Raw genomic sequence first — 288,358 nt, forward strand, 5'->3', positions numbered from 1 at the left:
GATGTTTTAGGTATTATTAAAAGTAGGGTACTGAAATTTTCTAATATTGTTGTATTGCTATCTATTTCTCCCTTCAATTATGTCAATGTTTTATTTATATATGTGTTGCTCTTTTCTTGGGTGCATATATATTCATAATTTCAGTATCTTTCTGATGAATTGATCTTTTTATTATTATATAATGTCCTCCTTTTTCTCATTTGACATTTTGACCTAAAGTCTGTTTCATCTTTCATCTTATCTAAATATAGACAACCTTGATTTATCTTGCTACCATTTTCATGGAATACCTTTTTATATCTTTTTACTTTCAGTCTAAATGTGTCCTTAAATAGGAAATGAGTCTCTTTAGACAGTGTATGGTAGCATCTCTTTTTAAATCCATTCAGTCACTTTATGCTTTTTGAGTAGGGAGTTTAGTACACTTACATTTAAAGTAAGAATTTATAGGGAAGGACCTGCTATTACCATTTGGTTAAATGTTTTCTCTTTTCTATTTCTTTTGTTCTTCTTTTCCGATCTTGAAGTCTTTGTGTTTCAATGATCTTGATTTCTTCCTCTTTTGTGTATCTTTTATAGAGGTATTTTCTTTGTGGTTTTTGTGAAGTTTATGTAAAACATAACATCTATAACAACTTAAGCTTAATACCACAAAAAATTACATCTTACTTCTCTCTCCAAACTTTGTTATTAATGTTATAATTTACATCTTTTATATTGTGTATTCATTAAGAAATTTTCGTAGTTACTCTTTTTTCTTTCTCGTTCAAAAGAAAAAGCTTTATTTCCCTGTCTTTTTTCCTGTGGGTAGCATAAATCAGGCTTTGAATAATCAAATTAAAAGTTCAATGTCATTTTTTCTTACAATAAGTTTGAAATTAGTATTCAATAATTTTCAATAATTCAGTGAATTCACAACTGCTGAGCCCCTGTTTGGAGCATACTTGCAGTTAGTGCTCTGCTTTTTTGAACTTATAGACTGACAGAGAAGTCATGAACACAAACAACCAGGGCACAAAATTCATTGTTATATGAGCATCACCCCACATTTCTGAGTTTGTAATCATTTATCTTAATAATGCAATAACTATTATATTTTTTGTTAAAATTAAGTGAATTCTATGCTACCATAAGAATATTATAGCCAGCGCTGCGGCTCACTAGGCTAATCCTCCGCCTTGCACACCGGGTTCTAGTCCCGGTTGGGGCACCGGATTCTGTCCCGGTTGCCCCTCTTCCAGGCCAGCTCTCTACTGTGGCCAGGGAGTGCAGTGGAGGATGGCCCAAGTGCTTGGGCCCTGCACCCCTTGGGAGACCAGGAGAAGCACCTGGCTCCTGCCATCTGATCAGCATGGTGCGCCGGTCGCAGCGTGCTGGCCGCGGCGGCCATTGGAGGGTGAACCAACGGCAAAAAGGAAGACCTTTCTCTCTGTCTCTCTCTATCACTGTCCACTCTGCCTGTCAAAAAAAAAGAATATTATAGTATTATATATAGTATATATATTATAGTATTATATTTATAGTATTATATACTATATATATAGTATATATATTATATAGTATAGTATTTATAGTATTATAGTATTATATTTTATAGTATTCTGTCTATATGTTTCCTTTTACCAGTGAATGTTATATTCTTTTTTAAGAGTATTTTATGGTAATTTTTTCAAGATTTATTTATTTGAAATTGAAGTTACACAGAAAGAAGGAGAGACAGACAGAGAGAGGTCTTCCATCTGCTGGTTCACTTCCCAATTGGCTGCAATGGCCTGGGCTGTGCTGATCCAAAGCAAGGAGCCAGGAGCTTCTTCTGGGTCTCCTATGAGGGTACAGGGGCCCAAGGACTTGGACAGTCTTCCACTGCTTTCCCAGGCCATAGCAGAGAACTGGATTGGAAGTAGAGCAGCCAGGTCTTGAACTGGTGCCCATATGGGATTCCAACACTGCAGGTGGCAGCTTTACCCACTATGCCACAACGCCAGCCCCAAGTCTTATACTCTTATATGCTTTCATATCACTGTTTAGCACCCTTTTATTTTTATTTAAAAAATTCTCAACATATCTTATAAAGCTAGCCTAGTGACAAACACTCTCAGCCTTTTTTTGTTGGAAAGTCTTTATTTTTCCTTTATTTTTGAAGACCGGCTTTTGCAGGTATAGTATTCTTGTTTGGCAAATTTTGTTTATTTGTTTCTTTGTTTGTTCCTTCCTATGTTTCTTCCGGCATTTTGAATATATCGGTCTACTCCCTTCTGGCCTGCAGGAGTTTCTGGTGAGGGAAATTAGAGATAGTCTTATGGAATTCCATTGTATGTGGGAAGCTACTTTTTACTTGCATTTAGAATACTCATTTTGTCTTTCACTTTTGACAATTTAATTATACTATATTCCAGCATAATCTTCTTCAGGTTGATTCTGTTTGGGGATTTTTTGACTTCATTAATCTGGATATGCATTTCCCTTCCCAAATTTGGGAAATTTTCAGTGTTTATTTCTTTAAAAACACATTCTGTTCCTTTTTTTTCTCCTTTATCTTCTACAAATACAATACTGCATATGTTGGTACACTTGATGGTTTCCCATAGTTTTTTTTTTTAAGATTTATTTATTTATTTGAAAGGCAGAGTTACGGAGAGAGAGAGGGAGAGAGAGAGAGAGAGAGAGAGATCTTTCTTTTTTTCAGATTGTATATTTATTTATTTTTATTTAGTAAATATAAATTTTCAAAGTACAGTTAATGGATTACAATGTCTTCCCCCCCCAAAATCTCCCTCCCACTCACACCCCTCCCATCTCCCGCTCCCTCTCCCACTCCATTCACATCAAGATTCATTTTCAATTATCTTTATATACAAAAGATCGATTTAGTATATATTAAGTAAAGAGTTCATCAGTTTGCACCCACACAGAAGCACAAAGTGTAAAATACTGTTTCAGTACTAGTTATAGCATTACTTCACATTGGACAACACACTAAGGACAGATCCCACATGAGAAGTAAGTACACAGTGACTCCTGTTGTTGACTTAACAATTTGACACTCTTGTTTAAGCCGTCAGTAATCTCCCTAGGCTCTAGTCATGAGTTGCCTAGGCTATGGAAGCCTTTTGAGTTCACCGACTTCGATCTTATTCCAGCAGGGTCATAGTCGAAGTGGAAGTTCTCTCCTCCCTTCAGAGAAAGGTACCTCCTTCTTTGATGGCCCCATTCTTTCCACTGGGATCTCACTCACAGAGATCTTCCATTTAGGTCTTCCTTTTTTTTTTTTCCCCAGGGTGTCTTGGCTTTCCATGCCTAAAATACTCTCATGGGCTCTTCAGCCATATCCGAATGCCTTAAGGGCTGATTCTGGCCAGAGTGCTGTTTAGGACATCTGCCATTCTATGAGTCTACTGTGTATCCCGCTTCCCATGATGGATCATTCTCTCCCTTTTTGATTCTATCAGCTAGTATTAGCAGACACTGGTTCGTTCCCCAAATGGCCGCAATCGCTGGAAGTCAGAAGTTTCTTTTGGATCTCCTACATGGGTTCGGCGCCAAAATACATAGGCCATCCTCTGCTGCTTCCCCAGGCACATTAGCAGGAAGCTGGATCTGAGGTGAAGCAGCCGGGACTCAAACTAGCGCCCTAATTGGATGCTGATATCACAGGTCATGGCTTTACATTCTTTGCCACAGCGCCCTCCCCCTCTTTTTAAAAGATTTATTTATACCTGAAGTTTTTTAGGTTTCACTTTCTTTGTTGTTTGTTTTTATTCCTCTGATTAGGTAATTTCAAATGACCTTTCTTGGTTGATTATGTCTTCTGTTTGATCAAATATGCTTTTGACACAATTTTGATTTTTTTAGTACAGTTATTTATTCTTTAGCTCTTTTTATGACAGTTTCTATCTGTTCATAGTTTCACTTTATTCATGTATCATTTTCCTGATTCCATTTTAGTTGCCTGTTTTTCTTGTAACTCACCAAGCTTCTTTAAGATTATTTATAGTTATTCAACAAGAAATTGATAGAGCCCCATTTCTTTAGGATGAATTATTAGAGACTTGTTTTCCCTTTGGTTGTGGTATGGATTCCTGATTCTTTGTGTTTCTTATAGCTTAGTATTGGTGTCCCAGTCATTATGGACTGGTTTCATTAAATGACCTTTACTAATCACCCTGGTTAAGGATCCTGGGAGCCACTCAAACACTTTCTATGGATGTATGCACTCCACTCCTCTCCATCCATTCTCTTCTGGATAATTCTCAGGGTCATGCCTCTCCTTCCAATCTAGTAGAACCATGCTGACCACAGTAAGATGTCCAATTCTTTCCCTTAGGTTAGAATACTGAAAGGTTGTCATGTTGAGTGCTCACTCTATTTCTCTCCCTCTCTTCTGGGAACAAAGTCTCAACATTGTTGTCACAAATTTGCTTAATGTACTTTCTTTCTCAGCATCAAATTTGAGGTCTGGAACAAGTTGTTTGAAACTCAGTTGTACCTTATCACCCCTGGTCTACTTACAACTTGCCCCCCCTATGAGATTGTGATATATTCTTCTTGCTCATCTCACTGACCCAGCACATTCTATGGTTCCTGACCATGACAAAATGTAATTGTCAACATCAGAATGTTACAAAAAAGTTCATCCGCCACATGTGTTTTCTTTAAGCTAACCAATCCATAGTGTCCACGGGAAAACCTAAGGGATAATACCCATAGATAAAGGAATAGTCCCGTGGGTCCTCTCTCACTTGCTCCCTACCCACTGTTGAGAGCCCTGCTGTACTTGAATATTCTGTCAGCCGCTCAATGGCAGCCCAACTTCTCTGCAACCTTTGAGTAATAAATATGTTCTGCTTCATGAAATTTCGTTTCATTTTCCTGTTTTGTCTTACCTTAACTTCCCTTAGCCAGGGTTCTTCTGGACAGTGCTATCTAGGAGTATCACAACTTTCAACTGGGAAAACTTAACACCAAATTAGGAAGAAATCATAACAAGGAAAGGCAGTTTGGCCTAGCAGTTAAGATGTCCATTGATGGGCTGGTGTTTTGGCACAGCAGGTTAAGCTGCTGTCCCCAGTGCTGGCATCCCATATGGCCACTGGTTCGAGTCCCAGCAGCTCTGCTTCCGATCCAACCCCATGCTAATGACCTGGGAAAGCAGCAGAAAATGGCCCAAGTGCTTGGACCCTGCACCTACATGGGAGACCCGAAAGAAGCTCCTGGCTCTTGGCTTTGGATAAGCCCAGCTGTGACCATTGTGGCCATTTAAGGAGTGAACCAGCAGATGGAAGATTCTCTCTCTCTCTCTCTCTCTCTCTCTAACTCTGACTTTCAAATAAATAAATAATTATAAATCTTTTTTGAAAAAATAAGATGCCCATTAGGACACCTATATCCTATATCAGAGTGGCTGGGTTCAAGCCCATTCTCAATTTCATCTTCTTACTAATGTGCTCCCTGGGAGGCAGCAGGTGATGGCTGAAATGATTGTGACCCCACAATCTATGTTTGACACCTGACCTGGGTTCCCAGCTCCTGACTTAACCCAGGCTGTTGTAGGCATTTAAGGAAGTGAACCAGCAAATGTGAACTCTCTCTCTCTGTGTGTGTGTGTCTTTGCTTCTCAAATTAATTTTTAAAAAGAGGGGTCGACATTTGGGAAAGCAGTTAGAATATCACTTGGGACACTTGCATCCCATATGCAAGGTTTGAGTCTTGGCTATGCTTCCAATCCAACTTCCTCCTGATGCATACTCTGAGAAGCAACATCTGATACTTGCAGCATGTGATACTTGGGTCCTTGCCACCCATGGGAGGCATGGATAGAACTCCAGGCTCCTGATGTTAGCCTGATACAATCCTGGCTATTGTGGGCATTTGGAGAGCAAACCAGCTGAGGGAGAATCTCTCTCTCTCTCTCTCTCTCTCTCTCTCTCTCTCCCTTTCAAATAAATAAAGGGGGGAAGCAGGACACACAGCAGACTCATAGAATGGCAAATGCCTGAAACAGCACTCTGGCCTCAGAATCAACCCTTGGGGCATTTGGATCTGGCTAAAAGGCCCATGAGAGTCTCACAGGCATGGAAAGCCATGACACGGTGGCAAAAAACAATCTAAATGAAAGATCCTGGTGAACAAGATCCCAGCAGAAGGAACAGGCCATCAAGGAGAGAGGCGCCTTTCTCTGAAGGGAGGAAGGAACCTCCACTGTGATACGGCCTTGACTAAACAAGTTCAGAGTCGGTGAACTCATGGGGTTCCATAGCCTAGACAGCTCATAGCAAGAGTCTCGGGTGATTGCTGACGTCATAAATAAGAGTGCCAATTGTTAAATCAACAAGGGGAGTCACTGGGTACATGCTCCCCACGTAGGATCTCTGTCCTTAATGTGTTCTACTATGAAACTTAAAAACAACACTACTAGTCGAACAATACCCTATACCTTGTGCGGCTGTGTGGGTGCAGCCTATTGAAATCCTTGCTTAGTATATACTAAGTTGATCTTCAGTATATGAAGGTAATTGAAAATGAAACTCGATGAAGGGCGGGATGGGAAAGGGAGTGGGAGAGGGGAGGGCCACGGGAGGGAGAGAGGTTGGGGGGGGGAAGCCACAACAATACAAAAGTTGCACTTTGTAAATTCACATTTATTAAATAAAAAAAACTATATAACAAACCAAAAAAAAGAAAAAGAAAAAAAATAACTTAATACTTTACCCTTTTAGTATTTTTTATGTTCTACTTAAAACTATTGGTTGAACTCTGTAATTAATACACAATTACTCTTAGGTGTTTAATTAATGCTATAACTGGTACTCAAATAGTATTTTACACTTTGTGTTTCTGTGTGGGTGCAAACTGTTGAAATCTTTACTTAATATATGCTAAATTGATCTTCTGTATATAAAGATAATTGAAAATTAATCTTGATGTGAATGGAAGGGGAGAGGGAGTGGGAGAGGGGAGCGTTGTGGGTGGGAGGGAAGTTATGGGGGGGGGGGAAGCTATTGTAATCCATAAGCTGTACTTTGGAAATTTATGTTCATTAAATAAAATAAAATATAAAAAACCATAAGAATAAAAATCACAACAGTTTTTCTGCTCCATCTAAACTTGCAAAGCCATGCCAGCTGCATTAAGCCACCTACCCCTTTTCTTTGTTCTTAGCTACTCATGGCATTTAAACTATGCAAGTTCCCTCAGCCCTCCAAGGGAGGCAGGACAGAAACAGGTCCCTCAGGAAATGTGCTGAAAGGTGGGGACATTTAATGCCACTCTATTCTCTCTCTCTCCCCCAAAGAGGAAGTTATGGGCTGAGGTGATCTTTCTTTGCATTGAATGGTGCTTCTTTGCAGGGAGAGGCTGATGTTGGAAAACTGGAATTGCTTTTTCTCATTTTAGCGCAGTGGTTCTTGATTTTGTGCTTGTTTTGGGTACTGTCACTTCTTACCTAGATTTTAGCTTCTAGGAATTTGGATCTGTATATTGTAGGTAAATTGATATTTTTGTAAGAGGACAAAAGCTGGGAATTTCTATTCAGCCATCTTGCTGAAGACACTTGAGCTCTGGATTTTTAATAGATGCCTTTTATCAGGTTGAGTAAATTCCCCTCTCTTCTCAACTTTTTTTTTTAATTTTAAAAGGTTGTTAGTTTTTTAAAAAATGTCGTTCTTTCTTTTTTTTTGCAAAGATTTATTTATTTGTTTAAAAGTCATAGCAACAGGGAGAGAGAGACACGGACAGAGCTTTCCATCTGCTGCTTGCTCCCCAGATTGCTGCAATGGCCAGGACTGGGCCAGGCTGAAGCCATGAGCCAGGAGCTTCATCCGGATCTCTTACATGGGTGGCAGGGGCCCAAGCACTTGGCCATATTTCACTGCTTTTCCCAGGAAATAATTATAAATAATTATATATTTAATAAATATTAAATTATTTATTAAATAAATTTCCTATTTAGTACTTTTCTCCTTAATAGGTTTATTATAATGTTACTTTACTTTTTTATATATTTTATGCCCTGCAACCTAGATTTAAAATCACTGCTATATGTAGTTGTCTTTTAAATCATATAGGAAGGAAGAGAGGAGCTACTAACCAAAAAATACAGTAATGCTTTTATATTTAGTTATTTAATTATCTTTATCAATGTCTTTTAGTTCCTCATTTGAATTACTATCTGATAATTCAATATTTGAATTTGGGTTACTGTCCCAATGTCCTTCCATGCAGACTAAAAGCCTTCCTTTGGTATTTCTTGTAGGACAGGTCTACTAGTGATAAACTCTCTAAGGTTTTGTTATCTGGGAAAGTCTTAATTTGTCCTTCACTTTTGAAAGATAGTTGTGCCAGATACAGAATTATTGATTGACAGTCTTTTACTTTCAGTACTTTTAATATGTCATCCCACTGCCCTCTTGCCTCTGGTGTCTCTGATGAGTCAATAGATCTTGGTTATGATGACTTGCTTCTCTTTTGGCACATTCATATATTTATTTTTGTCTTTTAACAGCTTAACTACAATGTGTCTTAATTTTGATTTTGAGTTCTCCTTCTTGGAGTTCATGAGCTTATTCGACATGTAGACTCATGCTTTTAATTCTATTCTGGAGGTTTAGGGTCATTTATCTTTTGAATATTTCTTCTACTCCTGTCATCTCTTTTGTACTTCCGGGGCAAACATTGTGCAATGTTGGTCTCCTTGATGGTGTTCTACAGGTCTGTGAGGCACTGTTCATTGTACTTAATCCTTTTTTTTCTTTCCGTTTCTTAGAACGCATAATTTCAAATATCCAATCTTCAAGTCCACATATTCTTTCTTCTGATTGTTCAACTATGATGTTAAGCTAGCCTAGTAATTTTACAATTTAATTCATTATGTTTTTAAGCCTTGGAACTTCTATTTTATTCTATTTTATACTTTCTATTTCTTATTCATATTGTCTATTTACTGAGACATCATTCTCATGGTTTCTTTTTTTTAATTTTTTTTATTTAGTAAATATAAATTACCAAAGTACAGTTAATGGATTACAATGGCTTCCTCCCCCCATAAATTCCCCCCCACTCACACCCCTCCCATCTCCCGCTCCCTCTCCCATTCCATTCACATCAAGATTCATTTTCAATTATCTTTATATACAAAAGATCGATTCAGTATATATTAAGTAAAGATTTCATCAGTTTGCACCCACACAGAAAGACAAAGTGTAAAATACTGTTTCAGTACTAGTTATAGCATTACTTCACATTGGACAACACACTAAGGACAGATCCCACATGAGAAGTAAGTACACAGTGACTCCTGTTGTTGACTTAACAATTTGACACTCTTGTTTAAGCCGTCAGTAATCTCCCTAGGCTCTAGTCATGAGTTGCCTAGGCTATGGAAGCCTTTTGAGTTCGCCGACTTTGATCTTATTCCGACAGGGTCATAGTCGAAGTGGAAGTTCTCTCCTCCCTTCAGAGAAAGGTACCTCCTTCTTTGATGGCCCCATTCTTTCCACTGGGATCTCACTCACAGAGATCTTCCATTTAGGTCTTCCTTTTTTTTTTTTCCCAGGGTGTCTTGGCTTTCCATGCCTAAAATACTTTCATGGGCTCTTCAGCCATATCCGAATGCCTTAAGGGCTGATTCTGGCCAGAGTGCTGTTTAGGACATCTGCCATTCTATGAGTCTACTGTGTATCCCACTTCCCATGATGGATCATTCTCTCCCTTTTTGATTCTATCAGTTAGTATTAGCAGACACTAGTCTTGTTTGTGTGATCCCTTTGACTCTTAGACCTATCAGTGTGATCAACTGTGAACTGAAATTGATCACTTGGACTAGGGAGATGGCATTGGTACATGCCACCTTGATGGGATTATATTGGGATCCCCTGGCACGATTCTACCTCCACCATTTGGGGCAAGTCCGATTGAGCATGTCCCAAATTGTACATCTCTTCCCACTCTTATATTTAACAGGGATCACTTTTCAGTTAAAATTTTTTTTTATCTTTTATTTAATGAATATAAATTTCCAAAGTACGACTCATGGGTTACAATGGCTTCCCCCCCCCCATGCCGTCCCTCCCACCCACAACCCTCCCCTTTCCCACTCCCTCTCCCCTTCCATTCACATGAAGATTCATTTTCGATTATCTTAATATACAGAAGATCAGCTTAGTATACCTTAAGTAAGGATTTCAACAGGTTGTTCCCACACAGAAACATAAAGTGAAAAATAATAGATGATTTTTTTTAAATGATGATGAAATCAGATCAGACCTATTGTCATGTTTAATCCCAGTGAGAGTCAAGTTGGGAATTGATAATTTCTTTCTTTCTTTCTTTTTTTTTTTTTTTTACAGAAGATCAGTTTAGTGTACATTAAGTAAAGATTTCAATCGTTTGCACCCCCATAGAAACACAAAGTGAAATATACTGTTTGAGTACTCGTTATAGCATTAAGCCTCAATGTACAGCACATTAGGGACAGAGATCCTACATGAGGAGTAAGCGCACAGTGACTCCTGTTGTTGACTTTACAAATTGACACTCCTGTTTATGGCATCAGTAATCTCCCTATGCACCAGTCATGAGTTTCCAAGGTTATGGAAGCCCCTTGAGTTCTCCGACTCTTATCTTGTTTAGACATGGTCATAGTCAAAGTGGAGGTTCTCTCCTCCCTTCAGAGAAAGGCACCTCCCTCTTTGAAGACCTGTTCTTTCCACTGGGATCTCACTCACAGAGATCTTTTTGCCAGAGTGTCTTGGCTTTCCATGCCTGAAATACTCTCATGGGCTTTTCAGCCAGATTCGAGTGCCTTTAGGGCTGATTCTGAGGCCAGAGTGCTATTTAGGACATCTGCCATTCTATGAGTCTGCTGAGTATCTCACTTCCCACGTTGGATCACTCTCCCCTTTATTTATTCTATCGGTTAGTGTTAGCAGGTACTAGACTTGTTTATGTGCTCCCTTTGACTCTTAGTCCTTTCATTATGATCAACTGTGAACTGAAATTGATCACTTGGAATAGTGAGATGGCATTGGCACATGCCACCTTGATGGGATTGAATTGGAATCCCCTGGTATGTTTCCAACTCTACCAATTGGGGCAAGTCAGCCAGAGCATGCCCCAAATTATACATCTCTTCCCTCTCTTATTCCCACTCTTATGTTTAACAGGGATCACATTTCAGTTAATTTTCAACACTTAAGAATAACTGTGTGATAATTACAGAATTAAACCAGTCATATTAAGTAGAACAGACAAAAAAATACTAAGAGGGATAATGTATTAAGTTGTCCATTAGCAGTCAGGGCTATGTTGATCAAGTCACCATTTCTCATAGTGTCCATTTCACTTCAGGAGGTTTCCTTTTTGGTGTTCAGTCAGTTGTCACCGATCAGGGAGAACATACGGTATTTGTCCCTTTGGGACTGGCTTACTTCACTCAGCATGATGTGTTCCAGATTCCTCCATTTTGTTGCAAATGACTGGATTTCGTTGTTTCTTACTGCGGTATAGTATTCTAAAGAATACATATCCCATAATTTCTTTATCCAGTCTACCGTTGATGGGCATTTAGGTTGGTTCCAGGTCTTGGCTATTGTGAATTGTGCTGCAATAAACATTAGGGTGCAGACCGCTTTTTTGTTTGTCAATTTAAATTCCTTTGGGTAAATTCCAAGGAGTGGGATGGCTGGGTCAAACGGTAGGATTATATTCAGGTTTCTGAGGAATCTCCAGACTGATTTCCATAGTGGCTTGACCAGTTTGCATTCCCACCAACAGTGGGTTAGTGTCCCTTTTTCCCCACATCCTCGCCAGCACCTGTTGTTGGTAGATTTCTGTATGTGAGCCATTCTAACCGGGGTGAGGTGAAACCTCATTGTGCTTTTGATTTGCATTTCCCTGATTGCTAGTGACCTTGAACATTTTTTCATGTGTCTGTTGGCCATTTGGATTTCCTCTTTTGAAAAATGTCTATTGAGGTCCTTGGCCCATCTCTTAAGTGGGTTGTTTGTTTTGATGTTGTGCAGTTTCTTGATTTCTTTTTAGATTCTGGTTATCAACCCTTTATCTGTTGTATAGTTTGCAAATATTTTTTCCCATTCTGTCGGGTGCCTCTTCACTTTCCTGATTGTTTCTTTTGCAGTACAGAAACTTCTCAATTTGATGCAATCCCAACAGTTAAATTTGGCTTTGACTGCCTGCACCTCCAGGGTCTTTTCTAGGAAGTCTTTGCCGGTACCTATATCTTGCAGGGTATCCAATGCTGTCTAATAATTTGATGGTGTCAGGTCATAGATTTAAGTCTTTAATCCATGTTGAGTGGATTTTTGTGTAAGGTGAAAGGTAGGGGTCTTGATTCATGATTCTGCATGTGGAAATCCAATTTTCCCAGCACCATTTATTGAATAGACTGTCCTTAATCCAGGGATTGGTTTTAGATCCTTGATCAAATATAAGTTGGCTGTAGATGTTTGGATTGATTTCTGGTGTTTCTATTCTGTTCCGTTGGTCTATCCATCTGTTTCTGTACCAGTACCATGCTGTTTTGATAACAACTGCCCTGTAGTACGTCTTGAAATCTGGTATTGTGATGCCTCCGGCTTTGTTTTTGTTGTACAAGATTGCTTTAGCTATTTGAGGTCTCCTGTGTCTCCATATGAATTTCAGTATCATTTTTTCCAGATCTGAGAAGAATGTCTTCAGTATATTGATTGGTATTGCATTGAATCTGTAAATTGCTTTTGGGAGAATGGACATTTTGATGATATTGATTCTTCCAATCCATGAGCATGGAAGATTTTTCCATTTTTTGGTATCCTCTTCTATTTCTTTAAGGTTTTGTAATTTTCATCGTAGAGATCCTTAACCTCCTTGGTTAAGTTTATTCCATGGTATTTGATTGTTTTTGTAGCTATTGTAGCTATTATTTTTACTCTGTGTATGGGCTTTACTGCCTTGTTTATTTGCATGCCTTGTAATTTTTGTTGAAAACTAGACATTTTAAATATTGTGATGTAGCAACTCTGTGAATCATGTCACAATTTGTTGTTGCTTCTTGTGATTATTCTTATTTGTCCATCTGTGTGTTTAGTGTCTTTCCTGCACTAATTTTGTAAAGTGTATATTCTTTGTCATGTATGGCAACTAAAATCTTCATTAACTTAATGGCCAGTTAATAAAAATCTTACTAAGCTCTACTTCCAAGATTCAACAATCATTTTCTTAAATAGTTTTTTGCCTGTTTGCCCATTTGTTCACTATTTTCTGGAGGGATGGGCCTTGGAATTCCCTACAGATATATTTTCATTGAAATTACCCAAATTTTAATTTTGAGAGATGGTTATAAATCTTCAAATGCTTAGCAGAAGCCAAGAATAGAGAATACTGTAATGAATATTCTAATAATCTGGTTTAGAAATTATATTTTTCTCATCTCATGCTCATTATTCCCCGTAAGTCTTCCAGGGTCCTACTTTGGGGCTGCTCCTAAAGGATAATCATGTCTTCAGCACCATCTTTGAAGAGGAGGACAGGTATAACCAAGATTGTATGGATGGAAGATTCCATCTTCTCTCTCTCCCACTCACTCTCTGTAACTTTGCCTTTCAAATAAGTAAATGAAATATTTTAGGAAACCTTCAAATGTAAGTTATTCAGTTTGGGTAAGTCATTGAAAGAATGCCATTACATGACAAACCCAGACTGAAGTCTCAGTACCTTTGTTTACCTTCCCCAGTTTACTTTGCCTCAGTAGTCTCAGTTTCTTCATCTGAAGAATAAGAATACAACTTATCCCACCAGGTTGTTGTGAAAAATCAAACAGTGCATTCTCACACAGTAGGTCATGCTAAGCCATTATGGGTCATTAACACTTTAGCTCCAATTGGCTTCTAAGGAGAAGGTAGACCTTGAGAAAAATGTAACACTAGACAGATAAATTAGATTAAATTGAGGACAGCAATGTAGGTATCATCCCTTAGTTCTTGGGTCACTTGAACAATATTTGTATACTGCCTAGGGACATAAATAGGATTAGAAGGCAAGACAAACAAGTTTTTACTTTATAATTTTGTTTCAGATCAATCACCAGTGGCTATCACTTATGACATAGCCACAGAAAGCCTCTAAAATATATATCTATAGAGCTAAGATATTTTTGCTTATTAAGGCCATACTTAATTTCCTACCTTCTCAAAACTTTCTAACTTGGCCAATCAACAAAGATTTCTCTGTCACCAACTTGACTTTTTGTTTCTGTCACCATTATAAGTTGCTCTTGTACCATTTCCTTGTGGATTTTTCATGCATACCAACTCAATCCTTTACAACAGCCCCGCTCTTCGACACTGATGGTTGTACTGTAATTTCTTTAAAAAAAAGATTTATTTAGTTAGTTAGTTGAAAGGCAGAATCTCAGAGAGAAGGAGAGAGTCAGAGCAAGACAAACAGACAGATAGAGATATCTTCTATCCCCTGGTTCACTCTTCAAATGGCTGCAACAGCCAGGGCTGGGCCAAGCTAAAGCCAAGAGCCAGGAATTCCATTCAGTTCTCCTATTTGGGTGACAGGGACCCAAGTACCTGATCCATCATCTGCTGTTTTCCCAGGTGCATTCGCAAGGATCTGGAATGGAAGCTGAGCAGCTGGGACTCGGATGGCACTCTGATATAGGATGCAGGCATTACAAGTAACAGTTTACCCCACTTTGCCACAATGCTGGCCCCTGTAACCTCATTGAGAGTGTGTTTTGACACGTGTTTCATTGTTAGCACTTAACACAGTATTATGCATATAATAGGTATCAAATAAACATTTACAAAATATTTTAGCATTATAAAAACCTCTATCAAAAAAAGAACCCAGAATTCTCCCAGTATCTCCACATCAATGTAAATTATTTGAGTGATGATTAATTCAATTCTATGAGTTCAACTATGAGCTTTGGTATGTTTCAAAAGAGAGCAAGGATGTTATACAAAAGTCTTAACCCAAATCAAAGAAATTATCTTTCACAGAGAATCATTCTATCTCCAATCCTTACTATTCTCTATTAATTGAGATCTACTTTTTGCTATATCAAATACCCTAGAAGCTCTTTTAGCCCAGTCCCTTTTATTGGATTCAAAGTCAAACTGCCTAGGTCATTAAGTGTTGATTCTCCATTTCAGACTTCTCCAAAAGCAGCAGAAACTTTGCACTTGCCCATTCCTCCACAGTCTATTGAGGCAGCCTATCTAGGACACGTGAACCCACCCGGGCAGTATCCGGGCTGTCAGAAAGTAATCATTAGTGACAGGGATACCTCCCTGGACCGTTGGTTTCCTTACCCCTCTTGATTATTTAGGGCAACCTGGCCAATTCTACAGGGCTTCTTCCTGCCATCACATCATTGGCCCTTAGTTATGAAAGCTTTTGCCTGAAAATCTGTGTCAGAGGTTAATGTAACTACTTTTTTTTCTCTTCTCAGATTCACTTTACTGGAAACAAACTCCTCCAAATGCTGCTTAGAGAGTTATTTATCTTTATCACTTGCAAAGGCCATGTACATGTTAGGAGCTCTGGGGGAGTCTCACCATTGTTATTTTTTCTCTGTCACCTCCCACAAGTCTCATCAGCTAAAAAGTTCCAAAAAAGACTATGAAAGAGAGTAGGTCAATAGGATGCAGGTTTGACCTTCTAAAGGGCATGGCTTTTTTCCCAAAATGGTTTGTCACTGGACATTGGAAGACAAGGACATGGATGGCTCTCTAGGGCTTTTCCAGCTTGAATTTGAATGAGCCTGGCTCACAGTGAATCAATAGTGATCTTTGTTTCATGCTTTTCAACCACTCCAATATGCTGCCCGGATGAAAACCACTGTTAAAATACAAGGTAGAGGACAGTTAATTTGTGTTGGAAGGTAAGTCACATTTTCTTTCTAGGACCTTTCAATCTTGAGCTCCAGATCTCAGCTTAGTACTACTGCCTCTGAGACTTGAGGTTTAGGATGAGGGTGGGAAGTTAAGTAGTCCACCTATTTCAGAAACCAGACTGCAGCTTCTCTGGAGATGACTCCTTCAACTGGAAGGACAAGAGTATAAGAATGTGAGTGATGTCCTAGATATGGGAGAGTCTTAGGAATGGATGGACTGGGCATGTCCTAAAGCCATATTCAGAGGCTACCTCCTCTAGGAAGATCTAATGTCTCTCTCCTTTGTGTTTCCAGAGCACTAGCTAAATTCCTGGCCCTGTAACCCAATCACCTCTACAGAGACAATCACTGTTATTTAGCATGGTATTTCTCCCATCCAAGTACTAACAGGCCCAACCCTGCTTAGCTTCTGAAATCAGATGAGATCAGGCGCGTTCAGGGTGGTATGGCCATAGACATAGCATGGTATATCTCATTTCAGACTTCCTCTATGTATATGCAAATACACACACACACACACACACACACACACACACGGGTATTGGAAGCATATTTTTTGTGATGTAAATCTCATCACATTGTACATTTCTTCCTGCGATTTTTTTTTCTAAACCAGTGGTTCTTAAATGTTAGTGTGCATAGGAAACATCTCAGGGACTTGTTAAAACACAAATCTCTTGTTTCTACCCCCCACCCCTGCCCCAAGTTCTGATTCAGTATCTCTGGTGTGGGGCCTAAGAATTGGCATTTCTAAAATGTCCTTAGTTGAGCTAAAGCTGCTGGTCCAGGGACCATACTTTGAGGACCACTGCCTTAAACAATGTGCTTGAAGATCTTTCTGTGAATACAGTTCATTTTTGTAACTGCAGTGGAGTATTCCATGGTAGCACTCATTTCACACTCCTATAGTATTTGTACTGCGTCATTATAGTTAGCAATCCTCTTTGCCATCAATGCCACTCTCCCCTCATCCCCAGCATACACTCTCACAATAGACTGAGCACTGTGAGAGGCAAGATTGAGTCTTTTGGCTATATATCTCTCATAGTGTCTGGCCTGTAATATATACTCAACAATGAAAGAATGAATGACCAACTGATTGAGGGACTATTTGAAGCTGAGTAGGTATTTGGGTTAGCAGGGGAGGTCTAATACAATTTCCTAATGTCTGGGACTCCTACTGGACTCCAATGACACATGGATATTGTATCTGTGAGAAGTATGTGTGTGTACTGGGTTGGACACAGGGAATGTGTACCTGCGGAAAAGGTGATTCCTATATCCACCTCACTTCTTCCTCAGCCCTCCACCCACCACTGTCCATTAACCTTTAAGTAAAAAGTGGTGCCTAGAGCCTGTGCTGTAGCATAGCAAGTAAAGCCACCACCTGCAGCGCCAGCATCCCACATGGGTGCTGGTTCAAGTCCTGGCTGCTCCACTTCTGATCCAGCTCCCTGCTAATGGCCTGGGGCAGCGAAGGTCCCTGCACCAATTTGGGAAACCAGGAAAAAGCTCCTGGTTCCTGGCTTTGGATCAGTCCAGCTCTGGCTGTTGCAGCCATTGGTTAGTGAACTGGAGGATGAAAGATCTTGCTCTCTGTCTCTGTCTGTCTCTCTTCTTTGTTTCCCTCTCTGTAACTCTGCCCTTCAAATAAAAAGCAGTGACTATATGAGGGCAAAAGAAAGAGACTCTCTGTGTTCAGATGCTAATTATCTTCTGGTTACATGTTTCCAGAGGCAGAAATCACTTATCTTGTGCTTTAGCATTCTTCTCTGTAAGATGGAGTGGTACTAAGGAAGGATACAGGTGAGCATGCCTAATATGGAATTCTGACATCTGAAATGCTCTGAAATCAGAAACTTTTTGAGCACCAATATGATGATCTAAAATCTGTGCAAATATTTTAAAATCTGAGACACTCAATCTGAAACACTTGAGTAAGAAATACTCAATCTGTTGTAGCTTTATGTTTTTGAGTTTAGCACTTCTCATCGAGGAATCAAAAAGCATTTTTATCACTTTGGCCTTTAATGCTTCTACCTAAGGTGTGATGGTTCACTCTCAGAGAAATATTTACTACAGTTTTATGCAGATACATGACATATCGCCAGTGGATTTGCCATTTTTTTCTGATCAGGTACATTTCTTTACTAAGGTGTGAACTACAACCCTCTGTTCACTGAATGAGGTAATTGAAATCACTTATTCATAGTACTACTTACTGCTAATGTAGCATCATGGTACACTAGCTTGAGGGCACAGAAGAATTTTAAGATGAGACTTCTGTTCTCAAGGAGTTTATATGTTAGATGGGAGGATGAGACATTTGTATACAAAACATTCAAGTGGTAGTATGTGATAGTTTATTATTAGGTGTATTATTAGGGGTGTGTGTGTATTTATATATAATAAAATATTATCTATAAATATATATATATGTGTATATATATATATATATATATATATATATATCTGTGTTGTCTGGTATTGTAGCCACTAGCCACATGTCACTATTGAACACTAACAAATATTTTCTGCTTAGCCAAGCTTCAGTGAGGCACCTGAACTTTCTCCAAGGCCCATCTTGCATTGCCTTGTAAAAATCTAGTTTTAGCAAAGAACTCTGTTATATCAGTTTAGCAAGAACCCCCAACTCTTGATATGTGATGAGATTCTTCACCCTCCATCATCCTCCAGGTGATATCTGACTTCCTTGGTTTGTCGTCAGCAAGAGTTCTGCTAGGATGAGTTAACCAGAGCTCTCTTTTCCCCTGGTGTTTACTCTTAACAATTTTCCACCCACTGACTCCCAGCTTGACATTTGGCTATACATTCTCACTTGCCCATGCTGTATTCAGAGTTGAGTTCAATTTCTCTGCCCTATGCAAAATTCCATTGTTGTGGCTCTTATACCAATCATAAGAATCCTGAAAAAAGTCTTCCTCACTGTGCTTTAACAAGTGTCATTGATTTTTTTTTCTTTAAAAGTTCCTGAAATGTGACTACTTAGAATTGAGATGACTTGTAAATGTAAAATACACACCGGATTTCAGATTGTAGATAAAGAAAATATTTTAGGAATATTTCATTAAGAATTTTTGTATATGGGCAGTTGCTGTGGTGCAGCAGATTAAGAAATCTTCTGCAGTGCCTGCATCTTATATGGGTACTGGTTTGAGTCTTGGCTGCTCCATTTCTGACCCAGCTCCCTGCTAATGCATCTGAGGAAGCAACAGAAGATGTCCCAACTCCTCGGGCCCCAGCACCTATGAGGGAGACATGGAAGAAGCTCGTGTCTCCGGGCTTCAGCCTGACCCAACCCTGGCCATTGTGGCCATTTGGGGAGTGAATCAGTGTGTGGAAGACCTTTCTCTCTCCTCTCTGCCTCTGCCTGTCCCTCTCTATAACTCTGACTTTCAAATAAAAACATCAGTCTTAAAGAAAGAATTTTTATATTGATTAAATGTTAAAATGTTTTTAAATATACTGAGATAAATAAAATATATTATTAAACTTATTTCAGCTATTTTTATTTTCTTAAATGTGGCTACTAGAAAAATTAAAATTATATATACATAGTTCATATTATCTTCCTGTTGAATGGATCTGGTATAAATAATAAGTGTTTTCAGAATGCATAGAGGGGCCGGCGCTGTGGCGCAGCTGGTTAACGCCCTGGCCTGAAGTGCCGACATCCCATATGGGCGCCAGTTCTAGTCCTGGCTGCTCTTCTTTCAATCCAGCTCTCTGTTATGGCCTGGGAAAGCAGTAGAAGATGGCCCAAGTATTTGGGGTCCTGCACCCATGTGGGCGACCTGGAAGAAGCTCCTGGCTCCTGGCTTCGGATCAGCGCAGCTCCGGCCGTTGTGGCCAATTGGGGAGTGAACCATTGGATGGAAGACCTCTCTCTCTCTGCCTTTCTTCTCTCTGTGTAACTCTCTGACTTTTGAATAAATAAATGAATAATCTTTAAAAAAAGAATGCATAGAAAGAAAAGATTAATGAACTGGAGTAGCCACCAAGGACAAGGATCTTTTGGTGACAAATGTTATAAACCTAAGTCAGACTAGCTTAATTAAATACACATATATACATACTTACATACACACAAATGTGGGGGCATACTTTATTAGCTAACATAACAGGGAAACTAAGAAGTACAGTTGGGCCAGAGGTCATCTTGTCCACCATGTGAAAAGAACAGCGTGGAGACAAACGTGGAGTTCTGATGATGCTATTTGAGCGCCAGGGTCACAATGTTCAAAGGAAGCAAGCCAAACATGAGAAATTTTTTTTCCTTCTAGGCTCAATAAAAAAGTCCTGGAAGGGATTTTAACTGGCCTAGCCATATCTGTGGTTTGGGGAGGCCAAAGCACCATGACTGTTAGCTTAACCAGAGGCACAGGGCAGGGGAAAGTGTCCTTTAATGGGATCAGAAGAAGGGAGGTAGGGATAAGTACAAGGAAGACAAAAACAATAGTTACTACTGTTCACTGGACTATACATATAGCTGGACTATACATATGTACATACAATTAAAACTATAAATATACTTAAAGCTAATTGCTACATAATGCCAAGGACAGACATTTTTCTTCTTAGTATCTTTCTTTTCTTTTAATTAAAGTCAAGGAAATCTTTTTTCAAGTTTTGTCTCATTGCTTCCCTCTGGCATTCAATGCCTTCTCCCCTCTAGGGCATCAGCATGATACAGCAGAAAAATGAGATTTGATTTTAGCTTGTACCCAAGCCTGAATTTCCACTTTGGCATTTACTTGAAATGTGACATTAATGAAATACTTCGTATATTGAGTCTCAATATGTGTCTACAATATGTGTTGTTATGAGACTCATATGGACTAAGAATTTTAGTAGGTGCTCAATTCATATCTCCTTATCTCCTTCTCCATGTTTTCTACGGAACACACTTTGGAAAGAAACTCACAACACTCCATGAGTAAATGTTTGCCAACTAATTCTCTGGACAAAAACGTGTCCTTATTTGTAGTGTTTGCCAATTCATATGGTGTAAATATTTCCATCATGAAAGATTTCAAGCTACCAAAGTAACTTCACTGAACATAGAGATGCCAACAGATGTGGATAATCAGCTCTCATCATATCACCAGTTCTCCCTGCTGTTCCATTCAAAGAGGGAATAGAGAACTAAATAGGGAAGTTATTATTTGCAAATATTCTCCAGGAAATTTTCTTCCTTTGTTCTTTCTCTGCTTGGATCTTCAGAATTCTTCAGATGCATCTCCTGTAGGTATCTCAACTTTTCTTTATGCATAGGAGAAGATAAGTAATTGCTTTGTGGTTTTAGGGCAATTGGCTCCCATATGAATGGAGAAGATTTTTTTATTGCAAAAGTTCAAAATTGTTTTCCAGGCAAAACAAGTTACGAGGAGCTTAAATTGAAACAATAAATTATGTTACCTACAAGAAATTTCAAAACACTTTTCTCCTTTCTAGTTTGCCTCTTTTAAAAACAAAAGACTAATATCACTTTACACCTACCCAAATTACTAACATAAAAAATAGTGACACCACCAAATGCTGGTGAGGATGTAGAGAAAGTAGATCACCCATTCGTTGCTGGTGGCTATGTAACAGCCACTCTGAAAAACATCTTGGCAGTTTTGTAAAACAAAAACAAAAGGTAAAACTAAACACACAATTGGCATACCACCCCAAAATTGCACTGTTAGGCATCTATACCAGATAAATAAAGATTTGCTTTCACACAGAAACCTGTATAGCAATATTCATAGCAACTTTTTTCCTAATAGTCTTTTTTTTAAAAACATTTAATTTATTTATTTATTTGAGAGGTAGAGTTACAGACAGTGAGAGGGAGAGACAGAGAGAAAGGTCTTCCCTCCGTTGGTTCACTCCCCAAATGGCCACAACAGCCAGTATTGTGCCAATCCAAAGCCAGGAGCCAGGAGCTTCTTCCTGGTCTCTCATGTGGGTGCAGGGGCCCAAGCACTTGGGCCATCTTCCACCACCCTCCCAGGCCACAGCAGAGAGCTGGATTGGAAGAAGAGCAGCTGGGACTAGAACTGCCACCCACATGGGATGCTGGCACCACAAGCAGAGGATTAACCCACTGTGCCACCACACCAGCCCCCCTAGTAGTCTCGTTGGACCACATGTCTATGTTACTCCTGCTAAACTCAAATATTGAAACTCTAACCCCCAGTGTGATGGAATTAAGATGTGGGGACTTTGGGAGGTAATTAGGTCATGAGGGATGACCCCTTAAGAATGGAATTAATGCCTTAAGCACAGATTTCTGTTGCTCACCTTTTGCCATGTGAGGAGTCAGCAGTCACAACCTTGAAGAGGACCCTCACCAAAACCTGACAAAGCGGACAGCTCAATCTCACTGCTCCAGATTCCGGAATTGTGGGAAATAATTTCTGTTGTTTATAAGCCACTGTCTTAGTCTATTTTGTACTGCTATGACAGAATACCTAAAATTGGATAAAGAGGGGGAAAGGGGGCTGGCTGTATGACGTAGCAGGTAAAGCCATCACCCACAATGCCAACATCCCACATGGACACCAGTTCGAGTCCTAGCTGCTCCACTTCTGATCTAGCTCCTTGCTGATGTGCCTGAGAGAACAGCGGAAGATGGATCCAGTCCTTGGGCCTCTGCATTGATGTGGGAGACCTAGAGGAAGCTCCTGGCTCCTGGCTTTGGATCAGCCCAGCTCTGGCCATTGCAGCCATCTGTGGACTGAACCAGCGGATGGAAGACCTCTCTCTCTGCTTCTGCCTCTGCCTTTCTGTGATTCTGCTTTTCAAATAAATAAATAAATAAATCTTTAAAAAATTTATTTCTTGCAATTCTTGTATCTGGGAAGTCTAAGGTAGTGCAGCCTACTTTTGGCAAGGACCTTGCTGCTGTATCATTTCATGGTGAAACAGCAAACAAATGTGTGAGTGCAAAAGACTGAACTTGTAGCTTCAAGCACTTTTATAATTAGCAATAATCCATTCATGTGAGTGGAAACTTCACGAGCTAAATATTTCCCATGAGTGTCCACCTCCCAGCACTGCTGCATTGGAGAATAAATTTCAAGTGTATGCTTTTGTAGGGGACACATTCAAACCATAACAGCCAAGTATGGAACCTTGTTACAGCAGCTCAAACCTAAGACAAGCCAAAAACCCAGATATTCTTCAACAAATTAATAGATAAACAAACTATGATGTATCCATACTATGGAATATAGCTAAACAATAAAAAGAAGCAATATGACACATACAGCAACTTGAATGAATATCGGGAAATTATGCTTGGTGAAAAAAAAAGCCAATGATGAAGGGTTGTACAATGCATAATTCCATTTATATAAAATTCTTGTAATTACAAAATAATAGAGATAGAAAAGAGATTAATGGTCGCTAGGGGACAGACAAGATACAAAGGGAAGTGGAAGATAAATTTGGTTATAAAGGGCCACAGGAAGGATATCTGAATTTTCAACAACTGTGTAGTATCTTTACTGTGGTGGTGAATATATGGACCTACACAGGTGATAAAATTGTACAGAACAAGATACGAAAGTACACACAGTGACTGAATAAAACTGGGAAATGTTAATAAGATCAGTGGATTGGGGCCAACGCTGTGGCGAAGCTGGTTAACGCCCTGGCCTGAAGCCCAGACTAGCCGGTTCTAGTGCCGGCTGCTCTACTTCCAATCCAGCTCTCTGCTGTGGCCTTGGATAGCAGAAGATGGCCCAAGTCCTTGGGCCTCTGCTCCCACATGGGAGACCTGAAGAAGCTCCTGGCTCCTGGCTTCAGATCGGTGCAGCTCTGTTTGTTGCAACCATCTGGGGAGTGAACCAGCGGATGGAAGACCTCTCTTTCTGTCTCTACCTCTCTCTCTCTCTCTCTCTCTCTCTTTCTGTCTCTTCTCTCTCTGTGTAACTCTGTCTTTCTAATGAATAAATCTTTAAAAAAATAAGATCAGTGGATTATTATCAATTTCAATACCCTGGTTGTGATATCATATTGTAGGTTTGTAAAACAGTATCAATTGAAGAAACTGGGCAAAGTATCTAAGAGATCTCTCTATATTATTTCTTATAACTGAATGTGAATCTATAAATATGGATAAAATTTCAATTAAAAAGAAGTTAGAAACATTTAAAAACAAAAAAACAATAAGAAGATCCTTGACTCTAGGCATCTGCAATGAATGGTCTCATTCTAATAAATGTTTTAATCATTTTGCTTCCTCTAGAGGTCCCATCCTACAGCAATGACTTTTTCCCCCATTAATGTCTTCACTTAAATGCCTATTGTTTTTCACTTTCTCCAAATTTGCTATTGTGTGTTGCATGCATCATGAACAGTGTTTCTTGTTTACTTTCTAATGGATCTCATTTTACTCTCACTTATAGTATTCTTTTTTTTTTTTTTTTGACAGGCAGAGTGGACAATGAGAGAGAGAGACAGAGAGAAAGGTCTTCCTTTTGCCGTTGGTTCACCATCCAATGGCCGCCGCGGCTGGCGCGCTGTGGCCGGCGCACTGCGCTGATCCGATGGCAGGAGCCAGGTGCTTCTCCTGGTCTCCCACGGGGTGCAGGGCCCAAGCACTTGGGCCATCCTCCACTGCACTCCCTGGCCACAGCAGAGAGCTGGCCTGGAAGAGGGGCAACTGGGACAGAACCGGCGCCCCGACCGGGACTAGAACCTGGTGTGCCGGTGCCGCTAGGCGGAGGATTAGCCTATTGAGCCACGGTGCCGGCCCAGTATTCTTATTGATTTCTGTTTTTTTTTTTTTTTTTTTTTTTTTTTTTTTAATAAGTCTGGTGATTTAAAAGCAACAACAATGGTGACAATACTGGCCCAAGGCATTTCAGTGCCAGTCTATCTCAGTCTGATCTTGCAACCTCACTTAGTCTTCCAGAACAAGTCTTTTTTTTTTTTTTTTTGGACAGGCAGAGTGGACAGTGAGAGAGAGAGACACAAAGAGAAAGGTCTTCCTTTTCCATTGGTTCACCCCCCAATGGCATCTGCGGTCGGCACACTGCGCTGATCCGATGGCAGGAGCCAGGTGCTTATCCTTTTCTCCCATGGGGTGCAGGGCCCATGCACTTGGGCCATCCTCCACTGTACTCCTGGGCCACAGCAGAGAGCTGGACTGGAAGAGGGGCAACTGGGACAGAATCCGGCGCCCTGACTGGGACTAGAACCCGGTGTGCTGGTGCCGCAGGCGGAAGATTAGCCTATTGAGCAACGGCGCTGGCCCAAGTCTTTCTTGAACCATGCCACTCTTATAATCTAGAAAAGTCTTGTAGTTTACTTATTTTAGAGGTACTGGTTAAGAGTTTTGGAATTAGGGGCCGGCGCTGTGGCGCAGCGGGTTAAAACCCTGGCCTGAAGTGCCAGCATCCCATATGGTGCCGGTTCTAGTCCCTGCTGCTCCTCTTCCAATCCAGCTCTCTGCTATGGCCTGGAAAAGCAGTGGAAGATGGCCCAAGTCCTTGGGCCCCTGCACTCATGTGGAAGATCCGGAGGAGTCTCCTGGCTCCTGGCTTCGGATTGGCACAGCTCCAGCTGTTGCAGCCATCTAGGGAGTGAACCAGCCGATGGAAGATCTCTCTGTCTCTACCTCTCTCTGTAACTCTTCATTTCAAATAAATAACATAAATCTAAAAAAGAAGAGTTTTGGAATTAGACAAACCTAGGTTTGAATAAAGGGTTTATCACTTAACAGTTTTGATTTTAGGTTACAAAATATATTTTCCCCATCTAAAATGGGGATAGTAATAATATCTGTTTCATAGGCTGCTATGAGGACTAAATGATACAATGTGTGTTGAGTGCCTAGGGTATAGGATGTAGTCCCTTTTTATTAGTCTATTACATGTGCTCTTTCTGCTCTTAGACTTCATAGTTTATCCAGCATACTTAAGGCTGGAATTGATTTCTTCAGTCTTTTGCCTTTTGGTATATTGCATACTTTTGCTACCTGGTGCATTTATAAACCTGAAACAGAGGGCTGTGGGCTTAATAGTGGAAGAATGTGGTTAGTTGTGGGGAGCAACTGAGACTAGACTAAGTTACTGGAATTAAGACTAATTCTATGCATCTGCTCTCCCACAATATGGCGCTGGGGAGGAGCAAACAACTACGCAGCTGCCTCATCAGTTTGACTGATAAGCTGCAGGAGCTGATCCTGCTCCTGATTGGAGGAGAGCAGCGTGCTCGGCGTGTGGGTAGCAGAGTTGGGATTGGTGGAAGAGGACTATAAAGGAGGAGAGAGACACCATGCACCAGGAACATCTGGAGGAACACTTGAGGAACATCTGAGCAGCCTCCGAGAGAGCTGGCTGGCGGTGTGCCGCTCCTCCGCGGAAGCGGGGAAAGCGGCGGGGGAGGGGGGGGTGCCGCCCCTCCACAGAGGTGGAGGGGCTGGCAGCTAACCCGGGATGGCATCGTTCCTCCGCGAGTGAGGGACCGGCAGCTAACCCGGAAGAGCCGGGCAGAAAGAACAGCGCAGGGTCTAGTGTCGTTCCTCCGCGAATGGGGGAGCGACAGTTACTGACCAGAGATATCTGAAAGTTCATTCCTATCCATGTTTAAACCTTATGTCTAGAGTACCAGACAGACTTGTCTTCCTAGATGTTGAGTAGATTTAATAAGGTCTCATGTGGTCCACTACAGATATGGGGTAATGACAAGGAACCAGTACATTTATCTGTTTTTTCTAGTCTTACCATAACCCTCAAACCCTAGAGCTCATCTGATAATCTCCTACACTCATCAGCAATATGGTTGCTTTATTCAGATAGTTCTGGATAGATGTTGGAGTAATTCTTTCCTTGCAAAACTAAGGCATAATTTTTCAAAGCCCACTGAAGAAAGCAAGCAATACTAACAACATTATCATAGCCCTTTCTTTCCATATGCGAGGTAGCATGTGGGAACTCCAAAAAGTTTGTGAAAAAATGGAGTTAAAATATGTTTATTTGGTGTATATTTTTGCAATTTATGCATTTTAAAATTTTTATTATGAACTTTTAAAAGGTCAATCATATTCATAAATTGCAAAGTTTTGCATAAAAATAAACATATCTTTTAATTTCATTTCCCATGAACTTTTTGAGGTACCCTGGCATATAGTAGGACAGTAGTTCCTAAAGTGTGTTCTCTGGACCAGAAGCACCCACATCTCCTGGGAATTAGTTCAAGATGCAAAACTGGGCCCCATTCCAGACCTCTTGAATCAGAAACTCTGGATCCAGGGGCTGATAATCTATGTGTTAACAAGCTCTACAGATGACTCAGATGAACACTGCAGTTTGAGAGCCACTAGCATAGTGCTTAGGAGCACAGACTGTAAAGTCAGATTGCTTGGGTTTAACTCCCTGAGCTTCCTCTACTAGCTATGTGACCTTGGGCGAGCTGCTAAGACTCCCACGCCTCACTTTTCCTAACTGTAAAACATAAATGATCATATTATTTCCTTGAAAATTCTCTTCTTCCCTTTCCTGGCTTCATTGATACCATGCTTTCTTTTTTTATTTATTTTATTTATTTGAAATACGGAGTTACAGAGAGAGGTAGAAACAGAGAGAGAGGTCTTCCATCTGCTGGCTCACTCCCCAGATGGCCGCAACAGCCGGAGCTGCGCCGATCTGAAGCTGGGAACCAGGAGCCTCCTCCAGGTCTCCCACGTGAATGAAGGGGCCCAAGGACTTGGGCCATCCTCCACTGCTATCCCGGGCCACAGCAGATATGCTGGTTTGGAAGAGGAGCAGCCAGGTCCTGAACCGGCGCCCATATGGGATGCTGGCACTTCAGGCCAGGGCTTTAACCCAGTGCACCACTGTGCCACAGCGCCGGCCCCAACACCATGCTTTCCTTCTGGTTTATCTCATACCTCATTGGCCCCTCAGTCTCTTGTGCTGGTTCCTTGGTCTCTGACTGTTAATTTCTTATTTACTTATTTGAAATGCAGAGTGACAGATAGATAGAGACAGAGTTCCCATCTGCTGGTTCACTCGCCAAATGCCAGGAGCTAGGAATTCAATACAGGCCTCCCATGTGGGTGGCAGGAATCCAACTACTTGAGCCATCATCACTGCCTCCCAGGGTCTGCATTAGCAGGAATGTTGGAATCAGAAGCCTGAACAAGAGATTGAACCTAGGTGTTCCAACATGGGATGCAAGAGTCCTAACTGCTAGGCCAAATATCCACCTCTGCTTGACTTGCTGAATGTTGGAGGCTCTAGGCTCAGTCCAGGAATCTTTTCTTCATTTCCATTTCATTTTCTCCCTAGATAATGTCATGCAACAGCAAGGCTTTAAGTTTTATCTGTATGCTCTTAACTTCAAAAATTAATTCATATCTCCAACTCTGACTTTACCCAGAACTCAAAATATGTGATATGTGACCACTGTTCCTCATATTCTGGCACACTAGCCTTCTTTGCATTTCTCTAACATGCCAAGTTCCTTCCTGCCTTCTGGCTCATAGCCTACCTATTCCCTCTGCCTGGAACATTTCTCCCTCTGGTCTGCAAATGGCTGGACTTTTGTCATTCATATCTTGGCTCAAATTTCAACTTCTCAGAAAAGCCATTCCCTTACCAGCAATCAAAAGTAACCCTCCATCTCAACCACATCTCCCTGTTTTATGTTTTTCATAGCATTTATCAAAGTACCTGTCACTATATATTTGTTTACATGTACCTGTCTTTCTGCACTAGAATGTAAGCTCCATGATAGCAGGGACCTTGACTGTCTTGCCCACTATTGTATCCCCATGCCTAGTGCTGTGCTGGTGCATAAAAGACTCTCAATAAATATTTATGGAATTAATTACACTTCTCAAATAATTGTAGTTCTCAGAAAATGAGTATTTCTCCACCTATACACCCATGCATGCTTATGTTCACACCTAACCTTAGGCTTCTTCGCTCTGAGAAACTTATGGCACATAGAAAAGTGCTCAATAAATGTGCATGGAGTGAATAAATGAAGGAATGGATTATTACAACTTCTCCTCTGTTTGTCCTAGCACATAGACACCAGCAAAAGGGATGGTTCTTTTATTTAGCCCTAAAAGAACTGCCTATGAAGGGAGAGGGCTTCCTACATGTAATCATGGAAGAAGACAACAGTTAAAGCTGTTAGAAAAGGCGGCACCAGAGTGAGCTGCAGAATTGGGCAGTGGCAGGGGTGGTTCTCAGTGAGGAGTGGAGATGGAGTAGTCACGGTAGTGGTTCTCAAATTTCAGTATTTGTAAGAAAACAGTGATTCTGATTCAGTATGTCTGGGGTAGGGTGACCACACTTGCTGACTTGTGTGAAATTTTCCCTGTCTTATTTCTGAGGGTCTGGTATCTGGAAAACCTCTTACTCCTAGGAAATCCTGATTTTGGGGAAAGACATTTTATTTTATTTTTAAACGTACATTTACTTACTTTATTTATATAAAAGGCAGAATGAAAGAGAGAGAGAGAGAGAGAGAGAGAGAGAGAGACTGAAACAGAGACAGAGAATGCTAGAGAAAAATCTTGCATCCATTGGTTCATTCCCCAAATGCCTACAACAGCCAGGGCTCAGCCAAACCAAAGCCAGGAGCCCAGAACATCATCCCTCCCACATGGATGGGAGGAACCCAGGTCCTTACCATCACCTACTGCCTCCCAGCACGCACATAAGCAGGAAGCTGGATGGGAGCAAAGTAGCCAAGACTTGAAGTAGGCACTCCAACATGGGATGCAGGCATCCAAAGTGGTAGCTTAACCTGCTGTACCACAACACCTGCCCCTTTGTTTTTTTATTAAAAATTTCGAAAATGTGGATTTTATTAGAGTCAGAGAGTCAGGCCGTAAGCAAGAGAGTGAGAGCAAAAGAAAAAGAGCAAGAGTGAGAGTGAGAGTGAGCAAGAGAGAGAGAGAGCTTCTTCCACCTGCTATTTCACTCCCTAAATGCCTGCAATAGCCTGGTCTAAGCCAGGAGCCAGGAACTCAAATTTAGGCTTCCCATTTGGGTGTCAGGGGCACAAACAACTTGAGCCATAACCTGCTGCCTCCTAGGGTGTGCATTAGCAGGAAGCTGGAATTGGGAGTAGAGCTGGGACTCTAATCCAGGCACTCCAATAGGGGATGTGCATGGCCCAACTGATATGCCAAATACCTGCCTTGGGGCAAGACTTTTTTAGAATAACACCCCCATGTGGTCCTGATGTAATGGGTCCCTAGGCCACATTTTAGGACATGCTGTAACATGGGTAAGTGCCTTGCTTGGTGGCAGCCCAACTTACCTCACTGTGATTTCCTCTCCCATCACAAATAATAAGGTTGGCTCAGCTGATGGTGTTCTCTTTCCAATGTTAGCTAAAAGGAACACTTTGTAAGGCTTCAATTGATTCAAGAAGATTGAAAATGCAGGGCTAAGTGATTAAGCCTCTTACAGATGGAAGAACATTTAAATGCCTAAATTGCTTGAGTACTTTAAAAATAGGGAGAAATGGCCAAATTGTATCACCCTAAAAGTTCTAAAATAATCAACTAAAAGGAACCACTCAGAATGTGAGTGGCATAGTGTCATTTCTTCCCAGTCTACTGACCTCTTCACTTGAATGGCTACGGGCAGAGTTGTTAAGTGATCTATGAAGTGTTAACCTTTCCATCATGGCTGCAGATGCTGTCACCGGAATAAATTTGAATTCAGTCGATGAAAGGGTGTCAAAGGACACCAATCTCTCGTTCCTCAATCATCTCCAATTCTTTCAAAGATTTTCTGCTCAATTGTCACTGCAGCTTGAGATCCATTCCAGTTTCTTCAGCCCAGATTTCATAGTTAAGTCTGTACAATTAAGGATGCAAATTAGCCAGGGTGAAGAGGACTGACTACTCAAGTAAATGTATATTTTCAATAAAGATGCTATGTAAGGTTTGTGGTACATGTTGGTGGAGTTGTGAAAAAATTGGACTACTCATACACTATTGAGGTGGGGGTGGGGTGTAAAATAGTGTGGCTGCAGTAGAAAAAATAACAAATTTTGTTATATACAGTTACCACAATTTTAAAATAACATCTGATGGGGAGTAGGAACTAGGAAGCTGGGAGTGGTGGTGGGTTGTGGGAGAGAAATGAAGAGCTTAATGCCTGGAAGGTAGTTGCTTGGAAAGCCTGGCAGGTTTGAATGTAACAAGTGTTTAGGGACTGGAGCACTGCATGTAGCAAAGATACAAAGGTGGTCATTGCCATCCTCATGTTTAATAAGCCACTCTGAGTCATGTAGGTGGTCCTTGGTGCATATTCCCATCAGCTACAGAGTTGGTAGATGGGTAAGTGGCACACATATTATCATGTGGGAATTTGAGTGAGTGAATGAGCATCTAGGAGCCCAGCACAGTAACTATTAGGTGCTCCAAAAAATGTGTTGTATTTGTTCATAGGAGAAGATGGAATACTTTATAAATATTTTTGAATACATGATTTCATAGTGTTGCCTCTTCTTGAAGACATTTTTTAAATGATTGATTGATTGATTGATTGATTTGAAAGGCAGAGTGACAGAGAGAGAGGGAATGAGTGAGAGGAGATCTTCCATCCACTGGTTCATTCCCAAAATGGCCACAATAGCTAGGTATGGGCTAGTTCAAAGCCAGGAGCCATGAACTCCATCTGGATCACCCGCATGGCTAGCAGGAGCTCAAGTATTTAGGCATCGTCTGCTGCCTTCCCAGGCAGGAAGCTGGACCAGAAGCAGAGCAGCTGGGACTTGTACTAGCACTCAGATATGATATGCCGCCATTGCAAACAGCAACTTAACCAGCTTTGCCACAGGCTAACTTCTGTTGCCTCTTTTTGAAATACCTTTTACCTTTATCTCTGGGAAAATCCTGCCACAACTCTCAAAACTTGGCACAACCTCAGCCTCCTCTGTGAAGACTTCTTTAATTTCATGTCCCCTCCCCAAGTAGTCATGACCTGTCCTGTGACTATGGGTTGTCATGGAGAGGCATTAGTGCTGGCATTTAGAGGAGAATTAGGGACACTTGGAAAGGACAGTTGGGCTGGAAAAGTCAGAAGGAATCACAAATTTTCACATGGAACTTGTAAACTGGAGATGGGGCTGCTGTAGAACAGGAAGCTGGGTTAATCAACAGCAATGTAAGTGAGGTCAAGCCTTTTTATTTGTCAGAAATATTAATGAAAACTACAAGTCGAAGAAAAACTGGCAACCAATGATAAAGTAACCCAGGTCTATCCTGGGATTGGTCCCAGTGGCAAATTCAAACCATGTAGCGACCACCCTCTTTAACTTCACATTAATGTCCTTACCTCCTCCTAGAACATTGCTTCTTTCCCATTTTCTGCATGTGGAAATCCTGTCCTGTTGTTCAAGGCCCAGATCATACTGAGGACTCTTCTATTAAGCTTTTTCTGATTTCCTGTTTCTTATTCCCAACAGAAAGATGAGCAAGGAGTGCCAGACCTGGAGGGCAGGGCATTGTGGGAGTGCTGGGATAAGAGAGACAGAAGACTGCTGGAAGGAAAACTTAAGTTTTGAATTAAGATTTTGCATCTAAGTTTGTTCACTTATGATTCTATGGTTCTGATGAATAACAAGGGAATCAACCTAGGCCTCTGATAGTAAGACCTAAGACAGTAAGGTAGGATAAAACTGGAAGCTGGCAATGACACTCGAGGAAGTAAAACTACTAACGGACAGAGCTGGAATTTGAAACCCATGCTATTGTATTCTAATATCAGCTGTTTTCCAGCATTAGAATGCATTAAAATCAGCTAGGTAGCTAGTTAAAATGCAGATTCCTGCACCTCGATCCTGATAGTTTGATTTATAGAAGGGTCCAGGAGTTTGGGATTTTAATAAACTCCTCAATTGATTCTGAACCCAGTGGCCCAAGGACCACACCCTGAGAAACTTTTCTCTATTTCCTTGATGCCAGTGACCTCAATCCACTTTTCTGTAGCAGTATGATAGACATGTCATTTTAGAAAAGACTGTGTTTTCCCCATTAATTGGTTTTGGCACCTTTGTTGAAAACCAATACATCACAGATGAACAGTTTTAGTACTGGACTCTCACTTCTATGTCAATTAATAATATACTTATTTTCAGAATTGAGGTAAAGTTAATATCACATATAATTCACCACTGTAACCATTTTAAGTGCACAATTTAGTGGCTTTTTGTACATTTGCAGTGCTGTGCAACCATCACTAGCATTTAATTCTAGAACACCAAGAAGAACACCCATTGCTGGCTGCTCATTCCACTCTCCTCCCAGCCCCTGGCAACCACTTATCTGCTTTGTGTGTCTATGAATTTGCTCATTCTGAACATTTCATGTAAGTAAAATCATACAGTAAATGGCCTTTCATGTTTATATATCCATATTGTAACACATAACAATACTATATTCCTTTTATTGGCTGAAAAATATTCCATTTTGTGGATGAAAAACACTATTTTTGTCTATCCATTCAGCATTTGATAGACAATGAATTATTATCACTTTTTGGTTATTGTGACTAATGCAGGTGACTAATGCTGTTATGAACATTCATGTATAATTTTTTGTGTGGATGTATGTTTTTCTTTTTTTTTTTAAAAAAAGGCCTTTTATTTGAAAGGCAGTTACAGAGAGAGAGGGAGGGACAGAGAAGAGAGATATTCCATCCATTGGTTCATCTATTGGTTCCCAAGTGGCTGCAATGGCCAGACCTGGGCTGATCTGAAGCCAGGAGCCAGGAGATTCTTCTGGGTCTCGCATGTGGTTGCAGGGGCCTAAGTACTTGGACCATATCTGCTGCTTTCCCAGGCACATTAGCAGAGAGCTGGACTGGAAGTGGACACCTGGGACTTGAACTGGTGTCCATATGGGATGCCAGCGGTGCAGGTGTCAGCTTTACCTGCTACACCACAGCATTGGCTCGTCTTTTTATTTCTCTAGGAATGGAATTACTGGGTCATATGGGAATTCTGTTTTGCTTTTCGAGAAACTTCCAAAATGTCTTCCACAATTATTTCACCATTTTATACTCCCACCAGAAATTTATGATGGTTTAAATTTCTCATTTTACCAACACATATTTACTCCCTTTTTAAAAAAAATTATAACCATCTTAGTGGACGTTACATGGTATTACACAATAGTTTTGATTTTCATTTTCTTAATGACAATGATGTTGAGCATCTTTTCACGTGCTTGCTGCCCATTGGTATATCTTCTTTGGGTAAATGTCCATTCAAATCCTTTCTCCATTTTAAAATTGGGCTGTGTTTTTTGTTGTTTAGTTGTACAGGCTCTTTATATAATATGTATACTAAAAGTTTATCAGATCCATTATTTGCAAATATTTTCTCTCCTTCTATGAGTTGCCTTTTTACTTCCTTGATAATATTTTTGATGCTCAAAGGTTTTAATTTTGTTGATGTTGAATTTATGTATTTTTCTTTTTTTGTTTGTGCTTGTGCTATGTATAACAAAAATCCATTGCCAAAGTCAATGTCATAAAGGTTCTATATGTGCTCATATGTTTATTTCTAAGAGATTTAAAATGTCATCTCTTGGATTTAGATCTTTGATCCATTTGAGTTAATTTTTGTATGTGGTGTGACATAAGGGCTCAACTTCATCCTTTAGCATGTGGTTGTCCAATTATCCCACTCTGTCTCACCTGGGATGTGAATCATCCCTTTGTCCAGCATATCCACAGTGTATAGGCCACCCTCTCATTAGTCACTTCATAACCCTCATGGTTATAGTACTGTGCACTAGTCACAGTACTTATGTTCAAATAACCCTTACATAGTAGCCTGTTACATCATAATGCCTATGTCATTCACCTCACTTCATCTCATTACTTAGGAACCGTACAGCTCAAATCATCACAAAAAGTGACAGTATAGGACAGAAAGATATTTTGAGAGAGATTACATTTACACAACATATTTACAGTGTATTATAACTTCCATTTTATTATTAGCTATTGCTAATCTCTTAATTTGTAAATTAAAATTTAGCATAGGTATATGTGTATAGGAAAAACATTGCACTTATTTATATAAAGTTTGGTATTGTGTGAGATTTCATGTACACACTGGAGATCTGAGTACCTATCCCTTGCCAGTAAAGGTGGAATACTGTAGTTAGTAACATTTTACTTTTGTTAACATAGGCTTTCTGGAAAGGTTTATTGCTAGCTTTTTTTAATCAATAGCTATTTGTTTCTAGCTCTAGTTTTTACATTAAAACGCACAGTAAACTCTTCATTATTTCTCAGTTCTTTGAAGTAACTTAGCATTTTATTTACATCAATTTCTGGAAAACTGTTGAAAAGTACATTTTATCTTACATCAAGTCAAATTGCTTCAAAACGAATAAAATTTCTAAATACCTTAAATGTAACTGAGGATAAGGCTAACAAGTTTTTCTGGAATCTTGTTATTTAATCATTCTTGGCTTAACAACAACAGCAACAAAAATAATATTTGGATAAAGCAGGAAGTGGAGGAGTGCTAGCATGGTTAATGAGATAGTGGCAGTGATGCCTTTCCCCACCAAGATTCAAAGATAATAATTTCAAAGTTGTGATCATTGAAATTAAAACATAACTTAAGTATTTCAAATAAACTGAAGATTCACTCCCTCCCTCAAAAAAAAAAAAAAAAACACCAAAGTTGTGAAATAGTAAAGGTACACCAGTAATGCTAGAAATAGTCTGAGCCACAATTCAGTCCTAGATCGGTCTTGCTCCAGAGCTTATACTGTAATTACTACGTTATATACTGCTTTTCCTATCTCTGTATCATGTCAGTTATCTTCTCTAATAAAAATCTGGATTTACTGAATGAAGACTAAACTCTTTCTTATGACTTTCAAGCCCCTCCCTAATTTATCCTCCATCTAGCCAGTCTTATTCTCTGCTAATCTTCAAAGCAATCACTCAATTTAGTCAGATCAATTTCCATACTGCGCATCAAACCTGTCATGTTCATTTCTAATTCTGAGTCTTCACTTACCTGGAGCCCTTAAATCTTATTCATCCTTCAAAGTCAAATCAAGATCCAAATGTATAAAGTTTCCCTAATCTCCCATGTCTCTGAACACCTACAGAATTTATCATCCATAGCATATTTCACCTGTTTTTTAAAAATGATTTTAATTGTTATAATTCACATACTATAAAATTCACCTTTTTAGTGTGTACAATTTAGTGGGTTTTATTTGTATATTCACAGATATGAGACTATGTTTAGATCACCTGCTCTTCACTAGTTGGTGAGGGAAGAGATGTCACCCTAAGGTTATTGAGGATGGCCAAACACTTAACACTGGGACGATGAGATTGTCAGTAATTTGTTAATCACATACAGTAGTCCAATTATTTGTAGTTTCATTTTCCATGGGATCTATTACCCACAGTCAACTATAGTCTGAAAATATTAAGTGAAACTACCAGAAATAAACAACTTGTAAGTTTTAAATTGTGTATCATTCTGAGTAGTGTCTTGAAACCTCATGCCATCCTACTCCATTCTCCTTGACACATGAATCTGTCCTTTGGCCGATGTATCCACTAACACTATTCACCTGTTAGTAACTTAGTTGAGGTCTCAGTTATCAGATCAACCATCGCAGTATCACAATGGTTGTGTTCAAGTAACCTTTATTTTATTTAATAATGACTTCAAAGTGCAAGATCAGTGATGCTGGTGATTCAGATATGTCAAAGGAAAGCTTTAAAGTATTTCCCTTAAGTGCAAAAGTGAAAGTTCTTGACTAAATAAGAAAAAAGGTGAAGTTGATATGATCTGTGATAAGAACAAATATATCTGTGAAATTTTGAAGAAGGAATAAGAAATTCGTGCAAGTTTTGCTGCACAAACTGCAAGTGCTATGCTCACAGTGGATGGTAAGTGCCTAGTTTAGGTGGAAAAGGCATTAAATTATAGGATTCAGTACTGTCCTTAGTTTCAGGCATCCACTGGGGATCTTGGAATGTATCCCCTGAAAATAGGAAGGACTATTGTATACTCAAAGCCTATGGGAGGACACAGCGTGCCACGCAGAGTCACACAGCAGTTGTACCCAGGAAGAGAGGAAACAAGCAGATTCTGTGGGAGGCATGCTTTAGAGTAGCAAAAGGATAAAGTGATCTTTGGTTCCCATGGAGGATGTGATTGGTTTGTTTGAATAGGTCCACAATCCAATGGGGAGCAGAAACCTGCTTCTCAGAGATAAGCAGGAGCTTTGCATGAGGGTGGCTTGCAGTTAAGACCATTAGAGCTGCCCCCTTCCTCCCATTTCAGATGTCAAGGCATCTTAATTTTAGATCTTATTCCACAAATAATCACCACTTTCTAGTTATAGAATCTTTTTAATCACCCAAAAAAGAATTCTCATGCTCATGAGCAGTCACCCAGTGCTTTAGTTTGGGCTACTGTAACAAAGTACCAGAGAGTGGGGGCTTACATGCAATAGAAATTTATTTCTAATAGTTCTGGAGGCTAAAAGCCCAAGATCAAAGTGCCAGTATGGTTTACTTCTTGCAAGGGTCCTCTTCCAGGTTACAGACTGCTGTAGCCCTCTACTCTTTTCTTAAAAGGTCACTAAGTCCATTCATAAGGGATCCACCCTCACAATCTAATTGTCTTCCAAAAGTCCCACCTCTTAGTAACATGGAATTCGGATTAGTTTTTCAGCATAAGAATTTGGTGGAGGGGTTACAAATATTCAGTCCTTTATACTCCACAAACATTCTTCTCCCCAGATCTAGGCAACTATGAATCTACTTTCTGTCTCTATAGATTTGTTTGTTTGGAATATTTCATATATTATGCAATATTGGTATGTAGTTTTGTGTTTGGCTTCTTTCATTTAACATAATAATTTCAAGATTCATCCATGTTGTAGCATGGACTTCATCTCTTTATATGGCTGAATAATACTTTATAATAAGAATATGCCATGATTTGTTTATTCATTAATCAGTTGATAATCAATTGTGTTTTTTCCACCTTTTGGATATTATGGATAATTTTTGAAAGAATTATGTATTTCTTTTAAAGGCAGAATTGAAGAGAGAAAGAGAGAGAGAGAGAATCTTCTATACCCTGGTTCATTCCCCAGATGGCTACAATGGCTAGTGTTGGGCCAGCGCTGGGCCAGGCCAGAGCTAGGAGCCAAGAGCTTCTTCCAGGTTTCCATGTGGGTGGTAGAGGCCTAATTACTTGGGCTGTCTTCTGCTGCTTTCCCAGGCCAACAGCAGGGCACTGGATTGGAAGTGGAGTGTCAATTTGTTAAGTCAACAACAGGAGTCACTGTGCACTTACTCCTCATGTAGGATCTTTGTCCTTAGTGTGCTGTACATTGAGATTTAATGCTATAACTAGTACTCAAACAGTACTTTTCACTTTATGTTTCTGTGTGGGAGCAAACTGTTGAAATCTTTACTTAATGTATGCTAAACTGATCTTCTGTATATAAAGAGAATCAAAAATGAATCTTGATGTGAATGGAAGGGGAGAGGGAGTGGATAAGGGGAGGGTTGCGGGTTGGAGGGACGTTATGGGGGGGAAGCCATTGTAATCCATATTCTGTACTTTGGAAATTTATATTCATTAAATGAAAGTTAAAAAAATTAAAAAAAATTAAAAAAAAAGAAAGTGGAGCAGCCAAGACACAAAGCAGTGCCCATATAAGATGTCAGCATTGCAGGTGGAGGCTCTACCCGCTATGCCACAACACCAGCCCTAGTTATGGATAATTCATGCACACATTTTTGTGTAAACACAAGTTTTTAACTCTTCTGTTAACATGCCTATGAGTGAAATTGCTGGGTCATATGGCAAGTATATGTCTAAACTTTTGAGGAGCATTTGGACTGTTTTCCAAAGACTGATTTACATTTTACTTTACAATACCAATAAACATAAACAATGAGCTCAATCTCAATTCCAATAAAGTTGATAAGTGAATTTCTTTGCTAGACACTACTAGTAGTATATAGAGGTATACAGTCCAAAAATTTACAGTTTAATTTGGAAGACATGAGTAACACATAGAATGAAAAGAAAACACGTAAGACAATATATACTCATAAGTGTTGAATCATGTAATTTAGCAAAATGGTAGGATAAGGGCTTTTGAAAAATCCTCCGTTCCATAAAAAGCAGTGTGAATGCTAGCAAAAACTCTTAAGAATTAACTTTTTCAGATTTCTGGAAATTAACCAAAAGCTCGCAGCAATCCAGGCAGCACTTGAGAGAAATGGCTGAGTTTGAGTAAAATCAGCAACATTTGCAGCATTTTAATATATTCTATTCCTATTCCCACCACTTCCCTGGTTCCACAGTAGTTTTGAAAACCAGCCTGGAAGGCCGGCGCCGCGGCTCACTAGGCTAATCCTCCGCCTTGCGGCACCGGCACACCGGTTCTAGTCCCGGTCAGGGCGCCGGATTCTGTCCTGGTTGCCCCTCTTCCAGGCCAGCTCTCTGCTGTGGCCAGGGAGTGCAGTGGAGGATGGCCCAAGTGCTTGGGCCCTGCACCCCATGGGAGACCAGGAGAAGCACCTGGCTCCTGCTATCGGATCAGCGCGGTGCGCCGGCCGCGGCAGCCATTAGAGGATAAACCAACGGCAAAGGAAGACCTTTCTCTCTGTCTCTCTCTCTCACTGTCCACTCTGCCTGTCAAAAAAAAAAAAAAAAAAAAAAAAAAAAAAAAAAAAAAAACCAGCCTGGAAACCTGGAGGGAGGAAAATGCAGTTGGAGCTCTTTAGAAGTTCTATTCCCAGAATTATCCTGTCACCTAAACAAACAAACAAAAGTCTCCACAAGAAAAGAAAGCTATAGATTGATATGCCTTGCCAAAATAGGTGCAAAAATCCTCAACACAATGCTAGCGAACCAAAACAAGCAACATATACAAAGCATCACACACCATGAGCAAGTAGGGTTTATTCCTGGAATAGCAAGTTGGTTCAACATGTGAATATTAATCAATATAATAGACTGAAGGACAAAAATCACATGATTATCTCAACAGATACATAAAAATTTCACAAAATTAAATTCCATTCATGTTAAATATGCTTGACAAATTAGGAACAGAGGGAATTTCTTTTCTTTAGTAAAAAGCATCTATAAAAAACCCAAAATTATCATAAAGAACAAGAAAGGATGTCCACTCTTAGCACTTTTATCCAATGTTTTATGGATGCTCTAGCCGGGACAATTAGGCAAGAAAAAGAAATAAAAGGCAACCAGATTGGAAAGAAAGACTGACTCTATTCACAGATGACATCATATTGTATATAGAAAAATATAAGTAATACCCTTAGAGCTAATAAGCAAATTCAGCAAAGCTATAGGAAAGATCAATAAAAAAAAGTAACTTGTATTTCTGTATACTAGCAATGAACAACTTGAAAATAAATTAAGAAAGCAATACCATTTACAACATCAAAAACAATAAAATACTTGGGAAAAAGTTTCTTAAAGAAACTGTTTCCAAAATCATATGGAAATGCTAGAGACTCAGAATAGGCCAAACATGGCAGAGGGCAAGACGTGAGCAATGCATGGCAAGACAAAGCAAAAATACTAGCGAAGATCTCTCTTCCTTTTTTTTTTTTTTTTTGTAAATGTTAACATTCACTTACTTCAAATATATTTAGTTGACACATAGTAATTGTGCATATTTATGGAGTATAGTGTAGCATTTTAATACATGTATGCAGCATGTAATATCAGATCAGGGTATGTGGCATATTACCACCTCAGACATACATTATTTCTTTGTGTTGTGAACATTTAAAATTCTCTCTACCAGTTATTTTGAAATATCCAACTAGCTGTTGTCAACCATTGTTATCCTACTGTGCCATAGGACATTAGAAGCTATTATTTCAATTCAGCTACACCCCTGTGTTCATTAACCACCCTCTCTACAACCCTCCCTCCTCCATGCTCTTCTCAGGATCTGGTAACCACTCTTCTCTACTTCTTTGAAATCAACCTTAGTTTCCACATACAACTCTAAGTGAAAACATGTGGTATTTGTCTCTCTGAGTCTGACTTACTTCACTTAACATAATGTCTTCCAATCCCATCAATGCTGAAGAGGTTGTATCTGGTAAATAAAACAGCTCCCTTTCTAGGTGCAATCTATGCAGAAAAACTGGAAACATACCACAGGTAATGATGGTAGAGAGTGTTCACGGCTGCAACGGAAGATGGAGCAGTGGTCATAAGATCAAAATCCTGGAGCTGGCTTTCTCCCCTACTGACTATTTTAAGCAAGCCTTTTATTTTGAAATAATTTTAGGTTCACATGAAGTGGCAAAAACTTATAGAGTGCATTTTCATATTCCCTTCACTCAGCTTGCTTAAGGTTAATATCTTGCATAATCATAGTACAGTGATCAAAACTGAGAAATTGACATTGATACAATACTATTAACTAAATTACAGGCTTTATTCAGATTCCTCAAGTGACCTTTAAAGTCTGTAATGCATCAAGGATTGAAAAGGAAATTTTAAAAAGGAGGATGCAGAGAAGGGTTGCCGAAGGTTGTATAGGGCCAAAAGCATCTGAGCCAGAGGAAGCAATTTCGAGCCAAAATTTAGCATAGCACTGCTGAGTGCCTCTTCCTAATACATCTCCCTGGGGCAGTGGAGGGGGAAGAGGCTTTGTAATTTGCCTGTTTGTGGAAGATCCTTTCGTTTTTTTCATTGAGGGAAGGGCTTTTCTTATTCACAGCAAGTTTCACCTTAACCTCAGCTTTGCCTTTCCCTGTACTCTGGGTTATCCAGAGAAGGTTCTAAATAAAAATAATCACTTTTCACCCTCACTACCCATCCATTTAACACCTCCTCCCAAGGATGTGAATATACAGTGTATTTGGATAAAAACACGCTGCTTAGGTTGAAAGGTGATACCGACCTTTTATGCACAGAGTAAGAAACAAATAAAACATTGAAACAGATTGGCAGGATGAGGAATGCAGTTTGCTTTCCAGCACCTCTCAAGTTGGATGTTCATAATGAGGTTTCTGAAATTTGGACTGGTATAGATTTAGTGTAAGACCGATTCATATGCGAGTATAGTGAAATATATTTTAAAGTCAAATAGAAACATTTAAAAATTATCTTGTCAGGAGAGTTGACTAAAAATGCATTGCACTCAAATTCTGTTGCTTTATAATATATTACAAATCATATATTACAAATCATCAGCTGCTCTTCTAGCAGCAAAATTTATGGATGACTTCATGGTAAAATTAAATGGGAGAAGGCAGAGTGTGACAATGAATGTTTTAAACATATTTTATAATGGTCAAGTATAGAATTAAGAAACCAAAAAATTAATTGTTCCAAAATAAATTCCAGATGGATACAGTTAAAAGATGAAACTCCAAAACCACTAGAATAAAAATAAGTGAATAATCTAAGAATATAATAAATAAAAATAAAGACATCCCCTTAGGAATACTATAACAAAGAAAATATTATTTATTATTGTTACATTGGGAAATATTTGTAAAGTGTATTATAGATAATGAGACTGTCTAATGGGGCTTGGGGTCTGTGGGCCCCTCAGACATAGGTAGAATGTCCTTCACAAGCAGGCTGCCAGCTGTGGCTAGAAAGCCTGTCTCCAGACCCACCAGCATCTCCCCCACTAATAGCTTCTTGTGCTGTATGTGAGACTTTGAGGTTTGAAATCACACCTCCAGGATGGTTGCAATCTTTCACCCAGAGCTAGCAGAGGAGGGGTAAGTCTCTGGAGAGAGTCAGGCTATATCCAGGAGAACCCCAAGCCAATCAACATATGCATGTGAAACCCCTGTCCAAAGGGCACCCCTAATAAAATGACTCAACGAACAGATATTAATGCCTTAAAAATCCTAGACACTTCCTCAAAGTCAGCGTCCTGCTTGAGCACTTCACCTGGTCTCCTTTTGGACCAGACACTTTTCCTGTTGCTTACCAATCAAATAAAAGTACCTGCATACTGTTTCCTGGCTTTTTATTGTTATACTATGCTGAGGAAAAGAACCCACGAAACTTTCTCCTGAAACAGCCCTCCCCTCCACGATCAGTAACAGATAAATTTTATATTCTTAATATATGTGGAACTTTTACATATCAATAAAAAATATTCTAATAGAAAAATAAACAATAAATATGAAATCATTAAAAATCACTGTAGTGGACAATATTCTGCGACATCCAGATCTTACTTCAAGACAGGACTTATTCTCTCAGCTACTGGGAGGGCTGCTGGCACACAGCTCCCTGCCTTCAGTCTTCTCTGAGAACTTCACTCAGCTGAAGCGAGCACCAAGCCTAAGGTCACACTCCTTCACAGGTGCAGGTCGCATTCTATGACCAGTCAATACAGGAAGTAAAGGCTCAGCCCCTTTGCTCTAATTGGGGACAGTTGTGGAAGGTTATTGCAAATGCAGAGCTTCTTGTGTGATCTGCTAAGACCTTTCGATGGCATTGCAGCCCAGCTACTCTCATTGTTTAGTCTTGCTTCCACAGGGATTGATTCCGAGAGCACTCCCCAATAAACTTTTTGCCTGACTTATGGTATGTTTTCTAGGAAATTTAATCTACAACAATCGTGCTGAAGACATTTGAAATATATAATATATTGCTAAGGAATTAGACTGACCCTTTCTAGCAATGTGGCTAACTAAATTATCTGAAAAACTTTTGATACCAGTGTCTATAAGTGCAAGAAATTTTTTTTACTGCATAGCTGAGCTCCTGAGAAACAAAGGAAATATCATCCCTCCCCCCCCCCACCCGAAAGAATGGGTGTTATCAACCAGACAGAAAATAACAAATGCTGATGAGGATGTGTAGAAAGGGGAACTGGTTGCGGGTGGGAGAGAAGTTATGGGGGGGGGGGAGCATTGTAATCCATAAGCTGTACTTTGGAAATTTATATTCATTAAATAAAAGTTAAAAGAAAAAAAAGAAAGGGAAACTGTTATACACTGTTGGTGGGAACGTAAATTAGTGCAGCCACTGTGGAAAACACTATAGACATTTCTTAAAAAAGAAAAAAAAACTGCCATATGATCCAGCATTCCCCCTACAAGATATATAACCAAAAGACATGAAATCATTGTATCAAAGAGATACCTGTTCTACCATGTTTATTGCAACAAATAGCCAAAATAAGGAATCAAAAAAGGTACTCATCAGAAGAACGATAAATAAAATGTGATATATTACACACAATAGATTACTATTCATCCGTTAAAAAGAATGAAACCCTGTATTTGCAGCAAATTAGATGCAATTGGAGGACATCATGTTAAGTGACATAAGCCAAACACAAAATAATACTGCATGTTCTACTTCTTATGTAGAACCTAAAATAAAATAATAAAAAACAAAAAAACTGAGGAAGTTGGATGTAGTTCATTAATTACAACTAATATATTATACTAATGTGAGATATTAATAATAAGGGAAGCTGAGTGTGGAGATTATGAAAGTTCTTTATATTACCTCAAAATTATTGTTTTGTGAATTTAAAACTATTCTAAAAATTTTAAAATTTATTTGAAAAAGTAAAATAAGCTTTTAAAAATGGCCAAAAAAGGGGCTGGCACTCTGGTGTAACAGGTTAAGTTGCTATCTGCAGTGCTGGCATCCCAAGTCCTAGCTACTCCACTTCCGATCCAGCTCCTTGCTAATGAGCCTAGGGAAAGCAGTAGAAGATGGCCCACATGCTGGGGCCCCTGCACCCACTTGAGAGACCCGGAAGAAGCTCCTGGTTCTTGGCTTCAGATTGGTCCAGCTCTGGCTGTTGCAGCCATTTGGAGAGTGAACCAGCGGATGGAAGATTTCTCTCTCTCTCTCTCTCTCCCTCTGGCCCTCCCTCCTTCCCTCTGTAACTCTGCCTTTCAAATAAATAAATAAATAAAGTCTTTAAAAATGGCCAAATAATAATAATGTTGTCCTCTCTGTCCCTGGAGACAAGGCTTTCATTGAAGAAGTGGGAAGACAATCTCTAAAATAAAAATAAAAAGAAAAGAAAAAGGATATTTTTTAAAAAGGGGGAAACTTTAAGATGCCAGAGTTGAAAAGAAAACTGATTGAAAGGTTCAACTTTCATTTAATAGGAATTCCAGAAGAAGAAAGCAGAAAATGGGAGTAAGGCAACATTCAAAGGGAGAAGGGCTGAGAATTTTCCAGGATTGATGAAAGATTTGAGAAGCACAAGTGCCAAGCAAGAAAAATAAATCTAAATTTAAACCTACCACAGTCAAATTGCAGAACACTAGGTCCCAACATTGTGGCACACTGATCAAGTACCACCCCTGCAATGCCACTATCAGAATGCTGGTTCTAGTCCTGGCTGCTTCATCTTCTTATTAATGTGCCTGAGAAGGCAGTGGATGATTGCCTGAGTACAAGGACTCCTGTCACCCATTTAGGAGATCCAGATGGAGTTCCAGCTCCTGGCTTTGGCCTGGCCCAGCTCTGGCTGTGGCAGCCATCTGGGTAAAATCTCTGTCTCAGTCTCTCACCCTCTCTGTAACTCTGTCTTTCAAATAAATAAAATAAACCTTAAAAAACATTGTAGAACACCAAAACACAGAGAAAAATCTTTAAAACTACCAGAGACAAAAGAAAAATTACCTGCAAATGAACAATAATGAAATAGAAAACAGACTTCTAAATTACAACAGTTTAGGCCAGAACACAGATAAATAATATTTTCAAAGTTATGATGGGAAATAACTGTCAATATAGATTTCTTTTTAAAATTTTTAAAAATGTATTTGAAAGGGAGGGAGGGGAAGGGAGGGTGGGAGGTAAAGGGGATGGGGGAGAGAGAGAATGAATCTCTCATTGCTGGCTCACTCACTCCCTAAATGCCCACAACAGGAGCTGGGAACTCCATCTGGGTCTCTGCTCTGTAGTGGCAGGGACTCAAGCACTTGAGCCATCACCTTTTCTCTCCCAGAGTACACATTAGCAGGAAGGTGGAACTGGAAGTGGAGCTGGGACTCAAGTCCAGGAACTTTGATATGGGATGTGGGCATCCTAACTGGTGTCTTAAATGCAATTGTAAATGCTTGCCCCAACCTAGATTTCTAAATTCAGCTAAATTATCATCCAAGAGTGAGGGCAATAAAAATACTTCTAGAAATGAACTGAGAGAATCAAAAACCCACAAGTTCTTGCTGTGGGAAATATTAAGGTATGTACTTCAGAAAGAAAGTACTAATGTGGAAAAAAATGGTGAGCAAAGATATTGATAAACATGTGGATAAATCTAAATAAACATTAACTGTAGAAAACAATGATGATGATAAATAATTTTTGTACACAAAAACAAAGTGGGAGAGGCATTGTTGTATTAAAACTGAGCCCTTAACTTGTTTTAAGGGAGGGTAGAACTACCAAGAAACTAGATATTTGAGTTAAAAAAGAAAGAATATGCAACTTTCAAACCACTGGAAGAAAAAAAAGACCTTAAACAATTGACCAGTGAGGGAAAAAGACAATGAAGGAGGAAAAAGTGTAGAAAAGGCAAAATAAGAGAGAAGATGATATAAAGACAAGATGATAAATAAGACAAAATGATATAAATAAAGTATATAATTTATCAAAATAAGTGAACTGGACTGAAACTTGTGTGTTTAAAGACAAAATCTTGGTTGGTTTTTAAAAGTACAAAATTTAATTACATGCTATTTGTAAGAAGTCTTATGTAAAATGTAGAAAGCATGGAAAGCAATAGAAAAAGATATGTCAGAAAAATAGTAACCAAAGTGATGCAGCTATGTCAATGTTAAGCAAAACATAGGTTAAAACAACAAATATTATTGGGGATAAAGAGCATCACAGTGAATTGATAAAGGGAAGATATAACAATTCAAATTCTGCATCTAAAAATATAGCCTCAAAATATATAAAGCAAAAATTGATGGAATTATAGGAGGAACTGAAAAATCTATAATGGGTGGCACGTTTTAATACACGTCTTTGTATAAAGCCAACTAAAAAAATAACAAGAATGTAGAAGATTTGAACAACACAATTTTTAAAAAAGCTTAAATTGATAATATATTTATATAATTCTGTACCAATTACAGAATAGCTCATTCTTTTAAAATACACATAGATCTGTATCACACTCTTCCACCACAATGCAACAAAATTATAATTCAGGAACAAAAACAAAATTAAAGAATACACTTGGGAATTAAAAGTAGGTTATAAAACCTGTTTGTGCAATATTACTCATTTGGGAAAAATAATATGTATGTTATGCATTGGGGTGAAAAAAGGTTGGAAAGCAGCAATAAAAATTATGAGTGGTTATTTTTGGTTCATTGGCTTACAGAGACTTTTTAGTTCTATTTTTAAAAGTTTTTGTATGCTGTTAAAGCTTCCTGCTTATAACATGTCAGCATGTATTTTCTTTCTAATTAGAAAAGTATCAACAATGAATTTTATTTATATAAACATGTAAATTGCCTGGTGTATTACAATAGTTGGTCTCCCCTTTTCCATTCTTGCTTCCTAATATATTCTCTTCCCCAAGCACTTAAAACAAAATCCAAATTCTGAACTTATGGCCTACATGATTCTACAGGACATTGTTGTAGCCTACATAACCAACCTTACCTCCAGTCACACTCCACTATGTTCCCTCTATTCTAGCTACACTGGTTTTCAAACTCATTTAAGATTTATTTTTTTATTTATTTGAAAGGCAGAGGCAGAGAGAGAGAGAGAGAGAGGTCTCCCCTCTGCTGGTTCACCCCCCAAATGGCTGCAATGGCTGGAGCTGAGCTAATCCAAAGCCAGGAGCCAGGGGCTTCTTTCAGGTTTCCCACATAGGTACAGGGGTCCAAGTAACTTGGTCATCTTTTGCCGCTTTTCCAGGCTTATTAGCAGGGAGCTGGGTTGGAAGTGGAGCAGCCAGGACTCCAATCGGTGCCCATATGGCAGGTGGGCATGGCAAGTGACTGCTTTACCTACTACGCCACAGTGCCAGCCCACAAACTCATTTTTATTAAGCTCCTTCCATCTTGCATCTTCACATTTGCTACTGACTGGCACCTAGAAACCTTACTGCTTTCCATCCCCATTCTCCACACTCTCTTTACTTGTATCTTAGAGTATTCATTTTGTAGCTGAAGTGTTAAATCCTTAGGCAAGTCTTTGCTCTTCCCTAGACTAAGTTTGGGTTCTCTGATAGGTGCTCCCAAAGCACTCATTCTTTTGCTTCATAGCAGTAATAATAAATTGAAAATATATGTGTATATGTTTACTTGACTGTTGTTTGTCTACATTGCGCAACTGCCTGCTCAATGAGGGCAGGGACTGCACCTAGTTTTCTTACTACTATACCCCCAGCACCTAATAACAATGCCAAACATATGGCAAGCACTCAGTGGATATTTGTTGGAAGAATGAACAAATGAGGAATGAATGAATGAGTTACTGAATCTCCACAAAAACTACCAGAGAGTACAGAATAAAACTGAGGTAGAGAAGTTCATGAAGGAGAAGCATATGTGGGTTGTGTTATGCTACATTTGTGCTTTTAACCTTCAGTTCTGGTAATGGCTAAGAGTCATTGGAGAATGCTGAGATAATAAATTTCCTTTTCCATTATCTTTTCTACATTTGTCTTAGTGAACTATTCTTCTTTAAAGGAAGGAAGTCCTGTGAATTAGCTTAAAAACAAAACAGTATAGCTACAGCAGTTGTTACTTCTAAGGCCAAGGACAGTGAAGTAGGATGATTTCTAGATGAGTATAAATTACTGGATCATATTTCATTGTTCTTGAAACTCTGTTACCTTATATAATTGATACAGCACCACCTAACCAAAGCCCAATTCCAGTTGGCCTGGATATGCTCTATCTTCTCTTCCAGGGACAGCTTGTACACATTCAGTCAGCTTGAGTAATAATGGCCTTTGTAATTAGGGCCAGTACATAGGAAAAAGACATACATTTTCCACTGACTCATTGTTGCTCTCCAGAGAAGAAAAATATTGGCTATTGCTTAGACTGGCCCCAATGTTTACGTTTTAGGATGAAAGCTTAAATTCTTAAAATACAGCCTTAAAGATTGATGCTAAGAAAGCAAAGTAGGACAATTTTGATCCTGTAACACTACGAACACATGCATATATACTGCACTGTGTTTTCTTTCAGTTAATCCCATCCTCAACTATTGCCCCCACACAAGAAAGTCATGGTGGTAATTTAAATGTCAAATTCTCTACAAGAGTTCATTATTTTAACACAACCACCTTTCTGCAATCTCAGTATTTTCCCTAGTCACAAACTAGAGGCTTGGTAATTATAAACATAATTTACTCTAGAAAATATCTACTTGTATATTTGTTTCCTAATATTTTACGTCAACATGATGAACTTTTTTTCCCCAGAAATTACTACCAGGTACCTCTACAGTTCTACAATGATATTTGAGGTCAAGTAAAACCATTATTAAAACATAATTTATTCATAAATATGAAATAAATGTTTATAATAGCATAGATGAGGCATAGAGGGGGCATTGGCACAATTCATAAAAATAGATGCATCCAATTATAAGAAGAAAGATAGGAAATTAGAGAGAATGGGATTTGTAGATGTACCATGCTTTTCTTTTTTTTTTTTTTAGAAAATATTTATTTATTTATTTGAAAGTCAGAGTTACACAGAGAGAGGAGAGGCAGAAAAAGATGTCTTCCATCCACTGCTTCACTCCCCAGTTGGCGGCAATGGTTGGAGCTGCGCCGATCTGAAGCCAGGAGCCAGGAGTTTTTTCCGAGTCTTCCACTTGGGTGCGGGGACCCAAGCACTTGGGCCATCTTCCACTGCTTTCCCAGGCCATAGCAGAGAGCTGGATTGGAAGTGGAGCAGCCAAGACTCAAACTGGCACCCATATGGTATGCCAGCACTGCAGGCAGTGGCTTTACCCACTATGCCACAGCGCCGCCGCCCCCCACCTCCATGCTTTTCTTTATATTCCTTTTAAATGTCAAGGATTTCAATAGACTAAGTATAAACACAGTATCTCAAAAGGCATTGTTAGTGATTATTAATGCACAAAAAGAAAATAATGTAAACTTACTAGATTCAAGCACTGAAAGCCAAATGATACTACGTGCTCAAGAGTATTTGTTACTCAAATAAACATGTGGTTAGTATGATGCATCAAGTGATTTATAGCCTTTTGTTATGTATATAGTCCAGAAAACAAGGAAAGCCTAAACTATGAACATTCTAAATCATATGATCAAAATTAATGGAAAAGCAACCAAATACATTTTTTTCTGGTGACAATTATGACCAATTACTATACAACTGATTGTATTATGGTGTAATTTTGTTAAGTTCTTCAGACTACTGAAATAAGTGAACCAACCATTTCCTGATCATAATTCAGTCATGTAATTGATCAGGTAGTAATCTAATTGGTTAGCCTATACGTATTCTATTCAGCTGTCAGCGTAACAATGGAATAGCTTGTTGGTATGAGGAAATAGTATTTTCTATCAGAGTAATAGAAGTGACTGTAAATGATCAGAATATCAATAGCATTGAGTTTTGGTCCTTTCCAAAATATGTCATAGTAGTAAACAGAATACACAAAACTAACACTTCTTCAAAGTTTTAAAGTTTAATCAGTGCCATGTTTCCATTTTTTCTCCTTATCCATGTAATTTCAGAAAAGATTAAGAAAATCAAACTCTCTTTTCAGAGTTACGGTAATTTCGAGAGTCTCAGTCTCCGGGACATAGGATGCTTTGGCACTGTTGCATTCCACAGGATAGGGAAGGGTTAACAACAGCTTCCTAAAATAAAATAAAAACCTAGAATTAGCTTTCTAAAATGATGTATCATCTTCAATAAGGCAATAGAAAGCAACATGTACCACTAGAATATGAGAAACAAGAAAATCCCAGATATTTAGACAATATAAATACTGGACAAAAATATGCTTGAATAACACAAATAGTATACAAGGTTTTTGGCCTTAAATATTCAAGCAGTTGTTTTGATTCTCCCTCTTTTTTCTGAATTGACCTCATTTTGCATTGTATAAACATAGCCTCATGTGCATAGGCATAGAAATAGAAGCAAGCAACTTCAAGCTTGCTGGACAGATGTGTTGTCAGTTATACTTATGAATAGCTGAAATTTGACTGACTGACACAAATTTGAAAACCAGAATGGTTCTATAACATTTGTGCTAACACAATTTTAGGCTGAATCGCTACTACAGGTGTAGCTTTTGAAACTCAGGCCTGGAATGACTTTAGTACTAGATCAATGAAAGTGCTTCTCTCTGCTTGCTTCTCATTCTTTCTACTACACACTGACAAAAGCTCCCCATGATAGATTGCTGGGTTTATATTGCAATGTATGGTTCAGATGCTGGATAGTTGTATGCTTTAGATGCATTGCCAGGATGAGACATCTATAAGCCTGTCACAGAGGTATGAATCTGAATTATACATGGGGTCAGCATATGCTGGTATCTGAAGAAAATTAAATGCATGAAACACTTGTTACATCAAATTCTCAGTAGAGAAGGCCTGAGTATCTTTATAAAAGATGAACAGAAAAGCTCTTTTAGATACAAATCAGTAAAGGAATCTGATATTTTTTAGGGACATTTCTTGGGTACTTGAATAGAGAGCAAGTTTTTTAAAAGAAAGCCCTTGAAAATCAATTCCATCTTTATGCATTTGCAAAGGTCAAAGTTCAGAGGCCTGGGAAAGTATTTATTACATATTTCTTGAACCTAAAGGAGAAATTTTCTGTGACCCTGTTCCACTCCAGATGGCGAAGGAGAAATAGCTTCCAATACCATAATAATTAAATGGCAAAGTGTTTTAATGTAGCCTGTAAAATCTTGCATGTCAAGAAAGAGGAGGTATGAAAGACACTTCATCCTTTAAAGCTGTTTACAATATAGGTTGTGTTAGAGTTAGATTTTCTTTATCTCTTATTCTATAAATGATAATATATTTACTTTAAAAACAAAGTAAAGCTTCATGTAGTAGCTTCATTGCACTAAAAGACAACTATAAATCAACCAAAGAAGGAGTTCCAATGATAATGTGCACTTCTCTGTCCAGAGAGAAATAAATTCAAAAGAGACAGTTAATGGCCATTGGAATGATCCATCTATCCCTGCATTTCTGTCTAGTCCTGAGTAGTATGGCTTCACATACTAAAATTTTGAACAATATAACTGTGCAACTTATTTAGGCTCTTACAAGAAGGGGAGTATTTTTGTCTAGTCTGTTTTGCTGTCTAATATCTGTATTGAGATTTATATTTAAACAAAAACTTTATAAGTAGTTACCCATGTTCAGTTCATTGAAGGATAACACTGTATCTTATCTTACTGCTCCCCCAGTGCCTAGCAGAAGACTTTATAAATCTGTGTTGAGTGAACAAATAAATAAATGGAAAGTAAATATTCAGGTCATCAAAAAATGACATTTAAATAATTTCCATCCATTTGTACTATAAAATATGAATAATCAAATATATTTACTTTTTGGTAGTTACAGTTTAGGCACTGATAAAAATATTAATCCAGTGTTAATTTTCATTAGAAAGTATTTAAATGCAAGTAATAGTTTATGAAAGTAAAAATAAAAATAATTTTGCAGTAAACTCAAGTTCAAAAATACTTTTTTTTTTTTTGACAGGCAGAGTGGACAGTGAGAGAGAGAAACAGAGAGAAAGGTCTTCCTTTGCCATTGGTTCACCCTCCAATGGCCGCTGCGGCCTGCGCGCTGTGGCCCGCGCACCGTGCTGATCCGATGGCAGGAGCCAGGTACTTATCCTGGTCTCCCATGGGGTGCAGGGCACATGCACTTGGGCCATCCTCCAGTGCACTTCCGGGCCACAGCAGAGAACTGGCCTAGAAGAGGGGCAACCAGGACAGAATCCGGCGACCCGACCGGGACTAGAACCCGGGGTGCTGGCGCCGAAAGGCGGAGGATTAGCCTAGTGAGCCGAGGCGCCGGCCAACAATGCTTACATTTATATTAGAAAGTTTTAGTTGATGTTGCTTGCAAAATAGTTAAATAAAGGAAAACTTTGTTTTATGTATACTCACAAATTCTTTTTTTTATGTAGTTAACAAAATTACATGACTTTTTATAAGGTTTCCTCTAAGAGATATAACAGTTTTCAAAGCATGTGCAGAAATAGCTCCTGAGCTACAATTCAATTATTCTATTTAGAAAACTTTTTAAAAAACATATTAAACATCAGTCAACTCTCAAGTGAAATTGAAGTACTATAGCAAAGGGGTGAATAATCTAAAGCATCATTTAATAAGAAAATTAACATATTTCTCTGTTGTGTTTTTGTTTCTCATATTTGAGGTACTAATTTATAATATTCTTGGAATTCACTTGGAAAAATAATGAAACTTCATGTTAATACAAAGATTTTGGGAAAGAACCCAATTTCCTCCATCTTTCCTCCTTTTCATCTACTGTCAGGGGTAGGGAACCTTTTTTTTTTTTTGCCAATGACCATTTGGATATTTATAACATCATTCATGGGCCATACAAAATTATCAACTTAAAATTTATCCTGCTATAGGTTTATTGAGTTTCAACTCCTGCCTGCAGTTATCTTGGCAGGGCCAGACCAAATGATTTCACAAGCTTTATATGGTCAGTGGCCCAGATATTCCTCACCACTACATGTTGGGAATCTACAATCAAGTGAAAAAAAAAAAAAAAAGAAGATTTCAAATAAACTTAGTTATTTGTTTTGGTTATGCAATGCTGGATATTTGTATTTTATGGATAATTCTAATGCATTTGACCATTGTTTGACTTAAATTACTAATCAACTCATTTAAAATAAATCCACCTGCTCTGCCTTATAGATACATGAACAGAACATCCTCTTAAATCTTTCATGGATGGATAAACACAGTGTTGTAGGATGTCAAAGTTAGAAGCTGAAGAAAGTAGATGTGAATATCAATAAATTCAAAAACAAGACACATTTCTGATAATAACAGTCTCAGACAATAGCATGGCTGTAAAGGATGCTCAAGTATTTAGAAAAAGTGGTGAAAACTTTAATTCTATCTTCAGTCTTCTATGTTAATTAAGGAATTTTTCTTAAGAGAGAGTACTTCTCTGCCCTGAGTATTTAATATATAAGTACAGTATGAATAATATTTTAGTTTTATGTTATTTATTAAATATAAATAAGTACAGTATACAAGCAACCTACTGCAGCCCAAGTTCTATGTGGAAAAATACTTCTCTGTGAGACTTCATTTAGTATATCCTGATATATATCTGGAATGACAGCATAGCTAGAGTAGCTGCCTAAAGATTGATGGAGACAGTGAGCAGTGCTAGGGAAACGGAAATTAACTCCGTGGTGTGTAGATATGTGTGTGTTTTTAACAAGCGTGCAAATATCACAGAAGATTGACAGTTCATTTAACCAACTTCCCTTGCAAAGGTTGTGTGAAAGAGTAAATGTGTCAATGGAAAAACAATGAAAGGTACAATACTCACTGACTATTTTAAACTGAAATTATTGGTCATTTCGGTTAAAATAAATTCACTTGTTTGGCCACATAGATGCATGAACAAAACATCTTCTCTTAAATCTTTCTTGCAGTGGATAAACATAGTGTTGTACGATATCAAAATTAGCTTTGAAGTAAGTGGTAGGAATGGTGTATGTAATTTTTATAACATGAGGGTGTTTTGTGATAATACATTTTAAATGATGTAAATAACAAAAATACTTCATAATATTCACCTGTGTATCATTTGTGTGTGTGTGTTTTAAAGATTTATTTATTTGTTTGAAAGAGTTACTGAGAGAGAGGAAGAGACTCTGGTTCACTCCTCAGATGGCAGCGATGATCAGGGCTGGACTAGGCTGAAGCCAGGAGCCAAGAGCTTCTTTCCAGGTCTCCTATGTGGGCAGCAGGAGCTCAGGCACTAAAGCCATCTTCTGCTGCTTTTCCCAGGCTATTAGTATGGAGCTAGATCAGAAGTGGAACAGCAGGGACATGAATTGGCACCCATATGGGATGGGGGTGTTGCAGGAGGTAGCTTTACCTGCTACATCACAAGGCCAGTCCCCATCATTTTGGGTTAAATATATCTACTATAAAAAATCAAGATTTAAGTAGAATATAATATTGGTTGAACTCTGTAATTAATACATAATTACTCTTAGGTGTTTAATTAATGCTATAACTAGTACTCAAATAGTATTTTACACTTTGTGTTTCTGTGTGGGAGCAAAATGTGGAAGTCTTTACTTAATATATGCTAAATTGATCTTCTGTATATAAAGATAATTGAAAATTAATCGTGATGTGAAGGGGAAGGGGAGAGGGAGTGGGAGAGGGGAGCGTTGTGGGTGGGAGGGAAGATACGGGGAGGGAGGAGGCTATTGTGGTCCATAAGCTGTACTTTGGAAATTTATGCTCATTAAATAAATAAATTTAAAAAATCAAGATTAAGCTATGTATATACATTGGGTTGTTTACACACAGGTGTCTTTTGTAGGAGGGATCTACATTTTATTTTCTTGATACTCCACAAAGGAGAATTGTAGGTATTGATAACGGAAGGAAGAGAATGTGTCAGCAACTGCCTGCTCCCCAAACCCAGTTTAAAGTGTTTGAGTTACACAGAAAGGACTAATGCAATCGACCAATGTGTGCCCCATGCTGTATATGCAGATGAAAAGTAAACAAAGCAATAAAACATTTAGATATTTTATCTGACACACACCAGCTTCCACCAATTCCCTCTTTTTGAAGATAGTTTTGAAAGACAGGACTGATTCATCTGTGTTTCAAGAGAAACATTTTCTATCAATTCTATTGTATGTGTTATGTTTTAGAAACAAGTTTGAACATATGTAATAACATATTAAGAAAATATCAAAATATTTAACTGATTCATTCCATCATCTATGTTATTTTTAATGTATTTATACAACTTGGAACTCCAGTGATAAATTAGCTGTTAGAATTTTTGTTTTGAGTAATTGATGACAAAACTTTCATTGTTGATTTTTTATATGAACATAATCAAATTTAACATTAGAGCTCCACAACACCCAAAAAGTATAATAATATTATTTATTTTATGCCATCACTGTACCAAAAACCATACAATACAATTTAAAGAGTTTTCACCTCCAGCTATTTTTCTGAGAGATAAAACAAACAATAACTCAATGCCAAGTATTGTGTTTTGATGGTATTAACCCATTCCAAATATATGGATTCAAATCAGAGAAAAATCTAGATCTCAAGTAGAAAACATTTCCAAACATTTTTATGTTTATATTATGTAAATCATACATCTGAATTATTAGCTGAATTTTTTACTTCATTCTTTAGGGGTGATGTAAAATAATTATGTATGCTTTTAAAAAGGACATCAATTTAAGACTCATTATAATGCATTATTCCAGTACTAAGTTTTACTTACTTATTAGGAGTACGAAGGTCAAGGACCATTTCCTGGATATCAATTTCAATTTCAGAAGGGTTCGTATTTGGTAGTTGAATTTTAACCTGAAAGAGAAAATAAGAAGAAAAATACTGCTACCTTGGAAAACAGTTAATTTGAAAAGCATAAGAATATATGAGGAAAGAAGAATTAATATTTATTAAGTGCCAACCATGTACCAGACTGTCTTTTCCTTATATCAATCTGGAGAAGCAGGGATTATTATCTTCATTTTATAGATGCAGAAACTATAACAGAGAAGTTTAGTGGGTAGACCAAAGGCAATCGACTAAGGTTTATCTGACTTCACCACTGTACAGAAACACAGTGGTTATTTGCCTGTAACATCCATTTTCTGAAGGTGTATACCAGCGCACTTGCTACAGTTAGGGATCTTCAGTTGCATTTATTTCAGTGGATAATTTGCATAAAAATGTTTGGTTGTCATTTTGGGTATGAGTTAGTGATGCCATCCTGTAGTCTACTGGCATAAACTCCCATATCACATTTTTAGAGACATGTAGGAATCTAGAAAGGATGTTAACATAACAAAAGAGAAATAACAATATGACTCCCACCTCTCAAAATAGACTACTTACTGGTTCAGTAAAATGTCACATCTTAATTACCACATGGCCCAGCAATTCCACTGCTGGGTATATACCTAAAATCATTGAAAACAGGTGTCCAAATGAAACTGTATATGTAATGTTTTGCTCATAACAATACTATTTGCAACAGCCAAAATGCATAAACAACCCAAATGTGCATCAACTGATTAAAAGATAAACAAAAAACATGGCATATCCATACAATGGAATACTTATTTACTCAAAAAAAAAAATAGATTACTGTTACATGAATGAGACCTGAAAGCATGCTAAGTGAAGGATGCCAGGCACCAAAAGTCACATATTATAGGATTCCAGTTATATGAAATGTCTAGAATAGCAAATCAATAGAAACAGAAAGTAGATTCATAGTTCCCAGGATCTTGGGGATGGAGAAAAGGAGAGTAGATTGCTTAATGGGTAGAGAGCTCCCTTTCAGGTTGATGAAAATGTTTTGGAATTAGATATTGGTGATGGTTGCACAATATTGTGAATGTACTCAATATTACTATTGGCAAATTTTATACTATATGTATTTTAACACACACAAAACCTCATCTCAGTTTAATTCATATGCATTCTTTTTTATGGGAGTTGATGAGATATATATATATATATATATATACATACATGAGCTAACATGGTATATGGCTTCCATAAACAAAGAAAACAAATGCAACTTAAGGTTGAAGTAAATTATGAAGTCTTCTCTAAAATGAATAAGAAGGCTTGAAATATTAGACATATGGTGATTTCATTACTAGAATAGACATAGTAAAAGAGGCAAATTATGAGGGAAGTACTATACATATGTGTATGTGTGTGTAGTGGGACAAATTGGAATTTCTCATAAGAAGCTTAAAGTAGGAAATATAATATATGTGGACCAATACTTAACTTTGAGATATATTTTGCTTTATTACATATATAATATATATTCTGATATAAACAAATACTTGTAAATAGAACCCTAAAGGTTCTATATCTAAAAACTTCCTATTTATAATATTTTCATTAAACAAAGAATTGCCTCCTGATTTATATTTTGAAAAATCAGATCCTCATAATTGGAGATGCCTTAAGTGAGATAAGTAGAACATTCTTAAAAGAGGTAGTTATAGATGTTCTGTTTTTAAGTAAATGAGCATTCTATCCGGCAAAAAAAAAAAAAAAGCCCCATTTTTACTGTAATAATATTGAGGTTTGGCTGTCAAGCCAAAATGTCCTTTAGTATATATTGTTGACTAGAATCACCTGGATGAGGGATTCAAATATTTGTTTCTTTAGTCTGAAATGTTTTAATCTTTCACAGTAAAATATTATTTTCTTGGGGTTGAAACGATAATTGAAGAAGGAAAATTGAAATTTTTTTTTAATTTTTTTTTTGACAGGCAGAGTGGACAGTGAGAGAGGGAGAGAGACAGAGAGAAAGGTCTTCCTTTTTGCCATTGGTTCACCCTCCAATGGCCGCTGCGGCCAGCGCACTACGGCCAGCGCACCGCGCTGAACCGATGGCAGGAGCCAGCTACTTATCCTGGTCTCCCATGGGGTGCAGGGCCCAAGTACTTGGGCCATCCTCCACTGCACTTCCGGGCCACAGCAGAGAGCTGGCCTGGAAGAGGAGCAACCGGGACAGAATCCGGCGCCCTGACTGGGACTAGAACCTGGTGTGCCGGCGCCGCAAGGTGGAGGATTAGCCTAGTGAGCCGCGGTGCCGGCTGGAAAATTGAAATTTAAACTTTTTTTGGGTAAAACTTCAGAGTGCTTCTTAATATCATTTGCAGTTCTAGTTATTAAGAAATAACTCACTAATTTTTCCTCTTTAGGAAATTAAAATTGTGTACCAAATGTTTTCACAGGAAGGGTTGTGGTAGAGGCTTCCCCAAGGTCAGACAAAAAAAAGAAACTTGCCCTGGAAATGGAATGTGGTCATTATTTGCTTTCCTATGAATGCTTCAACTGTAGTTATTATCAGCTTATATGTAACTATTTCAGGTTCTGCTTTCCAGTACAGAGCAATGGTGTTAACCCTTGCCAGACAGCACATAGCTCAGTATATGTGTGGAAAAAAATATCATCGGTGCCGGTACTGTGGCGTAGTGGATTAAGCCGCTGCCTGCAGTCCCTGTCCCATATGGGCGCCTGTTCAAGACCCAGCTGCTCCACTTCTGATCTAGTTCTCTGCTATGACCTGGGAAAGCAATAGTAGATGGCCCAAGTCCTTGGGCCCCTGCACCCTCATGGGAGACCCAGAAACTCCTGGCTTCTGGCTTCTGATCAGTCTCCTTCTCTCTCTGTGTAACTCTGACTTTCAAATAAATACATAAATGTTTTTAAAAAAAGAAAAAACATCATCAGTAATTATGTATGCATGCATGCACAATATTGTATAAAATCCTGTGGCTGCCAAGTAACATTAGAATACCTAATCAAATGTATGCATGTAGTCATATAAGTTGACAAAGAAGCTCAAACCATATATAAGGAGATACCCCTATTTGCTCTGGGCTCAGGCTTTTGGATAAGAAATTCTACCTGGGCCTTATGCTGGCATAAATAATTAATGACTACTTCCTGTTAAAAGGTCTTGATGTCTTGTCTCTGTACACAAATCCTACTACAGGGTAGGAAAAGGAATCTATTAGATAGAATAATATATAGTAATATCTCACAACATAAAAGATTTAATGAGAAATCATAACAAAAATTCCTCCTGAATCTTAGTGGAGAATGGGACTGGGAATGGGAGAGGGAAGAGGAGGAGGGATGGGAGTGTGGGTGGGAGGGCAGGTATTGTGTGAAGAATCACTATATTCCTGAAGTTGTACTTAAGAAATCTACGAAGTTTGTATTCCTTAAATAAAATGCTTCTTTGGGGGAAAAAAAAGAAATAGATAACAAATTTTCAAACATAAGAAACAGTTGGGAAAAAAACCATCCTGAAACATGAATCAGATTTCTTTAGCAAAACTTTCAATGACTACCTGGAAAATAGACTTGGCTATTCATTTACCTCTAAGTGATTGTGCTCGAGACCTAACTTTGTGGTAGGCATTATGGTGCAGTAGGTTAAGCTGCCACTTTCAAAGTCTCGGCATCACACATTAGAGTGCCAGTTCAGAGTTCCAGCTATTCCACTTCTGATTTAGGCTCCTGCTGATATGCCTGGGAGGCAGCAAAACTTGTCCAAGTACTTGGATCCTTGTCACCCTTGTTGTAGACCAAGATGGAGTTTCTGGCTCCTGGCTTTGGCCTGGGCCAGCCTTGGCTGCTGCAGCCATTTGGAGAATGAACCAGCAGATGGAAGATCTCTCTCCCCTTCCTCTGTTGCTCTGCCTTTCAAGTAAATGAATAAATCTTCTAAAAAAATCTAACTCTAAATATTAGATAAATATTAGATATTTAATATTAAATAATAATATTAAATAAATATAATATTAAATAAATAATAATATTAATATAATATATATTATATATAATATATAATATATAATATTATAATATTAATATAATAATATATAATGCCACTGAACAAATAGTCAAAAGAATTGATTTTCCATTTCTTACATAGGGTACACATTTAATTTACTTTAGAGTCAATTATTTTAATAGTTCAATTAAGGAAAATTGCTAAAAATTTCATTGTGAGACTTCCAGCCTCTCGGGAGCTCAACTTTTGGAGTTAAAAGGACTTGAATTCTGGTTCTGTCACTTAGTTGTTTATTGTTTATTAGTTATATATTGTTGCATAGCCAATTACCCACTCCCCAAATTTATGTCTCAAACAATAAAAAACATTTATATCCTTTCCCACACTTTCATGGATCAGGAATTTGAGAGTGGCTTGGTTAGGTGGCTCAGTCAGGATCTATCATGAGGTTGTAATGAAGATACTAACTACGGTTACAGACATTGAAGGTTTGACTGGGGATAGAGGATCTGGATCCACAATAGCTTACTCATGCGGCTTTTGGCAGAAGGCCTCAGTTCTTCACCATAGGAACTTCTCCATAGGGTTTCTGAAGTGTGCTTAAGATACAGTTGCTGCTCTCCCCCCAGAATGAATGATCCAAAAGACCAAGGCATAAACAATGGCTTTTTGAAAAAAAAATGCAGCCTTAAAAATGATTCTCTTTGACACGGTAACATCCTATTTGGTCATACAGGTCAGTCCTATTCAATATGGGAGAGGATTTTACAAAGGCAAGACTATCAGCAGATAAGAAGCATTGAGGGCTATCTTGGAATCAGATTATCACAGTTCCCATCACTAATTTTCAAACTTCTGCCTTCTGGTCTTGTAAATAAAAAGTGATGGCCGGCGCTGCGGCTCAATAGGCTAATCCTCCGCCTTGTGGCGCCGGCACAATGGGTTGTAGTCCCGGTTGGGGTGCCGGATTCTGTCCCGGTTGCCCCTCTTCCAGGCCAGCTCTCTGCTGTGGCCAGGGAGTGCAGTGGAGGATGGCCCAAGTGCATGGGCCCTGCCCCCTATGGGAGACCAGGATAAGCACCTGGCTCCTGCCTTCGGATCAGCGCAGTGCGCCGGCCGCGGCAGCCATTGGAGGATAAACCAACGGCAAAGGAAGACCTTTCTCTCTGTCTCTCTCTCTCACTGTCCACTTTGCCTGTCAAAAAAAAAAAAGTGACAGGAAAGGGGTTTGGCGTTATGGTGCAGGGGTTTAAGCCACTGCCCATGACACTGGCATCCCCTATGAGCACCAGCTGTTCCACTTCTGATCTGGCTCCCGCTAATGCTCCTGGGAAAGCAGCAGAAGATGGCCCAAGTACTTGGACCCCTGCTACCCATATGGGAGACCCAGATGAAGCTCCTGACTCCTGGATCTTGCCTGGCAATTTGGGAGTGAACCAGAGGATAGAAGATCTCTCTCCCTCTTTCTCTGTAACTCTGCCTTTCAAATAAAAAGTAACAGGAAAAAGTCAATTAATTTATGGTTTGTGAGATCCCTTCCTCCAAAATTTAGCTTTTCTTCAGCCAAGTAGTTAGAAACTACTCGGTTAGTCTCTCTCCAGGAATTCACTTTGAGGGTTTCCTGAAGAGAGGTAAAGATAGGTCAAGGTGCTTATAAGTTGTTTTCATTGACTTCAAATATTATCCTATGTGTATTATAACAGAGTTGGCTCACCATACCAAAGTCTTTTTTCCCTTGGGGGTGTTATTATTATGGGATTATCATATTGAGTTTTAAATCTCTTCTTTCCTGTCTTGTTCTTATGAGAGATTTATAAGACAATCTGTAGCTTATTAATAGAGGCTCTCCATCTCCTCAGATAAGTGTCTCTGATCATATTCTAAGTTATTTGAAAACTGACATGAGAAGACCAAATAGCAATTGTTCCATAGAGGTCATCCCATCTAGGTTTCCACTTGAAATGTCACTTTGTCACTACCAAAAGGGAAGAAGAAGTAAAAAATATCTTATATGTAACTTGGCCAGTCTACACTATTTACAAAAACTTCAGAGAAGAATAAAATATTCATAAAAGTTTAGTCTGGAAGTTTGAAAGCTATTCTAAATTAATTTATGGGTTCTAGATTTTTTAAAATTTTTTAGACTTTTTAAAAGATTGATTTATTTGAAAGTCAGAGTTGAAGAGAGAGAGAGAGAGAGAGAGACCTTCCATCTGATGGTTCACTCCCTAAATGGCCGCATCAGCTGAGGCTGGGCCAGGTTGAAGACAGGAGCCAGAAGTTTCATCTGGGTCTCCCATGTGGGAGCAGGGGCTCAAGGTCTTAGGCCACCTTCCACTGCTTTCCCAGGCACATTAGCAGGGAGCTGGATCAGAAGTGGAACAGCCAGGACTCTAACTGGCTCCCATCTGGGATGCCAGCACTACAGGCAGTTGTTTAACCTGCTGCACCACAGCACTGGCCCCTGATTCTAGATATTAGAAAAATATGTCCATATTATGGAAATACGGCAACTACTCTGAATGTATTTGAGCATTAGGAAAGTTAAGACTCTTTGGGCTTCCATTTGAAACTTAGCAACATTAAGCAATTTTGAGGAACAGGAAAAGTTTGTGTGGGTTTTATTATGAATTGATCCAGTGATTCAATATTATTGTTGAACTATAGAAACACGTGTGGGTTTTTTTTTTCGTACTCCAGACATACTAAGCCTTTTATAAAAACTCTCATGAGCAATAATAATCTGTAGAAAAATGAAAAAAAAAAGTAGCAGATCTCTACTTTGAAATTATCTAAGGGCTGTCAGTGTGTTGTAGGAGGTAAAGCCTCCGCCTGCAGTGCTGGCATCAGATATGGACATCAATTTGAGTCCCGGCTGCTCCATTTCTGATCCAGCTCTCTGCTATGGCTTGGGAAAGCAGTAGAAGGCATCCCAAGTCCTTGGGGCCCTGCACCCACGGGGGAGACACAGAAGATGCTCCTGGCTCCTGGCTTCAGATTGGCACAGCTCTAGCTGTTGCGACCATCTTGGGAGTAACCAGCGGATGGAAGACCTCTCTCTCTTTCTCTGTCTTTGCCTCTCTCTCTTTAACTCTGCCTTTCAAATAAATAAATAATCTTTAAAAAAGAAATTAAATATTTACCTCTGAAGAATAAAAACATAGTATATATCCTCTAAAACCAGCACACAAAACCAATAGATCAACTTTTTCCATAATGTTTTCCATAATGTTACCCTCTTAAGACATTCTAGTACCATATTATTATGCTTGTCTTTTTAAAAAACTAGATTACAGGCCGGCGCCACGGCTCACTAGGCTAATCCTCCACCTAGCGGCGCTGGCACACTGGGTTCTAGTCCCGGTCGGGGCACCGGATTCTGTCCCGGTTGCCCCTCTTCCAGGCCAACTCTCTGCTGTGGCCAGGGAGTGCAGTGGAGGATGGCCCAAGTGCTTGGGCCCTGCACCCCATGGGAGACCAGGAGAAGTACCTGGCTCCTGCCATCGGATCAGCGCAGTGCACCGGCCGCAGCGCGCCGGCCGCGGCGGCCATTGGAGGGTGAACCAACGGCATTGGTTTACCTTATTAAAAAAAAAAAAAAGCTAGATTACAGAAGCATGAGTCTTCTCTTATTGCAGGAGTTAAGAGTAAGCTCAATTCTTTCTGGGGTAAGAACATTCATCCATAGGCCTCCATACCTACTGTGGCATCCATTCTCACCCCCAAACACTCACAGCCTTACCATCACTATCGGACTTGAGACCATCAAAATTAGTTGATTATACTTTTACCTCTATCTGTGAATAACCACAAGAAGCTTCAAACTCCAAAGTCAGTCCTTATCACACAGTAATTAGCATATTGCTTGTCATATCTCCTATTTGTCTCAATTTTTCACCCTTCATCGACTCCTGAAACTCTTCCATCAGGTCATTTGGGACACAGTACACAACCCCTTATCGTTTATTCTCTTAGAATATTCTCTTTAGCTTAAAAAAAATTGAAAGGCAGAGTTACAGAGAAGCAGATAGAGAGAGAGGTCTTCCCTCCACTGGATGGCTCCGCAAATGGCCACAACAGCCCGAGCTGGGCTGAAACCGAAGCCAGGGGTCTGGAGCTTCTTCTGGGTATTCCACATGGGTGCAGGGGCCCAAGGACTTGGGTCATCTTGTGCTGCTTTCCCAGGTGCATTAGCAGGGAGCTGGATCAGAAGAGGAGCATCTGGGACTCCAACTGGCTCCTATAGGGGATGCTGGCACTACAGGCGGTGACTTTACCTGCTATGGCACAGTGCCAGCTCCATCTCTTTAGCTTTTTAATGTAACTGAAATCTGGATCTCCTGATGACTCTGCTTCCCCTAGAGTTGTCTCAGTTGGTGCCTGTTTTTCCCTCATCTTCTTTCATCCAGTTTTTAAAAAAAGCTCATGTTTTGCATCATGCTAAGTGAACAAAGCCAGACACAGGAAAGAAAAAGACGGCATAATATCTCTTATATGTGGAAGCTTTAAAAAGTCAAAAACGGGGCTGGTGCTGTGGTACAACAGGTTAAAGCCCTGGCTTACAATGCCAGCATCCCATATGGGTGCCAGTTCGAGTCCTGGATGCTTCATTTCTGATCCAGCTCCCTGCTAATGCACCTGGGAAAGCAGCAGAGGAAGGTACAAATCCTTGGGCCCCTGCACCCACGTGGAAGACTTGGAAGAGACTCCTGGCCCCTGGTATCAGATTGGCTCAGCTCCAGCCATTGCAGCCATTTGGAGAGTGAACCAGTGGATGGAAGATCTCTCTCTCTCTCTCTCTCTCTCTCTCTCTGTTTTTCAAGCAAATAAAAATAAATCTTTTTTTTTAAGTCAAATACGTAGAAACAGAGAGTACAACTGTGGTAACCAGAGGGAGAAGAGTAGAGGGATTCAGGCCAGAGAGTAACAGAGTTTTGATTATGTAATTTGAATAAATCTGGGATCGGCACTGTGGTGCAGCAGGTTAAGCCATTGTCTGCAGTGCCAGCATCCCATATAGGTGCTGATTTGAGTCCTGGCTGCTTCGCTTCTGATCAAGCTCCCTGCTAATGTGCCTGGAAAGCAGCACAAGATGGCCCAAGTGCTTGGGCCCCTGCACCCATGTGGGAGACCTGGATGAAGCTCCTGGCTCCTGGCTTGAGCCTGGCCCAGCCCTGGCTGTTGTGGCCATTTGGGGGAGTGAATCAGTGGATAGAAGATATCTCTGTCTCTCCCACTCTCTCTTTGTAAGTCTGACTTTCAAATAAGTAAATATATCTTTAAAAACAGATAAATAACTCTAGAGATCTAAATATAGCATGAGGACTACAGTTAATAATACTGTATACTGAAAAATTTTTAAAACAGTTGAATTTTGGGTGCTCTTATACACAAATAAATGGTAACTACATTAAATGATGTATAGTAATTGGCTTGACTGTAGTCATTATTTCATTACGTATATGTCTATTTTTTAAAGATTTATTTATTTATTTGAGAGGTAGAATTACAGAGAGTCAGAGTCAGAGAGAGAGAGAGAGAGAGAGAGAGAGAGAGAGTGTTCTACCTGCTGGTTCATTCCCCCAATGGCCACAGTGGCTAGAGCTGGGACGATCTGAAGCCAGGGGTTTGGAGCCTCCTCCAGGCCTTCCACGTGGGTGTAGAGGCCCAAGGACCTGGGCCATCCTCTACTGCCTTCCCAGGCCATAGCAGAGAGCTGGATCGGAAGTGGAGCATCTGGTACTCAAATCAGTGCCCATATGGGATGCTGGCACTGCAGGCAGCAACCTCACCCGCTATGCCACAGTGCTGGCTCCAATGTATATGTCTATTAAAACATCATGTTGTACGCTTTACATATATATAATAGAACAATCTCGGCCGGCGCCACGGCTCAATGGGCTAATCCTCCGCCTTTGGCGCCGGCACCCCAGGTTCTAGCCCAGGTCGGGGCACCGGATTCTGTCCCGGTTGCTCCTCTTCCAGTCCAGCTCTCTGCTGTAGCCAGGGAGTGCAGTGGAGGATGGCCCAAGTCCTTGGGCCCTGCACCTGCATGGGAGACCAGGAGAGGCACCTGGCTCCTGGCTTCGGTTCAGCGCAGTGTGCCGGCTGCAGCGCACTGGCCGCGGCGGTCATTGAGGGGGTGAACCAACGGAAAAAAAGAAGACCTTTCTCTCTGTCTCTCTCTCTCACTGTCCACTCTGCCTGTCAAAACAAAAAAATTAAAAAAAGAACAATCTCATGTTGTCACACTGTAGCACCACTCATCTCCCTTCTTTTAGAATCATCTATCAATTACTGGGAAATTCTCCCTATTTCTCTAAGAATAGCTCTTTGTTCTCTATTGATATTTCTAACATTACATCATATTTTAAGTCTTGGTAATTTAAATATTTATTTAGATCACCTTTTGAGCATCTGAACCTAACTTCATTGTCTTCTTAGTGGACTTTCGTAACCACAATATTTAAATCGCAGCCACTATCAATTGTGGTAATCCTTATCACATCCCCCTGCTCCTTTTCTCTTCACAACATTTTTACCTTCTATTGTACCATAAAATGTATGTATTTATTTTGTTCATTGATTTCTCACACAAGATGATATGCTATTTTATGGCATTGATATTTGTATTTCATTTACTGTGGTATCATCAATGCTTAGAAAAGTACTTGGCATAACATAGATGCTCAATAAATATTTGTTGAGTAAATGAATGAATGAGTGCAAGGTTGGATCAAAATTAGTTTTATGTTTCTATAATTTACTAATATTATAACTTACTAATAGATCAAAAATAAAAATATGATTTCCACAAATGTTAAAAAGGCATTAGATTAAATTAAATTAAAGAGTTCTTGCTTTGAACTCTTAAAATCAAAATAGATGACTATTTCCTTTTCACATAAACATAATTCGGTATCTAACTGAATGAAGAAACACCAGAACCATTCTAACTAAACTGATACATAAGAAATAACATTCAATATTCACTATTATTACATAATATAGTTCTGGAGGTACTAACTGATGCAATTAAGAAAGAAATAGGAGATATTAGAAAGGAGGAAGTAAAATTATCATTATCTGAGGGAAGAACATTAAAAATGGAATTAATAGCAAGGAATAAGGAAACAGTTTGGCATATCAAAGGATCAGAAAGATGAGAATCATAAGTAGAACATAATAAATGAAGGAAGAAAATATAGTATCAGATGAAACTAAAAGGATCAGATAATATAGGTAAGGATCAGATAATATAGGGCCTCATAGATGAAAACAAGGAGTTCAGGAATTTTTCCAAGTGCATGAGGAAGTCATTGAGGGTTCTGAGAAAAACAGTATGTGACTGATTTACTTTTAAATAGAATGTTTTACACTCTGTGGAAGTGCTGTTGGAAAACAAGAGTCAAACAAGGAGTTGAGTAAGGAGAGAATCATAATGGCCCACGTGAGACTTGGTGATGCTTTGAAAAGTGATAGCAGTTGCAGTAATAATGAATATTAGCTAGATTTAAAATGTATTTTGAAGACGGAGCCAGTAAAAACTGCCAATGGATTGAATATGAAGTACAAAGGAAAGAGGAATGAAGGGTGATTTAGGTTTTTAGTTTGAGCAATGGTACTTGCTGCCATGAGGAAGATGAATGAAAAAGAGGTTTGGGGAAAATCAGAGTTCTGTTTTGGACATGTTAGGTTTATGTTGCCTGTTAAACAAGTGGGAGATGCAAAGTAAGCAGCTGGTTACACCAATCTGAATCTCATAGGAGAAGTTGAGACAACAGAGATACATAGTACTTAAAGCCAAGGAACAAAAAGGAAAGATAGAGAAAAATATCTAGAGAACTTCAGGCAGAAGAGAAAGAACCAGTGATTTGGGGGCAAAGGAGAGAACGAATGCCCACTGATTTTGGGAGAAAATCAGGAGAGAGTTGGGTCATTAAAGTAATGAGAAAATCATGTTTTAAGAAAGTGGGTGTAGTCTACAGGGTGGAATCCTGCTGAGTGTCCATCTTTCACTTCAATCTCTCTTTTTCTAATCAGTTTTTCTAAACTAGAGGGAAGAAATACTGGAATTTTGTATAAAGCAAGTGTTCATTTTTCAGGACTATCCCTCTTATTGTAAGATTTAAGGTATTCTTGGCTGTTTCATACTAGATGATAAGGACATTTTGTAATCATTCTAACAACTGAAAATATCTCCATCCTTTTCTAAAAGGCTGCTAAGGGCCCGTAACAAGGCTACCTTTTCACTGTTGTTTGTTCACTGGCTCTAGAGACACACAGTAGGTACTAAAATGCTACATGAATAGGTGAATAATGAGTCCTTGTCATCAGCTTGAAAGCATATTTGAGACTCTAATCTTAAAAAATAAACAAAAAAACAAAAAATGCTCTTAAATCTTGTCTCAACAACTATGTCCTCTCTCCCCTCCTCCTCACTGATAAATTCCCTCAAAGAATAATCTCTATTTGTTCCCTTCTCTTCCTCACTTCTATGCACTTATCATCAAACTGGTGTTGGCTATGACATTGAAACTGAGCTCTTTTAAAGACCACCAAAAGGGCTTCTCAACTAACAAACTTAAAAGTTCCTTCTGCATCCTACTCCTGTGTTACTTCCCTATAACAGTAGACATGGTTTTTCTCCCATCTCTGAATACTCTTCTAAGCGTCTCCTCTATTCATCCCTCAGGTGTTGGTGTTGTTCAAGGTCAACCTGTAAATCTGTTCACATGTTATCAGAAGTTTCTGCTAGTTTCAGCTCAAGGATTCCAGGCCATGTGATTCAGATATTTTAATGAAACATTACCAAAATTATATAATAAAAATAAAATCACTGGTTTTTATCACCAAGTAATATGTTTAAGGAATCCAACCTTATTCTACCCCTCAAACGCTCTCTGTCTCTATTTCTCTATCTCATTATGGCAAACATTTATTTTCAACTCTAATTTAAGTATTTAACATTTTTACATATATATTACTTTCATGATCAAAAATATACAGCTTTTTAGGAAATATTAATTTCCTCTCTCACCACCATCATCATTATGAAGGAGTGTTATACTAACTATAAATGTGTGTATATTACTTAGAGAATTATTGGAAATTTAATTAAAGGTTTACTATGCTGCCTTGAGCTGAAATAAGTAATCATATTATAACTCAAATATCCTTCTCCCTGCCCCATGGTCTGATATGTAACCAATCAAATAAGGTCAGCAAAATCAGGAAGCCTATCAAAACAGGCATCCCTCCTCTAGAATTTTAAAAGGAAAACAACAATACATTTCTTTATCAAGCAGCTGAATTTATTCAGTAAAAGTAAACGAACGTGATTGTTTTAATCTTGAAAGAGAAATTAGGATTTGAGAAGTACACTATTCAAAAAATAAGTTAATTCTCAGAGGATGAGCAGACACTTTGCTGCAGAATGATTGATAGTGCTTTCTGAGATAAATATGTGTTATAAACATGTGACTCCTGGTTGTGTGTGCCACATGGTGACTGACTTCTATGCCATAGCTGACAGTCCCCTTCTCCCCATTCTCAGTGAGGTTTAGCGGCTGGGGAGGGCTCATATTCCAGGGAGGAGGTGACCATGAAAAACAAAAAAAGAGGCATAATCATTTGTTTTTAGGTCACATCAGAATGTTCTCTTATCAACATAGATCCATTGAAATAAATGCACCAAAATATTATGTATACATATAGCTCAAAAAACAAAACCAGGCTATGTGTAGGCTTATTTTCTCTTCTCCTAGAACAAGCAATGGGCCATTGGGAAGAATACCGATGATCCTAGTCCCGTTCATTTTTTAGATTTTACAAATAGTCTGCTGTTCATGACTCAACAGTGAAAATGGAAATCTGCTGACCCATATCCCCAGGGTATTCATCCCATAACCTGACACAAATAGTCATATGGAGAAGGCAATCTACCTTCCTACATATCTTTGATACCTATAGTTTCCTTTCCGATACTCTTCAATTGGGACCCAAGAGGTCTGCTACCTCAGTAAATCCTGTCCTCGTGGGTAGACAGATTCTTATTCTTTCCTAGTTTGTTTATATAACAGATTTTTTTTTACATCCTCCGTTATCTTTCTTTGTATCTCTAAATCTATGCCACAATCCCAACCTCACTTCACTGATCCTGTTGGTTTTCAACAGCTGCTCTAGAACTGAAGTAAGAATCTACAATGCTTCTGCTTGAATTCTGTCTCTGATTGTTGACCCATTCCAATGGCCATCTATTTTGTTCACAGTTAGCCCCATTCCTACAACTTTCACAGCATCCCTCTTAAAATAAGCTCTGCTTCATTTCAAGGCTGATGCAAAGCCAGCACTTTGAGGCAATATATTCTAACACCTGTAAAGCATAAACATCATCAACTCTGAAAATAAACATCTTCAAATCCTTTCCTCCTTGAGGTCCATATAGATTTCTATTTCTAATAGTCCACTGGACATTTCCAACAAGATTTCCCACTAGCACTTCAAACTCAATATAAACAAACCGCATTACCTTTCTCCTAGAACTATCTTTTCCCCTTTTCATTCCATGCCCCCATCACTGCAACAAAACCACGCTTTGATTGCTTACTCTCATTCTGAAAGTAATGGGTGGTAAATGTAAAATACTGTGGGAAATCCAGAGGAGAAAAAGAAATGAAAACCACTTCTAACTCAACTATTCAATGTGACCATGTTACATTCCCATATCTTTTTTTATATATATATTTTTTTGACAGGCAGAGTGGACAGTGAGAGAGAGAGACAGAGAGAAAGGTCTTCCTTTGCTGTTGGTTCACCCTCCAATGGCCGCTGCAGCTGGCGCACTGTGGCCGGCGCACCGCGCTGATCCGATGGCAGGAGCTAGGTGCTTATCCTTTTCTCCCATGGGGTGCAGAGCCCAAGGACTTGGACCATCCTCCACTGCACTCCCTGGCCACAGCAGAGAGCTGGCCTGGAAAAGGAGCAACCAGGACAGATTCTGGCGCCCGGACCAGGACTAGAATCTGGGGTGCCGGCGCCGCAAGGTGGAGGCTAATAGCCTATTGAGCCACGGCGCCGGCCACATTCCCATATCTTGATTAGTGCCATCACTGTTCACGTGGTCACCTAGGCTAGAAATCTAACTTTTGTTTTTCCTTTACATATCACATTTGATCACTTTCCAAGTCCTATTAGTATTTCCTCCAAAATGTCTACTGGAGCATTTCTTTTTTCCTTTGTTCCCACTGCCACAATACAAGCTCTTCTCTCACCTGGTCTAGTACAACTGCATAACTGGTTTTCATACTACTAGTCTCCCAAACTTTCACTTACCTGCCACCATAATCAACACCAAATCCAACATTCACACTGCCACTAGAGTTGTCCTAAATATACATGCAGTCATTTAACTGGTCTCCTTTAAAACATATTCCAACTCTAATGCCCAGAAAATAAAGCTCAAATTTCATGGTGTCTTAGTCTGCTTGGGCTTCCAAAATAAAAATATCATAGATTGGGTGGTTTAAACAGTTGTTTTTTTTCTCACAGTTTTGGAAGCTGGAAGTGTAAGATCAGGGTGTCACTACTGTGGGGTTATGGTGAGAGCTCTCTTCTTAACTTGAAGATGGCTGCCTTATTGCTGTGTCCTCACATGGTGGAGAGAGGGCAAGCAAGCCTTTTAGTGTCTCTTCTTATAAGGTTGCTAATCCCATAATGAGAGTCTCAACCTCATGATCTCATATAAACCTAACTACTCCTCAAAGATCCCATCTCCAGCTACCATCACAATGGGAGCTAGGGCTCCCATTGTGTATGAATCTTAAGGGGACACAATTCAGTTCATAGCACATGGTAGGACATTAAAGGCTTTTACAACTAGCCCTAAGCTACATTTTCTGTTTTGTTTTCTCTATTATTCCATGTCAGTGCATTCTGAGGCTCCAAGAACATTCACAAATAGTTCTCATGATCACCACCTACTTTTATAGCACTATGCCTTTGTTCATGCTATTCTCTTTGATTGGACACCTTTTTGCCCTTCGCTGCCTAACAAATTGTTATGTTTCCTTCAGATTTTCAGGTCAAAATGGTACCTCTATTGTGAAATCAGCTTGGACTTCCTCTCCTTTTCTTTGCACCCACTCTGCACACACTGCCTGGATTCAACTCTGCCAGACTTTAAATGTGTGACCTTGTGTTAATTACTTTACTTATTTGTACTTCAGTGACCTCAGCTGTAAAATGGGAGTAATAATAGCACCTACTTCATAGGGTGGTATAGGGATTAATGAGCTACTATGTTTAAAATATTTAGAGAATTGCCCAGGACATAATAAGCATTACATAAATTATTTGCTATTGTTATTATTACATTATGTTAAGTGAAAACAACTAAGACAAAATGTTAATTCACGGAATGCATATGTGGGAAAATGTCTCCACTATGGCACTCTAGCTAACTTGCACTATCCACATCGGCTACATGGATAAAGTTCACTTACAGCGTGATCCAGGTCTTGGCAGAACATCTTGTGATCCTCCCAGGAAAGAGAAAGACAAAAGAAACTGCCTCAGTGTTGTTTCTTTTCTGAATCTCTACCTTGTGGGAGACTCCCTATCTTGTGGGAGGCTGCCAGCGGGTAGTTGCTCATCATACTCCCTTTTTCCAGTTTGGCAAAGAACTTTTAACATTTTCTCCCCTTGGGTACAAACAAACACACTATAAAACAGCCAGCTGGAGTTTAGAGTTGGCTTTTGAGCAACACGAGCTCCACTGCTCATGTCACCTTCCATCTGACTCCTTTGCTTCGATGTCATCCATCCTATGGACAAAGATATACTGATCTCGCTAATACTGCTTGTGTAAGTAACAAACTGCAAGTAAGTACTTCCTCTAAGTAATAAACTTTTGGGGTCATTTTTTCTTTATTGTATGAGTCTATGAGAGCCTGGCAAGTCCATCAAGTAGCTGCCACTGCATTGCTGCTTATGGATTGTTTGAAGTCTTGCCAGAAAATTCCTTGACAGAAGGAGAATCATGTCTATTTTGTTCAACACTGTATCTCTAGTATCTAACTCTCAGCATATGGTGTATAGTAAGTGCTTCATACATATTTGTTGAATTTAATAAATTATAGAAAACAATAATACATATGTGCTCAAAGATATATATCTAGCCAATTACTTTGGGAGTCTTTAGGGGAAGGATGGGGAATATAGATAGAGGATGGAAGGGACCATAAAATGAAATAAAGTAAAAATAACTTAAGGGCCTTCTACTTATGAGGTTTAATGGAAAACATGTATGTTACCTAAAAACAAGAAGCCCTCTAGCCTTATTACTATCCTTCCCTTAAATTACATGAGTATTTGGTAACATGCACATCTGACCTTTGTTTCTCAATTGTAATATAAGGAGCAGAGACTAAATCAGCATCTTTCAAATTGTGTTTCAAAGAACCCCAGCCATTCACCTAAGGGCTGCCTCATGGCAGGAATGGGGATTGTACCTTTTTAATCAAGGCAGTGGTACTTTTATAAAGGATCTTCACAAAGTTCATAGAAATGTACATTATGGGAAAAAACTGTGCATGGATTTCCATTTTTTTGCACCAAAATAAACTTTCCTTCTGATTCCATCTTTCCATAAATATTCTGAAGCCCCTTTGTGTTTTATATGTTAGACTTTCTCATAGACACATTTTAAAGGTTTGGCAGCTAAAGGAAAACAACTCAGCAGACTCATAGAATGGCAGATGTCCTAAATAGCACTCTGGCCTCAGAATCAGCCCTAAAGGCATTCGGATCTGGCTGAAAAGCCCATGAGAGTATTTCAGGCATGGAAAGCCAAGACACTCTGGCAAAAGATCTCTGTGAGTGAGATCCCAGTGGAAAGAACAGGTCTTCAAAGAAGGAGGTACCTTTCTCTGAAGGGAGGAGAGAACCTCCACTTTGACTATGACCTTGTCTAAACAAGATAAGAATCGGAGAACTCAGAGGGCTTCCATAGCCTTGGAAACTCATGACTGGAGCATAGGGAGATTACTGATGCCATAGACAGGAGTGTCAATTGGTAAATTCAACAACAGGAGTCACTGTGCACTTACTCCTCATGTAGGATCTCTGTCCTTAATGTGCTGTGCATTGAGATTTAATGCTATAACGAGTACTCAAACAATATATTTCACTTTGTGTTTCTATGGGGGTGCAAACTGTTGAAATCTTTACTTAATGCATACTAAACTGATCTTCTGTAAAAAAAAAAAAAGAAAGAAATTATCAACTCCCAACTTGACTCTCACTGGGATTAAACATGACAATAGGTCTGATCTGATTTCATCATCATTTAAAAAAAATCATCTATTATTTTTCACTTTATGTTTCTGTGTGGGAGCAAACTGTTGAAATCCTTACTTAAGGTATACTAAGCTGATCTTCTGTATATTAAGATAATCGAAAATGAATCTTGATGTGAATGGAAGGGGAGAGGGAGTGGGAAAGGGGAGGGTTGTGGGTGGGAGGGACGGTATGGGGGGGAAGCCATTGTAATCCATAAATCGTACTTTGGAAATTTATATTCATTAAATAAAAGTTAAAAAAAATAAAATGCAAAAAAAAAAAGAACTTGTACCTATAGATTTAGCTTTAGTTTTAAAATAACTAAATATGGATTAAATCAAGGGAAACTTGATAGCTACACACTGGGAAGCAAAGCAGCAGAGGGTCACAATAAGGCAGGTGGAACTGAAGTGATGAGGTTCCTTGGGATTGGGGTTAAAAGGAAGCTTTGCTGAAGATGTTTATTTTCTTAACTCAGAATTGTGTTTAGGGCCATTATTGTGTCTTGGGATTCATAAACATTGCTTTCTTATTTGGAATTTGGGGAAGGTCAAGGAAAGGGTGGTTCCTGTGCATGTTTAAATCCCAAATCACTCCATGTACTTAAACAGACTGTACTATTTCTTTCATCAGCTTAAACAAGGGTTTTTTTTTCTTTAAAGTCGCTGGATTTTACTCATATTGCTACATATTGACCAGGTTCAGGACCCAAATAATATGTTTAGCCAATTATAATGTGTAATTTCTCCCACAGTTAATGTTTCTGATATTGGGATGCATCACACAATCAATGTGTACATTTAATGTGGGAATGCACCAACTTTGTTTCCTCTAAAGTGTTGTCATTAAATAAATAGCACATTTACAATTTGATAATGTTTTAGTTTCCAGGAAATACTGTATTATTATTAACATGAATAACAAGCATATGAATTTGAGCATGAAATACAAAGGTACTTAAAATATTAATGAAAATGTATTTTATGAAAAACTTACACATGGATTTTTTAGTAGGGCCATCTTCTGTCGCCTTCTCAGGTGCATTAGCAGGGAACTGGATTAGAAGTGGGACAGACAGGATTCAAACCAGCAAACCAATATGGTATACTGGAGTCAAAAGCAGTGGCTTTGCTTTTGTTATACTCACTGCTTACTCAAATATGCCACACAATTTCAGCCTGGATACCTTTCCATGTAATCTTATCTTTGCATGGAAAACCTTTCTTGGAATTTCATCCACTGTCAAAATCCTATCCACTCGACTGGCGCCGTGGCTCAATAGGCTAATCCTCCACCTAGTGGCACCGGCACACCGGGTTCTAGTCCCGGTCAGGGTGCCGGATTCTGTCCCGGTTGCCCCTCTTCCAGGCCAGCTCTCTGCTGTGGCCCGGGAGTGCAGTGGAGGATGGCCCAAGTGCTAGGGTCCTGCACCCCATGGGAGAAAAGGATAAGCACCTGGCTCCTGCCTTTGGATCAGCGCGGTGCGCCGGCTGCAGCGCGCCAACTGCAGCGGCCATTGGAGGGTGAACCAACGCCAAAGGAAGACCTTTCTCTCTGTCTCTCTCTCTCTCTCACTGTCCACTCTGCCTGTAAAAAAAAATCCTATCCACTCAAACAGTGTTGGCCCCTTCCTTCTTTATGTCACCATGCACCTGATATATGCCTCTAAATATGTATTTACCATACTGACAGATTTGTTAGGTATCTATCTCCTTTAGTATAAATTTCGTGAAGACAATGGACTGCTTCTTATATATCTTTGCATCTCTACTATTTAGGACAATATTTGGTACATAGCTGCATTCACTAAGTATTTAAAGATTGAATAAATGAAGAAACATAAAGGACAAAGAGAAAAAAGTAAATAGAGAGAAAAAAGAATGACACAGAAATGGCCAAGTGCCAAAGCACCAACAAGTGTCCTCTTTGCTGCTACCCTGAAGTGGTGTCCATGACTTATCCGAACTTGAATTCCTGGTAGTCTTACAATTGTCCACACTGAGGTTAATTGTTAAAAACATTAGTTCATTTATGTTAGCTTGGTCTCCCAAGTCAACTGTAAATTCAGAGGAAAGGATGAAGTTTCTTCTGATGTATTTATTGAGATTTAGATAAACTGTATATTGCTTTTATGAGGTGTGATTTGATTTCCAACATTCTTCATTCAGGATACCTTTATTTATTAAAACTAGTAGCAATTTGTATGAGAGAAATGGAAAGGCTTACGACAATTTTATTTATTTAGGGCCTAGAATTTCTAGAGTTGAGAGCAGTCCTCAACACTAGACATCAAAAATGTAATTTCACAGTAACTTAAGAGAAAGAAATTTGAATATTACTGGTAAAACCCTGGGAGCTAATTACTTCAAGATCACTTGAAACCTTAACTCATTAGAGTTTGAAAAATTTCCTGAGGTACTTTGTCACTGTTCCCATTATATTACTTGATTCAACTAATAAGAGAAAGCCTAAAGTTCGAGCAAAAGAGATTCCATTTATCATTTGCTTAAGGAAAAACACTAAGCATTTCTTGTAGGTACTTCAGTATTCTGTAATGTACTGTGAGATAGGATGGAAAAAGATAGAAGCACAGTCCCTGATCTCAATAAACAAATTTTAATACCAGAATTTCTTGTATATGTTGCCAAAATTAGTTGAATTCCACACCTTAGATGAGGCCCAGACTTTTCAACAAGATCACTATGAGAATCAAACAAGCAAAAATAAGGTAGTATCACTGGTATTGTTGGTATTGCTGTTAATGTTATATAGAAGCTGTGATTGGCAAAGGATGCACTCCAGCAAGCTACAGTGCCCTTTGGATAAGGAAGACAAGTAATATTTTAGATGTTCTATTAGTATTTTAAGTCATAAATAAGTTCAGATCCAAAGATTAAGAATAAAATACATTTTAAATTTCTCATTGCAAGCTGAGTCATTACAAGAAATACAGAAATAAGACATGAGACAGATTCAAAGAAGGAAATATTTCATTCTGATTGCCTGCCAGCTCACAGAAGTTAACCAATCAGATGGCAGGCACAGTACAGAATTAGAGTGACAGAAAATTCAGTCCAATCAGATTAGGTCATTTTAATAGGACCAGAAATTGTGCTTGTCATATGATTTTATTTGGTTCATTTGTAAATTTTATCCAACACATATAAACAGTTTATTTTGAACATATTACCAATTTTAGCTATCTATCCTATTATTCCCCTATACCTGAAATACAGCAACCACACACTATTTATTGCCTATAATATTATGCATACAGTAGTCAGTCAATTTGGCTATAACAGTCATATAGAAAATTTGTTGGGAGGAGAGGCTTACCACTAGTTCATTACAACACGCTGTTGAAGGATCTTTTCTTGTCAATCCCAGGTATATATCTTCAGTTCCCACTTGCTGTTGGAATACAATCTCATATCTGAAAAAAAAGGATCACTGATAATTGATAGCAAATGAAAGAGTAATGTCCTGTCACAGAGCAGAAATCTAGAAATTTATGAGGACATACTATTCCAAAACCAAAAAGAACTAAATAAGTAAAGTCCTTGCAGTTCATCAGGCATACAGAACATAAAGGAACAGAAGTTTATAAATGTAGGTAAAACATATCAAAGATTGCAAAGCAGGATTGTTATTTTGCACATAATTATTTTCTTTTAAAAATTTTATTCATCCAGATGTATCTCTGTCTCTTTCTTTATGCTTTTCAAATAAACAAAAATTATTTTTTTGAAGATTTATTTATTTACATGAAAGGCAGAGTTACAGAGAATCAGAAGGAGAGATAGAGAGGGAGAATGGGATCTTCCATCCACTGGCTCACTCCCTGGGTGGCCGTGGCAGCCAGAGCTGGGCCGGTCTGAAGCCAGAAGCCAGAAGCTTCCTCCGGGTCCCTCACGTGGATGCAGGGGCCCAGGAGTTTGGGCCATCCTCCACTGCTTTCCCAGGCACATAAGTGGGGAGGTGAATCAGAGGTGGAGAAGCTGGGGCTTAGGCCGGTGCACATGTGTGATGTCAGTACTGCAGATGGCGGCTTTGCCCACTATACCACAGTACCAGCCCCAACAAAATTTCCTAAAAAATACATTTCTTGAAAAATAAATTGTTGACACACCTTCCATTTGACTAATAACAGACTGGCTGTCTACTCTGTGTGCTACTATGAGACTCAAATATTAACTGAATTCAGTCTCAGAACTTAGAGTGTAGTACAAGAAATGTGTAATTTGACACTAAAATTAAGCACAATAATGCAAAATAAAAGTAGATTATGATGTAGTTTATATAAGCTTAATTTTAAAAAATCACAGCAGGGGCTGGTGTGGTGGCATAGCAGGTAAAGCCACTATCCGCGACATCCCATATGGGTGCTGGTTTGTGTCCCAGCTGTTCCACTTCCAATCCAGATCCCTGCTAATGGCCTAGGAAAGCAGTGGAGGATGGCCCAGGTGCTTGGGCCTCTGCACCCACATAGGGGACATGGTGGAAGCTCCTGGCTCCTGGCTTCAGATCGGCCCATTGGCCCATCTCTGGCTGTTGCAGCCATTTGGGGAATGAACCATCAGATGGAGGATCTCTCTCTCTCTCTCTCTCTCTCTCTCTCTCTCTGCCTCTCCCTCTCTCTAACTCTGATTTTAGAATACAAAAACTTTAAAAAATAAAAATGTAGAAAACAAAAAAAAATTATTCATCCAGTTTATTGGGGGAGGGGGGAGAGTGAGAGTGAGGAGAGAGGTTGATTCCATTTGCTGGTTCACTCCCTAAATGCCTGTAGCAGTTGGGCCCAACCAGACTGAAGTTGGGAGCTGTGAACTCAATCCAATTATTCCATGTAGGTATCACAGACTCAACTATTTCAGTTATCACTTGCTGCCTGCCAGGGCACACATTAGCAGGAAGCTGGAATCAGAAGTGGAGCTGGGACTTGAACATAGGCATTCTGATGTATGTGCATGTCCTAAATAGCATCCTAAGCCAAACTTGCCCTTAGGGTTATTTTTCTAAAATACTGTTTTAGAGCTATACAAATAGAATGGTATAAGGGAACTTCCAAAAAGATTCTAACACAGGTAAAAAGGAGACAAAGAAAAAAGGAAGGTTCCTAAAAAACAATGGCTCAGAGAAATAGTAGGCACATACACATGATTTGATAGATATAGAAACACTCTGCTGCTAATTTTCAACCACAAAGTACAGCTAGAAAATCCAGATTTAGTACTCTTTTTGTCATTAGCTGTGTGACTTTGGTGAAGTTCACAAACTTATGGGTCTCAGCATCTATACTTGTATAGTTTATGGAAGGGATGGGTTTGAGCTATCTATGAACCTTTCTGGCTCTAAAATTAGCAACACTGATAATGTAGTCAACACCACTAAGCTATAGTGTTTAAAATCTACAGAATTCTTAGTTCAAGGAAAGATTTTCCTGATATTTCACCCCACACATCTCAATTCATGAATCTTTCCCTCCTCTCAAATTTGTAACCCAAGGGGGTGGAATGGTTTATAGAAGCACTAAGCCTAGTGGATTCAAGATGACTGAATAGGGAAAAATATATACTGCTTTAGATGAAGGGAAAAAAGCAGAGGAAGTGCATTCTCAGGTGAGAGTTGGAGAGAAATTTGCAGTGGAAATTCTACAGAAGGAAGAGGGATGCCATGAAGCAGTGGGGAAGATGAGGATACGCAGAAACAAGTGCACACAACCCCTGTAGCTGAGAGCTGGAGGACATGCCAATATCCTGAGGTGAAAGTAGACAGTGGCAATCCATGCCACTGGTGATATTACTAGAGGGAGAGCCCTGTGGACCAAGTAGTGTTGGAGTCTGAACAGGATCCCTAGTAGGGGCCAGGGTACCTGCCTAATCCAGCAAAACAAAAGCATGTTTCTTTCTCCTCATCACCCAGCAAGGCACCTGGCAACTGACAGGGAGAAGGCACCATTCTGACACCAAAAAGGCTGCCGCAGCTCTTATGAGCACATAAGGGATATTACAAGAGGGAAAAATCCACGTCCCCCACTGACTTTGAGTCTGGCTGGGAGAGTTGACAGGGGGCTGGGCACCCACATAGTATTGTGAGATGCCCCTACCCTCTCAACAATTCACAGGCTCCAGGGCTCAAACTGCCAAGGCAGAGCACTCACAGGTGACTGGCTCTGAAAATGTCTCTGCTTTCTCCATTGACTAGGCAGGCTAGTGGGGTGAAGCATAGATCCTCTGCACCCTGTGACTGTGGGAGACTTGTGTGTTGTGACTGTGGAAACCCTGTGACTGCACAATAGAGTGCAGGGTGTAGCTGAGACTCTGGGCAATCACTGTCCAGTGCCAGAGGCTCAGAGCTCCCTGATTGCCTGGGGTGGTCACTGCAGAGAGATCTGTGCTCACACTGAGGACTGTACTGACCTTTTGTGCTACTCATGCAGCAGCACAGGTGAATATTGCACCTTCTGTGGGCTAACCCTGGGAACTGATCATCTTGGAAGAGAGGAGGTGAGGGTGTGATTACACCAACAGAGGAGATCTTATCTTCCCCGCTGCTGACAATACATGAGATTTACCATACCCAATCTGAGTGTAAGCCTGGATACTCATCCCACCCCAGAGTACTGAACAAAGCTCCTTGGCCACACCCAGTGCAAGCTTCTGGGTATTCACTGAAAGAGCAGGCACTCTACTAAGCCACAGAGGAATAGATTCCTAGACACATGCAGTCTACCAAAATTGAGTCATGAAGACATAGAAAATCTAAACAGAAAAATAAGCAAGATGGCAATTGAATCAGTAATAAAGACATTCCCAAAGAAGAAAATCCCAGGACCGGATGGCTTCACTGGTCAATTCTACCAGATTTTAAAGAAGAACTAATTCCAATTCTCAAGCTATTTGAAACTATTGGCATAGGCAAAGACTTCTTGGAAAAGACCCCAGAAGGACAGGCAAACAAAAGCAAAAACAGACAAATGGGATTACCTCAAGCTGAGAAGCTTCTGCACTGCAAAGGAAACATTCAGCAAACTGAAGAGGTCACTGACAGAATGGGAGAAAGTATTTGCAAACTACACAACTGATAAAGAGTTAATATCCAAAATCTATAAAGAGCTCAAGACACTCAACAACAACAAAATAAACACAACAGGAGTCACTGTGCACTTACTCCTCATGTAGGATCTCTGTCCTCAATGTGCTGTACATTGTGATTTAATGCTATAACTAGTACTCAAACACTATTTTTCACTTTGTGTTTCTATGTGGATGCAAACTGTTGAAATCTTTACTTAATATATGCTAAACTGATCTTCTGTATATAAAGATAATTGAAAATGAATCTTGATGTGAATAGAAGGGGAGAGGGAGTGGGAAAGGGGAGGGTTGCGGGTGGGAGGGAAGTTATGGGGGGGGGGAAGCCATTGTAATCCATAAGCTGTACTTTGGAAATTCATATTCATTAAATAAAAGTTAAAAAAATAAGCAATCTAGTTAAGAAATGGACAGGCCGGCGCCGTGGCTCACTAGGCTAATCCTCTGCCTTGCGGCGCCGGCACACCGGGTTCTAGGCCCGGTTGGAGCACCGGATTCTGTCCCGGTTACCCCCCTTCCAGGCCAGCTCTCTGCTGTGGCCCGGGAGTGCAGTGGAGGATGGCCCAAGTACTTGGGCCCTGCACCCCATGGGAGACCAGGATAAGCACCTGGCTCCTGCCATCGGATCAGCGCGGTGTGCCGGCTGCAGCGCGCTGGCCGCAGCGGCCATTAGAGGGTGAACCAACGGCAAAAGGAAGACCTTTCTCTCTGTCTCTCTCTCTCTCACTGTCCACTCTGCCTGTAAAAAAAAAAAAAAAGAAATGGACAAAGGATTTGAACAGGTATGTTTCAAAGAGAAAATTCAAATGGCCAACAGACACATGAAAAAGTGCTCAGGGTCACTAGCTGTCAGGGAAATGCAAATCAAAATCACAGTGAAGTTTCACCTCACCCTAGTTAGAATGGCTCTCATACTGAAATCAACAAACAACAAATGCTAGCAAGGATGGGGGTAAAAGGTATCCTAATCTACCCTAAATCTACTGTTGTTGGGAATGTAAACTAGTACAGCATTGTGGAAGATAGTATAGAGATACCTCAGAAAGCTGAAAATAGGTCTACCATATGACCCAGCAACCCCACTCCTGGGAATTTACACAATGGAAATGAAATCAGTATATGAAACAGGGATCTGTACCCCCCCCCCCGTTTATTGCAGCTCAATTCACAGTAGCTAAGATATGGAATCAACCCAGATATCCATCAATTAAAGATTGAATAAGGAAATTGTGGTTGTGTGTGTGTGCATATATATATATATATATATAGTATGGAATTCTATACAGTTGTCAAAAACAATGAAATCCTGTCATTTGCAACAAAATCTATGCAAATGGAAACCATTAATTTAGTGAAATAAGCCCAAATAGACAAACAGCATATGTTTTCCTTAATCTGTGGTAACTAATAGTGTATCAAAAAATGTAATGTATAGAGTGAAACTGACATTTTGAGATTTGATTATTGTTTATAGACCTCGTCTCTACTGTTGAGGAACTATGTTTTTTTCTTCTTATTATTTCTTGAGCTCTTTACTTGTGTAGGGTTAATCTTACGAGTATAAAGTAAACTGAAAACAGACCATTGTACAAATTAAGAGAGCAGGGGCCAGTGCTGTGGCACAGCAGGTTAACGCCCTGGCCTGAAGCGTCAGCATCCCATATGGGTGCCGGTTCGAGTCCTGGCTGCTCCACTTCCAGTCCAGCTCTCTGCTATGGCCTGGGAAAGCAGTAGAAGATGGCCCAAGTGCTTGGGCCCCTGCACCCATGTGGGAGACCCAGAAGAAGCTCCTGGCTCCTGGCTTCGGCACAGCTCCAGCCGTTGTGGCCAGTTGGGGAGTGAACCATCAGATGGAAGACCTCTCTCTCTACCTCTCTCTCTCTCTCTCTCTCTCTCTCTCTCTCTGCCTTTCCTCTCTCTGTGTAACTCTGACTTTCAAATAAATAAATAAGTCTTTAAAAAAATTAAAAGAGCAAATAAGAGAGGAAGGAGGAGGAAGGATGGGAGCATGCATGGAAGGGAGGGTAGGGTGGGAAGTATCACTATGTTTTTAAATCTGTATATATGAAATACATAAAATTTGTTCACCTTAAAAATTTTTAAAATAGATAATTTTTAAAAATAAATAAAGCCACTATATCTTAGGAACAGCAACAACAACAAAAAGAAGCCCTGAGCCATAAAATTACCCTGTCTCTTTAGATGGAATGAAACAAATATTTATATATTTTTTCAGTTTAATTTTACCTTAATGAAGAAATGGATAGGAAAACTGAAGGACTAGATTGAATTTCTTGTCATTTGCAAATAGGAATGCCCAAGAATGAAAAGGGAGTTCTCTGAGTTTGAAAGGGATTAACAGTAAATAGCTACTTGATATGAGGCATTTCTTTTTTATCAATAGGCTACGACAGCTACCAAATCTTTACACAGGTGAAGCCAAGCTAAGACAAAACAGAAAGGATCATGACTCCCAAATGGATTTGCTCAAGCTTCTATTCTTATCCTGAGCTCCAGATGCAATTTTCCAATTGCCTACTACATAGATTTATCTGGATGTCTGAAAGGCACTTCAGTCTGCATATCCAAAGCCAAATTCATTGCCTCTCCACTACATTCCTTATCATGGTCTATGGCTTCACCATTCACTTAATCACTCAAGCCAGTAATCTCTGCATCATCTTCCATGCTTCCCTCTCATCCTTTATACCTAATTAAATACCAAATATTTCTTCAAAACTCTTTCAAATAAAGAGCTTTAGCCCATGGTCTTATTGCTTTATTTGGCCTGTTGTGATTCTAGTTGTGTGTGTGAACTTACTGTTCTTTACCCATTGAGACATTTTGAAATGTATTTTCATAAGGTAGAAAATAAAGATTAAAATCCTTTATAAAGCAATTTGTTCATATCTTGACTGAAGTGATTCAGTTAAAGCTTCATGGATGTTCTATCTAGAGAATATCAAATCTCATGATTAAAAGTAAAAATTTACTCAAATTTGGAGCTTGCTGCATGTCGCTCCCCCTCTTCATGGAGGAACGACACTGAACCCTGCCTAGGCTTCAGATCCGAGTCACGGCTCCATTATGTTGCTCCCCCTCTTCGTGAAGGAGTGACACTGAACCCTGCCTAGGCTTCATATCCGAGTCACGGCACCATTATGTCACTCCCCGTCTTCGTGGAGGAACGACACAGGACCCTGCTCTGTTCTTTTGTCTGCTCGGCCCTCCCCGGGTTTGCTGCTGGTTCTTCCCGGGTTGGCTACCAACCCTTCCACCTCCATGGAAGGGCGGTTCCCCCTAGCCACTTTCCCCACTTCCGCGGGAGAGCGGCACACCGCCGGCCAGCTCTCTCGGGGGCTGCACAGGTGTTCCTTCAGATAGATGTTCCCCTTAGATGTTCCTGGTGCATGTTGTCTCTCTCCTCCTTTATAGTCCTCTTCCACCAATCCCAACTCTGCTACCCACACGCAGAGTATGCTGCCCTCCTCCAATCAGGAGCAGGTCCTGCTGTTTATTGGTTGAACTGGAGGCAGCTGTGTAGAAGCTGTTTCCTCCTCTCCCAGCGCCATATTGTGGGAAAGCAGATGCATAGAATAAGTCTTAATTCCAGTAACTTAGTCTAGTCCGAGTTGCTCCCCACAGCTGCAAGTGGATGACTGGCACTTATTAGACAATGACAAAAGAGTGGTTCATTTCTTACATTTCATACCATGTGTGACTACTGTATAAACATAATCTGAAATTTACTCTGTTCTTTCTTAGAATGCAGACGGAAGTGTTGCTTTGGAATCTTTCATTTATATGAGGTTTACAGGTTTTTGACATTGTTAATTTGAAAGTTGAATACTTCTTTTCAGTTAATTATCTGCAGGCTCCCACTGCTTCTATTTTCAGAACTGATATAGAAGATAGAGCATAGGGGTTTTTTTGTTGTTATATGTTTGTTTAGGTACTGGATAATTTCGTAGTCAGAATCAGAAAAGTTGTTAGATAACTTGCCACCAAAGTTCATAGGAATTCATAAAGTACATTATAATTTAGTAAATATTACCTTTGTTTTTCCAGCTATTGTAAATATTCAATCAAGATTATATTTTAAAATACATATATTTAAAGCTTAGTATATTAAAACATTAGTTTAATCTATGAATTGAAACATACTTTAAATGAATTATAAGTGGTTTTTAAAATAAGAATGGAGGGTTGTTTATGATAATAATTCTAAGTTTCATATTTGTAATTCTATGGTATTGAAATGGCTACAAAGCAAGACTTGAATCCTGTTTGCAAAGTACACTGAATACTAAGAGTAAGCCTGAAATATCCAGTAAATAAGTCTGGGAAATAATTGGTAATTAGAGGGAGAATACAGCCTTTTATCAAAATTGTAGAACATTAAGTAATTAAAAGCAGGTCTTTGACATGTAAACATGGTTTTGTAATTTGGTTTGCATGAATGTTTGCAATTTAATGGGCTGGTTTTCTCCCACTGTTAGTTTCACAGTATACAACAAACTGGCATTAAATATAAATTTATAATGGAAATGACTGTATTTTTCATTTCTTGCTAGATAATAACTGAAAGGAAGGTGTTATGTTTTATTATTTGTTTCTACTCTAAAAGGAGAAAAATCATCAATTATACATGCCTTCTGTCTGTCACTGTAGTTTTATCTTTTATGTGGTATAAGTTACTTTATGAATATTGTCAAAAATAGGATGGTATCAGATGACACATCTAACTTAAACCCCTAAACATATTTCTGGCTTCATTTGACTTACTCTGGGAGTTCTCTAATATCCCACATGTCATCATGCTCTGCTCCTTCTGGAACCTCTTGTGGATTCCAGATTTCTTTGCTATTTTCATCACTGGTTTGCGGGATGACTGTGAAGAAAGGCAAGATAAAGCTGAGCCTGTTGCTTGTTTCACCCATCTAAATTGCTTCTTTTTTTCACACTCATTTTGGAATAATTGAAGTAAAACATTTTCTATTTGTAATCGCCAGCTCATTTTTTGGTCAAAACAAGCTAAATTAGTAACAACTGACTTTAAATATTTTATCAGTATAGAATCAATACATTGCAGAACTGTAATAATAATCAGAAAATTTGGAAAAAGCACATAAGCAAAAAGAAGAAAATAGGAGAATATACAATCCAATTGCCTGGAGATCATCAATGTTGGCAGTCTCTCTCTTTCTCTCTCTTTCTCTCTCTTTCTCCTCCCCTCTCTCCCCATGTATATGAAGTACTCCAAAAAGTTTATGGAAAATGGAATTTAAAAATCAGTTTATTGGGGCTGGCATTGTGGCATAAAGGGTAAAGCTGCTGCCTGCAAGACTGGCATTCCATATGGGTGCTGCTGATCCAGCTCTCTGCTATGGCCTGAGAAAGCAGTAGAAGATGGCCCAAGTGCTTGGGCCCCTGCACCCACGTGGGAGACCTGGATGAAGCTCCTGGCTTTGGCCTGATCCAGCCCTGGCCGCCACATGGAGAGTGAAACAGCAGATGGAAGATCTGTGTGTGTGTGTATGTTTGTGTGTGTATGTCTCCCTCTCTTTGTAACTCTAACTTTCAAATACATAAATAAATCTTTTTTTTAAGATTTATTTACTTATTTATTTCAAAGGCAGAGTTACAGACAGAGAGAGGTCTTCCATCCGCCAGTTCACTCCCCAAATGGCTCCAATGTCCAGAGCTGGGCCCGACCGAAGCCAGGAACCAGGAGATTCTTCCAGGTGTCCCACATGGGTGTAGGGGCCCAAGCACTTGGGCCATTTTCGACTGCTTTCCCAGGCCATCAGCAGGGAGCTGGATCAGAAGTGAAGCAGTCAGGACTCTAACTGGTGCCCATATGGGATGCAAGTTCTGCAGGAGGAAGCTTAACCTACTATGCCACAGTGCCAGCTCTATAAATAAATCTTTAAAATGAGCTTATTTTGGAACAAAATTTGTATTTCCCATGAACATCTTGAAAACCCTGTATATATCATACAATTCTCTAGATAGTCATATACATGGATTTTTTAAAAATTGCACCAAAATAAATTGATCTCTTTAAAAAACAATTTATGTATTTATTTGAAAGGCAGAATGTGTGTGTGTGTGAGAGAGAGAGAGAAAGAGATGAGAGATAGATGCTCCATCCACTGGTTCATTCCCCAAATGGACACAAAAGCCAGGGCTAGCCATGCTGAGTTCAGGAGCCAGGAGCTTCTTACAAGTCTCTTACATGGGTGGTAGGGGCCCACCTTCTTGGACCATCTTCTGCTGCTTTTCCCAGGCCATTAGCAGGGAGCTGGATCATAAGTGGAACAGCCAGGACATGCAAACAGGTGCATATACGGGATGCCGGTGTCACAGGCATTTACCCACTAGCACACAACACCACTTCTAAATTGATTTTTAATTTCATTTTTCCACAAGCATTTTCAAATACTCTTGTACATATGTAGTATATATATGAATACTTTTTACATGTGATACTATCTACATTTCTGAAAAAAATGTAATTACACTTTTTTTCAGAAACATAAATAGGATTATATGTAAAAAGTTTTATATAAAAGAATGGGGGCTGGCATTGTGGTGTAGTGGGTAAAGCCACCACCTGCAGTGCCGGCATCCCATATTGGGTGCCCATTTGAGTCCCAGCTGCTCCACTTCAAATCCAGCTCCCTGCTAATGTGCCTGGAAAGCAGCGGAAGATGCCCCAAATCTTTGGGCCCCTGCACCCATGTGGGAGACCCAGAAGAAACTCCTGGTGCCTGGCTGTGGATCAGTTCAGTCCTAGTGGTTGTGGCCATTTGAGGAGTGAACCAGCACATGGAAGACTGCCCCCCCCATCTTTCTCTCTCTCTCTGCCTCCACCTCTCTGTAACTATATCTTTCAAAGAACTAAATAATTATTTTAAAAATATATTATTAAAGAGACAAAAAGCAGTGAATACAATAATCATTTTTTACATGAGCTCCTAAGGAAATCTTTCTCTCCTGTCCTTCATGTGGAACTGAGAATGTGCTCGGGTTTCTACTTGTTATCTTTAAGTGTTTAAAAGTAGGCATGCAAAAGCACAGCTTACATTTGTTCTATTGTATCACCAAATGGAGACCCGTGTTAGATGTAGAACATTACTTTGAGTCCTTTTAAGCATTCCCAGAAATGCACTTGATTGTCAGGTTTTCAATTCTGCCAATTAGTTTGAAATTATCTGCTTCTATTTAGCATGCACTTTGTAAAACCTAACTGCAGATTTATATATAACATTTTGTAGATGACTCATTGCCCTCAGAATTTAGAGATTATTGGACCAACATTGTCAGAAATATAGGCAGCACAGCACAGAAATGCATCCAAATTTGAACTAATTTGCCACGGAGTGAATATCTCTTGAATAAGGCAAATAGTCCCTTGAATATGTACAGCAATAATAACAGCAATTTAAAAACCATCCTCAGACCTCTTTTTGGTCATTATTTCAGTTTTTTTTTTTTTTTCAGATAAAATGTTCTACGATTAGACACATTCATGAATGAAATTCACTTCCTCTCCCTGTTCATCTTCTGGTAACTGTGATTATGACCAACAAAATGGAACCTTTTGTATTTTTAAGGTTTTGTAAAATGTTCAGCTCTATGAAAATGCAGTGAAAGAATGTGTGAAAAGGAGCAGTCATTGAGGCATAACGGGTTAAGCCATTGTCTGTGACACCGAGTGAGCCTGGCTGATCCACTTCCAATCCAGCCCCCCACACATGAACCTGGAAAACCAGTGGAGGATGGCCCAAGTCCTTGGGCCCCTAAACCTATGTGGGAAACCTGGATGAAGCTCCTGGCTCCTGGCTTTAGCCTGGCCAAGTCCTTGATGTTATGGCTATTTGGGGAGGGAACCAGCAGATAGAAGAACTCTGCCTTACAAATAAATAAAATAAATATTTTAAAAAGTTTGAAAAAATGAAAAATTATTTATTTTACTACATTTGGCCCATGATTTTATAAGATATCATATTGACTTTAATTTATTTATAAGCATTTTAATGCAAGATAAAATCGTGTAGTTATTTGCTTTCTCCAAAAGTCTGTTAGCTCAGTTAGTCCAAGAATTCTCTCTTGTCTTTTCTATCATAGTTTTAGAAATGATCCTACGGCTTGGTACCTAATAGACTCTCAATAAATAAGTATGCAAAGAATTACTGATGAATTTTGTGAAGTTGCCAGAATATGGGAGGGTAGAAGGTAAAGAAATTAGGTATCTTGGTAATGAAATCCTAGAAAATCAGAAGGTATCTAGTCACACATGACTTTCTTAGTTATCATGATTATTTTAGTTTTTTCTCTTTTACAATTATTTATAAATAAACACTAAACACATTTATTAAATATATTAAATAAAAATTAAACACATTGTGTAAAACATCATGTTTTTAAGTATGTACATATTATGGAGTGGTTAAATCAAGCTAATTAACAAATGTACTACTTCACATATCATTCATTTGGGGTGAGAACACTTAAAGTCTCCTCTCAGAAATTTTCAAGGATATGAGTAAAATGCATTGCTATTTAGCTCATCTTAATAAGTACTAGTGTTAGTTAGCATCACTCACTCTATAATTTTGCTACCAACAAAAATTATATTGATCTATACTGCTTTGTTACATAACTTACTTCTGAGCTCTTCTTTTTGTGGTGGTCCAATATTCCCTGGGCCCATGGCTCCAACAGTAAATGGAAAATTTGACTGGAGGAGAAGAGAAAAAGTCCAACATTTCGTAATTACTACTTGTGTAACCTGTATGATGAAATAAATCTGATAAGCTTTCCATCTAAACATGCAAAGAGCTTTATAGTTTAATTACCCATTATTGTTATACAACAGAGAGACAGATGCCAACTATTATTTTGAATGTGCTTTCCTTGTCCTTTGAAAGAGTATTACAATTAATAGACTCTAAGGAAGAATTGATCTTTGGTCAGACTAAATCTCCAGTTCCAGCTCAGTGAATCATATATCCCTGGGGATATGGGAATGAGCCATATTCATTTCTATGAAGGTTAGAACCAAGTGTTAGTATAAAAGCATCAACACTTTTGGGTTTCAGCAGTGGCTGATCATTGTTAGATGGGAAAGAGAAATATGGAAAAGTTTTATGAAATAAAAATTTTAACCACTAAATAGAGTAATCCATTCAAACTGATCCATTCAAAAGTCTTGTAACTGATTTTACTTCTTTGTTCTATGGTTATGAAACACTTCTCCATGCCACCACTTTATGACACTGAACTAATGGATTTAAATAGCAACTCCAAATTAATAGTGTCAAATACATGCTGAACCACATGTGAGTGTTTTGTTGTTGTTGTTGCCATCTTCTGCACAAGCATGTGTACCTTCACACAACTGTCCATGACTCCCAGTACAAGAACACTCTTCATTTTGTCAACTACTACACAATACATACTATACCATCAGTATAGCAGCAACTATTTCCTTGGCCTCTTTCAGGGATTCTCCAAAATCTCATTTTCTTAATAAATGTTCTAGCCAGTGTCAGACAGTGTAGCTCCAAATCATTCAACTATTGTCATTAAAAAAATTATTTTCTTGGATCCTAGCAAAGTAACCTCTCTAGCTCTCCTTTCATAGAGCCCTGCCCTCACTTCCTAAGACTTCACACATGCACAGAAATTAGTATGTTGGGGCCAGCGCCAGCATCCCGCCTGCGGCGCCAGCATCCCATATGGGCGCAGGTTCTAGTCCCGGCTGCTCCATTTCCAGTCCAGCTCTTTGCTATGGCCTGGGAAAGCAGTAAAAGATGGCCCAAGTCCTTGGGCCCCTGCACCCACGTGGGAGACCAGGAAGAAGCGCCTGGCTCCTGGCTTCAGATCGGCGCAGCTCCAGCTGTTGCGGCCATTTGGGGAGTGAACCAACAGAAGGAAGACCTTTCTTTCTGTCTCTCCCTCTCACTGTCTGTAACTCTAACTCTCAAATAAAATAAATAAATAAATAAATAAAAAAGAAGTTAGTATGTTCTTTCTGGTCAAGAAGAGTGGTGTCTGTCCTTGAAAGCTGATAGAAAAGCTCGCCTCAGTCTTCATTGTGCTAAACAATTCCAACAGTTATAAATTACAAATTAATCTATAACATCTTAGCAGTGTCTGAGGCAGTAACTATCCCCCCGCCCCCCAAAAAATGTCAGAAGCGTTATGTCTGTGGTTAAGATGATACAGGCATTTTTATGTGAAAATCTCCAAACAGTATTCTGGACAGTTTTCTCTTTTTAATCACGAAGGTCATATAAACATGCAGTGCTTTTCTTAAATTATTAATCATCAGAATACTAATAGTCAATCAGAGTAAAACATTTCATGGAACATGAGAGTCTCTTGTTGAGTGCCTCCTTCCATAGAAAATTAAAATCAGTAGAAACAAAACCTTGAACGTTCCTGACAAAATCACCACACTCTCCACAGTGATGATTAGATCAGTTCAGTTTGTTAAAAAACGAATGATGAAAAATAAAGATTTTAAACTAAAAGATAGAATGAAATAACGCAAACATTAAGAAACATCTGGCAATTTTTCCTACAAGATCATTATATGAGCCTCTACAAAAAATTATAATTATCCCAGAAATTTATCATTGTAATTCATGCCACTTTACAATACATACACAGGCCTTAAGATCCCCTCATGAGTTTGGAAAACAACAGACATACTCTCTTCCCAGTCTCCTAGATTCTTAACTATTGTGTAGAAGAGAGATAGTGTAAATGAACCAATGCATATGCAACTGTTCTCTTGCTGTTTTCAGAGAGTGTATTTTCAAAAACACATCACTTTTGTAATCATTCCACAGTTCCCCAGATTAATACATGTTAAAAGATGAAAGGCAGTTTCTTTCCTGGAAAATTTAATAGTTCATTAGAAACATTAATTATTCTCCCACTGTTATGATACTATAATTCTATACCCTCTAATGATATCTGTACTGTGGTGTCTGAATGACCAATTATCTCAAAATTGCTTATAGTCTAGATATACAGAATCATACATTATTATAGTAATTTTCCTTTATAATTCAGAAAAATGATGTTACAATTTCTCTGTTCTCATAATCACCCATCTTCCTCCTGAAAACACCTCTAGATGCAAATGAACATCTCCGAGTAGAAACACCAAAGGGAACAGGCTTTGTAACCAGGGTAAACCTTTATCTTTGAATTTGTTCCATTTATAAGTTCTACCTCACTGTATTCAAGAACACTGCTTCTCAAATGCCCAATATATTTTTTCTAAATGGCATAACTCTACGTTTCCCAAGATGTAAGCTCCATAAAATTATCACTCTGCTATTTCAACCAAGGTAGCAAAAGCTAGCTTACCTTCCTGACTTCATTGATACATTGTTCCTAACTTTTTATCTTGTGGTTTATATGTTGAACCTGTGTATTTAATGCTCTTATTAACATCTTAATTTTTTGCTGGTTGGCCTCTAGTAGGACTTTTCCCTACTAAACATTTCTGGTTCCTGATCCTAACTCCAAGATGACTCAGTTCCCCTTTTCTACAAATTTTATTTTCATTTCCTGTCTCATGTCTTACTTAATTCTACCGTGTTCTACCTAAGCTCTTCCTGTGAGAGTGGAAGCTGTCAATCTAGTGTATATCCAAGCCATTGGTTTTGTGGCCCATTCAGAATATACTTGTTTTCCCACATTATGGCAAAAAAAGAACTTTGGGGGTGTAAATTGGTATGTATGTTCATTGAAAAGGGATTATTAATGGCAAACTGGTCATAATAATGAAATATGTTATTAAAATAATTTATGAAAATTGATATGTTTAAGTTCTGCCTTGAAGTTTGCCTTATTATAGGCAATCTAATAGCCAAGGTTCACTGATATTTTTGGAATAGGAGAATGGAAAGTAAGCGGTTACAGCAAAGTGTTTTGGTTATTCTGGGAATACTGAAAACTCCTCTATCAAAAATGAAGCCTATTTTGCTGCTGCAAGTCTTGCTGCCTCACCTGTCTTGACCTCAAATGCTGTTCAACTAATTGGACACCAAAGCTCTTTTAGAGCATGTATCAGAAAGCAAATTTTAGTAAGCTGAAGCTAGTTTGTCCCATTATTTGTCTCAAAATATTTTCTGTTCTGCTTTCATGTGTAGACAAATAAAAAAATGAAGGGAATGGCACTTGGGGTTCTAATTAATCTTGTATAATTGAAAATACTTGTTTTATAGAAATACTATCTAGGCATAAACAATCCTAGCTACCAATTTTTGCAATGGTTGTCAAGCATTTTTTGACCATAAATATAGATGACAAACATTTTGTAATGTGGCTATTGCTACCATAGTTACAGAACTATTTTCCTATTCAGTGTTCAGGTGGTTTAGAAAAAAATATAATTATGTTTGCTAGAAATGTGCTAGAGGTTACACTCTCATGCATAATCAGCCCTGCAGCCTCCTGTGAACATATCAGATGACACAGCCTGGCTTCCCCAGCAAGGTGGGAACAAGCTGTTCAAATATAGTTCCACAACTTCATCTGAACATAAAAAATTTATCTATAAGTATATGAGCACCTGTCCAGAGTCAAAATCATCCTCTTCTTCGGGACAAATTAGCTTGGAGAGGGCTTGGACAGGAATCATCTCCATAGTTTCAGGTTCCATAGTTTTCATTTTCAAATTTTCAGGTTCCATAGTTTTCATTTCCAAATATTCAAGTTCCATAGTTTTCATCTCCAAATTGTCAGCTTCCATAGCTCTCATCTCCAAATTTTCAGGTTCTATAGTTTTCATCTCCAAATTTTCAGCTTCTATAGCTCTCATCTCCAAATTTTCAGCTTCCATAGCTTTCATCTCTATATTTTCAGCTTCCATAGCCTTCATCTCCAAATTTTCAGCTTCCATAGCCTTCATCTCCATATTTTCAGCTTCCATAGCCTTCATCTCCAAATTTTCATCTTCCATAGCTCTCATCTCCAAATTTTCAGGTTCTATAGTTTTCATCTCCAAATTTTCAGCTTCCATAGCTCTCATCTCCAAATTTTCAGCTTCCATAGCCTTCATCTCCATATTTTCAGCTTCCATAGCTCTCATCTCCAAATTTTCAGCTTCCATAGCTCTCATCTCCAAATTTTCAGCTTCCATAGCTCTCATCTCCAAATTTTCAGCTTCCATAGCTTTCATCTCCAAATTTTCAGCTTCCATAGCTCTCATCTCCAACTTTTCAGCTTCTGTTTCCTCAGCCGCCATATTCTGAAGAAAAAGATCAGAAAGAGATAATTTACTTTTCTGTCTTATTTAAGGCATGAAGTTTTTTTATTGTCCTACTTTCTTTCTTCAATGGGTAGGTCACTTCACAGTCTCTTATTCTTCATTGAAAATATTCACAAACTCCTTAAGATACACGTATTTTGCTAACACACAAACCTGGGAAGCAGGTAAACTCAAGCATTCAATATACTAAAACTCCACAGTCAATCTAACAAGCACTTATTGAGCATGTAGTACAGTGATTCTCAGGTTTCAGTTAAAGGATCACTTGGGGTCTTGGTTATAAGTGCAGATTCTTAAGCCCTATCTCTAAACAAAGTATATTTCAGTGTCATTTAGATTAAGCACTATTATTTTGGAATGTACTTTTCATGTTTTTTTTTTTCTCTCCATGTATGGTAGTTAGACTGTATATTCCATTTAGTGAACTGAAAAAGATCTTGGTTGATGGCTATGTCCCCATGATCTTTATTCATTTCATACTGTTGCCCCAGGCAGACTTGTACCTTCTGCTTTATTTCAATTTTTAATTAACCCTTGGTGATGCCTAGTATTATATTGCCAATTGTGAACAATCATGAGTTGGTTCATTGACTTTAGTGAACATTCATACCCAATGCATTGATTATTTTTTTCTGATTGTAACAGTGATACTGTTCTTATCTATTGTGAATATTTTTGGAAATGTATTAAAACATAAATAAGAAAGTTATAGCTACCAATAATCCTTCCATCTAGACATCAATCTTTTAAAATAATCTCTGAAGTTATATTAAAGTAGGAAATTCAGGATCTTTAAAAATCATGGAGGTATCATATGTTAAACAACCTGAAAGAAGTCTGGAATTGGGCCCATTTTGAGTGATTTCAGCATAAATATCATAGAAATGTTTACTACACTTGTGCTGATAGTTTTAAAATATTATTTTTATAAAACTAACTTACAAGAAACATTTATTTAGTGCTTTTATTAAATGACCCACAAACATTTTTATATTGTGCCTAGAACAGTAATACAAAGAGAATCCCAAATGTGTGCTAGTAGTCACCTGTCACAATCAATCTGCATATAAATGGTGTTTTACAAATATTCTGCTTTATTATTATATTTTACTGTTATTTCAACTTTCTTTTTTAAATAGAAAGCTGGTCTTAATACCTATTGGAGACGTCAAGGGTACAAAAAAATGTTAAATTGCCCTGAACCTCCAGCATAGGGGAGGCTTTTCATAGTGGTTAAGAGTAAGGGCTCTGAAGTCACATTGCTTAGATTTCGATCCATTATTTACTTCTTAGCTCTGTGACTTTGAGAACATTATTTAAGCTCTCTACATCTAATTTTCTTTACCTATAAAAGGGGAAAAATTATAGTGTCTATCTCTTAGGATTGTTATAAGGATTAAGTAACTTCATACACATAAAAGAGCTTGGAACAATGCCTAGGACACAGTAAGCACTCCACATATGTTAGCTATTATTGGCCCTTTAAAAGTTTAATTTTTCTGGACATGAATATCACTTCTAATAGTGGTGTGGAATAAGTTAATGATAAAACTCATTACATTGGAAACTCATTAAATTGGAACAGGTGAAATAAAGGGTAATAAAATAATCTTCTCTTACATGGTCTAGTAGTCTGCTATAAAAATGAATAATTTCCACATATTAAATTAAAGAGGCTCATGTTTATATTTAAAAAATTTTAGTTAATTATGTGTTAATTAAATATATACCTAACATTTAAATCAAAGTTTATTGAAATATTTTCTACCTCTGACAATGAAAGAAAAAGATGCATTCAGATATCATCAGATGCAATTATATAATTAGTATTTTGAGATTGTTCAAAGAATGACATTAAAAAAACAAATATAGCAGAAATTTTATCATATCAGCAATTACCTACTTTACAAAATGATTGTAATGCTCAAATTAGGTAGGCAAGCACGCTAAAATATGAAGAGCTATATAAAAATATTATTATTTGGCATATAGTTCCAGGACCTATGCCCCTGATCATTAACGAGGCTTGTATGACTTCAGTGGCAGACTGACAAGAGGAAAAATAAACTGAAGCCACTAAAGCTAATTAATAAGGAAGGTATTCCAAAGACCCAAATATAGTTTACGAAGTAGCAGTCAGAATTTCTGTTCATGTGGTCTTATTTGCTTGGCAGGGACACAATAGCAAGAGTTCTTGGGAATGAACACTGCATCAGGGCAGAAAGGTTGAATAGTCATGATTATAAAGAAGTCAATTTAGGGTGATGTAGGGCCCTGGCCCATAGGTAGAGCTATCGAAGTAGGGTCCAGTTCTTGAGGATTATGGATTAGTTGGCATCCAGATAAAGATTCAGAAAAGGGCAAGGCTCAAAGATCCAGCTGGAAAAGAGGAAACAAGCAGCTTTCTCATGTCACCTGGTTACTTACAGTGGAGATTATGAAGGAAGGCTATGGTTCAATGTGTACACTAGATACTGGATTTAAAGAAAGCAGATCAATTCTAAATCCCTAACAGTTGGAAAGGAGCTCTGGCCTTTGTTTTCACTAGGTGAGAAGCAGGGTAGTATGAACAGTGAGAAGCTATATCTATAGACTGAACATCTTCAATAACTAGAGCTAGCACACATTCAGCAGTTGATGAACACTGAGTGAGGTATGATTAAATTTCAAAAAAGTGACCTTATTAGACTATGCACAGATGTAAAATATGTAATCAATGCTGAAATTATTGTAGAACTTTTCTTTGTTTTTAAAATTGCCTTTTTTATGTATCATCAAGAAAACGGGTATCATTCAGTTTGACTACACATCAGATTTGTCTCCAAGTGATTTCTAGATATATACATATATAGATATCATATCTATTTTCAAAAGATTTTCTTTCTTGAGGACATTCAAAAGAATGTGCTACAAGCCTCTGGTGATTCTAAGAGTAGTTTCAAAAGTTATTTGAGCAATAGCAACATCATTCAAATTCAGTAGATTAACCTCCCAAAGTGACTGCTTTGAAGGGGATGCCATTCCGAGGGATTTGTTAAACAAACAAAAAGTTAAATTACTATTGTAAGGGATAAATTAATTGGAAAATTCAGAGTTAAGTTAGAACTTGTTTGTTTGATCTCAGTTTTTTAGAAACATAATCCCTTATAAATTCCTGAAGTTGAAAGTATTTTAATACATCTGTGTAAAATATTGATTATGCAGAATTATTTCTCCTTTTACCTCATGCTACAAACTAGAAAGCTCAGTAAAAGTGCATCCAGTGTAAACAAATTTTTTTGATGTATTGAAAGAAAAAAATGATTATGTGAATGAGGAAAAATTTTCTAAATTCAGTGGAAACTCTAACAAAATACTAATTTCTTAAGCTTATTAGAATTTACCTAACTCTAACAAAATACTAACTAATAGAATTCTAACAAAATACTAATTTCTTAAGCTTTATTAGAATATTTATTCAAGTTCATTTGACACAAATCATTGCAAAAATCTAAATCAGGCCGGCGCTGTGGCTCACTTGGTTAATCTTCCGCCTGCGGCGCTGGCATCCCATATTGGTGCCGGGTTCTAGTCCTGGTTGCTCCTCTTCCAGTCCAGCTCTCTGCTGTGGCCCGGGAGGATAGTGGAGGATGGCCTAAGTGCTTGGGCCCCTGCACCCATATGGGAGACCAGGAAGAAGCACCTGGCTCCTGGCTTCAGATCAGCCCAGCGCCGGCCGTTGCGGCCATTTGGGGAGTGAACCAACGGAAGGAAGACCTTTCTCTCTGTCTCTCTCTCTCTCACTGTCTAACTCTACCTGTCAAATAAGTAAAAAAAAAAAAAACTCAATCAAGATGCCTTTTTATCAGCTATCAAGTGTTAATTTTTATAGGGCTATGCTTTATTTGTAAATTTGATATACATTTAAATTCATCTTGAGCTTGGCAATTAAAGTCCTTCAGTCTGTATCATCAACCAATTTTTCTGCCTTTCCCTACTATTATTATCCTACATGTGTTCTGCATTCTGTTAAAAACTGAACTCTAAGTATAGCCTACGATGTCCTGCTTCTGTACCTTGGAGTGTGTTCTTCCTTTTGCATAGACTACTTAAGTAATATAGTATGGTGATTTAAAAAAAATTTTTTTGGAGCCACATTGCCTATGTCTGAATCTGTTACTGTCACTCGAATGAACCAAGAATAAATTTTAAATAAGGGGAATTTAAGTAAGAATTTTAGTAAAAGTAAAATATATGGGTAAGTCTTTTGTTTGAGATTTGTTTTTTTAGAAAGTAAAATTTCTGGTCCCTTTGTTTTTCTTTCCCTCACTTTCTTTTGCTAGGCCAATGCCAATGGCAGCATTTCCCAGACAGAGCCTTTGACTTTCCCCCATCAATACGAACCTTTAGGATCTTTACAGATAGAGGTGTGATTAAAGAATCTATCTTAGTACTAGCCATAATGAGCTAAAGCAACAGATGATCCAGAACCAGCTCATTACCAAAACACTGGAGCCAGTCAGGGACTAAAAAACTTCAACCAGGATGGCTCCAGGTCTATTGCACTGAAGCAATATCAGGAATCTTGGGATCAAGGCACACTCCAGTTGTGAAGCTGCGGTCATGCTTTCAAATTTATTTTCCTCTATCTACAATATCAACATGGATTGCTCTTTGACATTAACCAATTGGAGAAAAGTCTAGGACAAATTAGTGAAAACTCTGAATTATCGACTATTCAAAAAGAAATGGGGCTTGCTTTGTGGCAGAGCAGGTTAAGCCACTGACTGTGACATTGGCATCCCATATCAGAAGCATTGGTTTGAGTCCTAGCTGCTCTGCTTCAGATCCAGCTCCCTGTTAACATACCAGGGAAAACAGTGGAAGATGATTCAGGTGCTTGGGCCCCTGCCATCCAGGTGAGAGACATCCAGCTATGGCCTAGCCTTGACCATTGCAGCTGTTTGGGGATGAATCAGAACATGGAAGATTCTCCCTCCCACCCTCCCTCCCACTTTGCCTTTAAAATAAATAAAACAAATATAATAAATAAAAATGGTATTTTATTAATTCAACTGCATATGTATATATGTATATGTATTTGTATGTATATGGTGCCTCATTTAGCAATCCCTGCATTGACATTTTTCCAGGAATACAAAAGTAAACATTATCTCTGTCTGAATTAAATTATGATATACTGGCTAATTTTTTTTAATATTTATTTATTTATCTGAAAGGTGGAGTTACAGAGAGAGAGAGAGAGAGAGGTAGAGACAGAGAGAGATCTTCCATCTGCTGGTTCACTCCCCAGATGGCCACAAAGGCTGGGGTTGGGCCAGGCCAAAGCCAGGAGCCAGGAGCTCCATCTGGGTCTCCCACATGGATGCAGGGGCCTAAGCAATTGGGCCATCTTATGCTGCTTTCCCAGGCATATTAGTAAGGAGTTGGATTGGAAGTGGAGCAGCTGGGATTTGAACTGGCTCCCATATGGGATGCCGGCACTGCAGGCAGTGGCCTAACCTGCTACACCACAGTGCCGGCCCCAAATGGTTTTATTTTTTACATTTTTAAAAAAGGATTTATTCATTTATTTGAAAGTCAGAGTTACACACAGAGAGAAGAGGAGAGGCAGAGAGAGAGAGAGAGAGCGAGAGATCTTCTATCCGATGGTCTACTCCCCAGTTGGCAGCAATGGCTGGAGCTGCGCCAATCCCAAGCCGGGAGCTAGGAGCTTCTTCTGGGTTTCCCACATGGGTGAAGGGGCCAAAGGACTTGGGCCATCTTTTACTGCTTTCCCAGACCATAACAGAGAGCTGGATCGGAAATGGAGCAGCCGGGACTAGAACTGGCCTCCATATGAGATGCTGGCGATTCAGGGCCAGGGCATTAACCTGCTGCACCACAGCACTGGCCCCTATTTTTTACATTTTTTTTTTACAGGCAGAGTGGACAGTGAGAGAGAGAGAGAGAGAGAGAGAGAGAGAGAAAGGTCTTCCTTTTGCCATTGGTTCACCCTCCAATGGCCGCCATGGCCGGCGCGCTGTAGCCGGCGCACCGCGCCTATCCGAAGCCAGGAGCCAGGAGCCAGGAGCCAGGAGCCAGGTGCTTATCCTGGTCTCCCATGCGGGTGCAGGGCCCAAGCACTGGGCCATCCTCCACTGCACTCCCGAGCCACAGCAGAGAGCTGGCCTGGAAGAGGGGCAACCGGGACAGAATCCGGCGCCCCGACTGGGACTAGAACCTAGTGTGCCGTTGCTGCTAGGCGGAGGATTAGCCTAGTGAGCCGCGGCGCTGACTCTCCTATTTTTTACATTTTTGAAAAAGGTTTTCTTCAGAGAAAGGTCTTCCATATGCTGGTTCACTCCCCAAATGGCCGCAATGGTTGGAGCTGGGCTTATCTGAAACCAGGAGCCAGGAGCTTCTCCCAGGTCTCCTACGTGGGTGCAGGGGTCCAATCACTGGGGCCATCTTCTACTGCTTTCCCAGGCCATAGCAGAGAGCTGGTTTGGAAGAGGAGCAGCAGGGACATGAACTGGCACCCATATGGGATGCTGTAGCTGGGTGGAGGATTAGCCTGCTAAGCTACAGCATTGGCCCCTGTTTTTTTTTTTTTTTTTTTTTTTACATTTTTGATAGCTATAGCAATTAATGATTCTGTATTAAAAATCATTCATTTTCAGTGTCTTTACAACACCAAGTGTAGATTATTTTCATTCTGCCATCAAATATGACAACTCACAAATAAATATAGACTTAGAATTTTCATTATAAACTTAAATATATTTAATGGAAGATATTTTTGAAAGTACTTGAGATTTTTCATGAAACAAAATGTCAAGATATGAGCTTGTTCCAATTTACTATTTCCTCTGCTTGTTATTTTAGCCATTTACTCCTAAGGAATCCATCCCAATCCTTTCTGAAAAGTGAGCTTTTCTATGGATAAGCAAATCCTTAGTTTCTCTATAACTTGAATTATCAAAAGCTGTATAGTACAGCATTTCAGACAAACAATACAATTGTGAATCATTTTGTCCTTGTTCCTCTCAGACTCATATTTCATCTCTATCTGAAAAGGAGTTGAGATGCTGAGTTTTCTTTCAGTACTTTGAAATTTTCTCCTCTATATGTTTCTTTTCTTCATTTTTTCAGGAAATAGTCTCTTATGGATCCTTACCACAACAATTCTTAATAAAACAGAAATGATTCCTATTTCTCTGGTCAAACGTAATGAAACTCTGATCAGATGGTCAAACGACACATAACAAGAGGATACTTTAAACTGTTCTTGCAAAATGAATTTAAATGATAAATTTGGGGCCGGCGCTGTGGCACAGTAGGTTAATCCTCCGCCTGTGGTGTCCGCATCTCATATGGGTGCTGGTTCTAGTTCTGGCTGCTCCACTTCCAGTCCAGCTCTCTGCTATGGCCTGGGAAAGCAGTAGAAGGTGGCCCAAGTCCATGGGCCCCTACACCTGTGTGGAAGACCCGGAAGAAGCTCCTGGCTCCTGGCTTCGGATCGGCATAGCTCCGGCTGTTGTGGCCATCTGAAGAGTGAACCAACGGAAGGAAAAACCGTTCTCTCTGTCTCTTCCTCTCACTGTTTGTAACTCTACCTCTCAAATAAAATAAATAAAATCTTTTTAAAAATGATAAATTTATTTTGGTGAAAAAAAGTTGAAATCCCTGGACAGCGCTGTGGTGTATAGGTTAAACATTCACCTGTGGCGCTGGCATCCCACATGGACACAGGTTTGAGTACCAGCTGCTCCAGTTCCTATCCAGCTCCCTGCTATGGCCTAAGAAAGTAGTAAAGGATGGCCCAAGTCCTTGGGCCCCTGTACCCGCGTGGGAGACCCGGAAGAAGCTCCTGACTCCCAGCTTTGGATTGCCCCCGCTCTGGCCATTTTGACTATTTGGGGAGTGAACCAGCAGGTACTTGGGTCACTGCACCCATGTGGGACACCTGGAAGAAGTTCCTGGCTCCTGGCTTCAGACTGGCCCAGTTCCTGCCGTTGTGACCATTTGAAGAATGAACGAGCAAATGGAAGCTGGATAGTAAGTAGAACATCTGGGACTTGAACCAACATCCATTTGGGATGTCGGCGCTGCAGGTGGCGGCTTTACCCGCTATGCCACAGCACCGGCCCAGAACATAGAATATTTTTAAGTATCCTCATATTTATCCTCGCAATCAACCTTTGGTGAGTAGAAACTTTTTTTTTTTAAATAAATTGTCTTATTTTAAAACAATTTATGGTTTAACACCTAATACTTGTACATTTTTATGTTCTATAGTACAATATTTCAATACACACACACAGCATAAACTGGTCAAATCAGACAGCTAGCATATCAATTTCCTTATCTTTTCTGTTCAAAACCTCCCAGGTCCTCTTTAGAACACTGTTGTGAATTATGGTCATCGCACTTGGCTGTTCAATGCAAAAACTTGTTAGGTCTGCGTTTTAGTACTCATTATACAACCTCCTTCTATCTCTTCTTGCCCTCCTCTGGCTGGTAGGTTTGGCAGGTCCGAGTAGTCTTTGTACACTATGCTCTGGCCTACTATGCGCAGCTCTGCTTCCCATCCCCCAGCAGAAATAATGAAGTCCGTTAGAACCTTCACGCCACAGCGGGACATTTTTTGCACATGGGACATTTTTCATAAGGGGAGGGCAACAGTCCTTTTTTTTTTCCGTCTGAACAGTGCTACTACACCCCACCCCACCCCAAAATATATCCTAACCAAGGTATGCTGATCCAGGATACAACTACATGGTGAGACAGGAGGGATAGTGACTGCTCCAACTTGGAACACCCAAATCTACTAAAAGGAACCATAGTTTACAGTCGTATCCAACCCTTGTACACCGCAACTGCCCCATTTTCCTCTCACTTCTCGAAGAGACCGGATTTTGTTAAATAAGCGGCGTCCAGCTTCTAGTGTTTAAGGCAGAGGGATTTTAGAAAAAACGGTCTCTTCTATCTTTGTGTTAACTTGTGGCTCTCAGAGTTGTATCTAGAGTTTTCCCAGGTTCTCTACTAGCCACGGCATCTGAGGACCCTGTTTTTCCCCTCCTGTGGTTCGAGCCTCCTCACCTCCGTCAGTTTTTCAGTCGCCGGCGAGGCTCCGAAAATAGACTGAGGAGAACCAGAAGAGCGCCGCGTCTCTCTGTTGCCTGGGCAACAACTTTTTTCTCCCGGCCCACCCCACCCACCTCCTGGGTTCCCGCTTGACTTTGCTAGCCAATCACAGAAGAGTCTCTTTTGCGGCAACAGCAGATTCCACCAATCAGAGCGCGTCCCGGTCGGGGTCAGTGTCCGCCCTTTCTAGTGAACTAGGTCGACCCCATTTCATCCTCTGTGGAGGTTCGCTTCTTTCCGACGGTGTCCTGTTTTCTGAAGAGACCGGTTCTTTCCGGCTGGAGGCCCGACCCTCTGGCAGTTAGGCGGTCTCAGAGGCCTGCCGCTTTACTTTGGGCCGGGACAGAAAGCGGCGGCGGCTGCCACCAAGGTAACTTTGCAGGGGTTTCGCTTGCCCTGGTCGTCTGAGGGCTTCCCTCTCCATTACGCTTTTTCCACTCGTGAATTCCATATCTGAGGAGTCTATCTCTAGCGGATCTGGAGCGCTGGGGGCTGAAGAGTAGAGGCGGTGGGCCAGGGTTTTAGGATTTGCTACCGAGCTGTAGGGGCTCCCCACGCCCCCTTTTCCCCTTCACCACCCTGCCTCACCCGTAACACGGACACGAGCTGTCCTTCCATCTTGGCTCAGCCTGTGTGCCTGTGTATGTGGGGGTGGGGGATGCATCACGCTTTTGATTCTTTGCTGTGTGCAAGCCTTCCCGCTGGAGCCCCTCCCCCGCCGTGGGGCAGCCTCGCGAGGCCCGTGTGGGACGTGGGTTGGAGCTCTGCGTGACTCCCACCTCTGGTGAAATCGTGGGGCCAGATGTCCTGCCTTTCCTGCCTCGGAGTGCAGAAAGGCAGGCACACCGAATCGCTCCTCACAGACTGCGGGGCCGGGCGTCAGCACCTAGGGCTTGAATTGTGACTCTACTTTACAGTGAGTTACATGGTTTGGTTTTAAACCCTTTTTTGAAAAAAAGATTTATTTATTTACTTGGAAGGCCGAGTTACAGACAGAGAGAGATGTTCCATCAGTTGGTTCACTCCCCCAGAGTGAAGCCAGGAGCTTCTTCATCCGGGTCTCCCAAGTACTTGCGCCCATTCTCTGCTGCCTTCCCAGGCACATTAGCAGGGAGCTGGGTCAGGAGTGGGACACCCGGAAGTCTAACTGGTGCCCATATGGGATGCTGGCCTCTCAGACAGAATCATAACCCCCAATGCTGCAGCGCTGGCCCCTATGGTTTTTACATAAAAGGGGATGGAGGGATGGCGTAATAAATATTTGGAATATTGAAACTGGTTATACACACTGATTTGGATTATTTGTTATCAATCGTTGGGCGGCACATTACTGTGTGAGTGTTGTAAGAAGAGATAGGATGGCCTCAATGACGAATATCTTTCAGGTAGCCAGGGACTGGAATTAGATTATAAATGAGCTAAACTGCTTCCCTTTTTTTCTGCTACTATGCTTTTCTTAACTTTCACTCCATCTGGCAAAGGACATGGTGAAGTTTCAGTAGTTTGTCCAGTCTGTGTGATATCCGTGGGGAACAAGAAACTGGGGATAGAATATTTAAGTTACTGGCTTTTTGGGTAAATTATCTTGACCATAATTCTCCTTATTACTTTGGATAATTAGAGTTTAGATGGCTTGAATTTTGATTCTCTAGGTAATCGTGAAAAGTGGAATTAAAAAATAAGGTGCAAAAAAATTGAAATCATGCACAGGAGGGGTATTCAAAATGTTCATGGATAATTCATATTATGAAAAAACATGCATGGATTTAAAAATTTGTTTGCCCCCAAATACACTTTTTTTTTTTTAATGAGAGAGAGGGGAGTTAGAGAAATACTGAACCGTCTGCTTCTTCACTTTCCAAATGCCTGTAATGGCCAGAATGTGGCCTAACTGCAGATGGGAGCTGGGAACTCAATCCAGGTCTCTCACCTAAGGTGGCAGGAACCCAACTACTTGAGTCATCACCTGCTACCTCCCAGGGTTCACACTGTCAGGAAGTTGGGATTGGGACTTGGAGCCTGGACTCAGACCCAAGTACTCCATTATAGAACACTGATGCCTTAACCAGAATCTTAACTGCTAGGCCAGATGCCCACCATACATTTATATTTTCATTCCATTTCCATGAACTTTTTGAAGATCCCCTATATATGTTATGTTGTTGCCTTGCTAAGCTCTTTTGTTTTTTATTCTGCCTTATTGTGTTATTCTAGATCTGCAATGTCCAGCCAGTGTTTTTCAGACCTTTTAGCTGTTAGTTATGCTAAGAAATAAGTTTTAGATTGTGACCCAGTACACATATACACAATATACACATATAACTGACAAATGTTTTGCAGAAATAGTACTTACTGCATTTAATGTGCTCTGTTACTTTTCATTATGTATTTTTAAAATGTAGACTACACCCCAATAATAAATTAGCATTTGCAGTTTGCAAGACAGTGACCTTAGAACTTTGATTTTCAAATTTGTGTGTATACTTAGAGAATTTATTAAAAATGTGATTGCATTGGCTTACTCCAGAAATTGTCCCTGTGGGTATGTGGTGGACTTGGGAAGGTATGTGATATAGCATATATAAAATACTAGGTACAGTTCAAGATGCACAGGTGTTCAGTAAATCTTAGTTTTCTTCTTGTGGAACAAATATATCTTTAGGGATATATTCACATTTTCAAGGTTTGACCTGCCCTTGGCAAGGTGGTCTAATGCTAAACACTTTTTAGGGTTAAGGAAATAGTGAGGTAGACATGGGTACAGGATCTGAGATGAGTCTTTAAGCACTTGGTTTCTTTTTTTTTTTTTAACGATTTATTTCATTTATTTGACAGAGTTACAGAGAGAGGTAGACAGAGAGAGAGGGAGAGAGATCTTCCATCCACTAGTTCACTCCCCAAATGGCCCATAACAGCTGGAGTTGAGCCAATCCAAAGCCAGGAGCCAGGAGCCTCCTCCAGGTCTCCCACGTGGGTGCAGGGCCCAAGGATTTGGGCCATTTCTACTGCTTTCCCAAGCCGTAGCAGAGAGCTGGACTGGAAGTGGAGCAGCCAGGACTCGAACCTGTGCCCATATGGGATGCTAGTACTTCAGCCTGGGCCTTTAACCCACTGTACCACAGTGCCGGCTCCTAAGCACTTGGTTTCATGGAGGTTTTTTTTTTAAATATAAAAACTTGGAGGTTGAGGAGAGTAAGGATTTGAAAGATTCAGTAATTTTTCAGAGTCATACTGTCTAAGTAGATCTCAGAATAGAACTCATTTAAGTCTAATATTTTTGTTTATTCTTCCTTGACAGCAGGTGGAATCTAGAGGCAGAAATTGAAACAGGAAAAGAACTTCCCTGACTTGCCTATCCCAACTGAATTTGACTTTTTGGAATTTGAGTTTGGTTTTAAAGTAATAAACTTTTAGAGACCTAAAAGATAAAAAAAAAAAACCTAAATGTTTCTGTGCATTTATAGCTATAAAAAGGGTATAGTTTAGCTAATTCTTTTATAATGTATAGAGTAGCTGCTTTAAATACTGGTTAATTTATTTAAACCAGCATTGAAAGGAATTAAAGATGACAAATTTCACTCAATTCCACTACCATAATAGTTCTGTTCTCCTTCTGTATTTGTCTATATGTATTCATACCCTTACATGAATGTGATCTGTATATATTTTTGTTGTTTTTATTTGATATCATTATTCTCTACCTCTCTCTGTAACTCTGTCTTTCAAATAAATGAATTAAATATTAAAAAAATAAAAACATATGAATTGGGCCAGCCCATAAATAAATAAATCTTTAAAAAATATATATGAATCATGGAGTCTGGTGTTGTGGTATAGCAGGTAAAGCCGCCACCTGTGACACCAACATCCCACATGGGTGGTAGTTCGTGTTCCAACTGTTCCACTTCCAATCCAGCTCCCTGCTAATGTCCTGGGAAAGGTAATGGAAGATGACCCACATGTTTGGGCCTCTGCCACCCATGTGGGAGACCCAGATGGAGCTTCTGGCTCCTGGCTTTGTTCTGGCTCAGTCCTTGCTGTTGCTGCCACTTGGGGAGTGAACCAGCAAATAGAAGACCTCTATCTCTCTCTTGTCTTTCTCTCTCTTTCTTTGTAACTCTGATTTTCAAATAAATAAATCATATATATTTTCAAATAATAAATCATATATATATACATGAATCATGGCAGGTTGAAGCAGATTGAAGTACTTTAGTGACACACTGACTAGCTTTCTTTATAAAGATCTTTTTCAAAGGGTATATGAGTGGGAATTAATTTGTAATTAAAAAATTTTTATAAAGGAGCCAATTAAGTTGACTTGAATAATAAAAGCTGTAATTGACCTGTATCAGTACATCTCACTCTTTGGCATATACATAGTCTTATTTTCTGTCATTTTAAAACACTCAGTAGTCCTTTTTAAAATTATGAAATATTTCAAACAGAAAAGTACAGACTATTATATACAATATCCCAGAACCCACCACATATTTAATAATTGTTAAAACTTTGGCACATTTTCTTAGATACTGCTTTAAAAGAACTGAAGCATAGTTACTTCTTTGTACCCCTCCACAGTTTCTTTTCCTTTTCATCCCTGAAGTATTTGCTTTTCCAAATTTATACATATACACACACACACACACACACACACTCCCATCTGTGTCTGCAATTACACTGAAATGTGGCAATAACTTTTACATCAATGATATAGTGTACTTAACTCTTCTGCAGATTGATTTAGTCAACAGTGCCTTTGAGATTTTTAAATGTAAGGTTTTATTGTTGCGTAGTATTCTGTTGTGTGACTATAGCACTTTTAAAAATCTCCATTCTCCTATTGTTGCTGTACATTTGGGATATTTCAAGTATTTAGATATTCAGGTAAATCATACAAATATTGTATGATTCCATTTAATTGGATTACCTAGAATAAGGAAATTCATGGAGACTGTATAAGTTAGGGGTTACCCAGAATGGGGATTTAGTAGTCAATGATTACACCATAAAGAAATATTATGTTTGAGGAGATTTACCCCGATTGGAATTACATAATGTATACATGTATTGAAACATCACATAGTAGTACCCCATAAAAATTTTATATGTCTGGTTAAAAAAGTTTTAAATAAAAATAGTTTTTTTAAAAAGAAAATAGTAGTGGGTTTTCTTTTGGGATAATTGAAAAGCTTTGTATATAGGTAGTGGTGATGTTTGAGCAACATTGTGAATGTGCTTAGTGCCAATGAAGTGTAAACTTACAAGTGGCTAAAATGGTTTTATGTCATGTATATTTTATAAGAAAATACAACCAAGAATTATGCTTGTTTTTCAAAAGTGTATGCTTGATTGCCTTATTCTTTGTGGAGTGAGACTGTGAAACAAGTGAAGATTTATTCAAAAAAATAAACTTTAATTGTATTAACCAGATCTATTTTTCCTCCCAAAATGATAGTTTTTGAGATCTTTAAATGACAACTTTTATTATTCACATGCTTATGAAAGGTATTTTATGAATACCATGCTTCAGAATTCTCCAGTGTCTTTCTATATTTTGCTCTACAAAGTTTTGGAGAAGAATCTTCTAAATATGGGTATACTTTTGAGGTTGTTTTTTGCATTTGTGATCACTTGTCCTTTGTTTCCTTGACTAGCTTTCTCAAGTGTTCTACTCTTCTCCCTTTCTCCCCACCCCACCCCCAACCGTCAATACTCCCTGTTCTTCATTGCACCCTGCCTTCTTTTAAGACCCATCCCTCCCACCCTGTTTCCACAGCCATGGATCTTACTGAGTCTCTGTGTTCCCCATGCCCCTCCTTCCTTGAAAACCACCACCACCACCCCTTCTACAAACATAGCTTAGGTGCTTTTTAGCTCTCCAGAATTCATTCTCTCTCTCTCTGTCATATTGAATTTCTTAAAAAATTAAATTTCATTTATTTCAAAAGCAGAGAGACATTCAGAGATAGACAGAGATATAGAGAGATCTCCTATCCTTTGGTTCACTCACCAAATACTTGCAACAATATTCTAACAGCTGGGGTTGGGCTGGACCCAAGCCAGGAGTCCAGAACTCAAGCCAGGTCTCCACATGGGTAGCAGGGACCCAAGTACTTGAGTCATCACCCAGGATGTATATTAGCAGGAAGCTGAAGTCACAAGCAGTGATGGGTCACAAACCTAGGCACCTAGTGTGGGAATTTGGTCATCCTAGGAAACTGTTTAAGAGCTGTGTCAAATGCTATCCTAAGGTTCTCCCTCTCTTTTTTTCTCTTTTAAAACAGATTTCATGTATTTCCTGGGAAGAGTTCTCCTCTCTTTCTCCCTCAACCCCTCTCCTTCCTTCCTTTCTTTCCTTTAATTCTTGCAAAGACATAATTTCATTCCCCTTTGCTGCCTCCCAGGGTGTGTGCATTAGCAGGAAGCTGGAGTCACAGGCAGTGATGGGTCACAAACCTAAGCATCCAAGTATGGGATGTAGCTATCCTAAGAGATGGATTAACTGCTATGCCAAATGCCACCCCAATATTCTCCCTCTTTTGAGGCCTTCTTCCATCCTCCTCCTTGGTCTCAATTTTTGTCTGTCCTTTTCCAATTTTGTTATTGTGAAGTCATTCACTGAAAATGAGATCTGCTTCATGGCAATTTATATTCTTCTAAAATATCACACTTCTAATATTTGGAGAAGTCCTAATTTTGTGATTTAAAAAAATTCATTTTCTCGTTCTTAAAATTAGATTCTGATTTGTTGGCTTTGAGATTTTATAGTATGAAGGGGGAAAAGGACTTTGTGTGAAAGATCATCATTAAATTTTACTACTTAAGATAATAAGAACTTAAAGCCAATGCACCATTTTCAGAAGCCGTATATTTTGTTTTGGCATGAAATAAAATTATCACCATTAGACATCTGATCCTTCCTTGTTTTCTCCAAAATGCCTGTGTTAATTTTATCCTTCTTCATCCATTTCTCTCTGGGGACTCAAAAATTTAGAATAAAAACAGTAGTAACTCAGTTTCTACTTCCTGAGTTGGCAACTAACTATCAGTGTAACTAAAATCCTTACTGTGCTTTGAGATTTAGATTTTTCTACTTTCATCTTCAGTACTTTTTTGAGAAGGCTTTATGTCTATGTGGGACAAGGGATTTCTTGTGAGCTTGGACTTTTCGTATGGTTCTCTGCCTCTCCAATTAACAATATATTGAAGAATCATATGTATTGTCAGAAATTGCTATTTATAAGAATGTTTTTAAAACATGACTAATCACATTGCATCAGTTTTCAGGCCAGCTCACTTAGTCATGATGTTCTTAAGAAGGTGGGGTGCATTGGTGGAACTTGATGGTTGTCAAGTAATAGGCAATTTAGAGGAAATGTTGCCACAAAGGAAGAATAGTTTATTTGCTTCCAAGAAAGTAGGAACAATTTTTAATAATTATGTGGCTGAGCTTATATGTTAGTCACTTTTTGACAGTCATTTCTCAAAGTAATGTGGGGTAATAGTAGTGTGAATGACCCCCCAAATTCATTTATACTTTATGAGACAGTGGTCCCCAAACATTTATGCTGAAATGGCTCATAGTAGGTACCCAGGCTTGAACTCATCTTATTTCTGCCTTTTGAAACATGGCAGATTTATTTTTCTAATGATGTGCTGCTTAAGCTAATATTAAAATAGCAGTATTATGTCCAGTTCCTTTACTTTCTAGTTGTTTTACCTTGGGAAAGTTATTTAGCGTCTCAGAGCCACAGTTTCCTCAGCTATAGATTGGAAATCGGAATACATCTTTTATTTGTTATTAGGTGATTACAGATGAGGGATTTCAGATTTAATAAGTGTTTCTCTCTCTTTCCTCCTTTGTATTACACAAGAGATTCAAGAACTTGAGTGGTGAAGTGGTGTGTCTTGAAATGACTTACCATCATTTATTGATTTCTAGTTAAGGTTTCCTATCCCCAGACCATTTTCAGGATCAGTAGGTGGTGGTAGGCAGTATACAGAGCAGATAATTTGAATGCTGATAAATGATCTAGTGGCATAGTACTTTTTTTGAATTGTAATTTGAAATCCAATTTATGTTCACTCTCTGGGCCAGCTGAAAATGCTACATTATTATCCTTGATTTGCTGAACCATTATTGACGGTGAGGATAACCCCAGAATTATACTGGAAAGCTTTCTCATAGCTCCATACATTAAATTAAATTAGACAAAGGATTATATGAGGAGATTTACATTGTGAACTTATTTTTAAAATTACTTATTTATTTTAAAGGCAGAGAGACAGTGATAGCACTCTCATCAGCTGGTTCATTCTTCAAATGCTTGCAATGGCTAGGGCTGGAGCTAGGAGCTGGGAATACATATTAATCCAAGTATCCCACTTGGGAGGCAGGAACCCGATTACTTGAGCTGTTATTGCTACTTCCTGGGGTCTGCATTAGCAGGAAGCTTGAGTCAGGAGCCAGAACCAGGAGTTGAGCCCAGACACTCTGATATGGGACATGAACATCTTAACTGCTAGGCTAAATGTCCACTCTTAAACTTATTTTTTAAAAGATATTTTAGTTACTCGCTTAATGAAACCACCAGAATTTTAGAAGTAGAGAAACTGAGGCTCCAATGCATTTAAGTGACCAGAACAATCTTATAGGGCAGCAGCACTCACTGAATTGTTTTTCTTCCTCTCCAGCCACTTAGATAACTCAGTAAACTCATTTAAGATTGGATTAGCAGGCAGAGAACATTTGCCCTATTGCAGTAGCACTTTTTTGTTAAAGATTTATTTATTTGAAAGGCAGAGTGAGAGAGAGAGAGAGAGAAAGAGAGAGAGAGAGATTGATTCCATCCACTTGTTCACTCTCCAAATGGCTGCATCAACCATGGCTGGGCCAGGCTCGATCCAGGAGCCAGGAGCTTCATCTGGGTCTCCCACGTGGGTGCAGGGGCCCAAGCAGTTGGGCCATCTTCTGTTGCTTTGGAAGTGGGGCAGCCAAGAGGCAAACCAGCATCCATATGGGATGCTGGCACTGCAGGTGGCACTTACCCGCTACACCACAGCCTGGCCCATCTAGTAGCTTGTTCAAGTGAGCTATCATGATTTCTTTTGGCCTACCAGGTTTTCTACAGAAGCCCCTTACCATCTAGTACTTGGCATTTCTTTCTTCGAGTAAGTTTGCTTACATTGAGTCACCCAAGACAGAACTGTAAGCTGGGCTCAACAAAGCTGTACTTTTATGAACTTTAGTTTCCTATGGTTGGGCTGTGTGGATAAGAGGAATAGAGGATGGCTGAGTAACACAAGGCCCACAGATATGGAGTATGCCCTTGTTTTCCATTTTTTAAAATATAGCAGTGATATACACAGGAAAGCTAAAATGGGCCAAGGCTGTGTTTATTAAAAAAAGAAAATATGGACAACTTCAGGCTTTATTAGGAAAAGCACTAATTTAAGTCTGGATGTTAAAAGAATTTGAGAGAACTCATGCAACACTAATATAATTAGAATATATAACTTTCAAGTCTGGGGGAAAATTAAGGAAATAAAGTCAATTTCATCAATCTAAACAAACCAAAAAAAAAAGAGATAAAACATACATAGAACTTGAAGAAATACAAAGAAGGATGAAAAATATGTTCAGTTGTGGGGCATATGTTCATTGTGGCATAGTGGGTAAAGCCATGGTCTGTGATGCCAGCATTTCATATGGGTGCTGATTTGTGTCCCGGCTGCTCCACTTCTGAACAAGCTCCCTGCTAATGGTCTGCAAAAAGTAGCAGAAGATGGCCCAAGTGCTTTGGCCCCTGACACCCACATGAGAGACCTGGGTGAAGCTCCTGGCTCCTGGCTTCAGTCTGGCCCAATCCTGGCTGTTGTGGCTATTTGGGGAATGAACCAGAGGATGGAAGATCTCTCTCTCCCTCTTCTTTCCCTCCCCACACCCCGTCTCTGTAACTCTTTCAAATAAATAATCATTTTTAAAAAGTTCAGTTGTATGACTAGTCACAATACATATAAATAACACTCACTCATTAAGAGATTGTCAGAGGGGCCAGCAATGTGGCATAGCAGGTAAAGCCGCTGTCTGCAGTGCTGGCATCCCATATGGGTGCCGGTTTGAGTCCTGGCTGCTCTACTTCCCATCCAGCTCTCTACTATGACCTGGGAAAGCAGTAGAAGATGGCCCATGTCCTTGAGCCCCTGCATCTATGTGGGAGACCCAGAAGAAGCTCCTAGCTCCTGGCTTTGGATTGGCGCAACTCCGGCTGTTGCGGCCATCTGGGGAGTGAATCAGTGGATGGAACACCTCTCTCTCTCTCTCTCTCTCTGTCTGTCTTTAAAGAGAGACTGTCTGATTGGAGGGTTTTTTTTTTAGCTGTTTTTAAAAACCATACTTAATCAATACTCTTCAGTTAGATTGTCTATTATCAAAAAGATAAAAGATAACAAGTGATGGCACAGATGTAGAGAAAAGGGAACCCCTGTACATGGTTGGTGGGAATGTAAATACAACCATTGTGAAAAAAAGGTATGAAGAATCCTCAAGAATCCTCAAAAAACTAAAAATAAAACAACCATATGATTCAGCTATCCCACTCCTGGGTATATATCCAAGGGAAATGAAATCAGCCTGTCAAAGAAACATCTGAACTCTTACGTTTACTGCAGTCCTATTCACAATAGCCAAGAAATGGAAACTACTTAAGTGTCTATGCACTGATGAATAGATAAAGAAAATGTGAAACATATACACAATGGAATACTATTCATGAAGAAGTATGAAATCTTGCCATTTGCAACAGCATGGATGGAAGAGGAGGTCATTATGTTAAGTGAAATAAGCCAAGCACAGAAAGACAAGTACCACATGATCTAACACGTGTATGGAGTCTAAGAAAGTTAATAGAAGCAGAGAGTAGAAATGGTGATTACCAGAGGTTGCGAAGACTAGGGATAGAGAAATATTGATTAAAGGGTACTAAGTTATGGTTAGACAGGTTTAAAAAGCTCTTGTGTTCTATTGCCCAGTAGGGTGACTATAGATAATAATAAGATACTGAATATTTCTCTACAATAAGGGTTTTTAATGTTTTCACCATAAAGAAATTCTCAGTGTATGAGAATATGATATCTTTACTCTGATTGGACATTATATATAGCATATGCATGTATTGAAACATCACATAGTACCCCACAAATGTGTACAATTTTTGTTAGTTAAAGAAATACCAGTGGCATTGTGGCACCATAGGTTAAGCTGTCTCTTGCAATGCCAGCATACGATATCTGAGTGCCAGTTCGAGTTTTGGCTATTCCACTTACAATCCAGATTTCTGCTAATGCGCCTTGGAAGACAGCAGATGAGGGCCCGAGTATGTAGGTCCCTTACACTTACATGGAAGACCTGCATAGCATTCTGGCTCCTGACTTTGGGCTGGCCCCTGGCTGTTTCAGCCATTTGGGGAGTGAACCTGCAGATGGAAGACATCTCTCTCTTTCTCTCCCTCCCTCTCTCTCTTCTTCTTCCTCTTCCTCTGCCTTTTGAATAAATCAGTTTTTTAAAAAAAGAAAAAATATTTTAAAAGGAAAAACAGATGGAAGAGGAAAAAGCACATTTAAAATGACATAGAACGGTTGAAAAATGGATGAGAAAAATTGCACTAGGCAAATATCAACCAAAAGAAAAATGGTAAGGGAACATCAATGTTACATAAGATATTTTAGTAATAAGCAGGCACTTCACACTGATGGTAGGAAGAAAATCTATGATGAGACTTTTGGCCTGCGCCGCAGCTCACTAAGATAATCCTCTGTCTGTGGCTCTGGCACACCGGGTTCTATTCCCGGTTGGGGCACCGGTTCTGTCCCGGTTGCTCCTCTTCCAGTCCAGCTCTCTGCTGTGGCCCGGGAAGGCAATGGAGGATGGCCCAAGTCCTTGGTCCCTGCACCCACATGGGAGACCAGGACGAAGCACCTGGCTCCTGGCTTCAGATTGGCACAGCGCGCTGGCCGTAGTGGCCATTTTGGGGGGGTGAACCAACAGAAGGAAGACCTTTCTTTCTGTCTCTCTCTCTCACTGTCTAACTCTGCCTGTCAAAAAAAAAAAAAAAAAAAAAAAAGAGAGACTTTTAACCATGAACTGTATAAGTTCTTAACAACACAGTCTTGACAGATATAAAATAAAAAACAATGGAATTATAAAAAATTGACAATCCATAATAATTAGGAGGCTTTTTAACACCTTGGTCGAACTGGTTTGGCAAAACAGATTTTATTTAAAAAGTTAATAATATGAAAGATTTAAAGTCTAAGTGAAATGGACAGAGAAGTAGCTTTAATTTCAAATTTTTAGTGATTAAAATGCATTTTTACAACAAAAATTGTTTTGAGGTTTTTCCCAAAAAATCTAAAAGGAATAAAAAAATTTAAATGTTCAAGCTACATTTAGTAAGAATATTCTTAAATTATTTGAAAAAGAATAGAATATCTATTAATATAAGGGCATGGGGAAAAAATCCAACTTTTGATTACTACCAGAAAACTGTCTTTTGGCCTGGAATATGACTTTGATGGCAGTAACAAAATCTGAAAGTGTTCGTCAGTTTTTATTATAGTGTCAACACCATGGTTTGACAGCAGTGAGTTTTTCTAGCTATATTTATAATGTTATATAATAATATAAATATATAATACATATATAACGTATAAGTATGCAATTATATTATGAAACGTCATATTATTAGACTATGATTTCTAACAACATAACGCTTGTAACCCCAAGAAGAATGGTACACTTGGGACTATAAATTAATTACAGCAAGTGTTCTTAATCTGCTCAGAATGCCTCCCTTTCTATGCTTTCCAGGACTGAGTTATTATACTTGAAATCAACATTGAGAGTTCACATTTTAAAACTTTTAATACTGGGGCCGGCGCTGTGGCACAGCAAGTTAAAGCCCTGGCCTGAAGTGCTGGCATCCCATATAGGCTCCGGTTCTAGTCCCGGCTGCTCCTCTTTGAATCCAGCTCTCTGCTATGGCCTGGGAAAGCAGTAGAAGATGGCCCCAGTCCTTGGGCCCTTGCACCCATGTGAGAGACCCAGAAGAAGCTCCTTGCTGCTGGCTTCGGATCGGCGCAGCTCTGGCCATTGTGGCCATATTGGGGAGTGAGCCAGTGGATGGAAGACCTCTCTCTCTGTCTCTGCCTCTCTCTGTAACTCTTTCAAATAAATAAAATAAATCTTAAAAACCTTTTTAATATATGACTTAAAGATAATCTATTATAATTAGCACATTGATGTAAATAATTGTTTTTGAGAGGTTTTTTTTATTTTTTTATTTTTTGACAGGCAGAGTGGACAGTGTGAGAGAGAGACACAGAGAAAGGTCTTCCTTTGCTGTTGGTTCACCCTCCAATGGCCGCCACGGCCGGCGCGCTGCGGCTGGCACACCACACTGATCCGATGGCAGGAGCCAGGTACTTATCCTGGTCTCCCATGTGGTGCAGGGCCCAAGCACTTGGGCCATCCTCCACTGCACTCCCTGGCCACAGCAGAGAGCTGGCCTGGAAGGGGGGTAAGCGGGACAGAATCCGGCGCCCCGAGTGGGACTAGAACCCGGTGTGCCGGTGCCGCAAGGCCGAGGATTAGCCTAGTGAGCCGCGGCGCCGGCCCTGTTTTTGAGAGTTTTCAGAAGGTTTTCCCTTATACCCATGACACTGGCATCATTCAAGACACTGTATCTCTTCAATTTGGGGAGGCAGTTTATTTTCATATATTACATCTCTGGAGCGGAAATGAGTCTTATAGTTGATAGTATATTTTGGCCGGGTGACAATTATGAAATGATATTCTTTTCTATAGGCACAGTTAATACTAAAATTTCTAGGATCAGAATTTGCATAGGATGAAAAATCCCTGATAAAATAGTGGTGGGGGCCAACTTTAACTCCTAGAAATCAGCAAATGTAAGGACAGAATAGAAGGCAAACTAGATTCAGTTGTTGATATGCTGAAGTGGGAGACAAGGTGGGTAATCTATTAGCAAAGCTGGCTTAAGAGGATAGCAAAAATGCTTTTAGAAATTCTTTTAAAAAATGCAATTTCAACAGAGTTCCTAGTGGCACAGAAAAGGTCATGATTTTCAAGTTGAAAATTGGGTTCTTAATGTGAATTTTATTTTAGTAATTTTTTAAAAGATTTATTTTAACTTATTTGAAAGGCAGAGTTACAGAGAGGCAGAGACAGAGAGAGAGAGAAACAGTCTTCCATCTGCTGGTTCACTCCCCAAATGGCCGCAACGGCCAGAGCTGGGCCAATCTGAAGCCACGATCCAGGAGATTCTTCCGGGTCTCCCACATGGGTGCAGGGGCCCAAGGACTTGGGCAATCTTCTACTGCTTTCCCAGGCCATAGCAGAGAGCTGGATCAGAAGAGGTGCAGCTAGGACTCAAACGGGTGCCCATATGGGATGCTGGTGCGGCAGGCAGAGGCTTAGCCTACTATGCCACAGCTCTGGCCGCAGTTTAAAGTTATCAACAATGCAGCATGGTAGGGTTTGGAGGCCATCTAGACTTGAGTTTTTGCTCTGGCATGTTACTAGACTATGTGTGCTATTAAGTTTCTTTAGCTGGTCTAGGTTGGCTGCCTAATCTTTAAAATGAGGAGACTACCTCCGATAAATAGGGTGTTTCTAAAAAGTGTTTTTATTAAATTATTTCCAATTGATATTTCTAGGAATTTGGTTTATGTGGAATGATTCCAATAAGGTTTGCATTCATTATTTGGAGCTTACTTTGAGATATCTAATTTTTTTCTTTCATTCTGCCCTTACTCCTTTTTAGGGTTTGGAGTCATGAACAGGTTTAACTTTGGAGGAACTAGTATCCCTACAGGTGAGTTTGCTTTTGGCTCTGCAAAGACAACTACCACTTCAACTACACGATTTACTTTCTTTATACCTGGTGTAGGAGGGATTAATTTTGGGACTCCATTCTAACCAATTGTAAGTACATCTTCAACTTCTATTGGCTGGTTTTTATTCGATAATTCAGCTCCAGCTACACGGACTATGTGATTCAGCTTTGGAACACCATTTGAATCAACTCTTGCCCCAGTAGGAAGTGGGTTTTCCTTAGGGTAAGAACATTAGTACGGTTTCTGATTCTCTGAGAGGCTACAAAGTTTGTCTTTCAAAGACAAACTTCAGATTTAGAGCATGGGCAGGGTAAAGAAATTATATGGCATTTTTAAGTCAAATGCTTGGAATTATGCCATTCATTCCCAAGATAATCCTACAAATTAACACCATCTCATATTTGAGTCACAAGGCACATTGAATTCTCATCTGTGGTTTCCCTTCATTTTATGTGAGCCACAAGAGGAGTATGCACTGTGTTTTGGACATACATCATCTTTAAATCATGCTGCATCCTTAATAAGTGTCTCTCTAGAGAAATCTTTATCTATTGATCATCGTAATGACCTTGATTATAAAGTTTTCCCCTCCTGCATCTCAGAATTTTAAAGCACTCAATGAATGCCTTTTTTGGTAAATCCAGTTGGATTCATGTTTTCCAGTAGCATCCCTCTGGATCTTTTCCCTTTCCTGTATAGTTATCTAATAACTTGTAATTGAGTGCAAAATAATTTTTCTTGGGAGAGGCAACTTAAATATTGAAGTATTTTTCATGGCTCATAAAATGCATTTAAAATATGTACAATTTTGTGTCAATTAAAAATTAAACTTTTAGAAATTATATTGAAAGCATGCCTGCTGTTTGACTTTGTGATTCCATATCTAAAACAAAAACTTCTGTTTAATAAAGTCTGCCTGACTGATAGGAAGTGTAAGTCCTAATGTCTACTGGAAACATAATTTTCTAAAGTACTCTTCCTCTATTAAAATATTTAAAATCTTTTTCCCCTTTGGAGTGGATCAAATTAGGTAAGTTTTATCTGTGGGTGAACAAATATGGAATGTATATACATTCCTACATTGATATCTGGTTATCTCATTGAAATGAAGTAAGCTGTTCAACAAAATCATATAAACTTCATATTTAAAGTTTAATTTCACAGGAGCTGTTATCTTAGCAGCCATTTATTTGTCAGAGGACTATTACCTTGATTTCTCTCCTATTTCTGTTTAGTGTAGATACACCAAAATTAAACAGAGGTGTAATTACTGCTTCTACACAACCTACAGTGATTCCATGGGCTTTGGGGCTGGGTACCAGCACCTTCTTTAGTTCTGTAACAAGCAGTGCCCAATCCCAGGTGACAGCATCCACCGCTTTTGCTTTTGGCTCAGCTTCCACCTCTGGTACTCAGTCTCTAACAGCCACAAACTTGCCATTCATGTATGGAAGCAGCACATCCCAGACTGGAAGCACCAGTTTTAATAGTCTCCCTGAGCAATGCAGCAGCTTTTGCAGGATTACCACCTCATTGACACTGCTCAGGCATCTAAGTGGAACAATTGCTACATACCAGTTGCTCCTTTCAACCTTGGCAGAGTGCCTATGGGTAAGGTTTGAGCTCTCTGCTTTCCAATGAAGAGGTACAGCATCTAGGATTGATTTTGAGATTCTTGTTTTATTGACACAAATCTCAATGTAGTTGCTTCCTTTGTTTGAGGTGAGTGTCATTAATGAATGTGGTGAAAATTAAATGTGAACTGTTCCTTCTGAATTGTAGCTTTTGGTTTAGAACCAAACAATATTTGTTTTGGAAAGAGTTACAACCTTATGAGCATTAGTAGTCTAGACAAGTTGGTATAGAGTAATGATAAGATTTACACTAAAATGTTTTGGTCAATTGTTTAACCCTTTTAACAAATATTTCTGCTCACAATCTGTATTTTTTCCTTTCAAAAAATAAAGTTCCTCGGTTAAAATTTATTTAAAGGTACAATAGAACAGGAAAGAATTTCTTTAAGAGTAGAATAAAATTTCAAGAAAACAGTAAGTCAATTATATGTCATAGTTGAGGGATGGCATATTCTTGCTAAATATTCTGTCTTAGACATCTCCACATACAATACAGGGGTTACCAATTTCCAAATTAAGGTTCAGTAAAATACACTTAACTTATATTGAACATTAAGGAGAAGACATTCAGGATCTAGCAAAACCAAAGTGCAGTTAATAGAGTTCTGGTTTATAAACCATATAAATTTGGTTTTATTGTAGATGCCTTAGAACTTGGTAAATGCAATGAATGAGATATTAATCCATTTTATTTTATGATACATTTTATTAAGTTACATATTTTAGTCATGATTTCAGAGCTTTTGGAAACAACAAAAATATTTTAAAGTTATAGATAATAAAGTAAATCTTATTTTTAATTTTACTTAGTAGTGATAAGGACACCAAATTTGATTGGTTGTTATGATACTATGGCATAGGAGATGAAATAGTGCATTGAAGTAATTATAATGATAGAATATTTGGTAATTACTTCAGGGGGCATTTTAATGCCATATGAATGAATATGTGGTGTTACAAATAATGCATATCTGTTATTAAAATAACAACTAGGAAATAAATGTTTGAGTCTTGACTCTGCCATTTACTAGTTCTGTGACCCTGAACAAGTTAATTTAACCTCTCAGTGCTTACATTAATACAGGTAAAATGCTTAGACTTTTGCCTGGCATATGATGGTCACTCAATACATATAAAACTCGAGATGAGAATGAAAACCTGTTGTATTTACCCATATTTTTGCTTTCATTTGTTGTTTCTTCTTTCCTGAAGTTCCAAGATTTCTTCTTTAATCATTTCCTTTTTGTTTGAAGAACTTCCTTTAGCCATGCTTTTGGAATATTCTACCAGTAACAAATTCTCTGAGTTTTCCTTCATTTTTCCATGTCTTCATTTCTTCCTTATTCCTGAAGGATATTTTCATTAGTTCTAGTTTGACAGTTTTTCTTTCAGCACTTAAAAAATATAGGCCTACTTCTTGCCTCTATAGTTTCTGATGAGACTCCTCTGCCATTCAAAGAGTTTTGCCTCTATTGCTTGGATGTCAGGTTTTTTTTTTTTTTTTTTTTGTGGCTTCCAAGAGCTGGATAAGGAGTAGCCGGGACATGAACCGGTGCCCATATGGGATGCCAGCACCACAGGTGAAGACTTAGTCTACTATGCCACAGTGCTGACACCAAGGCTGTTTTTTTTTTCTTATGTATTTCAGCTGTCTTTGTAATTGCCTTTTTTTTTTTTGACAGGCAGAGTGGACAGTGAGAGAGAGAGACAGAGAGAAAGGTCTTCCTTTGCCGTTGGTTCACCCTCCAATGGCCGCCGCGGCTGGCGCACCACGCTGATCCGATGCCAGGAGCCAGGTGCTTCTCCTGGTCTCCCATGGGGTGCAGGACCCAAGTACTTAGGCCATCCTCCACTGCACTCCCTGGCCACAGCAGAGAGCTGGCCTGGAAGAGGGGCAACCGGGACAGAATCCGGCGCCCCGAGTGGGACTAGAACCTGGTGTGCCGGCGCCGCAAGGCAGAGGATTAGCCTAGTGAGCCGCGGCGCCGGCCCTGTAATTGCCTTTTGATGCATTTTTATCATGGATACTTTAAATTTTTGTCAGATAATCCTAAAATTTCTGTTATTTGGTGGCATATATTAATATTTTTCCATTTAGTATGTGACCTTCCTGGTTCTTGGTTAGATGAGTTTTTTTTTTTCCACTGGAACTTGGACAATTTCATATTACATATCCAGAATCTGGATCTGATTTAAACCTTTTGCTTCAGCTGGCTTGGTGTGACATTGCTTTGGGAGGAAAAGAAGAACATTGCCTCCTTAACTGCATTTGGGAGTAGAACTTGTTTCCCCCTTGATGGCTGTGGGAACTTAAGGTGAGGGTCTCCTAGTTTCAGGAGTCTTCTGGAGTCTCCTACTTTTATTTATTTGAAAGGCAGTGTTTATAGGGAGAGAAGGGGACACACACAGAGCGAGAGCGAGAGCAGCAACGGCTGGAGTTGGAGCTGGAGCTGGGGCGGTCTGAAGCCAGAAGCCAGGAAATTCTTCCAGGTCTCCCACATGGGTGCACGGGCCCAAGTAGTTGTGCCTCTTTTGCTGCTTTTTCAGGCATATTAGCAGGGATCTGGATCAAAAGTGGAGCATTCAGGACTTGAAGCAGCACCCATATGGGATGCTGGCATCTCAGGCAACAGCTTTACCCATACACCTCCATGCCAGATGGCCCCAAGACCAAAATTTTTTTTGTGTGGTCTTTATATATAGAGTAGTTATTGTGTAAATGTTTTCTGCCTCCCTAGGCTGCCTCTTTCCTTGTTTTTTGTCTAGAAAGAGCAGGCTTTTGTTGGGCTTTATTTGGTCTGTATTCATCGGCATTTCAAGAGAGCTAGTCTGTTCAACTGCAAGCCTGGGAAATATAAAAGAAACCTAAAGAACTCACCACTGTCCCTTATGTCCCTCTTCAGTTTGCTGCCTTTTTTCTACCTTTCAGGGCCTTCTTATGTTTATTTCATATATTAAATCCAGGGGTTTTAGTTGTATCTAGCAGGAGTAAGAAGGAAAACTGCATCTCCTCCGTATTTCTGGAAATGGAAGTCCTTAAGATTGTATTTTTTATTCTTTAAATTGTTCACTCTTCTGAATTTCTCTCTAGGCTTATTTAAATAGGATACTCCACCTCAGTATTAGTATTTTTATGGTTTACATTTTTATGAGTATTTTTTCCCCCTGAATTAGTTTAGTGAATTGAAGCATTTTATTTTCTTAAATAGATGTGCCTTCCTGCTGATATGAGTCACTGCCTTCCTGGTACACCAAATTATTATGTAGACTTGACTCTGTTTCTGCATACCCTATTCTTGTGCTATTAACTGTCCTTTCTTGTTCTTGTGTCACCGTTTTAGTTATTGTAACATGACCCACTTTCTTATACTACCTTCCCCACTTCTATGAAAAAAAACTTGGGCTATTTTCTATGCCCAACAATTTATTAAGATAGTTGGTATTTTCTGATGTTCTTAACGAAGAAGGAGTTAAGACTGAGTTTGATATCCTTGTAGCACTAGATGGAGGAAATTATTATATTGCAGTGCTCTTTTACTCCAGTGGTTTTCAACTGGAGATGATTTTGTTCTCCACTCTTCTACCTCTGAGGATATGTGGCCATGTCTAAAGACATTTTTTTTGATGGTCAAGACTAGGGGGATATTAGAATCTATTGGCCAGAAGCCAAGGATGTTGCTGAATATCCTACAGTATACAAGATAGCTCCCTACAGCAAAGAATTACTTGCCCTCCCATTTCAGTAATGCCATGTTAAAAAACGGCTGTGACTCCATGATTAGGAAGATAAAACTTTGTCTCTTAAGCCCTTTTCTATTTCAGAGTAAAACTCATTAAACTTAAAAGCAAATCATATTAAGTGGCATTTGTTTCCTTAGTTACCTCTGGGTGAATGATGTAAGTTCAAGCTGCTGAAATTATGCCAGTATCTGAGAGAAATGATCAAGATTTTAAAATATGGGTATAATTCAAATACAAATTTAATTAGGGCTAGTGAAGAGGTTTTGGTAATATGGCCAGTTACAAAATAAATAATACAAAAATCAATAGCTTTTCCATTTTTAAGCAATAGTAGTTGGGAAATAAAATGGAGAAAGGTCCCATTAACAATTTCAACCAGAAGTATGAAATGACTAGGAATAAACTTTTAAAAATGTATATGACCTAGATGAAGAAAACCTCAGAATTTTAGAAAGGATTCTAAAAGAAGATTTGAATAAATTGAGAGACTCACAAAAACACTGTCAATAATGTAAAAATGTCATTTATCGGAGCTGGCACTGTAGCGCAGCGGGTTGAAGCCCTGGCATGAAGTACTGGATCCCATGTGGGCACCAGTTCTAGTCCCGGCTGCTCCTCTTCCTATCCAGCTCTCTGCTATGGCCTGGGAAAGCAGTGGAAGAAGGCCCAAGGCCTTGGGCCCTGAACCTGTGTGGGAGATCCGGAGGAGGCTCCTGGCTCCTGGCTTTAGATCAGCGCAGCTCCGGCCGTTGCGGCCAATTGGGGAGTGAACCAGCAGTTAGAAGACTTTTCTTTCTGTCTCTCTCTGCCTCTCCTCTCTCTATGTAACTCTGACTTTCAAATAAATAAATAAATCTTTAAAAAAATGTCATTTACCTCCAAATTTATCCATTTAATGCAATTCTTATAAAACAATAATGGGAATCTTTGGGGAAAGGAGAGGAGAGAGGGAATTTACAAGATTCTAAAGTTCAAATGGGCAAGTAAATGCATCAAATTAGCCATCTGTTGTATTTTAAGGAAAGTACTGATGAAATTCTTGCAGGAAAATATATGAAAATGTATAAGTTTATTCCTTTCCTGTAAATTTAAAATATTGTATAATATAAAAGTAAATTCTGCAGTAATTGAAATTCTGGAATGCAACAAGGATATAAAGAAAAACAGTGAAATGTTTTAAAGTACAGAAAGAAACCTATGTTTATGAGAATGATATTTCAAATCCATGGGGGAACAGTGTGGGGTCATGACTAAATTACAGTAACTGGCTAATTTGTTATTGGTAGGAAAAGGGATTAACTTTTGCCTAAATGTTAGTGTAAAGAAATCCTAGGTGAATTAAAGGTAGAAAATAATTAATACTTAAAATATATCTAAATATATAAATGAAATGTCTCAGGTTGAAGAGAGGACTGCTTATTTATATATAATTTTTGAATAACATAGTGAAATGGTTCAAAATTAAAACTATAAATAGTATCAATAAGTGTACTATCCCCAAGTATCTCTGATCCTTCCCCACACATAGCTAACTATTGTGATTGTATATATCCAGAGCTTCTTCATGGATTTGTTAGCAAATCAAATATGTATCCTTAGCCCTTTATCTTTTTTTAAAAAATAACTTTGTACATTTTTAAAAAACTATTTTAGAGTTGTTTCACAACAGTCAATATATGGAGAAATTCCTGTTTTTTTCTTTAAGATTTATTTTATTTATTTGAAAGGCAGAGTTACAGAGAGAGAGAGAGACAGCGAAAGAGAGAGAGCAAGAGAGCTCTTCCATCCACAGGTTCACTACCCAAATGGCCACAACAGCCAGAACTGAGCCAGGACGAAGCCAGGAGCTTCATCTGGGTCTCTCAGGTGGGTGCAGGAGCTCAAGCACTTGGGCCATCCTCCACTACTTTCCCAGGCACATTAGCAGGAAGCTGGATTGGAAGTGGAGCAGCCAAGACTTGAAGTGGTATCCATGTGGGATGCCAGGGTTGCAGACGGTGGCTTAACCTGCTGTGCCACAATGCTGGCCCCAAGTGTTTTTTTTTTTTTATTTAATAGGCAAAGTGACACACACCCACATAGACACAAAAAGAGACTTGGATAGACAGTGGGGTCAGGGCAGTGGAGAGACAAGAACTGGAAGAAATCTTTAATCCCCCGGTTTACTCCTTAAATTCTTACAACATCCAGGGCTGATCCCGGCTGTTTCCAGGAACCAGGAAGTTCATCCTCGTCTCCCAAGTGAGCCGCAGTGACCCAAGCACTTGGGTCTTCATCTCCTGCCTTCCAGAGTGAGCATTAGCAGGATGCTGGACCGGAAGTAGAGCAGGGACTTGAACCCAGGCATTCAGATATGAGATGTGGGCATCTAAAACAGCAGCTTAACCACTGTGCCAATTGTCTGCCCCAGTGTTTTTTTTTTTTTTTTTTTTACAGGCAGAGTGGACAGTGAGAGAGAGAGACAGAGAGAAAGGTCTTCCTTTGCCGTTGGTTCACCCTCCAATGGCCGCCACAGCTGGCGCGCTGCGGCCGGTGCACCGCGCTGATCCGATGGCAGGAGCCAGGTACTTCTCCTGGTCTCCCATGGGGTGCAGGGCCCAAGTACTTGGGCCATCCTCCACTGCACTCCCTTACCCCAGTGGTTTTTTATAGCATTACAATATTTCATGGTCTTTATATGCTCTGCCATAACTTACATATCCAGTCCCTTGTTCTTGGGCATTTGGGTTTTTTCCTCTTTGCTAATACAAACAGTGATATAATAAATATCATTTTGCATGTCATTTACAGGTATGCAAGTACGTCTTTGTGGATAAGTTTCCACAAATATTACTTGTTGAAAAAGATAGATGTGTTTGTAATTTTTAAAGCACTGACCACTTGTTTTCCACAGGATTTGTACCAATTTGTACTCATATTAGGAATCTGCACGGCTGCCTATTTCTTCACAGTGTCCTTAACTGTGTATTGTGTTACTAGTTTTTGACTTCTTGGCATCTGTTAAATGAAATTATTCTCATGGTAATTATACTTTGAAACTTTCTCTTAAAAAATGAAATTGGACACCTTTTTGTATATCTGAAGGAAAGTTTTTTAAACATGATATGGAGATATAAACCATAAAGGAAAAAATGATAGAAAGATTTGACTATGTAAAAACAAAAATAAAAATCAAATGAGAAACTGCAGTGGGAGAATTTTTGCAAAATATTACAAAAATAAATAGGTTTGACAAACATTTTCATTAAAAAGCAACAGTGAGAAGATAGTATTCTTCAATAAGAACATTAGCAGATAACATGAATAAGCAATTTCAAATGAAGAAATTAAAGTAGTTATTAAACCCATATTAAAAGTTCGATCTCACTGGTATATCGTGAATTGTAATATAGATATATTTATTCTGAATTTGATTATTCCTTTAAAAATATACATGTGATACTTCTCCTAAATGAAACATAGGAATATTCCACTATATACATTTTTAAAAAGTTGGAGGTAAATAGTAAAGTTCCCAATTTCTTCCCAGCGTCTCCTCCCTGCCCCCTTTACCCCATAGATATTTTAGAGAATTATGTTGCCATGAATTGCTCTAAACTTGGATGCAGGCAGTAATAGATGCAAGGGAAGTTACTCATTAAGCACTTTTTCATGTTGAGGGAGAAGCAGAATATGAGAGCACTTCAAAATTCTGGAAAGTGTAATTAAAAGAAAAATTTAGAGGAGGGCATTTACATAGCCATTAAGACACCTACATTCCACATTGGAGTACCTGAGTCCTGGCTCTGGCTTCTGATTCCAGCTTCCTACTAATGCAAACCCTGGGAGGCAGGTGATGGCTCATGTAGTTGGATTCCTCCCTCCCATGTGGGATACCTGGATTGAGTACCCAGCTCCCAACTTCAGTTGGGCCATTGTGGGCATTTGGAGAGGGAACCAGTGAATGGGAGCTCTGTCTGTCTGTCTATCTCTCTGAAGAAAAAAAAAAGATAATTTTATTTTGGTGCAAAAAAATTTTATTTTGGTGCTGGAGCCCAAGGATTTGGGACATCCTCTACTGCTTTCCCAGGCCACAGCAGGGAGCTGGATCGGAAGTGGGGTAGCTGGGACTAGAACCTGCACCCATATGGGATGCCAACACTGTAGGCTGTGGCTTTACCTTCTATGACACAGTGCTGGCCCCTATTATATCATTTTAAAACTTACTTTATTTGAGAGACAGGGACAGAGAAAGAGAGATAGACATGCAGAGAGAACTCCCATTTGCCGATTCAGTCTCCAAATTCCCAGGAGTGAGGAATTCAATCAATTCAAGTCTCCCATGTGAGTGGCAGTGAACCACCTATTTGAGCCATCACTTATTACTATCTCCCTGGGTGCACATTAACAGGAAGCTGGAATAGGAGCAAAACCAGGACTCAGACCTAGGCGCTCTGATATGGGATGTGGATGTCCCTAGTGCAATTTAACTGCTACACCTAACACCTACCCCAGAAAGATTTATTGAGTACTTACAAAGGGCCCTCAAATGTTAATGGAAAATGTGTATTATGATAAAAAAAACTATGCTTATATTTAAAAAAAATTAAACTAATGCTTTAATTTTCTTTTCCATGAACTTTTTAAATTTCCTTCGGACTACCATGTGCCATGTACAGTGATCTATAGTGAGGATGAATGGATATGAACTTTGTTTTCAAGGACTCATTAATTTTATGTGTTTTTGTACTCAATATTGCCAACTTTATTTTTTTTAAGATTTATTTATTTATTTGAAAGAGTTACAGAAGACAGAGAGAGGGAGAGGTCTTCCATCCTATGGTTCACTCCCCAAATGGCTGCAATGGCTGGAGCTGGGCAGATCCAGAGCCAGGAGCTTCCTCTGGGTCTCCCATGTGGGTGCAGGGGCCCAAGGATTTGGGACATCCTCTACTGCTTTCCTAGGCCATAGCAGAGAACTGGATCAGAAGTGGAGCAGCCATGACTCGAACTGGTGCCCATATGGGATGCTGGGACTGCAGACAGTGGCTTTACCCACTATGCCACAGCACCAGCCCCACCAATATTTAACAGGTTTCTTTTTTTTTAACTTTTATTTAATGAATATAAATTTCCAAAGTACGGCTTATGGATTACAATGGCTTCCCCCCCCCATAACGTCCCTCCCACCCGCAACCCTCCCCTTTCCCACTCCCTCTCCCCTTCCATTCACACCAAGATTCATTTTCGATTCTCTTTATATACAGAAGATCAGTTTAGCATACATTAAGTAAAGATTTCAACAGTTTGCTCCCACACAGAAACATAAAGTGGAAAATAATAGATGATTTTTTAAATGATGAAATCAGATCAGACTTATTGTCATATTTAATCCCAGTGAGAGTCAAGTTGGGAATTGATAATTTCTTCTTCTTCTTCTTCTTTTTTTTTTTTTTTACAGAAGATCAGTTTAGTATACATTAAGTAAAGATTTCAACAGTTTGCACCCCCATAGAAACACAAAGTGAAATATACTGTTTGAGTACTCGTTATAGCATTAAGTCTCAATGTACAGCGCATTAAGGACAGAGATCCTAAATGAGGAGTAAGTGCACAGTGACTCCTGTTGTTGACTTTACAAATTGACACTCCTGTTTATGGCATCAGTATTCTCCCTATGCTCCAGTCATGAGTTTCCAAGGCTATGGAAGCCCCTTGAGTTCTGACTCTTATCTTGTTTAGACAAGGTCATAGTCAAAGTGGAGGTTCTCTCCTTAACAGATTTCTTTTAATTATTAAAGAAATAGGCAAGTAATCTTTTCTGCCAATTTATTACAGACTTCTATTTGTTAGTATTCTCTTAATTTTATTTTTCTTCATAATTAACATGTAAGAATTATACATAGTTATGGGGTACAATGTGATATTGCAATACATATATATATAATGTGAATTGATAAAATCAGGGTAGTTAGCATTTCTATCTCATTATTTCTTTATGTTTGTATCTTCAAGGTCCTCTCTTTTAGTTATTCATAATATATAATAGATTTCTCTACCACCCTACTGTGCTATACAACGCAAACTTGCTTCCCCTAACTGTTCTAGTACCTGTTATCCAGCCTCCTTCTATTCTTCCTCCCTCTTTACTTCCTAGCTTCCAGTAATTACTATTCTGCTTTCAGATGTACTTTTTTAGCTTCAACTTATGAGAACATGTGGTATTTTTCTTTCTGTGTCTGGCATAACACTTAACATAATGTCCTCTACCTTATTATTTTTATCACAGGTTTATTATGGTAAAGTTCACATACCATACAGTTCATCCATTTGAAGCTTATAGTTCATCAGTTTTAAGTATATTCAGAGAGTTATGCAAGCATCACTACAGTCATAGTCAATATTAGAACATTTTCATCAGCCAGCCACCAAAGAAAGTGTACCTATTAAAAGTCACTGCCTATTTTTCTCGCTGCAGCCACTAGATTTTCCTAAACATTTCATATAAATGAAATCATATATTACTTGATCTTTGGTGACTAATTTCTTTTACTTATCTTATAATGTTTTGAAGGCTCATCTGTATTGTAGCATATATCTGTAATTCTTTTCCTTTTTATGACAAATGAAATTCCAGTGTATGGATATACCACATCTTATTCATTTATGTCGTTTAATGTCATTTAATGGGCATTTGCTTTGTTTCCACATTTTGTTTATTGTAAATGATGCTTCTCTGAATATTCAGTTTATACATTTATATATATGTACATATATATATATGTTACATTGCTCTTAGATATACTCATATGTACCTAAGAATGGCATTTCTGGGTCATATGATATTTCTACATTTAACCTTTTGAAGAAATGTCAGGCAGTTTTCAAAAGAAAACAATATACAAGATTTAAAATTTCTCCATATTGTTGCCAACACTTGATATTATATATCTTTTTGATGATAGCCATCCTAACAGGTATGAAGTGGTATCTTATTTGGTTTTGATTTGCAGTTCCCTAATGACTAATGACATTGAACATGTTTTTCTGTGCTGTTGGTTGTTTATATTGGCAACTTGGCATCTTTCCGACCGTTAATTTATAGTCACCTCTCCCTCTGATGACCATAGCATAGAAAATATCTCTACTTTAAAGGATTCACATCATTAGATTTCTCTTACCTGAATAATCCAGGATAAACTCAAGGTAATTGATGTTAATCCCATCACAGGTCTGGGGTATTAGGCATCTTTTAGGCCCATTTTTCAGTTTTCTGCACCATATTAACAATGCCAAGTTTTTTGATATGAAAAGGAGATATTTCCATTTATTAAGGTCATCCTTAAATTTTTCAACCATGTTTTGTATTTTTTTGTGTACAAGTTTTATTCTTTTGTTAGATTTGTTCTTAAGTATTTTATTCTCTTTGAGTAATCAAATGGATTATATTTTTTTAAAAAAATGGGCTGGGAGAGGGAGTAAGAGGTAGGATGGTCTGGGGGTGGGAGGGTGGGTATGGGAGGAAGAACTGCTATAATCCAAAGTTGTACTTGTGAAATTGATATTTATTAAATAAAAGCTTTCTATAAAAAAAATAAACAGAACAAGAGATGACTAGCCCACCTTAAAACAAATTTATACATATATGATGTAATTTTTCCCTTATCAAATTGACGAAGATCCTAAATTTGATAATAAAAATTAACAAGTATAAGAAAAAAATTTAAACTGTATTTATTTGAAAGGCAAAGTAGCAGAAAGGGACACATCCACATCCACACACACACACACACACACACATACACAGAAACCTTCCATCTACTGGTTCATTCTCCAAATGGCTGCAATGGCCAGGGCAGGGCCAGGTCAAAGCCAGGAGCCTGGAACTTCATCTAGGTCTCCCATATGGGTTGGTAGCAGGGGCCCAAGTACTTGGGCCATCTTCCACCACTTTTCCCAGTGCATTAATAGGGAGCTGGACCAGAAGTAGGGTAGCTAAGATTCAAACTGGCACTCATATGTGATGCCAGCCTTGCAGGCCGATAATTAACCCACTATGCGTCAGGGCCAGCCCCTGGATTCTTAATTTCATTTTTGGATTGTCGTAATATGGAAATATAACTTATTTTTGTATTTTGGTTGTGTATTCTGCCACCTCTCAGAACTAATATATTGTACTAATATATTTTTATTAATTTCTTAGAATTTTTTGTATTCATTATCATATCATCTGTGAATAGTCTTAGCTTTTCCTTCTCCTTGTGGATAATCTTTTATATTGTCTTCTTGCCTAATTGTCAGTCTATAATTTCCAATGTATTGTTGAATTGAAGTAATAAAAGGAGACATGCTTTTTTTGTTCCTGATGGTAGTGGGAAAGTATTCAGTCTTTCACCAGTAAGTATGATGTAGCTGTGGAGTTTTCATTCATGTCCTTTATCACATTAGAGAAGTTTCCTTGTCTTCCTAGTTTGTTGAGTGTTTTTGTCATAAGAGGGGGTTGGATTTTTTTCAAATGCTTTTCTGCTTCCATTGAGATGATAATATGTTTTTAATTAAAAGTGTAATTGAAGCATAATTCACATATCTTAAAATTCTTCCCTTTAAAGTGTACCATTCAGTGGTTTTTTAATATAGTCACAGAGTGTGCAACGATCATTGTGTATTTTCATCACTCCAAAAAGAAACCCTGTACTCATTAGTGGTTATTCTTCATTAACCCCTCCTCCTGCTACTGGTGACCACTAATGTTCTTTCAGTCTATGGATTTGCTTATTCTGGACATTTCATAAATAGGATCAAACAATAGGTTTTCTTTTATGTCTGGCTTCCTTCATTTAGCATGTCATGTTCAAGATTCATCCATATTTTAGCATGTATCAGTATTTGATTATTCCAATCCTAGGATGGCTTTTTTAGCTTTCTTTTTCATTTTTTATCTCTGATAATGTATTTGAATTACAATTTCTTACCACCAAAATCTCCATTTTTAAGAGAGAATCCTGGGGTTGGCATTATGGCGTAGCAGGTAAAGCCACCGCCTGTGACTCTGGCAACCCATCTGAGCACTGATTCAGGTCCTGGCTACTCCATTTTCGATCCAGCTCCCTGATAATACAGCTGGGAAAACAGCCGAGGATGGTCCAAGTGCTTGGGCTCCTGCACTCATGAAGCTCCTGGCTCCTGGCTCCTGGCTCCTGGCTCCTGGCTCCTGGCTCCTGGCTTCAGCCTGGCCCAGGCCCAACCGTTTGGGGGAATGAACCAGCAGATGGAAGATCTCTCTCTCTCTCTCTCTCTCTCTCTCTCTGTGTGTGTGTGTGTGTGTGTGTGTTTGTGTGTGTGTGTGTCTCATTCTCTCTCTATAATTCTGACTTTCAAATAAATAAAGAAAATACTTTTTTTTTTAAAAGAGAGAATCCTTTGGCTTGAACTATCTCACATTATTATTATTTTTTTTATTTTTTATTTTTTTAAACTTTTATTTAATGAATATAAATTTCCAAAGTACGACTTATGGATTACAATGGCTTCCCCCCCATACCGTCCTTCCCACCCACAACCCTCCCCTTTCCCACTCCCTCTCCCCTTCCATTCACATCAAGATTCATTTTCGATTATCTTAATATACAGATCAGCTTAGTATACATCAAGTATGGATTTCAACAGTTTGCTCCCACACAGAAACATAAAGTGAAAAATAATAGATGATTTTTTTTAAATGATGATGAAATCAGAGCAGACCTATTGTCATGTTTAATCCCAGTGAGAGTCAAGTTGGGAATTGATAATTTCTTTTTTTTTTTTTTTTTACAGAGGATCAGTTTAGTATGCATTAAGTAAGGATTTCAACAGTTTGCACCCCCATAGAAACACAAAGTGAAATATATTGTTTGAGTACTTGTTATAGCATTAAATCTCAATGTACAGCACATTAAGGATAGAGATCCTACACGAGGAGTAAGTGCACAGTGACTCCTGTTGTTGACTTTACCAATTGACACTCCTGTCTATGGCATCAGTAATCTCCCTATGCTCCAGTCATGAGTTTCCAAGGCTATGGAAGCCCTCTGAGTTCTCCGACTCTTATCTTGTTTAGACAAGGTCATAGTCAAAGTGGAGGTTCTCTCCTCCCTTCAGAGAAAGGTACCTCCTTCTTTGATGACCTGTTCTTTCCACTGGGATCTCACTCGCAGAGATCTTTTGCCAGAGTGTCTTGGCTTTCCATGCCTGAAATACTCTCATGAGCTTTTCAGCCAGCTCCAAATGCCTTTAGGGCTGATTCTGAGGCCAGAGTGCTATTTAGGACATCTGCCATTCTATGAGTCTGCTGAGTATCTCACTTCCCATGTTGGATCACTCTCCCCTTTATTTACTCCATTGGTTAGCGTTAGCAGGTACTAGATTTGTCTATGTGCTCCCTTTGACTCCCAGTCCCTCCACCATGACCAACTGTGAACTGAAACTGATCACCTGGAACAGTGAGATGGCATTGGTACATGCCACCTCGATGGGATTGAATTGGAATCCCCTGGTATGCTTCCAACTCCACCACTTGGGGCAAGTCAGCCTGAGCATGTCCCAAATTATACATCTCTTCCCTCTCCCATTCCCACTCCCATGTTCAACAGGGATCACATTTCAGTTAATTTTCAACACTTAAGAATAACTGTGCATCAATTACAGAACTCACATTATTATTAAACATACTTCTTTTAGGGATAGCTTGGGAACTCTCTGTTCTTATGAATGGCCTTATCCCTAGGCAAAATCTTTGAGCCAGGGCTTGGGGTGCAGAGAAGTGTTAATAGCCACTGGGCATCTTGCTTACAGCTTCAGTCTTGGAACTTAGCCTTTTATGAGCTGGGGTGAGGCAATCAGGTCGAGGGCAACTGGGGCCTCAGTGTTTTCAGCCTGCTATGCTTGTGATAGAGCTTCTTTCCTGTGAGTAGGGCTGTGATACAGGAAGGGTGCCCTTGAACCCTTGGATGTACTCACCAGGAATTTCAGCTATGTTGGAGGTGCTTGTCCCTCTCATTGAGATATACTATCTTCGACTGGGAACTAGGGATAAAGGGAGTCCATCAAGGTGAGCAGTAGGATGTGTGGGGAAAAAGAGCAGTGGTTGTGGCTCGTATGCCATATAGTCTTTCACTGTTAGATTACTGAATCTTAAATTTTCTTGAATAAATCTTTTTTCATTTCCTGTGTGCCCTTAGAAGAATTTCTAGTTGTTTCCAGTTTTTTCTGTTTTAATATTTTTTTTGCCAGTTATGAATGTTTCATTAGGGAGCAGGTCAATGGGATTTTTTATGCCACGATTCTGAAAGTAGATCCCCCTCTTATGTCTATTTTTTCAGTAAGGTAGAATATATTTGTTATGATAGTGTTAAAAGAGTGGCTATATTAAACAATACTGTTGATCTATCTTTGCAATCAGGCTTTTAGTATGTCTTATTTATTTAGGTTTCTGGATACTTGGTTTTCCTTGACTGGCTTTTATTTCTCCATATAAATGAACCTTATAATAATGGTGTTTTACTTTTTAAAACTTACTTTGAATGGCATATTTTTTGCTTGTTACATTGATTTTTAGGTTTGACTCCAGTATCTACTGTTGCAACTACTATTTCAAACACCATGCTGTTCACTTCGATGTCAAATACTTCCACCTCCACTGTTGCTACTAAGCTCTCATGTAAGCCACTCATTTCAAAGAAAATACTATATTTTGCCATGAGACCACTTAACTGAATTTGCCAATATAAGCCATGGATCTTCTACATCTCATAAATTATTATGCTTGAACCCATCTGTAACTGCTGACATTAATAGTAGTTTTGCTTAAGAGCCTAATTGTCTTTAGCTGTGAATGTTTTTATTAACATTGTTATTATGGCTTAAAATGGTGACTTTAAGCATATAATTGATTAATGTTGTGTTGTTTTGAAACAATTTCTTCAAGGTATTATGAATAAGAAGGGTAGGATTTTTGCTAAGTATGTATAAGTGGAAGAAGTCCTTATTGTCCATGTGAATAAGGTAAAATGAGAAGTAAGTGTTGGAGCCTTGCTGTAATGTATTTTTTTACATAGATGAGATTTATGGCGTTTATATTTTACTTAGCAGAAGTAGAACATGACATAGGACCCCTGTAGTTTTGGGGTTCTAATAGGCACAGTGTACTATTTGTCACCTCTCCCTCTGAAGAGGATCATTTGGATAATTTGAGCTGAGGGATGTGAAATTGTCTTGTAACCTCAACTTATTTGTTACACGTCTCCTATTAGTAATTACAAGTATTGAAAATACTGAATTTTGTGTATGTCATAGGCAATTCTTACAGATTCCATTAAACTGATTGCCTTTGAGGTATCTTTTTCAGAGTGCCATGATGTTCATCATTAAACCTTGTTGTACTGTAATCCTAGCTAGACTATTGTTCTCCTAAAGCCCTATAATAGCAAGATTATTACCATTCCTGGGTATCAAACTTGCCAGGAAATGTTAATGCTTAGTTGAACATGAATAGTAGCATATTCTCCTCATCCTATTATGCAGTTGACCTACGCAAACATTAATTAAATTTATTGATTACCACATGAGTTGTTTTCTTCCAAGTACACTTCAGTTTGGAAACATGACTGTGATTTTGAAACCCTTTTGGAATATGCAAGCAAGATCCATCTGAACTACAATAAATTTAATGAATATAACTATGTATAAGGTTTGGAGCTAAAATTAATTAATTGATTTCATGTTTAAGCAAAGACTTGCCCTCTGACCTTTTCTTTTTTTCCCTTTCTTGCCTCTGCTGTACTTGTAATAATACATTTACCACAGTAAATTTCAGTTGCCTTTAGTACATTATAACTTAGGTATCATACAATTAACCTGTTAAGAGTGCAGTGCAGTGATTTTAAATAAATCTACCAAACTGTACCCATCACCACATCTAATTTTACAGCATTTCCCAGGATCCCAGGATGATCCCTCAGCCATAAATAACCTTTAATATATTTTCTGTCTCCATAGATTTGCCTTTTCTGGACATTTCATATAAATGGACTGACCATGTTTTTTTTCTGTTTAATCAAAAGTTTCTAAAGGACTCTTCAGATGAAAAAGACTACATCAATACCTCACTGATTTTGACTAAAGGATAATAGTTAATATTAAGTTGTTCTCTGTAGTTGGTGTCCAAAGAATTTCAACTAGGACACTTGGTAGTTGAACTTTGGGATTTGGATTAAAATTGCCCAGAGCAGGTAGAGCAGCTCCTACTGCATCTGGTAAGATTTTAGAATTACTGGGATGTGTTGGGACACTCATTGGAAATGTACTCCGTAAGTCACAGTAAGTAGGTCATAATTTTATAGCTTATAGGGTTATCTAAATGGATTTTGACCATCTCATCAAAAGGTACACCAATATATATGATTGCCAAAGATTAGAATGAGGCAATTGATATCAACATATTATTCTTTGAGATTGATACAATAAAAGCTATGATCACATTCTTGACAACTTTTTAAGTTAAGGACTTTTGTTGCTGATTATTATGTTGGGATTCATGGGGCTTTTTTTTTCTAAATGTTAATTGAGGTGTTGACCTGTGTTATCTTCTTCTAAAGTTGATTATATGAGTTATTCTAGTCGGTGCCGCTGCTCACTAGGCTAATCATCCGCCTTGCGGCGCCAGCACCCCGGGTTCTAGTCCCACTCGGGGCGCCGGATTCTGTCCCGGTTGCCCCTCTTCCAGGCCAGCTCTCTGCTGTGGCCAGGGAGTGCAGTGGAGGATGGCCCAAGTACTTGGGCCCTGCACCCCATGGGAGACCAGGATAAGTACCTGGCTCCTGCCATCGGATCAGCGTGGTGCGCTGCCGCGGTGGCCATTGGAGGGTGAATCAATGGCAAAGGAAGACCTTTGTCTCTGTCTCTCTCTCTCTCTCACTGTCCACTCTGCCTCTCCAAAAAAAAAAAAAAAAAAAAAAAAAGAGAGAGTTATTCTAGTCCTATCCTAAATGTAGAGCTAGTGAGGTTGTATGTGTTAGAAAACTTGAGTACCCATTGCCTGTGTGTTGAGTGATTAGTGATCATTTGCTATTTAAATCTACCATTCAAATCAGACTCCATTTTAGGAAAGTCTTGTTTGTTTTTACTTTTAAAAGTTTGCTTAGGAATGAAATCAATTTTTCTTCAAATTGAGCATAAATTAAAAGTCAACCTTTTAAAAGTTTATTTATCTTTATTTGAAAGGCAGAGTGACAGAGAGAAAGAGGGAGAGGGAGAGAGATCTTCCATATGCTTGTTCACTCCTCTAACAGTGGAGGTTAGGCCAAGCCAAAGCCAGGAACTCAATTTGGGTCTCCTACATGAGTGGCAGGGACCCAGCTACATGAGCCATCATCTACTGCCTCCCAGAGTGTGCATTAGCAGAAAGCTAGATCAGAAGTGGAGGCAGGACTCTAAACCAAGGATTCCTAGGGATGTGGGATGCAGGTGTTTCAAGCTGAGGCTTAACCTGCTGTGCAACAACGCCCACCCTAAAAGTCAAACCTTTTTAAGCTTAAATTATTACTAAACTGAGGCATGTATATACATATGTATATGTATATATATAGTTGCTTTATGCCTTCTTTATATGACTAACACATTCTGAGTTTCTACTGTGTAGTAGGCTAACTGGCCAACCTATGAGAGTTGTGAAGGATATGTCATGAGAATTTTATAAGTTTCCATTTTTGCAAAAAATACACTGCATAATTTTCCTCATAAAACACCAAAAAGAGCTGATTCTTGCAGTCATGGATTGAATCAATAAAGGTGAATTGGCAGACTTTTTTTTAACTTTTATTTAATGAATATAAATTTCCAAAGTACAACTTATGGATTACAATGGCTTTTTCTCCTCCATAACTTCCCTCCCACCTGCAACCCTCCCCTCTCCTGCTCCCTCTCCCGTTCCATTCACATCAAGATTCATTTTCAATTCTCTTTATATACAGATCAATATAGCATATATTAAGTAAAGCTTTGAACAGTTTGCACCCACACAGAAACACAAAGTGAAAAATACTGTTTGAGTACTAAAACTAGTTATAGCATTAGATCACGATGTACAGCACATTAAGGACAGAGATCCTACATGAGGAGTAAGTGCACAGTTGCTCCTGTTGTTGACTTAACAAATTGACACTCTTGTTTATGGCATCAGTAATCACCCTAGGCTCTTGTCATGAGTTGCCAAGGCTATGGAGGCCTTTTGAGTTCGCCAACTCTGATCGTATTTAGGCAAGGTCATAGTCAAAGTGGAGGTTCTCTCCTCCCTTCAGAGAAAGGTACCTCCTTCTTTAATGACCTGTTCTTTCCACTGGGATCTCACTCACAGAGATCTTTCATTTAGGTTTGTTGTTTTGTTGTTGTTGTTGTGTTTTTTTTTTTTTTTTTTTTTTTTTTTTTGCCACAGTGTCTTGGCTTTCCATGCCTGTGAAACTCTCATGGGCTTTTCAGCCGGATCTGAATGCCTTAAGAGCTGATTCTGAGGCCAGAGTGCTGTTTAGGACATCTGAATTGGCAGACTTTTTAATGACCCTGTCATAACCTACCCTTTTAACGTATCTAAGTCTCAAATTCTTTCCTGAAATCTGGTACGTTTGCCACTTAGATTTTCCTTAACACTGTTCCATTCACCACTACCTTATGTACTAATCTTCCCCGTCAGATATTACTCACCCTGACACCCCTAATCCAGGTTATTTTCTCTCCTGCTTACCTTTTCTTCTCCCCAGGTATGTAGACTTATCTCACAAACCAACCTTGCCGAGCAGCTTCCAAGAGTCTGTGTCTGCAAATTTACAGTCATTTGGGATTTTACTCTCTGCTCTATGTACAATGAGCAAGTTATGAGGGAAAGTTGCTTTTTATCAAACTATTTTGTCAATGAATCTGAGGTGATGATGTCCATTCTCAGCAAGGACTAAAGATGTATAGTTGTTGATCTAAGACAGGATAGGAAAATTAGATAGGATGTGCTTTTAAGGAATATTTTAAACATTTTCTATTATTATTTTAATTCCACCACAATGAGATTTATTTTAAATATAAATTTAGATTTGGTATGGCTATCTTATTTATAGAGTTGTATTTCCCTTTTACTACACAGATAATGTAGAATTGACTGTATTAAATAATTTAGACCAGTTATAAATTGCAAAATGAGGCTGTGATAGAACCTTCACACTCAAACCCACTGCTTTTTTGACATTAATTGAAATATTGTTACTTGAATATGCCAGAGCTAATTTATGCCTTTGAAAAATAGCATAAAAGATAAAGAATAAAAAATATAAATACAAAAAGGTTAAAATAATCATACCATTTTTATAATACTCAAGTTTCTTTTATGTTTAGGTTGACAGGCATTAATTTCCCAAAGGTAGTGCTAAACATTTTGGGGAAGTTTTTGTTTGTTTATTTAGCTGTTTCTCTACTAGTGATGATGACAGTTGCTTTTTAAAATTACAAAAACCATACATACATGCATATATACATATATTACTCCCTCTAAAGAAAGCAGTTTATATTTATCTTTCTAGCCCTTTTTCCAAGCATACACAAGTATATATGTATGCTATGGATATATGCATATATACACAGAGTTCTAGAATATGCTGTTCTTCTTAAGCATACATCTTTGGAAATCTGTCCACGTCAAGAAGTAAAAATTAGTTTATTAGAAAATCATGTTCCTTTACAAGAAGAACTTTTTTTTAAAGATTTATTTTATTTATTTTAAAGAGTTGAACAGAGAAGGAGAGGCAGAGAGAGAGAAGTCTTCCATCTGCTGGTTCACTCCCCAAGTGGCCACAATGGCTGGACCCAGGAGCCAGGAGCTTCTTCCGGGTCTCCCACGCAAGTGCAGGGGCCCAAGGGCTTGGGCCATCTTCTACTGCTTTCCCAGGCCACAGCAGAGAGCTGGATTGGAAGTGGAGCAGCTGGGACTCGAACCAGCAGCCATATGGGATGCCAGCACTGCAGGCGGTGGCTTTACCCACTATGCCACAGCGCTGACCCCAAGAAGAACTTTTTTTTTTGACAGGCAGAGTTAGACAGTGAGAGAGAGACAGAAAGGTCTTCCTTTTCATTGGTTCACCCCCCCAATGGCTGCCACGGCCCGCGCACTGTGCCGATCTGAAGCCAGGAGCCAGGTGCTTCCTCCTGGTCTCCCATGCAGGTGCAGAGCCCAAGGACTTGGGCCATCCTCCACTGCCTTCCTGGGCCGCAGCAGAGAGCTGGACTAGAAGAGGAGCAACCAGGACTAGAACCCGGTGCCCCAGCTGGGACTAGAATCCGGGGTGCCAGCGCCGCAGGCGGAGGATTAGCCTAGTGAGCCACGGTGCCAGCCAAGAAGAACTTTTTAAAAAAATAAATTCTATATTGAATGCAGCAGTTATTCAGTATTTAATTGAATTAATAAAGGGGGTCTAATTATAATATTAATTTTCAGCATATCTGGGGAAATATAGTGGTATTTATGTACAGAGACAAGACACCCAGGCCTTTTAGCAGGAAGTAATCTTTTATTATTTATGCTGATGTAAGGCCCTTGTGAAATTTCTTATCCAAAAGCCTGAGCCCTGTACAAAGAGGGGTATTTCCTTTGATGTGGTTTTAGCCTCTTTGTCTACCTTATATGGCTACATGGATACATTTGATTGGATGTTCTAATGCTACATGGTAGCCACAGGAATTGATACAATACTGCGCATGCATGTGTACATAGTTACTGATGATGTTTTTTCACACACATTCTGAGCCATTTGCTATCTGGTGGGGGTTAGCACCATTGCTATATACTAGCAAGCAGAACCTGAAATGGTTCTTTATAAGCTGATGATAACTATAGTTGAAGCATTCATAGGCAAGTAAATAATGACCACATTCCATTTCCAGGGCAAGTTTCTGTTTTCTATCTAACCTTGAGGAGGCCTCTACCACAACTTTAGTTAGAAACAAGTTTAATTAAAAAGACAAAGGCCTGGGGCCTGCCCTGTGGTGCATCAGGTTAACGCCCTGGCCTTAAGGGCTGGCATCCCATTTGGGCACTGGTTTGAGACTCCCACGCGGGTACAGGGGTCCAAGGACTTGGGCTATCTTCTACTGCCTTCCCAGGCCATGGTTCATGTCCTGGCTGCTCCACTTCTGATCCAGCTCTCTGCCATGGCCTGGGAAGGCAGACCCGGAAGAAGCTCCTGGCTCCTGGCTTCAGATCAGCGCAGCTCTGGTCGTTTTGGCCACTTGGGGAGTGAACCAGAGGATGGAAGACCTCTCTCTCTCTCTGCCTTTCCTCTCTATGTAACTCTGACTTTCAAATAAATAAATAAATAAATAAATCTTAAAAAAAAAAAAGACAAAGGCCTCTACCGCAGAAGAATTTCCTTTCAAATAAGATTTTTATTCTCAATGATGTATGTCTAAAAATACCATTCAGGATCCAATCTGAAATCTCCCCAGTGTTCTGACTATTAATGACCCCAGGGTTATTTCATGATTGAGCATGGTCTTCCTTGTGGTGCTCATTTCACCCTCACAAGGACTAACATGAAGAATGGGGAATTATCCTAAGGATTCTTGTGTCCAAAAGGGAAATGGAATCTTATAGAAATCTTTTATAAACATTGCCATGATACTTTTACCTCAATGAGATTGGAATTTAATAGTTATTATTCTTAATTTTGACTTACTCATGGCCCCCTATTTCTGCTTTAAGCCTTTCTGTGTCAATCTTTTCAACTCCTTCCTACAATCTTATTCTTCTTACGCTTTTGGAAATATTCCCTGCTTTCTGCCTAGAGTCTGATTCTTTCCATATTTTTGGAAGTATTTCTATATTTCTACTTAGAATTGGATCCTACCATATTGCTAAATTTCTGAAAAGGAAAATGAGACTCTGATCCACGTTATCTGTGTTTGTGTGGAGCTTTTCATGCCAGAACCTTGCACAGGCTAGTAGCATATGGAGCGACTTCTAATGCTTCACATGCCTGCTCCTGACCCAGTCATCTGTGATCCAAGAGCAAAGGATAGAGTTACTGGAATAAAAGAGGAATGTCTGAGCCTGTTCCCTCAGTAAGAATAGGGTAGGCCAATTTCTTTCTTTCTTTCTTCCTTCTTTTCTTTCTTTTCTCTTCTTTCTTTTCTTTTCTTCCTTTTGCCAGTTCCTTTAGAATAGTTAATGCATGTGGCAGGTGGTACCATGAATTATGTATTTATCTAGTACAGTTATTAACCTGAAAATATTGCTAATTTGGAAAGTAAGGTTAACATAAAAGGAACAAACAATTGTGAACTTGTTATAATACATCTTTACAAAAAAAGTCTTGTTACAGAAGCAGTATTTAATTCTAAGAACATTTGAAAAATGCAGAGAACCAAAAAGAAGAAAACATTTCCAGTGCCCACCAGCTGCAATTTTTAGTGCTTTGTTCTTTAAGTTCTCAGTATGTAGTACAAATCAAAAATGCTACAGAAGTTTAAAAAACCAAAATGAAATAACAAATAGGAGAGAAGTGGGCGATAAACAGGAAGAACAAATAATTTGAATGAAGCTATGAACTAGGATTTCACCTGTAAAGGGCAAGGCATTCTAGTAGGGGTGCAGCAGGAAAAGACATGCAGAAGAGGGGTCTAGATTATAGACATAGCTTTTGGAGGCTTTTGGCTATTAGGTTGGCAAAGTTATATCCCCATGATTAACAGCTACAGAGAAACAGGTACTCTCCCCTATTGAAAGGAATGCAAATTAGAAAAATCCTTTTGGTAGGGCAATTTGGCAAGATACATTAAAATTTAGAGCATGCTGACCCTTTGATCTAGTAATTTCATTTCTCAGAATGAATTACAGAAATATAGTCATGTAAATATACAGATAGAGATGTACAGAGTTTTTTGCGAATTGCAATTATTCTTTCCTTGAATATTTAGTGAAACTTAGCAAGGAGGTCATCTGGGCCTGGAGTTTTGTTTATACAAGAGCTTTAAGGATTGATTCCATTTATTTAATGGTTATCAAGCTAGTTAGGTAGTAAGTTTTATTTTTCTATGGCAAGATGTTTGGTTCACAGGAAGGTTAATCCAGATACCTGGCCAGCCATATGTGTCACTCATATTGAAACAGTTTTGTGTTCAAACTGACAATTTTTAAGAATACATAAATATTTCTTAACCCGAATTATCAAGGCTTAAAACACAAGTTTCTCATTTCTTACTAACATTATATGTTCTATTTTCCAGCTACAACAGCAACAACTACCACCACCACTGTCACCACCACCACCACTACTATAATCAACAGTGGTTTTAACAAGAATCTAAAGCCCCTGGCATCAGCTTGGATTAACACTGACCCAATCAGTGTTCATTCTGTACCTTTTACTTCGACTGTTAAGTAAGCCTATTTCTTGAAAATTCATGTTTCATTTTATTTGTCACATGTAAGTCATAATTTATATTTGAAAGTTAGATAAATGACTGAGGGAACAGTTAGAGAAAGATTTCTGTAGCTTAGAAGTTGAGCAACCAACAAACAGTACATCTTTGCCTTTTGATTACCAGTAGTACAATCATTACTATTACTAATAGCCACTTATTGCACAATCACTGTGTGTTTATCAAGATGATAGTGCTTTACAAACATCATGTCATTTAATATTCACAAGAAGCCTACGAGATAGGTGATATTTTTCTTCCTATTTCGTAGATGAGAAAATTAGAGGGGGCCGGCACTGTGGCTCACTTGGTTAATCCTCCGCCTGTGGTGCCGGCATCCCATATGGGTGCCAGTTCTAGTCCTGGTTGCTCCTCTTCCAGTCCAGCTCTCTTCTGTGGCCCGAGAGGGCAGTTGAGGTTGGCCCAAGTCCTTGGGTCCCTGCATCCGCATGAGAGACCAGGGAGAAGCACCTGGCTCCTGGGTTCAGATAGGTGCAACACCGGCCGTGGTGGCCATTTGGGGAGTGAACCAATGGAAGGGTGACCTTTCTCTCTGTCGCTCTCTCTCACTGTCTATAACTCTATCTGTCAAATAAATAAAAAAAATCAGAGCACATAAAAATTTTATAATCTGCTCATGATCACATACTTGATAATGGGTGAGCCAGGTGAGGAGCCTGCATTATTATATATGATATTATGCTCTTCCCTAATATTTATTCCTTTTTAAAATTAAGCTTCTTATTTTGATATTTTGTAGAATCACATATATTTTTAAGAAATAATAGGAAACATTATATATGTGCTTTATAATTTTCTCCAAAGATAGCATCTTATAATACTAAGATACTGACTGGTACAGTCAAGATACAGAGTAGTTAAATCACCACAAGGACTTCTCTTGTTTTACTGCCACATCCATAACCCTCCCCACCATTCCCTGACTCTGGACAACAATTATGTTCTTCATTTCTTTAATCTTGATATGAGAAGAATGCTATATAGATGGGATTATATATAAGTAACCCTTGGGGATTGGATTTTTTTCATTCAGCATAATTTCATGAGTTCCACCTAAGTTATTTCTTGCATTAAGTTTGTTCTTTTTTTTTTATTTTTGACAGGCAGAGTGGACAGTGAGAGAGAGAGACAGAGAGAAAGGTCTTCCTTTGCCGTTGGTTCACCCTCCAATGGCCACCGCGGCCGGTGCGCTGTGGCCGGCGCACCGCGCTGATCCGATGGCAGGAGCCAGGTGCTTCTCCTGGTCTCCCATGGGGTGCAGGGCCCAAGCACTTGGGCCATCCTCCACTGCACTCCCTGGCCACAGCAGAGAGCTGGCCTGGAAGAGGGGCAACCGGGACAGAATCCGGCGCCCCGACCAGGACTAGAACCCAGGGTGCCGGTGCCACAAGGCGGAGGATTAGCCTAGTGAGCCACAGCGCCGGCCTAAGTTTGTTCTTTTTTATTTCTGAGTAATATTCCATGGTGTTGTGGATGTACTATGATTTGTTTAATCATTCATCTGTTGGTGGACATCTAGATTGTTTCCAGTTTTTTGGCTATTATGAATAAAATTAGTGTGAACTTTTGTGTAGTTTTTTTTCTGATCCTTAGTCTCATTTGGGTGGCATAATAGTTGCATGTTTATTTTTTAGGAAATTGCTAAGATGGCTTTGCCATTTTACATTCCTACCAGCAATATATGAGTGATCCAGACTGTCCACATTCTAATCAGGATTTGGTTGCACTATTTTTTATTTTAGACCTTGTGATAGATGTGAAGTGATACCTCATTATAGTTTTAATTTGAGTTTCCCTGATGACTATTGATGTTAAACATCTTTTTGTGTATTTATTTGCCATCATCCTCTTTGGTGAGGTTTCTATTCATATCTCTTGTCCATTTTCTGATTTTTAATGTTCAGGGCTTTTTTTTTAACTGTTCAGCTTTGAGAGTTTAGTATATATTCTGGATACCAGTCCTTTTCCAGATATATGATTTATAAATGTATTTTCTAACACTATAACTTAAAATTTCATCCTCTTAACAATGTCTTTTTTGCTGAAGAAAACCTTTTAATTGATAAATAATCTGTCAGTTTTTCTTTAACAGTTTTTTTGACTTTAGTGTCAATTATAAAAACTCTTTGCTTCACCGTAGATCCCAAAGATTTTCTCCTATTTTTCTATAAGATTTATAGTTTCACATTTTACATTCAAGCTCCTGATCCATTTTGAGTTCTTTAATATAAGGTGTGGAGTTTAGATTGAGGCCATTTTTCTTTCCTTTATGGATGTTCAATTTTTCCAACATCATTTGTTTAAAGACCATCCTCCACTACTGAATTACTTTTGTATCTTTGTCAAAAATCAATTGGACATATTTGTGTCTCATGCTTTTTCAGTCTCGATACAATCTTTTTAGATTTTTTTCTTTGTCTTGATTTCATGGTGGATTTCACTGTTTGATTTTCAGGTGTTCAACCAGTCTTGCATATGTGAAATAAATACCACTTGGTCAAGTTGTATAATTTTTTAATATATTCTTTGATTTGCTATATTTTTTGTAATTTATTTCTTTTTTCAAAGGTGTTATTTATTTATTTGAGAGATAGAGTTACAGACAGTGAAGAGGGAGAGACAGAGAGAAAGGTCTACCATCTGTTGGTTTACTCCTCAAATGGCTGCAATGGCTGGAGCTGCACTGACCAAAGCCAGGAGTCAGGAGCTTGTTCTGGGTCTCCCATGCAGGTTCAGGGACCCTAACGTCTGGGCCATCCTCCACTGCTTTCCTAGACCACATCAGAGAGCTGGATTAGAAGAGGAGCAGCTGGGACTAGAACCAGCACCCATATAGGATGCCGGTGTCACAGGTGGAGGATTAACCTACTGAGCCACAGTGTCGGCCCCTGTAATTAATTTCTTTCCTGTTCTTGGTTTTGACATCAGGATAACACTGGCCTTATAAAATGATCTGGGAAAGATTGTATTCTCTTATTTTGTAGAAGACATTATACAAAATTTGCATTAATTCATTAAATTGGCAGAATTCGCCAGTGAAATTTTCTGGGCCTAGATAGTTCTTTTACAGGACATTTTTTGAGGATTTATTTTATTTATTTGAAAGAATTACAGAGAGAGGTGGAAACAGACAGACACAGAGAGAGACAGAGAGACACAGAGAGAGAGAGAGATCCTCCACCCACTGGTTCATTCCCCAAATGGCCAGAACTGCTGGGGCTGAGCTGATCTGAAGCCAGGAGCCAGGACCCTCCTCTGAATCTCCCACGTGGGTGCAAGGGCCCAACACTTGGGCCATCCTCTGCCACTTTCCCAGGCACACTGGCAGGGAGCTGGATCGGAATTGGAGCAGGCGGGACTCGAACCAGAGTCCATGCAGGATGCTGGCACCACAGGCCGAGGCTTTGACCTGCTGTGTCACAGTTCTAGCCCCAACAGGACATTTTAAAATGCAAATGAATTTCTTTAATGGTTCTTAGACTGTTCTGGTTATCTAGTCCATCTTTAATGAATTTTAGTAGTGTATAGTTTTCAAGGAATTGGTCTGTTTCTTCTAAGTTGTCAAATTTATGAACATAATGTTCTTACTATTCCCTTATTGTCTTTTTAATAACTGTAGGTATATTCCAGTTTAATTTATAATATTGGTAGTCTGTGGCCTTCTTTGATCACTTTTATTGATCATTTTTACAAAGAACCAGTTTTTGTTACACTGATTATTCTCTGATTTTTTTTGTTTTCCCATTTCCAATTTTATTGATATCCACTCTATTAAATTTTTCAGGTTGTGTTGGATTTATTTTGGTCTTTTTCTTTCTTTCTTTTTTTGAGGTATAAAATTAGACTATTGACTTGAGAACTTTCCTCTTTTGTAATGTAAACATTTAGTGCTATAAATATCTCATCACTGCATTAGTTGTGTTTCATATATCTTGTTTTGTTGTAATTTCATTCTGCTTTATATACTTCAAAAATTTCTTTTGTAAAAATTTCTCTGACCCATGTACTATTTAGATGGATATTTAATTTCCAACTGTTTGGGTGTTTTTCCTTTCTATATTTGTTTCTAGTTGGATTCCATTATGATCAGAGAATATGCTGTGTATGATTTCCTGTTGAAGTGAAATGGACACTATGAGAAACAATGACTTGATCAGCCCTTGTCCTGACTGTCGAGGAACAACTTACTACTTTATTCCTTTTAGTATTTTTTTTGTTCTACTTAATACCATTATATGAACTCTTTAATTAATCACAATTATTCTTAGGTGTTTAAATTTAACTGAACAGTGACCCCTGTTAAATATAAGAATGGGAATAAGAGAGGGAGGAGATGTACAGTTCAGCACATGCGCAATCTGACTTGCCCCTAACAGTAGAGCTAGAAACATTCCAGGGGACTCCAATTCAATCCCATCAAGGTGTCATGCACCAATGCCATCTCACTAGTCAAAGTGATCAGTTTCAGTTCATAATTGATCATAACAATAGGATTAAGAGTCAAAGGGATCACATAAACAAGACTAGTGTCTGCTAATACTAACTGATAGAATTAAGAAGGAGAGAACCATCCAACATGGGAAGCAGGATACACAGCAGACTCATAGAATGGCAGATGTCCTAAACAGCACTCTGGCCTCAGAATCAGCCTTTAAGGCATTCAGATCCAGCTAAAAAGCCCATGAGAGTCTTTCAGGCATGGAAAGCCAAGACACTATGGAAAAAAAAAGACCTAAATGAAAGATCTCTGTGAGTGAGATCCCAGTGGAAAGAATGGGCCATCAAAGAAGGAGGTACCTTTCTCTGAAGGGATTTCAGCATTTTTTATAAAAGATTTATTTATTCGAAAGGCAGAGTTACAGAGAGGCAGGAATAGAGAGAGGTCTTCCATCTGCTGATTCACTCCCCAAATGGCTGCCACAGCTGTAGCTGGGCCATTCCAAAGCCAGGAGCCTGTAGCTTCCTCCAGGTCTCCCACATGAAGGCAGGGTCCCAACCACTTGAGCCATCTCCTGCTGCTTTCCTAGGCACATTAGCAGGGTGCTGGATTGGAAGTGGAACAGCCGGGACTCAAACTGGCACCTATATGGGATGTCGGCAATGCAGGCTGCAGCTTTACCTGCTACTTCACAGCACTGTCCCTGATTTCAGTTCTTTTATATTTGTCCAGGTTTGTTTTATGGCTGGGGATATGGTCTGCCTTGGTGACTATTCCATGGACACTTTAAAACTCATTTGGTTGTTTTGCCTGTTGAGTAGAATGCTCTCTGGTCAGGTGGTTCTGTTGCTTCATTGAATTTTCAGATAATGTATCCTTTTTTTAAAGATTAATTTTTGTTTTACTTGAAAAACAGAGTTACAGAAAAAGGAGGAGAGACACAGAGAGATCTTTCATCTGCTTGTTCACTCCCCAAATGGCCAGAATGGCCCAGGGCTCAGCCAGTCCAAAGCTAGGAGCCTGGAGCTTCTTCTGAGCCTCCCAAATGGGTGGAGGGACCCAAGAATTTGGGCCATCCTCTGTTTCTTTCCCAGACACATTAGCAGGGAGCTGGATCAGAAGTAGAGCAGCCAGGTCTTGAACTGGCGCCCATATGGGATGCTGTCATTACAGTCAGAGGCTTAACCTGCTATGACACAATGCCAGCCCAAAAATTCTGTATTCTTTTTTTCTCTACTATTTTATTTCAGTTTTGCAAAGTGGCTTCTTGATGTTCCCATCTATTACTGGATTTGTCTATTTCTGCCTTTAGCTATATCTCTTTTCGTTTCATACATTTTGAGGCTCTGTTTTTTTTTTTTTTTAAATCTAATTCTGTTTCAGGTTTATTGATTGATTGTGAGAGGCAGAGAGAAATATATAGATCTATCCACTGGTTCACTCCTCAAGTGCCAGCAATGGCTGGTGATAGGCCAGGCTGATTCTGGGAAGCAGGAGCTCAATCCAGATCTCCCACTTGGGTGGCAGAGCCATCACCACTATCTTCCACGGATCATATTAGCAGGGAGCTGGAATCAAGAGCTGGAGCCCAGCATTAAACCCTGGTACTCCTGTGGGCATCTTAACCACTCTCTCAACCACTAGACCAAAAACCTGCCCCAAGACTCTTATTATTTTATTGTTTAACATCTAGGATTGTTAAATTTCTGGGTGCCTTGATTCTTTTATCATTATGTAATGTTTCTTTGACATTGATACATTTTCTTTGCTTTATAGTATACTCTATCAGATATTGACAGTTATTTCTTTTTGAAAATTAATCTTGTAGGGTATACATCTTTTTCTGTCTTTTTACTTTTTTTTTCTGTCTTTTTACTTTTAACCTATGTATGTCATTGTATTGAAAGTGATTTTTTTAAGAAAGCATCTTGTTAGATTGCGTTTTATGCACTCTGCCAATCTCTGTCTGAATTGGCATATTTAGCATATTTGCATGTATGGTAATTATGGATATGTTAGAACTTAAGTCTGCCATTTTATTATCAGTTTGTTATCTCTGATTTTTACTATTTTTCTCTTTTTTTACCTTCCTATTGACTGTTTGAATATTCCTTTAGAGTTCCATTGTGTTCTGTTTATAGTGTTTTTAATATATGGTTTTGTATAGGGTTAGTTATTCTAGGTATTACAATATATATTTAAATTAAAACAATCTAGTCATATTAACAGTTTACACTTTGGGTAAAGTATAGAAACCTTATTTCCACTTACCCTTCTTACCTTTAAAGTATAACATCTTAAGTTTTTCCTTAATGTACATTGAGCATCATATAACATTGAATTATAACTTTTGTATAAACCATCAAATATGATTTAAGAAACTTATTAGAAGTAAAATAGTATACTTAACACATTTTGATGTTCTTGTTTCCTTTATGTGATGTTTCAAGTCTTCTGTTTTTGTTTGCTTTCTGTTTAGCTAATCTTCAAGGATAGATTTTTCTGACAACAAATGCTCTTAATTAGATTTTGTCTGAGCATATATTTATTTCCTCTTCATTTACAAAGGACATTTTAACCAGAAATAAAAGTCATTGTCAATACTTTTGTCCTTTCATTACTTGCAAAATGTGCTTATTTCTTCTAGCCTCCATGGCTTCAGGTGAGAAATCTGCTGTCATTCAAATAGGTGTTTACCTTTAAGTAATGAATTTTTTTCCTCTCTGATATGCCCAAGATTTTTTTTTCCTTTCTCTTTAGTTTTCAGAAGTTTAATTATTATGTGCCTTAGCATGGATTTCTTTGAGTTACTCTGGAATTATTCAACTTTTTGAATCTGTGGATTATATCTCTTGCCAAATTTGGGGATTTTAAAAATATTTATTTATTTATTTTGAAAGAACTGCAGACAGAGATCTTCCATCCACTATTTCACTCCCCAGAGGGCTGCAACAGCCAGTGCTGGGCCAGGAGGGAGCCAGGATCCAGGAGCTTCTTCTGGTCTCCTATGTAGGTGGCAGGAGCCCAAACACTTGGCTCATTCTTTCTTGCTTTTCCAAGGCCATTAGCACAGAGCTGGATTGGAAATGGAACAGCCAGGATGTAGAACATGAACCAGTGCCCATATGGGATAGTGGCTTTGTAGGCAATGGCTTTATTTGCTATGGAACAATGGCAGCCCCAATGCCAGCCATGGGAATTTTTAATTTTTTAAAATAATTTTTTGGTTCCATTCCTGTTTCTTCTTTCTGGAACTCTTATTATACAAATGTTACCTCTTTTATTATTGTCCTTTAGATTGTTGAGATAATTTTTTCTTTCTGCCTATTTTCTCTTTATGGTCCTCAAATTCACTGATTTCTTTTTTTAAAAAAGATTTATTTATTTGAAAGGCAGAGTTACACAGAGAGAGAAGGAAAGGCAGAGAGGTCTTCCATTTGCTGGTTCACTCCCCAGTTGGCTGCAATGGCCAGAGCTGTGCAGATCCAAAGCCAGGAGCCAGGAGCTTCTTCCAGGTCTCCCATGTGGGTGCAGGGCCCCAAGCACTTGGGCCATCTTCCACTACTTTCTGAGGCCATAGCAGAGAGCTGGATCAGAAGTGGAGCAGCCGGGACTCAAACCAGTGCCCTTATGGGATGCCGGTGCTGCAGGTGGCGGCTTTACCTGCTACGCCACAGCACCGGCCCCAAGTTCACTGATTTCTATCCTCTGACAGCTGTTCTCTAGTATTAAACCCTTCAGATAAACTTGCTATTTCAGTTTTTTTGTTTTTAAGTTTTATATTTTCTACTTGATAGTTTTTCGTAATTTTCATTTCTTTGCTGAGATTTTGTACTTTGCCCTTTGCTTCAAGAAAATTCAAAATTGCTTGACTCTTTTTCTGATGGTTGCTTTAAAGTTCTTTTCAGATAATTCCAACATCTGATACCTCTCAATGTTAGCATCTGTTGATTATCTTTGCTCTTCAGAGTTGTGTTTTTCCTAGTTCGTTATATGATGATTAATATTTTATTATGTCCTGGGTATTTTGTCTATTATGTTAGAGAATTAGAGTCCTATTTACATTTTTTTTTAATCTTTAGTCAGTTCCCTTATTGAGGTATAGTGCAAGGTATGGGTGTGTTTGTATGTTCATCTTGCCACTATACCTTGCCCACACTTCCCCAGCAAATGTGGAACACTGAGTCACACTGCCTCAATGCATGTGGGTGATATGGAAGTTTAACTACTCCCTCAGTCCCACTGCTCATTTCTCATGAAAATGGGGCATAGCATCACATCACTTCGTTGCTTCTAGGTGGGGATGAAAGCTCAGTTCAACTGGGTCCTGGAACCCTATATCAAGGGGAAATGGAGACTGATCCATATCGCTTAGTTGCTGCTGGTAGAGGCAGGATTTAAGCTTTCTATTAACACCCCACTGGCACAAGGGGAGGAAGAAAGTAGGATGTGAACTACGTACCTCAAACCATGTCATTCAGACTCATTGATGCTGGGTTGGTATGAAGGCTTAGCTCTCTGCTGGATCCTGCTCACACAAGACTGCACCCTTCTTTGCCCTGCCTTGATTTTTCCAGTGGGTGTAGAAGTCAAGATCTCCACTGAGCCTTGCTGACCCTGAGGCTGGTGGGAAACAGACTCCTTACTAGTCCCAAATTGCGTTACTTTGTTCGGTCTTAATGACAACAGGTTCAGCTCTCTGTTGCTTCTCCCTGACACCAGAGGCAAGGAGTGAAGCCTGATGGAGACTAATCCTGCCTCACTCTGCATCGTTAACTCTTACTGCTGCTTGGTGGAGATTAAGATTCAGCTTGTCATTAGAGCCCATTGACAGTACCCCCTGGGATAATTGGAGCACTGCCTGCTTCTGCCAAGCATAGGATTTATGATTACCTTTCTCACTGAGCCCTACCAACAGTTCCCCATCAGAAGAATTAGAACATGGCCTGGACCCACTGGCTGTGGGATCAAAGATCAGCTGGCTGCTCAGCCTTTTTGATACCACCTGGCAATGGAATTGTAGTTCTACCTGGCTCCACCCAGTTGGGGAGACCCACTCTGCTCAGATAGGGGGGAATGGATCACTTTGACTAAGGGGTAGAGGGAGAGAGAGTTCTATTTCCTTGGCCACATCCATCTAGAACGGAGCTTCCACCATTACTGAGCTGGGATGGTTGGAAGAGAAGGAGCAGATTGTAGCATAGTCCTCAGCTCTTAGTGTGATTTAGCAGCTTTGTTGATAAATATTTGCTATATTCCCCTAGGATAATTTCCAGAGATTTTAATGATTTTTAAATAATCTTTACCAGTTATGATTACTTTGTTGTGGAGCAGGTATGAGAACTCTTCAGGTGCTATTTTATCTTCAGAGTCCATCTGTGTTATTTGTTATAAAAATATGGCCATGCTTTTAGAAGTATGAGTATATGATCATACTGCATCCTTTTATTTTTTAGTTCGATAGCAACTCCTGTGATGACATATGGTGATCTGGAGGGTCTGATGAACAAGTGGAGCCTTGATCTAGAGGAACAAGAGAAGCAGTTTCTTTTCCAAGCTATGCTAGTCAATGCTTGGGACCATATATTGATTGAGAATACTGAGAAGGTAGGAAGATGTTCCATTAATCTACCTATATTGTACAAATATTTTCAGATGACCACAAGAGAATGTTTTGTAGTCAACTTTCTATTCTAGTGTTGATGAGAGGCTTCCAAATATTTCCCTTAGATAATAAGTGCCCTGAATTGGGAAAGCTTTCATATCTGGTGTGTATTTAAGAAAATTAATATTGTGCTAAAATTATTAAATACATTCAAATACTTAGATTATTATATTTTATTTTTCGTTTTAGATTATTTCTTTACATGGAGAAGTGGAAAAAGTGAAACTGGCTCAGAAAAGGTAGAGCTTTAGATTTTCCTAAGCTGAAAGATTAAAGACTAATCATTTTGTTCAGTTTTCCCCCCTTGTAGTTTATTGGCATTTATTATGTTACTCCAAATTCCTTTCGTCAGCCCTTCTATTGACATATTTTATTCAGGTTGGAACAAGAATTGGATTTTATCCTATCAGAGCAGAAGGAGCTGGAAGATGTGTTGACTCCTTTGGAGAAAGCTGTGAAGAAGCATAGGGAGCCTGTTTATCTGCAGCATACAGAAGAGGAGCATGAGAGGATGTAAGTCATTGAATAAAGATCAAGGAATGGGGTAGGATTTATGTAATATGAAAGCATTCCAAAAAAGGGGGAGGGAGAGTTAAGTTAGAAAACAGAATAAAAATTGATAGAAAAAGACAATGGTTGACTTTATTGATTTGTTTTTTTTCTGTATGCTTTAAAATGGAATCACTTTGGAAATTTTGTTTTATGACATTTTATAGATTTATTAATCTTAACATTATGTATGTTTGCTATAAAGATTTTAATATTTTTAAAATTTGTCCTTAGAAATGCCCATTTTATATGTATGAAGTCATAATATTATGGGATATTTATATCAACTCTTCTAAATTTAATATTGATGCATTTGCTTAATAATAAATCATTTGATATTTTTAAGGTGATTTATTTATCTAGGGCCATACTGCATAGCTTTCAAAAAATGGGACATTTTTGTCAATATCTTCAGCTAGGTATATTTTATTTGTACATTATTCTTTATTTACCTTCTGTTGTTATAGTGCCAGTGTTCCCATAGTAACTTTTTCTCTCTGTGACTAAGATCTGGTAATCAGGCCAATTTATAAAGTGCTAGGAGAACTTGTATGAATGCACTACACAATTTGGATGGAGACTAAATTGGACTCCTTTTATCAATGGTTCATTAGTGAGTTAAGAAAGCTTATTTCTACAAGGCTTGCAATTTAATATTTTTGTAGGGACATTAAGTGTGATAAGTATAGCTAATCTGTATAACCCTAGTTTTATTCTTGCTTTTATATTTCTGCCTTTGTGAATTTTTCTTTTCTTTGCATTTCTTCCTATGCATTCTATAATTTTTGAAATATATAAAATTTTTGTCCATATAGTCCTAATTATACTTTGAATCTTTGGAACATTAGATGGTCTTTTGTAGTCAAGTTTATATTGTGATAAAATCTTCACTAGAATCTTCAACAATCTAGGCAACTATGTACTGTGGCAGAGAAAAGCAGAATATAATTACCAACAAATCTAACTAAATCTTTTCATCTTTGTAGACATTAAGGTTGAAAAATCCTCTTGACCATTTTAATTTTCACAAACATATTAATTTGTTGTATGTGTGCACGTGCACATGTGTGTGAGTGTATGTGTGTGTGTGTTAACAGTATAGATGGAGATCTTAAGAACTCAGATAACTAATGGATTTGTTGTGAAATTAGAATTATCTGCCTTTTATGGTGAAGCTCATTTCTCAGAATATCTTTTGTTGCTTGGTGGTATACACTTACTTTGGAAATCTATGTATTCAAGATCATTGAAGACATTGCAGCATTTATTGAAAATTTCTAAATAGTAAATAACTTCTCATATATATGTAAGTGTCTTATGGGTGTATTTTGAAACCCAAAAAGAGTTACTTTAGAGCACCTCAGAGTATTAACCAGGGAGTAAGTAGGTGATAATAAAAATGGCAAATGAATAAAAGCCTTCACTTTTGGAGTCTTTTTAGAATATGGTAATAATAATATTATGAATGTTGCATCCATGAAAATGTGCCATTGGTCATAACTGAGAACCCTCTAAGAAAGTAGAGAAATTAGGACAAATTTAGTCTCCAGTATCATTTTTGTATGTAATAACAATATATAGTGAAGATACTTCTTGTTAATCTCTTCATTTTACCTTTCTTTTCAGTTACAGATTAGCAGAAAATATAGATGTTCAGCTGAAACAAATGTCCCAAGATCTCGAGGACATTATTAATCACCTGAATGCATTTGGAATTCCTGCTGACACTACTGACCTGGTGTGTTTCAATGCTTTGTATATTTAGACAGCCAAGATTTAATATGAAATTAGCATTCTGTGGTTTCTTTATTCACCTTCTCTTGTCCCCTGTGGTGCTCCTGACTGTGCCTCTAGAGATATGAAGGTTTTAGGCATGGTTAGTGGGGCAGGAAATATTTAGAGGCAAAAAGGTTATGAGGCTTTTGTGGTTATTCACAGGAGAGTGAAAAAACAGCTTTGCTCCAGAAGTTTCCAAAATTTACTCCCTTCTTCTTCACATAAGTATATATCCCTGTATTTTTTTTCTGTTCACTTACTCATTAGCTAATTTATTCTTCCTTTTACATGTTTATTTACATACTTCTATAAATGTAAGTATCTATGTTTGTATATGTTAGATATATTTAAGCAGTACTTAATTTATGACTGGCTTATGCCTTAAAAGATTGATAAATTAACTCTTTGAGACTTAACATGCTTTTCCATAGAAACTTTGTTAAATATGATTATTGGATTTCTACCTGCTCCATAGAACACTACTTAGCTCATAATGTAAATGCATTATGGTTAGAATGGTAAATTATGGTGAATGCATTATGGTAAAATACAACTGAGACTTGAGTTAGAGTTGAGTTGTCATGAGTTAATTTGTTAAGAAAAGATTGTGTTTTTCTGCCTTTTTCTGTATGAGTACCCTAGTTAAAGAGCATATCCTCTAATTTTTCTCTATTGTCTTAGCAGCCAGATGAAGTCTTCTTTTTCCCACTCCCACTCCATGGCAGTAATGATAAGAGGAATCTCCCATTATGAGAGTTTCCATTGTGCTTTCTATTGATTAATTATAATTAGGAGTGGGGGCAGGATATGGGTAGATGGTGACGAATGATACACACACATACATAAGTTTACATAAAAGTGGTGATTATTCTCTGGTAAACTCTTTGTCCAATTATATTCAGACAGTTCTTATTTACATACACATGACCAGCCTTTGTAATTATACAGAAACAACATGTTATAGTTCAGAAAGCATTAAAATTTTGTTTATGCCATTTAATCTCTCTGGGTCTTTGCTCCTTCTTTAGCAAAATGTCAAGGATAGACTACATGATCTTTAAGTCTTTTCTAACTATAAAAGTGATGCCATTTTCTAGGTGAATCTAGAGTTGAACAAATCAAATATGTTACTCTGGGATTATCTTTTATACCATTTCATTGTGTTAACATAGATGGTCAAGTATTAACAGATTTTCTTTTAATGAAATATTAAATTACCATTTTCATTTCAAAACTTTGTTGTGATAGAATTTTGATGCATAGATAAATACATGCAGTTATAGACATGGAGCAGGGCCCATATCCAGTTTGTATTGAATTAATATTGAGTGTTCTCAATAAAGTAAAAGGAGACTATAATCCTATCTTTTGCTCTAAAAAAAAGTTTTATCTTGCTTTTTACTAGTTAATTGAATCACATATGCTAATATGGGGTATAGACTGAACGGTTTTAAGATTAACTCAATGAATCCATTTATTCACATTCAAATATTATAGCAAAACTAATAATTAGTATTTTCACAATACAAATGTATTTTAACTACAGCGCTTAATGATATCTAAAGTCAAATCCTGATTTTAAGAAGATTTATGGTGGAAGAGAAGCAGGCATTTAGCCTAAGAGTTAAGACACCTACCTCTGATATCAGAGTACCTGGGTTTAGTACCCAACTCTGGCCACTGACTTCAACTTGTTGCTAAACAGATCCTTTGATGTGGGCAGCAAAAGACTTGGCTTTGATCCAGCATTGTGGGCATTTGGAGAGTGAACCAGCAGATTGGGTTCATATCTGTCTCTGCCTGTTCTAGCACTTTCTGTCTCTATGTCTCTGCCTCTAAACATTTTTAAAAAAGGTTTTTGGGAAATGTCTTTATGAGTAATATGTTGAGTGTTGATACAAATTTTTTTCCATCATAATACATGGCAGCTGTTATACACTAATAGAATCATATGTTTAAAGAATCAGTTCTTTAAAAATTATTTGGCAAGTAAACATTACACTTTAAATATGTTAAAATATTGCACTGTCCAATAAATTTTCCAATATCCCTGAGCAATTTATGGAGGAACAAGCCCATTTCTTTGTCTGACCTATTTTGAACCAACAGTTATATAACTGAAATAGAAGAGATCAGAGAAAAGCATAAGAATATTGAATTAAGGAGTATCTGAACATGTACAGGTAATATCCAATTTTCAAATTTGCTATTTATCCATTTACTTTATCCATTCCTCTTTTCCCCCTGGTTAGTATATATAACTGAGAGTTAATACTAACTACAGTCAAATACCAGTTCCTTCTCTTGCCTTTCTCTCAATAAAAATTTATAGCATTATTTTGAAGTTGGCTTGGTGGCAGTGCTGAAGTCACACATTTGTCTTTTGAGTTGGCAATCAATGAAACTGTGGCAACTCCAGTTCTTCTGGGATCACTTGTGACCGAGTTGGCAATCCTTCTGAGCCAATTTGTTATTTGTTTCAAGTACACAGAGCTACTTTTCTCAGAGGGGGGAAGAGGGGTAAAATATTAACATTTTTTTGTTTCTTCATAAACCAGACAATCATTGCCCCGTTGATATTAACAAACCATAATAAAAGAAAAGGCAGTGGAAATGTTATACTTGTCATTATTAGAAAGTTCAGGTTTTTTTTTTTTCAAAAAAATATTTATTTATTTGGAACCCATAGTTACATAGATAAAGAGAGCTTGTATCTGCTGGTTCAGTCCCCAAATGGCCATGACATCCAGGAACCTGGAATTCCATCCAGGTCTCTCACATGGGTGACAGGGGCCCAAGCACTTGGGTCATCTTCCTCAGTGAATATTTTTATAGTAGTATACTTCTTTCATGAAGTGTCCCTAAGCTTCAAGAGTAAAACATATTTCATCCATAATCATTGCAATCTCTTATGGAATAGAACTGCATAATTATTTAATAACTGCTTACAACATTTAGACGGCTATTTAGGGCAGAAAGAGTTACTCTAGAGGACCTAAAATGGCATAAGGGACTTTGTAACATTTCCAAAATGTAGTCCATTTAGTAATGTGTGAATATCCATGAATACCTTATTTTTTTTACATAAAATAATACTTACTGTGGTTGTTATTTGGTGCAGTGGTTAAGATGCTGCTTGGGATGTCCTTATCCTATGTCAGAGTACCCAGGTTCAAGTCCTGGCTGGATTTCTGATTCTAGATTCCTGTTAATGTGCACACTGGGAAACATTACGGTAATGGCTTAAGTGGCTGGATCCCTGCCACCCATGTGGGAGCCCTGGCTGGACTCCAAATATTGTAAGCATTTGTGGAGTGAACCAGTGGATGAGTGATCTTCCTCTCCCTCTCCCTCTCCCTCTCCCTCTCCCTCTCCCTCCCCCTCCCCCCTCCCCCCTCCCCCTCCCCTTCCCTTTCCAACAAATTAATACAAAACATTCTTAAAATTCCTTTAAGATCATTTGGAGACACAGTTTTATATGATTATATCATAATTGTACTTCCTTTTTACCCAGTGTTCATATTTATCGTTTGAAGTGATTATTTTTTTGAAAGGCAGTTAGACAGTGAGAGAGAGAGACAGAGAGAAAGGTCTTCCTTCTGTTGGTTCACCCCCCAAATGGCCGCTACAGCCAGTGCGCTGTGCCGATCCGAAGCCAGGAGTCAGGTGCTTCCTCTTGGTCTCCCATGCGGGTGCAGGGCCCAAAGACTTGGGCCATCCTCCACTGCCTTCCCAGGCCACAGCAGAGAGCTGGACTGGAAGAGGAGCAACCAGGACAGAACCGGCACCCCAACTGGGACTAGAACCCGGAATGCCGGCGCTGCAGGCAGAGGATTAGACTAGTGAGCCATGGCGCCGGCCGAAGTGATTATTTTTGATTAGATTTTTTTGCTTAGAGTTTTTAAAGAAGCTTGCCCTAGACAAGAAATGATTTCTAAAACATTTTTGTTAATTACTTTCAGTCCTCTCATCTGAAAAGTATCAAATGCTGAGATGCCAAAAGATACCTTTTAATTTCAGTTAATGTGTCTTCTTCCTCTTTTGTCTTCTAGAATATTATCTGATTTACTAGTCAAGGTTGCTTCTTACACCTCTCCTTTTCTTAAATTCTTTGGGAAATCTTGGTGATATTGGCTTCTGGGTGAGGTCATCTCTTGTATTCTGGAGTACAGTGTTCCTCTTCAGACACTTGCGAAGCAAATGCTCTTGATCTGCCAGAGATGTGGAGCAGCACAAAGACGCATTTGTGAGGCTCATTTTTAGGGTCCCTTACACTCAGTAGTGACACTTGCTTTTTTGCATTGCAGTGTATTGAAAGGTATTTTATGTCTTCCCATTATTTAATGAACCTCTAGCTCAGCTCTGCTCTCCTTTACAGGCAAGATGGATTCATTGTCATATCTTTGTCCCTTGAGTCTAAAGAACTTCTTGTAGGTTAGATTAGGGTACTAAGATTAGAATTAAGCAAGTCTTCAGCTCCTGTTAGGAAAGAGCATGTGATGGTTAACATTCTCAGAGCTCTACGTCCCAAACTTCCTTTTCTATATGTAAATCCAGATTTGAAATACACTCAATATATCCACAAAATTAGATTTCTCACTAATCCTACTTATGTACATTTTGTGCCCAAGTGAATTTCCTCAAGCTGGAGAGGCTCCCCAGATGAATTATATGTAGCATAACTTAAATCACTCCCAGATAGCAGAATTTATATTGTTTGTGAGAAATATTTTTCTTCAAAGCAGTTTTGTTTTGTTTGTGATTAAAAAAATACATTTGAACCTTACTATAATGCTATTTTGGGGCCCTTAATGGCTACCTCATCAACAAAATGACCTGATTTCACCAATTAAACCTCCTCAGATGAGATTCAGACAGGCTCACCTCATTCTGAGCACTTCAGTATTTGAAGGGACAACAAATGGTGCCAATTACTAGCTCAGCATAGTACTTTTTATTTTAAAATGTCACAACATTTGGCAAACAGGTGTACTGTGATAATAATAATAATAGTAATGATAATAACAATAGAACACTGTTAGGTGGAAGTCTCTAAGACCTAGTATCAATTTTTGTTAGCTCTGGCCTATGGGAAATTACTTAACCATCTTGAGTTTTTAATTATTTGTTCCATTCCAGGGTACTGTGAGTGAAATAAGGTAACATATATAGGCATTTAGGAAACTGGAGTGTTATATAATTGGAAGGTGTTCTTTTAGATGCAAGTGGAAACCATAGAGCAGTTGTGACACTAAATACAAAGGCACTGTGTTACTCAGCATAGGAGATATAAACATCACTGGCACCTCTGCCTTGAATAGGTGAGGGGGTGGGAAGTGGTGAAGGAAGAAAGCATAATCTTTAGTTGGCTTCCTCAGAGAAATTGAATTTGAAATGAGACTTGAATAATAAGTATAATTCAGTAGGATGACGGAGTAGAGACCACTTAATATATAATTTCACTACCTTGTTCCCCTGCCTCTGAGAATCCAAGATACTTTTTAAAAGAATTATTTATTTATTTACTTGTAAGGCAGAGTGACAAAGAGAAAGGAAGATCTCCCACCCACTGTTTTATTCCATAAATGGCCACAACAGCCAGGGTTGAGACAGGCCAAAGCCAGGAGCTTCATCCAGGTCTCCCACATGGGTGGCAGAATTCAAACACTTGAGCCATCTGCTGCTCTCCCAGTCACATCAGCAGGGAGAAGGATTGGAAGTGGAGCAGCTGGGACTCAAACTGGCACACATAGGGGATGCTAGAGTTGCAGGCGGTGGCTTAACCCGCTATGCTACAACACTGATCCCCAGGATACTTTTATTATCTTTTCTTTTAAGAGTCTTCCTTTTTAAAAAGATTTATTTATTTATTTGAAAGTCAGAGCTACACAGAGAGAGGAGAGGCAGAGAGAGAGAGTCTTCCATCCGATGGTTCACTCCCCAATTGGCTGCAACGGCCAGAGCTGTACGAATCTGAAACCAGGAGCCAGAAGCTTCTTCTGGGTCTCCCACGTGGGTTCAGGGGCCCAAGGACTTGGGCCATCTTCCATTGCTTTTCCAGGCCATAGCAGAGAGCTGGATGGGAAGTGGAGCAGCCGGGTCTCAAACCGGCACCCATATGGGGTGCCGGTGCTTCAGGCCAGGGCATTAACCTGCTGCGCCACAGCGCCGGCCCCTAATATTCTTCCTTGAAATGTATTTTGTATTAATTTTGTTAAAAGGATGATGCTATGCACAAGCAAAGTGTCTTATCACCACCTTGATGTATTAGTGGCAAGATGAGGATGTGAATTCTCATGGCAGAGATGAGCGCTTTGTACATCTCTATAAACACTCTTCTTCCCATCAGGCATCATTAGCACTAAAAATTCAAGTATACTTATTAAGAATGTTACTTTAATTTTAATAAAGTGGATATTTTCTTAAAAGTAGCCAAGCCTTAGGAAAGAACAGTGTTCTCTCTTCTCTCTGCCCCTCCCTCCCTTTCTGAACAAGAAATAAACCTTAATTATATTAAACTCCTAAGAATTCAAGGTTGCTTTTAAACACCAGCCCAACCTAAGTAATTACAGAAAGTAGATTCTACAATAACTAAAACCTTAAAATGTGGGATTGGCTTAGCAAGTAGCAACAAATGATATCATGTTAATCAGTAAGAACAGAGTTGGTGAAACCATTGTCTGGCATAAATTAGGTGTCATATTATGTACCTACTGAACTGGTACTTCTAGTAGAAGAGGTTGGAAATTAAAAACCTTGTGTTTGGATCTTATTTAATTGAAATATTTATTGAAGTAATTATAAGTTTACATGTAGTTGTAAGAAGTAATATAAAAAATCCTACTTATTCTTCATCTAGTTTTCCCTAGTATTAACAACTTACTGAACCACAACTAGGATACTGAAAATAATACAATATAACCATCTCATTTAGGCTTCCCCAGGAGTGTGCGTGTATATGTGTGTTCTGTACTTTTATCGTATTTAAGTTTGAATATCTATTATCATATCAAGATAGAAAATTGTTCTATATCACATTTTGCTTAATGTTTCCATTTTACCATCACACTCACCTCCCTAATACCGCATCCCCTTACACCGTCTTCCTTTTTTCCCCCACTCAGCATAATTCCCCAGAGATTCACCTGAGTTGCTTTGTGCATCAATAGTTCAATTCCATTTATTATTGAATAGTATTCTACAGTATGGGTATACCATGGTTTGTTTAACTAGTCACCTGTTGCAGGACATCTGGGGCTGTTTCCAGTTTTTGGATATTGTGAGTGAAATGGCTGTGAACACTTCTGTACAGGTTCTTGTGTGAACATACATTTTTGTCTCTCTAGGATAAATGTCCAGGTTGGCAGTTGATGAGTCATATGATAGTTGCATGTTTACTTTAGAAAATGCCACACTGTTTTCCAGCGTGCCTGTATCATTTTACATGCCCACCAATAACAGATGAATGATCTAGTTCATCTGTGTGCTCACTGTCATTTAGCGTGGTGATGTCATTGCAGTTTTAATTTTCACTTCCCTGATAGCTACTGATGTTCAACATCTTTTCCTGTGCTTATTTGCCATCAGTATATCCTCTTCAATGAAATGTCTGTCCACGATTTTTGCTCATTTGCTAATTGGATTGATTTTCACTGTTGAATTTGAAGAGGTTTTCATGTATTCTAGATGCAAATCCTTTGTCAGATTTGAAGGCACTTCACAAAATGCAGGGGAAAACAAAATTAAAACATAAGCTTATTTTGGTACAAAGCAAAAATTTAAATCCATACCTAGTTTTTTCATAATATGCATTCTTGTGAACCTTTGGAAGATGCTTGATAGACATAGCTTTCAAAATTATTTGAACCAAAATAAACATCTATTTTCCATGAATTTTTGAATTAATCTCATATATTGTTTGCAAATATTTTCTCCTAGCCTGTAGCTTATCTATTCATTTTCTTTTTTAAAAGATTTATTTGTTTATTTATACATTTGAAAGATGAGTTACAGAGAAAGAGAGGGAAAGACAGAGATTATTCATTTTCCTTTTTTGAAAAAAAAAAGATTTATTTATTTTAAAGGCAGAGTTAGAAAGAGGGATGGAGAGACAGAGAAAGAACAATCTTCCATCCATTGGTTTACTTGCCAAATGGCCTCAGAAACTAGGACTGGGCCAGACTGAAGCCAGGAGCCAGGAGCTTATTCCCAGTCTCCACATGGGTGCAGGGACCCAAGGACTTTGGGGCATCCTCTGCTGATTTCTCAAGTACACTAGCAGGGAGCTGGATAGGAAACAGAGAACCCAGGACTAGAACTGGCACCCATATGTAATGGTGGTGACTTTGCCCATTATGCCACTATACCAGCCCCTATTCATTTTCTTAACAAAGTTGCTCACAGAACAGAAGTTTTTAATTTTTATGAATTCCATTTATCAATGTTTCTTTGTATAGATTTTGCTTTTGATGTCATGTCTAAGAACTTTTTTGCCTATTCCTATATCCCAAAGTTGTTTTTTTTCCCTTTTTTTCTTTCTGTAGATTTCATCATTTTATATTTCAGGCTGTGATCCATTTTGTTTTAATTTTTGTATAATATATGAGTTTAGATCAAGACTTTTTTGTTAAAAAGTCTTTCCTTCCTTAATTGAATTGCTTTTGTACCTTTGTCAAAAAGTAGTTTGTTGTATTTGTGTGGATCTTGCTGTGAGATATCAATTCCATGGATTTATATATCTTTCTTTCCACCCATGTGTAACTGTCTTTATTACTATAGTGGTATAGTAAGCATTAATATCTGGTAGAGTGAGTCCTCTTGTTTTATTCTTCTTTGTCAAGATTGTTTTAGTTATTTTAGTTTCTCTGCCTTTCTGTAAAAAAATTTCTTGTATTTAATTGGGCTTGACTTTAATCTGCAGATCAGTTTGGTGAGAGTTGCTATGTTGAGCTTTCTCTTTTCCATATTACTATGTTGAGCTTTCCCTTCCATTAACATAAGATGTCCCCAAGTATATCTAAATCTTTTAGTTCTTACATCAGCATTTTGAAATTTTCATCACCCATATCATGTAAATATGCTGGATGTGTTGCGCTTATACCTTAATATTTCATTTTCTTTCTAGTGATTATAAATGGTATTAGTTTTTGTATCTTCATTGTTAATAAAGACATAATTTTTGTGTGCCAATGCTATATCCTTAGACCTTGCTAAACTCATTTCTTAATTCTAGGTTTGCCTACCTTTCTTTTTTGTATTATTTGAAAGGCAGAGGTACAGAGAGAGGGGAGAGAGAGAGAGGGAGGTAGGGAGAGAGAGAGAGAGAGATATCTTCTACCCACTGGTTCAGTCCCCAAATAGCTGTGATGGCCAGAACTGGGTCAGGGTGAAGCCAGGAGCTTCATCTGGGTCTCCCATATAGGTGGCAGTAGCCTAAGCACTTGGGTCATCTGCTGCTTTCCCACATAAATTATCAGGGAGCTGTATCAGAAATGGAGTAGCTGGGACACAGAGAGGTCGCCAAATGGGATGACAGCCCAGCATCCAGTAGCTTAACCCACAAAGCCACAACCACAATGCCTGTCTGTCTGTCTTTCTTCATGGATTTTTTTTATTATTTTATACATAGGCATTTATTTGATCTACAAATGGGTATAGTATTTCTTCCCTTCTACTCTCCATGCCATATATTTTTTTGACTTGCCTTTTTGCATTGGCTAGAACTTCCAGTACTATTTTGAGTAAAGATAATGAGAGCAGACATCCTTGCTTTGCCCATGATCTTCCATGGAAAGCCTTCAGTCTTTTTTTAAATTTATATTATTTATTTGAAAGGCAGAGTTAGAGAGAGGCAGAGGCAGAGGCAGAGAGAGAGAAAGAGAGGTCTTCCATCTGCTGGTTCACTCCCCAGACGGCCACAACAGCCAGAGCTGCACCAATATAAAGCCAGGAGCCAGGAGCTTCCTCCCGGTCTCCCATGCAGGTGCAAGAGCCCAAGGACTTGGGCTATCCTCTACTATTTTTCCAGGCCACAGTAGAGAGCTGGACTGGAAGTGGAGCAGCCAGGACTTGAACCAGTGCCCATATGGGATGCTGGCACTACAGGCAGTGGCTTTACCTGCTAAACCACAGCGCCAACACCAGCCTTCAGTCTTTTTCCTTAAGTGTGATGTTGGCTATAGGAATTTTATAGATGCTCTTTGTGAAGTTGAGGTAATTCCCCTCTGTTCTTAATTTACTGACAGGTTTTTTTTTTTTTTTTTCATCAGGAATGGGTACTGGATTTTGCCAAATTCTTTTCTGCATCAATTGATAGAATAATATGGTTTTCCATCTTCAACTCCTTGTTATGGTGTATTATACTGATACATTTTCATGATGAGTTAGTTTTATATATATGTCATAAGTTATACTTGTTTCTGGTTTATATATAATTTCTCTTATACATTGTTAGATTTTGTTTGCTAACACATTGAGGATTTTAAATTTATGGAGAATCTTTTTTTGTTAAATATGTATTTATTTCAAAGAGTTATAGAGAGAGAGGAAGAGACATTCTTCATCTGCTGGTCGATTCTCCCAGATGGCTGCAATGGCCACGCAGGGCCAGGCTGAAGCCAGGAGCCAGGATCTTCATCCGGGTCTCCCACATGAGTGGCAGGGGCCCATGGACTTGAGCCATCCTTTACTGTGTTTCCCAGGCACACTAGCAGGGAGCTGGATCAGAAGTGGAACATCCGAGACATGAACCAGCCCCAATATGGGATGCTGGTGTCCCAGTGGCTTTTTACCCACTATGCTACAACACTGGCCTCTAAATGGAAATTTTTAAGTGTTCATGAGATTTATTGGTCTGTAGTTTTATTTTTTATTGTCATCTGCTTTTTTTATTTTTATTTTTTTTTATTTTTGACAGGCAGAGTAGACAGTGAGAGAGAGAGACAGAGAGAAAGGTCTTCCTTTGCCCTTGGTTTACCCTCCAATGGCCACCGCTGCCAGTGCACTGCGGCCGGCGCACCGCGCTGATCCGATGGCAGGAGCCAGGTACTTATCCTGGTCTCCCATGGGGTGCAGGGCCCAAGTACTTAGGCCATCCTCCAGTGCACTCCCTGGCCACAGCAGAGAGCTGGCCTGGAAGAGGGGCAACCGGGACAGAATCCGGCGCCCCGACAGGGACTAGAACCCGGTGTGCCGGCATCTCAAGGTGGAGGATTAGCCTAGTGAGCTGCAGCGCCGGCTGTCATCTGCTTTTTATAAAAGGATAATTTTATTCCTACAGGAAAAATACATTTTATTTAATGACCATTTACACACACACATATATATATATAATACTAAAGCAGGGACCAACATCATGGCACAGCAGGTTAAGCCACCACCTGCAACACCAGCATCCCATATAGGTGCTGGTTGGTGTCCTGGCTGTTTCACTTCTGATACAGCTCCCTGCTAATGGCCTAGGAAAAGCAGTAGAAGATGGCCCAAGTGTTTGGTCCCCTGCTACCCACGTAGGAGACCCAGCTGAAGCTCCTGGCTCAGCCCTGGCCATTGCAGCCATCTGTGGAGTGAACCAAAAGATGGAAGATTTCTCTCTTTCTTTCTCTGTAACTCTGACTTTTCACATAAATAAATGAATCTTTAGAAACAATATTGACTCTTACCAAGTAGAAAGCACTGCAAATGTTCTTTAAAAAACATTTATTTGAAATGCAGAGTAATGGAGGGAGAGGGAGGCAGAAAGAGAAATAGACAGATTTTTCCACCTGCTGGTTCACTCCCCAAAAGGCAGTGACAGCCAGGGCTGGGCCAGACTGAACCCAGGAACCTAGAACTCCATCTTGGGTCACCGACTGTGGCCCAAGCACTTGGACTATCTTCCACTACTCTACCGGGCACATTAGCAGGGAGCTGTATCGGAAATAGAGCAGCCAGGACTCAAACCAGCACTCTGATATGTGATGCTGGCATTGCAAGCAGCAGTTTAACCCACTGTGCTGTAATGCCAGCCCCTGCAAAATGTTCTGCTCTGTGTTTTTCCATTTAAAAATTATAAGCCGGCGCCGCGGCTCAGTAGGCTAATCCTCCGCCTAGCGGCGCCGGCACACCGGGTTCTAGTCCCGGTCGGGGCGCCGGATTCTGTCCCGGTTGCCCCTCTTCCAGGCCAGCCCTCTGCTGTGGCCAGGGAGTGCAGTGGAGGATGGCCCAAGTGCTTGGGCCCTGCACCCCATGGGAGACCAGGAAAAGCACCTGGCTCCTGGCTCCTGCCATCGGATCAGCGCGGTGCGCCGGCCGCAGCGCGCCGGCCGCGGCGGCCATTGGAGAGTGAACCAACGGCAAAGGAAGACCTTTCTCTCTGTCTCTCTCTCTCACTGTCCACTCTGCCTGTCAAAAAATAAAAAAAAAAAAATTATAAGTCACAATTGAGAAGACAAATTTTGCAAATCATTAATATGTAATCCATAACTTTAGAGCGTTATCAACGCAAATTTATAGTCTGCCTCCTTATAGCCCATGATAGTATCCAGTTACTCAGAGGGGAAAAAATAACATAGTTTTTGTTACCATGTGTCCAGCCTGGACATTGGTATATGCTTTCAAAGTGCTATAATCACTAGGCCCAAAAGAGCTTAGGGAATGACTTGGAACTATGAACAGGGCCCTGCATTGTACATTTTATATTAAAGTCCTTTTTATGTACATTGTTTCATTTTATCCTCACAACAACCCTGTGAGGTAGGCGGGGAAACTAGTATCAGATTTACCCTGAAGATAATGAAGTTGAGGTTCAGAAAAGTTAAGAGATTTTTCCAAGTTATAAAGCTAGTAGGAAGTGGAGTAAAATAAAAATCACCAAATTCTAGGTTTAGGACCCTTTTCTCTAAACTATATAGCTTTTGAAAGTATAATCTAACCTTAAATATTTTTACTACTTCATCCTCACTGTGTTATTCCTGGTTTTACTTTATATAAGATATAATGGAAGACTTAATTGAAAACTTATGCTAAGTTTATGCTTCTCTTCCCATGAAAATTTATAGCCACAGAACATGTATTTATTAGAAAGCACTGTTTCTTTGACTCCAGTCTAAAGGAACATAATAAGAAAGACCCTAAAGGCCAAGGAAATTGAAAAGAAGTCAGAGTAAGGGATATATATTAGTGGATTTCAGTCTATTTAAGCTTTTATTTTTGTCAGAGGGTACAATGGAGAAGTTTAATGCAGATGAAACCTAAAGCTTTTGAAGAGGACCTAAGTCTTGATGAGGTTATTCAAACTAAAATCTTGATTGCATAGTGATGATAGGCCGTGGTCTTCAAAAATTTGGGACTTGATGCTTTCCCATAGTGCTAGCATTTGAATGCCACCATACAAGCTATTTCATGTTTTTTTTCCCATTAATGATCCATAGGTTTCTTTAAATGAAGTCCACTTTAGAGTACATAGTTATCAGTATTCTGCAAAACTGCAGGAGATCCAAGGCTCCCAGTGGACCACAGACCTAAAAGGATAGAATTGGCCTCTTATTTTTTAGAAGAGTCTGTGAAGAATTGATACTCATTTTTTTCTTTAATAAAAGATTTATTTATTTATTTATTTGAAAGGCAGAGTGTCAGAGAAAGAGACAACGAGAGAGAAAATAAGAGAAAGAGATCTTACCGTCTACTTGTTGACTCCCCAAATATCTGCAAAAGTCAGATCTGGACCAGGCTGAAGCTGGGAGCCAGGAATTCCATCCATCTCCTGTGTGGGTGGCAGGGGCCCAGATACTTGGCTATCTTATGCTGCCTTCCCAGGCAAATTAGCAGGAAGCTAGCTTGGAAGTGGAGCGGTTGGGACTCTAACCAACACTTAGATGTGGGAAGCCAGCATTGCAAGTGGCAGCTTAACCTGCTGCACTACAACATTGGTCCTGATACTAATTATTCTGTAAATGTTTTGTATAATTCTCCAGTGAAACTGTTTTGGCCTAGGTATTTAAGTATGAAGTTGTTAATAGTATTTCCTTTTTATCCTTTGAATGGCCATGGGATCTGTTGTCCTATACCTGTGTCTTTTCTGATATTGGTAATTTGTTCACTCTCTCTCCCTCTCTCATCTTGCTAGAGGTTTATTGATTTTTCCTTCAAAGAATTAGTTGTTTCATTGATTTTCTCTATGGTGACTTTGTTTACAATTTTTTTTTATATTTGCCTTTATCTTTATTATTTCCTTCCTTCTTGCTTTGTATGGATTTTGCTCTTCATTTTTTGTCTGAACATGGATTATTGATTTGAGAACTCTCTTTGTTCCTAATATTATTCTCTTTTAAGGAATTTCTGATAATCAGTAATCTTTTAACCCCAGTTGTCATTTATCTCTAACTATCAATTTCACTAATGGTTCTTTTACTAGCCAGTATAAAGTTCCATGTTAACAAACATCTGCAACAGACATAGATATCCCAAAGGAATCTCAAATTAAACTCATCAAAAACTAAACTCACTATTTTCAGACTCTCCTGAGCCTCTCGGACCTGTAACTCCTTTTATTTTCCTTAACTGATAATTACTATTATTTACTCAGGAATCTTAGGCAGGCTCTTTCTACTTCTTCAATAAATATTGATGATCACACTTTTTAAATAGCTCTTGAATCCCTTTTTTTAAAATATTTATTTTATTTATTTGAAACACAGTACAGAGAGAGGTAGAGACAGAGAGAGAGCTCTCCCATCCACTGGTTCACTCCCCAGATGGTTGCAACAGCTGGAGCCACGCCGATCCAAAGCCAGGAGCCCAGAGCTTCTTCTAGGTTTCCCATGCGGGTACAGGGGCCCAAGCACTTAAGCCATTTTCTATTACTATCCCAGGCCACAGCAGAGAACTGGATTGGAAGAGGAACAGCCGGGACTAGAACCAGTGCCCATATAGGATGCCGGCACTTCAGGCCAGGGCTTTAACCCACTGTGCCACAGCACCCGTCCCCAGTGAATCCCTTCTTAGTAGATTCACATTGCCACATTCCTACTTCAGACCTTCTGCATCTCTGACCTTGAAAGTAGAATAACTTTTCAAGGTTTATGAAAAATATTAGCTCCTTGTCCACCCAATTTCCTACTCCCCAAATGTAATCACTTACAATTATTGTAGCTGTTTTTTAACTGTTTATATGTGTAAATGTCATGTATACTTTTACATATTAGTTTTCCATATTAGGCCTTCTCTACTAACTTTCCAAAATGGGAGTTGAAGGTTTAATTTCTTACACCATATATATGGGTGTATGTGATACACGTGCACATGAATACAAACACACACACACGTACACACACATTTTCCTCATCTTCCCCCATATGTATAACATAAATTTTAGGAGCTGGCCCTGTGACACAGTTGGTTAAGCCACTGCCTGCAGCATTGGTACCCCATACGGGCACTGGTTCAAGACCCAGCTGCTTCATTTCCAATCCAGCTCCTTGCCAATGTGCCTGGGAAAGCAGCAAAAGATGGCCCATGTCCTTGCGCATCTGCACCTGCATGGGAGACCCGGAAGAAGCTCCAGGATCCTGACCCCAACCATTGTGGCCATTTGAGGAGTGAACCAGTGGATAGAAGATCTTTCTTTCACTCTGTTTCTTCTTCTTCCTCTCTCAGTAACTCTGCCTTTCAAATAAATAAAAAATAAATTAAAAAAAAAGTCAAAGGCCTCCACCACAGAATATATTTTGCTGTAGTAAAAAAATAAAAAAAAATTGCAAAAGACATCTAAAATAGCTAAGAACAAATAAATAAATAAGTAAATTTCACAAGTCAATATTTAATACTTGAATTATGATTATATAAATATTGTTCATGTTCTTACCATGTAGCATATCATATTATGTCTTTCTTTTACAAGTTGTTGTTTTTCTTTGAATTTTATTTCCTCATTTGTTTAGTTTTCTACATACTTACCAGTACTTCATTCACCAATTCCATGCTTTTAATTTATATCAATTTCTTTTTTTTTTATTTAATGAGCATAAATTTCCAAAGTACAGCTTATGGACCACAATAGCCTCCTCCCTCCTGTATCTTCCCTCCCACCCACAACGCTCCCCTCTCCGACTCCCTCTCCCCTTCCCCTTCACATCATGATTAATTTTTAATTATTTTTATATACAGAAGATCAATGTTAGCGTATGTTAAGTAAAGATTTCCACATTTTGCTCCCACACAGAAACACAAAGTGTAAAATACTATTTGAGTACTAGTTATAGCATTAATTAAACACCTAAGAGTAATTGTGTATTAATTGCAGAGTTCAACCAATAGTTTTAAGTAGAATATAATATGCATCTTTTGTATTGTTGTGGCTTCCCCCCCCCCCCCGACCTCCTTCCCTCCCGTGGCCCTCCCCTCACCCACTCCCTCTCCCATCCTGCCCTTCATCACGTTTCATTTTCAATTACCTTCATATATTGAAGATCAACTTAGTATATACTAAGCAGGGATTTCAACAGGTTATATCAATTTCATCTTTTTGAATTTATCTCTCCCAGAGTCCTCTAATCTCTGTTCTACCATCTGGATTTGTTTTGCCCTGCCATTCAGCTAGGTTTTTTGTTCTACAACATTCTTGTATTTGCTTCTCCATTGACTCTCCAGTTTTGTGGCTCTTAACTTTTGCCACTTGTTTCATGGTTTATTCATTTTTTTCTGATATAGTACATATTCCCAGTTTCGAGAGAGAATTACAGAGTGCATGGGAAGTAAGTTTTTGAGTTCCTGTATGCTTGAAAAGATATATTCTTCCCTCACACTTAATTGATAATATTAGGTATTTAATTCCATCTTAGAAATAATTGTCCATTGAACTTTGGGAAGTATTCTAGTATTTACTAACTTTGAAGGCCATATGAGTCCTGAATCTTTGTGGAATCTCTTCACTTTTTTCTATGGAAAGGTATTAGTGTCTTCCACAGAATACTAATATTTCAAATGATGTGCTTATATTGTGAGTCTGTTTCATCCACTAAGTCTTGTATTAGTGAATAAAGAAAATATTTCTTTCAGCTTAGGACTGTTTTCTTGAATTAGGTTTCTGCTAACTTCCTTCCCGATGTAATTATTCTTTCTGGAAATCCTGTTATTCTAATGTTTGATTCTCTGTAATGATCTAAACACCTTTTCTCTCCTATCATCTCTAGATTTTTAGTAAATTCTTTAGAATATGTTCTCAACTTTTAATTCCAGTCTTTCTATTGACCTTTGCTTTCTGCTATAATTTTTATTTTGCAAGAACTTATTGGGGCCGGTGCTGTGGCATAGCAGGTAAAGCTGCTGCCTGCAGTGCCAGCATCCCATATGGGCACTGGTTTGATTCCCGACTGCTCCACTTCTAACCCAACTCTCTGCTATGGCCTGGGAAAGCAGTGGAAGATGGCCCAAGTCCTTGGGCCCTTGCACCTGCGTGGGAGACCTGGAGGAAGCTCCTGGCTCCTGGCTTTGGATCGGCGCAGCTCCAGTAGTTGCGGCCAGTTGGGGAGTAAACCAGCATATTGAAGACGCCTTGACTCATCATTCTAATAGTTGTTGATCCCTTATTTGTATTTATGCTGTGTTCTACATGCTATATCATCAGTATTTATCATACAATATTGCAGTTATCTGTTTACATCTGTTATTTGAGTTTGAACTTCTAAATAGACATTCTTAATTATTTCTGTATCTTCAGAATTTAGCAATGCCTGGCATGAACTTTGGATCCAGTATACATTTTTAATTTATTTGTCTTCTGATATGTGCACACCATACTGCATTCAGCTTTTGGTTGAGAAGAGAAATACAAAGCTAAAGCACATATGCATTCAAACCTTTTTCATGTTATTAAAAGGCTGCATTTTAATGGGTGCCAAGTAGTCCATTATATGGATATGCCATAGTTTTTTAAAACTAAGCCCATTGGGCCGGCGCCGCGGCTCACTAGGCTAATCCTCCGCCTAGCGGCGCCGGCACACCGGGTTCTAGTCCCGGTTGGGGCGCCAGATTCTGTCCCGGTTGCCCCTCTTCCAGGCCAGCTCTCTGCTGTGGCCAGGGAGTGCACTGGAGGATGGCCCAGGTGCTTGGGCCCTGCACCCCATGGGAGACCAGGAAAAGCACCTGGCTCCTGGCTCCTGCCATCGGATCAGCGCGGTGCGCCGGCCGCAGCGCGCCGGCCGCGGCGGCCATTGGAGGGTGAACCAACGGCAAAGGAAGACCTTTCTCTCTGTCTCTCTCTCTCACTGTCCACTCTGCCTGTCAAAAAATAAATAAATAAATAAATAAATAAATAAATAAAAATAAAAAACCAAGCCCATTGTTAGGTATTGGCTAATGTTTTCAACTTTTCTGCTGTTTTTAATTGTGCTATAGTATCCTAGCTGTAGGTAAATTCTAAGGAACATCCATGATTACTGGACATAAATAAAATTCTTTGAAGTTAAAATGTTAAATCAGGAATATTGTCTGTTTTAAAGTCTTTTGATATATATTTCCTTCCAGGGAAGTTGTACACATTTTAATTTTCACCAGAATTTCATTAGGGTGCCCATTTTCTGTGCTCTTTCCAATATTACTGCTCCTGTCATCATCATCACCATTATCATCATTCCTTGCCAAGACTTATAGGTGAATATAGTATTTCTCTGGTTTAATCTACATTCTTCTGGTTACTGAGGAGGTTTAGTATTTTCAAAAAAGTTTATAAACCTGTGCTGGTGCTGTGGTGTGATCGATAAAGCTGCTGCCTGCAATGTTGACATCCCATATGGGCACCGGTTAATGTCCTGGCTGCTCCACATCCGATCCAGCTCTCTGCGGTGGCCTGAGAAAGCAGTAGAAGATGGCCCAAGTGCTTGGGCCCCTGTATCCACCTGGGAGACCCAAAATAAGCTCCTGTCTCCTGGCTTTGGATCAGCCCAGCTCCGGCCGTTGCAGCCATTTGGGGAGTGAACCAGTGGATGGAAGATCTCTCTCTCTCTCTCTCTCTCTCTCTTTCTCTCTCTCTCTCCCTGCCTCTGCCTTTCAAATAAATAAGTAAAATCTTTTTAAAAATGTTTATAAAAATATTTAAGTCAGTTTTAAATATTTATTTATTTGAAAGGCAGAGTTGCAGAGAGATAGAGAGAGAGATATTCCATCCATTGGTTCACTCCCCAAATGGCCACAACAGCCAGAACTGGGTAGATCTAAAGACAGGGGCTTCTTCCAGGCCTCCCATGTGGGTGCAGGGGCCCAAGGACTTGGGCCATCCTCCACTGCTTTCCCAGGCACATTAGCAGGAAGCTAGATCAGAAGTGGAGCATCTGGGACTCGAACCTGTGACCACATGGGATGCTAGTACTGCAGGCAGTGGCCTCGCCTGCTACACCACAGCACCAGGCCCGTAAGTCATTTTCTAAGTTTCTTATTTATATCTTTTGACCACTTTTCCATCAGGATTCATTTTTCTCCTACTGCCCCAATTGTTTTTCTTTTCTTTTTCCTAGAAACCTTTTATTTAAGGAATATAAACTTCATGCTTTTGATAAATACAACTTTAGAAATATAGTGATTCTTCCTACTGTACCCACCCTTCCATCCACAATCCCACTCCTCTTTCTCCTCACTCTCCTATTCCTTCTTATTTTTTACTAAGATCTATTTTCAATTAACTTTATACACATACAGTGAAATCAATAAAGAGTTCAACAAATTGTATGAAAAAAAAAACTGTTCCTCAAATGTCCAGACAAGGACTGTTCAAAATCATTGCATCTCGAAATGTTAATTTCACTTCTATAGATCACCTATGAGGTATTCTATTAGTTATCAGTAATCAGGGAGAATATATGTTATTTATCCTTTTGAGACTGGCTTATTTCACTGTGTGTTTTCCAATTTCATCTATTTTGTTGAAAACAACAGGATTTTTTTTTTTACCACTCTGTAGTATTTCATGGAGTATATATCCCAAAATTTGTTTATCCAGTATTCAGTTGATGGACATTTGGGCTGATTCCATATCTTAGCTATTGTGAATTGAGCTGCAATAAACATGGTGGTATAGATAATTCTTTCATATGCTGATTTCATTTCCCTTGAGTAAATTCCCAGGAGTGGAATGACTGGATCATATGGGCGCTGGATTCGAGTCCCAGCTGCTCCACTTCCAATCCAGCTCTCTGCTGTGGCCTAGAAGGGCAGTAGAAGATGGCCCAAATCCTTGGGCCCCTGCACCCATGTAGGAGACCCAGAGGAAGCTCCTGGCTCCTGGATTCGCATCGGTACAGCTCTGGCTGTTGCAGCCAGTTGGAAAGTTAACTGACACTCATATGGGATGCCGGTGCTGCAGGAGGAGTTTCAGCCTACTACGCCACAGGGCTGGCCCTTCCATATAATTTTTAAATAAAAAATAAGTTTCCCTTGGAACCAAGAATTTTTAATTGCATGCATGGTTTTGTAACTGATACATAAAATGTATATGTTTATGGGGTACCAAGTGAGGTTTTGATACATATATATGTTATATAATTTCCAATCTTGGAAACATTTCTTTATGGTGGAAACATTCCAAATCCTTTCTTCTAGTTTTTTTTTTTTAGAGGAATACAGTACATTATCAATATATATTCACCTTGCTGTGCAATAGCACACCAGAACCTTTTACTCCTGTTCAGCTATAACTTAATACTCTTCATTCAACCTTTCCCCATCTTTCCCTTCCCCCTACTCTCCATGGCTTCCGGTCACCACCACTCTAACTTCTATGAGATCAAATTTTTTAGACTTCATATATGAGTGAGATCACGGGGTACTTGTCTTTCTGTGCTTGGTTATTTCACTTAACATAATGATTTCCAGTTCTATTCATGTTGTTGCAAATTATAAGATTTCATCCTTTTTATGGATGAATAATATTTGCTTGTGTATATGCACTTATCCATTCATCAATTGGTAGACATTTAGGTTATTTCTATTTCTTGCCTATTATGATTAGTGCTGCAAGTAAAAAATGAGCAATAGATCTTGACAGATGTTTCTCAAGAGAAGATAGGCAAATGGCCAACAGGTGCATGAAAAATTTATCACTAATCATAAGGGAAATGAGAATAAAAAACCACAATGAGATATCACCCCTACTCTCCTAAAGACAAAAAATAATAAGTATTAACAAGGATGTGAAGAAAAGGGAACCCTTGCACACTGTTGGTAGAAATGTAACTTAGTACAGCCATCATGGAAAAAACAGTATGGAAGTTCCTCACAAAATTAAAAATAGAACTAACATATGATCCAGCAATCCCACTACTGGGTATATATCCAAGGGAAATGAAATCACTCTGTCAAAGAAACATCTGCTGTCTCATGTTTATTGCAGCACTATCCATATAAATTTTAAAGTAAGTTTATCTGTTTCAATAAAAACAGTCTGCTGGGATTTCCATAGGGATTACATTGGATATGTAGAATAATTTGTAGAGAATTTCTATCTTAACAACACTGAATCTTTCAATCCATGGACATAGATATATTCTCCATTTATTTAAGTATCCTTTAGTTTCTTCTAGCAATATTTTGTAGTTTTTAGTGTATAGGTTTTATGCTTCATTTGTTAAGTTTATTTTTCATTGTGCTTAAATTCTTTTTCATGGCACTACAAATGGAACTTTTACTTTGATATTGCTCAGTACAATTATTTTTAATAAGGTCAAAAATGTATGTCATTTTTCTCCCAACATTAAACTACTAGTAGTATTTACTTCTAGTATGATATATAATTTAATACATTGGCAGGAACCAATCACTGATACTTATCATAGGACCAGAATTCTGGGTAGTAAATGCTCTAGGAACAATTTTGCCCTTAAGGAGTGACAGTCCTAAAAATTTTAAAGTATGTTAATACAGAAAGAGTCCTGGGAATTCAACTAGAATACATGATAAAATGTTTATTATAAGATACTTAATAATGCTGACTTTTCTCAATGTTTTATTGATTTTTAAAAAATTGTTATAAATGCACTCCTTTGTATTTGCTATGTATCAATCAGTAAATTTGTAAATTGTGCTTATTTTGACACTTCTCGTCTCAAGATAATGGTTTGTTGTAGTACTCATTTGTGCTTCTGTCACAATAAAAAATGTTATTTAGGGGGAAAATAGCACCCTGCAGTTAGTTATTATAACAAAAAGGAGATTTATTTTGCCAGGCCTAACACACACTTTTTTCCTAGCCTTTTAGTAGACAACCATCATTTAAATAATTTATGTGTAAAGCATGATCTTATAGAATGTCAATATGTTACGTTAGGATGAGGTATTATATTATATAAACTGAGTAACATTAGGGTTTTTCCAACTGACTAAAAATTAACATACATTGTTTAATTTCAAATTTTTCTCATAAAGTTTTGCTTTCTTTTTGAATACCAGTTATTGCCTATCCACTTGTAAGCATTAATGAACACTAAAATAAATGGCCAAGTTTATTTTTGCATAGCAGTAGACTTAGATTATGATGCTTACTTCAACAAATTTTTTTTTTCACAGGCAGAGTGGACAGTGAGAGAGAGAGACAGAGAGAAAGGTCTTCCTTTTGCCGTTGGTTCACCCTCCAATGGCCGCCGCGGCTGGCGCACCGCGCTGATCCAAAGGCAGGAGCCAGGTGCTTCTCCTGGTCTCCCATGCGGGTGCAGGGCCCAAGCACTTGGGCCATCCTCCACTGCACTCCCAGGCCATAGCAGAGAGCTGGCCTGGAAGAGAGGCAACCGGGACAGAATCCAGCACCCCGACCAGGACTAGAACCCGGTGTGCCAGCACTGCAAGGTGGAGGATTAGCCTATTGAGCCACGGCGCCGGTCCAACAACTTATTTTTACTAGCATAATTGACACATGTTTCTCAAGAGAAGATAGGCAAATGGCCAACAAGTGCATGAAAAATTTATCACTAATCATAAGGGAAATGAGAATAAAAAACCACAATGAGATATCACCCATTTTTATAAAAAATGGCATTTTTATAAATGCCAGTTTTATAAAAAATGGCATTTTATGGTGCTCTGCCCTGAACAAATTTAAGAACCACCAAGTTAAATAAGTCATTTAAAAGGAACAGAAATGTAAATATACACAGTTTTTACTCATTTGCTTGTAGGTAGCCAAGACCCACCAAAGTCTATACCCTCAATTTAATGACCACTCTATTAGGATGTAATGAGTTTTAAAAAGCAGTTAATACTTCTCTCTAATAAAACATAAATGTCAAGTAGACTGTTGTTGCCTAAATGCTAGAGAGTAGGCAACAATAGTCTTGTCCATTGTTTTCATAATTTCCAACCAAATAGATGATTTTTTTCTAAAACTTAAAACTATTACAATTGATATATACATTTTTATGCATTCTATGTTGAAGTGAGAATGTAAGTTATTATGTTCCTGGAATATTTTGACCTCAGAATAATGACTGTGTGACTTTCCCCCCATAGGAACAATGCAGAGGAGGATAGAAAAGATAACATGGATCTTCAAGTATTGTCATGACAAGCAGTAGAAATGCAATATCAAGATTAACTTTGACTGAATGATATCTTCAGCATGTTTTTGGATTATTTGTTAACTATTAATTCTACTTATGTCAAATAGAGTAGTATTTACAGCTACTATTTAATCTTTTATTGCAGTGAAATGTACTGTGTTTTATATTTCAGTTAAATATTGTGCTGTTGAGAATTACACTGTAGTTTTGCTTTAATAAATCAAAGCCGTATTTGCCCCCTTTTCCAATCTGCAACTTATTAGATGTTAATCCTGTATGTGTAATTTATGTCTTACTTGCCTCAGTTCCACATCACACCATGAATACACATCTTCCTTCTCACTTTAACTGAATTGTAGAGAGATGTTTTCCAAATAGTATGTGCCAGTAATCTTTACTGTGTGTTACACCAAATGCATAATGCTAGTTACTGTAAACTCTATCTCCTGAAAGAAACTTACTGTCTAGTTTGAGGTATAAGTAATTCCCATCTGTATAAAAACAGTCTTGACAATACGAAGAAGTTTGTTTTGAATCAAATAAAGTGTGTTAATAGAAACTCAGTGAAGGCTGGGGCCAGTGAAGGCTGGGGCCAGCGCTGTGGCGTAGCAGGTAAAGCCGCCACCTGTGGCGCTGGCATCCCATATAGGTGCTGGTTTGAGTCCCGGCTGCTCCACTTCCGATCCAGCTCTCTGCTGTGGCCTGGGAAAGCAGTAGAGGATGGCTCAAGTCCTTGGGCCCCTGCACCCACGTGGGAGACCCGGAAGAAGCTCCTGGCTCCTGGCTTCGGATCGGCACAGCTACAGCTGTCGCAAACAATTGGGAAGTGAACAAGCAGATGAAAGACGCACCCCCCTTCTCTCTCTCTCTCTCTGCTTCTCCTTCTCTCTTTGTAACTCTGACTTTCAAATAAATAAAATCTTTTTAAAAAAAGAAACTCAGTGAAAGGCAGAAAAGTTATGGCAGATTCGGGATTTGAATTAGGTTTGAGCAATTCAGTTATTTTTGATGGGCTGATATCCTGGTGTTCTACTTGGTTTCAGCATGTGATTTATAGTTTTGGGTTTTTGTGTATTGTTCATTTATTTGTTTTTTTAAAGCCTTGTTCTTAACTTTGAAACAGTCTGATCTCTTGTATTTTCTTGTTTTACCTAAGTCACAGATGTGTTGTTCCAAAATGATGAAATTAAAGCCAAAATAAACCACCTAAATGTGTTGAAGTGACTAGACCTTACTTGCTTATTGTTACTGAGCTGAATTTTTGTTGTACTGACTGTAGATGACCATCATGAGGGGTATACACTACAGAACGAAAAAGTATTTGAAATGAGTATTAGTTATGAGTGAAAAAATATCAGAAGTACATGTCCTCTTTCTCCTATCAAAACTTTTCTGAAAAGTAGCTTCTTAACAGGTGGGTTTTTGTAACCACTCAAAATTATAGAATATGAAAATAATCCAGAGACCATTTAATCTTGTGGATGGTTTCTGTAGGTAAGCATAGCTTTTGAATATAACCTTGAGTAAGCTCTAATATTTAAGTTTGATATTTTCAAAAATTTTTGCTTGTTTATTTTGATTTATTTAAAAGGCAGAGAAACAGAGAACGAGAGAGGGAAGGAGAAAGAGAGAGAACTAACCAGAGACAGAGATCTTCCATCCAATGGTTCACTCCCCAATGTCTACAACAACTGGGGATACCCGGTAAGGCCAAAGCCAGAAGCCCAGAACACCATCTGGGTCTTCCTCATGGATGGCAGGGACCCAAGTACTTGAGCCATCACCTGCTGCCTCCCTAGCGTGTGCATTAGCAGGAAGCTGGAATTGAAATGGAGCTGGGACTGTAAACAAAGGCACTTCAATATGGGATATGGTTGCCCTGGGCAATGTTTTAACTACTGTGCCAAATGCCTGCCCTCAAGTTGAGTATTATTATTGTTATACTCTAAAGACATTTTTCCCAGTGTTTTGGAGGGTCAAATCTTGTAGAGTAACCTGTAGTATAAATTATGTTCCACAATGAGCGAAGAGAGTATAGTGTTTTTAGAGGATATACTAGTTCTAAGCTTGTGCCTGCCTAATTAACTGGACAAATAATTTCCTCTTGGGCATTATCTTTTGTCTATAAAATGAAAGACAATATTAGAGTTGTTCCAACTGTTTTATGAGTAGAAAACTACTTTTCATTTCACTGAACTTTTGAGATTCCTAAGTAAAATAAAGAGAAAAGGCTTTAGTACTGCTTGTACTACCTTACTGTTACACTGTCTTCCCTGGGCGTTCCAGTATTTTGTTGAGTACATAGCAGGTGCTACAGGATGGCAGGCAGCTTCTGGATTAAGATTTACTAGGAGGTCTCAATATATTATCTAGAATCTGGAGCCTTGAACTAAATCATCCGTAAAGTTATTTCTGACTCTGGTTCTAACATGTGTCTTTAAGACATGGCATTGTTGAAAAAATATTAATTAAAAAGATTAAAAATAACCTATTTTGCCAGTAGTTACAAGGCAATATTTAGGTTAGGTACTGGAGTGTTAAGTCCTCCTAACCATTGTTAACCAGCTAAGTGGCTGAAATAGAATTCTTAAATTTGTAATGTTGACATTTCTCAGTGCTTATTTTTTTTATCCTTTGGAAAAGATGCTATATTTATTCTCTCTGTAACAGCACTTAAGCCTTCTCATTTGGGAAATTTGAAAGACATGCACAGTTGTTTACTCTTAATATTAGATGACGAGTCGATTCAAGAGAAGATTTTTGGTTTTGACAACTTCTTCCATATCTTGGAATTATAATTGCTTCATAATGTATTCATCACAAGTGCGCTGCAAACCAAGCACCTAAAAAGGACAAACCTTGAAAATGTGTCTATATTAAGGAGAAACTTCTTTTGGAGAAGCTTCTTGCTTAATTAAACTAACCTTGTTAAATTGTCAAAAAGACAAATGAGACATATTTTTCAGTTTGTCATAAATTCTTTTAGGGATAAAATTGTAAAATTACTTCATGGTAAGATCGCTGCTCATGAATAACATCTTGAGATCCCAAAGCTTTTAATACATGATCTGATTTCCTCTTGAGGTGGGGGGAAGAATACAGTGGGAAATGCAATAGCTATTGTTACAAAGTTAATAAGTTTGGAAAAGCTAGGAATAGCGTACTTTTTCTTCTAGTGCAATTTTCTGAAATGTGCCTTGGTGCCTAACACCAAGGCTTGCTACAGTTGTGCAAAAACATAAAATACTTCTTTTTAAAAATATTTATTTATTTATTTGAAAGTCAGAGTTACAAAGAGGCAGAGGCAAAGGCAGAGAGACAGAAAGAAAGGTCTTCCATCTGCTGGTTCACTCCCCAGATGGCCACAACAGCCAGAGTTGCAATGATCCAAAGCCAGGAGCTTCTTCCCGGTCTCCACACAGGTGCAGGGGCCCAAGGACTTGGGCCATCTTCTACTGCTTTCCCAGGCTATAGGAGAGAGCTCGATCAGAAGAGGAGCAGCCGGGACTTGAACTGGCCCACATATGGGATGCTGGCACTGCAGGCGGTGTTTTTACCCACTGTGCCACAGTGCTAGCCCCAGAATACTTATGACCTTGCTTTCCAGTTACCATACTCAGTATGTATCACTTCCATAGCAATAGACTATGTTTTATTAGGAGTTCTGTACAAGTTTGGTGTGATGGTTGGTGTAATATTTGTTCCATGCTTTACCTTCCAGAGGACAAACATATTAACAACTTTGGTATGCCTTTCCATTTCCTTATTGACAAATGTTTTGATTGGACAGTTTGGTTGAGCAGCAGAATTCAGCCCCTGCCACCACCACACAGGATTGACCTTATGGTGCAAGCTATGATTTTGTTTATACTTACATTCAGTCTGTGTTCTGTGCCAAAGTGACAAAGTGGTGCATGTTATGTCTGCATTCACTTTTATGTTTCAAGAGCACAGCTATTTGCATATGACAGATTTTGGGTAATATTTACCATGATATTTTCTTTTTTTAAGATTTATTTTGTTTATTTGAAAAAGTTAAAGAGAGAGGGGTAGAGTCAGAGAGAGAGAGAGAGAGAGAGAGAGAGAGGTCTTCCATTCCATTGGTTCACTCCCCAAATAACCACAATGGCCAGAGCTGAGCTGATCCTAAGCCAGGAGCCCGGAGCTTCTTCCGGGTCTCCCACGCAGATGCAGGGACTCAAGCACTTGGGCCATCTTCCACTGCTTTCCCAAGCCATAGCAGAGAGCTGAATCAGAAAAGGAGCAGCCAGGACACAAACTGGCGCCCATATGGGGTGTTGGCACTGCAGGCTGGGGCTTTAACCCGCTGCGCCATAGCGCTGGCCCCTACCATGATATTTTCAATCTGCTAGAAGTTCTCGGATAGGACACAATGTTTTCCAAGAGCTGCTCTTTGATCTTTTTCTTCTAACTTGAGAATGGCAGTACAAATCAATTTGAGTAAGCCTGAACTTACTGAATATCTTTGGCATATTTACTCATAGATGGACACCTTTTAAATTTAAAACCATATTTATGTATAGTCACCCTGTTTATCGGATGTAGTCTCCTCATTTTAAAGATTAGGCAGCCAACCTAGATCAGTTAAAGAAACTTAATAGCACACATAGTCTAGTAACGTGCCAGAGCAAAAAGTCAAGTCTAGATGGCCTCCAAACCCTACCATGCTGTATTGTTGATAACTTTAAACTGCGGCGAGAGCTGTGGCATAGTAGGCTAAGCCTCTGCCTGCAGCACCGGCATCCCATATGGGCACCTGTTTGAGTCCTAGCTGCACCTCTTCTGATCCAGCTCTCTGCTAATGGCCTGGGAAAGTAGTGGAAGATGGCCCAAATGCTTGAGTCCCTGTACAAACGTGGTAAACCTAGAAGAAGCCCCTGGCTCCTGGCTTTGGATCAGTGCAACTCCAGCCATTGCAGCCATTTGGGGAGTGAACCAGCAGACGAAAGACTTCTCTATCTGCCTGTCCTTCTTTCTATCTGTAACTCTGCCTCTCAAATAAATAATCTTAAAAAAAAAAAAAAAAAAAAAGAACTGAGATTCGAATCCAAGCAATGTGATTCTCCCATCCACCTAACCTACACTTTTGTTTTGTTTTGTTTTTTGGCTTGTTGTGATATCAGATTTTTTTAAATTATGAAATAATTCAGTAGGTAATATAGTCATGTGGTTCGAAATTCAGAGGGCACAAAAAAGATACACAGTGAACAGTTCTTCCTGCCTTTGTCCTTTAGCCATCCAGTTTCCCTTCCTAGAGGCATTCACTTACCATTGTATGTTCTAGAGATATTTCGTGTGTGGACAAACAAATATTCCCCCTCTCCCTCTCGATCTGTAACTCTGACTTTGAAATAAATTAATAAATCTTAAAGCATTCTCCCTTTTGATACACAAATAGAAGTATACTATACACATTATCTGGAAATTGCTATTGCACCAAATATATTTTGGAGATTTTCAATAGCAGTCCATAGAGAACTTTGTAATATTTGTAACTGCTGTGTAACATATTCTTGAGTATTATTTTCCAATATTTTGTTATAAAAATGTTGCAATGAATGGTAATGTATATGAGGTACTGAGGATAGTATTCATGGATACTGAATTGCTACTTTAAAGGGAACATTCATATATGATTTCAGTAGTGAACTAAAATTGTCCTCCACAGTGGTTTTACCAGGTTATGTTCCAACCAGCAATGTATTGAGAGTGCCTGTTCTCCACAATCTCCACAAATAAGCAGACTATCTAACTTTTGTATCTTTCACAGTCTGGTAAGTGAAAAGTCTTATTTTAGTGTACTTTTAAAATTTAAACTTTATTTGAGGCTGGTGCTGTGGTGTAGCAGGATAAGCTCTGCCTGCGATGCTGGCAGACCCATACTGGTGCCAGTTTGAGTCCCGGCTGTTCCACCTCTGATCTAGCTCCCTGCTAATGTGCCTGGGACAGCAGTAAAGGATAGCCCAAGTCTTTGTGCCCATGCATCCACACAAGAGACCCAGATGCAGCTCCTGGCTGCTGGCTTTGGCCTGACCCAGCCCCTGTAGTTGCAGCCATTTGGAGAATGAACCAGTGGATGGAAGATCTGTTCTCTCTACTTCTCTCTCTCTCTCTCTCTCTGTGTGTGTGTGTGTGTGTGTAGCTCTGCCTAGCAAATAAATAAATCTTTAAAAAATTCAAACTTTATCTTTGTTTTTGAGAGCTACAGAAAATTTGCATAATGCGTAGTACTATATACTTCCATCCAGTTTACCTTAGTATTAACATCTTACATAACTGGTGCATTCATCACAGCTAATAACTCTTATTAACTAAAGTGCATTATTTATCACAATTTCTTAGTTTTTACATAATGCCCTTTTTCTGTTTCAAGATCCTACCCAGGATATCACATTACATTTAGTAATCATGTCTCCTTTGGTTCCTCATGGCTGTGACAAAATCTTGGGTTTTCTTGCTTTGGATGACCTGGGTAGTTTTCAGAAGTATTAGTCTGTTTACTATGAAATTTCCATCTCACTTTTAAGTGAGATTGAACTTTTTTCTTCTTATAAAGACATTTATACTTCCATTACTGGGAACTAAGAGCCAATGCTTTTAACCACTATACTATACCTCTCTCTTGATTCACTATAATTACAAATAAAACATTCATGAGTTTGAATATATACAGATTTCGGATTTTGAACTGACTGAACTCAGAAGTCTTACAGATGTAGAACTGTTAGTGCAAATGTCATGGGTGGACTTTTATCTCATCTAGGAGGACTAGTGGCTTTACTGGGAAGAACAGGGTCGACAGCGATCAATTTGAGGGAAGTTAGAGTAAAGCTAGGATTTAGTAATATTGGATAAGAGAATCAAGAAGACCAAGGTTACTTCTGGTTTTGAAGCTGGATATTTTGAGTGTTTTCTTTAACTCATATGAGAAATATTCGGACCAGTTACCATGTAGCAGTCACTCAACACCTGTTTTCCCTTTCTGTTTCTCTGGTACTACATTTCCCAGAGTTCCACGCTCCACCACAATTCCCCCTTAGAGTCTGCCGCTAAGAGTTCTGGGACTTGAGGTCCGCGGCCTATTCGCCCATTCACCCAAGTTAGCGATAGGGGCCTGTGGAAGCATGAAGAGGTAAGGGCTTGTCTGAGGAGCAGGCGGCATGGGGACCTCTGTTCTACCTTTAACTTTGAAAATGGCTGTTACCGCTTTCTGTTTGGAAGGTGTCAGGTTCTCAGGATGCGGTTTCTTGTAAGCGGGAAGTCCAACGCGGAGGTGGTGGTGGTGGTGGGGGGTGGGGGGGCGGAAGGACAGGCCTGCGGGGCGAAGTTCAGGAAGGGCCAGTGCAGGGGCGGGTTCGGCCTGATGTGCCCCCTCCCGCCCTAGGCCCCGGGAACTTGCTGGGTACTGCGGCTTCTTCGTGTTTCGGATGCACCCACTCAGGCAAATGGGTCTTGGCTGGCACGTTCCCGGTGTCTGAAATACCCAGGCCAGCTCCTCCCGTTGTCGCCCCAACTTACCTCACCCTCAGACCGGAACTCAGGGTGTACAGGGGCTCAGGATGTGCCCCATTTGCTTAGGATGCCTGTATATATTAAGGAAGACTTGCGGGGGTAGCGACCCCACGGAGTGCTTTCAAATCTTAGAGTAAAGAAGTGCTACATTGTTTCTATAAATTTAGAAGGAAAGCACAAAGCGGGTAGGATGTATTTATAGAAGGAAAGCGTGGCTGTGAGCAGCCTTCCCCCCCTCCCCGCCGTGGTCCCGCAGTAAATGGCAGTGAGAACTTGGAGGGTCATTGTTGAGAGTGTGAGCCTCACGATTTTTGGCAGGACAGAAAGCCTTTAAAGAGGGTCTCATTAAAATAGTTTTGTGCAAGTAGTCATCACTGGGATAGTGCGGTGCATTTAAAATAGTTTCTAATATGCTGTCCTGTACTATCAGTTCCTTGCATCTTTTAAAAAACTGTTTCTGATTTTCCTTGTCTGAAAATAACCTTGAAATTTTTCATGGTGAGATAGCTCACACATGCAAAATAATGCATATATACAATTTAAAAACGAACGAAGGCTCACACTCTACAAATTTAAGGAGTAGAACATTACCAGTCCCTTAGAATTCCCTTGTCTCCTGTTTACTTCCCTCGCTTCCCTTCCCTGGGAGGTGATCACTGTCTGGAATTTTGAATTAATAATTCCCTTCCTTTTTTGTATGTTTTTTAAAAATTCATTTTAGCACATATAAATTTTTCCTTAAACATATTCCTACTTTCCCCATTTCAACTTTTTACAAATACTGCATGAGGTTTTCTGTGACCTGCTTGTTTTTTTAACAGCATTTCTTTTTGAGATGCATGTGTCTTGATTAATTTAGCTAACTCTCTACCTAAAGAGATTTTTGAGTTTCCCAAAATAAGTCCAAATCGTTCTACAGTATGCTAATAGTCATAGGGGTTACTTTTTCTAGACCTTATCATAACCCCACTAGGAAAGGGCTATTTTATAAGGAAAGTACTCAATATTAAGCATGCTTAAATGGTATAAACATTAAGAAATATCTTTATGCTCTAATAACAATTTTCAGTTATTTAGGGTCAGTTAGCTCATGCTATCCATTACTCAGATTTCTACACAGTGATTCTAAGCAAAAAAATGTTATGACCCTCTTCATATTTCTTTCTATACTGTGTCCTTTGGAGATCTCCTTTTTTCATAGCTCCAAACCTCATCAACACAGCTTACTTGAAATTTTGTTATTCAGCCTCAGACTCTATTCAATAGTTGTATCATCTCTCATTTTCCTTCTAGCCAATCATTCATACTGCCATCTCAGACTCAATGTTTTTATAGCATTCCAGATACTTCATGCTAGTGTTTCAGTTGTGGTGTATGGTTGATTTCACAAAGCTAAGGCAATACTGGCTTTCCCTTTCGCAAATCACTTATTCCATCTGGAGCTGCTTCTTTGCTTCAAGCACCATCATTGTGTGAATTTCACAGCTTAAAATGTGGGGGTTAGCTTTGACTTCCTTGCCCTTGCCTTCAAAAGAACTCTCTCATCTAACCCTTCCTTTCTATTTCCACTATTAACATTTCAGACTAGACCTTCATCACTTTGTCTTTTGGTAGTTTGGTAAAGAGTTGTTCTGATTTTTTCTCTTCTAATTCATATGGCACATAATAGCCACATCTCTCTTCCTAAACAATCACTTGCACTGCGTCACTTAATCACTACTTTATAATATCTATAACATTAAATATAGGGGTCCCTCATCTGGCCCTTCACAATCTGAGACTTACCCTCTATGATCATCTTCCAGTACTCCCAAATGTGAATGCCAGCTAAATGGAACATCTCATTACACATCAGTGCACATTTCTGTCTCTTCATACTCAGACTTCCAATTCTCCTTTACTTCATCACACCCTGTCCTTCCAATGCCAATTTGAGAATACCTTTCTGAAATTTTCCTTTACCACTCTAGCTCTGAATTCTTTCTTCTGTGAACTGCTACTAATTTGGTATATGTGTCTCTGTATCATTATTCATTCTCTCTCTCTTTTCCCTCTCACTTTTTTTCTTTCTTCCCTTCCCATCTTCCCCCTCCCTCCTACAGACCTTTGTGCACAACACATACATACACATAAGTTTCTTTTGTCTGAAGAAGTTGCAGGCTTCTTGAAGATAGGGACTGTCTTGTATTATCTTTGAGCTCCGTAAGTACCTAGTTCTTTGTGTAAATAGGTATTTAGCAAATGCTTACTAGAGAAGTGTCCTTGAGCAAATAGGGTTACTAATGGTTGATAATATAGATAAGGAAAATATTTGGAGATTCTGTCTCTTCTGCTTTCTGGATATATTCTTATATCTACTCCAGGATAAACAGCTGTGTGAAGAGTGATGAGCGTGTCTTGGAGGAGCTGGAAACAGAAGGGGAGAGACAGCTGAAAAGCCTCCTTCAGCATCAACTTGATACCTCTGTCTCCATTGAGGAGTAGGTATTGATTTTGCAAACGGATACAGTGTCATAAGCCCATGCCTCCAGGTGCCCCCTCTCAAAACCTAGAGGGAACATTCCTCTCCTACCCCCTTTCTTTGACAAATTTCTGGTTATTAGGCAGGGTTTTGTTTCTTTGTCTCTTTATCTGAGAAGGCTCCCATATTCTATTAAGTCTGAGCTGAGTACCTTTCCTGTGTCCTACAACACCCTGAGTTTTCACTAACATAATACTTATAACCCGGCCGGCGCCGCGGCTCACTAGGCTAATCCTCTGCCTTGCTGCGCCGGCACACTGGGTTCTAGTCCCGGTCGGGGCGCCGGATTCTGTCCCGGTTGCCCCTCTTCCAGGCCAGCTCTCTGCTGTGGCCAGGGAGTGCAGTGGAGGATGGCCCAAGTGCTTGGGCCCTGCACCCCATGGGAGACCAGGATAAGTACTTGGCTCCTGCCACCGGATCAGCGCGGTGCGCCGGCCGCAGCTTGCTGGCCGCAGCGGCCATTGGAGGGTGAACCAACGGCAAAAGGAAGACCTTTCTCTCTGTCTCTCTCTCTCACTGTCCACTCTGCCTGTCAAAAAATAAAAAAAATACTTATAACCCAAATATTATCAATGCTTGTTTATTTGCCTCTGTTCTACTGTTCTTCCATAAAAGCAGGAGTCATTTTATCTATTAGAGCCTCAGCATATAGCACAGTTTCTGATACAGCATATGTACTAAAAAAAAAAAAAATCTGTTGATTCAGTCCCTGAATGAGGGACTGTTGCTAGAGTTCCGTTTTGTTCCAGAGGTGTGTCAGCGTTAGAAATAAGATGTAAGAAATTGTTGCTGAGTTCCATTGTGCCTCCTAGAATGATGACCCCCGTGTGTGTGCATTGTGGTAACCTCAGTTTGTTCTTACTGTCTCCCTGCTTGTTTTGCAGATGTGTCTCTAAGAAAGAGAGTTTTGCTCCTGGTACTATGTACAGGCCCTTTGGGAAGGAAGCAGCTGGGACTATGACTTTGTCCCAGTTCCAGACACTGCATGAGAAGGACCAGGAAACTGCTTCTCTCAGGGAATTAGGGCTCAATGAAACAGAAATCTTGATCTGGAAGAGCCATGTGTCAGGTGAAAAGGTGAGCGGAGCAACATTGTTTTCTGGAGAATAAAATACGAGACCTCTTCATTATGGCATTGAGAACCTTTCCCTTTTTAGTTTTCAGAAAACTGAGCTTTGTGTCTCAATCTTTCATTTTTAGGATAGGAACATTGGTAACAAGAAGTTTTTCCTTGACTTCTTAGTTAACATTTTTTATAAATGTTTATTTCTGGGCCCTGATCAGCTTTCTTAGTTGAGGCATCAGATCATCACTTTCATGGTGTGTCCTCTATGACGTATGCCATCTCATTCCTCTGGTTTCAGAGGACAAGACTGAGGGCAACTCCTGAAGCAATACAGAAACGTCTCCAAGATATTGAAGAAAGGATCTCAGAGCGTCAGCGCATCCTTTGCCTGCCACAGAGATTTGCAAAGAGCAAACAGTTGACCCGACGGGAAATGGAAATAGAAAAGTCTTTATTTCAGGGAGCTGATCGTCACTCCTTCCTTAAGGCTCTTTATTACCAAGGTATGTGATCCCTACTGACTTTGATGTGTTCTCTCACTGAGAGAAAGATTTAACATCAGGACATTAAATATGAAGAATTAGTGAAGAGAGTAGGAAAAACCAAGCTATCACTACTCTTGCGGAATATATAATCCCATGAGAGAGACAAATATGTGCACAGTTAGTTGCATGACACCGTGGAAATTGGTATCACTGAGATTGGAATAAAATGCTGAGGGAACACAGAACACGGAGCATCGAAGTCCAGTTGGGGGAGTCAGAAATTGACATTTGTACTAAGTCTTGATGGATAAAAAGGCATTTGTCAGGTATATTAAGGGATAAGGGTAATGCAGATACAGAGTGAATATGAATAAGATTGTAAAAGGAACGTGTGGGTCTGGAAAACAATGAAAAATCCAGTGTGACAGAAGTACAAGGCACAGCGGGGAATGACAGAGGACACTAGAAACGGAAGTGAGGTGAGCTAGTGAACAGAATATGTAGATAAATACTATGTCTTTCCCTTAAAGAATTAATTTAACAGATAAGTTTTACCATGCACTGTGGAAGGTGCACAGAAATTTCAGAAACAATTCTTTACCTTGTGTCAAGTACAGTGTGGTTGGAGAGATAAATATAACATTTAGTAACAATGCTAGATAACACCACTAAGTGCTGTGGGAGTTCAAAGGAGGGAAGGCTACTTGTGTATTGGCATGAAGGCAGAAGGCCTCTCAGAGGAGGTAAGATTTAAACTTTCTTTTGATACTGATCGGGGCCTCAGGTGCAACAGAGGATGTGAGTACTATGGAGTATTTGGGAGAGTAATGAGTAACAAAGTTGGAAAGGTGACTAAGAATTTAGAACTTCACTTGGTGGATAGTAGAGACCTATACATAGTTACTCAATCAGTTAGTTTGAATGTGTTAAAGGTTTTCAAGTCAAGAGTAATATGATAAAAGCCATATAAGAGTAATCTAGTAGTCCAATAAATAGGATTTTATAGAGGAAGAACTAGAAATAGGGAGAATGGTTAAGAGGTATGACAGGCTTGAAGATCTGGCCTTGAATGATGGCAGTGGGATTGGAAAGAGAGGTATACGTGGTTATAAGAGACATTATAAAGGAAGAATTGATAAACTTGTTGACTGCCAATAAAAGAGGAGGGTGAGTGGAAATGAATGTGTCAAAGAAAACCCAGATATTTCAAGGCTGTGTAACTAACTTAACTGACAAATTGAGAAAGCTATTTTTGTGTAAATTTTGCAAAAGGATGATGAGTTTGATTTTAAACATGTCAAATTTGTGAGAATGGCAAGATCATCAAATGCAGATATTGAGGGGGCAGTTAATTGGTAATACAGCAGTGAAGCTCAGGAGAGGTTAGAACTAAATATATAGAATCGGGAATCATCTCTGCTTAGACGATATATTAAAGGCATGAGTTGATTGAACGATTCATTAGTGGGAAGGAAGGAATGAACACATTAACAGCATTTTGTGGAAAGAATTTATACTGTTTAAGAACATGGACTCTGGAGGCTGAATGCCTGGGAAAATCCTGACTCCCCCACTTACTAACTATGAGATGCTGGTCAAGTTACTTCTCCATGCTTCCATTTTTTTTTGTCTGCAAAATCAGAGTATTAATAGTAGCTGTATTATAGGGTTGTTAGGAGGATTATATGAGCTATTACATGTAAATCACTTAGAGTAGTACCTGTTATTTGGGGTGGGGAGGGGGGGTGGTGTATGAATCTGTTCTGTTTCCTATCTTTGAAACTCCTTGCTTTATTTAAACCCTTCACAGCATACCACAAAAAGACAAGTGCAGACAAGTACATGACCTCAATGAAGAGGAAGATAAAATTAGGCACAAAAGGCAAGTCGAGAGTTTTCTTACAGTGTTAGATTTAGGAATGTGACTAGGACCCCAGACTTCTAAGTTGAGCACTTATTTAATTCCATATTCAGTATATCACAATGTTTATAGGAAATTATCTAGAGAGAACATATTTTACTGATACAGAATATCAGAGAGAGGAGTTAGTAGACGTTGTAAAGCAACTTTTAGTGTTGTTGTTGTTGTTTTCTATACCTTTACATTATTCTGCCAGACATAAATTGACTTTAATGATTTTTAGATCCCATTTAATAAAGAATTCTGAATGTTTTTGTTCTATTGATGATTACAATGATGCTAATATAATAGCTAATATTTTCTTTTATTTTTGAAATGAACTTATAATAAAATTGCATGGGCTTTTTTTGGTATACAATTCTATGAATTGTAAATCATGTAGATTTATGTGACCATCACCACAATCAGGATAGAGAACAACTCCATCACTCTAAAAAAACTCCCTCATACTATCCCTTTTTAATCACTCCCATCCCCACCCATAATCTCTAACAATCACTGATCTGTTCTCCATCTCTGTAGTATTATCTTTTAGAGAGTATAATCATCTGAATGGAATTATAGACTCTGTAACCTTGTGAGTCTGGCTTCTTTCACTCAGCATGAGTCTTTGAGGCTCATCCAAATTGTTGTGTCTATCAATATCCTGTTCATTTTTCTGAGCAGCATTTCATTGTATGAATGTTCCAGAGCTTGTTTATCCATTTATCCATTGAAATACATTTGGATTGTTTCCAGATTATGGTGGTTATGAATAATATTGATGTGAACATTCTTGTATGGGTTTTGTATGAACACAAGTTTTTATTTCTCTAAGGTAAATATCTAGAAGTGAGATTACTGGGTCATATGGTAAGTGCACATTTAACTTTATATGGAACTGCCAATCATTTTCCAGAGTGGCTGTACCATTTTGCATTTCCACCAGCAATGTATGAGAGTTCCAGTTGCTCTACATCTTTGTCAGTATTTGGTATTGTCAGTATTTATTTTGGTTATTTTAATAGGTGTGAAATACCTCATCATAGTTTTAATTTGCATTTCCTTTATGGCTAATGATGTTGAACATCTTTTCATGTGCTTATTTGCCATCTTTATATCCTGTTTGCTAAAATGTCTGTTCAGATCTTTGCCATTTTATGATTGGTTATTTATTTTCTTCCTGATGATTTTGAGGGTACTTCATGTATTCCCAACACAAACCTTTGTTGGATATGTGATTTACAAGTATTTTCTCTCAGTCTGTATAGCTTGTCTTTTCATTCTCTTAGCCATGTTTTTGTAAATTTTTATTATAAAATCTATATAACACAAAACTTAGTATTTTATCCAATTTTTAAATGTTTAGTTCTGTGGCATTAGATACATTTACACTTTTTTGCAGCCAACACAATCATCTATCTCCAAAACTTTCTCATCTACCCAAACTGAAACTTTGTACCTATTAAACACTAACTCCCATTTTTCCTTTCTCCATCCTGTGGGAACCACTGTCTTTCTATAAATTTGACTACTCTAGGTACCTCATAAAAGTGGAAACATAAAATATTTGTCCTTTTGTCACTATCTTATTTTACTTAATGTAATATCTTTAAGGCTCATTTGTGTTATAACGTGTCAGAATTTCTTTCCTTTTTAAGGCTAAATAATATTCTGTTGTATGTTTGTATCATGTTTTGTTTATTCATTGGCCATCACTGGACACTTATGTTGCTTCCTTGTTTTAGCTATTGTGAATAATGCTTCTACAAACACAGGTGTACAAATATCTGTTGAATATCTACTTTCAATTCTTTTGGGTATATTTCCAGAAGTGGAATTGCTGGATAATACAAAAGGCTTCAGAAAGTTCATGGAAAGTGAATGTTTTCTTTTAATTCCACTTTTTCATAAAATTTTTAATGTCCCCTCATATTATAGTTCCCCATATAGTTTTTTGAGGAACTGCCATGTTTTCCAGAGACTATATCATTTTACCTTCTGACCAGCAATGCACAAGGGTTCTCATTTCTTCACACTCTCAGCAAAAATTGTTATTTTTAATTTTTTTGTATAATGACCATCTTAATGGATATTAGGTGATATTTTAAAATTCATTTATTTTTATTTATTTGAAAGGCAGAGGAGAGAGAAAGAGGGAGACAGAGAGCTCTCACTCCCCAAATGGCTGCAACAGCCCCATATGGGCCAGGACTAACCCAGAAGCCAGAAACTTCAAGCAGGTCTCTCACATGGATGACAGGAACCCAAGTACTTGAGCCATCATCTGCTTTTCCCAGGGTACATATTAGCAGGAAGCTGGTTTGGGACTTTATTCCAGATACTCTGATACGGAATGCAGGCATCCCAAGCAGCAGATTAACTGGCTGTACCACAACACCCACCGATCATTGTGGTTTTATTTGCATTTTCCTGATGGTTAGCACTGATGAGCATCTTTTCATATGCTTTTTGACAATTTGTATATATTCTTTGGAGAAATATCTGTTCAAGTCCTTTGCCCAATTTTTAAATGGGTTGCTGTTCATTTGTTGAGTTTTTGAAGTACTACCTATTTTCTATATATTAATCCCTCTTAAGATAAATGATTGACAAGCCCATTCATAGATTGTGTTTTCACATTGTTGGTGGTGTTCTTCGATAGTTTTTAATTCTCATGAAGATTAACTTGTCTATTTTTCTTTTGTTTTGTTTGCTTTTTGTGTCATATCTGAGAAATTATTGCCACATCCAATGTCATGAAGCTTTTCCTCCCAATGTTATTTTAAGAGTTTTATGGTTTTAGCTCTAGGGGTGGGCATTTGGTGCAGCAATTAAGATGCCACTTGAGACATCCATATCCCATAAGAGTGCCTGGGTTTGAATACTGGCTCTGCCCCCTATTTCCAGTGTTCTGCTAATGTCCATGGAGGCCTCCAGGGATGGTATAAATAGTTGAGTCCCAACACTATTGAGTTCCCAGCTTCCCGACATTTAGGGAGCGAATGAGTGGGTGGGAGGTTTCTCTCTTTGTCTCTGCCTCTTTCAAATAAATAAATAAAAAATACATATATAGTTTAGCTCTTACATTTAGGTCTCTAGTCTGTTTTAAGTTAATTGTTGTGTATTGTTTGAGGTAAGGATCCAACTTCATTTTTTTGTGTTGATATACAATTTTCTTAGTACCACCTGTTGAAAAAAACTATTCTTTCCACACCGAGTGATTTTGACACTCTGTTCAAAAATCATTTTATCAATATGTGCAAGGGTTTACTTCTTGGATCTCTATTCTGTTCCCCATGTATCTGACTTTATGCTAGTACCGTGCTATTTTAATTATTGAAGCTTTGTAGGGAGTTTTGAAATGAGGAAGCGTAATATCTCCAACTTTGTTCTCCCTTTTTGACATTGTTTTTGGCTTGTTGGAAGTCCCTTGAGGTACTATATGACTATTAAAATAGATTTTTTCTACTTCTGGGAAGAAAATGTCATTGAGACTTTGGTAGGGATTGCATTGAATCTGTAGACTGCCTTGGTTAGAATTGACATCTTAATAGCATTAAATCTTCTAATCCATAAATGTAGGATCTCTTTCTGTTTGTGTCTTCTTTAATTTTTTTCAGCAGCATTTTGTAGCTTTTAGTGTATATATCTTTCATGTCGGAGCAAATGTTTGAAATTTTTATAAAATCCAGTTTATCAATTATTTTTTCATAGATCATGCTTTTAATATATACATATGTCTAAGAATTCTGCCTAACACATATTCATGAAAAATATCTTTCTGTTTTCTTTTAACAGTTTTGTAGTTGTACATTTTAAATTTAGATCTCTGATTCATTTGGACTTTTTTTTTTTTTATCTTTTATTTAATGAATATAAATTTCCAAAGTACGACTCATGGGTTACAATGGCTTCCCCCCCCATACCGTCCCTCCCACCAACAACCCTCCCCTTTCCCACTCCCTCTCCCCTTCCATTCACATCAAGATTCATTTTCGATTATCTTAATATACAGAAGATCAGCTTAGTATACCTTAAGTAAGTATTTCAACAGTTTGCTCCCACACAGAAACATAAAGTGAAAAATAATAGATGATTTTTTTTAAATGATGATGAAATCAGATCAGACCTATTGTCATGTTTAATCCCAGTGAGAGTCAAGTTGGGAATTGAAAATTTCTTTCTTTTTTTTTTTTTTTTTTTTTTTTTTTTTTTTTTTTTTTTTACAGAAGATCAGTTTAGTGTACATTAAGTAAAGATTTCAGTCGTTTGCACCCCCATAGAAACACAAAGTGAAATATACTGTTTGAGTACTCGTTATAGCATTAAGCCTCAGTGTACAGCACGTTAAGGACCGAGATCCTACATGAGGAGTAAGTGCACAGTGACTCCTGTTGTTGACTTTACCAATTGACACTCCTGTTTATGGCATCAGTAATCTCCCTATGCACCAGTTATGAGTTTCCAAGGCTATGGAAGCCCCTTGAGTTCTCCGACTCTTATCTTGTTTAGACACGGTCATAGTCAAAGTGGAGGTTCTCTCCTCCCTTCAGAGAAAGGCACCTCCCTCTTTGAAGACCTGTTCTTTCCACTGGGATCTCACTCACAGAGATCTTTTTGCCAGAGTGTCTTGGCTTTCCATGCCTGAAATACTCTCATGGGCTTTTCAGCCAGATCCGAGTGCCTTTAGGGCTGATTCTGAGGCCAGAGTGCTGGAACACATCATGCTGAGTGAAGTAAGCCAGTCCCAAAGGGACAAATACCATATGTTCTCCCTGATCGGTGACAACTGACTCAACACCAAAAAGGAAACCTCCTGAAGTGAAATGGACACTATGAGAAATGGTGACTTGATCAGCATAGCTCTGACTGCTAATGGACAACTTAATACATTATCCCTCATAGTATTTTTTTTTTGTCTGTTCTACTTAATATGACTGGTTTAATTCTGTAATTATCACACAGTTATTCTTAAGTGTTGAAAATTAACTGAAATGTGATCCCTGTTAAACATAAGAGTGGGAATAAGAGAGGGAAGAGATGTATAATTTGGGACATGCTCGGGCTGACTTGCCCCAATTGGTAGAGTTGGAAACATACCAGGGGATTCCAATTCAATCCCATCAAGGTGGCATGTGCCAATGCCATCTCACTACTCCAAGTGATCAATTTCAGTTCACAATTGATCATAATGAAAGGACTAAGAGTCAAAGGGAGCACATAAACAAGTCTAGTATCTGCTAACACCAACCGATAGAATAAATAAAGGGGAGAGTGATCCAACATGGGAAGTGAGATACTCAGCAGACTCATAGAATGGCGGATGTCCTAAATAGCACTCTGGCCTCAGAATCAGCCCTAAAGGCACTCGGATCTGGCTGAAAAGCCCATTTGGACTTGATATTTATATAAGATGTGAAGTTGAAATTAAATTTTACTTTTTTGCTTATAATGTGCATTTATTTCATTTTCAACTATTTAAAACAGTATCCTTCCTCCATTTGTTTGCCTCTGTGTTTTTGCCAGAAATCAATTGGCCAGATTTGTATGTTAATACTTAATATCATAATTAATGGTAAAAGACTGAAAATTGTCTCTCAAGATCAGGAATAAGGCAAGAATGCCCATTCTTTTTTTTTTTTTTTTTTTTTTTTTGACAGGCAGAGTGGACAGTGAGAGAGAGAGACAGAGAGAGAAAGGTCTTCCTTTTGCCGTTGGTTCACCCTCCAATGGCCGCCGCTGCAGCCGGCGCACCGCGCTGATCCTGGCAGGAGCCAGGAGCCAGGTGCTTTTCCTGGTCTCCCATGGGGTGCAGGGCCCAAGCACCTGGGCCATCCTCCACTGCACTCCCTGGCCATAGCAGAGAGCTGGCCTGGAAGAGGGGCAACCGGGACAGAATCCGGCGCCCCAACCGGGACTAGAACCCGGTGTGCCGGCGCCGCAAGGTGGAGGATTAGCCTATTGAGCCACGGCGCCGGCCAAGAATGCCCATTCTTGCAACTTACATTTATAATGGAATGAAATTAAAAATCATTGACAGTACATTTAAGAAATTTACAAATGTGGAAATTAACACTCTACTGAATAGTTGATAGATAAGAAGAAATTACAAGGGACATTAAAGCATATTTTTCAAATGAGTGATCTTAATGTATCAAAAAATTTTAGGATGCAGTAAAAGCAGTGTCTAGGAGGATATTTATACTTATTAATGTGCATATTGATAAAATTAATAATGGACAGTTCCACTTTTAGAAATTATAAAAAAAAAGGAGCCAGTGTTGTAGCGCAGTTGGTCAAACATTGCTTGCAATGCTGTCATCTCATATATGGGAATGCCAATTCAAGTCCTTGCTATTCTACTAATGATCCAGCTTCCTGTTAATGTGGCTGGGAGGACCACAGAGGAGGCCCAAATATTTGAGCCCCTGCCACCCACCCATGTGGCAGAACAAGATGGAGATTCTGGCTCCTGTCTTTATCTTGGCCCAGCCCCACCTACTGTGGCCATTTGGAGCATGAACTAGCAGATGGAAGATCTCTCTCTCTCTCTGTCACCCAGGTCTCCCACGGGCAGGTGGCAGAAGCCCGAGCACTTGGGGCCATCTTCTGCTGCTTTCCCAGGCACGTTAGCAGGGAGCTCGATAAGAAGTGGAGCAGCCAGGGTTTGAACCTGCACTCATATGGGATATTGGCGTCACAGGTGATGGTTTAACAACCATGCCACAATGTCAGCCCCATAAATAAATCTTTTTTAAAAAATTACAAAACAGGGGACCAGTGTTGTGGCATAGCAGATAATGCTACAATGCCAGCATTCCTTATGAGTGCTGGTTTGTGTCCCAGCTGTTCCACTTTTGATAAAGCTCCCTGTTAATAGCCTGGGAAAAGTAAGAGAAGGTGGCCCCAGTTGTTTGGGCCCCTGCCACTGATGTGGGAGATCCTGATAAAGCTCCTGGCTCAGCCAAGGCCTTTGCAGCCACTTGGGGAGTGAACCAGCAGGTCGAAGATCTTTGCCTCTCCTTCTATCTCTGTAACTGTTGTTAGAGTAAATAAATAAGTCTTTTAAAAATTATAAAATGAAAACTAAAACCAAATCAAGCTAAAGAAAGGAAATAATAAAGGTTGGGGCAAAAATAAATGAAATGGAGAATAAAAATAGAGAAAAATCAACAAAACCAAAAGTACATTCTTTGAAAGGATCACCAAAATCACAGTCCTTTGACTAGACTGATCAAGGTAAAAGGAAGACTCAAATTTCTAAAGCCTGGCTCTACTTTGGTTTCTATTTTCATGGGACATCTTTTTTTAGCCTTTTCCTTTCAGTCAATTTTTTTTTTTGAATCTAGAGTGTGTTGTTATTCACAGGTAATAGTGGAATCAATATTTTCTTTTTAAATCTGTCCTTCAAATCTCTGCTTTTTGAATATTTAGTTCATTTAGTGTATTTCATTGGAATTTGTTAATAAGATACAATTTAAATCTTCCTTTTTGCTGTTTGCTTTCTATATGTCTTAAATTGTAAGTGCTATTTCCTTATTCCTCTACTTCTTTTGGTTTTTGGTTTGCTTGTTGTGTTTTTTTGTTGTTGTGGTGGTGGTGGTAAGCCTTTTGTTTATCCCAAAGGTTAATGTCATCTCAAGCAGCTACAGTGTTGCACGGTTCCCATTCAACGATTTTGACAAATGCCCTGAGAATGAGTATGAGCCACTTGAGTAGGAGCCAGTTCAGAGACAATTCCCCATAATGTAGGTTTTCAGTGAATGAGAAACTAGGCAAGCCAAACAGTGAAAATTCTTTGAAGATGGGACGTTTAAGAAGTTCCAGAACTGTTCTACCCCTCCTATGTTAGCTATGCTGCTGGATTTTGCACCTACTTCAGTTGCTAGACTGTTAGTTTTCAAAGCTAATGCAAAGCTGGGGAGAGTTGGGGTTACAGTCATCTCTTTGCTTATGAATATCCAATTATCCTAGCACTTTTAATTGAGAAGACTATTCTTTGCTATTGAATTGTCTTAATGTGGAAAATAAATTGACCATAAATGTAAGGGTTTTTAAAAAATCTTTATTTTTCTCTCCTTATTTTCAGCAATTTGATTATGCTGTGTCTGGGTATGATTTGTTTGTCATTTGAAATTCGGGACTATATGCTACCATTTACTTTTTGCAGTCTTCAGATAAACTGTATATTCTGTCTAACTTTTATAACTGTTCAGTGGGGCTGGGGGGCGACAGGGTAAAGCATGCTTATTACTTCATCTTGCCCATAAACAGAAGTCCTTAGTAGATAGTAGTTTTTGATGGGTTATTTGTGCCAGTACTTGTGCTAATTATTTTTATACATTTTTGTACTTTTAAGCCTTAAATCAGACCTACTAGACAGTGGCAGTATTATAAGCATTTTACAAGTGATGAAGTTGAACTTCAGAGAGGATTTTCTTAAGATCACAGTTACTAAGTAGCCATACTAAGACTTAAATTCACACACAAAAGTCTGTGTTCTTGTCCGAAGCTCTTATATACATTATTTGAAAAGATGTATTGGTTTATTAAATGCAGTTTTACTATATCGTAAGACACATTTTTTGGAGCTATACATATCCCATTTTTAATATGCAATTGGTGGGAAAATAACATTTTACCTCTGGAAATATATTTCCTCTGAAACTATAAGCTTCAAAATATAAAGGTTCTTTTAAAAGTTTATGGGAAAATGGAATTAAAAGAATGTAAGGTGGGGATTTCGCAGTTAAGCCATTGATTTGAATACATTCATCCCATATCATAGTGCCTGGGTTGGAGTCTCAGCCCTGCTCTTGATTCTAGCTTCCTTTTAATGCATACCCTGGGAGGCAGCAGGTGTTGACGCCATTAGTTGGGTTCCTGCCAACTACCTAGGAGACTTGGATTGAGTTCCCAGCTCAGTCAGTTGTTGCGGGCATTTGGGGAGCTCTCCTTCCCTGTGTATCTATGCCTCTCAACTAAAAAACAAGATAATGCACATTTTCCATAAATTATTTGAAGATACTATCCACTTATTAATCTTTTTAAAAAAAAATTATTTCTTTGAGAGGCACAGCTACAGACACAGAGAGAGAGAAACAGAAAAGTCTTCGATCTGCTGGATGACCATAACAGCTGGAGCTTCCTCTGGGTCCCCCATGTGGGTGCAGGGGCCCAAGCACTTGGGCCATCTTCCACTGCTTTCCCAGGCCACTAGCAGGGAGCTGGATCGGAAGTACAGCAGCTGGGACTCAAACCACTGCCCACATGGGATGCATGCACCACCAGTGGAGACTCAGACTACTACACCACAGCACCAGCCCCCACTTACTACTCTTTGACTACAATATTTTTCTTATCCTTTTGGTTCTCATAACTCTCTTACACCCATTATACTATCTCTTCAACTCTGTTGAAATTTTCAGTTCCTTGACTTTCTTGCAATCTGTTGGCCCTTCTTACTTCCTCTTCCTTTCAAATCTTATTTAGACTCATCATCCATTATTTAACCACATTCTTACCATTAAATCATTTTCTTGCTTCCTTGTATAAGTATATATTTATCATACACATCCAGTGAAACTGCAACACTGAATCAATCCAAGTAATTGCCTTCTATATTTCTGCACCGTAGCTTCTGAGCACACGTAAAGAAAAGTCATGAAACTTTGCAAATAACTAATATGCCTCTACAAGTTCCACATCTCTGGTATAGTCTGTTGCTTTCTCCCTTGTTCAAAATCTGTCTCCTAGTCCCTAATCAGTGCTGTATTTCATTTCATGTAAAATCTATTTTAGATCTTCATTACTATTTTCTGCTCTAGTATTTCATCATTTTAACAGCCTTCTATCTTATTTCAAAGGAAACACTGCCACCAGCAAGAATTTTCATCCACTCTCTGCTAGTTTCTGCATCCTAACTCTCATTTTCTTCCCTCTTTGATTCATTGCTAGGGAAGTCCTTCCTGCTTAAGGTTAATGTTTACAATTTTGTCTTAGATAATATCCCTCGTGTCATCCAAGGGACCTCAGTCAGTTTTCCCCAGTATTGATCCTTTCCTTCTAGGACTTTAACATGATTTATACCATTTGCCAATTTCCTTGGTGTACATAACCTGAACTTGATAAGTAATATGATAAAAAATAAAAAATGCACTCTAATTGTTTAGCTACTTGAGCAAAAATATTTAGATCTTCTCCTTTCATTGTGTACCATAATAAGTAGCAGTTTGTTTATAAAAGAAATTTAATAATTGAAGCCCTAAAAAATATAAGATTAAATATATATGTTAATATTCTTTGATATCCAAATGGGAAAAAATTTCCCATTCTTTGTTTTCACTGAAAAATTTAAAATATAAAGAAAAGTTGAAAGATTTTATTTCAAACAACCACTATTTACCATTTATATTCTATCATTAATATTTTACCATATCATATCACTGTCTATATCTCTGTCTATCAATCTAGTTTATTTTATTAATATTTTTTTGACAGGCAGAGTGGACAGTTAGAGAGACAGAGAGAAAGGTCTTCCTTTTGCCGTTGGTTCACCCTCCAATGGCCGCCGCGGCCGGCGCACCGCGCTGATCCGATGGCAGGAGCCAGGTGCTTCTTCTGGTCTCCCATGGGGTGCAGGGCCCAAGCACTTGGGCCATCCTCCACTGCACTCCCTGGCCACAGCAGAGAGCTGGCCTGGAAGAGGGGCAACTGGGACAGAATCCGGCGCCCCTACCGGGACTAGAACCCGGTGTGCCAGTGCCGCAAGGCGGAGGATTAGCCTAGTGAGCCACGGCGCTGGCCTTATTAATATATTTTTTAAAATTACTAATGTAAATGCAATTCACCCAAATTCCTCAGCATGTATATTGTTCACTAGAGTTAAATATTTATTTGCATTCTTTTTTTTTCTGTAAAATTTGCATATGATTTAATACAATTGTAGGTGTGCATTTGCTGACTTTTGATTAAAATATGAATCTGTATAGTGACATATTGGTAAATGTTTAGCAACCAACTCGCCAGAAAAAAAATATTTGTGTTGTTTTCCAGGTTCCATAGTGTATGTATTTCCACCATGTCCAATTTCAAGCTACCATTATTTCATCACTGAACATGGAGTTGAATATAATGCACACAATCATCAGACCATCTCCAACACAGCACTGAATCTGTGTAACCTAACCCCTAAGAACATATAGAAGATAACTCTCTCTCCAGAAAGTCCCATCATACTTACTTCCACCTGTTCCTATACTACCCTCCCAGAGGCAATCAGTGTTTTGATTTTTTTCCACTATAGATTAGTTTTGTCTGTTCTAGAACTTAATATTCACGGGAACTACACATTATGCATTTGCATTCTTTGTATAAGACATCTTTAACTCACATAATGTATTTGAGATTCATTCATATTTTTCTGTATATCAGTAACTTTCCCTTCTTGCTATTACAGAATTCTTGGAGAGTTTCCTATGACTATTTAGTTTCCTAGGACTACTGTAATAAATAACCATAAATTTGGTGACTTTGAATAATAGAAATTTATCCTCTCCACAATTCTGGAGGATACAAGTCTGAAATCAGGGTGTCAGCATGTCATACTCTCTGCAGGCTCTCAGAGAGTATCCTTCATTGCCTCTTTCTGCTTCTGGTAATTATTGGCAATCGTTAGTGCTCTTTTGATTGTAGATTTATCATCCCATTCTCTCTGTCTGTCATCACATGACATTTCTTGTGTCTGTGTCTCAGTTTTTCACATGGCCTTTGTAAGGAAACCAGTCACTGGATTTAGGGCTCACAGTAGTCCAATATTTCCCTTTCTTAATTTAACTGAATCTTTCTAAATAAAGGTATAGTCTCGGCTCCAGATGACCATGAATTTTGGAGATATACTGGTGAACTCAATACAGTCCACTCCCTCACCTCCAGAAATTCATATCTGTTCCAACACATGGAAAATATATTCACCTCATCACAGCATTCCCCCAAATTTTAACTCATTACAGAATGCATCAAGTCTAAGTCCTATATCTCAATATCAACTCAAAAAGCTCAACTTTTTTTTTTAAAGATTTATTTATTTATTTGGGCCGGCACCGCGGCTCACTAGGCTAATCCTCCGCCTAGCGGCGCCAGCACACCGGGTTCTAGTCCCGGTTGGGGCGCCGGATTCTGTCCCGGTTGCCCCTCTTCCAGGCCAGCTCTCTGCTGTGGCCAGGGAGTGCAGTGGAGGATGGTCCAAGTGCTTGGGCCCTGCACCCCATGGGAGACCAGGAAAAGCACCTGGCTCCTGGCTCCTGCCATCGGATCAGCGCGGTGCGCCGGCCGCAGCGCGCCGGCCGTGGCGGCCATTGGAGGGTGAACCAATAGCAAAGGAAAACCTTTCTCTCTGTCTCTCTCTCTCACTGTCCACTCTGCCTGTCAAAAAATAAAAAAAAATAATAAATAAAAAAAAGATTTATTTATTTATTTGAAAGTCAGAGTTACACAGAGAGGCAAAGAGAGAGAGAGAAGTCTTCCATCCGCTGGTTCACTGCCCAATTGGCCACAATAGCCAGAGCTGCACTGATCCAAAGCCAGGAGCCAGGAGCTTCCTCTGGGTCTTCCAATGCGAATGCAGGGCCAAGGATTTGGGCCATCCTCCACTGCTTTCCTAGGCTATAGCAGAGAGCTGGATCAGAAGTGGAACAGCCTGGACTTGAACTGCCATCCATATGGGATGCCTGCACTGCAGGCGGCAGCTTTACCCACTACATCACAGTGCCAGCCCCCCCCCCCCCAACTCTTGTTATCTAAATCAGATATAGACTGAGGTTCTGGAAATGATCCATACTGGGACAACATTCCTTTTTCTCTAGAGACCAGTGAAATTAGATTACTGCCTATAATTTACAATATGCAATAAGCATAGGGTAGACATTTACATGCTGAAAGGGCAAAAAGGAAGGAATAAAGGGGTTATTGGTGTTACTAAGCAAGCTTGTAGCCCAGTAGAGCAAATTCCATTAGTTTTCAAGGCCTAAGAATAATACTCTAAACTCAGTGATCTATCATCTAGGTTCACCCTCTCAAGCCACTGGGGCAACTGCAATGTCATCCTTTCTAGCTTTTTTCCTCTATGACTTTGCTCTTGGAATCATCCTTCCTTCCTTTTGTCCTGTGACTGTCTCTTTCACACCAGGTTGGCACTATGTTGGTATAAAATTATCAAAAGCCTCATGTATGAGGGAACTTCAAAAAATTTTTTGGGAGAATGGAATTTAAAATAAGTATTTTGGTGCAAAATATTTTTAAAATCTGTGTATAGTTTTTTCATAATGTACACCTTCCATGAATTTTTGAAGACTCATGATATAGATGAAGTTCAAAAAATTTTTATATCAAAATAAACTTATCTTCTTTAAACAAATGTACTTATTTATGTATTTGAAAGACAGATCCTCCATCTTCTGGTTCACTCCACAAATGACTGCCTCAGCCAGGGTTGGGCCAGGCCAAAGCCAGGAGCCTGGAACTCCATCCAGGTTCCCACATGGGTGGCAGAGACCCAAATACTTGAGCCATCTTCTGTTGCCTCCTTAGGCATATTAGCAGGAAGCTGGATCAGAAGCAAAATAGGTGGGGACTCAAACCAGCATTCTGATATGGGATGTGGGCAAGCAGCAAGTGACTGCTTAACCCACTGTGCCATAATACTTACTCCTAAGCTTATCTGTTAATTCCATTTTTCTATGAACTTCTGAAGTACCCTCCTACATCCAGAGATCCATACCACTGGACATGAGGATTCTCTACAAATCTTTCCTTGATATCCATGTCTCTATTCCTGGCTTAACAGTTCCTTCTTCAAGTTACCTCTTTGCTCACTCATTTTATTACAAGCATCTGGAGAGACTAGCTTCCATACTTTGTTTGGAAATATGAGTTAAATATCCAAGTTGACCACTTAATAATTTTAATTATTATTAATTAACAGACAAATAATTATTAATACTTTGCTGAAAGATTTATTTATTTGAAAGTCAGAGTTACACAGAGAGAGGAGAGGCAGAGAGAGAGAGAGGGGTCTTCCATCCACTGGTTCACTCCCCAGATGGCCGCAATGGCTGGAGCTGTGCTGATCTGAAGCCAGGAGCCAGGAGCCTCCTCCGGGTCTCCCACGTGAGTGCAGGGGCCCAAGCACTTGGGCCATCTTCCACTGCTTTCCCAGGCCATAGCAAAGAGCTTGATTGGAAATGGAGCAGCCAGGACTCGAACCAGCACCCATATGAGATGCTAGCACTCAGGCCAGGGCGTTAACCTGCTGCACCACAGTGCTGGCCCCAATAATTATTAATAATTTATAATTTTTAGGTTTTTCTCCCAACAGCAGAATTCAAGTTAGCCAAGTTTCTGCCACTTTATAGCAAAGATTGCCTTTCCTCCATGTCCAATAACATGTTCAAAATTTCTTGCTAAGGCCTCTCCAGAAACAATTTTAATGATATCTCTAGCAACATTTTGTTCATGATACATATAGAAATGTGTGTATGTGCACATGTGTGTGTGTATCTGTGTGTGTGTATGCTAAGAGGATAGAAGCATTCTTCACTGTTTCCTCACTTCCTTCTGAGTTGTAACCAGGATTACATTTAACATCCATATTTCTACCCAACAGTCTCCTCAAGACAGTATGGGCTTTTGCTGTCAAGCACCTCAAAATTCTTCCAGTCTGTACCCATTACCCAATTCCAAAGCCAATTTCACAGTTTTAAGCACTTGTTACAGCAGCATCTTATTTCCCAATACTAACATCTATATTAGTTTCCTACAGCTGCCACAACAAAGTTCCACAGACTGAGTGACTTAAAACTACAGAAATGTATTCTCTCGTAGTTGTGGAGGCCAGAAGTACAAAATCAAGGTGTTAACAAAGTTGCTTCTTACTGGGGGCTCTGAGGGAGAATCTGTTTTATGTGTTTCTCCTAGCTTCTGATGTTTTCTGACTGTCCTTGATTCTTAGATGCATTTCTCCTATTTCTGCCTCTATCATCACATGACATTCTTCCTGTGTGACTATGTCTGTTTAGCCTTGCTTTTTTTATATAGACACCAGTCATTGAACTTAGGGCCTATCTTAACTAACTATATTGAAAGAGACCCCATTTCCAAATAAGGTCATGATCTGAGGCTCCAAATAGACATGAATTTTAGGGGGTTACTTTTCAAACCAGCTCATTCATTTATTGTTACTTCCTCACCTCTCATTCACTTTTTTTTTTTTTTTTTACAAACTATGGACTGTATTGAAGAGCACTTAAAACATAGTACATGTTTAGTTAGATCAAGAAATAGAGCATTGCCAATATGCTAAAAGCCTCTGCATGCCCCTCACAAATAACCCCCTCCCCATCCAGTATAACCACTTCCCTTACTCATGATAATCATTTCCTTGCTTTTCTTTTCTTTTTACAACTCACACATCTAGCACTAGACAGTGTTTAACCTTGTCTGTGTTTAAGCATTATATCAATGAATTGTACTCAATTTATTCTGTTAGCTCTTCCTTTTCTACTTAATGTATTTGTGATATTCATTAGTATTTCTATGTATAGCCATAATTCATTTATTTTCATTGACATGTACTGTTTCTTTATATGAACATACCACAATGTATTTATCCATTCTACTGTAGTGGGACATTTAGATTGTTCTCATTTGGAGGGTTAAATCTGCTATTGTGATCATTCTTGTATATGTGTCTTGGGATACATGTGTAGAAGTTTCTCAGGGTACATACCCAGGAGTGGCATTGAGAATAAAATGTTCATACATAGTCAATATTAATAGATAATGAATTTCTTTTTTATTATTTATTATTATTTACTTGAAAGTCAGAGTTACACACAGAGAGAAGGAAAGGCAGAAAGAGAGAGAGGTCTTCCATCTGCTGGTTCACTCCCCAGATGGCTGCAACATCTGGAGCTGCGCTGATCCGAAACCAGGAGCCAGAAGCTCCCTCCAGGTCTCCCACATGGGTGCAGGAGCCCAAGGATTTGGGCCATCTTCTACTGTTTTCCCAGGCCATAGCAGAGAGCTGGATTGGAAGTGGAGCAGCCAGGACTGGAAGCAGTGCGCATATGGGATGCTGGCACTACAGGCAGCAGCTTTACCTGCTACGCCACAGCACCAGCCCCTAGATAACTAATTCCAGAAGGGATTTCTCCTAGCTAAAATCCCACCAACCAGGTAGGAAATTTTCAGGTTGCTCCATAACTGTCTACACTGGTATTGTTAGACTCCAGTCTCCTCAGCATTTGATTACATTTCATTGTGTTTGTTTTTCCCTTTATTAATACTTAACATTCATTTTATTACTTTGAATATTTGTATCCCTTAGTCAAATTATTTTTCTCAACCTTTTATCTTGAGAAAAATCGAAATGAATCCATGCCCTCATTTATATCCACTAACTATTGACATTTTACCATGTTTGCTTAATCTGCATTCCTCCATGTAAGCATGTATATATATAGTTTATTGTTAAACTATGTGAAATACTTGTCAGACATAATAAAGTTTTATTACTAATTACTTCACTATATATTCCTTAAGAACATTCTTCTATGTAATGGCAATTTTATGTTGACTCCTAAGAAATTTAACATTGTGACTCTAATATTATCTAATATATGAAGAGACTTCAAAAAGTTTTCAGAAAATAGAATTAAAAAATGTGTGTGTGTTTTTTTATTTGACAGGTAGAGTTACAGACAGAGAGAGAGAGAGAGAGAGAGGTCTTCCCTCCGTTGCTTCACTCCCCAAATGGCCGCAACGGCTGGCACTGTGCCGATCCGAAGCCAGGAGCCAGGTGTCTCCTCCTGGTCTCCTATGTGGGTGCAGGGGCCCAAGCACTTGGGCTATCCTCCACTGTCCTCCCGGGCCACAGCAGAGAGCTGGACTGGAAGAGGAGCAACTGGGACTAGAACCTGGCACCCCTATGGGATGCCAGTGCCACAGGCAGAGGGTTAACCAAGTCAGCCATGGCGCCAGCCCGATAAGTTTGTTTTGATGCAAAAAAGTTTGAAATCCATGCATAGTTTTTTTCATAACATTCTTTTTCCATGAACTTTTTGAAGGCCCCTCATAAAATTTGCAATCAGATTTCTCAATTTTAAATCCAGGATATAATGAGAGATCACAAATTTGCATTTAGTTTTCTTTAGAACTGTTCCCCTGCAGAGTGAGAGAGAGAGAGAGAGAGAGAGAGTGTGTGTGTGTGTCTTTCAGAACATTGATATTTCAGGAAAGTATTGGGATTATATATCCTGAATATTCTATCTCCAACTCTCTTCTCTAATCTTAAATGCATTTTCTTATACATTTGTACAAGTTCTCTATTGTTGTAGATACTTATTCTTTCTTGGTTGTGTCTTGAAAATGGCTATTACCATTCCATGGCTTATAATTTCATTGCTTTTATGGTATCTTTTGATGAACTAAGTTTTTCATTTTTATGTAGTGAGTACAGGTTATTAATTTTCCCTTTATACTTGGTGCTTTTGTGGTTTGATTAATAAAACTCTCCCTACCATTAGTACAGGAAGATACTGTTCTTTATTCTAAAAGCTTGATGATTTTTGTCTTTTACATTTAAGTCTTTAATATACCTGGAATTGTTTTATGTATGTGGTAAAACATAGGGTTCCAGTTTCTTTTACTTCATGTAAATAGCCCTCTATTCACAATGTCATATAATGAAAATTTTGTCCCTGAACTGTTACTGCATTGCTACGTCTGTCATATACTGTGTGTTCATATATGGTTGAATAATTTTCCGATTCTCTCTTTTGTTCTTTGATTTTTGGAGCTATTCTGTAATCAATATCATACGGTCTAGCTTTATAATGTTTTGATATCTGGTACAGTAAAAGAACAATTATTTATACTTTGTTGCTCTTCAAAAGTATTTTGTTACTTTTGACATTTTGCCTTTCCACAGAAATTTTAGAATCAGTTTATCAAATCTCACACACACACACACACACACACACACACTTTTATATGGTTTTGATTGGGATTTCATTGAGTGTTTAAAGCAGTGGAGGACAGTTGACATATTTGTAATATATGTCTTCAGAGCTTTAAATGTGAATATGCTATTTTTCTATTAATTATTCTTTAATGTCTTTTAGTTCATTTTCTGTTTTCTTTCTCACATTCTGTAATACTGAGTAGTTTATTTTTAAACAGCTTCACTGAGGTATATAATTTACATGTGGTGAAATTCACCTGCTTTAAGTGAATTTAAATCAATTCAGTGATTTTTAGTAAATTTATAGAATTATGCAGTCATCACCACAATCCAAGTTTTAAGTCACTTCCATCACCCAACAAAATTCCCTTGAGCCTATTTGCAACAAGTGACCCCCACAAATATCTTAAGCCCCTGTCTCTAAATTTGTCTCTTCCAGATATTTCATATAAATGGAATCTTACAATATGTAGTTTTCTAATCTGGCTTCTTTCAGGTAGCCTAATGTTTTTGAGACTAGTCCATGTTATAGTATGTATCAACAATTTGTTTTTGTTGCTTAAAAAGTGATCCATTGTGTAGATGCAATACCCATTTTAAAAAAGATTTGTTCACTGCTTGATTAGATTTGGGTGGGTTCCACTTTCATAATAGTACTGTGAATAAATACCTATATATAGATAGATGGATAGGTAGATAGACATATAGATAGAAGTAGATATGGCTCCATTTATTTATTTATTTATTTTTTGTTGTTGTTGTTGTTGTTTTTTTTAATTTTTTTTTTATTTTTTTTTATCTTTTATTTAATGAATATACATTTCCAAAGTACGTCTCATGGGTTACAATGGCTTTCCCCCCCATACCGTCCCTCCCACCCACCACCCTCCCCTTTCCCACTCCCTCTCCCCTTCCATTCACATCAAGATTCATTTTCGATTATCTTAGTATACAGAAGATCAGCTTAGTATACCTTAAGTAAGGATTTCAACAGTTTGTTCCCACACAGAAACATAAAGTGAAAAATAATAGATGATTTTTTTTTAAATGATGATGAAATCAGAGCAGACCTATTGTCATGTTTAATCCCAGTGAGAGTCAAGTTGTGAATTGATAGTTTCTTTCTTTTTTTTTTTTAACAGTAGATCAGTTTAGTGTACATTAAGTAAAGATTTCAATCGTTTGCACCCCCATAGAAACACAAAGTGAAATATACTGTTTGAGTACTCGTTATAGCATTAAGCCTCAGTGTACAGCACATTAAGGACAGAGATCCTACATGAGGAGTAAGTGCACAGTGACTCCTGTTGTTGACTTTACAAATTGACACTCCTGTTTATGGCATCAGTAATCTCCCTATGCACCAGTCATGAGTTTCCAAGGCTATGGAAGCCCCTTGAGTTCTCCGACTCTTATCTTGTTTAGACAAGGTCATAGTCAAAGTGGAGGTTCTCTCCTCCCTTCAGAGAAAGGCACCTCCCTCTTTGAAGACCTGTTCTTTCCACTGGGATCTCACTCACAGAGATCTTTTTGCCAGAGTGTCTTGGCTTTCCATGCCTGAAATACTCTCATGGGCTTTTCAGCCAGATCCGAGTGCCTTTAGGGCTGATTCTGAGGCCAGAGTGCTATTTAGGACATCCGCCATTCTATGAGTCTGCTGAGTATCTCACTTCCCATGTTGGATCACTCTCCCCTTTATTTATTCTATCGGTTAGTGTTAGCAGATACTAGACTTGTTTATGTGCTCCCTTTGACTCTTAGTCCTTTCATTATGATCAATTGCGAACTGAAATTGATCACTTGGAATAGTGAGATGGCATTGGCACATGCCACCTTGATGGGATTGAATTGGAATCCCCTAGTATGTTTCCAACTCTACCAATTGGGGCAAGTCAGCCCGAGCATGCCCCAAATTATACATCTCTTCCCTCTCTTATTCCCACTTTTATGTTTAACAGGGATCACATTTCAGTTAATTTTCAACACTTAAGAATAACTGTGTGATAATTACAGAATTAAACCAGTCATATTAAGTAGAACAGACAAAAAAAAATACTATGAGGGATAATGTATTAAGTTGTCCATTAGCAGTCAGGGCTATGCTGATCAAGTCACCATTTCTCATAGTGTCCATTTCACTTCAGGAGGTTTCCTTTTTGGTGTTGAGTCAGTTGTCACCGATCAGGGAGAACATATGGTATTTGTCCCTTTGGGACTGGCTTACTTCACTCAGCATGATGTGTTCCAGATTCCTCCATTTTGTTGCAAATGACTGGATTTCGTTGTTTCTTACTGCGGTATAGTATTCTAAAGAATACATATCCCATAATTTCTTTATCCAGTCTACCATTGATGGGCATTTAGGTTGGTTCCAGGTCTTGGCTATTGTGAATTGAGCTGCAATAAACATTAGGGTGCAGACCGCTTTTTTCTTTATCAATTTAAACTCCTTTGGGTAAATTCCAAGGAGTGGGATGGCTGGGTCGAACGGTAGGGTTATATTCAGGTTTCTGAGGAATCTCCAGACTGACTTCCATAGTGGCTTTTCCAGTTTGCATTCCCACCAACAGTGGGTTAGTGTCCCTTTTTCCCCACATCCTCGCCAGCATCTATTGTTGGTAGATTTCTGAATGTGAGCCATTCTAACCGGGGTGAGGTGAAACCTCATTGTGCTTTTGATTTGCATTTCCCTGATTGCTAGTGACCTTGAACATTTTTTCATGTGCCTGTTGGCCATTTGGATTTCCTCTTTTGAAAAATGTCTATTGAAGTCCTTGGCCCATCTCTTAAGTGGGTTGTTGGTTTTGTTTTTGTGGAGTTTCTTGATCTCTTTGTAGATTCTGGTTATTAACCCTTTATCTGTTGCATAGTTTGCAAATATTTTTTCCCATTCTGTTGGTTGTCTCTTCACTCTCCTGACTGTTTCTTTTGCAGTACAGAAACTTCTCAATTTGATGCAATCCCAATAGTTGATTTTGGCTTTGACTGTCTGTGCCTCCCGGGTCTTTTCCAGAAATTCTTTGCCTGTGCCAATATCTTGAAGGGTTTCTCCAATGTTCTCTAATAACTTAATGGTGTCAGGATGTAAATTTAGGTCTTTAATCCACGTTGAGTGGATTTTTGTGTAAGGTGTAAGGTAGGGGTCTTGCTTCATGCTTCTGCACGTGGAAATCCAGTTTTCCCAGCACCATTTATTGAATAGACTGTCCTTGCTCCAGGAATTAGTTTTAGATCCTTGATCAAATATAAGTTGGCTGTAGATGTTTGGATTGATTTCTGGTGTTTCAATTCTGTTCCATTGGTCTATCCATCTGTTTCTGTACCAGTACCATGCTGTTTTGATTACAACTGCCCTGTAGTATGTCCTGAAATCTGGTATTGTGATGCCTCCGGCTTTGTTTTTGTTGTACAAGATTGCTTTAGCTATTCGAGGTCTCTTGTGCCTCCATATGAATTTCAGCATCATTTTTTCTAGATCTGCGAAGAATGTCTTTGGTATCTTGATTGGGATTGCATTGAATCTATAAATTGCTTTTGGGAGAATGGACATTTTGATGATGTTGATTCTTCCAATCCATGAGCATGGAAGATTTTTCCATTTTTTGGTATCCTCTTCTATTTCTTTCTTTAAGGTTTTGTAATTTTCATCGTAGAGATCTTTAACGTCCTTGGTTAAGTTTATTCCAAGGTATTTGATTGTTTTTGTAGCTATTGTGAATGGGATTGATCTTAGCAGTTCTTTCTCAGTCATGGCATTACTTGTGTATACAAAGGCTGTTGATTTTTGTGCATTGATTTTATATCCTGCCACTTTGCCAAACTCCTCTATGAGTTCCAATAGTCTCTTAGTAGAGTTCTTTGGATCCTCTAAGTACAGAATCATATCGTCTGCAAAGAGGGATAGTTTGACTTCTTCCTTCTTGATTTGTATTCCTTTGATTTCTTTTTCTTGTCTGATGGCTCTGGCTAAAACTTCCAGAACTATGTTAAATAGCAGTGGTGAGAGTGGGCATCCCTGCCTGGTGCCAGATTTCAGTGGAAATGCTTCCAACTTTTCCCCATTCAATAGGATGCTGGCTGTGGGTTTTTTATAAATTGCTTTGATTATATTGAGGAATGTTCCTTCTATACCCAATTTGCTTAGAGTTTTCATCATGAAAGGGTGTTGAATTTTATCAAATGCTTTCTCTGCATCAATTGAGATAATCATATGGTTTTTCTTCTGCAGTCTGTTAATGTGGTGAATCACATTGATTGATTTGCGAATGTTGAACCATCCCTGCATACCAGGGATGAATCCCACTTGGTCTGGGTGGATGATTTTCCTGATGTGTTGTTGTATTCTATTGGCCAGAATTTTATTGAGGATTTTTGCATCTATGTTCATCAGGGATATTGGTCTATAATTTTCTTTCAGTGCTGCATCTTTCTCTGGCTTAGGGATTAAGGTGATGCTGGCTTCATAGAAAGAATTTGGGAGGATTCCCTCTTCTTCGATTGTTCTGAATAGTTTGAGAAGAAATGGGATTAGTTCTTCTTTAAATGTCTGGTAGAATTCAGCAGTGAATCCATCTGGTCCTGGGCTTTTCTTTGTTGGGAGGGCCTTTATTACTGTTTCAATTTCTGTTTCAGTTATGGGTCTATTTAGGTTTTCAATGTCTTCATGGTTCAATTTTGGTAGGTTGCATGTGTCCAGGAATCTATCCATTTCTGATAGGTTTCCCTGTTTGCTGGCATACAAGTCCTTGTAGTAATTTCTGATGATTCTTTTTATTTCTGTGGTGTCTGTTGTTACGTTTCCTTTTTCATCTCTGATTTTATTGATTTGGGTCTTTTCTCTTCTTTTTTTAGTTAGTTGGGCCAATGGGGTGTCAATTTTGTTTATTTTTTCAAAAAACCAGCTTCTCGCTTGGCTGATTTTTTGTAATGTTTTTTTGGATTCAATCCTGTTAATTTCTTCTCTGGTTTTAATTATTTCTCTTCTCCTACTAGATTTGGGTTTGGTTTGCTGCAGTTTTTCTAGGTCCTTGAGGTGCGCTGAAAGCTCATTTATTTGGTACCTTTCCAATTTCTTGATATAGGCACCTATTGCTATAAATTTGCCTCTCAATACTGCTTTTGCTGTATCCCATAAGTTTTGATATGTTGTGTTGTTGTCTTCATTTACTTCCAGAAAGTTTTTGATTTCTCTTTTGATTTCTTGAATGACCCAGTGTTCATTCAGGAGCATGTTGTTCAGTCTCCATGTGTTTGCATACTTTCTGGGGTTTCCTGAGTTGCTAATTTCCAGCTTCATCCCGCTGTGGTCTGAGAAGCTGCATGGTATGATTCTAATTCTTTTAAATTTGCTGAGACTTGCTTTATGGCCTAGTATGTGATCAATCCTAGAGAAGGTTCCATGCGCTGCTGAGAAGAATGTGAAGTCTGTAGATGTAGGGTTGAAAGTTCTGTAGATATCTGTTAGATCCATTTGGGCAATAGTGTCAATTAAATCTGCTGTTTCCTTGTTGATCTTCTGTCCAGATGATCTGTCTATTTCTGAGAGTGGAGTATTGAAGTCCCCCAGTACTATTGTATTGGAATCTAAATCTCCCTTTAAGTCCCTTAACATATCTTTTAAATAGACCGGTGCCCTGTAATTAGGTGCATATACATTTATAATAGTTACATCTTCCTGTTGAATTGAACCCTTAATCATTATATAGTGTCCCTCTTTGTCTCTCTTAACAGTTTTTGTATTAAAGTTTATTTTGTCTGATATTAATATGGCTACACCTGCTTTTTTTTGGTTTCTGTTGGCATGGAATATCTTTTTCCAACCTTTCACTTTCAGTCTGCATGCCTCTTTGTTAGAGAGATGTGTTTCTTGTAGGCAACAAATAGTTGGGTTGTATTCTGTGAGCCAGTCAGCCAAACGGTGTCTTTTAACTGAAGAATTCAGACCATTAATGTTCAATGTGACAATTGATACGTAGTGACTTTGCCCTGCCATTTTCCCAGAAATATTTTCTAGTATATGCTTTGAGCTTCCCATGCTCTTTTACTGGTAGGTGTTCTTCCTTTCCCTTCTTTCATATTGATGGCCGTGTTTCTGTGTTTCTGAGTGTAGCACATCTTTAAGTATCTTTTGCAGGGCCGGACGAGTGGCCACAAAGTCTTTCAATTTCTGTTTGCTATGAAAGGTCTTTATTTCACCTTCATTCACAAATGAGAGCTTGGCAGGATATAATATTCTGGGCTGGCAATTTTTCTCTCTTAGCACCTGTGCTATGTCTCGCCATTCCCTCCTAGCTTGTAGGGTTTCTGATGAGAAGTCAGCTGTGAGTCTGATTGGAGATCCTCTGAGAGTAATCTGACGTTTCTCTCTTGCACATTTTAGGATCTTTTCTTTATGTTTCACTGTGGTAAGTTTAATTACCACGTGTCGTGGTGAGGATCTCTTTTGGTCATGTTTATTGGGGGTTCTATGAGCTTCCTGTACTAGGATATCTCTGTCCTTCTCCAAACCTGGAAAGTTCTCTGCTAGTATCTCACTAAAAAGGCCTTCCAATCCTTTCTCTCTCTCCATGCCTTCAGGAACTCCTAGAACTCGAATGTTGGTTTTTTTAATAGTATCCTGTAGATTCCCAACAATATTTTTCAGGTTTCTAATTTCCTCTTCTTTTCTTTGGTTTGACTGTATGTTTTCCTGTGCTCTATCTTCTAAGTCCGATATTCTCTCTTCTGCTTCACCCATTCTGTTTTTAAGGCTTTCTAATGCGTTTGTCATTTGATCTATTGAGCTCTTCATTTCATTTTGATTTCTCTTGACTATTACACTTTCCTGTTCTACTAGTTTCTGAGTTTCATTTTGACTCTTCCTTAAAATTTCATTTTCACGAGAAAGATTTTCAATCTTGTCCATTAAGGATTTCTGTAGTTCAAGGATTTGCTTTTGAAAACTTCTAAATGTTCTTATCATAAATCTTTTGAAATCCGTATCTTGCATTTCTTCTATCTCATCATCTTCATACTCTTGGCTTGGGGTGTTTTGCTTATTTGGAGGCATCATAGTGTCATCGTTGATCTTGCTCCCTCTATTTCTGTGTTTGTTACTCGGCATAGTTAATTCTTCTTGCATCACTGTGCGCTTTTTTTTTTTCTTTTCTTTTTTTTTTATACTGTGTCCGTGTTAAGTGGACTGCCTGCTGTTGGAGGAGCCTTGGAGGCTTGAGATGGGTGCGGCCTGAGAGCTCTGCCTGGTTCTTCCTGGTTAAGGGTGTGCAAAGGTGACACCCTCAGGTTATGCGTGGTAAATCTCTCTCTTTTTATTTATTTATTTATTTTATTTATTCAGGGGGTAAGTAACACTGCAGGGCAGGGCTGTGCAGAATTGATGGTATTTAGCTTCCAGTCTTTGGCTCCTCTGGACTCCCACTGGGTTGCCTAGGCTACTGAATTGTAGTGACTCAGTTCCTTAACTCTCCCCCATTGATATGTAAATCCAAAGAGGAGGCCTGCTCTTTGTCTCTTGGGAATTCTTCAAGTCTTGCGGCCTTGTAACCTTTGCAAGGCTCCCCTTCCAGCGCAGATGTGTGGACTCGGAGCCCTGAGCGTCCCAAGTCTCCCCGCTGTTTTCTGTGTGGCATGCACTCTCCTTGGAGCACTGTCGCCCAGACCCTGGGGCTTCTGCGGCTGGGTCCCGCGACTTGGCTTCCGCGCGGTGGGCGACCTTGTTCTCCCAGTAGGTCCTCCGATTCACGCCTGCTCCATTCAGAAGGGTTTCCCCTGCAATTTTTGTTTGGTTCTATTTTCTGCGGCTACCGTAACTCCCCTTTTATTAAACTAAATTTTCCCGGACTATCGGTGCGCGCCCTCACTATTCCGCCATCTTGGCTCCGCCCCCCGGCTCCATTTATTTATTTGAAAGGCAGAGTTACAGAGAGAGAGAGAGAGAGAGAGAGATTGATTTTCTGTCTGCTGGCTCATCCCCAAATGGCCCCAATGGCTGGAGCTGGGCCAATCTGAATCCAGGAGCCAGTAGCTTCATCCCAGTCTCCTTTATGGGTGCAGGGGGCCCAAGGATTTTGGCAATCTTACATTACTTTCCCAGGAGTGTTAGCAGGGAGCTATATCGGAAGTGGAGCAACCAGGACTTGAACCAGCACCCATATGGGATGCCAGCATTGCAAGTGGTAGCCTTACCCACTAAACCACTTACCCAGCTGTGAATATATTTTAATTTCTTTTGGATGAATGAAATCTCTGGGTCATATGGTGACTCTATGACCATTTGAGAAAATGCCAAACTGTTTACTAATATTTGTTCCCTGCCACCCACGTAGAGACCAGCCTGGCCCAGTCCTGGCTATTGAGGGCTTTGGGGGAGTGAACCAGTGGATGGGAGTTCTTTCTCTGTCTCTATCTCTGTGCCTTTGAAATACGTAAAACAAATAAGGTATATAACTTGCAAATATTTTCTTTATATTTTCTTAATGGCATCTTTTGAAGGCCAAAGATTTCTAATTTTTAAAAAAGAGAGAATGTGTGTGTGTGTGTGTGCACGTGCGTGTGTATGTGCACACATGTGATCCTATCCCTGGTTCACTCCCCAAATGGCTTCAAAGGCCAAGGCTAAAACCAGGAACTGGGAATTCAATCCACGTCTCCTATGAGGGTGGCAGGGACCCAATAACTTGAGTCAACACCTATGCTTCATTAACAGGAAACTGGAGTCAGGAGCCAGAGCTGGGTATCAAACCCAGGAACTCAGATATGTGATGTGGACATATCAGCCACTAAGACAAATGTTCACCCCCAAAAGTTTCAATGTTAATGAAATTAACTTTATGAGTTTTTTAAAAAGATTTATTTATTTACTTGAAAGTCAGAGTTACACAAAAAGAGAAGGAACTATATATTATATATATATATATATATATAGAGAGAGAGAGAGAGAGAGAGAGAGAGAGAGAGGTGTTTCATCCACTGGTTCATTCCCCAGTTGGCCGAAACAGCAGGAGCTGTGCCAATCTCATTCCAGGAGCCAGGAGCCTCCTCCAGGTCTCCCACATGGGTGCAGGGGCCCAAGGTCTTTGGGCCATCTTCTATTGCTTTCTCAGGCCATAGCAGAGAGCTGGATTGGAAGTAGAACAGCCAGGACTAGAATGAGTGCCCATTTGGGATGCCGGCACTGCAGGCAGCGGCTTTAACTGCTGTACCACAGCGCCATCTCCATCAGTTTGTTTTATTACTTGTTCTCATGGTGTCATGTCTGAGAAGTTTTTGCAAGAAATTCTCTTGTGTTTCCTTCTAGAATATTTAGTCTTCATTCTTACATTTTAATCTATTATACATATGAATTAAATTTTGTGTATGAGGTAAAGGGTCAAATTTACTATTGCTGTATATGGATTTCCAATTGTCCAAGCACTTTTTATCGTAAACACTATGATTTTCTCCCATTGAATTTTCTTGGTACTTTTTTGGAAAAATCAATTGACTATAAATATATGAGTGTATTTTTGAGCACTGAACTTGGTTTCATTACTCTGTGAGTCTAAGCCTGTCTTTATATTCTAAATCTCTTTATTATACCTTTATAGTAAGTTTCAAAATTGAATAGTGTAATTTCTCCAAGTTTATTTGTCTTTTTTTTTTGACAGGCAGAGTGGACAGTGAGAGAGAGAGACAGAGAGAAAGGTCTTCCTTTGCCGTTGGTTCACCCTCCAATGGCCACCGCGGCCGGCGCACCGCGCTGATCTGATGGCAGGAGCCAGGTACTTATCCTGGTCTCACATAGGGTGCAGGGCCCAAGGACTTGGGCCATCCTCCACTGCACTCCCTGGCCACAGCAGAGAGCTGGCCTGGAAGAGGGGCAACAGGGACAGAATCCGGCGCCCCGACCGGGACTAGAACCTGGTGTGCCGGCGCCGCAAGGCGGAGGATTAGCCTATTGAACCGTGGCGCCAGCTATTTGTCTTTTTAAAAATCTCTTTTTCTAGTCTAGGTCCTTTTGTAATTCTATATAAGTTTTGGAAACAGCTTATGAATTTTTCTACAAAATAGCCTACTAAAATTTGTTTGGGATTGAGTTGAATCTGTAATTCGATTTGGGGAGAATTATTATCTTACTAATGAATCTTTTAACCCAAGAAGGGAATATGGAATGTCTCTTCCTTTATTTAGATATTCTACAATTTATTCTACAATTTATAAAACAACCCGGTTTTATAGTTTCTAATTATCAATCTTACACTTTTTTATAAAACATATTTCTAGGCATTTAATGATTTTGATACTCTTATGAATAAAATTGTTTTCTTATTTTCTGATTGTTTTTTGCAAGTCTATAGACATACAGTGGATTTCCATGCAGTGATCTTATAGCCTATGATTAAAATAGTTTAGTAATTTTAATAATTTTATTATAGATACCTTTGAATTTTCTACATAAACAAGCATGTGTCCTATAAATAAAGACAGTTTTACTTCTTCCTTTCCGATCTGAAGACTATATTTTTTTGCTTCCTTCTGTTGTCTAGTACAGGGATGGGGAATGTCCGTCCTGTGGGCTGTATAAGGCCCATGAAATCATTTGGTCTGGCCCTCAAAGGCAACTGCAGGCAGGACTTCAAATTCAATAAATCTGTAACAGGCTAATTTTTAAGTTGATAATTTTGTATGGCCCATAAATGATGTTATAAATATCCAGATTACCCTTGGCAGAAAAAAAGGTTCCCATCCTTGGTCTAGAACTTTCATTATATGTTCAATTGAACTGATGAGAGCTAATATTCTTTCCATTTTCCAGTCTTCAAGGGAAAGGATTTAAATTATCAACTGTTAAGTGTGATCTGAGTTCTAGGCTTTCTGTGCATGCTCTTTGGCAGTGTATTACTTTCCCATGGGTGCTATATCTATTCTATACATTTGGGGATCTAAAACAACACTAGATGTATTCTCTCATATTTCTAGAGGTCAGAAGTCCTGAAATCAAGATGTTGACAGAGCTGTATTCCTTCTAGAGGCCCTAGAGTGAACCTTGCACAGCTTCTCAAGACCACCTGCATTCTTTAATTCATGATCACATTGCTCCAACTTCTGCATCCATCATCACATCTCCTATTCTTTTTGACTTTTCTGCTTCCTTCATATAAGTACTCTTGTGACTACATTGTGCCCACCTGTGTAATCCAGTACAATCTCAATACCTTTAACTTAATCATATCTGCAGAGTCTCTTTTACCATGTAACTTGTATTTTCAGATGCCAGGAATAAAGATATGGAAATCTTTGTAGGGGAAGCCATTATTTAGCCTACCACAGGCAGGTTGAAGATATCCCTTCTATTGCTAGTTAATTGAATTATGGTGTAAGTCATGGATGGATGTTAGATTTTATTTAATGCTTTTTCTGTACCTGCTACCACGATCTTGTTGTTTAAGGTTTTAATCTATGGGTGGGCATTTGATGCATTGTTTAAGATGTCACTTAGGTTGCCTGTACCCCATATCACAGTGCCTGTGTTCAAGTCCTACCTCCATTTCCAATCCAGCATCCTAGGAGGCAGCAGGTGATGGTTCTGTGCTTGGGTTCTTTCCATCCACATGGGAAATTTAGATGGACTTCCAGTCTCCTGGATTCAACCTGGCCCAGCTCCAGCTGTTGTAAGCATTTGGGGAGTAAATCAGTGAAAAGGAGATCTCTATCTGTCTCTGTCTCTCTGCCTTTCAAATAAAATCAAAATAAATACAAATAAAGTTCAGAAAACATTACTTTTTTTTAAAGATTTATTTATTTATTTGAAAGAGTTACGCAGAGAGAGAGAGAGGTCTTCCATCCGCTGGTTCACTCCCCAGTTGGCTGAAACGGCTGGAGCTGCGCCAATCCAAAGCCAGGTGCCAGGAGCTTCTTCCGGGTCCCCCACGCGATTGCAGGGGCCCAAGGACTTGGGCCATCTTCTACTGCTTTCCCAGACCATAGCAGAGAGCTGGATCATAAGAGGAGCAGCTGGGACTAGAACTGGTGCCCATATGGGATGCTGGCGCTTCAGGCCAAGGCGTTAATCTGCTGCGCCACAGAGCTGGCCCCCCAAAACATTACTTTTTAAATAGTTTTAATTAATGTGATGATATCAATTGATTTTTAGATGTATACCAATGTTTTATTCCTGGGATAAATCCCATCTTTATGTGTATAGTTCTATTGCTAAATTGGACCTGCTATTTTTTTTTCTTTTTTCCTCTTTACTCTTTTTACTAGACAGCCTGAGATCTAATAGGCTTGCTGATGTTTTATTAGGTATGTTTATTAGGTATTATGGCATTTATGTTCATGAGAGATATTATTGGTCTATAGTTTTCTTGTGATGTTTGTTCAACTTTGTTGTCAGTGTAATACTGATGACATAGAATGAGTTGGAAAGTATTTCCTCTGTATTTTCTGAAAGTGTTTGTGCAGGATCTGTATTATTTTAGAAAATATTTTATAGAATTTACCAATGGAGCTATAAGGACCTGAATTTTTCTTTTTCTTTGTAGTTAGTTTATTGATTGATACTTCAACCTCATTACTTATGGTAAGTTTATCTAACTTCTCTTTCTTGAGTCTGTTTTCATAATTTTTATCTTTCTATGAATTTTTCAGTTCATCTAAGTTCTCTAATTTTTTGGCCTAAATTGAATCCTAATATTCCTGTCATTTTCATTTCTTTTTTAGAAAGTTATTTATTTCATTTGGAGGGCAGAGAGACAGAGAGATCTCCCATCTGCTGATTTACTCTCCAAATGCCCACAACAACTGTGGCTGGATCAGGCTGAAGCTGGAAGCTAGGAACTCAATCCAGGTCTCCCATGTGAATGGCAGGGACTCAGCCACATGAGCCATCACCTACTACTTCCCAAGGTGTGCATTAGCAGGAAGCTGGAATCAGGAGTGGAGCTGACACTAGAAACCTAGAACTCTGAGATGGGATACAGATGTCCCAAGCAGCACCATAACAACTATGCCAAATGCCAATACCCATTTTTTATTTCTGAGGTGTGAGTAGTAATGCTTTAATTCTTGATTCTAGGCATTTTTGTCTTTCATTTTCTTAGTCATTCTAGCTAACGGTTTGATATTTGTTTTTTTTTTTTTTTAAGATTTATTTATTTATTTGAAAGGCAGAGTTACAGAGAGGCAGAAGGAGAAAGAGAGAGAGGGGGAGGGAGGGAGGGAGGTCTTCTATCCGCTGGTTCACTCCCCAGATGTCTGCAATGGCCAGAGCTTTGCCAATCCAAGGCCAGGAGCCAGGAGCTTCTTCTGGGTCTGCAACGCGGGTGCAGGGGCCCAAGGACTTGAGACATTTACTACTGCTTTCCCAGGCCATTAGCAGAGAGCTGGATCAGAAGAGGAGAAACTGGCACTTGAACTGGTGTCCATATGGGATGCCAGCACTTCATATGACAGCTTTACCCTCTACGCCACATCGCTGGCCCCTTGATATTTGTTTAAACTCTTCAAAGAACCAGGTTTTGGTTTTGTTGATTTTCTTTTCTTTTTTTTTCTGTTGGATTGATTCATTATCTGATATTTATTATTTATTTTCTTCTGCTTGCTTTGTGTTTAGTTTACTCTTTCTCTAGTTTCCTAACTTAGAAGCTCAGGTTATAAATTTGAAAAACATTCTTCTTTTCTGATAGCATTAGCTCTATACATTTCTCTCTGAGCACTGTTTTAGCTACATCCATACATTTTGGTAAGTTGCATTTTCATTTTCATTCAGTTAAAAATATTTTAAATGTCCTTTGAGAGTTCTTTGATCTGGTTTATTTATAAATGTGTTGTTTAATTTCTATATATTTGTGTTTTCTACTACTTTTTATGTTAATGAGTCAATAAGTTTATTCCATTGTGGTCAGAGAACATACTTTGTATGCTTTCAATCTATAATTTTTTAAACATTCTACCACTTTGGGCCCTCACTTTGTTATTCCCATAATAGGTTGCTTACTTTAATTCAGATCTTTTTTTTTAACTTTTATTTAATGAATATAAATTTCCAAAGTACAGCTTATGGATTACAATGGCTTCCCCCCCATAACGTCCCTCTCACCCGCAACCCTCCCCTTTCCCACTCCCTCTCCCCTTCCATTCACATCAAGATTCATTTTCGATTCTCTTTATATACAGAAGATCAGTTTAGCATACATTAAGTAAAGATTTCAACAGTTTGCTCCCACACAGAAACATAAAGTGAAAAATACTGTTTGAGTACTAGTTATAGCATTAAATCTCAATGTACAGCACACTAAGGACAGAGATCCTACATGAGGAGTAAGTGCACAGTGACTCCTGTTGTTGACTTAACAAATTGACACTCTTGTTTATGGCATCAGTAATCACCCTAGGCTCTTGTCATGAGCTGCCAAGGCTATGGAAGCCCCCTGAGTTCACCAACTCTGATCATATTTAGACAAGGCCATGGTCAAAGTGGAAGTTCTCTCCTCCCTTCAGAGAAAGGTACCTCCTTCTTTGATGACCCGTTCTTTCCACTGGGATCTCACTCGTGGAGATCTTTCATTTAGGTTTTTTTTTTTTCCTAGAGTGTCTTGGCTTTCCATGCCTGAAATACTCTCATGGGCTTTTCAGCCGGATCCGCATGCCTTAAGGGCTGATTCTGAGGCCAGAGTGCTGTTTAGGACATCTGCCATTCTATGGGTCTGCTGTGTATCTCACTTCCCATGTTGGATCGTTCTCTCCCTTTTTTATTCTATCAGCTAGTATTTGCAGACACTATTCTTGTTTCTGTGATCCCTTTGGTTCTTAGTCCTATCATTATGATCAATTGTGAACAGAAATTGATCAATGGGACTAGTGAGATGGCATTGGTACATGCCACCTTGATGGGATTGAGTTGGAATCCCCTGGTATGTTTCTAACTCTACCGTTTGAGGTAAGTCAGCTTGAGCATGTCCCAAATTGCACATCTCTTCCCTCTCTTATTCCCACTCTTATATTTAACAGCGATCACTTTTCAGTTAAGTTTCAGCACTTAAGAACAATTGTGTATTGATTACAGTATTCAACCAAAAGTATTAAGTAGAACAAACAAAAAAAATCCTAAGAGGGATAACATATCAAGTTACTCATCAACAGTCAGGGTGAGGGCTGATCAAGTCACCGTTTCTCATAGTGTTCATTTCACTTTAATAGGTTTCCTTTTTGGTGCTCAGTTAGTTGTCACCTATCAGGGAGAACAAGTGGTATTTGTCCCTTTGGGATTGGCTTATTTCACTCAGCATAATGTTTTCCAAATTCCTAACAGGGATCACTTTTCAGTTAAAATTTAAACACCTAAGAATAATCATGTGTTAATTACAGAGTTCAACCAATGGTACTAGAACAAAAAAAATACTAAAATGGATCAAGTATTACATTGTACATCAACCGTCAGGACAAGAGCTGATCAAGTCACTGTTTCTCATAGTGTCCATTTCACTTCAACAAGTTTCCCCTTTGGTGCTCAGTTAGTTGTCGCCGATCAGGGAGAACATATGGTATTTGTCCCTTTGGGACTGGCTTAATTCACTCAGCATGATGTTTTCCAGATTCCTCCATCTTGTTGCAAATGACCGGATTTCATTGTTTTTGACGGCTGTATAGTATTCTATAGAGTACATGTCCCATAATTTCTTTATCCAGTCTACTGTTGATGGGCATTTGGGTTGGTTCCAGGTCTTAGCTATTGTGAATTGAGCTGCAATAAACATTAATGTGCAGGCTGTTTTTTTGTTTCCCAATTTAGTTTCCTCTGGGTAAATTCCAAGGAGTGGGATGGCTGGGTTGAATGGTAGGGTTATATTCAGGTTTCTGAGGAATCTCCAGACTGACTTCCATAGTGGCTTTTCCAGTTTGCATTCCCACCAACAGTGGGTTAGTGTCCCTTTTTCCCCACATCCTCTCCAGCATCTATTGTTGGTAGATTTCTGAATGTGAGCCATTCTCACCTGGGTGAGGTGAAACCTCATTGTGGTTTTGATTTGCATTTCCCTGATTGCTAGTGATCTTGAACATTTTTTCATGTGTCTGTTGGCCATTTGGATTTCCTCTTTTGAAAAATGTCTATTGAGGTCCTTGGCCCATCTCTTAAGTGGGTTGTTTGTTTTGTTGTTGTGGAGTTTCTTGATTTCTTTGTAGATTCTGGTTATTAACCCTTTATCAGTTGCATAGTTTGCAAATATATTTTCCCATTCTGTTGGTTGCCTCTTCACTTTCCTGACTGTTTGTTTTGCAGTACAGAAACTTCTCAATTTGATGCAATCCCAAATGTTAATTTTGGCTTTGACTGCCTGTGCTTCTGGGGTGTTTTCCAAGAAGTCATTGCTGGTACCTGTATCTTGCAGGGTTTTTCCAATGCTCTCTAATAATTTGATGGTGTCAGGTCATAGATTTAATCCATGTTGAATGAATTTTTGTGTAAGGTGAAAGGTAGGGGTCTTGCTTCATGATTCTGCACATGGAAATCCAGTTTTCCCAGCACCATTTATTGAATAGACTGTCCTTACTCCAGGGATTGGTTTTGGATCCTTGATCAAATATGAGTTGGCTGTAGATGTTTGGGTTGATTTCTGGTGTTTCAATTCTGTTCCATTGGTCTATCCATCTGTTTCTGTACCAGTACCATGCTGTTTTGATTACAACTGCCCTGTAGTATGTCTTGAAATCTGGTATTGTGATGCCTCCAGCTTTGTTTTTGTTGTACAAGATTGTTTTAGCTATTCGAGGTCTCCTTTGTCTCCATATGAATTTCAGCATCATTTTTTCCAGATCTGAGAAGAAGGTCTTTGGTATCTTGATTGGTATTGCATTGAATCTATAAATTGCTTTTGGGAGAATGGACATTTTGATGATATTGATTCTTCCAATCCATGAGCATGGAAGATTTTTCCATTTCTTGGTATCCTCTTCTATTTCTTTCTTTAAGGTTTTGTAATTTTCATTGTAGAGATCTTTAACGTCCTTGGTTAAGTTTATTCCAAGGTATTTGATTGTTTTTGTAGCTATTGTGAATGGGATTGATCTTAGAAGTTCTTTCTCAGCCATGGCATTGCCTGTGTATACAAAGGCTGTTGATTTTTGTGCATTGATTTTATACCCTGCTACTTTGCCAAAATCTTCTATGAGTTCCAATAATCTCTTAGTAGAGTTCTTTACTCAGATGTCACCTAATCAATGAGGCCTATCCAGATCAACATAAAAATTGCAATGATCATCACTATTACCTCCTAGTTCTTCCTGTTTTACTGTACTCTATTTTTTCTTTTTCATATCATTCATAACCTAATATATAATTCACTAGCTCTGTGAAAATAGAGATCTTTATTGATCTATTTCTATAACCTAGGATATTGCCTGGCTCATATTGGTCACCAAATACATATTTTTGAGAATATACATTAGTATATTTACCCAGTTCCACTTGCTCTATAACCTTACAACACAAGGATATTTGAAAAAGATCATGGGAAAATGGAATTAAAGTTAAGTTTATTTTGGTGCAAAAATCTTGAAATCTACATGTACATTTTCATAATATGCGTTTTCCACAAACTTTTTTTGAAGATCCCTCATATTTATTAACTTTAAAAATATTTTGCACTAACTGTTGAAATCTTTACTTAGTGTAGAGCTGATCTTCTGTATATAAAGATAATTAAAAATGAATCTTAATTAAGAGTAGGATGGGAAAGGGAGTAGGAGATGTAATGGTTTGCGGGTGGGAAGGTAGTTATGGGGGGAAGAACTGCTATAATCTAAAAGTTCTACTTTCAAAATTTATATTTATTAAATAAAAGTTTTCTGTAAAAAAGAAATCCAAAAAATGTTTTACACCAAAATAAACAACTTTTAATTCTATTTTCCTTCATCTTTTTGAAATAATGTCTTACATGTGGTATTGATATTCTTTTTCATCTTTGCCAATATATCGATTTTCTTTTAGTATCTCATTCCCTTTTTAATTTAGCTTCCTGAATCCTAATATGGCTAGCAACTTTTGCCTACATTTATTAGCTATGTGGAACATCTCTCCAATCTTTTTGTACATTTTCCTGATGGTTGTCCTTCGTTTTCTTAATGATTTGTAAGAACTATTTATATAGTCTGTATTCACATTCTCTAATAGTTATTTGTGTAGCAAATACCTGTTTGTATTCTGTGACTTTTTCCCCCATCTCTATGACATTTTTGAGGAACACACATTCTCAATGTAGTTGAATACCTATCTTTTCTGTAATGTTTAGTGCTTTTTTTGGATTTTTTGGGGGGATCCTAAGAAATACTTTCTAAATACTCTTATGCCTTGCTGGTGGAAATACAGAATAATATGACTCCTACAGAGTGAAATTTAGCAATATACAGAGAAATTACATATACATTTACCATTTGTCTCAGCTATTCCACTTCTTACAGTATATTTCTGAGCTATACTGGAAAAATACCAAATTGCGTATGCACAGTGTTGTTTATCAGAGCATTATTCATAATAGCATAAGTCCAAAGCATATCAGTAGGGGAGTAGTTGAGTAAACTATTTACATCTGCATAATGGAGTACAATACAGCTATAAGAAGAAAGAAGAGCTCTACATATTAATATGAAATTATCTACAGAATACATTGTTAAATGCAAAATTGTAAGTTGTATAACAGTGTTTATGAGTTGCCTTTTATGTAGGAGAGGAATGTAACTACTCAATTATATGTGTGTGTGTATATATATATATATGCTTATTTGCTTATATTTTCAAAAAGAAACAGTGGAATCATAAACCTAATAAAATATTATTTATGGGGAAGGAAGGGAATGGGATGAAGGGGACAGAGATGGAAGTGAGACTTCTGTTAAGGTACTGTATGAAAGTTTTCACTTTAGATCCATGTAAATGTTTTACATAATTAAATATTTAATCAAAAAGGAAAAATAATCAATCCCTAAAATTCCAAAACAACCTGAAGCAAATGAACCTAATTATAAAGTTGGTAGCATAACCTACAGAGAAATCAGTTACTTATAGTGACTTTAAAACAATAGTTGTATATTCCTAATAGAATATATTCTAAGGGCAAAAGTAACTGCAAAGAAATATAAAACTGCATTCAGTGGTTTTATTGTTGAGAGTCACAACAGTATTGTTATTGATATATTAAAATTATTTAAGTGTATTGTAGAAAGAAGCTAATAAATAATTTTGCTAATATTAGGAGCCACTATTTTAAGCATATAAGGAAAGAGATGTAAGTTTAACATCAAGATGTTTAAGTAGAAAACTTGCAAACTTATATTTGAATTGAAAATACCAATATGGCGTCATAATTTATTTTTCTCCTAAAAATGTACTGACTCTGTTCAATTTAAAAGCCTAGGAACAATGATGAGCATACCTAGCAACACACTGTGGTTTCTAACTATCACTTCTCACTAGAAGGAATGAGAGATACTTGGAGATAATATAACAGATTTGGGTTTGTGTGAGATTAACATAGGATATCTTGCTGTGCCAGGAAATCAGTAAACTATACAGCAGGTGATTTGAAGGGGATTCCACTGATCCTAAGTAATTTGACCACTGAAAGGAATTATTACATTTAATTGAAACACATGAAATATGTGAAAATACATGTTCTCATAATTATACTAAAATATTGATAACCATTGGACATTTCTAAGGTACTAACTCATTTTTTTCATAATTGATAAATAATGGAGGGGAAAAAAATCAAACATATTTCCTACCTTTCCTGTATAAGAGAAGTCAAATAGTTGATGACGGTAAGTTCACTATAGAGTTCCACACAATAAATACAAAAGAAATAATAGAATTGGAAATGCTCCATCTTGCAACTTCTAATAAATTAATAGATCTTGATAATGATCACTAGTGGATGTAAAATCCCTTAGGTTAGAGATGAATAGAAGAATTTAATAATGGAATGATGAGAGTAATGCCACTTGAATCCACTTACCAATTTCAGCATCATTAAAAATGTGACCTGCAAACACGATGCGCCTTATGACATGATGCAATAGAAAGTTCACATCTATGAAGGATTCTTGCTTAAAAATACTGAACCTATAGATCATCACTGTCCAGTGCAACTTTCTACAGTGACGTAAATAGTCTATTTCTGCTGTCCAGTGTGGTATCCACTAGACACATGTGGCTGTTGAGCACTTGAAATGTGCTAAGTTTGAGGAACTGATATTAAAAAAGTAATTTAAATAGACACATGTGGCCAGTGGCTACTATATTAACTTGAATAGTTTGAGATTTAATGGCCAAGAAATAGGAGATTGAGGAATAAGTTAAACATTACCATTAAGAAACAACTGATAATATCCACTTGTTCATAGAACAAATTTGGTTTCTCTAATAAATGTATGGGGTAGGAGATGAGCTGGAGGTGTGGGAAGGGAGGACACTTTTAGAATAAAATAGAAAGAGATTTAAGAGATAATAACAGCCAAAGACCAGTTTAAATCTCAAATTGAATAACCAAATATAAAAACTATCTTTGAGATAATCAGGGGAATTTGATTATGAGCTTAAAGTTAGACAATACTAAAGAATTATTATTAATTTTGTGAAGTATGATGTTGCCATCCTGGTTATATTTTTTAAATGTCCTTAGCAGTTACAGGTGCTTGTAAGAGGGTAATTCAAAAAATTCATGTAAAAAATGGAATTAAATGATTTTGGGGGACACAAAAAATTTTTAAATCCATGCATAGTTTTGTCATACTATGTATTTTTATAAACTTTTTGAAGACCCCTTGTGTGCTTGAATTTCAACAATTTTTATGCCAAAATAAACTTATCTTAATTCCATTTCCCATAGACTTTCTGAAATACCCTGGTACTTGCATGACCCTGAGAGGCCCAGGTGTCTTTCTTGCCTCACCATAGTTCTGGCCTTTCTTGAGATGTACTGCAAGAAGTAGCTAGCTACATACTATTCTCATTTGTCACAGGTTGTGAAGATTTGCCCTAGAAGTTTCTATATATGTGATACAGGATTTAATTTTTATTAATTTGTCAAAGGCTGTATTGGTAGGTTTTGTAGAACTTCCCTATCTCTTTGTCTTAATCCAGATGAACCCCATAAGAAGAACAAAGGTGATCCCATGAACAACCTGGAAAATTTTTACCAAGAGATGATAATGAAAAAACGTCTTGAAGAGTTCCAACTTATGAGAGGTGAACCCTTTGCTTCCCACTCACTGATCTCAGCTTCATCAGTGGGAGATAGTGGCACAGCTGAGAACCCATCATTACTCGAGGACGAGGGAAAACAGGCAGCACAGGGTAAAGGTCCAGGTCTCCATGTGGCAAAAGTTATTGATTTTTCGCCTAAGAAGCTGACGCAGCCAATAGAATTTGTCCCAGAAGATGAGATCCAGAGAAATCGTTTGTCAGAGGAAGAAATCCGAAAAATTCCTATGTTTTCTTCATATAATCCAGGGGAGCCAAACAAGGTATAGGCCAAACCAAGAAAAACAACATGGGTTGTTTTCATTTTTATTTACTTCTACTTAAAGTAATACTTTTTAAATTACCTTTGGTTTTACCAAAGAATCATGACATAGGCACAGTGATTGTGTTTGTCCTTGACCTTGACTATTCATTCTTTGCATACCATATAAGTAGCATATTTTCTATGATGTTCTTTGTGCTTTTCTAAGTTCCTAAACTACCTTTAGAATTTTAAATATCCTGACAACACTCATCCAAACCTACTAAACAATCCTGAATTAATAGAAAAGTAACTTCTGACTTCCTTGTAATAATCAAGCAGTATCCGTAGGACCACCATGATTGGTAGCCATGATGCTTCTGGAATTGATCAGTAAATAATTGACCTTGGTTGTGAGAAGCGTTTACTGTTAACACAAGTTTTCTCTTCAGGATGCTCCACCTTGCATTCATATGACATATGATTTAAATTGCATTGGCAGGGCATCAGAGTGAAAACACAGGTCCTCTAAGACTAAAAATTGACAAACATAACTAAGTAATTGTAAATAATCTTTGATAAAATAATTTAATATTCATGCTGTATTAGGATACTTCAAACAATTCATGTCAAATGGAATTAAAAGATAATCTGTATTTTCCATGAACTTTTTGAAGACCCCCTCATATGTTACATCTGGAATGGAAAACTTCATCACTACGTCATCCAAAGAAGCAACCTAAGCCTAGAACATATACTTCGTTGTATCTAATTTTAAAAAAACAAAACGAAAAATAATGTCCGTTTCTGATTCTCTCTGAATTTTTCTAAAAAGCCATGGTAGATAAGGGATATTAAAGCAGCTTCCTTTGGGTGATAGAATTTCTAATGTATTCTTCCTGATAGTTCAAGTATAGCAGGATTTTTTACTTCTTATTATGAAATATTACTAATATGCCAAAAGTTATATAAGATAATATGGCAGACACCTGTGTAACTAGCCAGCCATCTTTATCAATTCTTAATGGTTTCCATATTTCCTTAATTTAAAAAATAGTAAAGCATTATAGATGTACCTGGAGACTTCCATGTATTCTTCACCAATCCTCTTCTTTCTCCTTTCCAGATGTAACCACTCTCCTGAATTTGCTATTTGCCATTACCATGCACATTTTTATATTTTTTACTACATCTGCCTATACAGATAACCCCAAATTACAAAATAAATCAGCTTACAGTTTTTGGACTTTACGATGGTGCAAAAGGAACATGCATTTAGTAGAAATTGTACTTTGGAGGCCGGCGCTGCGGCTCACTAGGCTAATCCTCCGCCTTGCGGTGCCGGCACACTGGGTTCTAGTCCCGGTCGGGGCGCCGGATTCTGTCCCGGTTGCCCCTCTTCCAGGCCAGCTCTCTGCTGTGGCCAGGGAGTGCAGTGGAGGATGGTCCAAGTGCTTGGGCCCTGCACCCCATGGGAGACCAGGATAAGTACCTGGCTCCTGCCATCAGATCAGCGCGGCGGCCATTGGAGGGTGAACCAACGGCAAAAGGAAGACCTTTCTCTCTCTCTCTAACTGTCCACTCTGCCTTTCAAAAAAAAAAAAAGAAAAGAAATTGTACTTTGGATTTTGAATTTTGATCTTTTCCAGGGTATAATGATATGCAGCATGATACTCCCTAGTGATGCTGGGCAGTGGCAGTGAGCCCCAGCTCCTGGTCAGCCATGTGATCTTGAGGGTAAACAACCAATACTCTACAGTATGCTGTGTTGCTAAACTTTAATGTTTGGTAGGTTAGATGTATTAAATGCATTTTTGACTTCTGGTATTTTTGATTTACAATGGGTTTATCCTGTCATAACCCTACTGGAAGCTGAGGAGCCTCTGTATTTATAATACTATTGTGCACATTTTGAAACTAAATATCCTTCTAAGACTTGCTATTTTGGCTCAGTATATGTAATGTTTTCAGATTTATTTCTAGTGCTACAAGAGCTATATAATGTTCCATTGTAGAAGTATACTATAATCCATTTGCCCAATTTCCTGAGTATTTGTCCCATCCATTATTTTACTATCACAGATAATTCTACACCAAACATTAGTACACATTTTTTATTGTACATATGCAAGAGTTTCTTTAAGACAGAAAAATTAAGTTACAATTAGTAGGTCACAACCAGCAGGTTTTTAAAAAATAAAATAGAATAGAAATTATCAAAGTGCATTCCATACAATGAGGGTAATTACTGTTTCTTAAAGCTTTTGTTTCTTGTGTGAGATATATATATATATATATATATATATATATGATTTATGTGTGGGCCACAATGTAAAATGCAGTTCTTCCAGTAGCTTTCAGGTTGGGAGAGAAAGTGTTGTTCTATTGTAGTGATTCTCAAATATGTAGTGTGTATCAGAATCACCTGAGGGACATATTAAGACACACGGCTCACTTGGATAATCCTCTGCCTGCAGCGCCGGCACTCCGGGTTCTAGTCCCGGTTGGCATGCTGGGTTCTGTCCCGGTTGCTCTTCTTCCAGGCCAGCTCTCTGCTGTGGCCAGGGAGTGCAGTGGAGGATGGCCCAAGTGCTTGGGCCCTGCACCCGCATGGGAGACCAGGAGAAGCACCTGGCTCCTGGCTTCAGATCAGCGTGGTGCGCCAGCTGCAGCGTGCCGACCGCAGCGGCCATTGGGGGGTGAACCAATGGAAAAGGAAGACCTTTCTCTCTGTCTCTCTCTCTCACTGTCTAACTCTGCCTGTCAAAAAAAAAAAAAAAAAAAACACACTCACATTGTGAGGCAGGTATTTGGCCTAGCTGTTAATTAAAAAGCCAGTTGGGATGCCCAAGTCCCATATTTGAGTTCCTGGCTTTGAATGCTTGCTCCAATCCTGATTCCAGCCCCTCTAGTACATATGCTGGGAGGCAACAAGTGATGACTTAAGTAGTTGAGTCCATGCCACCATGTGGGAGACCTGGCCCATCCCTAGTAAATGGAAGATAGTGTTCTCTCACACATGTTCTCTCTCCCTCCCTCCCTCCCTCTCTCTGTCTCTCTGTCTCAAATAAATACAATAAAAAAAGTAAAAAAAAATACAGATTATTGGGCTCTTTACTCCCAGAATTTTTGATTCCCTAGATATAGAGTAGGGCCTGAAACTTTGCATTTCCAGAAAGTTCCCAGGAGATGCTGCTAGTCTGATAATGATATTTTAAGAATCACCATTCTAAATTGTATCCCTAGAAGTGGAATTACTAAGATATAAGGTGTGCATATCTTCAACTTTTAGCAGGATTTCAAAGAGCTTCTTTGCATCCTTGCTAAGACTTTGTATCATCAGACTTTATTTTGCCTAGAAGATTTTAAAGGTATCTCATTATTTTAATTTGCATGTCCCTGATTTCCAGTGAACTTATGCAGGTGTTGATAAATTTATTGGGCTTTCAGCAATCCTCTTTGAGTTAACTGTTCCACTCCTTTGTCCTTTGATTATTTTTTCTATTTATTCAAAAAAATCATATATCGCTTTTTTAAAAGATTTATTTATTTGAAAGGCAAAGTGAGAGAGGGAGAGGGAGAGGTAGGGAGGTCTTCCATCTACTGATACACTCCCCAAATGGCTGCAATGGCTGGGGCTGGGCCAGGTCAAAGCCAGGAGCCAGAAACACCTTCCTGGTCTTCCACATGGGTGGCAAGGGCCCAAGCACTTAGGCCATCTTCTGCTGTTTTCCCAGGTGCATTAGCAGGGAGTAGATCAGAAGTGAAGCAGCCAGGACTTGAACCAATGCCCATCTGGGATGCTAGTGTCACAGGCAGTAGCTTAACCCACTATGCCACAACACCAGGCCCCCTAAAATATTACTTTTAAATTATGGACACAAATCATTACTGTTTATTTAGCAAATACTTTGTCCCAGTAAGTGATTCATCATTTTAACATTGTTTTTGATTCTCATTGAGTAAAAATCTTTCATTTTTTTTAACAGGCAGAGTTAGACAGTGAGAGAGAGAGACAGAGAGAAAGGTCTTCCTTTTCCATTGGTTTACCCCCCAATGGCCACCACGGCCAGTGCACGCTGATCTGAAGCCAGGAGCCAGGTACTTCCTCCTGGTCTCCCATGGGGTGCAGGGCCCAAGCACCTGGGCCATCCTCCACTGCCTTCCCAGGCCACAGCAGAGAGCTGGACTGGAAGAGGAGCAACCGGGACAGAACCCAGCGTCCCAACTGGGACTAGAACCCGGAGTGCCGGCACCGCAGGCGGAGGATTAGCCAAGTGAGCCATGGCACTGGCCGTTTTTTTTTTTTTTTTCAATATTTATTTTGTATGTACTTGAAAGGCAGAGTTAAAGAGAGGGAAGGGACATAGAGAGAGCTTCCATCTTCTGGTTCACTCCCCAAATGGCCACAACAACCAGGGCTGTGCCAGGCCGAAACCTGGAGCCTGGAGCTTCTTCTGGGTCTCCCATGTAGGTACAGGGGCCCAACGACTTGGGCCATCTTATTCTGCTTTCCCTAGGCATATTAGCAGGGAGCTGGATCAGAAGTGGACCAGCTGGGTCTTGAACAGGCCCCCAAATGGGATGCCAGCATCACAGGTGGCAGCTTAACCCACTTTGCCACAATTCTGGCCCCACATCTTTCATTTTAAAGCTATCATATAATGAATATTTTATTTGATGGTTTGTGCCTTTTGAGTTGTTTTAAGAAACCCCTTGCCTACAAATAAATAAGAAAAGCAAAAGAAATCAAATAAAAAATGATTAGAATACAGACAATAAATAGACAATTCATAGAGGTGCAAACATGAATGGCTTATAAACTTAAGAAATCTCATGAGTACCATAATTAGAGAAATATAAAATAAAACCACAGTGATACATACCCTTTAACACTGGGATGTTGACATGCATTTAAAGGCCTAACAATGCTAACTATTGGTGAACATACAAATATTAAAAATTCTGATACACCACTGGGAGAACATAAATGAATATAACCAGTTATAAGAATATCATGACAGGGGCCAGCATTGTAGCACAGAGTATTAAGCCAGTGCCTATGATGTCAGCATCTCATATTAGAGCATCAGTTCAAGTACCAGCTGCTCTGCTTCTAATTTAGCTCCCTGCTAATGTGCCTGGGAAAGTAGTAGAAGATGGCCTGAGTACTTGGGCCCCTGCTGCCCAGTGGTACACCTTAGGAAATGAACCAGCAGATGGAAAATATCTTTCTCTGTCTGTCTTTTCCCCCTTGCTCTGTCACTCTGCTTTTCAAATAAAACAAATTTTTTAAAATTTATTTATTTGAAATACAGGGTAACAGAGAGAGAGAGGGAAAGAGATCCTCCATCCACTGGTTCACTCCCCAAATGACCACAATGGCCAGAACTGGGAAGCCAGAAACTTCTGGGTCTCCCACATGGGTGCAGGGGCCATCTTCCTCTGCCTTCCCAGGCACATCAGCAGGGCGCTGGATTGGAAGTGGAGCAGCCAGGTCCTGAACTGGTGCCCATTTGGGATGTTGGCATCGCAGGCAGCAGCCCTGTCTGTAACACCACAGTGCCAGCCCGTAAAACAAATCTAAAAAAAAACCTCATGGCAGTATCTAGTTAAATTGAAGATGCTTATAAACTGTAAGTGAGCAGTCTCACACCTAGATATCTGTCTTAGAGAAACTCTTGCACACACACATTGGGAGATTTTACAAGGGTGCTTGCTCTAGCATTGTTTGCAAGCAACATGTATGTTCATCAGCAGGAAAATAAAACATGGTATATTCATAAAATAGAATACTGTACAGTAGATAAAATTTAAATTATTGAATTGCAAGTATCAATATGGATGAATATCATGAACATTAATTTCAAATAAAAAAAACAGCTAGTTGCCCACCTCTGATTTTAGCTCCAGCATGTAAAGTGTTTGGAAGGCACAACTTCCCATTTTAAAACAAGAAAAAAACAGCTGAACAAACTAAAACTCAATGACTCTTCTTGGATCCATTAGAAAATTGAAGCAACAGGGCAAACTGCAACCCCAGAATCTTGAGAGACAAGCAATTACAGAAAATTACATCTCAGATCTGCCTGTTGGGAGCAGAAGGCACTGGAGCCATAAACTGGTAGGAACACCTAAGCAGTAACTTTAACAAATTACTTGAGGTAGAATGTAAACTAGTATAGGAGTGACACACTCCTGGGAGCTGCAGTCTTAAGCTACCCCTGACATTTTCATTACTTTTACTTTCAGGAACCCTTCCAAGGGTTCTCGAGGTAAAGTGCTAAGGGAAAAATGCCATTTCTAGCCTGAGGAGATGCAAAGTGATCATTTTGAGGTACAATCAGCTTTCCACACAACCAAGGGCTACTCAGCAAGGCCAGCAACTTTACCAAAGTCTTTTTTTTAAAGATTTATTTATTTATTTGAAAGGCAGGGTTAGAGAGAGAGAGAGAGACAGAGAGAATCTTCCATCTGCTGGTTCACTCCCCAAATGGCTCTAATAGCCACAGCTGGGCTGATCCAAAGCCAAGAGCCAGGAGCTTCTTCTGTGTCTCCCACATGCGTGTAGGGGCCCAAGCACTTGGGCCATCTTCCACTGCTGTCCCAGGTGCATTAGCAGGGAGCTGAATTGGAAGTGAAGCAGCCGGGACTCAAACTGGTGCCTATATGGGATGCTGGCGCCACAGGTGGCAGCTTTACCCACTATACCACAGTGCTGGCCCCAACTTTACCAAAGTCTTACCTATCTCCAGAACCCTCTTGCTTTCCTGTATTACTTCAAAGAGATAGGGAAAAAAGCTGTGAAACACTTGTGAAGGTTACAGGCTGGAGATACAGATATGCAAAAAGATTGAGACTTGATTAAATCACTACAGAGTCCTTTTCCCTCACACCTTACCGCCAAATCAACAGGGCTTCAGTGTGCTAACTGGGTTGTAGATAAAAGACTTGCAAGATTCAGGCTTTGTTTAAGGAGTTTGTAGGAAAACACAAAGGAAACCAGGGAGACAAAAGGATAATAGAAGAAATCAAAACCTTTGACTACAGCTAGAGCAGGCATTAAGCACAGCCCAACTCTTGGAGAGGTTAACATGAAGTCTTATGCTAGGCGTGGGCATTTAGCCTAGTGTTAAGACACTGGTTTAGTGTCCCTATATATATCGGAGTACCTAGGTTGCACTCCCAGTTCTGGCTCCTGATTCCAGCTTCCTGCCAATGCTAACTCTAGGAGGCAAATGGTGATGACTCAAGTGATTGGGTTCTTGCCACCCATTGTGGGAGACTCGGGTTGAGTACTAGGCTCCCAGCTTCAACTCTCTGGCCATTCCGGGCCATTTAGGGAGTGAATCCGTATATAGGAACTTTCTCACTGGGTCTCTGCCTCTCAAAAAACCACAAAAACAGCTGACAATCTAGCATATTTGGCTCAGTTCCTATTACTTAATAGATTATGTTCAGCTTTCAACAAAAAATTACAAGGCATACAGAATCTAACTGTATTACAAAATTAAAAAAAAAAAAACTTCACTGAAGGAATGAGAGAAAAGGTACTGACCTAAGTATTTTTGAAAGTGTATGGAGTCTGGACAACTAGAGACAAAAGGAACAATAGCATGTAAGCATTGTATACTAGTTGATAAGTTTATGTCCCATGGGGATACTGGTTAACAATGCTTATATTGCTATATATGTGTAATAGAATGAGACATTTAAGTAAATGAATGACAGATTCTCACTGTTGAATTTACAGCTAAGAGAGGAGGCTAGAATGGACAATGTGGTAATGATTTTATAGTTAGAGACACCAGTATGAACTCATGTTTAACTTACATAGGTATAGATGGACACATGAAAAAATTTGTGTATATATACAGATTAGTATTAGCACATTTTTGTTAGTATTTTTATTAGTATTAGCACATTTTTCTCCTCTGTCAGTTGAGAGATCCCAAATCATAGGACACTGCAGTAATTATAAGCTTTCTCAGAATCCACATATTGGTTTCTGATACCATTATCTGATGACAAGAACCAGGATTCCTTGAAGAAGTGATGGATTCTAGTACTGGTAGCAGGAGATATACACGATGAGACTTATGCATCTTGTAGTGCGAGAAAGTAAGGAACTGCCCAAAATAACAGCAATATAAAAACACTGTTGATGTATGTTAAAGGAACACAAGAGCCAACTGAAAGCTTCCAATGACCAATGTTGTTAACAAATTAAATAAATTAATGTTGGATAGTGAACCAAAGTACAGAACAATTATTCATGAGTGTGACATTCATAGATGATTGAGTAGATAAATAAGAGATAAATGTCCCCAGAAAAAGAATTTCAAGTAATTTATATAGATACTCTTCCTCAAAGAGTGAGAGTATCACTCCTCAGCCAGGTGATCAAGGACATCAACTGTCATAAATCAAAGTTGGTAATATGTATGCTTAATAGGATGTGATCAAAAGTGTGATTTCACTCTGTGATCTTCTTCCCAATAACCCATAACTCCAGTGTAAACATGAGAAAAATACCAGAGAAATTCTAATAGTGGAGGATCCTATAAAATATGTGGCTAATATTCAAAACTGTCAAGAGTGTGAAAAACTCAAAAAATCTGAAAAACTGCCATAACCAAGAGGAGATTAAAGACACATGACAATTAAATGTAATACGGTAACCTGAATGGTATCCTGAAATAGAAAAAGGACATTAACTAAAATCTAGAGAAATTTAAATTAACTGTTAGTTAATAGTAATGCATCATATTGGCTTATTAATTGCAACAAATGTAACATTCTAATTTAAGATATTAATAATGGGAAAATTGGGTGAGTGGCATACAGGAGGTCTCTGGTCTAATGTCTTAATTTTTCTGTAAATGCAAAACTGCTTAAAGTCAATTTTAAAAGTTTTTTTTAAAGTTAGCTGCAGAATAATGCATACAGTACAACACCATTTATATAATGTTTGAAATGTGAAACAATGCTGTGCATTGATTGCAAAGGAATACTACGAAGAGCTTCATCCTCTTAACTCTTGGAGATACTGTTTTTGTTTCACAGGTATGAACATACATGGCTATATCTTTGTGTGTATTTGTATATGCATATATATAAATATATATTGTAGATGTAGACATATGTGTACACAGGTACTTCAAAAAGTTCATGGAAAATAGAATTAAAAGATACATTTATTTTGGTATAAAAATGTTGAAATATATACAGGTTTTCATAATATGCATTTTCCATAAGCTTTCTGAAATATATATATACATACATATGCATATTTATATATATAAATAGAGAGAGAGAGAGAGAAGATGTGTCGAAGTAAGATCTGGCAGAGCCACTTTTACCAAAAGTCCTCTTTTTTTTTTATAAGGTTCCCTTTTAAAAGGGAAGTTTCCTGATTGATGAGAACCTTGGAATCTATTTTCATACACCCCTTTCTGTGGTTATTAATTTTCTGATGCTTTTGTGGTATTTGAGAGCAAAGACTCAAGATCACCTGAAATTACCTAAGTGAATCACAAATCAGTTATTCTATGCCTTTGCCTTTAAGATACAAAATGCATAAAAGTTAATGTGTAAATATCCAAGTTTAAATATTTTGACACAAAGGTTCTACTACTTGTTTACAGTATTTAATATATTCATTCATATATTTCAGTGATAATTATTTAAGTGGGCTCTATTTTCTAGCTCTTTGTGTTTTTGTTCATATCTTAATTCTTCCCTAGTTTCTCAAGCTGTAGCAGATATAACTAATGCTTTGTTAGTATATGAACCATTTTTTCCTCTTCTTTTTATGGTATTTAAAAAATATGAGATCTGTCCTTTTAAACAAATTTTTAGGTGTACAATGTTAACTGTAAGCATACTGCTTTACAATAGATCTATATAAAACTTTTTCATCTTGTATGACTAAAACTTTATACCTATTGAACAGCATCTCCTTATTTCCCCAATTTCCAAGTCCATAGCAACCACCATTCTACTTTTTGCTGTGATGGATTTGACTATAAATACTTCATATAAGTGGAATTGTGCAATATCTGTCCTTCTGGGACTATCTTACTTCATTTCACATATGCACATCAAGGTTCAGCTGTGTTGTTGATGATTACAAGATGTACTTTTTTAAATCTGAATAATATTTCATTGTGTGTGTGTGCCACTTTCTTCATTCACCAATAGAAATTTAGGTTGTTCCCACATTTTGGCTATTGTGAATAATGCAGCAATGAACATGGGAGTCTGTTTATATATCTTTAAGATCTTGATTTCAAGTCTCTTGGATAAATAGGTAGAAGTGAGATTATTGGATTGTATGGTAATTGTATTTCTGATTTTTAGAGGAACTTTGATATGGTTTTCTATAGTGACTGTACCATTTTCTATTCCCAACAGTGCACAAAGGTCCCAATTTCTCCATATTCTTGCCAGTACTTGTTATTTTCTGTTTTTTTGATAATGCCATTTTTTTAAAAAAAATTTATTTATTTACTTGAAACAGTTACACAGAGAGAGAAGGAGAGTCAGAGAGAGAGAGAGAGAGAGGTCTTCCATCCACTGGTTCACTCCCCAGATGGCCACAACAGCCGGAGCTGCGCCGATCTGAAGCCAGGAGCCAGGAGCTTCTTCCGGGTCTTCCACGTGGGTGCAGGGGCCCAAGGACTTGGGCCATCTCCCACTGCTTTCCCAGGCCATAGCAGAGAGCTGGATCAGAAGTGGAGTAGCCAGGTCTTGAACCAGCATCCATATGGGATGCTGGCACTGTAGACGGTGGCTTTACCTGCTATGCCACAGCGGCAGCCCCAATAATGCCATTCTGTCATTATGAGGTGATACCTCATTGTGCTTTTGTTTCATTTGAGAGGCAGAGATAGAGAAAGCTACCATCCACTGTTTCACTCCCCATATGCTCACAATGACTGGGAATGGGCTCAATCAAAGCGAGGAACTCAGAACCAAATCCAGGTCTCCCCCTTGGGTGGCAGGAACCCAACTTCTTGAGCCATCACTGGTGTCTCCCACCATTTACATAAGCAGGAAGCTGGAATCATAAGCCAGAGACAGGAGTTGAACCTAGGCACTCCAATGTGGGATGCAGGTATCCTAACCAGCATCTGAACTACTAGCCCAAACATCTCCCTTCCCGTCTCCACCCCTGCAATGTAGTTTTCCAATTTTAGTATATGTGCTGCCAAAGCAAGCACTGCATTGTAGTTTTGATTTACATTTTCCTGTTGATTAGTAAGACTATGCATCTTTTCATGTTTGTAGAGAACTGCCTATTAAAATCTTTTGCCCATATTTTAATAAGGTGATTTTTTAAGCTATTGAGTTATAGGATTCCTTATATTTTTTAGATATTAACCCCTTAAATATTTTTCTCCTATTCCATAAGTTTCCTTTTCAGGCCATTGTTTCCTTGGATATGCAGAGCTCCCTAGTTTCATATAGTTTCACTTATCTGTTTTTGTTTTGCTGCATGTGCTTTTGGTATCATGTTGAAGAAATCATCGTTAAAACCAATGTCAAAAAGCTTCTACTCTGTATTTTCTTCTAGGAGTTTCAGTGTTTCAGGTCTTATACTTAAATCTTTCATTCATTTTAGTTGGTTTTTGTGTTTAGTATAAAATAAATGTCCAATTTCCTTATTTTGTATGTGACTGTCTAGTTTTCTTATGCTTTGTGGAAACTGTTTTCTTGGCACACTTCTATAAAATCTGTTGATCGTAGATATGTGGGTTTATCTCTAGACTTCCTAGTCTATTCATTGGTCTATGTATCTGTTTTTATGCCAGAACCATACTCTTTTGATTACTGAAACTTTGTAATATGTTTTGAAATAGGGCAGTGTAAGTCCTGTAGCTTTGTTCTTTCTCAAGATTTTTTTGGCTATTTGAGGTAATTTTCAGCTATTTATGAATTTTAGGATTGTTTTTTTCTATTTCTATAAAAATGCCATTAGGACATTGATAGAGATAACATTGAATCAATAAATCTGTTTGAATAGTATTAAATCTTAACAATATTAAATATTCTAACTAATGAACACAGAATCTTTCCACTTATTTGTATAACCTTTTATTTTTCTTAACAACATTTTTTTTATTTTTCAGTGTACAGATCTTTCATTCCTTGGTTATTAGGTTCATTCCTCAATATTTTTTTCAATGAGATTATAAATAAGATTGTTGTCTTAATTTTTTCTTAATAGTGCTCATTGTTAGTATATACAAATACAAGTAATTTTTCTATGTTAATTTTGTATCCAGTAACTTTACTGAATTTGTGTATTAGTTCTAATATTTTTGTTGAGTCCTTAGTATTTTCTTCATGTATGATGATTTCATTTATGAATGGAGATATTTACACTTTTTTATTGCCTAATTGCTGTGGCTATAACTTCCAGTACTGTGCTGAATAGCCATGGCAAGAGTAGGCATCTTCTCTTGTTTCTGATCTTACAGGAAAAACTTTCGGGTTTTCACCATTAAATATGTTCTTGGTTGTGAGCTTTTCATGTATGACTAATATTACATTGAAGTAATTTCCTTCTATTGCTAGAAGGAAATTACACTGTTGAATTTGGCCATGTGCTTTGTCTGCATTTATTGAGGTGATTATGTGATTTTTATCTTTCTGTTAATATATTGTAACACACTGGTTGACTTTGTATGTTGAAGCCTCTTTCATCCCAGGGATAATTCTCCCTAGATCAAGATGTATGATCCATTTAATGTTCTGATAAATTTGATTTGGTAGTACTTTTTGAAGATACTTGCATCTGTATTCCTCAAGGACATTGGCCTATGCTTTTCTTTTTTTTAATATGTAACTATCTTGATTGATACTAAAGATAATGAAATTCATATTTTCTCTTATTTTTTGTAACCTTCTCTTGGACAAGTGTTTTTTTTTTTTTTAAGATTGGTTTATTTATTTGAAAGGTAAAGTTACAGAGAGACAGAGGCAGAGAGAGAGAGGTCTTCCATTTGCTGGTTCAATCCCCAAATGGCCACAACAGCTGGAGCTGGGCTGATCCAAAGCCAGGAGCCAGGAGCTTCTTCCAGGTCTCCCACGTAGGTGCAGGGGCCCAAGGACTTTGGTCATCTTCTGCTTTCCCAGGCCATAGCAGAGAGCTGGATCAGAAGTGGAGCAGCTAGGTCTCAAACCGGCACCCAGATGGGATGCCGGCACTGCAGACAGTGGCTTTACCTGCTACACCACAGTGGGCCCCAGACTGTGCTTTTCTTGTAGTGTTGTTATCTGAGTTGGATCAGAATACTCATGGTGTGATGGAATGAGTTTTGAAGTGTTCCTTCCTCTTCAGTTTTTTTGGAAGAGTTTAAGAAGGATTTCCATTAAATATTTAAAAGAATTCACCAGTGAAGCCATCTGGTCTTGGGTTTTTCTTTGTTGAAAGTATATTATTAGGGCCAGCTCTTGCACCTGTGTGGGAGACCTGGCGGAAGTTCCTGGCTCCTGGCTTTGGATCAGCCCAGCTCTGGCCATTGTGGCCATCTAGGGAGTGAACCAGTGGATGGAAGACCTCTCTTTCTCTTTGCCTCTTACTCTCTGTAACTCTGCCTTTCAAATAAATAAATAAATCTTAAAAGACTAAGCAGTGAAAAAATATTTTAAAAAAGAAAAGAAAGGATATTATTACTGATTCAATATCCTTACTCATTATTGGTTTATTCTTTTCTGTTTCTTGAAGATTGAATCATGGTAGCTTGTGTAAGCTTCTATGAATTTATCCATTTTGTTTTGGCTATCTAATTTGATGGATAATTGTTCATAGTTTTTTATATTCCTTTTATTTATATGGCATTGATTATAATGTCTCCCCTTCTGGTTTTGTTTATTCAGATCTTCTTAATTAGTCTAGCTAGATTTTTTCCAATATTATTAATCTTTTCAAAAAACCAATTCAATTTTGTTGAGTTTTTCTGTTGTTTTTATATTCCATATTTCATTTATTTCTATTCTAATGTTTATTATTTCTATACATCTGCTAACCTTGGTCTTAGTTGATTCTTTTTTCCCCTGACTTAAAGCCTATGGTTAGGTTGTTTTTTTGAAATCTTTCTTATTTTTAATGTAATCATTTATACTATAAAATTCCTTCTTAGTATTGCTTTTGTTACATCCAGTAAGATTTGGTATGTAGTGTTTTCATTATCATTTTTCTTAAGATATTTCCTAACACCCCTTTTGATTCCTTCTTTGACCCATCAGTTGTACAACAATGTGTTGTTTATTTTCCATACACTTGTAATTTTCCAGTTTTCTTTGACTGTTGATTTCTAGTTTCAGTCCATTGTGGTCAAAAGAGATATTTGGTTTTATTTCAGTCTTTTTAAATTTCTTCAAACTTGTTTGGTGACCTAGTATACGTTGTACCCTGAAAAATGTTCCATGCTTGCCTAAGAAGAATGTGTATTCTGTTGCTTTCGAATTCATTCAGTAGCATATTTCAGGGAAGAATATCCAAAGCTCCAATTGGCTTTTAAACAGCCTTCAACCTACCCATCTTATTTTGACCCCATCCCTTCATATCCATTTTCAAAAGTACCTGAGCTGTCAATTCCCGAGGATTCTTGAGTGGAGACTGAGTGGGTTCTTGATTTTCTCCTCTGCTGGTTTAAGATTCAGCTTTCTTGAGTGTACCGGGTTGGTTCCTATCCATCATTATTTTTCAGCTTTCAAAATATTGTTGCTATTGCCATTTTCTCTTGTTCTTCCTAACCTTGCTGCTGCTGCTGCTGCTGCTGCTGCTGGTAGGTGTGTGTGTTTGTGTATGTGTGTGTGTGTGTATGTGCGTGTGTGTGCGTGTGTGTGTGTGTGTGTGTTTAAGTCCCTATAGTTTTATAGTTTCCTGGAACAAATGAAATTAGATGAATGTATTCAATCAACAATCTCTATCTAAACTATAAGGAACTAATTGTCCTACCTATCTTATGTGATATTTCTGTTGATTTTGAATTTGTATTAGGTGTTATACCTGAAGAATCTTAGCCCTCGGGTGACTGAAAGAGATCTTATCTCATTGTTCGCTCGGTTCCAGGAGAGAAAAGGACCTCCAATTCAATTCCGAATGATGACTGGGCGAATGAGGGGGCAGGCTTTTATCACCTTTCCCAGTAAGTGGCTTCATCTATGTAATTACTTAGTTGTAGCATCAGTTCACTAGCGAGTACCTATAATCCCTCTAATTTATAACCCTTTGATTTTGCCATCACACATGAGAAAAAGTGAAGGAAAATAAGAAAAGTTTGTTTCTAGTGTTCCTCTACCCCCATTATGTGCTCCTTCTTCTCTGCTAATAGTGCATGACCACCTTAGCCCAATGTCCTAAAGTTTCTATAATCTTGGCATTTCTTTCTTACCCTCCCAAAATCCACTTTCCCTTTGCTTAAATAGTATTTCTTGTCCACGTTATAATTAGATTATTCATTAATTAATATATTGGTATTCTGATCAAAACATATGTACTTGCCTTATGCCCTATTCTTTTAGGAATAAATGACTGCAAGCTAATATGCTGATTCATTAATTATACATAATTAGTGGATGATGACACACTCTTCTGAATAATTGTTTGTATGTTATACATGACTTCAGTGTTCTAATCCAAATGGAAGAATAATATAGGAATTTCATTTTCTATGACAGACCAAACAGCATATCTTTGGAGGGAGGCTGAGTAGGATCTATACCTTTCATTTTCCCTAAACTGTCATCATTTATAAATAGCCTACTAATCTATGTGTAGGCAAGTGGTTACACATACATACTGCCAAATTCCCCTCCTTTGTTTTCATACAGTCATATCATTTTTCTTATCCTAAGAAATATATATAGATCCCTTTAATAGTGGTTTTTAGTTTTCTCAAGTGTGAGGATCCCTTTTCAATTTAAAAAAAGTTTCCTGGACTCCCACATAATAGGTCCAATAATTGACAAATTATGTAATAAAAAGGCTTTATAAACTACTTTTAAAATGTAAAACTGTTTTGCTGATTCTAATAGCAGCTATACACATTACAAAATTTGTAGTATATATATGAAAATAAAATTGGTTTAATCTAAAGATATCATCCACTTATGATTCCACAGATTCCTAGCCATAAAATACCACTTCCTTATTTTCTACATCCAGGCTTTGAGACCTCTAAGTTGTGTACTCCTGCCATACACTATATATTCTTACACCTCAAGCTTCTATATGCTTCTTAAATTTATTCAAATAGTGAGTCCCATGACCACTCTCCCACTGAAAGAAAAAAGTAGCAAAGTGTTCCCAGTAACATCATGAGTGTTCTTGCTTGTCTTAGCTGCTTTGAAAATTTGCTTCTCATGGTATCTATAATCTGTTGTCTAAGATAGAGGTTTGTGTGTGTGTGTAATTAATTAATTACAGCTTACCCTTCTTTAGCAAACTGCCTTTGAATTAGGAGACATTCTCAAATATCCATGTTGAACTTTTATTGTCATTAAGCCTAACAATTAATTTAATCTTGGTGAATAATACAAATTGAAGATTATAGAAAAGATGATAAAATCACATGATAGCCTACATTTAACTCCCAGGCAAAACAACTTAAACTAGATTTAGAATAGAATTGAATTATTTAGCCCTATGTAAGATGATTTTTTTTTCTTTTTCTTTTAGATAAGGAGATAGCATATCAAGCATTGCATCTAGTAAATGGATATAAACTACATGGGAAAATATTGGTGATAGAATTTGGGAAGAACAAAAAGCAACAGTCAGATCTCCAGCCTACATCTCTCATGTCATCTGCTACAGACAGCACTACAAAAACCAGTGGTAGCTAGAATAGATTATGTTTCCTGGATGGTCTTCCTTATATCACAGTCTTGGATCTGGGATTTCTGTATAGAAATTTGTTTAATGTTGAAGAAGAGAAATTAATGGAGAAAAAAATACTATTTGGGATGCTCCCTTTCATCTTGTGGGGACAACTGGGACAAAACATTTTATATAATGAAAGCCTATATAGAATGTATGGTATGCTGAATGTGAAGGGTGGTGTACAAAAAGTATTATTTTCTCAGGATAAATTACAAAGGATTATTCCTGAGGGTTTTTTAAAATCTTTATAATTTGGGGAGGGTCTTCAATATTTGTCCCTACAATTACCATTTTTCAAGACTATTTCCTATATACCGAATTTAAAATGCTATTGAATACTGAAGTATTTATTTCCTAGAGCCCATTTTTCCTAATTTTATTCACCTAGTAAATAAAAGAGCACACATTTAGGCCTAAGCATCAATAAATATGTTAAGTTACTAGCAGCAGTAACAGTGGGTTGTTTCATAAGTCAGTCATCATATTTAATGAATGCTTCCCCACTAAGTTATCAGTTTTCAAAAAGCTATTTTTCTAAGGAAATCTTTTAGATCAAAATATGTGTGTTCTCACGGCCATTTAAACTAGCTACCATTGAGTAATCATCGAATTTAAAGCAATAAACTTTGAAAAATGTGTTTAATATATGTTAAATATTAGCTGTATGAATTTTAGAAGGGAAACATACTAACAAAGAACACTAAAGGGACATGGAAAGAAAGAATTTTCTAAGAGAAGTGGTGATTCTCAAATCCCCCAGTAGTTTGTTTATGGTTGCTGGAGAAGAGAAAGACAATATGCTGTCAAGGAAATGCTACTAACTTTATAGTCAGATCTGTGTTTAAACTCACAGCCACACTCACTGCTTTGAACTTGGAAAGTCACTCAAATCTGAACCTCTGTTATCTTGTAAAAGTGAGGATAATAACTACTTATCTAATTGGATTGTGAGGAATAAATGATGCTATATTTTTAAAGCTGAGGAATAGAAATAAAGAATGAATAAGATTGAACATAGTATAGAACCTGTGAGACACCAGTAGTGGGAGTACCAGGAAAAAAAGAAGAGAAAGGAGCAAAAAAACTTCCAAGAAATAATGGCTATAAATGCTCCAAATCTGATGAGAAGCATTAATCTACACATTCTAAAAGCTCAGCAAACCCCAAGTAGAATAAATGAAAAGAAATCCACAGACACATCATATTAAAAATGCTGAAATCCAAAAACAAAGGGAAAATCTTGAGAGCCACACACAAAAAATGAACCATTACTTATCAAGGAACTCCAACAATATTAACAGCTAATTTCTCATCAGAAACAGTGGCAGAGGCAGTGGTATAACATATTCAAAGTGCTCAAAGAAACAACTGTCAACCAAGAACAGTATATACAGAAAGAACAGTATATACAGGAAGACCATTCTTCAAAAATGAAGGTGAAATAAAACATTGCAGCATTATCAAAAACTCATAAAATTTGTTGCTAACAGCAGCTAATAAAGGAAATTCTTCAGGTTGAAAACAGGTGACCTCAGAGTAATTTGAATATACACACACAGAAAGAGTACAGGCAAAACTAATAACCTAAATGTATTTTCCTTTATCAATTCATTAAAAAAAAACAAATATATAAAGCAGTATGTATATGCCTGCATTGTTTAGTCTACAAAATATAAAACTGTGATATACTTGCCAGTAACAGGACAAAGGAGGTGGGTGGAAATAATGCTGTATTATATTAAAGAAATGACTAGATGATAAGTCAAATCCACAGAAATAAATGAAGATAGCAGGAAATGGGAAATAAGAACTATAAATATATCCTTGCTCTTCTTTCTTCTCCCAGCCTCTTTAAAAAGACATAAAATTATATTAATTATAATAATGTACAAAAGGATTTCAAAAAGTTTGTGGAAAATAGAATTAAAATATAAATTTGGTACAAAAATCTGAAATCCATGTACAATTTTTTCATAATATTCATTTTCTATGCACTTTTTGAGGATCCTTCATATTGTTAAGCTTATGTGTAGAAATAATATATATAACAATAATACCAGACACTGAAATAAAAGAATGAAATTATGTAGGAATAAGACTTCTATATATCATTGGAATTAAGTTAGTATCTATGTGAAGCCAATTCATTTTATTTAAGATATATATTGTAAGGCTTAGAACAGCCACTAAAGAAATAACTTTTAAAAAACAAAAGTATTATGAAAGAAATTTAAATGTCACATTAGAAAATACTCAATGCAAAATAAAGCAAAAGGAAGACCAGAGAAACGAAACTTGGGACATATAGAAAATGAATAATAATCTATCAGCCATAAATCCTCCCACAGCAATAAGAACAGTGTGAATGGAGTAAGCAATTCAATCAAAAGGCAGAGATTGTCAGAGTAGAAAAAAAACAAGACACTATGTTATTTATCATAGACACAGTTTAGGTTTGAAAAATATGAAGAAATTGAAGGTAAAAGAATGGGAAACAAATGTATCATGCAAACAGCAGTATAAGAAAATGGAGTGGCATCAGACAAAGTGGACTTTAAAACAAAAATAATTTTTATTTTTTAGACTTTAACAGACAAAAATTGTACATAATTATGGGACATGATATAATCTTTAATTACATGTATACATTTTATATGTCCAATTAGGGTAAATATATGTATCTTTTCAAGCCTTTAATATTTCTTGATAGTGAAAACATCCTACATCCTGTATTCTAGGTTTTCTTCATAGAGAAATATGCACTATATTAACATTATCTGTGGTCGCCCTACTGTGCAAGAAAATCTTGGAACTTCTTACTCTTATCTAGCTATACCCTAGTATCCATCAAGCTAAATAGTGACATTTTGTCTTGATAAAAGGGCCAATTCATGAAGAAGATGTAACAATTATAAACATGCATGCATACAACAAAGCCCTGAAATACATAAAGAAAAAAACTGAAATAAACGAAAGGAGAAATAGACACATCTACAAAAAGTTGGACTATTTAATACCTATTTTCGATAACAACTATACAGAAGATGAGAAAATAGAGTACATGAAGAACACTATAAGCCAAATCTAAAGACATCTATAGAACATTCCACCTAATAGCACTTGAATACATATTATCAAGTGCATATGAAGCATCTCTAGGATAGACCATATAGGCTAAACCATAAACTAGTTTAATAAAACTAAGTGAACTGAAGTCATGTAAAGTATGTTCTATGACCACAGGGATTGAAGTAAGAAATCATTAGATAGTACAAAATTGGAAAACACAAATATATGATCAGAGATTCAAAAATGATATCACAAAGGAATTTAGAAAATCCTTTGAAATGAATGAAAATGAAGACAGAATATACCAAAACTTACAGGATGCAGTTAAACCATTGTTTAGAGGGAAATTATAAATGCCTACTTAAGAAGAAGAAAAATGATATAACAACCACCTCACACTACACCTTAAGGCCTTGGGAAAAGAAGATCTAATTAAATCTAGAACAAGCAGAAGCAAGGAAATAGAAAAGATTAGATGGGAAATAAACAGAGAACAGAAAAACAGTGGAGAAAAAGCAATGAAAAATTGATTCTATAAAAGATCAACAAGACTGGCAAACCTATTGCTATTCTGACCAAGTCAAAAAGACACTCAAATTACTAGAATCAGAAATGAAAGAGGGAACATTGCTGTCAACCTTGTAGAAATAAAAAGGATTATGAAGGAACATTGTGAACAATTGTATGTCAATAAATTAAATAACCCAGATGAAATGGACAAATCCCAAGAAAGACAAACTACTAAAACCAACTGAAAAAGAAATAGAAAATCTGAATAGACCTATAGTGCTTACACGGGGTAAATGAGTAATTTTTAAAATACTCACAAAAGAGGCAGGCATTTAGTAGCATTAGACAAAACTTGAAATGCTCCCATCCCACATCAGCGTGCCTGGGTTTGGGTCCCACCTCTGCTTCTGATTCCAGCTTCCTGCTAACAAGCACTCTGGGAGGCAGCAGATGATAGCTCTAGTATTTGGATTCCTGCCACACAAATTGGGGACCCAGATTGACTTCCAGGCTCCTGGTTTCAGCCTGGCCAAGCCTTGGCTATGGCAGGGTTTTGGGGAATGAGTCAGGAGATGAACCATCTCTCCCTTGTCTGTCTGTCTTTTAGATAAATAAAACTAAATTTTAAAAATAATACCCACAAAGAAAAGCCATGGTTCCAGTGGCTTCTTAGATGAATTCTACCAAATAGAAAATACAAATTCTTAACAAATTGTTGCAAAATGAGAAGAGCAGGGAACACTTCTGACACATGTTACAACATGAAATATGCTAAAGACTATGCACAATGAAGGAAGCCAGTCAGAAAGGATGATAGTCTTCCCCCTTGTAAGAAGTGTCTGGAATTGGCATATATAGACAGACAGAAAACAGATTAGTGGGTGCTTAGGACTGGGCAGAATAAGGGGAATGGGAAGGGATAGGGGTAATAGCTGAAGTGTATGAGGTTTCTGTAGAAGTTGATGAAAATGTTCTAAAATTTAATATGATTACACAACCATTTGAATATACTAAAAACCATGAATTGTACATTTTATTTTGGCTTTTTTAAAGATGTATTTTTTGTTTATTTGAAAGGCATAGCAAGAGAGAGGTAGAGACAGAAAGATCTTCCATCTGCTGGTTCACTCCCTAAATGGCTACAATGGCTAGGGGATAGACCAGGCCAAAGCCAAACACCTGGAACTCCATATGGGTCTCTCACATGGGTGCCAGGGGCCTAAGCAGTTGGACAAACCTTCCACTGCTTTCTGAGTCACATTATCAGGGAGCTGTAATGAAAGCAAAATAGCCAGGAATCCAACTGCTGCTCTGATATGGGATACTGGCATTGCAGACAGTGGTTTTTGTTTTTGTTTTTGTTTTTCCCCCACAGCTTTATTGAGGTATCATTGACAACAATTGTTATCTGTAGAAGCTGTACAACCACTTTTTTTGAGGACAGAGCAAAAGGCTCTGGAAGAACATTAGGAACCAGAAGTATTTTTGGAATACACACTCTACCAGTGAATAAAAGCAGTGATTTATAAGGAAGAACAGTAGAAAGGATAGGTTGGGCTGAATAGGTATAGTAAAAAGGTTTTACAAGTACTTGAAAATCAGACAGAAGAATTTAGCCATGTATGGGTAGAGAATTAAGCCATTAAAAGGCTTTCTGTTTGTTTGAATTTTTTTTCCCAATTTTTATAATTTTTGTGAAAGGCAGAGTAAGGGGCTGGTGTTGTGGCATAGCAGGTAAAGCCACTGACTGCAATGCCAGCATTCCATATGGGTGTTGGTTCGGGTCCCGGCTGCTCCACTTCTGGTCCAGTTCCCTGCTAGTTGCCTGGGAAACCAGCGGAAGATTGTCGAAGTTGTTTGGGCCCCTGCTACTGATGTGGGACACCTTGATGAAGCCCTTGTCTTCTGGCTTTGGCCTGGCCCAGCCCTGACCACTGCGGCCATCTGGAGAGTGAACCAGCAGATGGAAGATCTCCCTGCCTCTCTCTCTGTAACTCTGAATTTCAAATCAATAAACAAATTTTTAAGTAAACTAGATAAAATTTTTAAAAGAGAGATCTTCCATCTGCTGGTTTACTCCTCAAATACAGGCAGTGGTTTAATCTGTACCACAACACTGCCCCAAATCATACACTTTAAATGAGTGAATTGTGTATGAATTATATCTCAATAAAGCTGTCATAAAAATAGTAAGTTCAGTATAACCAAATGTCCATTAGTAGGAAAATGAATAAATGAAGTCATATCAATTTAGTGTAATACTAATACTATGCAGCCATTAACATAGTGAAGTATATCTGTGAATATATTCTGGACTGCACTCATATTTAATATCTTTTATTAAGTCAAAGAGCAATGTGCATAAATGTTTAATCTGAATACATTTTTAAGCAAAAACTTTCATATACATGAGGTGATCGTGTATATAGACATTTCAAAGTAAATTTAGGGAAAAATGAAGGTGTACATATCAAGTTGTAAACATTTTGGATGTGGAATTAGACCTAAAGGGGACTTGTACTCTGTATAACTTTAAAGTGGTATTCTGTGGAGTAACTTTTACTTCTTTCAATATATCTGAAATTTTAAAGAAAAAACTTAAATACTCTTGCAATGACTTGGCTTCCAGAATATTTGTCAGATGTACTCTGGGGATATCATCTGACTATACTCAGGAAAACTCCTATTATTTTGACATAGTGCTCACTTAGGATTAACTCTCTGCTTTTAAAAATAGTTGAAAGGAAAAGAAGTGAATCATCTTCTTGTAACCTCTTGCACACATTACCCTGGGAAATCCTTCTAAGCTGCACTTTTCAGAAGGAGCTACTTCCTGTTGGGTGGAAACTCTCACCTGTGCTCATTACTAGGCCTACGATCCCTATCAATGGAGGAAAATTAAAATGGAGGATAACCTTCTACTGGTGCATAGCTATAGACACTGATAAATTCATACAATGAAATCCTACTCAGCAATAAATACCAATGAAATAAGCATGCAACAACTTTGATAAATCTTGAATGCATTTTGCGAAGAAGAAGCCAGACTCAAAAGACTATTTACTATGTTATTCCGTTTGTGTAATTCTCTGGGAAGCAAAGCAATACTAATGGAGGGAAAAAAAAATCAGTGGATGTCAAAAGTAAAGTTTTGAGTACCCTTGGCTACAAAGTGGTAGCACAAGAGATTTAAATAATGGAAAATGGTCTTTTCATGATTGTAGTTACTTGAGTATATGCATTTGTCAAAATTCAAAGAATTGTACACCAAAAAGGATGAATTTTATTGTATGTAAATTTTTCAATAAATTATGGAGGAAAGAAAAAAGTTGATGAAATCATCATTTCCATTAAATGGCGTCCCTATTCTGTGGTTTTTGGTTACTGTTGAAAACTTAATTCCATTTTTCCTACTACTATTTCCTATTTTCTACTCATAAGTCAGCAGAAAATCATCAGTTAAAAACATCTGTACACACATACACATGCAAACCTACCACACGCAAAAAATTAAAAAACAAACTGGAAAATATATTTGTTACAAACAAGAGGCTATAAGATACAATGTATGTAATATTTTTGGTACAGTCCTCTCTGCTTATCTACAGGGGATATATTCCAAGATGCCCAGTGGATACTTGAAACCATGGTACCAAACCCTACACAGACTGTTTTTTCATATATGACCAGCAGCATTCCACATAGTTGCAGAGTTAACCTGTCCTCACATGTTTTGTGCCCTGGTGCCTCCTTTGTATTACTGCTTTTGGACTTTGGGACCATTGTTAAATAATAAGTGTTTCTTGAACATAAACACAGCAATGCCATGACAGTTGATCTGATAGCCAGACACAACTAAGTGAAAAACGGGTAAGTAACATATACAATGTGAATACACTGGACAAAGGAATAATTCCCATCCCAGATGGGATGGGGTGGGATGGAGCAGGAAAGTACAAAACTTCAAAATAGCACATGACTTAAAGCTTAGGAGTTCTTTGTATCTGTAATTCTGCATTTAATATTCTCAGAGCACAGTTGACCTCAGGTAACTGAAACCACAGAAAATGAAACTGCAAGTAAAGGGTAGACTATTATTTACAACAGTCAATAATACAATTAGAAAGTGGGTAAAAATATGTATAGAGAAGAAAATATAAATGACCAATTAACTAAGACAAATGTTAATAGCAGTAATGCAAATTAAGACAATGCACTTGATCTAAAAAAGCTTCAGATTTATAGAAAAGTTGCAAAAATAGAGAGTTCTTGTTTATCCTTCACTTAGCTTCCCTTTTGGTAAATTTCTTAACTATAGTAAAATTATCAAAACCAGCATTATTTTTAAAGATAAAAATTTTTCAAAAAACCAAGAAAGAATAAAGAAGAGAAAGAAGTAAAGAAATAAATCAAGAAATAATAGGTGTAAAAAGTAAGTACTAAATTTTAACCATTTAAATTTAGGGGTAAACTAGTGTCAGGGATAAACTAGTATTTAAATTTTGGTGTGTAATTCCAGACTTACATGCATCTAGGTATATTCAGATGTATGGTTTTATTCACAGAGAAGGAATATTATATATCTTAAAGTTTGATCTTTCACTTGACATACAACTGCTCATTTCTGTTAATTCAAATATTCATTTAGTCAGCAAATATATAGTACCTGCTAATTCTTCAGGAAGCAAGAGTCTGCACATGTGGCATAGCATTTCCAGAAGGTATGATTCTGCAATCCCTGGGAAATCTCAGAAAAGGAAAGGGGAAAGCAGAAGCCATTTCAAGTGACTTTTAAGCCTCCTCTCTAGGACTCTAAATTGTTTTTTTTTCCATGTTTTTTTTTAATTTAGTAAATATAAATTTTCAAAGTACAGTTAATGGATTACAATGGCTTCCCCCGCCCATAATTTCCCTCCCACTCACACCCCTCCCATCTCCCGCTCCCTCTCCCATTCCATTCACATCAAGATTCATTTTCAATTATCTTTATATACAGAAGATCAATTCAGTATATATTAAGTAAAGATTTCATCAGTTTGCACCCACACAGAAACACAAAGTGTAAAATACTGTTTCAGTACTAGTTATAGCATTACTTCACATTGGACAACACACTAAGGACAGATCCCACATGAGAAGTAAGTACACAGTGACTCCTGTTGTTGACTTAACAATTTGACACTCTTGTTTATGGCGTCAGTAATCTCCCTAGGCTCTAGTCATGAGTTGCCAAGGCTATGGAAGCCTTTTGAGTTCGCCGACTTCGATCTTATTCCAACAGGGTCATAGTCAAAGTGGAAGTTCTCTCCTCCCTTCAGAGAAAGGTACCTCCTTCTTTGATGGCCCTGTTCTTTCCACTGGGATCTCACTTGCAGAGATCTTCCATTTAGGTCTTCTTTTTTTTTTTCCAGGGTGTCTTGGCTTTCCATGCCTAAAATACTCTCATGGGCTCTTCAGCCATATAGGACTCTAAATTGTAAGAAAGAATATTTGCCTAGAGAAAGGGCAGGTGTCACTAGATGAGCCCTGAGTTCTCTTGGCTTTGAAAACACCTCTACCAAACCATGGTCATTTCACATGAAAAATCAGTCTAGTTGTTGGACAGTTGGTGGGGAAATCAATGCAATCTCTCATGGACTGTCAGCACTGAACTGCCAATGCTCTCAGGGAGCCCTATACCAGCAGCTCAAGGGAAGGAGTATACAAAGTCTGACTGGGCCACACTATTGAGATGCAGCAAAAAGGTATACAAGATGCAGAAGCAAGAACAATGATAAAAAATGAAAGTCATTTATATTCTCCCAGGAGGCAAAATTTCACTTCAAAACATCAAATGTTGGGAGACTCAGGAGTTGGCTTTTGGGAGTGTCAAGAGTCATGGGTATGTTGAGAGTACATTATTTTGATATTAGAATGTATCTACCAATATTTTTTACAGAATTTATTTGAAAGGCAGAGTTACAGAGAGGAAGGGAGACACACACACTCAGTGTTGTTCCATCCTCTGGTTCATTCCTCAAATGGCAGCAACAGCCAGGACTGGGCCTGGCTGAAGTCCAGAGCTAGGAACTCCATCTGGGTCTCCCACGTGGTTACAGGGGCCCCAAGCACTTGAGCCATCTTTTACTGCTTTCCTAGGCCATTAGCAGAGAGCTGGATTGGAAGAGGAGCAGCCGGGACTCGAAGTGGCATGCATATGGGATGCTGGCACTGCAGGTGGCAGCTTTACCCGCTATGCCACAGTGTCGATGCCAACCCCTATCTACTTATATTTTAAGGCTGAACATACTTACGGAAGACAGTTAAAAAGAGAGTAATTTATAAAAAAGATAAGACCAACCTGAAGCCAGTGGAAGCAAGGGCTATATTGAGAGCCACACAGCTAAAGCTCTAGCTTTTCACCTACGACTCTTTGCTCTTTCCCATGTTGTGCAAGATGTGGAAAAAAATCCTAAGTCAGTGAGAAGAGGAAACAAGGGCAACTGAAGTGACTACAGCCACTGATCCAAGTGATGAAAAACTCAAGGGAAAAACTGTGAGGTCTCTTGCAAACCCTCAAAGGGAAAACAGCTGCATCAGGTGATACAGGGATTCAACAAAGTAGGCAGGCCTGTCAGATGTGTATGCTGTGGGGAGGATGAGCATATCTTTCTAGACCATGGCCTGGAAATCCCGTCTGGATGTTTCCCATTGAACGTGGACATTTGCTGTTTTTAGCTACCTACTATTGGTTTCCCTATCCCTTTAGTGACAGTACCCTGATTTTCACTCAGGTAGCCATCTCCTCTTCCCCAGCTTTTAGAGGAAATGACTTCAACCCCAGATTCAAGTCTATATTGACATAAACTAATTTGATCTAAAGAGGCCGACAGATGGTTTTTGGGAGCTTCTGTGCAAGAAATTTCTTTGGCGAAAGCTGTCTGGAGGAGATGGCTACCTCCTTCGGGATGTGAATGAGGAAATGAAGTGTGCAGAGGGCATTTTGTGAGCATATGGTTAAGACAGCCAGCTTTGAAACGGAGAAGGGCATTGCTGAAGGCAGAAAATCAAGATTGGAAAAAACCCAGGGTCTTTGGTCACTTCACCTTTTGTTTACAAGAGACAATATGTTATCTATATTACTTATGAATGTGTTTCACTTTTCCTGTTACACACAGCTAGAAGATTCTTATTGAGACATCAATGTTGAAGAACATCCTGGAAGGATTGGAAAATAGTCCTTGTCTATACCCCTGTGGAACTGTGGTCTTTCTACTTCTTACTTGAGTATTATGATTAGTGGTGAATTAAACCTGTGGTTACAGAGTGGATTAAATTATGTTTTTGCAGAAATCAAAGAAAAAAGGAAAGGAAGGAAGTAGGAGGATTGATGGAGAGAGAAAGGGAGTGAAGTATGGTTATCTTAGAATTGTACCCTATGAAATACATGAAATCTGTTCCCTTTATATGAGTAAAAATTTTTAAATGAAATAAACCAAAAAAAAAAAACTTTAAAAAAAGAAAGAAATCACTGACAGGGGTCAGCATTGTGGCATAGTGTGTAAAGCCACCTCCTGCAGTGCTGGCATCCCATATGGGTGCAGGTCTGAGGCCTGGCTGCTCCACTTCCGGTCCAGCTCTCTGCTGTGGCCTGGAAAAGCAGTAGAAAATGACCCAAGTCCTTGAGCCCCTGCGTCCGTGTGGGAGACCTGGATGAAGCACCTAGCTCCTGGCTTTGGACTGGTTCAGCCATCTGGGGAGTAAACCAAAGGATGAAAGAGCTTTCTGTCTTTCCATCTCTCCCTCTATAACTCTGACTTTCAAATAAGTAAGTAAATCTTTTTTTCAGAAAAAGGAATCAATGACAATATCGTAAGGATGAAATTTCACGAAAGACTTGTGGGAATATTAGAAATTATGTGCCTGGCCCAGGTAGTATGCAAGGTATGGTTTGCACGGAACTGTAGACAGCATTCTAATAATACCTAAGGGACTGAATGGCTGGATCATAGTGAAACTGTCAAACAGTTTTGCAATGTATGGATTTCCACTTGTTTGCATTCTTACCTATACTTCATATTGTCAGTCATTTTAATTTTAGCCATTCTAGTGGGTTTGAAGTGGTATCTCACTGTGGCTTTAGACTGTATTTCTTAAATGACTAATGATGTTGAACCTCTTTTCATGTGTTTGTTTACCATCTGGATATTTTCTTTTTCACTGAGGTATAATTAACATACTATAACATTTACCCTTTAAAAGTGGACAATTCAGTGTTTTCAAGTATATTTACAAAGTTTTGCAACCATCACCACTATCTAATTTCATAAGGTTTATCACCCAATTTTGTATCTTTTTAGTTAAATATTGATTCAAATTATTAGCTCATTTGAGTGGCAGAGACACACATAGAGAAAGAGACACAGACAGACAATGAGAGAGAGGGAGCTCCCCCATCTTCTGGTTCACTCCCCAAATGCCCACAACAGCTGGCACTGGGACAAGGTCAAAGCCAAGAGTTGGAAACTCAGTCCAGGTCTCCCACATGAGTGGCAAGAACCTAAGTATTGAGTCATCATCTGCTGTCTCCTAGAGTATACATTTGCAGCAAGCTGGAATTGGAATCTGGAGCCAGGAATTGAATTTGATGTCACTGTCTTAACCAGCATCTCAACTACTAGGCCAAATTATTTATATCTTTTAGGAAGAAATAATTTAAAAATGATTTATTTATTTGAAATGCAGAATCACAGAGAGAGAGACAGATCTTTCATTTGCTGGTTCACTCCCCAGATGACTGCAATGGCCAAAGCTGGGCTGGGTCTCCTATGTGGGAGTAGGGCTTCAAGGACTTGGGTCATCTTCCACTGCTTTTTCAGGCCATTGGCAGGAAGCTGGACAGGAAGTAGAGCAGCTGGGACTTAAAACCCATGCCCATTCAGGATGCCAGCATCATGAGTGGTAGCTTTACCAGCAACACCACAGCACCCTCCCCATAAGAAGTCATTTTGCAAATTATTTATTTTTATTGTGTTTGGAAGACAGAGACATCATCCATTACTAGTTCACACCCATAATTCCCAAGTAGCCAGGTCTGAGCCAGGCTGAAGACAGGAGTTGAGAACTCCTTCTGAGAATACCATGTGGGTGGCAGGGACCCAAGTACTTGAGCCATTGTCACTGCCCAGTGAGTGAATTGGCAGGAAGCTGGATCAGAAGTGGAGTAATCAGAACTGGGACCAGGCACTCCTATATGGGGTCTGAAATGGGATACAGGCCTCCCCAGCCACAACTTAAGTCGCTACACCAAGTCCCCACTCCTAGAAAGAAGTCCTTTGATGGATACATTTTGCATGCTTTCTCCCAGTGACTTGCATTTTAATTTCACAAAAGCATATTTTTCCATGTTCTAATTTTATATATGGTAAAATTCATTCTTTTGGGGTGTAGAGCTCTATGAATTTAGTTAAATGGACACAAGTTATATGGCCAGTAGTATAGATACAGAAATGTTCCATCAACCCAAAAACTTCCCTTATGCTGTTCTTCCTAATCAACCCCATACACTACCCCCATGCGCTGACAACCATCAATCTATATTTTTGTTCCAATAATGACCTTTTGTATTTTATATTAGTGGACTAGTATAGTGTTGAAAATAATTCTTGTAAGCCATTTTGATTTTGCCTTTCATTTTTTAAATGATCATACAATATAACTTTTCTGGTGAGTAGTACTATAAACCATAACAACGCCGGCGCCGCGGCTCGCTAGGCTAATCCTCCGCCTTGCGGCGCCGGCACACCGGGTTCTAGTCCCGGTTGGGGCGCCAGATTCTGTCCCGGTTGCCCCTCTTCCAGGCCAGCTCTCTGCTGTGGCCAGGGAGTGCAGTGGAGGATGGCCCAAGTGCTTGGGCCCTGCACCCCATGGGAGACCAGGAAAAGCACCTGGCTCCTGGCTCCTGCCATTGGATCAGCACGGTGCGCCGGTCGCAGCGCGCTGGCCGCGGCGGCCATTGGAGAGTGAACCAACGGCAAAGGAAGACCTTTCTCTCTGTCTCTCTCTCTCACTGTCCACTCTGCCTATCAAAAAAAAAAAAAAAAAACCATAACAACAAGTGTAAATTCATGTAGCCATGACCACAATCAGGATACAGAACAATTCCATCACCCCCTAAAATGACCTTGGCTATCCTTTTGTGGCCACAGCACATTCCCCACCTATAACCATGGCTGTGTTCTCAATTGCTAGTAGTTTTTTCCTTTTCCCAAATGTAATATGAAGGGAATAATGAAGTATATAACCTTTTGAGACTGGCTGCTTTCACTCAGCATGTTACTTCTGAGACTCATCTAAGTTGTTGTCCATATCAATAATGTGTGCCTTTTTATTGCTAAGTAGTATTCAATTATATCGATGCAAACTTTATTTCTGCCTAGTTAGGCACTTTAATGATATTTGTCGGGGCCAGCATTGTGACGTAGCAGGTAAAGCCATTGCCTGCGTGTGATGCCAGCATCCCATATGGCAACTGAATCATATCCCAGTTGCTCCACTTTCTTATCCTGCTTCTTTATAGTGGCCTGGGAAAGCAGAGAAAGATGGCCCAAGTGCTTAGGTTCCTGACACACAAGGGAGATCTGGCAGATGCTCCTGGCTCCTGGCTTTGGTCTGGCCCAGCCCTGGTCATTACAAGCATTTAGGGAGTGAACCAGCAGATGAAAGATCTCTTTCTTTCTGTCTTTCCCTGTTTCTCTCTGTAACTCTGCCTTTCAAATAAATAAATAAATCTTTTAAAAAAGAATTTTGTCTGTTGGCAGGATTTTTTTTTTGGTGACTATGACTAGGGCTGTTATAAACATTCATGTACAGGTTTTGGAGTGAATGTAAGGTTTTCATTTCTCTAAATACATGGGAGTGGAATTGTTGGGTCACATGCTAAGTATATGTTTTAATTTATAGGAAAATACTAGCTGATTTTTTCCAGTCTGGCTACATAATTTTGCACTCCCATTAGAAAAATTTCAGCTATTCTAAATCCTTGTCAACATTTGGTATTAACAGGTTTGTTTTTGCTTGGTTGTTTTTTGGTCATTCCAATGGGTATCTAGTGGTATCTCATTATGATTTTAAGTTTTGTTCTCCTAATTACTAATGATGCTGACATCTTTTCATGTACTGAGTTATCATCCATATATCCTCTTGGGTGAGGTGTTTGTTACAGTTTTTGACCATTTACAAAGTTGGATTGTTGGTTTACTTCTTGTTGAGTTTTTTTTTTAAAGATTTTTTTTATTTGAAAGGCAGAGTTATACAGAGAGAGGAGAGGCAGAGAGAGAGAGAGAGAGAGAGAGAGAGAGAGAGTCTTCCATCCGCTGGTTCACTCCCCAGATGGCCGCAACAACGGGAGTTGGGCCAATCCGAAGCCAGGAACCAGGAGCTTCTTTTGGGTCTCCCACGTGGGTGCAGGGCCCCAAGGACTTGGGCCATCTAGTACTGCTTTCCCGGGCCACAGCAGAGAGCTGGATTGGAAGTGGAGCATTCGGGTCTCAAACTGGCACCCATATGGGATGCCGGCACTGCAGATGGAGGCTTTACCCACTACACCACAGTGCCGGCCCCCAGAGGTTTTATTTTTTTAAAATATATTTTGAGAAAAAAAATCGAAATTTATACTATATTTAGATTTACAGAAAAATGCAAAGATAATACAGAGAGTTTGCATGTACTCCCACCCCTAGTTTTCCCTATAATTAACATCTTACCTTAATTTGGTACACTTGACACAATTAATGAGCCGATGTTGACACATTAAGTTCACACTTCAGATTTCCTTAGTTTTCAGCAATTCACTTTTGCTGTTCCAGAATCCCATCCAGGTTATCATTTTACATTTAATTATCACATCTCCTTAGTTTCCTGTTGGTTGTGACAGTGTGTTTAGACGTTCCTTGTTCTGGGCAGATTTGAGGAGTACCAGAGAGGTGCGTTTTGTAGAATGTTCCCTAGGTTTTTCCACTGTCCTCCATAAGTAGACTGGAGTTTGGAGAGGAAGAGCACAGAAGAAAAGTGCCATTGGATCACATTGCATCAAGGGTACATACCAGCAGTATGACTTGGCACCGTTCATGCTGATCTTGAGCCCCTTCTTCCTGAGTTTGCCATTTTTTTATATGTTCTCTACATAGTTCTTTGCCAGACACATGATTTGCAAATGTTCCCTCTCAGTTTTTAACTGATCGTTTTCTTTTCTTTCGCTGTAGGCTTATTTTCATTCAAAAAGTTACTCTCTCAAGACAGAAATACAAATCAGAAAACTGTACAATTACCACAACAGAATGTGGAGCTAAACAGAGTAGTATATAAAATAGTTTTAGCTGAAAACAAAGCTGTAACAACTGCTTTCACAAAGAAGTATTCCTTTCAAGAGTGAGAAATAAGCAGCAACTGAGGTTTAAAATCATATCTGCAGTCCTCTCAGCAGTACTAGTAAGTTCACCGGTGTGTGAAACAATATGCAACACTTTTTGCATGTGATAATATTTGTCGATGAAAAATCCGTTAGACAAGTTTTTTTTTTCCATTTGTTTTAAACATGATGTAATAAAATAATTGAATTTCACCATGATCTTTTAGCTAACCTGTGATTTTTGGCTATAACAGCCCAATGCTTGTTTATTTCTGACTCTAAAAATAGGAAGCCTTTTGTTATTCACCCATCTGAAGCTATTCTTGTACTGCAAGCATATTAAGGCATGAAATAACTAAAATAATATACCTTAAGAACCTAAAGACGACTGGCAAAAGGTAGATAACATGTAATGTAAGTTAATAATTTATTTTAAATGTCTAACTGCCTAAGCCTCCCAAAATGAGTGAATGTCAAAATGGCAAGAAGCCACTTTCTGCTTTAAACTAATTTATTTGTAAAAGGATGTAAAATGAAGTTTAAAGCTTAACTTTCAAGGAATATTAGCATTATACATTCTTTTATCCCATCTGACTTACATATAGAGGAAATGTACTATAACCTGCTAGAAGTATCTTTAAGCTGAAGATGCCTTGCAAAGAGAGCTATAAAACAACATAAAGTACAAATTATAAAAACTGGGGCCGGCGCTGTGGCGCAGCAGGTTAAAGCCCTGGCCTGAAGCGCTGGCAGCCCATATGGGCACCAGTTGTAGTCCCAGCTGCTCCTCTGCCGATCCAGCTCTCTGCTATGGCCTGGGATAGCAGTAGAAGATGGCCCAAGTCCTTGGGCCCCTGCACCCACGTGGGAGACCCAGAAGAAGGTCCTGGCTCCTGGCTTCAGATTGGCACAGCTCGGGCTGTTGCGGCCATCTGGGGAGTGAACCAGCAGATGGAAGACCTCTCTCTCTGTCTCTACTTCTCTCTGTAACTCTCTTTCAAATAAATAAAATAAATATTTAAAAAATCTTAAAATACATTTTAGATGAAAAAACTGTTAAAGTTCTGCTTAAAAGTTTTATTTTCTCCATAATTACTATATTCAATACGAACTTTTGTTGATTGATATTTTCAGCATTTAGATATAGAATGCTAATGACAATTCTATTCTACCACTTCAAGGTAGGGGAACAAATTCATCCTTAACTTTATTTCTTGGGTGTAACAGATATCCAGCAGAGGCCAACATTATTTAGTACAAGCAGTAATTAAATGTGAGAGGATTTATATCTGGACCAAATGCCTCTTCAGATTGTTATATTTTTTTAAAGTTTGAAATAATTGACTTAAAAGCCAATTAACAGTGCATAAATAAAACATTTACCTTCTAAGAAAAACTGTAGTTTATCATCAAATTGTTTACATTATTCAGGTGTCGCTCCCCCTCTTCATGGAGGAACGACACTAAACCCTGCCTAGGCTTCATATCCGAGTCACGGCACCATTATGTCGCTCCCCGTCTTCGTGGAGGAACGACACAGGACCCTGCACTGTTCTTTTGTCTGCTCGGCCCTCCCCGGGTTTACTGCTGGTTCTTCCCGGGTTGGCTACCGACCCTTCCACCTCCGTGGAAGGGCGGTTCCCCCTAGCCACTTTCCCCACTTCCGCGGGGGAGCGGCACACCGCCGGCCAGCTCTCTCAGGGGCTGCACAGGTGTTCCTTCAGATAGATGTTCCTGGTGCATGTTGTCTCTCTCCTCCTTTATAGTCCTCTTCCACCAATCCCAACTCTGCTACCCACACGCCGAGTACGCTGCTCTCCTCCAATCAGGAGCAGGTCCTACAGTTTATTGGTTGAACTGGAGGCAGCTGTGTAGAAGCTGTTTCCTCCTCTCCCAGCGCCATATTGTGGGAGAGCAGATGCATAGAATAAGTCTTAATTCCAGTAACTTAGTCTAGTCCGAGTTGCTCCCAGTTGCTCCCCACATTCAGGCAAACAAATTGCCCCTAGTACCTTGACCTTGGTAAGCACAAGCATGGCATAATCTCATTAAAGAAAAATCTGTACATAATTTCACTGTATCTACTACATTTAATTTACAATTTCCTCCTCCACTTAGAAAATGACTTCACCACAGATTTAACTATATACTGGTATTATAACATTAACACTCTTGGGGCCAGTGCTGTAGCATAGCGGGTAAAGCCGCCACCTGAAGTGCTGGCATCCCATATGGGCGCCGGGCACCCGGCAGTTTGAGTCCCGGCTGCTCCACTTCCGATCCAGCTCTCTGCTGTGGCCTAGGAAAGCAGTAGAAGATGGCCCAAGTCCTTGGGCCCCTGCACCTGTGTAGGAGACCTGGAGGAAGCTCCTGGCTCCTGGGTTCAGATTGGTGTAGCTCTGGCCACTTCGGCCAATTGGGGAGTGAACCAGCAAATGGAAGACCTCTCTCTCTCTCTCTCTCTCTCTCTCTCTCTCTGCCTCTCCTTCTCTCTCTGTGTAACCTTGACTTTCAAATAAATAAATAAATCTTTAAAAAAAAAAACATTGACACCCCAAGAAGGGATGCATCCATAATGGAAGCTGGAGCAAACAAAGCAGGCTTTCTCTATCCTGTTCAGTTCTGTTCTCTTTTGTTTGTTCTTTGATGGAGGCGAGTCCATATCCATAGTGTCGAAATCCATTCGCTCCCTAAGAGCCTCAGTCCTCCCTTCTGAGGACATCACAACATATTCAGCACTTGGCTCTCTGTCTTCATTTATTAGGCGTGTACTGCACCGAGTGGCATGCTGAAGACTAGTTCATAGTTTAAGCTAGCTCAAGGCTGCTCTCTCTTGCTGTCATCTTGCTTCCTCTGGTCCTTGAGCCTTGTTCAAGTTACCTGCATGCTATAATCAAGAGTTTGCTGATGTTCAGTGTGCCTTGGAGAGACTCCTGAAAGCATCCTCATAAGAGAGCAGGTGAGTGGTGGCGTCTGCAGTGTGACAGGAGTGCGCAGTGTTTGTTTGCTGCTTACTCACGTATTGTCACTACTGCTGCTTTCTTCAGGGAGTGCAGGTGTGTGCCCTCGTCCACTTTCTGTTTTCCCATAGATGGTTTTGATTTCTTTTTTAAAAAAAGATTTATTTATTTATTTGAAATTCAGTTACACAGAGAGAGAAGGAGAGGGAGAGGGAGAGAGAGAGAGAGAGGCCTTCCATCTGCTGGTTCACTCCCCAATTGGCCGCAGTGGTCAGAGCTGCACCAGTCTGAACCCAGGAGCCGGGAGCTTCCTCTAGGTCTCCCACGTGGGTGCAGGGGCCCAAGCAGTTGGGCCACCCTCCACTGCTTTCCCAGGTCATAGCAGAGAGCTGGGTTGGAAGTGGAGCAGCCGGGACTCGAACCAGCGCCCATATGGAATGTCGGCGCTGCAGGTGGAGGATTAACCTACTGCGCCATGGCGCCGGCTCCGGTTTTGATTTCTTACTCTGCACAGTTGGTCCTCCACTGCTGATTAGTGATCTTTTTATTTTCCTTCCATTGTCTTGAATTTTGATGAAATCCAATGTATTGATATTTTCTCTTGTGGATTTTGATTTTCCTGTCACATCTGTGAACTCTTTACCCCACCCAAGGTTACGAAGTCCTACTTTGTTGTTTCTTCTAAGGTTTTATACTTTTAGATTTTACATCAGTATCCATGCTCCACTTTGATTTAAATTGTGTAAAATGTGAATAAAAGTGTTATAGATTCTGTACATATTTTGTTAGACTAATACCTAATTAGCCAATGTTTTTTAGTTCCATTGTCAAGGATACATCATTTTTGTTTTTAGTAGTTTATTGATTCTATATAGAAATCCACTTGTGTATTGATTAACCTTGTATACTGGACCTTGCTAAATTCATTTATTAGTTCCAGAAGTTTCCTTGTAGATTGCTTGGGATTTTCTGTTTAGAGAATCATGATGTCTACAAATAGCAATGGATTTATGCCTTCATTTTCCATACATGTACTTGTTATTGCTTTTACTTGCCTCATTGCACTGAATAGTACCTTTAATGCAAAGACAGTAGGCATCCCTTCCTTGTACCTGAGCTTAGGGAAAAGTATTTGGTCTTTCAGTCGCAAGTCTAATGTGACCTGTAGGCTTATTCATGTGTTAAAGAACTTTCCTTTTATTTCTCTTTTCCCTAGAATTTTATATGGCTAGGTGTTGGATTCTTCAAATGCTTTTCCTGTTGAATTGATCCTAAGACTTTTTGTATCTTTTTTAGTCTATTAATATAATCAATTAAATGGACAGGTTTTTGAAGTATTAAACTTGCATTCATGAGCTAAATTCCATTTGGCCAGGATGTGCTATCCTTTTTGTATATCATTAAATTTCATTTGCTAAGACTTTGTTGAAATGTGTGGTATATATGTTCATGGGTTTCTGTCCCCCACTCCCTTCTCTTGGTTCTGTCTTTGATTTGGGTGCAAGGGTAACACTGGTCTCACAGAATAAGTTAGGTAGTGCTCCCTCCTTTTCTATTTTCTGACAAATATTGTGTAGAAATTGGTGTTCATTCTTCTCACATATTTAGTAGAATTCACTAGTGAAGCCCTCTGCCTTGGAATTTTCATTGTGGAAATAATTTAATTATGAGCCAAATTTATTTAATAAGCATAGAGCTATGCAGGTTATCTAATTTTTTCTTGAGTGGATTTTGGCAGTTTGTATAATTCAAGAAGCTTTCCATTCATCCCAATTTTTTTGCAATAACATTATCTCCAATCTTCCTTTTTTTATCCTTTTTGAAGTCTTTGCCATGTCCCTCTCTTCCTGATAATGACCACTTGTGCCTTCTCTTGTTGTTTTCCTCATTTTTGGCTAGACCTTTCATCTGTTTGATGGCTCTCTTTAAAGGACTAGCTTTTTAGTTTCAATTATTTTTTTCTACTTTCTATGATTATTTATTTTTTTTTCTTAATTTGTGAACACCAGAAATTTATTTGGCTCATGGTTCTGGAGGTTGGGATGTCCAAGATTATGGAGCTGCATCTGGTGAGGGCCCTCTTGCTGTCATACATGGCAGAATGTGGAAAGGCCAAAAAGCAGTCCAGACAGAACAAGACAGGACTAACCACAGGTTTAAAACAATCTCATTTCTGGAATAATGAACCCACTCCTGAGATAAGGACATTAAGTTGTTCATGAGAGCAGGGTCATCATGACTCAAATACCTCCTAGTAGACTCCATCTTCCAACACTGAAGCATTGGGGATTGAGGTTCCAGCACACGATCTTTGGGTGACACATTCAAACCATAGCGGGTGGTGTCTATTGAAAGGTGAGAGACTTTGGTTGTATTTCTTTATCTTTTTACTTGTAATATTTTGCATTCATGTTGTTTTTGTTCTTCTGGTGGTTATTCTTTTTTTTAAGATTTTATATATTTTATTTGAGGGGTATAGTTACAGACAGTGAGAGGGAGAGACAGAGAGAAAGGTCTTCCTTCCGTTGGTTCACCCCCAAAATGGCCGCCAATTTAATTTCCTTTGGGTAAATTCCAAGGAGTGGGATGGCTGGGTTGTATGGTAGGGTTATATTCAGGTTTCTGAGGACTCTCCAGACTGACTTCCATAGTGGCTTTACCAGTTTGCATTCCCACCAACAGTGGATTAGTGTCCCTTTTTCCCCACATCCTCACCAGCATCTGTTGTTGGTAGATTTCTGTATGTTAGCCATTCTAAACAGGGTGAAGTGAAACCTCACTGTGGTTTGATTTGCATTTCCCTGATTGCTAGTGACCCTGAGCATTTTTTCATGTATCTGTTGGCCATTTGGATTTCCTCTTTTGAAAAGTGTCTATTGAGGTCCTTGGCCCATCTCTTAAGTGGGTTGTTTGTTTTGAAGAAAATCAGAATGGGAATAAGAGAGGGAGGAGGAAGAAGGGTGAGAGCATGGGAAAAATCATGTTCTTAAATTTGTATATGTGAAATGCATGAAATTTGTATTCCTTAAATAAAAATCTTTTAGGTAAAAAATAAATAAATTTTTAAAAAGGGATTGAAGAGTGAATTTACTAATTCTGCCCTTCTGCTATGTGAAAACAGTGTCCCTCCCATCTGGAGAATGTAGCAACAAGGCGCCGTCTTGGAAGCTGAGATCAGGCCATCACCAGACATCAAACCTGCTAGCACTTCAGTCTTGTGCATCCTAGGTTCCAGGAGCATGGAAGTAAATTGTTACCTGCAAATTACCCAGTCGGGGCTGGGAACTTGGTCTGGCAGCTAAGATGCTGCTTGGAATGCTTGCATCCCATATTGGGATTCCTGGGTTTGAGTCCCAGCTCCACTTCCAATTCCAGCTTCCTGCTAATACACACTCTGGGAAGTACTTGGGTCCCTGCCATCTATGGGGGAGACCTAGATTGAGTCCTTGGTTCCTAGCTTCAGCCTGGCCCAGATCTAGCTGTTGAGGGCATCAAGAGAGTGAACCAGCATATGGGAGTTCTCTTTCTGTTTGTGTTTTTCTCTTTCTCTCTCTCTTTCAAAATAAATAAAATATATATCTGTAATTTTAAAAATCACCCAGTCTGTAGTATTTTGTTATAGCATCACCAAGGGTCTAGGAGAACACTCAAGGTCTGGGCTTCCTCAGGGAGCATTTTCTATCCATTCATTTACTCTTTCATTTGAATTGTCTATAGTTTCCCATTTCCCTGTATGCTTTCTGATGATTTTTAAAAAATTGAACATTCAGGGGCCAGCATTGTGGTGCAGTGGGTTAAGCTGTCTGCAATGACTGTATCCTACATTGGAGCACTCGTTCATGTTCCAGCTGCTCTGCTTCTGAACCTGCTCCCTGCTAACACACCTGGGAAAGCAGCAGAGGATGGGCCAAGTGCTTGGGGCCCTGCCACTGACGTGGAAGGCCTGGATGGAGTTTCAGGCTGTGGTGGCTATCTCAGGAAGTGAACCAGTGGATGCAAGATCTCCTTTTTTCCATCTTTTCCTCTCTCTCTGTCACTTTCCCTTTCAAATAAATAAAATAAATCTTTGAAAATTGAACATCAAAATGTCATAATAAAAATAAAAGTCCCTCTTTCTCAGAGTTTGTTGTTCTTGATTGTTGAGGGCTTAGTTTGTGTTCAACCAGTGTTTTGAGTGATATTTCCTTAAATGTCAGGAATTTAAAAATAAACAAGCTGAAAAACAAAAATAAAACTTTCCCCATTGTTAATAGCTTGGCTTTGTGTTGGAATGTTTAACTCCTTTATAATTCTGCCACAGCCTTTACTTCCCACTGAGAATCTTGTCACAGGTGTTTCCTGAGCGTGGCTCCAGTTTTGGCATATATGTGGTTTTCCAAATCCCCCAATATATAAGAGTGCTTTTTAAAAAAATTATTTATTTGAGAGATGGAGACAAAGAGAGAGCAGTCCCATCCACTGGTTCACTCCCCAAATGCCCACGACAACTGGGACTGGACTGGGCCAAACCAGGAGCCAAGAATTCAATCCAGGTCTCCCAAGTAGGTGACAGGAACCCGACTAACTGAGCCATCACCACTGTTTTTTTTTTATTATTATTTGACAGGCAGAGTTAGACAGTGAGAGAGAGAGACAGATAGAAAGGTCTTCCTTCCGTTGGTTCACCCCCCAAATGGCTGCTATGGCTGGCGCTGCACCGATCCGAAGCCAGGAGCCAGGTGCTTCCTCCTGGTCTCCCACGCTGGTGCAGGCACCCAAGCACTTTGGCCATCCTCCACTGCCTTCCAGGGCCACAGCAGAGAGCTGGACTGGAAGAGGAGCAACCAGAACTAGAACCCGGCGCCCATATGGGATGCCGGCACCTCAGGCAGAGGATTAACCTAGTGAGCCACGGCGCCGGCCCCACCACTGTCTTGTAGAGTCTGCACTGGCAGAAAGCTGCAATCAGGATCTGGAGCTGAAACTGAGACCCGCAACAGTGCCTTGAATGCAGATGCTGGATACCATCAGGCCCGTCTCCTGGCCTCCCTCCCTTAGATTAGCTCACTAAATTGAGGGAGTTGTACAGCCAGCGGCTGTTCTAATCACCAGACTCATGAGGTCACTTGCTTCTCCAATAGATAACAACACAATGGCCAGTGTTGTCTCAAACAGATTCACTGGGCAGTTCTGGCAGAAAATTACCACCTACACACAGTAGGTGGTTCTGGCAGAAGCTCATTTGACTATCATAAAAATTCTCTGATGAGTACAGCATTGCTGACCAACGAGGAACTTGGGCACAAGCTGAACATGTAACTGGACCAAATAACCACTGTGACTACAACCAGCCTCTTATTACCTGGTGTAAGTCAACATGCAGCTGCCCTTATCCTTTGCTCCCCTTCTTGCAGACTCCCCCTTCCTTGTAGCCTCCTTAAAAACTCCAAAGCCTCCAGGAAGACCTAAATGGAAGATCTCTGCGAGTGAGATCCCAGTGGAAAGAACAGGGCCATCAAAGAAGGAGGTACCTTTCTCTGAAGGGAGGAGAGAACTTCCACTTTGACTATGACCCTGTCGGAATAAGATCGAAGTTGGCGAACTCAAAAGGCTTCCATAGCCTTGGCAACTCATGACTAGAGCCTAGGGAGATTACTGACGCCATAAACAAGAGTGTCAAATTGTTAAGTCAACAACAGGAGTCACTGTGTGCTTACTTCTCACGTGGGATCTGTCCTTAGTGTGTTGTCCAATGTGAAGTAATGCTATAACTAGTACTGAAACAGTATTTTACACTTTGTGTTTCTGTGTGGGTGCAAACTGATGAAATCTCTACTTAATATATACTGAATTGATCTTCTGTATATAAAGATAATTGAAAATGAATCTTGATGTGAATGGAATGGGAGAGGGAGCGGGAGATGGGAGGGATGTGAGTGGGAGGGAAATTATGAGCGGGGGAAGCCATTGTAATCCATTAACTGTACTTTGAAAATGTATATTTACTAAATAAAAAATTAAAAAAAAATAAAAAAAAAAAAAACTCCAAAGCATCCTCATCCAGGAAGGTGGTAGTTCCTGAGATTTGCAAGTCTACTACCTCCTCATCTATTGATAGATTAAATCTTCTCTTTCCTTTACCTTCTTTTTTTTAAAGTTTTTTATTTATTTGACAGATAGAGTTAGCCAGAGAGAGAGAGAGACAGAGAGAAAGGTCTTCCTTCTGTTGGTTCACCCCCCAAATGGCTGCTACGGCCGGCGCTGTGCCAATCTGAAGCCAGGAGCCAGGTGCCCCCTCCTGGTCTCCCATGCGGGTGCAGGGCCCAAGCACTTGGGCCATCCTCCACTGCACTCCCGGGCCACAGCAGAGAGCTGGACTGGAAGAGGAGCAACCAGGACTAGAACTTGGCACCCATATGGGATGCCGGCACCACAGGCGGAGGATTAGCCTAGTGAGCCATGGGCGCCAGCCCATCCTTTACCTTCAAACCTTGTCATTATTATTTTGCTTCAGCACTGAGGGCAAGGATTGAGCTTTTGGTTACAAAACCAGGTATCAAACCCAAGTACTCTGCTGTGGGACAGGTGCATTTTCTCCGGTAGGTCCAACGCCTGCCACTATAAGAGTAATTTGAATACTCATTCCCAATGCAACTCTTCCTTGCTTTAGGTGATATGTTGTATGTCTCAGCCATAATCTTTTGCCCTATGTAGCTGCAGCTTTTGGGGGGCAGTTGTGATACTTTTTTAGCAATACCTGACATTTTTTCACCTTGAATTGGAGTCAATTTAGGTAAAACAGAGACAGGAGCTTTGCATTAGTCACACAGGTAGCTCTTATACAGGTTAGAATAGACAAATACAATAATTTATGAATGAAGTCTGATCTGCTCCCTCTAGAATTAGAGAACAGGGTTCCATACCGGGAACATGGATTGCTATTTTCAGGAGCACTGTTGAATCAAAAGGAGGTGGGGCCAGGGTCAGTAAAAACACCAAAAGTGGTTTTTAGAGTTTTAAGTTATCTATTCTCTCGATTCAGTGTTCACTTGGTTACTATAAAAATTTGACTACTTTCAAGAGTTCTGAAAAAATTGGTTCTGATAATTCTGGTTTTTGCCCTATGAATAGGCAGAATTGGAGCTGCCTCCTTCACCATTTTACTTACAACTGAAAGACTCCCCTTAATGTTTGTGGAGCTCTTGGCTCACTGGTGATACAATCTTTGAGCTCTTGTATATTTGCAACTGTTTTTATTTCACCCTTGTTTTTACAGATATTTAGCCTAGGTATAAGCTGGCACTTTATTTCTCCCAGTGGTTTTTTTTTTTTTTTTTTCGGGCAGAGTGGACAGTGAGAGACAGAGAGACAGAGAGAAAGGTCTTCCTTTTCCATTGGTTCACCCTCCAATGGCCGCCGCGGCCAGCGCGCTGCGGCCAGCGCACCGCGCTGATCTGAAGCCAGGAGCCAGGTGCTTCTCCTGGTCTCCCATGCAGGTGCAGGGCCCAAGGACTTGGGCCAACCTCCACTGTACTCCTGGGCCACAGCAGAGAGCTGGCCTGGATGAGGGGCACTGGGACAGAATCCGGCGCCCCGACCAGACTAGAACCCGGTGTGCTGGTGCCGCTAGGCAGAGGATTAGCCTATTGAGCTGTGGCGCCGGCCTCTCCCAGTGTTTTAAATATGTTGCTCCTCTCTATTCTAGCTGGCGTTGGTTTCACTGAGAAATCTACTGCCATCCTTATCTTTGTTCTTCTGTGTAAGTAATGTGTCTCTGCATATAATGTGTTCTCTGGCTGTTTCTAAGATTTTCCCTTTATCATTCGTTTTAAGCAGTTTAAGATACGCTTTGGTGTATTTTTCTGCATATCTCTTATGCTTGAGATTTATTGAGCTTTTAGGATTTATGGATTTATAGATTTCATTATATTGTTTATACCATTGTTTCTTCAAATATTTTTCTATTCCCTTCTTAACTCTAATTACCAGGTTATTCTATGGAACTCAATGATACTTTATAACTTTTGTCAGTCTTTCCTTCTGTGTTTCGATAAGGATTTTTCTTTTGTTATGTTTTCAAGTTTACAAATCTTCTGCAATACAGAATCTGGGTCAGAAATTGTATTTTTCTGAAGAAATGTACTTTGGGTTTGCTGTGTTTCTTAATGTGTTCATGATTTCCTGCACCTTTTGGAACCTAAGGAGTATAGTGATAATAGCTATTTAATGTCTGTGCCTAGTATTTCTAGACTGTTTCTTAATGTCTTTCAATTGGTTGACTTTAAAAAAAAAGATTTATTTATTTATTTGAAAGAGAGAGTGAAGGAGACACACACACACACACACAAAGGGAGGGAGGGAGGGAGAGAGAGAGAGAAAGTGAGAGACCTTCCATCCACTATTTCACTTCCCAAATGGCTGCAATGGCCAGGGCTGGGCCAGGTTGAAGCCAGGAGCCAGGAGCTTCATCTGGGTCTCCCATGTGGGTGGCAGGGGCCCAAGCACTTGGGCCATCCTCTGCTGCTTTCCCAGGTGCATTAGTAGGGAGCTGGCTCAGAAGTGGAGCAGTTGGGACTTGAACCCATGGCCATATTGGATGCTGGCACTGCAGATGGTGGCTCAATCCTCTGCACCATGGCGCTGCCCCATATTGATTTACTTTTAATATAGTATTATATTTTTATTATTTTAATTTTATTTGAAGACAGAGAGAGCTCTCCCATCTGCTAGTTCATTTCCCAAATGCATGCAACAGCCAGACAGTGCTGGGCCAGGCTGAAAACAGGAGGCTGGAACTCAGTGTAGATCTCCCACAAGGCAGGGACTCAACTACTTGAGCCATCCTCTGCTGCCTTCTGAGTGAGCATTGGTGGGAAACTGGGAAGGATGTGGAATAGCTGGGACTTGAGCCAGGTCAAGGGATGTGAGTGTCCCAAATGGTGATTTAACCTCTTTGCAGTACACCCACCCCTGTATTGATTCACTTTTATCCTTATTATGGGTTGCATTTTCATGCTTCTTTGCATGTTTGGTAACTTTTTACTGAATGTCAACAATTGTGAATATTTAATTGATATGTATTGGATTTTAAAATTTTCTTCCTCCCTAATTTCTCTAGTTTGGTCTGGGATGTTCTAAAATTACTTGGAGGTCATGTGATATTTTGAGGCTTTATTTATTTATTTATTTATTTGAAAGTCAGAGTTACACAGAGAGGGAAGGAGAGGCAGAGAGAGAGAGAGGTCCTCCATCCGCTGATTCACTCCCCAACTGGCCGCAACATCTGGAGCTGAGCTGATCCGAAGCCAGGAGTCAGGAGCTCTTCCTGGTTTGCCTTTTTTTTTTTTTTTTTTTTTTGACAGGCAGAGTGGACAGTGAGAGAGAGACAGAGAGAAAGGTCTTCCTTTTTCAGTTGGTTCACCCCACAATGGCCGCTGCGGCAGGTGCCCTGCACTGATCCGAAGCCAGGAGCCTGGTGTTTCTCCTGGTCTCCCATGCGGGTGCAGGGCCCAAGGACCTGGGCCATCCTCCACTGCACCCCCAGGCCACAGCAGAGAGCTGGACTGGAAGAGGAGCAACCAGGACAGTCCGGCACCCGGACCGAGACTAGAACCCGGAGTGCTGGCGCCGCAGGCGACGGATTAGCCTAGTGAGCCGCGGCGCTGGCCCCTGGTTTGCTTTTAAACTTTGTCAGGTAGAATCAGAGCAGATTTTAGATGACTTAGTATCCACTATGAAAGTGATACATTTGTGAGGACTGAAACTGTTGCCCTGAAATTACTGTTTTTTCCACCCTAGTTGGTGGGAATACAAAGTATTTCTCACCTCAGGTGAGCTCTGAAGATTGTTCTTCCTACTCTTTTTCCCTGATTTTTTTTTCCTTCTCATCCCTTCAGGCTCAGGTAGTTTACCATAATCAGTACTCAGCTAGAGACTCCAGGGAAATCCTAGCAGATCTCCAGAGTGATTATGATTGTTTATCTCTTGCTCCAGGGCTCTCCACCTGCCCTCCCTCCTCCCACTATGCAGGTCTCTTTTGGCTCTCTAATCTCCTTTCAAATTCGATTCTTGGTCTCCTGGAATTCTCTCTATCCTCAATTTGGGGATACCACTAGGCAATAAACTGGGGGTGTTTAGGGCTCATTCTTTCCTTCTCTCTCTCTCTCTCTCTCTCTCTCTCAGGGATATCTATCCTGTACTGTGTATTGCTCAATGTCTAAAAACCATTCTCTTGTATATTTTGTCCTATTTTACAATTGTTTAAGGTGGAAGAATATCTGGCCAGAAGCCTACCATCTGATCTTTTGTTTAGATTTATTTGCTCTTTACATTAACGCTGTTTAAATTGTTTGCAAAAATATGTGGCAGATTTAATCAGGTTGTTTTATGTTTCAAGTGCCAAACTTACAAACTAGTAGCTAAATTATTTGCCAGTTACTATTCTCTCTCTCTCTCTTTTTGACAGGCAGAGTGGACAGTGAGAGAGAGAGACAGAGACAAAGGTCTTCCTTTGCCATTGGTTCACCCTCCAATGGCCGCTGCGGCCAGCACACTGAGCTGATCCGAAGCCAGGAGCCAGGTGCTTCTCCTGGTCTCCCATGGGGTGCAGGGCCCAAGGACTTGGGCCATCCTCCACTGCACTCCCTGGCCACAGCAGAGAGCTGGCCTGGAAGAGGGCAATGGGGACAGAATCCGGCACCCCGACCGGGACTAGAACCCGGTGTGCTGGCGCCGCAAGGCAGAGGATTAGCCTAGTGAGCTGTGGCGGCGCCAGTTACTATTCTTTAGGGAGCAGAGTATCAGTTTGCTAGGGATACTGTAACAAAATGCCATAGATATGTAGCCTTAAACAACAAAAACTTACTTTCTCACAGTCCTAGAAGAGTTTGAGATCACGAGGTCAGTAAGGTTAGCTGTTGCCACTGATGCTGCTACTTTTAAGGATTTATTTATTTATTTCAAAGGCAGAGTTAGAGAGAGAGAGATGGAGAGAGAGAAAGAGAGACAAAGAGAATCTTCATCTGCTGGTTCACTCCCCAGGTGGCCTCAAAGACCAGGGCTGTGCCAATCCGACCAGGAGTTCTTCTGGGTCTCCCATGCAGGTGCAGGGGCCCAAGAACTTGGCCCATCTTCCACTGCTATCCCAGGCCATAGCAGAGAGCTGGATCGGAAGTGGAGCAGCCGGGACTGGAATCGGAGTCCATATGGAATGCTGGAGTTGCAGGTGGCGGCTTGACCGGCTACGCCACAGCGCCGGCCCCAGTGAGCTTCTTCTGAGATCACTCTACTTGATGGTCCTCTTCTCTGTGAGTTCACATGGCCTTCCCTCTGTACCTATCTGTGTCAAAATTTCTTCTTGTAAGGGCACCAATCACATCGCAGTTCCTCCCACCTAAATACCTCATCTTTTTTTTTTAAAAGACTTATTTATTTATTTATTTATTTATTTATTTTAAAGGCAGAGTTACAGAGAGGCAGAGGCAGATATAGAGAGAGAAGTCCTCCATTCACTGGTTCACTCCCCAGATGGCCGCAATGGCTGGAGCTGTGCCGATCCAAAGTCAGGAGCCAGGAGCTTCTTCTGGGTCTCTCTCATGGGTGCAGGGGCCCAAGGACTTGGACCATCTTCTACTGCTTTCCCAGGCCATAAAAGAGAGCTGGATTGGATGTGGAGCAGCCAGGACTCAAACGGTCACCCATGGAGGATGCTGGCACTGCAGGCTGAGGCTTAGTCCACTGCACCACAGCACCGGCCCCTAAATACCTCATCTTAACCTTTGCTAAAGGAGTCCCGGTCTCTGTAGTCTCTTTACAGTGTCATTTCCAATAGTCCCCTTCTTTTATCCTAGTTTTTATATATTTGTCCTCATAATTCCACCCAATACACATATCATTTTCAGGAAGGATCAGTTAAAGCCAGAAGCTGCAGAAATGTTACTATTGTTAAATTATAAAGGGAACGGTTATGTTGTCTGCAGCTAATGTAATGAACTCCCAGTGTACCCTCCACCTTCCACATGCTAGTATCCATTTGCTTCTATTCAGAAGCTATGTTTTTTTTTTAAAAAAATACATTTAAATTGTTTTTTTTCTAAACCTTTTTTTACTTTTAATTGACACATAGGAATTTTACATGTTAGTGGGGTACAGTGTTTCATTTCAATACATGTATGTGATATGTAATGATCAAATCAGGAACATCAGCATATCCATCACCTCAAACATTTAGCATTTCTTTGTGTTGGGAACATGAAAAATCCTCCCTACTGGCAATTTTGAAATACATAATCAATTTGAGAAATTTTTTTGAATTATAATTATTCTGGAGAGAGTAGCCAAGAGTGATGAGGCACAAGGACATAGGTTATGATACAGGATGTGCTCCCAGCCCTGTGGACTGAGTGACCCCTTGTGGTTAGAGAAGGGTGAGGGAGCCAGGAGCTGAAAGGCACATTTAAGAATGGCTCTGAAATTGAGCACAGGTAGGCTAGCTTTAGATCCCACATAACACACTATAACACGAGTAGGCAAACCCTTTCCTTTGCCTTGTCAGGGGACCCAGTACATGTACAGTAGGACCTCAAAGATCAGGCATTTTTGAAGCATGCAGACAAAGCCTATTTAACACTATAGGCTGTATTAGTGGTGATGCCTTTTTGAGTAGCTTGGCAAGAAGCAGATGTAGACAAATGGGATCCGCAAAAGGAATATAGGACAGGGCGGATGCTTAGTGGTAACTGCATCTGACACATTAGTTTGTAGTCACATGCAAGACGGCCCTTTGCTACAATCTTACAGCAGACACTCTTAGTATATACATACACACAGGCACATACTCGTGGGGGAAAATATACAGCGGTCTCTCTTATCTGTGGCTTTGCTTTATGTGGTTTCAGTTACTCCTAGCCCACCATAGTCTGAAAATACTAAATGGAAAATTCCAGAAATAAACAATTGTAAGTTTAAATTGTGCACTGCTCTGAGTAGCATGATACAATATCATGCTATCCTGCTCTATCTTGCCCAGGATATGAATCATCGCTGTAAGCAGCATATCCATGCTGTATATGCTACCAGTCCGTTAGATATTTAGTAATGATCTGGATTATCAGATTGACTGCTGCAGTATCACAGTACTTTGTGCTCAAGTAACCATTTCTTTACTTAAGTAACGGTCTCAAAGCAAAAGAGTAGTGATGTTGGCCATTTGGATATGCTAAAAGAGCAGTCATAAAGTGCTTCCTTTAAGTGAAAAGATAAAAGTGCTCAACTTAATGAAGAAAGAAAAGAATTTATCCTGAGGTTTCTAAGGTCTACCATACCGTAAGACATTTTGAGAGAGAAAGAGACCACACTCACATAACTTTTATTACAATATATTATTATAATTGTTCTATTTTATTATTAGTTAGCTGTTGTTAATATCTTACTGTACCTAATTTTTAAACATTTATTTATTTGAAAGGTACAGTGACAGAGGAGAGAGAGAGAGAGAGAGAGAGAGAGGTCTTCCATCCATTAGTTCACTCCCCAGATGGCCGCAACAGCCAGGGCTGGGCCAGGCGGAAGCCAGGAGCCAGGAGCTTCTTCCGGGTCTCCCACGTGGGTGCAGGGGCCCAAGGACTTGTGCCATCTGCAGTGTCCTTCCTAGGTGCATTAACAGGGATCTGGTATGAAAGTGGAGCAGTCAGGACTCAAACTGGAACTCCAAACTGGAACTCCAATGTGGGAGGCAGCTTAACCCATTGCACCACAATTCTGGCCCCTGTACAGTTTTTTTTAATCTCTCTCTCCTTCCTTCCTTCCTTTCCCTTTCTCTTTCTCTTTCTCTTTCTCTTTCTCTTTCTCTTTCTCTTTCTCTTTCTCTTTCTCTTTCTCTTTCTCTTTCTCTTTCTTTCTTTATTTGAAATACAGGGGGAGGAAGAGAGGGGGAGAGAGATAGGGAGAGAGAGATTGATTTTCTATCCACTAGTTTACTCCCCAAATATCTGCAATAGCCTTGTCGAGGCCAGGTCAAACCCAGGAGTCGGTACTTCCATCTGGGTCTCCTATGTAGATGGCAGGAACCTAAATACTTGGGCTATCATCAGTTGCCTCCCAGATACGTTAGCAGGAAGTTGGATCAGAAATGTGGAGTAGTCAGAATTCAAACCAGGTCTTTGATATGGGATGTGAGCAGCCAAAGCAGTGGCTTAACCAACTGTACCACAACGCCTACCCATGTACTTAATTTATAAATCAAACTTTATCATAGGTACATGTGTATAGAAAAACCCTAGTATCCAAGTGTATATTATTTGGTACTAGCTATGGTTTCAGGCATCCACTAGGGGTCTTGGAACATACCACCTTTAGATAAGGGGGGTACTGCTGTATTGACTCCATGAATGTGTACATAGAAACACAAAAGAATCTATAGATAAATATTATTATTAATACATGACTTTGACAACTTCATTGGATACAAGTTCAACATGCAAAAATCAATATCACTGCAATATACTAGCAGCAAGCAATTGTAAATAAAATTTTTAAAGATATTTATATAGGGGCCGGCACTGTGGCACAGTGGGTTAACGCCCTGGCATGAAGCACCAGGATCCCATGTGGGCACTGGTTCTAGTCCCGGCTGCTCCACTTCCAATCCAGCTCTCTGCTATCGCCTGAGAAAGCACTAGAAGATGGCCCAAGTCCTTGGGCCCCGTACCCACATGGGAGACCCAGAAGAAGCTCCTGGTTCCTGGCTTTGGATCGGCACAGTCCTGACCATCGTGGCCATCTAGGGAGTGAACCAGCAGATGGAAGACCTTTCTCTCTTTCTCTCTCTCTCTCTCCCTCTCCCTCTCTTCGCTCTATGTAAGTGTGACTTTCAAGTAAAATAAATAAATATTTTAAAAATTATGGTAGGTCAATAGAAGGAATGAAAGAAAAATCAATACTTCACACCTGTTCAAAAGCCATTTCAAGGTGAATTGCAGATTTAAATGTGAAAGGCAAAAGAACAAAGCTTCTAAAACATAACTTAATAGAATATATTCATGACTATAGAGTGACAAATGTTTCTTAAATGGAACACAAAAATAAGACTAATAATTAAAGAAAAATATTAATTGGAATATATTAAAATTAAGAACACCAGACCATTAAATTATACCAATAAGAGAGTGAAAAAGCAAGCCACAGAGCAGGAAATGATGTTGCAAAATACACAACTGACAAAAGACCTATATACAAAATAAAGAACTCCTAATCAGTAAGAAAAAAGACAGAAAACCCTAGAGAATTTGCAAAAGACTTTAAGAGGTACTTAATAAGATATACAAACCGGCATAAACATGGTAAGGTTTGAGTGTTTGATGTAGCCTGCATCACATATCAGACGGCCTGGTTCAAATCCAGTCCCCGGCTCCTGATTTCAGATTCCTGTTCATGTGCACTGTGGGAGGCAGCAGGTGATGGCTCTTGTGTATTTGGGTTCTTTGCCACCCACATAGGAGACCTGACTTGAGTTCCTGGTTCCTGGCTTTTTCCTGGCCTGGCATTGTTGTACCTGAGCGAGTGCAAACAGAGAAGCACCACACATTGATAAAATTTGATGATTCCGCCGGCGCCGCAGTTCACTTGGCTAATCCTCCACCTGCGGTGCCGGCACCCCAGGTTCTAGTCCCGGTTGGGATGCTAGATTCTGTCCCGGTTGCTCCTCTTCCAGTCCAGCTCTCTGCTGTGGCCCAGGAGGGCAGTGGAGGATGGCCCAAGTCCTTGGGCCCTGCACCTGCATGGGAAACCAGGAGGAAGCACCTGGCTCCTGGCTTCTGATCGGCGCAGTGCACTGGCCGTAGCGGCCATTGGGGAGGGGAGTGAACCAACAGAAAAGGAAGACTTTTCTCTTTCTCTCACTGTCTAACTCTGCCTGTCAAAAAATTTTTTTGATGATCCTTTATTGCCAGCAGTGGAGAGCGGGCTCATGCGCTAAAGAACTCTGGGCCTTGAAGCTCGAAGCAACAGAATTTATAAAGGCAAAAACCACAAGGAGGGGAGGAGGAAATACACGGTTGCTAGCATCAGGGAAAATACATGGTTACGAGGGTCAAGCTGACCTAAGGCCTATGTGAAACCCATATCAATTACAATCTTGACAATAGACAAATTACAATCATAACATTAAGCCAGGTGCAACCTATCTGTTTTAAGCTTGAGCGATTATGCTAGGGAGTTGCTATATTCTGCCAAGTGGGATGCAGTGGACTGTTATTGTATGAGTTTTAGACCATAGTTAATTTTAGGCCATGGTCTCATGCTGTGGGAAGCTTTCTCAAGATGGACTCTTGGGTACTCTAAAATGGAGTCCCTACTGTCAAGGTGTTACTTCAGCATCAACGGTAGCAGGCATTTGGCAAGTAAATCAGCAGATGAGGCAGCTCTGTCTCTCTCTGTCTTTCTGTTTTTTTTAAACAGATAAAATACATACAATTTGTAAAATGATGGTAAAAGGTATGCAATGTCATTAACTGTCAGGGAAATTCAAATTAAAAGCACAATGACCAACCACCACACATTCACCAAAATGTCAAAATTAAATGGTGACAATAGTAAATTGTGAGGATGTGGCACAACAGAACTTCTCCTATATTGCTGGTCAAAACGGAAAATAGGGGGTGGACATTAGCCTATTGGTTAAGATGCCGCTTAAGATACCCACTGGAGTACCTGGGTTCAGTTCCTAGCACTGGTTCTTGAATCCAGCTTCCTGCTCATGCAGACCATGGGAGGCAGTGGTGATGGTTCAGATGGTTGGATTCCAGCCACCCATGTGTGACATCTGGGTGGAGTTCCTAGCTGCTTACTTCTGACTCAGTTTAGCCCTGGATGGTGCAGGCATCTGGGGCAAATACACCAGTTGATGGGTGATATTTCTCTATTTCTATTTCTGTTTCTGCCTCTCAAAGAAACACATTTCAACTTAAACATGTACAACCACTTTGGGAAATCTTTCAATTGGTCTCTACTAAAACCAAGGTGAATTTCTACATGATAGTGACATTTCTTTTTTTTTTTCATTTTCGTTTCTCTTTATATACAGAAGATCAGTTTAGCATACATTAAGTAAAGATTTCAACAGTTTGCTCCCACACAGAAACATAAAGTGAAAAATACTGTTTGAGTATTAGTTATAGCATTAAATCTCAATGTACAGCACACTAAGGACAAAGATCCTACATGAGGAGTAAGTGCATAGTGACATTTCAATACCGTGATTTGTAAGATATATGGGAATGTATCTTGGATAAAGTACTTTGAAAAGTCAGTAGGATGAGAGAAAGATTCCCATGAGGCACAGCTTCTTTTTTTAAAAAAAAATATTTATTTATTTATTTATTTAAAAGTTACAGAGAGGCAGAGGCAGGGAGAGGGGTGGGGGTCTTCCATCCACTGGTTCCCTCCCCAAATAGCTGCAGCAGCTGGAGCTGGACCAATCCCGAGGCAGGAACCAGGAGCTTCTTCCAGGTCTCCCACGCAGGTGCAGTGGCCCAAGCACTTGGGCCATAATCTACTGCTTTCCCAGGCCATAGCAAAGAGCTGGATCAGAAGTGGAGCAGTCGGGACCCGAACCAGTGCCCACATGGGATGCCGGCACTGCAGGTGGCAGCTTTACCAGAAAGGCCACAGCACCAGCCCAAGGCATGGATTCTAAGAGAAGACTGTTGCTTCTTGCTTGAGCATGAGGACTTTCTTTTGGTAAAGGGGGTAACCATGATGAAGGTAGAAATTGGCTATCTCAGCAGAATTGGGAAAATCATGAGAAACACTTCCCGCAAAAAAGAAGGCAGAAAGGATGTTAATGGGTGAGAATTCTTCACTGAGAAGCAGAGATGGTTGACAACTATCTATCACATTTCAAAAGGATGCACAATATAAACTCTTTCCCTGCCTTGCATTTGTTTGGGGGATGTGCTGATGGATCTGAGGTAAGAGCCTATGGGGTCCTGTCACATATTGGTGGCTATTGTTATTATGGAAAACATATTTGAACAAGTATTATGACTGTGTTGTTACTGAAGGAAATGAACCTACAACTTCATTCAAAGTGGCCTTTTCCCTTCAGAGGCCCCAGCCCTGAAGTCATCCTGGGAAGATATGGTATGTGTCAGCTCAGCTCCCACATGGTGAATGTGAGAGTGGTTTTTGAAAATCAAGGAAGTTTAGTAATGATAAAAGGTTTTCAGATCAAGGAGAATCATTTTCAAGTTATCTGAAAGAATTACTGCTCAGGGAGGTACAGAGGTTGTCAACTCAACCAAGGAAAGTTTTAATTATTATAGGATTACTGATACATGCCGACTGATACTAAATACATGGCAGAGTTTGGAAAAAAAAAAATTTGACAACAGCAGTTCACTGTGTGCCTGAAAAGCACCAAGAGGAACTCCGGAGGGACAATTCTGGGTGCATGGTTGTTG

At 38.9% G+C, this 288,358-nt stretch overlaps 3 protein-coding genes across 22 annotated transcripts; 2 read left to right on the forward strand and 1 right to left on the reverse strand.

Moving 5' to 3' along the window:
- Positions 1–49,485: 49,485 nt before the first annotated feature.
- Positions 49,486–104,421, reverse strand: DNAAF6 (dynein axonemal assembly factor 6). The gene is made up of 7 exons (XM_008272848.5): positions 104,325–104,421; positions 94,542–95,219; positions 90,614–90,686; positions 86,726–86,831; positions 78,183–78,279; positions 56,445–56,530; positions 49,486–50,777 (listed from the first exon to the last, which is right to left on the reverse strand). The coding sequence occupies exons 2-7, from the start codon at positions 95,214–95,216 to the stop codon at positions 50,648–50,650; spliced, it is 1,167 nt and encodes a 388-aa protein (XP_008271070.2). The 5' UTR covers positions 95,217–95,219; positions 104,325–104,421; the 3' UTR covers positions 49,486–50,647.
- Positions 73,261–182,314, forward strand: NUP62CL (nucleoporin 62 C-terminal like). Of its 5 annotated transcripts, none has more exons than XM_008272850.5 (9): positions 73,261–73,370; positions 119,216–119,266; positions 136,236–136,337; positions 144,935–145,088; positions 155,045–155,195; positions 155,443–155,492; positions 155,632–155,766; positions 157,429–157,540; positions 181,045–182,314. In XM_008272850.5, the coding sequence occupies exons 2-9, from the start codon at positions 119,227–119,229 to the stop codon at positions 181,063–181,065; spliced, it is 765 nt and encodes a 254-aa protein (XP_008271072.1). In that variant the 5' UTR covers positions 73,261–73,370; positions 119,216–119,226; the 3' UTR covers positions 181,066–182,314. The 5 variants fall into 5 exon arrangements, with proteins under 5 accessions (XP_008271072.1, XP_008271074.1, XP_089180082.1 ...); XM_008272849.5 differs by lacking the exon at positions 73,261–73,370 and adding an exon at positions 104,516–104,739; XM_008272852.5 differs by lacking the exon at positions 136,236–136,337.
- A 5,810-nt stretch (positions 182,315–188,124) lies between these two features.
- On the forward strand, positions 188,125–253,479 carry RBM41 (RNA binding motif protein 41). 16 transcript variants are annotated; one of them, XR_016227801.1, is made up of 8 exons: positions 188,140–188,247; positions 190,991–191,107; positions 192,033–192,225; positions 192,513–192,717; positions 194,510–194,581; positions 233,737–233,841; positions 249,111–249,258; positions 250,791–253,479. XR_016227801.1 is itself a non-coding variant. In XM_017349920.4 (8 exons), the coding sequence occupies exons 1-8, from the start codon at positions 188,240–188,242 to the stop codon at positions 250,955–250,957; spliced, it is 1,293 nt and encodes a 430-aa protein (XP_017205409.2). In that variant the 5' UTR covers positions 188,140–188,239; the 3' UTR covers positions 250,958–253,479. The 16 variants fall into 16 exon arrangements, 12 of the variants coding, with proteins under 12 accessions (XP_069923576.1, XP_017205409.2, XP_069923577.1 ...); XM_017349920.4 differs by having other exon boundaries at positions 233,737–234,119; XM_070067476.2 differs by having other exon boundaries at positions 233,737–234,119; positions 249,183–249,258.
- The last annotated feature ends 34,879 nt before the right edge of the window (positions 253,480–288,358 follow it).

The sequence above is a fragment of the Oryctolagus cuniculus genome, chromosome X (assembly GCF_051225735.1).
Source record: "Oryctolagus cuniculus isolate XC-2025 breed Fujian yellow rabbit chromosome X, ASM5122573v1, whole genome shotgun sequence".
NCBI lineage: Eukaryota > Metazoa > Chordata > Mammalia > Lagomorpha > Leporidae > Oryctolagus > Oryctolagus cuniculus.

What these genes read in the sequence shown, in the direction of transcription:
- DNAAF6 (XM_008272848.5), bottom strand. Translation starts at nt 95,216, where the DNA reads ATGGCGGCTGAGGAAACAGAAGCTGAAAAGTTGGAGATGAGAGCTATG. An exon ending in ATGATTTTGACTCTGGACAG is followed by an intron (nt 90,687 to 94,541) that starts GTGCTCATATAC and finishes CTTCTCCTCCAG; the next exon opens with TCAAATTTTCCATTTACTGT. An exon ending in ACAAAAAGAAGAGCTCAGAA is followed by an intron (nt 86,832 to 90,613) that starts GTAAGTTATGTA and finishes CTTTCTTCACAG; the next exon opens with TCATCCCGCAAACCAGTGAT.
- NUP62CL (XM_008272850.5), top strand. Translation starts at nt 119,227, where the DNA reads ATGAACAGGTTTAACTTTGGAGGAACTAGTATCCCTACAG. An exon ending in CCTTTTACTTCGACTGTTAA is followed by an intron (nt 145,089 to 155,044) that starts GTAAGCCTATTT and finishes TTTATTTTTTAG; the next exon opens with TTCGATAGCAACTCCTGTGA. An exon ending in TGATTGAGAATACTGAGAAG is followed by an intron (nt 155,196 to 155,442) that starts GTAGGAAGATGT and finishes TTTTCGTTTTAG; the next exon opens with ATTATTTCTTTACATGGAGA.
- RBM41 (XM_051827225.3), top strand. Translation starts at nt 188,276, where the DNA reads ATGGGGACCTCTGTTCTACCTTTAACTTTGAAAATGGCTGTTACCGCT. An exon ending in TTCTCAGGATGCGGTTTCTT is followed by an intron (nt 188,365 to 190,990) that starts GTAAGCGGGAAG and finishes TATCTACTCCAG; the next exon opens with GATAAACAGCTGTGTGAAGA. An exon ending in GATAAAATTAGGCACAAAAG is followed by an intron (nt 194,582 to 233,736) that starts GCAAGTCGAGAG and finishes GTCTTAATCCAG; the next exon opens with ATGAACCCCATAAGAAGAAC.